The sequence below is a fragment of the Bombina bombina genome, chromosome 11 (assembly GCF_027579735.1).
Source record: "Bombina bombina isolate aBomBom1 chromosome 11, aBomBom1.pri, whole genome shotgun sequence".
Taxonomy (NCBI): domain Eukaryota; kingdom Metazoa; phylum Chordata; class Amphibia; order Anura; family Bombinatoridae; genus Bombina; species Bombina bombina.
Genome location: NC_069509.1, coordinates 170135636 through 170423993, shown reverse-complemented (window position 1 = coordinate 170423993; position 288358 = coordinate 170135636). Strand labels below are relative to the sequence as shown.

The following is a 288358-nucleotide window of genomic DNA, read 5'->3' as shown; positions in this document are numbered from 1 at the left end:
AAAGTATGATTTTTATGTCTGTCAAATTATGTGATCTTTGGCATTTTGAATGGAATGATGTGATTGAAAGTTGGTCTTATTAGCAAGCTTTCAGTGGATTAAACACATATCACAAATGTATGTAATGCTCAAGCATGTCTTGCACAAACCTGGTGTAATAGACCTTTTTCACAGCAGTCATTTTGACATGAAATAGAACTACAAATACAGGTGTTAAAAATGACATTAATTAGGGTTCCATTCCATCTAGGTTTACGAGAGCCAGGTTTATGCTATTGTTCAAGTGCAAGGGGAGATCACACTAAATGCTTTCCTCTTTAGCCTACAGAAGTTTTTTTTCTGATTTAAAAAAAAAAAATTAATACTGCATACAAATATCCTGTCATTTTCTGGTTGTATTCTAATAGAGAGACTGGGAAATAATTATATATGGTCATACTATTGCCAAAACAACAAATCTAGCACTGCGGAATATGTTGGCGTTCAGCATATAACTGATAATAATAAATCTAATGGTGGCCTAAGACTTTTATGTGTGTATATGTAAGTTTATACTGTTAGGTAAGGTGGGGCAGACTTGCTGGGCCTATGGCTCTTATCTGCCGTCAATATCTATGTTAAATAAAATGGTGATAGAACGACATACACATACAGTATCTCACAAAAGTGAGTACACCCCTCCCATTTTTGTAAATATTTTATTATATCTTTTCATGTGACAACACTGAAAAAATTACACTTTGCTACAATGTAAAGTTTTAAGTGTACACCCTGTATAACAGTGTAAATTTGCTTTCCCATCAAAATAACTCAACACACAGCCATTAATGTCTAATCCATTGGCAACAAAAGTCAGTACACCCCTAAGTGGAAATGTCCAAATTGGGCCCAAACTGTCAATATTTTGTGTGGCCACCATTATTTGCCAGCACTGCCTTAACCCTCTTGGGCATGGAGTTCACCAGCGCTTCACAGGCTGCCACTAGAGTCCTCTTCCACAACGACATCACGTAGCTGGTGGATGTTAGATATATTGCGCTCCCCCACCTTCCATTTGAGGATGCCCCACAGATGCTCAATATGGTTTAGATCTGGAGACATGCTTGGCCAGTCCATTACCTTTGCCCTCTGCTTCTTTAGCAAGGCAGTGATCATCTTGGAGGTGTGTTTTGGGTCCTTATGTTGGAATACTGCCCTGCGGCCCAGTCTCTGAAGGGAGGGGATCATGCTCTGCTTCAGTATGTCACAGTACATGTTGGCATTCATGGTTCCCTCAATGAACTGTAGCTCCCCAGTGCCAGGAGCACTCATGTAGGCCCAGACCATGACACTCTCACCACCATGTTTGACTGTAGACAAGACACACTTGTCTTTGTACTCCTCACCTGGTTGCTGCCACATGCTTGACACCATCTGAACCAAATAAGTTTATCTTGGTCTCATTGGACCACAGGACATGGTTCCAGTAATTCATGTCCTTAGTCTGCTTGTCTTTAGCAAACTGTTTGCGGGCTTTCTTGTGCAACATCTTTAAAAGAGGCTTCCTTCTTGGACGACACCCCTTCAACCTCTGCAGCAATGCTGGCAGCACTCATACGTCTATTTCCCAAAGACAACCTCTGGATATGACACTGAGAACGTGCACTCAACTTCTTTTGTCGACCATGCAAGGCCTGTTCTGAGTGGAACCTGTCCTGTGAATCCGCTGTATGGCCTTGCCCACCGTGCTGCAGCTCAGTTTCAGGGTCTTGGCAATCTTCTTATAGCCTAGGCCATCTTTATGTAGAGCAACAATTCTTTTTTTTCAGATCCTCAGAGAGTTCTTTGCCATGAGGTGACATGATGAACTTCTAGTGACCAGTATGAGAGAGTGTGAACGCGATAACACTAAATTTAACACACCTGCTCCCCATTCACACCTGAAACCTTGTAACACTAACAAGTCACATGACACCGGGGAGGGAAAATCGCTAACTGGGCCCAATTTGGACAATTCCACTTAGGGGTGTACTCACTTTTGTTGCCAACGGTTTAGACATTAATGGCTGTGTGTCGAGTTATTTTGAGGGGACAGCAAATTTACACTGTTATACAGGCTGTACACTCACTACTTTACATTGTAGACAAGTGTCATTTCTTCAGTGTTGTCACATGAAAGGATATATTAAAATATTTACAAAAATGTGAGGGGTGTACTCACTTTTGTGAGATACTGTATACACACACAAACAAATCTTTACATGACCTTTGGGATGCCAGATGAATGGACTGCAAGAGTAATAAAATGGTGTGTTCTCTGCAGATTAGTATGTTTACCCTAAGGTGATATCCCATGAACGTGTCAGGGCTTGTTACAAATTCCATGTCACAGGCTGAATCACGCACACGCAGCGTTTTAAACGTACAAGTGAAAACCTGCAGTTGCATTGACTATAACCTATTGTATAACCCTTGTGATATTAGGGGCATGTGCAGATTGTGCTGAACTGAGAAGCAGAGAATATTTACATAAATGAACAACAAATAACAATATCAATATCAGCCTATCTAGGTTAACTCTTCAACAAAGAAACCAAAAGAACCAAGCAGATATGATAATTGTGAAGTAAATTTATAAGTTATAAAATTACATGCTCTACTTCAGTACGGCGAGTCTCCCCAGGGGGACGCAAGAGCATATAAGGGGAGGCGCGGGGGCTGTGGCACTTTCACACTGACCTATTGAAATCACAAGCAGCAGCTGACTTTGGTAAAACATATGAGGCCAGATTACAAGTGTAGTTTAATTAACGCTCCCGCTCGAGTGTTAACGGTGCTAGAAGTACGATTATTTTTGCAATGGATCACGCTCGTATTATGGGTTGAAAGTAGGGATGCACAGAAATAAAAATTCTGGACTGAAACCGACACCGAAAATTCAGGATGCCCCTGGCCAAAAACCGAAATGTTTTTCTTTTTTAAATACAGTGTGTGTGTGTGTGTGGCTGAGAGAGCTTGTAGGCTCCAACAAATGGGTGTGGTCACTTGTACCGTAGGGCGTGATCTGCAGTGAAACTGGTGGAGCTCTACAAGGGAGAGCGTGGTTATAGCCAGACAATACAAGGTTTTGCTTTTGGGTGTAGTTTTCCATGCGATGGGCGTGGCTGCACCTGATCGTCTCTCATCGTATCTCCGCCTAGTTCCTGGTTTGGGTCTCACACTGACCCGTCAGATTATATGTCCGGAGCCCCAAATGGAGTCTGCCTGTCACCTATAACCAGGACCATTGGACTTAGCTACAACCTTATGTGCAAGGTGGTTATAGAAAGTTACTGTGCTTTTTTGTATACACTGTCTGGTGGGTGCTAATTTGTACCAACTGTGTGCGAGCTTGGGGCTTATGCATATATAGTGTGCACGCATATTTGCCTCAGGCGAATAGAATATCTACGCACAAGAGGCTGATGTATGAGCACTGTGTATAAGGCTTATAGATATTCACTGTGTATGCTTAAGGCTCTGTCTGATAATATCAAGTGTTTAAAAACATGTTACTTATCCTCCTTTGAATACTGTATTCAGAACTTTGGTTTCCTTCTGGAAAAAAAAAGGCACTGCTGGTTTCAAATATCATCATGACATGGTACTTATGTGTGTGCTCTGTGTACCATGCCAGTGCTGTGCTGCTCACCTCATGCTAAGGATAGACATGTAACTCAATAGAACAGGATGTCATGGTACTTATGTGTGTGCTCTGTGTACCAGTGCTGTGCTGCTCACCTCATGCTAAGGATAGGCATGTAACTCAATAGAACAGGATGTCATGGTACTTATGTGTGTGCTCTGTGTACCAGTGCTGTGCTGCTCACCTCATGCTAAGGATAGGCATGTAACTCAATAGAACAGGATGTCATGGTACTTATGTGTGTGCTCTGTGTACCAGTGCTGTGCTGCTCACCTCATGCTAAGGATAGGCATGTAACTCAATAGAACAGGATGTCATGGCACTTATGTGTGTGCTCTGTGTACCAGTGCTGTGCTGCTCACCTCATGCTAAGGATAGGCATGTAACTCAATAGAACAGGATATCATGGTACTTATGTGTGTGCTCTGTGTACCAGTGCTGTGCTGTGCTGTGCTGCTCACCTTATGGTAAGGATAGACATGTAACTCAATAGAACAGGATGTCATGGTATTTATGTGTGTGCTCTGTGTACAAGTGCTGTGCTGCTCACCTCATGCTAAGGATAGACATGTAACTCAATAGAACAGGATGTCATGGTACTTATGTGTGTGCTCTGTGTACCATGCCAGTGCTGTGCTGCTCACCTTATGCTAAGGATAGACATGTAACTCACTAGAACAGGATGTCATGGTACTTATGTGTGTGCTCTGTGTACCATGCCAGTGCTGTGCTGCTCACCTTATGCTAAGGATAGACAAGTAACTCAATAGAACAGGATGTCATGGTACTTATGTGTTTGCTCTGTGTACCAGTGCTGTGCTGCTCACCTTATGCTAAGGATAGACATGTAACTCACTAGAACAGGATGTCATGGTACTTATGTGTGTGCTCTGTGTACCATGCCAGTGCTGCTCACCTTATGCTAAGGATAGACATGTAACTCAATAGAACAGGATGTCATGGTACTTATGTGTGTGCTCCGTGTACCATGCCAGTGCTGTGCTGCTCACCTTATGCTAAGGATAGACATGTAACTCAATAGAACAGGATGTCATGGTACTTATGTGTGTGCTCTGTGTACCATGCAGTGCTGTGATGCTCACCTTATGCTAAGGATAGACATGTAACTCAATAGAACAGGATGTCATGGTACTTATGTGTGTGCTCTGTGTACCAGTGCTGTGCTGCTCACCTTATGCTAAGGACAGACATGTAACTCAATAGAACAGGATGTCATGGTACTTATGTGTGTGCTCTGTGTACCATGCCAGTGCTGTGCTGCTCACCTTATGCTAAGGATAGGCATGTAACTCAATAGAACAGGATGTCATGGTACTTATGTGTGTGCTCTGTGTACCATGCAGTGCTGTGCTGCTCACCTTATGCTAAGGATAGACATGTAACTCAATAGAAAAGGATGTCATGGTACTTATGTGTGTGCTCTGTGTACCATGCCAGTGCTGTGCTCCTCACCTTATGCTAAGGATAGGCATGTAACTCAATAGAACAGGATGTCATGGTACTTATGTGTGTGCTCTGTGTACCAGTGCTGTGCTGCTCACCTTATGCTAAGGATAGACATGTAACTCAATAGAACAGGATGTCATGGTACTTATGTGTGTGCTCTGTGTACCATGCCAGTGCTGTGCTGCTCACCTCATGCTAAGGATAGGCATGTAACTCAATAGAACAGGATGTCATGGTACTTATGTGTGTGCTCTGTGTACCAGTGCTGTGCTGCTCACCTTATGCTAAGGATAGACATGTAACTCACTATAACAGGATGTCATGGTACTTATGTGTGTGCTCTGTGTACCATGCAGTGCTGTGCTGCTCACCTTATGCTAAGGATAGGCATGTAACTCAATAGAACAGGATGTCATGGTACTTATGTGTGTGCTCTGTGTACCAGTGCTGTGCTGCTCACCTTATGCTAAGGATAGACATGTAACTCAATAGAACAGGATGTCATGGTACTTATGTGTGTGCTCTGTGTACCAGTGCTGTGCTGCTCACCTTATGCTAAGGATAGACATGTAACTCAATAGAACAGGATGTCATGGTACTTATGTGTGTGCTCTGTGTACCAGTGCTGTGCTGCTCACCTCATGCTAAGGATAGACATGTAACTCAATCGAACAGGATGTCATGGTACTTATGTGTGTGCTCTGTGTACCAGTGCTGTGCTGTGCTGCTCACCTTATGCTAAGGATAGACATGTAACTCAATAGAACAGGATGTCATGGTACTTAGTGTGTGCTCTGTGTACCATGCCAGTGCTGTGCTGCTCACCTTATGCTAAGGATAGACATGTAACTCAATAGAAAAGGATGTCATGGTACTTATGTGTGTGCTCTGTGTACCATGCCGGTGCTGTGCTGCTCACCTTATGCTAAGGATAGGCATGTAACTCACTATAACAGGATGTCATGGTACTTCTGTGTGTGCTCTGTGTACCATGCCAGTGCTGTGCTGCTCACCTTATGCTAAGGATAGGCATGTAACTCAATAGAACAGGATGTCATGGTACTTATGTGTGTGCTCTGTGTACCAGTGCTGTGCTGCTCACCTCATGCTAAGGATAGACATGTAACTCAATAGAACAGGATGTCATGGTACTTATGTGTGTGCTCTGTGTACCATGCCAGTGCTGTGCTGCTCACATTATGCTAAGGATAGACATGTAACTCAATAGAACAGGATGTCATGGTACTTATGTGTGTGCTCTGTGTACCAGTGCTGTGCTGCTCACCTTATGCTAAGGATAGACATGTAACTCAATAGAACAGGATGTCATGGTACTTATGTGTTTGCTCTGTGTACCAGTGCTGTGCTGCTCACCTTACGCAAAGGATAGACATGTAACTCAATAGAACAGGATGTCATGGTACTTATGTGTGTGCTCTGTGTACCAGTGCTGTGCTGCTCACCTTATGCTAAGGATAGGCATGTAACTCACTAGAACAGGATGTCATGGTACTTATGTGTGTGCTCTGTGTACCATGCCAGTGCTGTGCTGCTCACCTTATGCTAAGGATAGACATGTAACTCAATAGAACAGGATGTCATGGTACTTATGTGTGTGCTCTGTGTACCATGCCTGTGCTGTGCTGCTCACCTTATGCTAAGGATAGACATGTAACTCAATAGAACAGGATGTCATGGTACTTATGTGTGTGTTCTGTGTACCATGCCAGTGCTGTGCTGCTCACCTTATGCTAAGGATAGACATGTAACTCAATAGAACAGGATGTCATGGTACTTATGTGTGTGCTCTGTGTACCAGTGCTGTGCTGCTCACCTTATGCTAAGGATAGGCATGTAACTCAATAGAACAGGATGTCATGGTACTTATGTGTGTGCTCTGTGTACCATGCCGGTGCTGTGCTGCTCACCTTATGCTAAGGATAGACATGTAACTCAATAGAACAGGATGTCATGGTACTTATGTGTGTGCTCTGTGTACCATGCCAGTGCTGTGCTGCTCACCTTATGCTAAGGATAGACATGTAACTCAATCGAACAGGATGTCATGGTACTTATGTGTGTGCTCTGTGTACCAGTGCTGTGCTGCTCACCTCATGCTAAGGATAGACATGTAACTCAATCGAACAGGATGTCATGGTACTTATGTGTGTGCTCTGTGTACCAGTGCTGTGCTGCTCACCTTATGCTAAGGATAGGCATGTAACTCAATAGAACAGGATGTCATGGTACTTATGTGTGTGCTCTGTGTACCATGCCAGTGCTGTGCTGCTCACCTTATGCTAAGGATAGGCATGTAACTCAATAGAACAGGATGTCATGGTACTTATGTGTGTGCTCTGTGTACCATGCCAGTGCTGTGCTGCTCACATTATGCTAAGGATAGACATGTAACTCACTAGAACAGGATGTCATGGTACTTATGTGTGTGCTCTGTGTACCATGCCAGTGCTGTGCTGCTCACCTTATGCTAAGGATAGACATGTAACTCAATAGAACAGGATGTCATGGTTCTTATGTGTGTGCTCTGTGTACCAGTGCTGTGCTGCTCACCTTATGCTAAGGATAGACATGTAACTCAATAGAACAGGATGTCATGGTACTTATGTGTGTGCTCTGTGTACCATGCCGGTGCTGTGCTGCTCACCTTATGCTAAGGATAGACATGTAACTCAATAGAACAGGATGTCATGGTTCTTATGTGTGTGCTCTGTGTACCAGTGCTGTGCTGCTCACCTTATGCTAAGGATAGACATGTAACTCAATAGAACAGGATGTCATGGTACTTATGTGTGTGCTCTGTGTACCATGCCAGTGCTGTGCTGCTCACCTTATGCTAAGGATAGACATGTAACTCAATAGAACAGGATGTCATGGTACTTATGTGTGTGCTCTGTGTACCAGTGCTGTGCTGCTCACCTTATGCTAAGGATAGACATGTAACTCAATAGAACAGGATGTCATGGTACTTATGTGTGTGCTCTGTGTACCATGCCAGTGCTGTGCTGCTCACATTATGCTAAGGATAGACATGTAACTCAATAGAACAGGATGTCATGGTACTTATGTGTGTGCTCTGTGTACCAGTGCTGTGCTGCTCACCTTATGCTAAGGATAGACATGTAACTCAATAGAACAGGATGTCATGGTACTTATGTGTGTGCTCTGTGTACCAGTGCTGTGCTGCTCACCTTATGCTAAGGATAGGCATGTAACTCAATAGAACAGGATGTCATGGTACTTATGTGTGTGCTCTGTGTACCATGCCAGTGCTGTGCTGCTCACCTTATGCTAAGGATAGACATGTAACTCAATAGAACAGGATGTCATGGTACTTATGTGTGTTTTGTGTACCATGCCAGTGCTGTGCTGCTCACCTTATGCTAAGGATAGGCATGTAACTCAATAGAACAGGATGTCATGGTACTTATGTGTGTGCTCTGTGTACCAGTGCTGTGCTGCTCACCTTATACTAAGGATAGACATGTAACTCAATAGAACAGGATGTCATGGTACTTATGTGTGTGCTCTGTGTACCATGCCAGTGCTGTGCTGCTCACCTTATGCTAAGGATAGACATGTAACTCAATAGAACAGGATGTCATGGTACTTATGTGTGTGCTCTGTGTACCAGTGCTGTGCTGCTCACCTTATGCTAAGGATAGACATGTAACTCAATAGAACAGGATGTCATGGTACTTATGTGTGCGCTCTGTGTACCATGCCAGTGCTGTGCTGCTCACCTTATGCTAAGGATAGACATGTAACTCAATAGAACAGGATGTCATGGTACTTATGTGTGTGCTCTGTGTACCATGCAGTGCTGTGCTGCTCACCTTATGCTAAGGATAGGCATGTAACTCAATAGAACAGGATGTCATGGTACTTATGTGTGTGCTCTGTGTACCAGTGCTGTGCTGCTCACCTTACGCTAAGGATAGACATGTAACTCAATAGAACAGGATGTCATGGTACTTATGTGTGTGCTCTGTGTACCAGTGCTGTGCTGCTCACCTTATGCTAAGGATAGACATGTAACTCAATAGAACAGGATGTCATGGTACTTATGTGTGTGCTCTGTGTACCATGCCAGTGCTGTGCTGCTCACCTTATGCTAAGGATAGACATGTAACTCAATAGAACAGGATGTCATGGTACTTATGTGTGTGCTCTGTGTACCATGCCAGTGCTGTGCTGCTCACCTTATGATAAGGATAGACATGTAACTCAATAGAACAGGATGTCGTGGTACTTATGTGTGTGCTCTGTGTACCATGCAGTGCTGTGATGCTCACCTTATGCTAAGGATAGACATGTAACTCAATAGAACAGGATGTCATGGTACTTATGTGTGTGCTCTGTGTACCAGTGCTGTGCTGCTCACCTTATGCTAAGGATAGACATGTAACTCAATAGAACAGGATGTCATGGTACTTATGTGTGTGCTCTGTGTACCAGTGCTGTGCTGCTCACCTTATGCTAAGGATAGGCATGTAACTCAATAGAACAGGATGTCATGGTACTTATGTGTGTGCTCTGTGTACCATGCCAGTGCTGTGCTGCTCACCTTATGCTAAGGATAGACATGTAACTCAATAGAACAGGATGTCATGGTACTTATGTGTGTGCTCTGTGTACCATGCCAGTGCTGTGCTGCTCACCTTATGCTAAGGATAGACATGTAACTCAATAGAACAGGATGTCATGGTACTTATGTGTGTGCTCTGTGTACCATGCCAGTGCTGTGCTGCTCACCTTATGCTAAGGATTGGCATGTAACTCAATAGAACAGGATGTCATGGTACTTATGTGTGTGCTCTGTGTACCATGCAGTGCTGTGCTGCTCACCTTATGCTAAGGATAGACATGTAACTCAATAGAACAGGATGTCATGGTACTTATGTGTGTGCTCTGTGTACCATGCCAGTGCTGTGCTGCTCACCTTATGCTAAGGATAGACATGTAACTCAATAGAACAGGATGTCATGGTACTTATGTGTGTGCTCTGTGTACCAGTGCTGTGCTGCTCACCTTATACTAAGGATAGACATGTAACTCACTAGAACAGGATGTCATGGTACTTATGTGTGTGCTCTGTGTACCATGCAGTGCTGTGCTGCTCACCTTATGCTAAGGATAGACATGTAACTCAATAGAACAGAATGTCATGGCACTTATGTGTGTGCTCTGTGTACCAGTGCTGTGCTGCTCACCTTATGCTAAGGATAGACATGTAACTCACTAGAACAGGATGTCATGGTACTTATGTGTTTGCTCTGTGTACCAGTGCTGTGCTGCTCACCTTATGCTAAGGATAGGCATGTAACTCAATAGAACAGGATGTCATGGTACTTATGTGTGTGCTCTGTGTACCAGTGCTGTGCTGTGCTGCTCACCTTATGCTAAGGATAGGCATGTAACTCAATAGAACAGGATGTCATGGTTCTTATGTGTGTGCTCTGTGTACCAGTGCTGTGCTGCTCACCTTATGCTAAGGATAGGCATGTAACTCAATAGAACAGGATGTCATGGTACTTATGTGTGTGCTCTGTGTACCAGTGCTGTGCTGCTCACCTTATGCTAAGGATAGACATGTAACTCACTAGAACAGGATGTCATGGTACTTATGTGTGTGCTCTGTGTACCAGTGCTGTGCTGCTCACCTTATGCTAAGGATAGACATGTAACTCACTAGAACAGGATGTCATGGTACTTATGTGTGTGCTCTGTGTACCATGCCGGTGCTGTGCTGCTCACCTCATGCTAAGGATAGACATGTAACTCAATAGAACAGGATGTCATGGTACTTATGTGTGTGAACTGTGTATAATGCCAGTGCTGTGCTGCTCACCTTATGCTAAGGATAGACATGTAACTCAATAGAACAGGATGTCATGGTACTTATGTGTGTGCTCTGTGTACCAGTGCAGTGCTGCTCACCTTATGCTAAGGATAGACATGTAACTCAATAGAACAGGGTGTCATGGTACTTATGTGTGTGCTCTGTGTACCATGCCAGTGCTGTGCTGCTCACCTCATGCTAAGGATAGACATGTAACTCAATAGAACAGGATGTCATGGTACTTATGTGTGTGCTCTGTGTACCAGTGCTGTGCTGCTCACCTTATGCTAAGGATAGGCATGTAACTCAATAGAACAGGATGTCATGGTACTTATGTGTGTGCTCTGTGTATAATGCCAGTGCTGTGCTGCTCACCTTATGCTAAGGATAGACATGTAACTCAATAGAACAGGATGTCATGGTACTTATGTGTGTGCTCTGTGTATAATGCCAGTGCTGTGCTGCTCACCTTATGCTAAGGATAGACATGTAACTCAATAGAACAGGATGTCATGGTACTTATGTGTGTGCTCTGTGTACCAGTGCTGTGCTGCTCACCTTATGCTAAGGATAGACATGTAACTCAATAGAACAGGATGTCATGGTACTTATGTGTGTGCTCTGTGTACCAGTGCTGTGCTGCTCACCTTATGCTAAGGATAGACATGTAACTCAATAGAACAGGATGTCATGGTACTTATGTGTGTGCTCTGTGTACCAGTGCTGTGCTGCTCACCTTATGCTAAGGATAGACATGTAACTCAATAGAACAGGATGTCATGGTACTTATGTGTGTGCTCTGTGTACCATGCCAGTGCTGTGCTGCTCACCTTATGCTAAGGATAGACATGTAACTCACTAGAACAGGATGTCATGGTACTTATGTGTGTGCTCTGTGTACCAGTGCTGTGCTGCTCACCTTATGCTAAGGATAGACATGTAACTCAATAGAACAGGATGTCATGGTACTTATGTGTGTGCTCTGTGTACCAGTGCTGTGCTGTGCTGCTCACCTTACACTAAGGATAGACATGTAACTCAATAGAACAGGATGTCATGGTACTTATGTGTGTGCTCTGTGTACCAGTGCTGTGCTGCTCACCTTATGCTAAGGATAGGCATGTAACTCAATAGAACAGGATGTCATGGTACTTATGTGTGTGCTCTGTGTACCATGCCAGTGCTGTGCTGCTCACCTTAGGCTAAGGATAGACATGTAACTCAATAGAACAGGATGTCATGGTACTTATGTGTGTGCTCTGTGTACCAGTGCTGTGCTGCTCACCTTATGCTAAGGATAGGCATGTAACTCAATAGAACAGGATGTCATGGTACTTATGTGTGTGCTCTGTGTACCAGTGCTGTGCTGTGCTGCTCACCTTATGCTAAGGATAGACATGTAACTCACTATAACAGGATGTCATGGTACTTATGTGTGTGCTCTGTGTACCATGCCAGTGCTGTGCTGCTCACCTTATGCTAAGGATAGGCATGTAACTCAATAGAACAGGATGTCATGGTACTTATGTGTGTGCTCTGTGTACCATGCCAGTGCTGTGCTGCTCACCTTATGCTAAGGATAGACATGTAACTCAATAGAACAGGGGAGGGCTGTACATTTTTAGCCATTTTGGTCCTCTTTGGGACGAAATTGGAATTGCACATTTTCGGCGGCCCAAATTTTGGTGCATGGCTAGTATTATTCTTTATTTAGTTCTGTGTAACAGAATCAGATTTAACATTTTTTTTATACCAATTATCAAAATAAAGTATAGTCCTAGAAAACTATTATTATATGCAAAACAAGTAATGAACTCAAACAGCAGCTCTAGGCTGACATCACAATTGAAATATGCTACACAATAAATTTACCGAAAATAAAAAAGGCAAAAAAAAACGAAAACTGAAATAACCAAAAATGCCATTTTCGGACGAAACTTTCTGAGGCCGAAATTTCGGTGCTCCCCTAGTTGAAAGTAAACCGTTTCCGCTTGTGCACTAATCCCGACGAGCTCAAAAAGCCGAAGTTAGAATATTGCGTACGTGTTCAAGTATTCCCCCATAGAAGTCAATTGAGAGAAAAAAAAAAAAAGTGAGGGACTTTCACGCAAACCCGATCACATTCTCATGTGTGCTAACCCGACATGAAAATATGATTATAATCCCCTTCCAATGTTCTTCACATACATGAATATGTTCTACTTATTCATAAATACATATTTCTACATATATATGTTTTTTTTGTACAATATAGATCTATACCTATATACAATATGTTGCGGGTAAAGTCAGATATTGGGTATATACTGTATATCTCTCAAAATTTCAAGTTATAAACTACTAGCCAGGCCAAAATGTTACTCACCACCTCTGATCCCACCCATCATCTGCACATGCCACACCCACTGCATTAACACACCACACCCATTACCCCACCCCCTCTTTGCATTTTTTTAGCCATTGCAAAACACTATTTTGTGCAGTAAGTTTTATTTTGTACCATAATAAATTAAATACTGCTAACGGTAATTAACAAAAAAAAGTGCATAACAGTTAGCAACATCAAATAGAAGGGAACGCTGGTGTTATCATAAGGCAAGCAAGCTGTAAGCTATGGGTATAGAGCATAAAGTGTCAAGGGTGCATGCTAACTGCTGAGGGTATGAGTATGGCAAGCTGCACGTTGTGGGCATAAGATAGGGCAGGAAGGAAATGTGGTGCATAGGGTGAATGCAGTGTATATGAGACAGAATATTATGAGTAGCCTGCTGGGATGTGTCATGGATAAGGTATGTGTAGCGTGCTATATGCATGTGGCAGGCAGGGTTGTGCTGTGGGCTGGTGTTGTAGGCTGGTATGGCTGATGAGCAAACTTGGCAGAGCTGAGGGGTTGGCTGTGCTGAGGAAGCAGACTGTGTGGCATTGAAGAACAGGCAAGGCTGGGGCATAGTGGTACCATGTACAAATAGCCAGGGCCTGACTGCAGGAGAGTAGGGTTTATACTGTCAGGGGGACAAACCTAGGTGGGTTATTCTGTCCCCAGAACCTGTAAATGTAGTAGGCTAAGCTCATGTGGACAGTACCTGGTTATGCCGTGTGTGCAGCTCATTTAGTTCAGCAACAGATAACCCAAGTAGGGTCTGTGTGGTCTTTCCCCCTCTTTACCAGAGCTCCTGATTGTGAAGCTGGTGCCCGAGTTCCTCTTTGCTGACAGAGCATTCTACACTGAGCCTAGGATGATTTAATGTACAGCCTACTTGGATCTCTGTCAGGGAGAATCTTTCAGAAGAACTCAGACACAAGCTTCACAATCAGGCGCTCCGGTGGCGAGGGGGAAAGTCCACACAGACCCTACTAGGATTACTTAAGATGCAGCCCATAGAATCTCTGTTGGCAGAAGGGAATCCCTCAGTGACAGCCCCCCAGATTCATTTTTAAGTGTTGGGGGTAAAAGTGAGCTGAACACGCAGCATAACAAGGTACTGCGCAGCGCCTCACTGTTAAAGGGACAGTATACACTCATTTTCATATAACTGCATGTAATAGACACTACTATAAAGAATAAGATGCACAGATACTGATATAAAAATCCAGTATAAAACTGTTTAAAAACTTACTTAGAAGCTGTCAGTTTAGCTCTGTTGAAAAAGGTAGTTGGAAAGCCCACTGCAAGTGGGAGATAAGACACCCCCCCTCCCCCTTCTTTTGCATATGAAAAGACCCTTTACACAAACAGGAGCAAGCTGGAGAAGGTATCTGACGGTATTCACATAAAACTTTGGGGCTTGGTTAGGAGTCTGAAAATCAGAGCAATGTTATTTAAAAATAAGCAAAACTATACATTTATTTAAAAAAAAAAAACTTTATGGGCTTTATAAATAGATCATCTACAAAACATTTATGCAAAGAAAAAATGAGTGTATAATGTCCCTTTAAGTGTGTATCTCCTTTTTTCTGAGGGATTCCCCTCTTTGCCGACAGCACATCTTACACTGAGCCTAGTAGGATCTCTGTAAGCAGAAGAGGGTAATCCCTCAGTGACTGGCCCCCGGACTTAGCATTACCACTATATGCTAGTGTTCCTCTCATCCATACCTGCCCTCCAGCTAATGCTGGACTAAGTGTTGAGGCCCCAAGATAAAAGTAAGGTGAACACGTAGCAAGGTAGTGCACAGCTCCTGACTGTGTTGTATTTGTCTCAGTTGTTCTGAGGGATTCCCCTCTTTGCCCAAAGCGCTTTAAATAATCGTAATAAGAGAACTAGGATGCACTGTGGGCAAGAAGAATCCCTCAGAACAACTAAGACAAACACTTCACAGTCAAGAGCTGTGGTGGAAGTCAGTATTTACTAACACATTACCGCTCTTCTTCTACTCTAGCTGTTGATTTAGCGCTCCACCTTAAAGGCGGTGCTGAGTCTTCACCTCTTCAACACCGTTATTTCTACAGGCTGCCAGACTTTTGATACTGAGTGAATGAATGTTGATTCAACATCCACTCACTATCTTTCACTCGCCCCAGTTCAAATTTTACTCGCCAATGGCGAGTGAACATTTTGAGCCTTGCATGTATACACACACACACACATTATATATATATATATACATACACACACAGTATCTCACAAAAGTGAGTACACCCCTCACATTTTTGTAAATGTTTTATTATATCTTTTCATGTGACAACACTGAAGAAATACACTTTGCTACAATGTAAAGTAGTGAGTGTACAGCCTGTATAACAGTGTAAATTTGTTGTCCCCTCAAAATAACTCAACACACAACCATTAATGTCTAAACCGTTGGCAACAAAAGTGAGTACATCCCTAAGTGGAATTCTCCAAATTCTTTGCAATGAGGTGTTCAACATGGCACCTCATGGCAAAGAACTCTGAGGATCTGAAAATAAGAATTGTTGCTCTACATAAAGATGGCCTAGGCTATAAGAAGATTGCCAAGACCCTGAAACTAAACTGCAGCACGGTGGGCAAGACCATACAGCAGTTTCACAGGACAGGTTTGACTCAGAACAGGCTTTGCCATAGTCGACCAAAGACGTTGAGTGCTCAGCGTCATATCTAGAGGTTGTCTTTGGGAAATAGACGTATGAGTGCTGCCAGCATTGCTGCTGAGGTTGAAGGGGTGGGGGGTCAGCCTGTCAGTGCTCAGACCATACGCCCCACACTGCATCAAATTGGTCTGCATGGCTGTCGTCCCAGAAGGAAGTCTCTTCTAAAGATGATGCACAAGAAAGCCCACAAACAGACAAGCAGACTAAGGACATGGATTACTGGAACCATGTCCTGTGGTCCGATGAGGCCAAGATAAACTTATTTAGTTCAGATGGTGTCAAGCGTGTGTGGCGGCAACCAGGTGAGGAGTACAAAGACAAGTGTGGAAAGATCAGTAGTGATAAAATGCGATATACACTGAACATATGTTAGATAATAATTCAAAAATAAATATTAATAAGCATTAAAAAAGTGAATATTTCAACTTAATTCATAAACAATTAATTGAGATAAAACGATTATTATATTGTCAGCACACTGGCAATGGATTCACAGTACCTTTAGTGATAGTCCACAGGCTATGAATGAGTCCAATATGTAATCCTGTGAATTCACTGTAGATATGTCTAGGTAATTTATTGACTGTTTGTGATGTGCAGTCTCTTTAATTCCAGAGGGAGTCAGATCGCCCAATTAATGCTGCCTTGTATCCAGCCCGGTATTTCCAAACCAGGGCTACGAATGGAGGAACATGTAGAGACAAAAAAGAAAAAGGCGCAGAGAGGCGAGACTCAAGTGAAGCGTTTAATACCAAAATATGACACACATACAATTTATGCACTTACTAGATGCATGTTAAAAAGCTGCAAAATAGAAGGAGCGTGGGTGGTTCAGTTCTTTCTCCTCTCACCGTCGGCTCGTTGTGATTGCCGTACACTGCTACACCGGAAGTGACTAACAGGTTAATCCGGATACCATGTCAGTTAAGTCCGTGGCTTGTATGAGAGTTGGGGAACAATACCCTTGGCGCATCCGACTATATTGTCAGTCTGTTTTTCCTGACGCGTTTCCCCCGGTCAGCGGCCGGGCTTCTTCAAGAGGAAATATGACGCTTCACTTGAGTCTCGCCTCTCTGCGCCTTTTTCTTTTTTGTCTCTACAAAGACAAGTGTGTCTAGCCTACAGTCAAGCATGGTGGTGGGAGTGTCATGGTCTGGGCCTGCATGAGTGCTGCCGGCACTGGGGAGCTACAGTACATTGAGGGAACCATGAATGCCAACATGTACTGTGACATACTGAAGCAGAGCATGATCCCCTCCCTTCAGAGACTGGGCCGCAGGGCAGTATTCCAACATGATAACGACCCAAAACACAGCTCCAAGATGACCACTGCCTTGCTAAAGAAGCTGAGGGTAAAGGTGATTGACTGGCCAAGCATGTCTCCAGACCTAAACCCTATTGAGCATCTGTGGGGCATCCTCAAACAGAAGGTGGGGGAGCGCAAGGTCTCTAACATCCACCAGCTCCATGATGTCATCATGGAGGAGTGGAAGAGGACTCTAGTGGCAACCTGTGAAGCTCTGGTGAACCCCATGCTCAAGAGGGTTAAGGCAGTCCTGGAAAAGAATGGTGGCCACACAAAATATTGACACTTTAGGCCTAATTAGGACATATACATTTAGGGGTGTACTGACTTTTGATGCCAATGGTTTAGACATTAATGGCTGTGTGTTGAGTTATTTTGAGGGGACAGTAAATTAACATTGTTATACAGGCTGTACACTCACTACTTTACATTGTAGCAAAGTGTAATTTCTTCAGTGTTGTCACATGAAAAGATATAATACAATATTTACAAAAATGTGAGGGGTGTACTCACTTTTGTGAGATACTGTATGTATATATATCTCAAGAATATATCAAGAATAGTTGTCTCTTGATGTATTTGCAGGCAATTTTTTGCAGCAGTAAAAAATATGTTGTGCTTTGGAAAATGGATGTGCGCTGATACCTCTTTGTTTGTGTAATTACTGGGTCATGTTGGCAGCACTCCCAGATGTGGATTTAAACTTTTTGTAAGGTGTGCTAAAAAACCACATTTTGTATTTGTATTTAAAATTACCAGGGAGACTGACCATCTCCCATTGGTTTAAGCACCCCACCCAAGTTCAGGTGTGCACATAACAGTGTTATAGAGTTGTGAATAAAAAGCCAGGGAGTCTCATTCTATTATGAAGAGTAAAAGCAGGAATATTTCAGCCCTCTGTGGCAAAAGGACTGTAGAGTAGGACCAATCGAATTGGGGCTCCTTGAAAGTGGTGACTGGCTAAGCAGAATATGGCCATATTGTGTGACTAAGTTCCCAATATTATTTAAAAAAGAATAGTTGTCTCTTGATGTATTTGCAGGCAATTTTTTGCAGCAGTAAAAAATATGTTGTGCTTTGGAAAATGGATGTGCGCTGATACCTCTTTGTTTGTGTAATTACTGGGTCATGTTGGCAGCACTCCCAGATGTGGATTTAAACATATACATATATATATATACACACACACACATACAAAACACGGGTGGGGTCAGCACTCTCAGGCCGGCCTGGGTACACATCCTATGACCCTGCAACATGCACAGCCCTGGGTGCAAACCAGCACTCTCAGGAAGCTGCACTGTCACCAGAGCCACAGGCAGTTAACTCCAGTCAGGCCTGGGTGCATGGCCCAAACAGGGAAAATTACAAAAAAACATTTTAAATATAAACACACAGAAAAGTTGTTTGATTGTGAGCCTGCATTGTGTGGCTGTTTAGGGACCCAGGTTTATTTGGAAGAAACCTTGACGAGGTACCTGGGCTTTTCCCATTTGGCCAGATGCGATAACTAATTCTTCCATTGCTGCTTTTTATCTTAGTTGAGAGCTTGTGAGTGAGTGCTGGACTTTTTCTGTGTGTTATATATATATACATACATACATACATACATACACACACACACAGATATATTATTATTTCTAAGCCACTGTAAACTCCAGAGGGGTTAACTGCCTGGGTTGCTGGGAACTGTATAGCTGTCTGTCAGTGTTCAGGGCTGTGGAGTTTACAGTGGCTTAGGATGTGTACCCAATCCAGTCTGAGTGAGGTCCATTCCTGTGTTTTGTATTTACATAGGGGAGATTACAAAAGCCTGCGTCACCCTGGGAGGTTCCCAGTTGGTTTGTTTGAAAGTGTTCATTGCATGGGTGCTGGTTAAGGGTCCCATGAAGGGGGAGACCTTGATGTGGTCCTGGGCTTGATCTTTTGGCACCAAATGTAACAGACCCCACAGTTTTGCTTTTAAACATTACTGTGAATCTGCTGAGATATATATATATAGCAGGTTAGGGACTGGAGCCCCGTTGTAAAGTGAAAACTGCCTTAAAGTGAAACAAGGAGGTTTTAGCTTTTTTTTCACTTGCCAGTGCGTTTAAAAACATGTTTGAACTAACAAATATTAGGGGTGTAATAGTGCTACGTTTAGTTCAACACTACCACAGCACAGTATTCAATTAATACTGTACCTGTAAAATAGTGACAATAACTGTAGTAAAATTTGCCAGACTATAACACAGACACAGACTGCACTGTAACGCTGTAAAAAGAGTGAACTGTGCATAACAAAATGGTGTCAGTCACTTTTCTCACAATCTCACAAAGATTACAGCACTGTTTCAAAATCCTTGGAAGTTGAACTTCAGCTACAAAACCGCTGTATTAGTGAAGCGCTGTAAAGAGAGGTATACGTGTGTGTGTAAATATATACACACATATACTTGATCAGTAACTTACGTTTAACCCAGTAGTAGTAAAATGCAAATTGAAATGTGAGTAAAGCACTCTTTTTGTTAAAGTGATGGGAAATCCAAGCGTTTAACCACGCTAGGTTTTACCATCATTAAAAATCAAGGGGGTTTCATTCATCAACTGTGTAAAAAGGGTGCTAAACTCACCCTTTCTGTGCCATTGCACAGCGCTAAATTCAGTGGCTCCGGCTACCCAAGGCACATCGATCTTCTGCGCTTGCACCTCTTAACCAATAGCGGCGCTTACATTCAGAAACCTGTCAGTTGACACGCACAGCTATTGGTTTAGAGGTGCAAACGTCGCCTCATTGAAGGAGATTGTTGTGCCGGGAGCGGCCTGTGCCGCTGAATTTAGCTCTGTGCAACGGCACAGAAAGGGTGAGATTAGCACCCATTTGTACACATTTGATGAATGAAACTCCCCTTGATTTTTAGTGATGGTAAATCCTCTTGAGAGCTGTGCTTGAACCCTGGATCAGATGTAAATTCTTACTTACTTGGCTAGGTGTCTGGAGCACTACATGACATAGTGCTGCCCTCTAGTGCCCTTGCTGATATATAACATTCTTGCAAAAATAGAAATAAATTGAAAAGTTGTGTTAAACTGCATGCTCTATCTGAAAAATGAAAGAAACATGTTAGATTTCATGTCCCTTTAACTTGCATGAAATGGATTAATATTACAAGTGAATAGAGAGTGTATAAATGCTGCTCAAACATTAATACACAGCAAAATACATTAAGTGTTGCCATAAAGTGGAGACTCAGAATAACTACACCTAATCCTGCAGGGACATACAAAGCTGCACTTTAATTATACAGGTTAATAAGCAATGAGCAGCCAAGTGCTTACCTCGCATGCTGACATAAACAATGGCAGACATTGCGCATATTATAGCAGCTAGTAACACAATAAGGACTATTAGGTAGCTGCGCAGTTCGGCTCCGCCAACACAATCGAAGTGCCCATTATGAACAGAATAGAGGACCACAATTCCAATCCACCTGCAAAGCAAAGAAAAACATTTTCATTCTTCATTTAGAAAAATAAAAAACTTTATCAAAAGCAAGTGAATGCAGACTAGTCACCATAACTACTTGTGTACTCTATAAATACCCCCATGGGGGGCGAGCAAACGCTCTCCTTGTCTATGTCACATATCTTCTTAGGGAGGGTCAGCAAACGTCCCATAAAGGGGCACAAAGCTTTAAAATAAGTATAAATGCATGTAATATATTACACCAACACTAGGACTTACCTGTAGTAATTAGAAGTTTTCTTTAGCCCCCAGTGCACCGTTGCTTTCCTGGGCTTAATGTGAGACCCCCCACCCCCGCCCCAGAAAATATGCAAAAATGTTTATAACAAAAAATGCAAATATTCAACTTTAGCTTGTCCTCTACTTACGCATATTAAAGTGAAGGTCAATTTTGATGAATTAGTGCCCGGTTTTTAATAAACCTATTAAAAACAAGGGCACTTTAATTCATCAAAATTGACATTTCACCGTTTTCTTCAAAAACGTACCTTTTAATCCTGGCAGCTGTTCCAGCACTTCCTCCGCCCGTCGCAAGCCATCTTTGAGTGTCCAAAATGACGAATCCGGCTTCCTCCAATCACGGAGTTGCATCAGGCCAAGATTCCCCCGGGGGGGAAGCGGGATTCATAATTTCTGACGTCTGCGGAGGCTTCCGACGGCCGGGGGAATCGCTGGATTAAAAAGGTAAGTTTTTGAAGAAAATAGTGAAATGTCAATTTTGATTAATTAAAGTGCCCTTGTTTTTAATAGGATTATTAAAAACCGAACACTAATTCATCAAAATTGACCTTCACTTTAATATGCGTCAGTAGAGGACAAGCTAAAGTTGTATATTTGCATTTTTTGTTATAAACATTTTTGCATATTTTCTGGGGCGGAGGTTACATTTTGTGAATTGCTTTTCATACATTACACAGTCACATTACAAGTCTTGAAACAATATTTCTTGCCAGAATGGATACTGACTATCAGTGACCTATGAGTGATGTAGTTTTGTGAATCAGTGACACATTAGACACAGGCAAATGAACCAGGCAGAACCTATAGGCAACAAACATTATCTGCCAGTTGCATCTAAGGTTGCAACAACTAATCGGTAAGATTGATCATAAAAATGTCAACCAATCTCATTATCGATTAAGTGGTCTGCAATTAGTGCCTTCACTCCGATAAACTCCTGCACATGGTATTGTGCAAAAAAAATTATTTTATTTTTTTCTTTCATTTTTCCGTAATTAAATGTAAAACAATTTGAATAAGAATTCTCTTAGACATCAATTCAATGTTGAATGCCTCTTTTCAAGAAGAAGAAAAAAAATATGGAGAGATGCATTTTTCTTTTTGGTCTTTGAATATTTTACTACGTATGTGGCAATTACCATAATGACTTTTGTGCAACAATGAAGTAAACGGATGCTTGTTTTGCAATAATCTACAGTATTTAATGGCTTGCATAATTTTGCGTGAATATTTCAGAACATTTGAAAATATAAATCCTATGTCAAGTGTTATTTATAACTTGTGTGAATATCAACAGATATAATCATTACAGCAATGTGATGCTGACTTGAAGGTAATGCCTATACATACCTGTAATTCTTGAATATATACAAAGCAGGAAGTTCATTGTTTCAAAACAAGAAAATATGATCCAAAAGCCAAAGAACATAACTATATAATATACATTTACATATATAACTGCTAGACAAATACCATGATATTATATTTCTTTGGGAAACTAGGCTAAGCAGTAATTAATATTCCCATTAGGTACCCAACTAGTTGGTTTGCTTGTTTACTTGAAGCGAGGCATATATGGTAATAGTCTGATAAAACGTAGTGAAAAAGTTAATGTACACTCAAAAGACTTATGTTTTTGTTGTTTCAAAATTGTTAATTTATTCACCAGATTACAATACACTTATTAAGTAAGCCTAACGATCCAAGTGAATCCTGGACAGTTTCCTAGGTTAGAGGACTATGATATCCACCTGTGACAGCCAGGGCCTTTTGACCAATTCATTCTACATAACCTGGACTCACTCAAGATAGGAAAAGGAGTTTATTGAATCATACAATTTCAAAATGTTCTGTAAACCCAACTACACTTGGATCATTGACACTGTGTATATATATATATATATATATATATATATATATATACACACACACACACTAAGATTGCATATGAGAACACTGACAGAACCATAATTAGACTCCTGGCAACTTTATTTTTATGTTGCTTGGATAAAACAAAACAAAAAAAACGAGCAGAAGTGCAGAATGAAAACCACAGAAGTAAGTAGAAAAGTAGGTAGGAAAACAAGCACATAAAACAGACAGATGATCAGACAAGCTGAAATACAGATAAGTAACAGGACAAACAGGGTGCCCGAGTAGGCAGATAGACAGTGACACAAACAGCGAGGCAGACAGGTGATCAGGGAGACAGGCAGTTAGGTAGGTAGGCAGACAGGGAGGCAGGCAGGCAGATAGGTGATGAGGAAGGCAGACAGGTAGGTAGACAGACAGGTGATCAGGGGAACAGGTAGGTAGACAAACAGGTGATCAGGGGAACAGGTAGGTAGGCAGACAGGTGATCAGGGGAACAGGTAGGTAGGCAGACAGGTGATCAGGGGAACAGGTAGGTAGGCAGACAGGTGATCAGGTAGGTAGGCAGACAGACAGGTGATCAGGTAGGTAGGCAGACAGACAGGTGATCAGGTAGGTAGGCAGACAGGTGATCAGGGGAACAGGTAGGTAGGCAGACAGGTGATCAGGGAGACAGACAGGTAGGTAGGAAGACAGGGAGGTAGGAAGACAGGTGACCAGGGAGACAGACAGGTAGGAAGACAGGTGACCAGGGAGACAGACAGGTAGGTAGGAAGACAGGTAGGTAGGAAGACAGGTGACCAGGGAGACAGACAGGTAGGTAGGAATACAGGTGACCAGGGAGGCAGACAGGTAGGTAGGAAGACAGGTGACCAGGTAGGAAGACAGGTAGGTAGGTAGGAAGACAGGTGACCAGGTAGGAAGACAGGTAGGTAGGAAGACAGGTGACCAGGGAGGCAGACAGGTAGGTAGGAAGACAGGCGACCAGGGAGGCAGAGAGGTAGGTAGGAAGACAGGTGACCAGGGAGACAGACAGGCGACCAGGGAGGCAGACAGGTAGGTAGGAAGACAGGTGACCAGGGAGGCAGACAGGTAGGTAGGAAGACAGGGAGGTAGGAAGACAGGTGACCAGGGAGACAGACAGGTAGGTAGGAAGACAGGTAGGTAGGAAGACAGGTGACCAGGGAGACAGACAGGTAGGTAGGAAGACAGGTAGGTAGGAAGACAGGTGACCAGGTAGGAAGACAGGTAGGTAGGAAGACAGGTGACCAGGTAGGAAGACAGGTAGGTAGGAAGACAGGTGACCAGGGAGGCAGACAGGTAGGTAGGAAGACAGGCGACCAGGGAGGCAGAGAGGTAGGTAGGAAGACAGGTGACCAGGGAGACAGACAGGCGACCAGGGAGGCAGACAGGTAGGTAGGAAGACAGGTGACCAGGGAGGCAGACAGGTAGGTAGGAAGACAGGGAGGTAGGAAGACAGGTGACCAGGGAGACAGACAGGTAGGTAGGAAGACAGGTAGGTAGGAAGACAGGTGACCAGGGAGACAGACAGGTAGGTAGGAATACAGGTGACCAGGGAGGCAGACAGGTAGGAAGACAGGGAGGCAGGAAGACAGGTGACCAGGGAGGCAGACAGGTAGGTAGGAAGACAGGTAGGTAGGAAGACAGGTGACCAGGGAGGCAGACAGGTAGGTAGGAAGACAGGTGACCAGGGAGACAGACAGGCGACCAGGGAGGCAGACAGGTAGGTAGGAAGACAGGTGACCAGGGAGACAGACAGGTAGGTAGGCAGGTGATCAGGGAGGCAGACAGGTGACCAGGGAGGCAGACAGGTAGGTAGGAAGACAGGTAGGTAGGCAGGTGACCAGGGAGGCAGACAGGTAGGTAGGTAGGAAGACAGGTAGGTAGGCAGGTGATCAGGGAGGCAGACAAACAAACAGACAAGATAACAGACGAGATAGGGTAACAGATAAACAAAAAGCGAATAGGAAGGCAGCCCTTAGGTGTTTATGCAGACAGCTATGTAGATAGGAGGACAACCGGTAACCAAAAAGAAAGGCACAGAGTCAGGAAGCTCACTAATGTCACGGAGCCGAACAGCAGGGCTCATTACCGCATATCACTCCCCGTACACACCGCTATACTCACCAAATGACTCTAATCATCAGCTCGAATGCTCCGGGGAACACCAGGTCATCACTGGCTATAGCCCAGCGGCGGCCAAACAGCAGCAGCCCGGGCATGGCGTATGTCGTAATCGGTGACTGACAAAATCAGGGTCTGCAATTTTCGGAACTCCCCACACACATCGGAACTCCGCCCACACTCTGCCCGGTTACCTCCCACATGTGCTAGTACGGATCAGGTGGCGATAGTCTCGGGGGGGCAACCAGCTCACACATACACGTTTATGGTGCAGTCGCCTGCGGAACGTCACCCCTGTTTCCCTGGGGACACTGTATTACACTAGCACCCTGCTAACCCCGTGACACTTACAGCAACACCTCCCCAGCCCTGCACGCGGGTGCGTCACTGTTTACTGTCCGTGCGGAAACACCAAGGAGAGGGGGAACTGTGTAGCACAAGTGCTAGTAGCTGTCACTGCTGCTGCTTAGTGCAGCACCAACATGACTTATTGTCATTCATGTTTAGCTAAGTGATTGTTCAGAGCCCCATAGGTAAAACATTAAAGGGACACTGAACCCATTTTTTTATTTCATGATTCGAATAGAGCAGGCAAATTTAAGCAACTTCTAATTTACTCCTATTATTAATTTTTCTTCTTTCTCTTGCTATCTTTATTTGAAAAGCAAAAATGTAAAGCTTAAGAGCCGGCCCATTTTTGGTTCAGAACCTGGGTTGTCCTTGCTGATTGGACAGCACCAATAAACAAGTGCCGTCCAAGGTCTGAACCAAAAATTGTCTGTCTCCACTTAAATGACTTCTTATTCAAATAAAGATAGCAAGAGAACAAAGAAAATTGATAATAGGATTAAATTAGAAAGTTGCTTAAAATTGCTGCTCTATCTGAATCATGAAAGAAAAAATTTGGGTTTAGTATCCCTTTAATTTACAATTTCAATCCCCCAAATTATCTAAAAATCCCAAAATATGTCACCTTATTTTACTACAATATTCTCACGATTTATTTTATACCGTTTCTATTTTATGAAAACGGTTATCATGGTTTAATATTAAAGGGACACTGTACCCAAAAATTTTCTTTTGTGATTCAGATTGAGCATTAAATTTTAAGCAACTTTCTAATTTACTCCTATTATCAAATTTTCTTCATTCTGTTGGTATCTTTATTTGAAATGCAAGAATGTAAATTTAGATGCCGGCCCATTTTTGGTGAACAACCTGGGTTGTCCTTGCTGATTGGTGGATAAATTCATCCACCAATAAAAAAAGTGCTGAAACCAAAAAAACACTTAGATGCCTTCTTTTTCAAATAATGATAGCAAGAGAACGAAGAAAAATTGATAATAGGAGTAAATTAGAAAGTTGCTTAAAATTGCATGCTCTTTCTGAATTACAAAAGAAAAAATTTGGGTTCAGTGTCCCTTTAAGATTCATATTAACATACTAATAATAGCAATAAAATACATAGAATTAACAAAACAAATAATATTTAGCTATAGAAAATGATTTATCTTTAAACTTTGGTGTTATTAGATGATCATATAGTTCTAATTTTGTACTGGTAATTGCATGGGCTTGACATCTAGGGTTGCCATTTGACCAATATTTGACTGGACACTTCAATAAAATGTGGAAATACTGTACACTTATGGGGTACAGTGTGACATCAAATGTGGGCATATGGCTGATAGATATACGGGTTCCTCAACTCCAGTATGCAGACAACGCTAACAGACTAAACTGAGAGAGGACATGAAACCCCCCAAAAAATATTTTACGATTCAGAAAGAGCAGCAATTTTAAACAAACGTTCTAATTTACTTCTATTATAAATTTGTCTTCGTTCTCTTGGTATCTTTTGTTTAAAAGCTGGGACGTATGCTTAAGAGCCGTTGTTCTGTGGAAATTACTCCCTCGTTGAGATTTGCTACCTAGATGTGCGCATGTGCACAATTACATAATCGCACAAATAATCTGTGGAATGCGATTACGTAATTGCAAGCATGGGCACAAGGAGGTAGCAAAGTCCGACAGAGGACTAAATTACTAGTATTTCTTATTAAAGCGGTCATGTAGATGCACGCATGTGCAGTTAAACATGCTGGTAGCAAATTTCTACGGGGTAATTGTTTATTCAATTACACAAGGTTTTTGACTGCTCATCTGCGCACTCGCTCGCCATTACAGCTCCATATCTAATCCAACTGAAATAAAGCGTGTTTCCACCTGTACAACAGTTTTCAATTTGCACATTACTTAACAAAGCTCTTCTTTGCCAACCTGGCCAATACATAGTTTGCATAACTTTTCGTCCAGCCAGCAGACATTTGAACATAAAGCACATATAGGCTTGGGCTCAGAGCTAGAATAAAAAAACAGATATATGCCCAAAATAAGAGTAATGTAAATTACAAGAACAAGTAAGGTTCTTCTTGGAGAGGGTCCCCCAGTCTTGTCCACCTGACGGTTGGAGAGAACTAGGAGAAGGAGGGGGCACTGCTAAAGGGGTTGCCTAAATCCAGGGGAGTGGGTAGTTCTGTCCACGCCCCTCTAGGATGGGGTTCTCACTGGTAAGCATTACCAAGGAGGGCCAAGATATAAAAGTTTCAGTTTACAACTATGATTAAAGGGACACTGAAGGCTAAGGTATAATACAGGTGCCAGTACTCTGGAATACCATATGTTTACTTATAGGTACTCTATCAATAACAGATGATGTCTTTGAGAGTGGACTTGAAAAGAAGAAGTAACCAGCGCCCAGGACTGATATCTGCTCACTATAAAGAAGACCCCCTAATAGGTCTAGAAACGGAACAATGGATCAGGATATATAGGAGCGCCAATGGCTTAGATATACCACAGGAAATAAAAAGTCAAAATGGTCTCCAATAGTTTCTATTTTCCAAAATCAACCAAATATTTAATATATAAATCCAAATATAATTCTGATCTCCAGAATCATAAAAACACAAGATACAATAAAAACATAAAATACATATAGCGAAGTTTAAAATACAATGCAGTAAATGATTTAAATGATTTAAAATACAACAGATAACAGATTGATTCTAATCCGGTTGGTTAAACTGGATAACCAATATCTAATGTCACAGTTTACGTGAGTCCTCTTAAAAACCTTCTAGTAGGTACATAGTGTTGTTTATCAAATACACGTGCAAATAAACTTAGTGTTCAATAAATGATATAATAATAGCTCAATTGTTCTTATCGAAGTGATAAGATCACTAATAAAGTGATGCGAGACCCACTAATAGGTCAACAGTGCATATAAATTTTGCAACATTTAAATCGTGTGAAAAATCAAAGAAAAAAAAGAAGATACAATGTGTTGAGTTCCTTAAACTGTCAAATAAACCATATTGTGGATTTGTAGAATATGACACACAATAAAAATAAGTATGAGTAGTGAATGTGGTCTTACAAATCAAAAAATAAATAATAATGATATCAAAAAATAAGATAGAGTGTTGAGAAAAATAATATATATAATAACAAAATTAAATGTGAGATCCTACCGATGGGATTTTAAACTAAACTGGTACCAGTTATTACCTCAATTCTCCTGATTGAATATGGGTGATGGACTCAATGGTCCGATATTGCGTTATTATCTTAAAAACAGTAAACAAATACCACAAGCTATATTAACTACCACAAGCTATGTAATTGGGACAAACTGTAAAAATAAAAAACGACAAATAAGCAGAGAGTGTGTATAGTTTGGCCAAAACTAGTCCACAAACTCCTAAAGGTGTGTTTCCACAACTTTGAATAACTTGAAATAATAATATAACAATAGTGTCCTTTAAGAGTCTTTTGGTAAATCCTTAAAAGTTTGGTAAAAATCCGGTGCGAGAAATCCTCAATGTATAGTGGAGTCCAAGGTCCTAATCCTATGTTAAGAAAAATACCATTCAAATCCTGGTCCTGGATATAATGAGCCTCTCCAACTCTAGTGTAAAGTTTCGTCTACGCGTTTCGGCCCTCGTATCGGGCCTTTTTCAAGACATGAGTTGGAGAGGCTCATTATATCCAGGACCAGGATTTGAATGGTATTTTTCTTAACATAGGATTAGGACCTTGGACTCCACTATACATTGAGGATTTCTCGCACCGGATTTTTACCAAACTTTTAAGGATTTACCAAAAGACTCTTAAAGGACACTATTGTTATATTATTATTTCAAGTTATTCAAAGTTGTGGAAACACACCTTTAGGAGTTTGTGGACTAGTTTTGGCCAAACTATACACACTCTCTGCTTATTTGTCGTTTTTTATTTTTACAGTTTGTCCCAATTACATAGCTTGTGGTAGTTAATATAGCTTGTGGTATTTGTTTACTGTTTTTAAGATAATAACGCAATATCGGACCATTGAGTCCATCACCCATATTCAATCAGGAGAATTGAGGTAATAACTGGTACCAGTTTAGTTTAAAATCCCATCGGTAGGATCTCACATTTAATTTTGTTATTATATATATTATTTTTCTCAACACTCTATCTTATTTTTTGATATCATTATTATTTATTTTTTGATTTGTAAGACCACATTCACTACTCATACTTATTTTTATTGTGTGTCATATTCTACAAATCCACAATATGGTTTATTTGACAGTTTAAGGAACTCAACACATTGTATCTTCTTTTTTTTCTTTGATTTTTCACACGATTTAAATGTTGCAAAATTTATATGCACTGTTGACCTATTAGTGGGTCTCGCATCACTTTATTAGTGATCTTATCACTTCGATAAGAACAATTGAGCTATTATTATATCATTTATTGAACACTAAGTTTATTTGCACGTGTATTTGATAAACAACACTATGTACCTACTAGAAGGTTTTTAAGAGGACTCACGTAAACTGGGACATTAGATATTGGTTATCCAGTTTAACCAACCGGATTAGAATCAATCTGTTATCTGTTGTATTTTAAATCATTTAAATCATTTACTGCATTGTATTTTAAACTTCGCTATATGTATTTTATGTTTTTATTGTATCTTGTGTTTTTATGATTCTGGAGATCAGAATTATATTTGGATTTATATATTAAATATTTGGTTGATTTTGGAAAATAGAAACTATTGGAGACCATTTTGACTTTTTATTTCCTGTGGTATATCTAAGCCATTGGCGCTCCTATATATCCTGGTCTTTGAGAGTGGAGACAATTTATTACAATTCTTACAGTTAAAATAGGTTAAAAATACAACATCTAAAATAGCGAAAATTACAATAAAAGATAATAATAAGGATAATAAGTAAAACTAACCTAAAAACTGAAGGGTTTAGGTCGATTAAAACCTGTTACACACAACAGCTCAAACAGATTATCTCATCTAATATGGCTAATGTAACATATGTGGGGGGTGACTTCACCATCCGGTGTAGGTAATAACAACAGCAAAGGTCTTAATAGATAAATATCAATGTGGTTATGTGCCACAGAAAACGGATACCACAATTTGAAAGATGGATACCACAATGGAAAAATAACATAAGATGTATATATAACCAAATTAAAAATTCAATCCTATCCGGAACAGATTGGAAAAGACAAAAAACAAAAACTTAGTGAGTGTAATGGATAGATCTAAAGTGACAGATTCAAAAACTCACAATGTGAAAAAATGCAATGTGTAAAAGTGTATATAACACACAATGTGTGACAATAAAAATTTAAAAATACTGGATCAATACCGGTTTGTCCAAGGGGTGTAAAAAATATATATCAAAAAAGAGCAGTGTGACAAGTGTTATTGGTGAATTTGCTCCAACAACAGAGCTAAAAATCAATATAAAAACAAATGTAGCAAAGAGTGAATGTGAACATACAGATATAACAATATATTGACCATATAGGACTAACTTGCCCTATAATGTTTCTATTATGAAGGGCCTAAGTTGCCCAGTGGATATGCAATAATATTTAATGCGATTACAAACAATAATAATATTTACACAAGAAATAAACAACATATAATCATAGAATAAATGAGAATCACAGTCTTTGATCGGATTAGTTAATCCCAATCCGATTAATCCATAAGGATATCCAAAAATGTCAATGAGTAAAAAATGTCAATGAGTGAAAAAAATCCTAAAGAGTATGTCCTGATCCAGTATCCTAGTCTGTTGAAAATATGGACCTGAAATCAAAGAGCTGTCTTGAAAAAGGCCCTTATGTTGGGCCGAAACGCGTAGACTACCTAGAAAGATTTGTGAGGCTTCATATACTACCAGGACTTTTTGGCATTTGGGGTAAGTTGATTTACCGATAAGCTATACCTCATAGGCCCTTATTGTTGAGTATTTTTTCTCTTTGATTTCAGGTCCACGCTGCACGCTCCTGAGCCGACCGCAGTATGTTATCATGGAAAGAAGCTACATTTCCACAAAACAGGAATAGGAGAAAGAGGCACTTTTGTTATCAGAAGAAAATTGGAAACTGTTTTTAATTTTTTTTAAGAAAATCAGATAGACTTAGAGAGCGACAAACCATGTAGGAAATCAACAAATTATATAGTAGTTACTGGGGTGGGAACACATTACACGCTGATTAAGTACAACAACATTTTTCATTCAAATAATCTTTATTCACTCATTCTAGCTTAAAGGGTATTGAACCCAATAAATGTTTTTTGTGATTCAGACAGAACATACAATTTGAAAATGATTTCCAATTTACCTCTATTATCAAAGTTGCTTTGTTCTCATGATATTCTACATTGAAGAGATACCTAGGTAGGCGTCTGGTGCACTACATGACAGGAAATAGTGCTGCTATCTAGTGATCTTGCAAATGGATAACATTCTTGTAAAACTGCTGCCCTCTAGTGCTCTTGCAAATGTATAACATTCTTGTAAAACTGCTGCCATCTAGTGCTCTTGCTAATGTATAACATTCTTGTAAAACTGCTGCCCTCTAGTGCTCGTGCAAATGTATAACATTCTTGTAAAACTGCTGCCCTCTAGTGCTCTTGCAAATGTATAACATTCTTGTAAAACTGCTGCCATCTAGTGCTCTTGCAAATGTATAACATTCTTGTAAAACTGCTGCCCTCTAGTGCTCTTGCAAATGTATAACATTCTTGTAAAACTGCTGCCATCTAGTGCTCTTGCTAATGTATAACATTCTTGTAAAACTGCTGCCCTCTAGTGCTCGTGCAAATGTATAACATTCTTGTAAAACTGCTGCCATCTAGTGCTCGTGCAAATGGATAACATTCTTGTAAAACTGCTGCCATCTAGTGCTCGTGCAAATGGATAACATTCTTGTAAAACTGCTGCCCTCTAGTGCTCTTGCAAATGGATAACATTCTTGTAAAACTGCTGCCATATAGTGCTCTTGCAAATGGATAACATTCTTGTAAAACTGCTGCCATATAGTGCTCATGCAAATGGATAACATTCTTGTAAAACTGCTGCCATCTAGTGCTCTTGCAAATGGATAACATTCTTGTAAAACTGCTGCCATCTAGTGCTCTTGCAAATGGATAACATCTTGCAACTGCTGCCATCTAGTGCTCTTGCAAATGGATAACATTCTTGTAAAACTGCTGCCATCTAGTGCTCGTGCAAATGGATAACATTCTTGTAAAACTGCTGCCATCTAGTGCTCGTGCAAATGGATAACATTCTTGTAAAACTGCTGCTATCTAGTGCTCTTGCAAATGTATAACATTCTTGTAAAACTGCTGCCCTCTAGTGCTCTTGCAAATGTATAACATTCTTGTAAAACTGCTGCCATCTAGTGCTCTTGCTAATGTATAACATTCTTGTAAAACTGCTGCCCTCTAGTGCTCGTGCAAATGTATAACATTCTTGTAAAACTGCTGCCATCTAGTGCTCGTGCAAATGGATAACATTCTTGTAAAACTGCTGCCATCTAGTGCTCGTGCAAATGGATAACATTCTTGTAAAACTGCTGCCCTCTAGTGCTCTTGCAAATGGATAACATTCTTGTAAAACTGCTGCCATATAGTGCTCTTGCAAATGGATAACATTCTTGTAAAACTGCTGCCATATAGTGCTCATGCAAATGGATAACATTCTTGTAAAACTGCTGCCATCTAGTGCTCTTGCAAATGGATAACATTCTTGTAAAACTGCTGCCATCTAGTGCTCTTGCAAATGGATAACATCTTGCAACTGCTGCCATCTAGTGCTCTTGCAAATGGATAACATTCTTGTAAAACTGCTGCCATCTAGTGCTCGTGCAAATGGATAACATTCTTGTAAAACTGCTGCCATCTAGTGCTCGTGCAAATGGATAACATTCTTGTAAAACTGCTGCTATCTAGTGCTCTTGCAAATGGATAACATTCTTGTAAAACTGCTGCCATCTAGTGTTCTTGCAAATGGATAACATTCTTGTAAAACTGCTGCCATCTAGTGCTCGTGCAAATGGATAACATTCTTGTAAAACTGCTGCTATCTAGTGCTCTTGCAAATGGATAACATTCTTGTAAAACTGCTGCCATCTAGTGTTCTTGCAAATGGATAACATTCTTGTAAAACTGCTGCCATCTAGTGTTCTTGCAAATGGATAACATTCTTGTAAAACTGCTGCCATCTAGTGCTCGTGCAAATGGATAACATTCTTGTAAAACTGCTGCCATCTAGTGCTCGTGCAAATGGATAACATTCTTGTAAAACTGCTGCTATCTAGTGCTCTTGCAAATGGATAACATTCTTGTAAAACTGCTGCCATCTAGTGCTCTTGCACATGGATAGCATTCTTGTAAAACTGCTGCCATCTAGTGCTCTTGCAAATGGATAACATTCTTGTAAAACTGCTGCCATATAGTGCTCTTGCAAATGGATAACATTCTTGTAAAACTGCTGCCATCTAGTGCTCTTGCAAATGGATAACATTCTTGTAAAACTGCTGCCATCTAGTGCTCTTGCAAATGGATAACATTCTTGTAAAACTGCTGCCATCTAGTGCTCTTGCACATGGATAACATTCTTGTAAAACTGCTGCCATCTAGTGCTCTTACAAATGGATAACATTCTTGTAAAACTGCTGCCATCTAGTGCTCTTACAAATGGATAACATTCTTGTAAAACTGCTGCCATCTAGTGCTCTTACAAATGGATAACATTCTTGTAAAACTGCTGCCATCTAGTGCTCTTGCAAATGGATAACATTCTTGTAAAACTGCTGCCATCTAGTGCTCTTGCACATGGATAACATTCTTGTAAAACTGCTGCCATCTAGTGTTCTTGCATATGGATAACATTCTTGTAAAACTGCTGCCATCTAGTGCTCTTGCACATGGATAACATTCTTGTAAAACTGCTGCCATCTAGTGCTCTTACAAATGGATAACATTCTTGTAAAACTGCTGCCATCTAGTGCTCTTGCAAATGGATAACATTCTTGTAAAACTGCTGCCATCTAGTGCTCTTGCACATGGATAACATTCTTGTAAAACTGCTGCCCTCTAGTGCTCTTGCACATGGATAACATTCTTGTAAAACTGCTGCCATCTAGTGCTCTTGCATATGGATAACATTCTTGTAAAACTGCTGCCCTCTAGTGTTCTTGCAAATGGATAACATTCTTGTAAAACTGCTGCCATCTAGTGCTCTTGCAAATGGATAACATTCTTGTAAAACTGCTGCCCTCTAGTGCTCTTGCAAATGGATATCATTCTTGTAAAACTGCTGCCCTCTAGTGCTCGTGCAAATGGATAACATTCTTGTAAAACTGCTGCCATCTAGTGCTCGTGCAAATGGATAACATTCTTGTAAAACTGCTGCATTCTAGTGCTCGTGCAAATGGATAACATTCTTGTAAAACTGCTGCCATCTAGTGCTCGTGCAAATGGATAACATTCTTGTAAAACTGCTGCCATATAGTGCTCCAGAAATGGGCCGGCTCTAAGCTTATGTCCCTGCTTTTCATCAAAAGATACCAAGAGAATTAATACAAATTGATAATAGAAGTCAATTAGAAAGTTGTTTAAAATCACATTCTCTGTCTGAATCATGAAAGAAAACTCCCTTTAATACATTTAACAACTGCCAATCCGTAAATTCTATTTCTCATTAAAGACATTAACCTGTCAGATACATACAAATTATTCAAGGACAACTAAACACAATACAATAACATACTTAATAAAGGCATAATAAAGAGGCAATGCAAAAGCACTTAGTTTGATTTCCAAATTAATAATAGATTTTTTCTGACAAATATGTTAGATTTTCCTTCCTAATGCATCATGTGACAGCCATCAGCCTATCACAAAATGTTTATACGCGTATATATACACAGTGAATCTTGCACATGCTCAGTAGGTGATGGTGCCTCACAAATTGTGCATATAAAAATGATTCTGCATATTTAGATAATGGAAGTAAATTTGAAAGTTGTTTAAAATTGTGTGCTCAATCTGAATCATAAAAGTTTCATTTTGACTTGACTGTCCCATTAAAGGGACTTGAAACCCACATATTTTCTTTTATGATTCAAACTGAGTATGTGATTTTAAAACAACTTTCCAATTTACTTCATTCTATTGATATCCTTCGTTGAAGGAACAGCTATGCACTATAGGGATCTAGCTGAAAACATCAGATGAACCAATGAAAAAAGGAATGCTGTATATATGCAGCCACCAATCGGCAGCTAGCTCCCAATAATTTATTGCTGCTCTTGAGCCTACCTAGATATGTTTTTCAACTAAGGTCATCAAGATAACAAAGCAAATGAGATAATGGAACTTAATTGGAAAGTAGTTTAAGATTACAGGCTCTGTCTGAATCATGAGAAAAAAATGTGTTTCATGTCCCTTTAACTAAATACGTTTTTTGTCCCAAAGTGTAAAGTGCCTGTGGGAATCAGACATGGCATCTGTGTTGGTCTAACATGAGTCTCTTGCAATTTGCATTAGACCATTAGTGAATCTCATGTCATTTAGTGTTGATTGAATAGTACAATATTTAGTATTTTATGCATAGTGTGAACAATTCACATTGGGTGTTTTGGAGTGCAACATAGTGAGTGTAGATATAAAAGTATTTGGGGGAGCGGCCAATACACCAGTAATCTGCTCACTGGATTGCTATGCCTGTTATCTATACAATCTTTCCCTATAGGGATGACTTGTATACAAACACGAAGTCCTTGCTCCAAAATTGATTTAGTTTAACTGTTTTCATGCAAAAGAAGTACTTTTTAACATATTTAAATAAAGCTTTTTCAAAGTCATATGTTATTAAAGTAAACTTTAGCAGCAATAGCTTCAACCAATCATGTTGTGTAACGGTTGATAAATACACCATGCAGGATGGGTGAATTTGGTTTCTTCCTCTGTACAGGCAACTCCTTTAAAGGGACACTGAACCCCAAAAAAATTATTTCGTGATTCAGATAGATCATGCAATTTTATGCAACTTTCTAATTTACTCCTTTTATCAATTTTTCTTTGTTCTCTTGCTATATTTATTTGAAAAAGAAGGAATCTAAGCTTTTTTTTTGGTTCAGTGCCCTTGGACAGCACTTTTTTATTATTGGTGGATGGATTTATCCACCTATCAACAAGGACAACCCAGGTTGTTCACCAACAATGGGCCGGCATCTAAACTTACATTCTTGCATTTCAAATAAAGATACCAAGAGAATAAAGAAAATTTGATAATAGGAGTAAATTAGAAAGTTGCTTAAAATGTCATGCTCTATCTGAATCACAAAAGAAAACATTTGGTATCAGTGTCCCTTTAAGTACTTGTTATTTTGTGTCTCTGCTTCAGTTTATCCCACACAATTGCTAATGGGTCAAGGACAGCGTTATCCTTCTGAAAACCTGAGAAATTTCTTCTTTCACCATATGGTTGCAAATTTAGGATCTTTGCTCTGCTGCACAGGTGACATTCAAGCTTTAGCTACTGAAAAAAACACCTTGACATTCTCCTGAGGAATATGGTTAATACAATGCAGGATTCATTGTTCTGTAAAATATGGTAACTGAAGCCCAACACCATGATATTCCCCTTAACAGACGTCACAGCTTGGTTGAGATTCTTTCATTAGAATGCAGGGATCTTTAGAAAGCTTGAGATCAGTAACACTGTTTTTTTTTTTTTGGAGAGCAATGGTTTCTTCCTCAGTATTGTACCACAACCATCTCTCATATTCAGTGTTTGGCCTCATACCTTCACCTACATGGTTTCTTGTGACCTCATGTGGTGAGCATGCCTTGGTCTTGGAGTGAACTTGTTTGGATGACACTCTTGAAGTGTTACAAAGGTACAGAGTAGGGGTGACAGAGCTTGTTTATTTTGAGAATGTGTACCCAAACTAACATCTTCTAAAAAAAAATCTCCTAAAGGACATTAAACACTCTAAATACATTGTACTTGTCCCACACTCTACAGAAAGGTCAAGTAATTTCTGTAGATTGCTGGTGTAGGAAATTTGCAACATTTTGAAAGCCTAAGTTACAGATTTTGATTTTTTTTTTTGCCTCTCTAGGGAGTGTGGCACAAAGCACAACTTGTACAAAAACGAAAGGGCAGTTTAATGTCCCTTTAAGTGTCTATGATACCTTTTTCTAATATAATTTTTATTGAGGTGATTAAACAAACAATACAGGCAAAACATATTTAAAATAACTAGCAGCAATCATATTAACGATTACAGTGTAATTCAGCAAATCTAACAAGTGGACTTTCCCCTTAAATTTACAACTAAAAATATAAGATGCATCCACAGAATGTAGTGAACGATATAGAAGACTAATAACCTATTATAAATAATACAGGCCCCTCACAGACCCAAACAGTCAAGAACTATATCTTATGGGGAATTACTAGGGATAAAGCAATATCTGAATTAGGTATTCCCTTAATGAAAAACAAGGACCTCTCTGGTACCACCTAGAAATGAGTTATTAATATATGGGAATGTTAGGAGAAAATAGAGGGGACTCTTAGGCCCAGAAAGGGAAGCCAAATATACACTCATCACAATAAGTTACACAAGCACAGCGATAAACACCTACTCAGTTGCATCCATAATATGTCTCAGAAAAAGGTCTAACCCCCCCCCCCCATCTACTAAATTAAGTATATTTATCTCAAGAATACAATTATTTGGTTAAGCTAAATGAAAGTAGATAGGAGGAAACCATCCTATTACAATATATATATATTAAATTTGAAGATAAAGATTAAATTTAGATATAAACAGAAGTAAAGCTATTAGCCCCTATACGTCATTCTTAAGAGATGCATCCTTAAAGGGATATGAAACCCAATTTTTTTTCTTTCATGATTCAGATAGAGCAGCAATTTTAGGCAACTTTCTAATTTACTCCTATTATCAATTTTCCTTCATTCTCTTGGTATCTTTATTTGGCTACATTTAGCCACCAATCAGCAAGCGCTACCCAGGTGCTGAACCAAATATGGTCTGGCTCCTAAGCATACATTCCTGCTTTTTCAAAGCTAGCTCAGGAGTTGGAAGCTAGTTGCTGATAGGCGGCTGCACATATATTCCTCCTGTCATTGGATTACTGGTGTGTTTAGCTAGCTCCCAGTACTGCATTGCTGCTCCTTCCATAAAGGATATCATGAGATTGAAGCAAAATTAAAAACAGAAGTAAATTAGAAAGTTGTTTAAAATTGTATGTTTTTATCTGAATCATAAAACATCTAACCTAAGGATGAGGGGGTATTATTTCGCTGTCCGTTGATTTTAATCTGGTTTCCACTTTTCTATCTTACAATACTCAACTACCACCACTACCTATTGCATTTTTATTCTGTCACTCACTTATACATGTGCTGTCTCTTTAAGAGAAAGCAAACCTCTTTTTGTTGAAAAACTGGTACAGAAGAAATATTTCTGATGAAGCAGAGCACCAACTCAACCTGCCTTTCTCCAAATAGGCGGAAAATGAACAGCATAGCAATTACTTTTTGGTAGTTTCTTCTCATGACCACTAGATGGTAGATGATTCATACTTGAGAATTATATGACTTATTATGTTTGGCATGGCATAAATATCTCATTGATATAAATAGGTGTGTTTCACAGCAGTTAATTGAATATCTGCCGAGGATGTCACAATAAAGTAGTAGGAGGAAACGTCATATGAGTGCTTGTCTGCTTATATTTAAAATATGCATTTTGTTTACTATTAAGGCTTTAAGACATTATCCTGCAACCGAGTACATACTATTTACTAAAAGCATTTACACATCACATGATATATTTTCCAATTAGCAGGGGGGATTTTATTTACCGTATACACTCATGTGTGCCCACTCCCAGCCTATCCATAACGCATCAAAGAAAAAGCAGGCAGGTGACAGCAGATATAATATTCATTTATTAAGGAGGTAAAAAAGGCAACGTTTTTCGGGATTAGTCTCCCTTATTCATGCCATACCTGATACAAACTAACAAGTGACTTATATACATGTGTACCACTAGGTGGCGCTCAAGTGTATTTAACTCTTTCTTATCAAACACTTAACTTACTCATAACTAAGCTTACATTTATACATTTCCTATTCTGTATACATTGCAGTGTATCCATGATTAGTAAAATTACGAATTTCTTATCAAACTTTCACAACAATTATAATTTACATCTTATCAATAATAATCATAGAAATACTGTAAGGTCCCAGTCTCTATTTAAACCTTTAGGCTCCAGACTCCCTAATTCATATATCCAATAAGCTTCTTTTTGTTTTAATAGAATTTCTCTATCCCCCCCTCTACGTGGAATATCAACTTTGTCAATTATTTGAAATTTCAATTGACTTATAGAGTGGTTTGCTTTTATAAAATGGGCAGCTAGAGGAGCTTTCACATTGCCAATTCTAATATTGCTCTTATGTTCAATTATTCTTTCCTTAGCGGATCTGGTAGACTCCCCTATATAAACCCCCCACATGGACATTTAATCATATATATTATGAAAGTGGTCAAACATGTAAAATAACCTTTTATGTTATACTTTTTGCCAGTGTGAGGGTGATAGAAAACTGACCCTTTACTCATGTTGCTACAACAGGAACACCCTAGACAGGGATAGCAACCTGTATTTTTTGTAGTAATATACCTAGGTTTATTTTTGTTTTTAGTGCTAGGACCAATGTCAGCTTTGACCAATTTATTTTGGATATTACTACTTCTTTTAAAAGCAGACATAGGAGGGCTCTGAAATTCTATAATATATGGGTTACAATCAGACAAAATATTCCAGTGTTTCCTAATGATGCGCTGTATTTCATTACTCTGTGCATTATATTCTGTTACAAGGATAAGTCTATCTTTCTGATTGTCTTCCTTCTTTGCTCTATCCTTAGGGTGCAATAACTCTATTCTTGGAATCAATTTTACAGTCTCAATTTCTTTCTTAATTAGACTATTGGGATAACCCCTTTCCAGAAATCTCTTACCCATCTCAGTCAATCTCTTATTTAATGTTTTCTCATCTGAGACAATTTTGCGCACTCGCAACATTTGACTGTGGGGTAGAGATTTCAGGAGTGAAGGCGGATGAGCACTTTCAAAGCGCAAAAGACTATTTCGGTCAGTTTTTTTCTTAAATAAATTAGTTTTAAACTGATTGCCAGATTTCATTACTCTCACGTCCAGGAAATCAACCACCTCCTCACTCCAAGTCAATTTCAAAGTCAATTGAAATTTCAAATAATTGACAAAGTTGATATTCCACGTAGAGGGGGGGATAGAGAAATTCTATTAAAACAAAAAGAAGCTTATTGGATATATGAATTAGGGAGTCTGGAGCCTATAGGTTTAAATAGAGACTGGGACCTTACAGTATTTCTATGATTATTATTGATAAGATGTAAATTATAATTGTTGTGAAAGTTTGATAAGAAATTCGTAATTTTACTAATCATGGATACACTGCAATGTATACAGAATAGGAAATGTATAAATGTAAGCTTAGTTATGAGTAAGTTAAGTGTTTGATAAGAAAGAGTTAAATACACTTGAGCGCCACCTAGTGGTACACATGTATATAAGTCACTTGTTAGTTTGTATCAGGTATGGCATGAATAAGGGAGACTAATCCCGAAACGTTGCCTTTTTTACCTCCTTAATAAATGAATATTATATCTGCTGTCACCTGCCTGCTTTTTCTTTGATTTGTGAACTGGGGACCTAGGCAGTGGTCCCTAGGTGACGTGCAGCACCTAAGCCTGTTGTGCTGAAAAGCCATACTTAAATATCCATAACACATGCCAGGGTGCTCATTGTATTAAAGGGACAGTCTACTCCAGAATTTTATTTTTGTTTAAAACGATAGATAATCCCTTATTACCCATTCCCCAGTTTTGCATAACAAACACATATTAATACCATTTTTACCTCTGTGATTACCTTGTATCTTAGCCTCTGCAGACTGCCCCCTTATTTCAGTACTTTTGACAGACTTGCATTTTAGCCACTCAGTGCTGACTTCTAGGTAACTCCATGGGTATGAGCACAATGTTATCTATATAGCACACAAACTAATGCCCACTAGTTGTGAAAAACTGTCAAATGCATTCAGATAAGAGGCAGCTTTCAAGGGCTTAGAAATTCACATACGAGCCTACCTAAATTTAGCTTTTAACTAAGAACAAGAGAACAAAGCAAATTTGATAATAAAGGTAAATTGGAAAGTTGTTTAAAAATACATGCCCTGAGTAATGAAAGTTTATTTTTGACTTAACTGTCCCTTTAATATAACACGGACACTGGGCTTTCACATGATGTATTGTGACATTGGTTCCAAGACACACAAATCAGTATTTAAAGGCCCTCAGTTTGAAATAAGGCAATAAAGTGACTGAGCCATATTTATTTACTCATACCCAGGTGGAAATCTTTAATTTCATGTTAAAAAAACTAAAGTTAATTTAAAAAAAAAAACTTCTTAAATTAATTTTTAATTCCAACAGAAAACCTATGATAACAGTTGGATGTAAATCACTGATATGTATTGAGGAAATACTATTGGTTACCATTTATTGGGCCACTACTGAAGGCCAATTCCTGCACAGAATGACCATCATGATAATATACTTTCCAAGGGAGCAAGATAAACACTTAATGCTAATTTCTCAAAATTTAGATTAGAATTGATAAAAGAATAAATCAAGCAACATCTATTAAAAAAAGAAAATCGGTAAGAAAACTTAGCTAATTCCCAAACACTGGCGCAGTCGCTAGACATTGGTTAATGGGACAGACAACAGAATCTTTAAAGTGTTGAAGGATGTAGAATTTACCATCGAATCACAAAACACTTGTGAATCTCAAGCTGAAACAAATAGTCAAATGCCCACAAAAACCTTAAGACATTACACAGTTTTAGCCGTTTTAAAGGTTTCATTATGCATAATTAGAAACGGGCATTTGGAAGTTTCATTAGCAAATCCAGATCTTAGTGTGTTGTACTTTCACAAGAGTAAATGCTGCTTCCAAAAGAGCCAAACGGTATGCGCAGCCGCCTTATTTCGCATTCGGCTGCTAACTAAACATACGAATGCCCACATCTAATAATTAAAAACAAATTACATTACAATGCGCTTTCCTTATTTATTTTTTTACGGCTTTTCCTGTAATTTAACTCTGAAAATTGTAGAGTTTCCACCCCCCACAAGGCTGGAGTGCCTTCCTCAATACTCCATGCTGCCCAGTGATTGGTTGATATATGCAAAAGCTAATTTATATCTGTCCCTTATTAGAAACAGCAAAGGAAGATAAACTCAATAGCCCTTTCAAAAGGTGTGTCCCAGGCTTGCAAAAAACAAAATTTATGCTTACCTGATAAATTTATTTCTCTTGTGGTGTATCCAGTCCACGGATTCATCCATTACTTGTGGGATATTCTCCTTCCCAACAGAAAGCTGCAAGAGAACACCCACAGCAGAGCTGTCTATATAGCTCCTCCCCTAACTGCCACCCCCAGTCATTCAACCGAAGACAAGCATGAAAAAGGAGAAACTATAGGGTGCAGTGGTGACTGTAGTTTAAAAATAAACACCTGCCTTAAAGTGACAGGGCGGGCCGTGGACTGGATTCACCACAAGAGAAAGTTATCAGGTAAGCATAAATTTTGTTTTCTCTTGTAAGGTGTATCCAGTCCACATGTTCATCCATTACTTGTGGGATACCAATACCAAAGCTTTAGGACACGGATGAAGGGAGGGACAAGGCAGGAACTTAAACGGAAGGCACCACTGCCTGCAAGACCTTTCTCCCAAAAATAGCCTCCGAGGAAGCAAAAGTATCAAATTTGTAGAATTTAGAAAAAGTATGAAGCGAAGACCAAGTCACCGCCTTACAAATCTGTTCAACAGAAGCCTCATGTTTAAAAGCCCATGTGGAAGCTACCGCTCTAGTAGAATGAGCTGTAATTCTTTGAGGAGGCTGCTGGCCAGCAGTCTCATAAGCTAAACGGATTATGCTTCTCAGCCAAAAATAAAGAAGTTGCCGAAGCCTTTTGGCCTCTCCAGAGTAGACGACAAACAATGCAGATGTTTGACGAAAATCCTTAGTAGCTTGCAAATAAAACTTTAAAGCACGAACCCTTCTTTGAAGAAGGATTAGGACACAGTGACGGAACAACAATTTCCTGATTGATATTCCTATTAGATACTACCTTAGGAAGAAATCCAGGTTTGGTACGCAAAACTACCTTATCTGCATGGAAGATAAGTTAAGGGGAATCACACTGCAAGGCAGATCTCTGAAACTCTTCGAGCCGAAGAGATAGCTACTAAAAACAGAACTTTCCAAGATAAAAGCTTGATATCTATGGCATGCAAGGGTTCAAACAGAACCCCTTGAAGAACTTTAAGAACTAAAATTTAAACTCCATGGCAGAGCAACAGGTTTAAACACAGGCCTGATTCTAGCCAAAGCCTGACAAAACGCCTGAACGTCTGGATCATCAGCCAGGCGCTTGTGCAAAAGAATAGACAGAGCAGAAATCTGTCCCTTTAAGGAACTAGCCGATAATCCCTTTTCCAATCCTTCTTGGAGAAAAGATAGTATCCTTGGAATCCTGACCTTACTCCACGAGTAACCCTTGGATTCACACCAATGAAGATATTTACACCATATTTTAGGATAGATTTTCCTGGTGACAGGCTTTCGAGCCTGAATCAAGGTATCAATGACTGACTCGGAGAAACCACGTTTTGATAAAATCAAGCGTTCATCATGCAGTCAGACGAAGAGAAATTAGATTTGGATGTTTGAATGGACCTTGGAGTAGAAGGTCCTGCCTCAGCGGCAGAGTCCATGGTGGAGAGAAAGACATGTCCACCATATCCGCATACCAAGTCCTGCGTGGCCACGCAGGCGCTATCAAAATCACCGAAGCTCTCTCCTGCTTGATCTTGGCAATCAGACGGGGAAGGAGAGGAAACGGTGGAAACACATAAGCCAGGTTGAAGGACCAGGGCACTGCTAGAGCATCTATCAGCACTGCCTGGGGATCCCTTGACCTGGACCCGTAACAAGGAAGCTTGGCGTTCTGACGAGACGCCATCAGATCCAGTTCTGGTTTGCCCCAAAGTTGAACCAGCTGGGCAAATACCTCCGGATGGAGCTCCCACTCCCCCGTATGAAAAGTCTGTCGACTTAGAAAATCCACCTCCCAGTTCTCTACTCCTGGGATATGGATAGCTGAGAGATGGCAAGAGTGAACCTCTGCCCATAGAATTATCTTGGAAACCTCCATCATTGCCAGGGGACTCCTTGTTCCCCCCTGATGGTTGATATAGGCTACAGTCGTGATATTGTCCGACTGAAATCTGATGAACTTGGCCGCAGCTAGTTGAGGCCAAGCCTGAAGAGCATTGAATATCGCTCTTAGTTCCAGAATGTTTATCAGAAGGAGGGCTTCCTCCTGAGTCCACGAACCCTGAGCCTTCAGGGAGTTACAGACTGCGCCCCAGCCCAGAAGGCTGGCATCTGTCGTCACTATAGTCCACTCTGGCCTGCGGAAACTCATTCCCCTGGACAGATGGACCCGAGATAACCACCAGAGAAGAGAATCCCTGGTCTCTTGATCCAGATTTAACAGAGGAGACAAATCTGTGAAGTCCCCATTCCACTGGTTGAGCATGCAAAGTGGCAGTGGTCTGAGATGTAGGCGGGCAAACGGAACTATGTCCATTGCCGCTACCATTAGGCCGATCATTTCCATACACTGAGCCACTGATGGCTGAGAAGTGGAATGAAGAGCACGGCAAGAAGTTAGAAGTTTTGATATCCTGACTTCTGTCAGAAAATTTTTCATTTCTACTGAATCTATCAAAGTTCCTAGGAAGGAAACTCTTGTGAGAGGAGAGAGAGAACTCTTTTCTATGTTCACTTTCCACCCGTGAGACCTCAGAAAGGCCAGAACAATGTCCGTATGGGACTTGGCGATTTGAAAAGTCGACGCCTGAATCAGAATGTCGTCTAGGTAAGGGGCTACCGCTATGCCCCGCGGCCTTAGAGCCGCCAGAAGGGACCCTAGAACCTTTGTAAAGATTCTTGGTGCCGTGGCTAACCCGAGGGGAAGAGCCACAAACTGGTAATGCCTGTCTAGGAAGGCGAACCTGAGGAACTGATGATGATCTCTGTGAATCGGAATGTGGAGATAAGCATCCTTTAAGTCCACTGTAGTCATATATTGACCCTCCTGGATCATAGGGAGGATGGTTCGGATTGTCTCCATCTTGAAGGATGGGACCCTGAGAAATTTGTTTAGGATCTTGAGATCCAAGATAGGTCTGAAAGTTCCCTCTTTTTTGGGAACTATAAACAGGTTTGAATAAAAACCCAGCCCCTGTTCCTCTCTTGGAACTGGGTGGATCACTCCCATAACCAGTAGGTCTTGAACGCAACGTAAGAATGCCTCTCTTTTTATCTGGTTTACAGATAGTTGTGAGAGATGAAATCTCCCCTTTGGAGATGAACCTTTGAATTCCAGAAGATATCCCTGGGAAACAATCTCTAGCGCCCAGGGATCCTGGACGTCTCTTGCCCAAGCCTGGGCGAAGAGAGAAAGTCTGCCCCTACTAGATCTGGTCCCGGATCGGGGGCTACTCCTTCATGCTGTCTTAGAGGCAGCCGCAGGTTTCTTGGCCTGCTTCCCCTTCTTCCAAGCCTGGTTAGGTCTCCAGACTGGTTTGGACTGGGCGAAATTTCCCTCTTGTTTTGCATTAGAGGAAACTGAGGCTGCGCCACTCTTGAAGTTTCGAAAGGAGCGAAAATTATTCTGTTTGGTCCTCTTATTGGACCTATCCTGAGGAAGGGCGTGACCTTTTCCTCCAGTAATATCAGAAATTATCTCCTTCAGACCAGGCCCGAATAGGGTCTGTCCCTTGAAGGGGATGTTAAGAAGCTTAGACTTTGAAGTAACGTCTGCTGACCAGGACTTAAGCCATAGCGCCCTACGCGCCAAAATGGCAAAACCTGAATTCTTAGCCGTTAGTTTGGTTAACTGAAAAACGGCGTCAGAAATAAAGGAGTTAGCTAACTTAAGAGCTTTAATCCTGTCTAGAATGTCGTCTAGCGGAGTCTCCACCTGCAGAGCCTCCTCAAGAGACTCAAACCAAAAAGTCGCTGCAGCAGTAACTGGGGCTATGCATGCAAGAGGCTGGAGAATAAAACCTTGATGAATAAAAAATTTCTTTAAGAGACCCTCCAATTTTTTATCCATAGGATCTAGGAAAGCACAACTGTCCTCGACGGGGATAGTTGTATGCTTAGCTAGGGTAGAGACTGCTCCCTCCACCTTAGGGACCATCTGCCACAAGTCCCGTACGGCGGCATCTATGGGAAACATCTTTTTGAAAGCAGGAGGGGGAGAGAACAGCACACCTGGTCTATCCCATTCCTTAGTAATAATTTCCAAAAACCTCTTAGGGACTGGAAAAACAGTGTAAACAGGCACTGCAAAGTATTTGTCCATTTTACACAATTTCTCTGGAACCACAATGGGGTCACAATCATCCAGAGTCGCTAAAACCTCCCTAAGCAATAAGCTTAAATTTAAACGCTGTCATTTCAGAATCAGACTGAAGCAACGCCTTCCCCGAGTCTGAAATGTCACCCACAGATAGAAGCTCATCTGCCTCGGCTTCTGAGTATTGTGAGGGTATATAGGACACAGGCATTAAAGCGTCAGAAAGCTCTGTATTAGTTCTAGCCCCAGAGCTGTCTCGCTTTCCTTGTAACCCTGGAAGTTTGGAAAATACCTCTGTGAGGGTAGCATTCATAACTGCTGCCATGTCCTGTAAGGTAAAAGAATTAGACGCGCTAGATGTACTTGGCGTCACTTGAGCGGGCGTTATAGGTTCTGACACATGGGGAGAGCTAGATGGCATAATCTCCCTTTTTCAGTCAGAGAATCCCCTGGAGATAAATCTTTAAGCGCCATAATATGGTCTTTATAGTTTATAGAAATTTCAGTACATTTGGTGCACATTCTAAGAGGGGGTTCCACCATGGCTTCTAAATATATTGAACAAGGAGTTTCCTCTATGTCAGACATGTTTAACAGACTAGTAATGAGACAAGCAAGCTTGGAAAACACTTTAATAAAGGTGAAACAGCAATTAAACAAAAACGTTACTGTGCCTTTAAGAGGGAAAAAAACTAACACAAACTGCAAAACAGTGTAAAAATATAGTAGTCTTTGAAATTTTTACAGTTTGTGTAAGGGACTAAAGCAACATTGCACCCACTTGCAAATGGATGATTAACCCCTTAGGCCCCAAACCGGATTTAAAACGTTAAAAAACGTTACAAGACAGTTAAGCACCCTGCCACAGCTCTGCTGAGGCTCCTACCTGCCCTCAAGTACGATTTTGTGCAGAAATAAACCCCTTATAATGGTCCTCAGGTGCCAGAGGACTCCTCTAGGGAAGCTGGATGTCTCAGTATGAATTAAAACTGCGCATTTAGAGCGCTAAAATAGGCCCCTCCCACCATGTACTGGATGCCAGAGGGGCCTTAAGAAAATACTCCTAGGAGTATCTGACTAGCCATGTGGAAACTAGGCCCCAAATAAAGAGTTCTCCCTCAGAGAAAAAACATCCTATTTTTGAATTCATGTAAACGTTTAACTGTCACTAAGTAATAAGAGTATTACCCCGTTTTGTAAGCATGATCCCAGTCGCTGTTAAATCACTGCATCAGGCTTACCTCAAATACACAAGGCTCTGTCAGCATTTTCTAGAACTAAATATACTGAACATACCTCAAAGCAGGTAATCTGCAGACCGTTCTCTCCCCCCCCACCCCCAACTGAAGTTGTCCCATACTCTTCAGTTATGTGTGAGAACAGCAATGGACCTTAGTAACAAACCGCTAAGATCATCAACCTCCAGGCAGAACTCTTCTTCTAATTTCTGCCTGAGAGTAAAACAGTACAACGCCGGTACCGTTTGAAAATAAACTCTTGATTGAAGATAAAACTACACTAAGTCACAACATATCTCTTGATACTTCCTATCTTGTCGAGAGCTGCAAGAGAATGACTGGGGGTGGCAGTTAGGGGAGGAGCTATATAGACAGCTCTGCTGTGGGTGTCCTCTTGCAACTTCCTGTTGGGAAGGAGAATATCCCACAAGTAATGGATGAACCCGTGGACTGGATACACCTTACAAGAGAAAAGTTGTTTTCTTAGCAAACTTATTAATGCTTCAGAAAAAAAATATGCTTGCATAGCTTTTTTTAATGTAGTGAAAGTTTTGATGAACATAAAAAAATATATCCCTTTAACAAAAAAAACAAACCAGCCTCAATAATTCTTTAAAAGTGTCATAGCAGATGTAAAAATGTAAATTGCCTATGTGGCAATGCAAGTTGTATATGGAACTATTATACAAATAAACAAAAAAAAAAAAAAACTGATTTTGTCACTTTATTACATCATTTTAATAAGAAACGTGTGATGACATTTTAGTAGGGAGGCGATATGTTTTTATTAAATCAACTATATATATATATATAAAAAAAAAGTAGCTGTTAAGTTGTGTGTTTAAACCTTAGAATTACTGCTATACAGAATGGATATCTCACACACACACAAAAAAAAACGATTGGTTTTATTTTTTTCAGACAAAGCTATTACACCAATAAAATATTTAAAAAATGTTTTTTAATAATTACTGCAGGGACCAAGAACAAAGACCTAAAATATGCAAGTTTAGTGTCACCAAGTCTTAAAGGGACATTCTCCCCTTTAATATTTTTCCAAATATCCATTTTACCTGCTGGAGTATATCAAATTGTATATAGCTTTTGCCTGTTGAAACCTCCATCTATACTATAAATTGTAGTACTGCAGCAATGGCTATAGAAAAGACAAATTAGCAAAAAGCAGCAGCAGAAATCAGTGTCCTTGGGGGATGGGAGAGAGACCAGTGTATGAAAGGGTTTTGGGGAAGCAGCTTTGAATACAATGAAATCTTCACACCTGCTTAGCTGAGTACACTGACCCTTTAAGACCTAGAGAAACACAAAATAAATTCTGCAAATACATCCAATAAACTTATCTTCATAACTCAGATACTCAGACGAAATAGGCAAAATGCATTTATAATAAGAACTGAGAGACTCCTTTATAATTTTTTCCCCTTTAATGAAAGATTAATGTTTCCTATAAAACAAGAATATATTTTCTCTTTCATGAATTTGTCTACAGTGAACCTCATCTCTTCTAGAGCAGTAACACTTCTGTAAAGCCTAGATATCAAAATGCCAATATACAATTTGTTTTTGGTCAATTAGAACCTGTAGGGAAGTTTTTCGACAAGCCACCATGTATTTGACCATCTTTATTTTGGAAAAAAAATAAAAAAAAGTCTGGTATTGTTGTGCTTTAAAAAGACAGAAAAGCAAAAAAAAAAAAAAAGGGACATTTCCTCACATTAGGAATAGTATAAGATAAGGAGAGAAAAAAAAAATGGTTTATAGACAAGACATACATGGATCATTTCAGAAGAATCAAAAAATGAAGGTTTTAAAAAAAAATTTGGGCAAAATAAATTAGTGGAATGACGGAGGAAAAATTTGGAATTAAAATAGGCACAAATTGTCCAATCAAGAACATATAAACTAGCAATGAAACCGCAAGGAAGGGGGAGGGGAACAAACATATCCAGGTTAAAAAGAAAAAAATTGCTGCGTGGAGGGAATTTTTAAAGGGGTGGGGGGATCTGCACTTGTACCAAGTTGTAAACTTCACCAAAAAAAAAAATCTCACTTTTACAACTATTAAACTGAAACGGTGCATTGAATTGATCAATACAGGAAACCTTTTTTATGTAAAAAAACCTTTATACATCATAATAAAAAACAGGAAAGGCAAGATGCGTAAAACAAGTCAGCTGGTCTGTCGCGGTTGCCGTCACCATTTCGCTGTTGGTGTTATCGGCCACTGGATGATGTTCTGGCTCCTAAGGCAGCACAAATTCTGACTGGTTCTGCATATACAATTGTTTCTGACTGCTTCAGGCATCTTACTTCTTGCTCGTGGTAATGATTGTTCTGTCCAACTGGTGTAAGGGACAGCTGGTTACAATCTATGGCACTTACGCTGGCAAACTCAACTTCTTGCCCTTTAGTACTGCAAGGGAAGAAAAAAACATTTAACAGAAAGTTAAAGCGACGGTATACACACAGTGTTTTTGTAACGCTAGGATTTACCAGTGCTACAAATAAAGGGGCCTTTTAGCCATGAGGTATAATAAAGGAACTTTCAGCATTGTTTTTTTATTTCCCTGCAGTTTATGCCGAGCTGTGCGCCACAGGGCACCCACAGCAGAGGTGATGTATCCAACTGTTAGCCAAAAGCCGTGCGGGCCCAGCTTGCATTATGTTGTATAGCTAATACACTATTGGCAAACATCACCTCATTGATAAAATAGTGTTCTGCTGTGGGCTACCCGAGGTGCTCAGCACAGCATAAGCTGCAGGCAAATAAAGGAACTTTCGCCATTACGTTTTTTAATACTTCATGACTGAATTGTACTGTATTGTATTGGGTACTTGTAAAGCGCGGCTAATCAATCACTCATAAGGGTCTCAAGACGCTGCTCATTTTATCGACCTCGGAAGAATGAAAGTGAGTGGACCTCGCCAAGGATCGAGCACTGGTAAATACCAGTGTTTCACCATCACTAAGTCAGTCTTGATATGGGTCACCCGAGGAGGTGGGGGGTGCAAGTGACACTTTTTTTTTTTTTTTTTAAAGGAACCAAAAACCTAACCTTTTTAAAAAATAAATAAAATTGATTAATAGGGACAGTAAAGTCCAAACTACATATTCATGATTCAGAATGCAATTTTAAACAACTTTCCAATTTTAAAATGATCAATATTTGCCGTGTTCTCTTGTTATCCTTTGTTAAAACAAACCTAGGTCGGATGAAAGGAGCTTAGGAGTGTGCATATGTCTATAGCAGACTATAACAGCTTTTGTAGCTATGTATAACTCTGCAATAAACAAGGTAGCAAACACTGCTGCCAGATGGCTAAAGAGATGTGCACGCTCCTGAGCTCACACTTGATAACTAATCAAAGGATACCAAGGGAACTAAGCAAAATTGATAGATGTAAATTGGAAAGTTTTTTCAAGTCAATTTAAGTTTCATTTTAAAATTACTATCCCCCTTTAAGGATAAACACCACAAAAACACATGTAAACAAGTACAGAGCAGGTGCAAAAGTGCTTACTAAAGCAAATGTGAACGTTTAACTTCCCTTTAACAATTAGTTAGGCTTAAAGTCACAAGATCAGCTCATACTACTGTGTTTTATTGCTTAAGAAAAATTTAACATAAGTATTTAGCATCCATTTAAGCGATATTAAATGGTATTTAGACACACAGACAGACAGACACACAGGGAGGAAAAAATACAATTAAAAATAACGTTGGCCACTAATAAAAATAGAATCCCTAGTGTATGAGCAAAAAGACAATATGGCTTCCACATTCTGAACATTTATCCCGCTAGAGAGATCCGTAGCGCAAACACATTTCTACAATAAAAAGAACAGTGGTCACGTGTAACTCAATAAATCAAGGACTTACCTTTTGTAAAATACAAGTAGAAGAAGTCACAGTACAAGATAGTTTGCACCACTCCAGCCACTATTGCAATAAGATCAAAGAAGCCTTCAAACGAGTAGCGCCAAATCCAGTTGAATAGATACAAGGCACGGTACAAGCCAAGGAAGAACAGGTAGTGTGTGGTGATTGTCTCCGCTTCACCCGTTTTACTGATCATGAAGAGCTGAGGCAGGATGGCCACAGACTCCAGGTAGATCGAGAAGGTCCACAGGATCTAAAGGAAAATATGGTCACTTTATACACTTGTACATGCGCAAAACGTCAGCTGACCCCCACTAAACCACTACAAACTGCTCGATCTCTGTACTTGGGAATTTATACCATATTTCATATTTAAAGGTGCATGAAACATTTTTTATTTCATGATTCAGATAGATTATACCATTTTAAACAACTTTCCAATTTACTTCTATTATCAAATGTGCTTCATTCTCTTGGTATCCTTTGTTGAAGCAGCAAAAAGGCACTACTGGGAGCTAGCTGAACAAATCTGATAGGCCAATTACATATGTGCAGCCAGCTAGCTCTCAATAGTGCATTAGTGCCCCCTGAGCCTATCTAGTTATGCTTTTCAACAAAGGATACCAAGTTAGTAACCAAAACAAATTCGATAAGTACATTGGAAAGTTGTTTAGAATAACATGCTCTACATGAATCACTGACTTTAGTGTCCCTTTAAGCTCAATCTTTTATCTACCTATAAAATATTGCAATTAACATTTATTTTGCCTACTTTTGTTGTAAAGTAACTCTAAAAAGTGTACTAATTCAACTTTTTCCCCAGATCATATTTAAAGAAGGTGCTACAGCATTGTATTACTGTAATATGGCCTGTAGAGAACCACAAGGAGGTTAAGTCAATGCAGTGAACCAATGACAAGAGGCATGTGTGTAGCCACCAATCAGCAGCTTCCTCCTAGTGGTATCCTTTGAAATAGGCTCAGGAGCAGAAATGCACTAAGAGAACATGGTACATTTGATAACATAAGTGAATGTAAAAGGTTCTGACAATGACACTTTGTTGGAATTATGAAAGCTTAAAAAGGGAACATGAACTAAAAATTGAACCTGCAGTAGTCTACACAGCTGTCCCTATTTGACTACAGCAAAGAATACAAGGAACATAAATTCAACCAGGCTTTTGAAGAAGTGTATCCCTGAACTGCTATTGACTTGCAAAACCTTATACATTTTACAAGGAAGCACTTAGACAGTAAAGTCAAAATTAAACTTTCATGATTCAGATACAGCATACAATTTTAAACAACCTTCCAATTTACTTTTATCATCAGTTGCTTTGTTCTCTTGGTATTATTTGTTGAAAGAAAAACCTAGGTAGGCTTATATGCTAATTTCTAAGCCTTTAAAGGCCGCCTCTTATCTCAGAGCATGTCGACATTTTTTCACAGCTAGACACCGCTAGTTCATGTGTGTCATAGATAACATTGTGCTCACTCCCGTGGAGTTACCCAGGAGTCAACACTGATTGGCTAAAATACAAGTCCGTCAAAATAACTGAGATAAGGGGGCAATCTGCAGAGGCTTAGATACAAGGTAATCCCAGAGGTAAAAAGTGTATTTATACAACTTCGTTATTGAAAACTGGAGAAGGGGTAATAAAGGGATTATCTATCTTTTCAAACAATAAAAACTCGGCAGCTGCAATGCTGCTTTATGGGTTCACGGTTTATTACTGTGGGATTTTTGTATTAACACGTGAGCCCACTGGATCTGATACCAATTCTCCTAGCATTACCCCAGCTGCTGTTCTGCTAGTCTAGGAAATGGCTGGGACCTCAGAATGAAGCTACTGGTAATGTTAAAGGGACACTCAGGTTAAATTAAATTTTCATAATTCAGATACAGCATGTAATTTTAAACAACTTTCCAATTTACTTCCATTAAAAAAAAATGTGCACAGTCTTTTATATTTATAATTTTTGAGTCACCAGATCCTACTGAGCATGTGCAAAAATTCACAGACTATACGTATATGCATTTGTGATTGGCTGATTGCTATCACATGGTACAAGGGGAGTGGAAATATACATAACTTTGAAATTTGTTATAAAAAATCTACTACTCATTTGAAGTTCAGACCAAGTGCTATTGCATTGTCTTGTTATCTTGCATTTGTTGATTATGCAAATCTAATGTGTTGACCGGTCCTTTAATAAAGAAATATTCTGAACTATAATGAAAACGTATCAGCAAGTTATAGATCATTAAAGGGAGATAATATTCATATGCTAAATAACCTAAAACTGATGCAGTATAACTGTAAAAAAAGGGAAGATATTTTACCTCACAATCTCCTCAGCTCACCAGAGTAAGTGCTGTGTAAAAAAGTTACTCAGCTACTGTCCAGCTGCAGGTTAAAAATAAATTTAAAAAAATCAGCAGCCAATCAGCATCAGCAGTGCTGAGGTCATGAACTCTTTTACTGTGATCGAGATTTCACAGTAAACTTCCTTAAACTGAAGGCTCACTCCCTTGCTTGTCCCGGGACAGACATACTGATTTGCTGCTTAAAGTCCTTTGCAATGGGATGTGAATACTTAGGACATTTTGAGTTAAAAAAAAAAAAAAAAAAAAATTACATAGAGATGTTAAGGTGACATTTTCTAGTCAGCTTTTTGCAGCTATGCTGCATTACTTTCAAGTGTTTTAACATTTGGGTATCATGGCCCTTTAATTCAGATATAAAATACACAATTAATAAAAATGTTATTCTCCCTAAAACAATACAAGTGTTTTATAATTTTATGTTCAGTACAGTTTTGGGTGTAAAGTACTTTGACTATATAGTGATGTGTCACAAATACACGTAAATAAACCGCTGCATCTTGTACAGACCTCTAGAGGGGAAAAGTCGTGATTGACCAGCACCGCTAACCCCCCAACAGGTACAACAAGAAACTCCATCCGGAATGTGTCGTGATTTCCATCATAGGTCGCCTTGAACTTCATGTATATCAGATAGACTGTGGCGTATGAACAGGCAACGTAGATAAGCTGAAAGAGGGGAAAAAAAAAAGTAAAGTCCGCATAAAATACTTTCAATGCTACTGTTGAGAACATTAAAGAGCAAGAAAAAAAAAAAAAAAAAACACCACACACACGACATCCAGTGCCTGCGCACCACGGTGACAGAGGAAGGGATGGGCAAATATGCTGAAAGTGTAATTCACTTGGTAGATCGAATAGTCCTGTGGACATTCGTTTTGGACAATCAAATGTCAATAATGAAAATACATTAAAAATTTGGTAATCAAATGTTATTTCTGGGTTTTCGAAAGTTCATAATTAGATCGAATATCCACATTCGAAACTTTGAATGTAACATTTGATATAACAAATACTATCCAGAAGTTCAATAGTTCATGTGGTAGGGAATTTAGTAAACTGATTAATAGATACAAATATCTAAATTTGAATGGTTCCATTTCAAATATTGCATAATTCAAATATTACATTTAAATAGAGCATTAGAAATACATTTTGAGTTGAGTTTTAAAATATTGCATAATTCAAATCAGAAAAATTTGAATCTAATATTACATTTAAAGAATGTTGTACAAAATGATTTTTATTTTTTGAATGTTGCGAAACATTCGCCCATCCCTACACGGAGGTCATACTATTGTATCTCTATAAGCAACCAGTGAGAAATGCGTCAGTTTGTATATTTTTGGTATTTGTGCATATCCCTCTATCATGTGAACTTTCGATATGAATAAAGATGATTAACAATACTGATATTGTCCGTAGAGTATTTCTTCCTTTTCTGTATCACAGCCTGATACGAGTTGCTCTGTCAAATGGTCTATTCTTAAAAAAGGGACATGAAACTTTTTTACCCATGATTCAGAAACAGCAAGCAGTTTTAAACAACTTTCCAATTTACTATTTTCCCCCCCCCCCCACAAATTTCCTTCCTTCTCTTGGTATCCTTTGTTGAAGGAGCAGCAACACACTGGGTGAGCCAAAAACAAAGTCATGTGTGAAGCCACCAATCAGCAACTAATGTAGTGCATTGCTGTCCCTTGGCATACCTAGGTATGCTCTAAAAAAAAAAAAACTATATCAAGAGAACAAGGTAAATTATTAGACAATAGCAGTAAATCAGAAAGTTGGTTAAATATGCTCTGTCTGAATCACAAAAGAAAATGTTTGGGTTTCATATCCCTCTAATGGTGCTCTGTAGAGGTTAATTAGAAATAAGTGAAACTAAAGGTTTATTTTTACAAATTCCTATTGAGATACTGAACTAGGGAATGGTATATACTACACAATAGGTTATGGTAAGGTGCCAACCTTTACAAAAAGTATCTAGATGTATTTAAAGGGACAGTCTAGCAGGAAAACGACATGTTCGCTGCGGAATCTGTTGGCGCTCTACAAATAACCGATAACATGTAATTGTGCTGCTGGTCATTTGTAGGTACGTGCAACTGTCACTGGCAGATACCAGCTAGGGAACTGTAATGTTTGCAGCTCCTGACCAGGAATTTGCAGACATTAAAGGGACATGAAACCACCTTTTCTTTCATGATTCAGATAGAGCATGTCATTTTGAACAACTTTCCAATTTACTTCTATTATCTCATATTGTTCTCTTGGTATCTTTTGTTGAAAAATGATACCTAGATAGGCTAGCTCTCAGTTAGTGCATTGCTACTTCTGCAACAAAGGATAATAAGAGAATGCATCAAATTGGAAAGACGTTAATGTTACTCTCTAGATCATGAAACTGAACACACACTGGGTGTCCCAGAGCAGTTTACAGATTCTGTAAGACCAGTGGAGATGCACATTCCGTGATACAACTTTTACATAACAGTGCTCTCTCTTAACAAGCCAGACCGAGCTTTACCCTTAAAGGGATATGAAACCCATATTTTTTCTTTCATGAGTCAGAGCAGCAATTTTAAGCAACATTCTAATTTACTCCTATCATCAGTTTCTTTGTTTTCTTGATATCTTTATTTGAAAAGCAGGAATGCCCATTTTTGGTTCAGCACCCGGGTAGCACTTGCCAATTGGAGACAATAGGAGTAAATTAGAAAGTTGCTTAAAATTGCTGCTCTAAATCATGAAAGAAAAAAAAATGCGTTTCATATCCCTTGAATGGGCTGTTCAGTAGCTCAATTGTGGTCTCAACTGCCCTTAATTTTTTTTATTTAAATTTTGTCTGTTGGGAGATCCTGAGGACCGCAGCTGAGAAATACTGCTCTAGGCATAGCTGAGCGTTACCTTCATAGATGTGTTGTACAGTGATATGAAAGCTGTGAAGAGATCCAGGTACCGAGTAGTGAACACCAAGGCAAACAGGAGCTGACTCTTCCCCGAAATACCTGCAGGAATAGAGACATTAGTAAATACCAGAAAGAACGCTGTCCCGCTGCGCAATAATGCGCCATGACAGTCTAACGTGTAAACATGACATCACCCAGCATATACTGTCTATCAATAAGCCGTATCGCACTCCTGATAAAAAGCAACTCAAATCCTTTGTACACCGAGTTACCGACACTGCGTCAGCCCATCTCGCACTATGCAAAGTCTCGTGTTATTCAGGGGACGGTGTGTGCGCATTTCTACTGGTGACATTGAGACTCGCTGCCTAAAATAAACTAAGCTCACAAAAGCCTCTCCAAATTTGTTTTGTGTTACTCTGATACTGACTCCGTAAAACAAAAAGTGGGGAGATAGTGAGCGTTGCCGTTTATTCTCAGCAACTCATTTTATAACTGGGAAAAAGAAAGAGTTTTGCCCCCTGTGCAAGTCAAGATGATCTTAGGCAAACTGCAGTGTGTAATCTGGGGACGAGGAAGCGCAATTTTAGTTAAAAAGTAAACCTAGGTGATATTAGGAGCATGCAAAGTTTTCTTAGCCATCTGGCAACAATGTTTATGGCAAAGGACACATGCACACTCCTGAGCTCACCTAGGATTACTTTTTAACAAAGGATACCAAGAGAACTAAGCAAAATTAATAGAAGAAAAATGAAGTTCTTGTATAAAAAAAAAAAGAAAAAAAAAAAAAAAAAAAAAGGGACACGCTATTCAATTCATTAAGGTTTAATCAGAGTTAAAGGGGACGGTAACGGCAAAATTAGTGTTGAAACAGGTAGAAATTTTCACTTTAGTAAATCTTTTGAAACAAATACAAAACTGGAACCCCCATATTTTTTTATTTTTTTTTTAAACTGTGCATAGCAAAACAAAACGCAATGTACATTAATTATGCATTTTGTTTGTGCTAAACATTGTGGTTCTTCCATTTCACAAAAGAAGTTGAATATACTCCAAAAGCTTAGCTCTGCTACATTCTACACAAGGATTGCTTAATTTGTATGCACAACTTTACAATTTACTTCCATTCTCAAGTTTGATTTTATTTGCTTGGTTTCCATAGTTGAAGGAGCAGCAGTATTTGTAGATAGCTTAACATCTGGTGAGCCAATGACAAGAGGCATATATGTGCAGCCACCAATTAGCTAGCTATGAGTAGTGCATTGCTGCTCCTGAGCCTACCTAGGTATGCTTTTCAACAAAAGAACAAAGCAAATTTAATAACAGAAGTAAATTGGAAAGTTATTTAAAATTGCATGATCAGCATGAATATAAAATATACATGAAAAGAAATTCAATTTGAAAGTTTCTAGACTTTGTCCATTTTTAAAAGGGACAGTCAACTCAAAATGAGTAATTGTTTTAAAACATAGCTAATCCCTTTATTACCCATTCCCCAGCTTTGCAAAGAAAATATTAATGTACTTTTTACCTCTGTGATTACCTTGTATATAAGCATCTGCTAACCGTCGGCCCCCTGATCACATGACTTATCTATTAACTTGCATTTAAGCCAATTAGTGCTGTGTTAGAACCCACAGGCGTCAGCACAATGTTATCTATATAGCTCACATAAACTAGCACTCTCCTGTTGTGAAAAGCTAATAAAAAGCCATGTGATAAGAGGCTGTCTGCAGTGGCTTAAAATCGAACAGAAATTTAGAGGTTTTAATGTTATAAAGTATATTAACATATTGGTTGTACAAAGCTGGGGAATGTGTATTAAAGGCGTTTTCTATATTTTGTGTTACTGTCCCATTAAAGGGACAGTCTAGTCAAAAAAACTTTCATGATTCAGATGTAATTTTAATCTAATTTCCAATTTTTTTTATCATCATCAATTTTGAATTGCTCTTGGTATTTTGATGAAAGCTAAGGAAGTTCATATGCTAATTGAAGGCCACTACTTATCTGAATAATGCACCTAAGCTTACATTCTTGCTTTTTCAAATAAAGATACCAAGAGAACGAAGAAAAATGAATAGGAGTAAATTAGAAAGTTGTTTAAAATTGTATTATCTGAATCATGAGTTTAATTTTGACTAAACAATTCCTTAAAGACACAGATATTAATATAAAATATTTAATTATATGTAATAAAACAACTTTCATCATTTATTTTGTTCCCTTTTTCTTTAATTTGGAATATTGGGGGCTTCCCAAAATCCCGTTAAAAGTTGAAGTGCAGACAGCTGTATTCCAGTCATTGGTTGCGCTCTCTAGTACAGTGCTTAACAAACTTTTCATGTTGGTGACACTTTTTAGACCTATATCATTTCGCGACACAGTAATTCAGTTGCACTAGCAAACAGGAGGTTAAACTAACTTGCTTTAAGAGATACGGACACAAACATAAATTAAATAACAAAATGTATTTACAAGTAACAGTAAGTAAGTGCAAGAATAAATAAAAGAACACCACCACTAATAGCTCCTTACTATTTTAATGGGATGTATGAGGTTGATGGGATGAACACAATTTCTGAATATTTGGTGGAATATTAGATAAAGACACTCTAATTTCATCATCAAGTATTTTTAAGCTTCCACTTCCTATCCATATATCAAGAGCAGGAGCAGCAATGCACTACTGGGAGCTAGCTGCAAAAACAAAACACCCTTTGACTTCAGCTCAGAGCCCGACTGACTACTGCCCGCGCTGCAAACACACGTGCAGTCGGGAGCCAATTGAGGAGAATACACGTGCAGTCGGGAGCCAATGTGCCGCCAATGGGAATAGTTGCAGTTCCCGCTGATCTGCGCCAATAGGTTATGATGATCTGTGACCCACTAGGTAACAATCACGTGTCAACCACGTTATATGCATAGCAGGCAGGCAGAAAGTCAGAAGCCAAAAAAAAAAAAAGGTTAAATTCCAAACAATTTGTGTTTAAGCAGGGACTCGCCGACACACTAACGCGTCATGACACACTAACGCGTCATGACACACTAACGCGTCATGACACACTAACGCGTCATGACACACTAACGCGTCATGACACAGTTTGGAAAGCACTGCTCTAGTAAGTCATTTATAACAGCCCCTAAATGGCCAGAACAGGAAAAGAAACCCAATTAATATGGCGGTGCCCACTGTTTTATTAGATTAGCCCTTATTTTTTCAATATTTAAACAAATATTTTTTAAAAAAAAATACCTGTCTATTATTGTGCTCTGAATACATCACTATTAACTATTTATTTAGTGTTTATTATCCCTTTAATGTCAAGTAGCTATAAAAAAAAAAAAAAAAAAAAAAAAAAAAAAAAAAAAAATGAATATTCAGGAAGGTAGATTTGTAATTAAAATGTAAAGATATAAAAACCATTCACTATAATCTTGATCAGGAAAGTACTGATCATCAGACTGAAAACATAACAGGACTAGAAATATCTAACTGAATAAAGCACATGAAATATTTAGTTAGCACCGTGCAGTTTACCTTCAAGGTAAAGAAATTCAGTTTGTGAATTTATTTTAAGACTTATTTTTTCTTTTGCTCAGAAATGAGTTCTATCAGAAGCCTGAAAACCCTGTTATTTTAACCAGAATCATCTAAAAATTGTTCTGCTATTTTAAAAAGGGACAGGAAAGTTCAAATTAAACAACTTTTCAATGTACTACTTTTATCTAATTTTGTTCTCTTGGTACCCTTTAATGAAAAACATACCTAGGTAGGCTCAGCAGCATCGCACTACTGAGAGCTAGCTTCTGATTGGTGGCTAGACAAATAGGCCTTATTCCTCATTGTCTTATCAGATGTGTTCAGCCAACACCCAGTAGTGCAGCTGCTTCTTGAACAAGTGATACTAAGAAAATAAAGCAAATTTGATATTAGAAGTAAATTGTCTGTTCCATCTGAATCATGAAACAAAACAAAAAGTAGATGTCATCCTTTTAAACATACAATGCAACCAGATAACAGTAACAAAAAGGTAATACTGGCATTGTTTTAGCCTGTTCCATTCATTAAAGGGATATGAAAGTTGTGTCATTTTAAGACATTTAAATATACTCCTATTATCAAATTTACTTTGTTATCTTTGTATCCTTTGTTGAAAAGCATATGAACATATCCTCAGCAGAAGCAATGCACTACTGGGAGATAGCTGGTCACTACACACCTCGTCATTGTCTCACAAAATATGTTTAGCTAGCTCCCAGTAGTATACTGCTGCTCTGGAGTGGATTAAAGGGACAGTCTACAATAGAATCATTGTTTTAAAATGATAGATAATCCCTTTATTACCCATTTCCCCAGTTTTGCATAACCCAGGGAGCCACTGGCTCCTAGAATTTTACCCCTGGCTCCTAACTTTTTGGGTTAATCTCCGTATATCTAGATACAAATCCAACTCTCTGGTTCCTAAATTATTTTTACTGGCTCCAAATTTTTAAACAGATTTGTCGAGCACTGGCATAACCAACACAGTTATATTAAAGGGACAGTCTACACCAGAATTGTTATTGTTTTAAAAGATAGATAATCTCTTTATTACCCATTCCCCAGTTTTGCATAAACACAGTTATAATAATATACTTTTAACCTCTGTGATTATCTTGTATCTAAGCCTCTGCAAACTGCCCCTTTATTTCAGTTCTTTTGACAGACTTGCAGTTTAGCCAATCAGTGCCTGCTCCCAGATAACTTCACGTGCATGAGCACAGTGTTATCTATATGAACACATGAACTAACACCCTCTAGTGGTGAAAAACTGTTAAAATGCATTCTAAAAAGAAGTGGCCTTCAAGGTCTAAGAAATTAGCATATGAACCTCCTAGGTTAAGCTTTCAACTAAGAATACCAAGAGAACAAAGCAAAATTGGTGATAAAAGTAAATTGGAAAATTATTTAAAATTACATGCTCTATCTGAATCATGAAAGTTAATTTTGGCCTAGACTGTCCCTTTAATATACTTTTTACCTCTGATTACCTTGTATCTAAGCATCTTATGACAGCCCCCTGATCACATTACTGACTATTATATATAAAGTTGCATTTAGTACAGTGTTGTGCTAACTTTTAAATAACTTCCCAGGAGTGAACACGTTATCTATATGGCCCACATGAACTAGCAGTCTCCTGTTGTGAAAAGCAAATACAAAAGCATGTGATTAAGAGGCTGTCAATAGAGCCTTTGAAACAGGCAGAAATTTAGAAGTTTAAATATTAAAAAGTATATTAAAGGGACAGTCTACACCAGAATTTTTATTGTTTAAAAAGATTAATACCTTTATTACCCATACCCTAGTTTTGGATAACTAAGTTATATAAATACAATTTTTACCTCAGTGATTATCCTGTATCTAAGCCTCTGCAAACTGCCCCCTTATTTCAGTTCTTTTGAAAGACATCAATTTTAGCCAATCAAAACTGGCTCACTGGAACTTCACGTGCTTGAGCACAGTGTTATCTATATGACACAAATGAACTAACACCCTCTAGTGGTGAAAAACTGTTAAAATGCCCTGAGAGAAGAGGCGGACTTCAAGGGCTTAGAAATTACCATATGAACCTCCTAGGTTTAGCTTTCAACTAAGAAAGTGATGCAGTATAGCTGTAAAAAGCGGACAGGAAAATATCACCTGAACATCTCTATGTAAAAAAAGAAAGATATTTTACCTCAAAAGTTCCTCAGTAGCCACATCCCATTGTAAAGGATTTCTAAGCAGCAAATCAGTATGTCTGTCCCAGGACAGCCAAAGGGATGAGCTTACGTGCACTCTCATCTTATTTCCCTATTAAGTTTAAAGGAAGTTTACAATGAAATCTCATGAGATCACAGTAAAAGAGTTCATGACCTCAGCACTACTGATGCCGATTGGCTGCTGTTCATTTCTACATTTATTTTTTTTACCTGCAGCTGGGAGCAGGTGAGTATAACTTTTTACACAGAACTTACTCTGCTGAGCTGAGGAGATTGTGAGGTAAAATATCTTCCTTTTTTACATACAGGGAGTGCAGAATTATTAGGCAAATGAGTATTTTGACCACATCATCCTCTTTATGCATGTTGTCTTACTCCAAGCTGCATAGGCTCGAAAGCCTACTACCAATTAAGCATATTAGGTGGTGATGTGCATCTCTGTAATGAGAAGGGGTGTGGTCTAATGACATCAACACCATATATAAGGTGTGCATAATTATTAGGCAACTTCCTTTCCTTTGGCAAAATGGGTCAAAAGAAGGACTTGACAGGCTCAGAAAAGTCAAAAATAGTGAGATATCTTGCAGAGGGATGCAGCACTCTTAAAATTGCAAAGCTTCTAAAGCGTGATCATCGAACAATCAAGCGTTTCATTCAAAATAGTCAACAGGGTCGCAAGAAGCGTGTGGAAAAACCAAGGCGCAAAATAACTGCCCATGAACTGAGAAAAGTCAAGCGTGGAGCTACCAAGATGCCACTTGCCACCAGTTTGGCCATATTTCAGAGCTGCAACATCACTGGAGTGCCCAAAAGCACAAGGTGTGCAATACTCAGAGACATCACCAAGGTAAGAAAGGCTGAAAGACGACCACCACTGAACAAGACACACAAGCTGAAACGTCAAGACTGGGCCAAGAAATATCTCAAGACTGATTTTTCTAAGGTTTTATGGACTGATGAAATGAGAGTGAGTCTTGATGGGCCAGATGGATGGGCCCGTGGCTGGATTGGTAAAGGGCAGAGAGCTCCAGTCCGACTCAGACGCCAGCAAGGTGGAGTACTGGTTTGGGCTGGTATCATCAAAGATGAGCTTGTGGGGCCTTTTCGGGTTGAGGATGGAGTCAAGCTCAACTCCCAGTCCTACTGCCAGTTTCTGGAAGACACCTTCTTCAAGCAGTGGTACAGGAAGAAGTCTGCATCCTTCAAGAAAAACATGATTTTCATGCAGGACAATGCTCCATCACACGCGTCCAAGTACTCCACAGCGTGGCTGGCAAGAAAGGGTATAAAAGAAGAAAATCTAATGACATGGCCTCCTTGTTCACCTGATCTGAACCCCATTGAGAACCTGTGGTCCATCATCAAATGTGAGATTTACAAGGAGGGAAAACAGTACACCTCTCTGAACAGTGTCTGCGAGGCTGTGGTTGCTGCTGCACGCAATGTTGATGGTGAACAGATCAAAACACTGACAGAATCCATGGATGGCAGGCTTTTGAGTGTCCTTGCAAAGAAAGGTGGCTATATTGGTCACTGATTTGTTTTTGTTTTGTTTTTGAATGTCAGAAATGTATGTTTGTGAATGTTGAGATGTTATATTGGTTTCACTGGTAAAAATAAATAATTGAAATGGGTATATATTTGTTTTTTGTTAAGTTGCCTAATAATTATGCACAGTAATAGTCACCTGCACACACAGATATCCCCCTAAAATAGCTATAACTAAAAACAAACTAAAAACTACTTCCAAAACTATTCAGCTTTGATATTAATGAGTTTTTTGGGTTCATTGAGAACATGGTTGTTGTTCAATAATAAAATTAATCCTCAAAAATACAACTTGCCTAATAATTCTGCACTCCCTGTAGAGATGCTCAGGTGATATTTTCCTGTTTTTACAGTTATACTGCATCAGTTTCAAGTGATATTAGCATATGAGTATTATGTCCCTTTAAAATTGCATGCTCTCTCAATCACAAAAGAAAAAAATTTGGGTTCAGTGTCCCTTTAAAGGGACAGTCAACACCAGCATTTTTGTTGTTTTAAGAGATAGATAATCCCTTTATTACCCATTCCCTAGATTTGCACAACCAACATTGTTATATTAATATACTTTTTACCTCTGTGATTAACTTGTATCTAAGCTTCTGACAGCCCCCCTGATCACATGACATTTTATTTATTATCAATTGACTTTCATTTTAGCCAATTAGTGCAGTGTCTGCCACGGGCGTGATCACAGTGTTATCTATATGGTTTACATGAACTAGCTCTCCCTTGTTGTGAAAAGCAAATAAAAAAAAGCATGTGATTAGAGGCGGCCTTCAAGGGTTTAGAAATTATATGAGCTTTCAACTAATACCAAGAGAACCAAGCAAAATTGGTGATAAAAGTAAATTGGAAAGTTGTTTAAAATTGCATGCCCTATTTGAAACATGAGTTGTTTTGGACTTGACTGTCCCTTTAATTAATGGCTAAGCATCTTGTGGCAAACCTAGCCACTTCTGGACTATAACATAAGAAAGGTTGTCTATAGGCTGTATATTGTGCTATGTAGATGTGACAGACCCTTCTGTCAGCACTGAAAGAGTTAACCGTGTTCAGCTTTAGCCTCAGCTATTGTGCACTGTCATTAATGTTATTGATACACAGTCCATTGTTTAATCAACCTCAGAGAGCAGACCCTAGATGATAAGGAAAGCCAAGTGTGTGTCTGTGTTTAAATTGTTATCAGCTTGAGCAAGGTATTGTATCATGTAAAAGGGCGTGTTCCCTCCATTCAATGTACAACATTCTTTCAACCCCCCTTCTGGGGGGGTCAGACCTGCATAAATACTGGGCATATGAGCCTTAATAAAATTCATTCTGTTTAAACCTGAAAACTGGCTGGGTTGTGAATTGCTGATTCCCTATGCAGGACATTGTTCCCTGGTGTTAACCCTTGGTATCCGGTTGGTACCGTTACAATTGGTGGCAAGCGACGGAATGAACCTTATCGCCCAGAAGAGCAACTACACAAGCCAGTAACCTCAGGAAGAGGGGGATTACTACAATACTGACTAAGATGGAAGGAGTACCAGGGACCGAAGTGAATGGAGATGGATTATTCTAAGCTAAAGAGACAAACGTAAAAGGAACTGCTAGAAGCCAGGGGAAAGATAGGCAGCAGCAAACCCAAGGCTATATTAATTGCTGAGCTGATGGAGGGAGACAGAGCTCGCAGCGCTACGCCTCCAGCAGCCATGGAGGAGACCCTATACCAGAGGGAAATGAGGACCAGGCTGGAATTTTTACCCCAACCTGTACCACGGGATATGCTATCCGTGGTAATGGCAGATGTGCAGGAGTATGTGATGGCACACAGTCCGCGGAATGCATCCTCCCGAGCAGAATCCATTTTGGACGCACTCAGCAACCCAGTAAGACCCAAAATCCCATACCATGCATTTAAAATGTTTTGTGAGGAGAAGGATGAGATTGATGGGTATTTACAGGATTTTGAGAGACTGTGCGAGTTACATGATTTGGAGCAGTCCGTATGGGTGCCGGTGCTAGCAGGCAAGCTAGCCGGTAGGGCAGCGGAAGCGTATCGCGCTGTACCCAGGGAGGACAGCAAGGATTACGCTAAAGTGAAGAGAGCGATCTTGGAAAGATATGCCATTACCTCAGAGGCATACCGGCGCAAGTTTAGAGGCCTGCGCAAGCCAGAAAGAGATTCCCATGCAGAGTGGGCCCACAAGCTGGATCAAGCATCTCAGGGGTGGATACAGGCCAGCCAAGCTACCACCATGGAAGAATTGCGACAACTGATGCTGTTGGAGCAATTCTTTAACGGCTTGTCCCCAGAAGCCCAAGAATGGGTGAGAGATCGAAAACCCCTCACCTTAACCGAAGCAGCCAGATTAGCAGACCAGCATTTTGATGCCAGGAGGCACCATGGACTACAGCCTAACAACGGACGGGCTAATATACAATGCCACACCTGCAAGCAGTGGGGACATATGGCACGTGAGTGCACCCAAAATCGGAGCAGACAAGCTTGGAACCAGGTCAGACAGAACCTGGCCCCAAGGGCGGCTGCTCACCATTACCAAACGGAGCCAGCCGCTCATGAGGTGTTGAGCACCCAAGCCGAGGAACCCCTGGGAATTCTGCATGAGGTGATGTCGGTCCAGGGACTTCGGGATTCGGGAGCTACTTTAACCCTGATAGCTCCCCATTTGGTGCCGGATACAGCACCCACTGGCGGATCCGTGGCAGTACGAGGGGCAGGGGGAGCAGTATACCGATTGCCCACTGCTAGAGTGGAGTACGGACCCCCAGTCACCCCAGCAGCTGCCAGTTACCAACCCCCGGCGCACCGCTATACCACACGGCCTCCGGCCACGAACTACCCTCAGAGAGCCCGGTTCAATTCGCGGGGCTACTCACAACCTATTCGGTGCTTTGGATGTAAGCAACTAGGGCACAAAAGACCAGAGTGTCCCCTAAACGCAGCGAATCAAGCACAGTCCTGGAGAAGACCCGCTGGCGGAATCCCACATAATCCTCAGCCTGTGGCCCGCTACGTAGAGGCGCCAGAATGCTGGGGCAGCCTACATGAAGCAGACCCCGTGCAAGCTGCCCACCGGAATAACCGGCAACGGGTTAAAGTGAATGGGAAGGAGGTCAGTTGTCTACGGGATACTGGTGCTACCATGACCTTGCTTCAAGAGAACTTGGTGCCTGAGAAACAGCACACTGGAGACACTGTGGCTGTGAGGGTAGCAGGGGGCACTGTGTTCCGCCTACCTGTTGCCAGGGTACATTTGGATTGGGGAGTGGGCGCTAGACTTGTGAATGTGGGGGTCAAGAAGGACTTACCTGCTGATGTTCTCCTTGGAAATGACTCGGCCCCCCTTGTTTCTGCCTATGCTCCCATGGATCCCGCTGATGTTAACCCTGTGACTACCCAAGCCCAGTCCCTCCGGGAAGAGACGCTTCCATGTTTGGGGTGGGGGCAGTACTGAGCCAAGTTGGAGCAGATGGCGGAGAACACCCCGTAGCTTACTTGAGCCGAAAGTTGTTGCCCCGGACATCCCCAAGCCGATCCGTTGGGATCAGACTGTGTATGCCGGCTTGGTTCTGGGGGAGCATTGTGGCAAACCTAGCCACTTCTGGACTATAACATAAGAAAGGTTGTCTATAGGCTGTATATTGTGCTATGTAGATGTGACAGACCCTTCTGTCAGCACTGAAAGAGTTAACCGTGTTCAGCTTTAGCCTCAGCTATTGTGCACTGTCATTAATGTTATTGATACACAGTCCATTGTTTAATCAACCTCAGAGAGCAGACCCTAGATGATAAGGAATGCCAAGTGTGTGTCTGTGTTTAAATTGTTATCAGCTTGAGCAAGGTATTCTATTGTATCATGTAAAAGGGCGTGTTCCCTCCATTCAATGTACAACATTCTTTCAACCCCCCTTCTGGGGGGGTCAGACCTGCATAAATACTGGGCATATGAGCCTTAATAAAATTCATTCTGTTTAAACCTGAAAACTGGCTGGGTTGTGAATTGCTGATTCCCTATGCAGGACATTGTTCCCTGGTGTTAACCCTTGGTATCCGGTTGGTACCGTTACACATCTCTAGTGTGAACATGTTGCACCTGTTATGTGCCAAGCAAAGGTGCAGGGGCAAAGTGCAAAGGCAAGAACATTCTCATGCACTGTTCCGACAATGGCAGGGGCTAAAGGGCATTTGACCAAGTTCCCATTTATGTCTGAAAAACATGTTGCATACTAAGGGTTTACTGTGACACTCCTTAGTCCACTACAGTACTTGTTTTAATTATATTGTTTATAATAAAGTTTTTTTAAATTCAAGTTAAGTGGCATCACCTTTTATATTTGTGTTGTGCCCACTTCAATGTGGTTTGGTCACAAACATACGTTTATTTTGTCCTGCATCGAGCTTGGAATCTGTGAGCGGATACGCCATTTGAAAAACATCAGCCTGCTTCTACCAGTACATAGGTGTGCTTGATTGAAATGCGAGTACTTATTTGGCATTTCCTACTCCTTTGGTTGATCTGCACATGTAGTGCTTTCCTTACATTTCAGAATACTCTCAACTGGGAAGTCCAGAGTGGGTGAGCTGATACGCCCCTAAGTATATCAGTCTGTATCTACCAGCACATAAGGGTGCTCTAACAAAATGTGAGTACCCATTTGGCCGACTGTGAATATCACTTCTTTATATCTGTTTAGTGGTTCTACACGAGGCGCCCCTTTATTCTTTTTAGCATGACCAGGTTCCCAGTATTTCCAACTAATGGATTATTAAGCTACACATTTTTTTTTAAAACTTTTTTTAAAGTTTAATCTAGCACCTCACTTTTCTGAATGGCTCCTCATCTTGCAAAGCACATTTACTGGGTAATCATGTTCTATATTGGTGACAGTAAGATTCCGCTCATCAGATCACATTACAGGGCACTGATTAAGAACCATTAAATACAGTAGAAATGAATAATTAACCAGTGTATAATAAAAAAAATACAATGCACTAGCACTTACTGTGTATTTAAAATAATTATCAGAATTTTTGTGTGACAAGTTTACCCCCCCCTGCCATTTGACAGCCATCAGCCAATCACAGACTCATACATACACACTGAACACATGCAATACTACTGAGGTTCAGATATTGACCACTCCCACTAGGAGCTCTGGCTGTGCTCCAGTACCTTCTATTACAGATAATATAATCATCTTCTATGCCACTTCTAGTATTGTTCATGCATTGTCCGCCCATTTACTGTTATCTTCAAATTCCAAAGCTTTCTTCCCCTAAGTTATCCCTAACGTGCATTAATTTGCCATCCTGCTAAATCTTTTTTCTTGCTTCACAGATTCTTTTGCTTCCCTTGACGCCTGTTCCTTCATTTAGTAGCCCTGAGGTGCTCTACTTATAAATACAGCGGAAAAATTAGTTAATTTTTATGAAGTATCATGAGTATCAGTAGCTTGCTACTTGCCTACCGGAAAGAAAGAAAAAAATGTCACCACATCTTCAAAAGCTTAACAGGGATGTCCAAAATCAAAGGAATAATTTAATAAAATAGGCGATAAAACTCCTACCTAAAAATGTTTTCATGTGTCTTATAACATCTTGACTGCAATTGTTTTTTAATTGCCTTCTTTGGAGAAGTCAATCCTGCAAAATTTGTATTGTTCCCAATATCTAAACGACCTCTGCAGAGACCATTTAGGGACAGATATGTAGCAGGGTCAGGCATGTGAAGTCAGCAGTATGCACACATTTTATATTACCATCTCATAGAGTTGCAAGTACCTTTGAGAATTTTTTGCAGCATGTGAACATATTTAACCCATTTTCTCAAATTAAAACTAATTAGCATTAATGTGTTAATGTCAGAGGGAAGAAAAGTTTGCCAGCAGAAAATTATCCATGGGGAGGGGAAGGTACTGTGCTATTCATAGTACATTATCAATAACAAGGTCTCATAACAGATTATGAGTGGCAATTGTTGATCCTTTACCAGAAATACTGACCAAAAAAAACAGACCTGGGATCTCAATTGGCTAAAATAATTTTCAAAATTAAGTTTTTTTTCCCTTCTACAGCAGTAAACTACCTATTGACAGGTAGTAGATTGCCATCAATGGTGCAATTCATTTTTAGTAATGATAAACATATGGAGGGAAGATGTTGGTAAATTAATATTACCAAAAATATTTAGTAACATGTTTACTTTATATAAAATATATTCAAGGCCCATATACAGAGATGGCAGAATCTATGTTTATTCCAAGAAAATTGATTGTGACAATAGGTCACAATTTAAGGTTGAAGGAAAGGAGATTTTTAATCTCATGCAACTGAAACTTTTTTCACTGTAAGAGCAATAAAATCGTGGAACTCATTACCAAAGGAGGTAGCGAATGCTAATACCCTAGATACATTTAAAAATTGTTTGGAAACATTTCTGGCTAGAAACAAAAAAAATCATGGATATGATTGCTTGTATTAATGGGTCACCTTGTAGTGGGATTAATTTAAACTCGACTGGATCTTTTTTTTTTTGTAAGTATATAAAATTTGTACAGGTTGAACTCAGTGGACTTCGATCTTTTTTCAACCTAATTTACTATGTTACTATGATGAAAAAAAATTATGTATGTCATACCTGATAGTAACCTAAAAATCAGTTCAGTGTGCTGCACTTAAAGGGATACTACTAAACCCACATTTTCTCTTTCATGATTCAGATAGAGCAGCAACTTTCTAATTTACTCCCATTATCAATTTTTATTCGTTCTCATACTATCCTTTTTGAAAGAGTAGAAATGTAAGCTTAAGAGCCGGCCCATTTTTGGTTCAGCCCCTGGGTAGCACTTGCCGATTGGTGGCTAAATGAAGCAAACCAATCAGCAAGCTTTACCCAGGTGCTGAACCAAAAATGGTCTGGCTCCTAAGCTTACTTTTCGGCATTTTCAAATAAAGATAGTCAAAGAATGAAGAAAAATGAATAGGAGTACATTAGAAAGTTGCAGAAAACTGCATGCTCTATCTGAATCAGGAAAGAAAAAAAATTGGGTTTAGTATCCCTTTAAGATACAGCATTAACCAAGGAAAATATGTAACTCACTAGACTGAACAAATTAATTTACAAATCACAAAGTTATAAAATATATTTCATTGCATTTATCTTAGATATTCAGCAATGGAGAAATGCAGATTACTGTATCAAGGGAATAGACGCGATGCCAGTATGAAGTTGAATTCTATTAAACAACAACAAAAGGTGCTTCCTTGTAGTGCAATTTGTTAAAACAGAAAGTGAAAAGTCAACAGATAAAAAAACTGCACACAGGCAGATGATGATGTGGCTACACTGGGTAAATCCCTCCAGTCATCCTACAGCACAAGACAAACATTTGCAGAGCACAGATTGTGCAGCTTTAGCAGAGCTCTGGGATATAAAACAAAAGTTTGGAGCATACAAGGAGGGGGGTATGTGGGGGTAGCAAACTATTTCAATTTCCCACCTTAGCTGCAAGTCTGGTAACCAGAGGTTAATATAATCCAGCTTTTAAAGGGTTAATTTCTGACATGTTATAAGGGGATCTGACGGATTCTGGCTACACCACGCCTTACAGCTGGCTGCCACGTCAGATCCACACACAGTGCAATTAAGGCCTTACCAGCCAGAGCCTATCATGAGGATACATTCATTTGCACGTTCCATGCCATTGACTGCAGTATACATGTGAATCTTATGCATGCATTCTTTAACAAGATCTGAGCAAATTGCATGCACTAAACATCAGTTCTGCTTGCTACCGTCCCATATAACATTTTTCTGGGCAGACAGAGAATTGCTGGACATCCTAGAGATTTAGATTATGGACAAACTCCTGCAATCATGCATTAGTTTGTACAGAAGTGATCAGAAAACTAACAAATGCAGAATACTGAATGTTTTTACTGTTCTAAATCTATTTGCCCAGCCCAGGTAGGAAAATAACTGTATACAAATATAACTCACTTGATGCATATGAATCTACAGGTATATAACATGGGATAGTGCAAAAAGTTGCAGTTATAGAAAATATTCAAGGAATCTGGAAAAGGCTAAAAGCAGAATTTGTGGCTGAAAAAAAACAAGAAGCCTCAGGCTAATCGCTAATATATAGATAGTAAAGATTAACGGCATTATATGTAAAGTGTATGTTCTACTTCATAGTTATAAAAGCTAAACAAGTATTAGAATTGATTAATGCAGAACATTAGAAATTAAGGAGATTGGTTACAAAATGTATAAAATATTGATATTAATGGATACAAATAAAAAAGGTACACCCAAGGCACATCACAGAAACCATGACTACTCCATGACTACTGAAACCATTCCCCAGCCACTCAAATGTCTAGAGTCCTACTCATCAAGATATAGGGGAAACGTTGGCTCCCAAATTTCCTTCTTACGTGATGCCTAAATGTCGTATATTGGCCAACCCCTCATATAGTATGTATAGTTAACATCTACATGTGGTATTTATGAAACGCACACATCAGATACTAAATGGGTTTTAGAATTATGTGGAAACATAAATTGGTAGGTAGTATAGGAATACAAAACACTAGTTCAGCCATGTACAGTATATGAGCAATAGTCACATGGAAATGTTTTATATGTATAAACAATAAAAAGGCAAAGAAGTATAAATGTGCATTATATATGTATAGGTGATGTGGCATATAATGGCACAGCACGTGCAGTTTCTAAAGGTGCACATAATATATAGCTGCAGGACATCTACATGTCTATATAATATATACCAGAGCTGACACTAACCTGCAAATACAAATATCTATATGTTAGTATAGGTATACAGCACCCATCAATGCATCTGCACAGAGCATATATTAGTATAGATATACAGCACCTATACATGCATGTGCACAGAGCATATACTAGTATAGGCATACAGCACCTATACATGCATGTGCACAGGGTATATATTAGTATAGATGACAGCACCTATACGTGCATGTGCACAGGGCATATACTAGTATAGGTATACAGCACCTATACATACATGTACTCAGGGTATATATATATATTAGTATAAGCATACAGCACCTATACATGCATGTGCACAGAGCATATATTTGTATAGAAATACAGCACCTATACATGCATGTGCACAGATATACAGCACCTATACATACATGTACTCAGAGTATATATATTAGTATAAGCATACAGCACCTATACATGCATGTGCACAGAGCATATATTTGTATAGAAATACAGCACCTATACATGCATGTGCACAGATATACAGCACCTATACATACATGTACTCAGGGTATATATATTAGTATAAGCATACAGCACCTATACATGCATGTGCACAGAGCATATATTTGTATAGAAATACAGCACCTATATATACGTGTATAGCATACAGCACCTATACATGCATGTGCACAGAGCATATATTTGTATAGAAATACAGCACCTATACATGCATGTGCACAGAGCATATATCTGTATAGCATACAGCTCCTATACATGCAGATGACATGAGTAGGTGCACAAGTCACATGTGTGTAGAGCACATACCTCTAGTATAGGTGCAGCAGTCAGTTAGGCTAATACTACATATAAAGTGCAGTTTTGGATGTCTGTACCCAGGTGGGTGCCTGAGACTGGAGGATACAGATCTCAGATACAATGTATCACATCTTAGTACTATACAGCGCACACAGCTATAGGAACACGTGTGCCCGGCATAGATGAGCAAGACTGGCACCCAGTGTCACCCCTCTCCGTGCCCCCTAACCTACCGGCACAGGACCGGGTCTTCCATATCTTGAGCAGAAGGATGATGATGGCCGCCAGGTGGGACAGGTCCCCAGTTAACCTAAAGATGTTCATGTCGGTGAATGAGTAAGCACGTCTTCACGGGCAGCCGGCACTGACTCCTACTGCTACCGCCGCTCAGTTTAATCCGTTAAAATGGCGAGCGCCGAGCTACGTGGCCCGAGGACGTGGCCTAAACTGCAGCGAGCCCAGTGCATGCCGGGAAACACAGGACCCGGGCTGTGACGCGGCGACTGGACACGCCCCCGGTATAGGTAACCACGCCCTCTGATGCTGGGGCACTTCCATCTCCAGACTCCAGTGTATTCCAGCACTTTCTGGTACCAGAGGGGTTAATCTGTTTAGGTTCAGGAAAAGGAACCTGATCTAGAAGTCTAGAGATTCTATTTCTTATTTCAGGACAATGATTCTTTGTTTATACCCAGTTAGGACACAGGAACATAAACTTTTGAGTTGCAGAAACTTGACCATAAAGCACATGTCAGGGGATGGGGTACTGGTGGGGAACTTGTCTTCTGTAACCTTTTCCTACATTGTTTTAACCCAATTTCTCTCATCTCCTTGCCACTAGAGCTGCCATGTAAAAGGTCATTATTCTGCAAATTCAGGGCACCTGGCATCTTTGTGGGTGATAGAGCAATACATGTGGTGCATATCACCCTCCTAGAACTGTCACTAATGCCCAAGTGATTTGTTATTAGCAACCATGAAAGGGGGGGACTTAGAATGTAAAAAAGTAAGAGAAATAACTACCTGTTGTGTATAGGAATTAATTAGCATTGTGAATTTATTATCAGCAAGTTTCATAAAGATCCACCATGTGCAGTCACAGATTCCATCACATTTCTTGTCTGTATAAGTCACACACACATATTGTCATACCTTCTCAAAAAGAATTGCAGTGAAATCCTCCCTGTCTTCTCACTGTCTGATTGTGAGGGTTAATTGTGATTTTTCTGACTGGTCATAAGAAACTGACCATAAGGAGCTGCAGGAGTTTGATGACCTGTATGGATCACTAATGTTCTGAGTAACTGTTCTATTTGTATGGCTGGCATGTGCACTAGCCCTATGTCCCTCTAATCACCAGCAGCATTTAAATATCAACAAAACAACACAATTGATACTGTGATCGCAATCTATGAGCCAGTTCAGAGGTGACGTTAAAGCACAACCCAGCATTGCGGCTGCTGATTGTCTCACTGGCTGTGTCTGGTTAGGTCAAAGAAAGAAAGGCAGGACCTTGCTTGATAAAATCAAAAAACTTTATTCCAACACGGTTAAAAGGGATCCAAGGAGGAACAACATAGAACAGGAGGACATAGCACCAGTGGCTTACGCGTTTCGGCTGAGTGCCGTAACCATAACCTGTGTCTGCTCAGGACCAGACATTCTCAATATCTCCCAAGTAATACTTTAACTCTCATTGCAGGGGTTAAACACATAGACTTGAAGGGTCAGTAGTTCTATAATTGCACGCTCTAACAAATTAGAGCATGCCATTTTTCACTACAATGTCCCTTTAAATTGTGTGTATTATTAATTTGAGAATATTCTTTTCAACAAAGGATACCTAGAGGACAAAGTTAATTAAATAGAAGTGAATTTAAAACCGTTTTAAAATCATATGCTCTGTTTTGTTCATTTGGACTTTTCTATCACTTTAAAGGCGCAGAAAAGTCAAACTTAAAGGGGCACCTCTATACAAATCAGTTATTTTGTTTAAAGATTCTGAAGCTCCGCCTCTTTTTACTGGGTGCCGCCATCTTGGATCTCGGGTATTCTCACAGCCAGTGACAGAAGCAGGTCACACTCACAGATCAGTAATTGTGCCTTTTTGTTTACAGCTGTATCATTAGCTTGTAGTTAGTGTGCATGATACCCCGTGTCAGTTGTACAGTTACACAGTTTTACAGTAAAACAAAATATATTTAAAAAACACTCAGCAATAATATAGAGCACAAAGCACAAATGCACAGCTCCTGCTTTGTATCATTCACCCTAACCTGAAGCACATTATACAGCTGTCAGAAAGTTTATGGCCTCATTGATCTGTAAATGCAATGTTCTTCTGTCACAGTACATGAGATTACCTGAGCTCCAAGATGGCCGCCCCCAGTACAGAGAGGCGGAGCTTCACTATCGGACAACATTTCTGGGGTTAAAATAGGAGCAACAGGAGGGAAAGCAATAGGATAGTGTGTACTAGACATTCTAGGGTAGTTGCGCCCAGCAGTGTAATGTCCCTTTAAATGGATTAGATAGAATGTGACATTTCAAACAACTTCCCAATTTACTTTTAGTATCAATTTTGCTTAGTTCTCTTGGTATCCTTTTTCTAAAGAGCCCAGGAGAGTGCACATGTCTTTGCCAATATGGTAACAGTGCTTGTAACAATGTTTATTGAAATGTTATACTTTGTTGCAAACACTGCTGCTCCTATCAGATTTACTCTTCAACAAATCATACCAAGAGAACCAAGCAAATTTGACAATAGCAGTAAATTAGAAAGTTGTTTAAAATTGTATGTTCTATCTGAATCATGAAAGACAAATTTGAGGTTTATGTCCCTTTAATGTTAAAGGGACACTCAATTCAAAACAAATCTTTTATGATTCAGATAGAGCAGCAGTTTTAAGACACTTTCCAATTTACTTCCATTATCTTTTTATATACACACAATCCCACTGAGGATGTACACAAGCTCACAGGGTATATGTATACTAGTCTGTGATTGGCTGAGGCCTGTCACATGATACAGGGGGGCCGGAAAATGGGGGGGGAATACATTTGTCTGAAAAAAATCTACTGCTTATTTAAAATTCAGAGTAAGTATTAAATCATTGTCCTTTTATTATGCACTTGTTAATTATGCAATTCTACTGCACTGAGTGGTCCTTTAACGTTACTGTCCCTTATAGCAAGGTCTAACCTATAATGCAGATGTGCAGCCATTTCTTCTCTGGAGCACTGATTTCTGTTATGGTTTGTGAGCTGCGTCGGTGGTTGAGGTGAGTTATTCTGACCCTTTGCGATGTGAGGAGCTCAGCAAATTTAAAGGGACATTCTAGACAAAATTAAAATTTCATGATTCAGATAGGGCATGCAATCTTAAACAATTTTCCAATTTATAAGTATCATCAAATTTGCTTTGTTCTCTTGGTATTCTTAGTTGAAAGCTAATCCTAGCTAGACTCATATGCTAATTTCTAAGCACTTGAACACCGTCTCTTATCTGAATTCATTTGGCAGTTTTTCACAGCTAGAGGGCATTAATTCATGGGTGCTATAAAGATAACATTGTGCTCATGCCGCTTGAATTACTTATGAGAGGGTACTGATTGGCTAAAATGCAAGTCTATCAAAAGCACTTAAATAAGGGGCAGTTTGCAGAGGCTTAGATACAAGGTAATCACAAAGGTAAAAAGTATATTTATATAACAGTGTTGGTTATGCAAAACTGGGGAATTGGTAATAAAGGGATTATATTTTTAAACAATGCAAATTCTAGTGTAGACTGTCCCTTTAATTGTAGAATTTGTTCTGCTGTTTATCTAACACATTGTAATGAAGGACCTCCCAAGAAGGATGTAAATAAGATCCTAGTACTTTTGATAACAGTGTAAACATTTGAACAAAAAGATTTAACTGGGAGCAGGTCTAGCAGAAATAAAACAGACCCCCTCACCTGTGTTTTTTACACACATTTTAGTATACATGTGCACAGTCAAAAATGTGTTTGTCGCTATATTCTAAGGCAAATACACTCACAGATTTCCTGATATCTGTGCACCCATACGTAAGGTTTGCAAATCTCATACTTCTCCAATATGGAGGCCATTCATCAACCCAGAATTCCAAAACAGAGAACGTAACATAACAAGTTTTTATTTCTAAATTCATTTTAGATATCTCAAAAACAATACAAATATTTAGTTGTAGCTAAAAATAATAATTCTATTTTCTCAGCTTATAAGTGTTTAAAATTCTAATTTTGATAACAAAAAACTTTACATTTTACAATTGAAAAATTGCAATTTCAAAGCAGTCCAGGGATACACGCCTTGAAAAACCTCTTCAGTATATTTAGCTTGTTTCCTGTTAATTAGAGGTAACATATAAAAGAGCTTCTGAAGTGATCTAAGCAATTACTATGTAGCATGTTGCAGGTCATCCTGTGCACTAAACTTACAGTATAGAGGACATCATCAATGTCTAATCCTACTGGGGGTCTCCCTTCCAATTTGGATTCTCATGACTCTGCACTACAGACTGGTTGAGATTGCATGATGTGCATGTGTGATGACATCGCAGAGAGCAAGGAAGTATTTTCTTGTTAGTAAGTCTGTGACTGGGAGGAGGGCTTTAAAAGCCCATGTCTCAGCCCCCACACCACTTAAAGGGGCATAAGACCTCACATTTGAAAGAGTCAGCACTTTCAAATGAAGAGTTACATGCCCCTTTAAGATGACACATAGGGCAATATTAAAATGCTTTAGCACAGTAGATAATTTTTGTTTTGCCCTTTCATGTCTCTTTAATTAAATCATTTATAGGTTATTTAATTTTGAGTCAAACCTCTCTTTAAATATCTTTAGTAACAAGAAAAATGGTAGGAGCAGCAAAGAATATTTGCAATAAGGTAATTTCTTGTTCTAAAATTGCTCAGAGTAAAACTGGCAGATTTAATTCTTTAAAGTTGGCAATGGATTTCACTCTAATTAGGATACTATGTTTCCATGGTAACAGTGAGTGCCAAGTAATGAAAAAGGTAAATAGAAATAAATAGCAAAATGCGTAGATTATGAAAATAAATAAATAAAACAGCATGTTATAAAATCATATCTTTTTGTATTTGAATAAAATCTTTATCCCTTTTTGTTCTGGATATAAATTAGTACTGCTAATGATGATATACCTGTATACTAGAGTCTCTATTAAGTCAAACAACATATGTGTGTTTTGTGTTGTACAACATTTGTCTAGATTACACAGATATGACACATTATGTTTATTACTCAGATAGAGCATGTCATTTTAATTAACTTTCCAATTTATTATCTAATGCAGTGGTTCCCAAACTGTGCGCCGTTGCACCCTGGTGCGCTGTGACTGATCTACAGGGGCGCTGTGACACAAAATATATTGGACACACCCATTTGGTCATGAATGATGCGCGGCGACACTTATTAGCGCCGGAGAATGGACTCACCCAGATACGACTACGCAAGAGGTACTTTCAGTTCAGATTTTTTTATACATATTTATATATATACAAACCCGTAGTTTAAAGGACTCCAAAGGAGGTAACCTCTCCCCTCCGGAGCCAGTGTGCTGTCTAGCAGGGAGTCTACGCGCCCCTGTACGCCTCAGCTCGCCTGTGGCGGGGCGAAATTACCCGCAGGTAATTAACATTGCACACGAGCGCAATTTTGCGCTCGAGTGCAATCCCGCCCCCTGCCTGCGCACAGCCAATCACGTGCGGGCAGGAGCTGTCAATCTCCTCGGTCGGACTTGACCGAGGAGATTTAATTTCGCCACAATAGAGGTGACCGCTGCTTGATAAATCGCGGCAAGCAAGTTCTTGTGAGAACTTGCTGCCGCAGGGGCTTGATAAATCTAGCCCTAAGTGTTACTGAAGGAAACAAGTTCAGGAACAAATCTGCTGGAAAGAAGAAGTAGTTTAACATACCTTTATTCAAAATCTTAAAAAGGATATTTGGTATTTGAACAAGTTACTGTTACAGGTATCACATTAATTATATTACTGTATTGCAAGTGCATATTATTTATCTTCCTAAAAAAATGGACAATTTTTTATTTAATAAGCACGCTAGGTCTGAAAATTAAAAAGGATGCAGCAAATCCTTATGATTTTAATATTTTGAGTGTAAATGTGTGATCATTTGCGTTTAATACTAATTGCACCAATACACGAACTGCGCACTGCAACTGTCAGGTATGTAATATTGAACTATGGTTTGACTTGGGGTGCCTTGGAAAAAATTTGAAACATTAAGTGCGCCTTGAACCGAAAAATATTGGGGACCACTGATCTAACGTGTTTCATTCTCCTTGTATTCTTTGTTAATAAGTATACCTAGGTAGGCTCAGGAGCTGCTGATTGGTGGCTGCACAATGCACATATATGCCTCTTCTCATTGGCTTTCAGCTAGCTCCCAACAGTGCATCACTGTTCCTTCAAACAAAGAATACCAAGAGAATGAAGACAATTAGATAATAGAAGTAAATTGGAAAGTTGTTTAAAATTGTATGTTTTATCTACACCATGAAAGAAAAATGTTGGGGTTCCTGTCCCTTTAATGTGCTTTATTCTCTTTTTATCCTCTATGCATATATGATCCTAATTTCCAGTTTGATATCTTATCATTTCTGCTGAAACCAAACAATTGAGATTTTGTTAACACAATGACAGTGGCAAGCCCTGTCATCTGAACATTCAGGTTCCAATTGGCCCCTTCATATAAGGAAAGTGGGTGGCTGGGGTCTGACGTTAAAAACAATTGCAGAAAAAAAGGTGTTTAGTGTCTATAAAATAATGGGAGCTGCCATGTTGTAACTTAGGTTACATTCTCTGCTGTGGCCAATTAGAGACAGTAATAAATAGGTCACTAGAGTGTGCAGCCAATGGCTGTGTGGAATATAACCGTGTTCTGCACTTCCATTTCTAACAGGAACTGAAAACTCACAATTTCATAATGGAATTACAGGAAAAGGGGGCAAAATAAATAATGACAGTATATTGCAGATGTTTTTTTTATTTATACACTTTGTCATTTTATATTATTTTATATTATTATTTTATATTATTATCTCAAAGTGTTTAATGGGAGATTATCTGTAAACCTGTCAGTACAAAGATTCCTTACGTAGTGTTTGCATTACAGGGACATGGGTGTCATAAACATTAATAAAAATTCCCAATTTTCTTGGTATCCTGTGTTGAAACTTAAAGGGACAGTAAACACATTGAGTTTGTTATGTAAAAAGTTAGTGAAACATCTTTGTAATATATTTGCATTATTTTTTTTGCTGAAAATGTACAATAGACTTTCATTTTGCCTCTGCTTATTGTATTTTAGCTCTGAAATTTGTGTCTTTTCATATTCTCAAAACTTGAAAAGCATCATGCTGACTTCTCAAGCCTAACCCTGCTACATATCTGTCCCTAATTGGCTTTATCAGATAACAACTGCAAAACAATGTACTTAATACCATCTTTATGAAAGTGGCTAGCCTTGTTATCTGCAGACTAAAACCCAGATTGGCTCCTTCAAATAAAGCAAATGTAAGATTGAATTTGGCTATTGAAAAACACTTTCAGTTAAAAGTATTTTGTTTTAAAAATGTTTAGACAAACCTGATCATTTCTTGCATTTTCAAGGTGTTTACTGTCCCTACAACTTCATCCCACATCTTGAGCACTATATGGCAGCAGTATGTAACAATGTTATAAAACCACCTGTAGAGGGAGCTTTAGAGCACAGTAGCTTCAGTTATTCTATGGTATACTAAGCTGTATAGCTAGAAGCACTGTTTAATAAAGAAGACTGTTGGAACCTCAGTATGCACCGGTGATAAGGAGGTACATTTCAACATAGGATTCCATGAGAAAGAGGTACATTTGATAACAGAATATAATTGGAAAGTTGATTAAAATTGCATGTTCTGTCTAAATCATGGAGGTTTTATATACTAATTTTCATGCCCCTTTAAAAAAATTTTTTTTTAATATTATGTTTACACAAGAGAAGCAGTTAATAAGACATGAATCAAAACTTAAACTTCCATGATTCAGATAGAGTTTTCAGATTTAAGAGACTATTCAATGTATTTCTGTTATCAAATTGACTTTCTCTTGGTATCCATTATTGGAAATCATACCAAGGTATGATTGAGAGCAAAAATGCACTACTGGGAGCTAGCTGTTGATTGGTGGCTATGCACATATGCAATATCATTGGCTCACCAGGTATGTTCAGCTAGGTTCCAGTAGTACACTGCTGACTACAGGTATGCACGCATATTGTACTTTCGTGTAACGTCTGACCACTTATACGTCCGTGGTCTCGAAAGGTTATAATAAAGTTTAGAAATCCCGATTGGCGAATGGGATATAGCGGATATATCGAAAGCAATACAGTACAAAACGATTGCGATGCCAGGAGTATAATGGTACAGTACATATATGAAACCCAATTTTTTTCTTTCATGATAGATAGAGTAGCGATTTTAAACAACTTTCTAATTTACTCCTATTATCAATTTTTCTTTGTTCTTTTAGTATCTTTATTTGAAAAGCAGGAATGTAAGCTTAAAGGGACAGTATACTGTAAAATAGTTTTTCCCTTAATGTGTTTACAATTGCTTTTTTTACCAACTGCAGAGTAAAAAATGTATGAAAATTAGCTTTTTAAGGCTTATTTGTGTATATTAAAGCTCTGATTTTGTGTTTTGAAGCCACAACCTAATAAAATGGGTTGAGCTTGTAGGTATAATCAGATCTCATTACTGTATCACATTGTGTACATATACCTGCTTCTTTATCTTATATCTGTCCTTAAAACAATCACCAGTACTTTGAGAGAACAATGGAAAATCAACATTTTATTACCTTATCTCTGCTATATCGCCCTGGGAGTGTAATTTCTTCTGCTGGCTGTGTTTACAAAGCTTATCTATAGCTGGTACGCGCGGCCACAAACTTTCAGAATAGGTGGGGATACCACATGCTAAATCAACAATTTCAAATGCCAATATAAGGGTAAAGGAGCTACTTGTAAACAATTTAATACACTCCAGCAGGTAAAGTGGATCATTGGGAACAAATTAAAGGGGAGAACATTTTTGAGTAAACTGTCCCTTTAAGAGCCGGCTTTGAAATTGTGAAATTGTGAGCTTTTCAGTTCCTGTTAGAATATGAAGTGCAGAACATATATCTCATACATACACATATCACACAAACTCACACAAACATACACATTTCACACACATATCACACATACTTATGATAATGACACATACATATTACACATATATAGAGGCAAGCTGCTAAGGTAACATTAATAAGTCAGTAAGAGAGTGAGGCTATATACTAGTGTGCAGTACAGAGGCAAGCTGCTAAGGTAACATTTATAAGTTCAGTAAAAGAGTGAGACTATATACTAATGTGCAGTACAGAGGCAAGCTGCTAAGGTAACATTAATAAGTCAGTAAGAGAGTGAGACTATATACTAGTGTGCAGTACAGAGGCAAGATGCTAAGGTAACATTAATAAGTCAGTAAGAGAGTGAGACTATATACTAGTGTGCAGTACAGAGGCAAGCTGCTAAGGTAACATTAATAAGTCAGTAAAAGAGTGAGACTATATACTAGTGTGCAGTACAGAGGCAAGCTGCTAAGGTAACATTAATAAGTCAGTAAGAGAGTGAGACTATATACTAGTGTGCAGTACAGAGGCAAGCTGCTAAGGTAACAATAATAAGTCAGTAAGAGAGTGAGACTATATACTAGTGTGCAGTACAGAGGCAAGATGCTAAGGTAACATTAATAAGTCAGTAAGAGAGTGAGGCTATATACTAGTGTGCAGTACAGAGGCAAGCTGCTAAGGTAACATTAATAAGTCAGTAAAAGAGTGAGACTATATACTAGTGTGCAGTACAGAGGCAAGCTGCTAAGGTAACAATAAGTCAGTAAGAGAGTGAGACTATATACTAGTGTGCAGTACAGAGGCAAGCTGCTAAGGTAACATTAATAAGTCAGTAAGAGAGTGAGACTATATACTAGTGTGCAGTACAGAGGCAAGATGCTAAGGTAACATTAATAAGTCAGTAAGAGAGTGAGACTATATACTAGTGTGCAGTACAGAGGCAAGCTGCTAAGGTAACATTAATAAGTCAGTAAGAGAGTGAGACTATATACTAGTGTGCAGTACAGAGGCAAGCTGCTAAGATAACATTAATAAGTCAGTAAGAGAGTGAGACTATATACTAGTGTGCAGTACAGAGGCAAGCTGCTAAGGTAACAATAAGTCAGTAAGAGAGTGAGACTATATACTAGTGTGCAGTACAGAGGCAAGCTGCTAAGGTAACAATAAGTCAGTAAGAGAGTGAGACTATATACTAGTGTGCAGTACAGAGGCAAGCTGCTAAGGTAACATTAATAAGTCAGTAAGAGAGTGAGACTATATACTAGTGTGCAGTACAGAGGCAAGTTCCTAAGGTAACATTAATAAGTCAGTAAGAGAGTGAGACTATATACTAGTGTGCAGTACAGAGGCAAGCTGCTATGGTAACATTAATAAGTCAGTAAGAGAGTGAGACTATATACTAGTGTGCAGTACAGAGGCAAGCTGCTAAGGTAACATTAATAAGTTCAGTAAGAGAGTGAGACTATAAACTAGTGTGCAGTAGAGAGGCAAGCTGCTAAGGTAACATTAATAAGTCAGTAAGAGAGTGAGACTATATACTAGTGTGCAGTACAGAGGCAAGCTGCTAAGGTAACATTAATAAGTCAGTAAGAGAGTGAGACTATATACTAGTGTGCAGTACAGAGGCAAGCTGCTAAGGTAGTGGGTTTAAAGTTTGAGTAAACAAAATACAAAAACGATCCTTAAACTGCTGTAAAAGAGTAAAAAAACAAAAAACACTAAACCACATTCAATAAATTATAATTTTCACTAACAGAATCCCTTTCAGCAATATCTAAGGTTTCAGCACTTACTTCAATAAAATGTGGCTAAAACACTGCTCACTGTATCTCTTGCTGCTCTGTAAGGAAGTGACAGCGGAACATTCCACTGCACTTGGAGGGGAAGTACAGAACTCTCTTTTTCACTGAAGCAAAGCTGGCAGCTGCACAGGGCAGCAACAAAATAAATGAAAGTATTTTTTTCCGGTTTTTGTTTTGTTTTATATGATTTAATATCCAGCCCCAACCCTAAGTTCCCCTGATTGATGCCTCTCACTGGATTGGGTCAGCCCAAAAGAGGCCTGCCTCAAATAAGCACTTATGGGCCATGCAATGATCTTAACCACTTTCATCCAGTAGGTGGCGCAGCATGTTGTGTAATGGAGGGCAGCAGCTGGCAGACCTCCTTGTTCCTCTCCATTGCACAACATGTAGCTGTGGAAAAAAAATTGGGGGGAAAAAATTGCAATATTTTTATTTTTTATTTTTTTTAAAGCCAATAAAAAAAATATATATTTTTGCCCACTAACTAAGGGCTAGATTTGGAGTTTGGCGGTAGCCGTGAAAACCAGCGTTAGAGGCTCCTAACGCTGGTTTTAGGCTACCGCCGGTATTTGAAGTCATTAAAAAAAGGGTCTAACGCTCACTTTTCAGCCGCGACTTTTCCATACCGCAGATCCCCTTACGTCATTTGCGTATCCTATCTTTTCAATGGGATCTTTCTAACTCCGGTATTTAGAGTCGTGTCTGAAGTGAGTGTTAGAATTCTAACGACAAAACTCCAGCCGCAGAAAAAAGTCAGTAGTTAAGAGCTTTCTGGGCTAACGCCGGTTCATAAAGCTCTTAACTACTGTACTCTAAAGTACACTAACACCCATAAACTACCTATGTACCCCTAAACCAAGGCCCCCCCACATCGCCGCCACTCGTTAATTTTTTTTTAACCCCTAATCTGCCGACCGCCACCTACGTTATCCTTATGTACCCCTAATCTGCTGCCCCTAACACCGCCGACCCCTATATTATATTTATTAACCCCTAACCTGCCCCCCACAACATCGCAGCCAGCTACCTACAATAATTAACCCCTAATCTGCCGACCGCAAAGAGCCGCCACCTACATTATAGCTATGTACCCCTAATCTGCTGCCCCTAACACCGCTGACCCCTATATTATATTTATTAACCCCTAATCTGCCCCCCTCAACGTCGCCTCCACCTGCCTACACTTATTAACCCCTAATCTGCCGAGCGGACCTGAGCGCTACTATAATAAAGTTATTAACCCCTAATCCGCCTCACTAACCCTATAATAAATAGTATTAACCCCTAATCTGCCCTCCCTAACATCGCCGACACCTAACTTCAATTATTAACCCCTAATCTGCCGACTGGAGCTCACCGCTATTCTAATAAATGTATTAACCCCTAAAGCTAAGTCTAACCCTAACACTAACACCCCCCTAAGTTAAATATAATTTTAATCTAACGAAATTAATTAACTCTTATTAAATAAATTATTCCTATTTAAAGATAAATACTTACCTGTAAAATAAACCCTAATATAGCTACAATATAAATTATAAATATATTATAGCTATTTTAGGATTAATATTTATTTTACAGGTAACTTTGTAATTATTTTAACCAGGTACAATAGCTATTAAATAGTTAAGAACTATTTAATAGCTAAAATAGTTAAAATAATTACAAAATTTACCTTTAAAATAAATCCTAACCTAAGTTACAATTAAACCTAACACTACACTATCAATTAATTAATTAAATAAAATACCTATAATTATCTACAATTAAACCTAACACTACACTATCAATAAATAAATTAAATACAATTCCTACAAATAAATACAATGAAATAAACTAACTAAAGTACAAAAAATAAAAAAGAACTAAGTTACAAAAAATAAAAAAATATTTACAAACATTAGAAATATATTACAACAATGTTAAACTAATTACACCTTCTCTAAGCCCCCTAATAAAATAACAAAGCCCCCCAAAATAAAAAAATGCCCTACCCTATTCTAAATTACTAAAGTTCAAAGCTCTTTTACCTTACCAGCCCTGAACAGGGCCCTTTGCGGGGCATGCCCCAAGAAGTTCAGCTCTTTTGCCTGTAAAAAAAAAACATACAATACCCCCCCCCAACATTACAACCCACCACCCACATACCCCTAATCTAACCCAAACCCCCCTTAAATAAACCTAACACTAAGCCCCTGAAGATCTCCCTACCTTGAGTCGTCTTCACCCAGCCGAGCCAAATTCTTCATCCAAGCGGAGCAAGAAGAGGTCCTCCATCCGGTAGAAGTCTTCATCCAAGCGGGGCAGAAGAGGTCTTCCATCCGATTGAAGTCTTCATCCAAGAGGCATCTTCTATCGTCATCCATCCGGAGTGGAGCGGCAGCATCTTGAAGACCTCCGACGCGGAACATCCATCCTGGCCGACGACTGAACGACGAATGACGGTTCCTTTAAATGACGTCATCCAAGATGGCGTCCCTGGAATTCCGATTGGCTGATAGGATTCTATCAGCCAATCGGAATTAAGGTAGGAATATTCTGATTGGCTGATGGAATCAGCCAATCAGAATCAAGTTCAATCCGATTGGCTGATCCAATCAGCCAATCAGATTGACCTCGCATTCTATTGGCTGTTCCGATCAGCCAATAGAATGCGAGCTCAATCTGATTGGCTGATTCAATCAGCCAATCAGATTTTTCCTACCTTAATTCCGATTGGCTGATAGAATCCTATCAGCCAATCGGAATTCGATGGACGCCATCTTGGATGACGTCATTTAAAGGAACCGTCATTCGTCGTTCAGTCGTCGGCCAGGATGGATGTTCCGCGTCGGAGGTCTTCAGGATGCTGCCGCTCCGCTCCGGATGGATGATGATAGAAGATGCCTCTTGGATGAAGACTTCAATCGGATGGAAGACCTCTTCTGCCCCGCTTGGATGAAGACTTCTACCGGATGGAGGACCTCTTCTTGCTCCGCTTGGATGAAGAATTTGGCTCGGCTGGGTGAAGACGACTCAAGGTAGGGAGATCTTCAGGGGCTTAATGTTAGGTTTATTTAAGGGGGGTTTGGGTTAGATTAGGGGTATGTGGGTGGTGGGTTGTAATGTTGGGGGGGGGTATTGTATGTTTTTATTACAGGCAAAAGAGCTGAACTTCTTGGGGCATGCCCCGCAAAGGGCCCTGTTCAGGGCTGGTAAGGTAAAAGAGCTTTGAACTTTAGTAATTTAGAATAGGGTAGGGCATTTTTTTTATTTTGGGGGGCTTTGTTATTTTATTAGGGGGCTTAGAGTAGGTGTAATTAGTTTAAAATTGTTGTAATATATTTCTAATGTTTGTAAATATTTTTTTATTTTATGTAACTTAGTTCTTTTTTTATTTTTTGTACTTTAGTTAGTTTATTTCATTGTATTTATTTGTAGGAATTGTATTTAATTTATTTATTGATAGTGTAGTGTTAGGTTTAATTGTAGATAATTATAGGTATTTTATTTAATTAATTTATTGATAGTGTAGTGTTAGGTTTAATTGTAACTTAGGTTAGGATTTATTTTACAGGTAAATTTTGTAATTATTTTAACTATTTTAGCTATTAAATAGTTCTTAACTATTTAATAGCTATTGTACCTGGTTAAAATAAATACAAAGTTACCTGTAAAATAAATATTAATCCTAAAATAGCTATAATATAAATATAATTTATATTGTAGCTATATTCGGATTTTTTTTACAGGTAAGTATTTATCTTTAAATAGGAATAATTTATAATAAGAGTTAATTAATTTCGTTAGATTAAAATTATATTTAATTTAGGGGGGTGTTAGTGTTAGGGTTAGACTTAGCTTTAGGGGTTAATACATTTATTAGAATAGCGGTGAGCTCCAGTCGGCAGATTAGGGGTTAATAATTGAAGTTAGGTTTCGGCGATGTTAGGGAGGGCAGATTAGGGGTTAATACTATTTATTATAGGGTTAGTGAGGTGGATTAGGGGTTAATAACTTTATTATAGTAGCGCTCAGGTCCGGTCGGCAGATTAGGGGTTAATAAGTGTAGGCAGGTGGAGGCGACGTTGTGGGGGGCAGATTAGGGGTTAATAAATATAATATAGGGGTCGGCGGTTTACGGAGCGGCAGATTAGGGGTTAAAAATAATATACAGGGGTCAGCGATAGCGGGGGCGGCAGAATAGGGGTTAATAAGTGTAAGGTTAGGGGTGTTTAGACTCGGGGTACATGTTAGAGTGTTAGGTGCAGACGTAGGAAGTGTTTCCCCATAGAAAACAATGGGGCTGCGTTAGGAGCTGAACGCGGCTTTTTTGCAGGTGTTAGGTTTTTTTTCAGCTCAAACAGCCCCATTGTTTCCTATGGGGGAATCGTGCACGAGCACGTTTTTGAGGCTGTCCGCGTCCGTAAGCAACTCTGGTATCGAGAGTTGCAGTTGCGTTAAATATGCTCTACGCTCCTTTTTTGGAGCCTAACGCAGCCATTCTGTGGACTCTCAATACCAGAGTTATTTAAAAGGTGCGGCCAGAAAAAAGCAAGCGTTAGCTACGCGGGTCGTTATCGACAAAACTCTAAATCTAGCCGTAATTTAGTTAATGATAGGAATATTTATTTAGATTTATTATAAATTATATTTAAGTTAGTGGGTGTTAGATTTAGGGTTAGACTTAGGTTTAGGGGTTAATAACTTTAATATAGTGGCGGCGACGTTGGGGGCGGCAGATTAGGGGTTAATAATATTTAACTACCGTTTGCAAGGCCGGAGTGCGGCGGTTTAGGGGTTAATATGTTTATTATAGTGGCGGCGACGTTGGGGGCGGCAGATTAAAGGGTTAAAAAGTATAGGTAGGTTGCGCCGACATTGGGGGTGGCAGATTAGGGGTTAATAAATATAATGTAGGTGTCGGCGATGTTGGGGGCAGCAGATTAGGGGTTTATAACTATAATGTAGGTGGCGGCGGTGTCCGGAGCGGCAGATTAGTGGTTAATAATATAATGTAGGTGTTGGCGATGTCGGGGGCGGCAGATTAGGGGTTAATAAGTGTAAGATTAGGGGTGTTTAGACTCAGGGTTCATGTTAGGGTGTTAGGTGTTGACATAACTTTTATTTCCCCATAGGAATCAATGGGGCTGCGTTACTGAGTTTTACACTGCTTTTTTGCAGGTGTTAGACTTTTTTTCAGCCGGCTCTCCCCGTTGATTCCTATGGGGAAATCGTGCACGAGCACGTACGACCAGCTCACCGCTGACTTAAGCAGCGCTGGTATCGGAGTGCGGTAAGGAGCACAATTTTGCTCAACGCTCACTTCTTGTCTTTTAACGATGGGTTTGTAAAAATTCGTAATACCAGCACTGTAGGTAAGTGAGCGGTGAAAGAAAACTGCTCGTTAGCACCGCATAGCCTCTAACGCAAAACTCGTAATCTAGGTGTAAGTTTTTCTCATAAATTGAAAGAAAAAATATTAAAACATTAGCAGAAGAATCAAACTGAAACAGCTGCCTGAACTTTTCTACCAAAGACTGCTTCAGAAGAAGCAAATACATCAAAATGGTAAAATTTAGTAAATGTATGCAAAGAAGATTAAGTTGCTGCTTTGCAAAGCTGATCAACTGAAGCTTCATTCTTAAAAGCCCAAGAAGTGGAAACTGATCTAGTAGAATGAGCTGTGATCCTCTTAGGCAAGGACTGTCCCGCCTCCAATTTAATAAGCTTTATGAATCAAAAGCTTCAACCAAGATGCCAAAGAAATGGCAGAAGCTTTCTGACCTTTCCTAGAACTAGAGAAGACAACATAGACTTGAAGTCTTCCTGAAATCTTTAGTAGCTTCAACATATGTCAAAGCTCTTACAACATCCAAAGAATGCAAAGATCTTTCTAGAGCATTCTTTGGATTAGGACACAAGGAAGGAACAACAATTTCCCTACTAATGTTGTTAGAATTCACAACCTTAGGAAGAAATTTAAATGAAGTCCACAAAACAGCCTTATGCTGATGGAAAATCAGAAAAGGAGACTCACAAGAGAGGGCAGAAAATTCAGAAACTCTTCTAGCTGAAGAGATAGCCAAAAGAAACAACACTTTCCAAGAAAGTAGTTTAATATCCAAAGAATGCATAGACTCAAAAGGAGGAGCCTGCAAAGTCTTAAAAACCAAATTAAGACTCCAAGGAGGAGAGATTGATTTAATAACAGGCTTGATACAAACCAAAGCCTGAACAAAACAGTGAATATCAGGAAGCTTAGCAATATTTCTATGAAATAAAACAGAAAGAGCAGAGATTTGTCCCTTCAAAGTACTTGCAGACAAACCTTTATCCAAACCATCCTGAAGAAACTGTAAAATTCTAGGAATTCTAAAAGAATGCCAGGAACATTTATGAGAAGAACACCATGAAATATAAGTCTTTCAAACTCGATAATAAATCTTCCTTGAAACAGACCTACGAGTCTGTAGCATAGTATTAATCACTGAGTCAGAGAAACCTCTATGACAAAGCACTAAGCGTTCAATTTCCATACCTTCAAATTTAACGATTTGAGATCCTGATGGAGACACGGCTCTTGAGACAGAAGGTATGGTCTTAGAGGAAGTGGCCAAGGCTGGCAACTGGACATCTGAACAAGATCTGCATACCAAAACCTGTGAGGCCACACTGGTGCTATCAGAAACACATACGATTGTTCCATAATTATCTTGGAGATCACTCTTGGAAGAAGAACTAGAGGCGGAAAGATATATGCAGGTTGGTAAAACCAAGGAACTGCTAAAGCATCCACCATCTCTGCATGAGGATCCCTGGACCTGGACAGCTACCTGGGAAGTTTCTTGTTTAGATGAGAAGCCATCAGATCTATTTCTGGAAGACCCCACATCTGTACAATCTGACAAAATACATCTGGATGGAGAGACCATTCCCCCGGATGTAAGGTCTGACGGCTGAGATAATCTGCTTCCTAATTGTCTACACCTGGGATATGCATGGCAGAAATTAGAAATAGCTGGATTCTGCCCAAGAAAGTATCTGAGACACTTCTTTCGTAGCTAGGGGACTGAGAGTCCCACCCTGATGATTGACATATGCCACAGTTGTGATATTTTCCATCTGAAAACAAATGAATGGTTTTCTCTTTAACAGAGGCCAAACCTGAAGAGCCCTGAAAATAGCACGGAGTTCTAGAATATTGATTGGTAACCTCGCCTCTTGAGGTTTCCAAACCCCTTGTGCTGTCAGAGATCCCCAGACAGCTCCCCAACCTGAAAGACTTGCATCTGTTGTGATCACAGTCTAGGTAGGACAAACAAAAGAGGCCCCCTGAATTAAACGATGATGGTCTAACCACCAAGTCAGAGAGAGTTCAATGTTGGGATTTAAGTATATCAATTGTGATATCCGAGTATAATCCCTGCACCATTGATTCAACATGCAAAGCTGCAGAGGTCTCATATGAAAACGAGCAAAGGGGATCGCGTCCGATGCTGCAGTCATGAGACCTAAAACTTCCATGCACATAGCCACTGAAGGGAATGATTGAGACTGAAGGTTTCGACAAGCTGAAACCAATTTCATTCGTCTCTTGTCTGTTAAGGACAGAGTCATGGACACTGAATCTATCTGGAAACCTAAAAAGGTTACCCTTGTCTGAGGAATCAAGAAACTCTTTGGTAAATTGATCCTCCAACCATGTTTTTGAAGAAACAACACTAGTTGATTCATGTGAGATTCGGCTAAATGTATAGACTGAGCTAGTACCAAGATATCGTCCAAATAAGGAAACACCACAATACCCTGTTCTCTGATTACAGATAAAAGGGCACCGAGAACCTTCAAAAAGATCCTTGGAACTGTTGCTAGGCCAAATGGAAGAGCAACTAGAAAAGAGAATCTTAGAAACCGATAGTGGTCTGGATGAATCGGAATGTGAAAATATGCATCCTGTAAGTCTATCGTGGACATTTAATGACCTTGCTGAAAAAAAGGCAGAATAGTCCTTATAGTCACCATCTTGAAAGTTGGGACTCTTACAAATCTATTCAAAAACTTCAGATCAAGAACTGGCCTGAATGAATGTTCTTTCTTTGGGACAATGAATAGATTTGAATAAAACCCCAGACCCTGTTCCTGAAACGGAACTGGTATGATTACCCCTGAAAGCTTTAGATCTGAAACCCACTTCAGAAAAGTCTGAGCCTTCACCGGATTTGCTGGAACGTGAGAGAGAAAAAATCTTCTCACAGGAGGTCTTACTCTGAATCCTATTTGATACCCTTGAGATACAATACTCTGAATCCACTGATTTTGAACAGAATCTGGCCAAATATCTTGGAATAATTTCAATCTGCCCCCAACCAGCTGAACTGGATCGAGGGCCGCACCTTCATGCAGACTTGGGGGCTGGCTTTGGTTTCTTAAAAGGCTTAGATTTATTCCAACTTGAAGAAGGTTTCCAATTGGAACCAGAGTCTTTAGGGGAAGGCTTGGTTTTCTGTTCCTTATTCTGTCGAAAAGAATGAAAACTATTAGAAGCTTTAGATTTATCCTTAGATCTTTTTTCCTGAGGCAAAAAAACTCCCTCCCCCCAGTGATAGTTGAAATAATTGAATCAAACTGAGAACCAAATAAATTGTTACCTTGGAAAGAAAGAGATAGTAATCTAGACTTAGATACCATATTAGCATTCCAAGATTTGAGCCATAAAGCTCTTCTAGCTAAAATAGCTAAAGACATAGATTTAACATCAATTTTGATGATATCAAAAATGGCATCACAGATAAAATGATTAGCATGTTGAAGCAAACGAACAATTCTAGACAAATCAGGATCTGTTTCCTGTTGCACTAGGCTATCCAACCAAAAGGTTGATGCAGCCGCAACATCAGCCCTAGAAATGGCAAGCTTGAGAATATAGCCAGAATATAAATAAGCTTTCCTTAGATAAGATTCAAGTTTTCTATCTAAAGGATTTTTAAAAGAAGTACTTTCTTCCATAGGAATAGTAGTACGTTTGGCAAGAGTAGAAATAGCCCCATCAACTTTGGGGATTTTTTCCCAAAACTCTAATCTAGCCGCTGGCAAAGGGTACAACCTTTTAAACCTAGAAGAAGGAATGAAAGAAGTACCAGGCTTAACCCATTCCTTATCAATCACATCAGAAATAGCATCAGGAACTGGAAAAACCTCAGGAGTAACCACAGGAGGTTTATAAACAGAATGTAAATGTTTATTATTTTAGATATCAAGAGGACTAGACTCCTCAATATCCAAAGTAACCAACACTTCTTTAACAAGGAACGAATATACTCAATCTTGAAAAGATAAGTAGATTTGTCAGTGTCAATGTCTGAGGTAGGATCTTGTGACTCAGTGAAATCCTCATCAGAGGAGGATATTTCAATATGTTGTCGGTCATTAGAAATTTCATCAATTTTATGAGAAGTTTTAAAAGACCTTTTACGTTTATTAGAAGCGGAATAGCAGACAAAGCCTTCTGTATCGCATCAGCAATATAATTTTTCATATCAACAGGGATATCATGTACATTAGATGTTGAAGGAACAACAGAAACTGTACTAATACTGATGGAAACGTTTTCTGCGTGCAAAAGCTTATCATGACAACTGTTACATACTACAGCTGGAGCTATAATCTCAGCTAATTTACAACAGATACACTTAGCTATGGTAGAACTGTGATCAGGCAGCAGGGATCCAAAATTTGCTTCTGAGACAGGATCAGATTGAGACATCTTGCAAAATGTAAAAGAAAAAAACAACATTAAAGCAAAATTTACAATTTCCTTATATGGCAGGAATGGGGAAAAATGCAAACAGCATAGCCCTCTGAGCATATAGAAGGCAAGAGGCATATAGGAAGTGGGGTGAAAAATAAACTAAGTTTTTTGGCGCCAAGAATGACGCACAACGCAAAAGGAAGTTAAGAATTTTTTTTTGGCTCCAACAACATCCGGAAATGATGCAACTTGCGTCATCACAGACGCAACCACGTGCAAGGAAACCTGGCGTCAACTAAGATGCCAGAAATTACAAACTTGCGTCATCAAAGACATACCTTCATGCCAAAAAAATTCTCGCGCCAAGAATGACGCAATAAATAACAGCATTTTGCGCCCTCGCATGCCTAATTTTGCCCTCAAAATTAAAAGAAAAAAACAGTCAATTTGAGAAAAAGGACTATACCCCAGGTAAGACAAATAACTTCCTAAACATGCTTCCCAAACTGAAACTGACAGTCTGCAAAAGGAAATGTACATAGACCTGACTCCTGACAAATATAAGTAAAATACATATATTTAAAACTTTATATTAATACATAAAGCGCCAAACCATAGCTGAGAGTGTCTTAAATAATAAAAACATACGCCTAGATTTGGAGTTTTGTCTGTAAAGACCTGCGTTGCTAACGAGCATTTTTTTTCCAGCGCACCCTTAGGACAACGCTGGTTGAATGCGAGGTCAATTCTATTGGCTGATCCAATCAGTCAATCGGATTGAAGTTCAATCCGATTGGCTGATTAAATCAACCAATCAGATTTTTCCTACCTTAATTCCGATTGGCTGATAGAATCCTATCAGCCAATCGGAATTCGAGGGACGCCATCTTGGATGACGTCATTTAAAGGAACCTTCATTCGTCGTTAGTCCGTCGGAAGAAGAGGATGGCTCCGCGTCGGCTGGATAGAAGATGGCTCCGCTCCGCTCCGGAAGGATGAAGATAGAAGATGCCGCCTGGATGAAGATGTCTGCCGGTCCGGATGTCCTCTTCTGTCCCATCGGTGGCCGGCTGGCTGAAGACGGCTCAAGGTAGGGTGATCTTCAATGGGGTAGTGTTAGGTTTTTTAAAGGGGGGGATCGGGTGGGTTTTAGAGTAGGGGTGTGTGGGTGGTGGGTTGTAATGTTGGGGGGGGTCTTGTATTTTTTTTTACAGGTAAAAGAGCTGATTACTTTGGGGCAATGCCCCGCAAAAAGCCCTTTTAAGGGCTGGTAAAAGAGCTGATTACTTTGTAATTTAGTTTAGGGTAGGGAATTTTATTATTTTGGGGGGCTTTTTTATTTTATTAGGGGGATTAGATTAGGTGTAATTAGATTAAAATTCTTGTAATATTTTTTTATTTTTTGTAATTTAGTGTTTGTTTTTGTATTATAGTTTAGTTTACTTAATTGTATTTTAGTTTAGATAATTGTAGTTAATTTATTTAATTAATTTATTGATAGGTGTATTTGTAAGGTTAGGATTTATTTTACAGGTAATTTTGTAATTATTTTAACTAGGTAGCTATTAAATAGTTATTAACTATTTAATAACTATTGTACCTAGTTAAAATAAATACACAGTTGCCTGTAAAATAAATATAAATCCTAAAATAGCTACAATGTAACTATTAGTTATATTGTAGCTATATTAGGGTTTATTTTATAGGTAAGTATTTAGTTTTAAATAGGATTAATTTATTTAATGATAGTAATTTTAGTTAGTTTTATTTAAATTATATTTAATTTAGGGGGGTGTTAGGGTTAGACTTAGTTTTAGGGTTTAATAACTTTATTATAGTAGTGGCGACATTGGGGGCGGGAGATTAGGGGTTAATAATTGTAGGAAGGTGGCGGCGATGTTAGGGAGGGCAGATTAGGGTTTAATAAAATTTATTATAGTGTTTGCGAGGCAGGAGTGCGGCGGTTTAAGGGTTAATACATTTATTAAAGTGGCGGCGATGTCCGGTCGGCAGATTAGGGGTTAATAAGTGTAGTTAGGTTGCGGCAATGTTGGGGGGGGGGGCAGATTAGGGGTTAATAAATATAATGTTGGTGTTGGCGATGTTAGGGACAGCAGATTAGGGGTTCATAGCTATAATGTAGGTGGCGGCGGTGTCCAGTCGGCAGATTAGGGGTTAAATAATTTTATTATAGGGTTTGCAATGTGGGGGGGCTTAGTTTAGGGGTTCATAGGTAGTTTATGGGTATTACTGTACTTTGTAGCACTGTAGTTAAGAGCTTTATGTTCCGGCGTTAGCCAATAAAACTCTTAACTACTGACTTTTTATGCGGTAGGAGTCTTGGAGGTAGAGGCTGTACCGCTCACTTTCTCCAAGACTCATAATACCGGCGTTAGGCAAATCCCATTAAAAAGATAGGATACGCAATTGACGTAAGGGGATTTGCGGTAGCCTCGAGTCGCGGAAAAAAGAGAGCAGTAGACCCTTTCCTACCTGACTCGTAACACCAGCGGGCGTTAAAAAGCAGCGTTAGGACCCCTTAACGCTGCTTTTTAAGGCTAACGCAGAAATCTAAATCTAGCCGATAGTTACCGAAAGACACCCATCCACATATAGCAGATAGCCAAACCAATAGTGAAAAAGTATCAGCAGAGGTAATGGTATATAAGAGTATATCGTCAATCTGAAAAGGGAGGTAGGAGATGAATCCCTACGACAAATAACAGAGAACCTTTGAAAAGATTTCCCGTGAGGAAAACCATAAAATCAATAGGCAATACTCTCTTCACATCCCTCTGACAAACACTGTACTCTGAGAGGAATTGGGCTTCAGAATGCTTAGAAGTGCTTATCATAGAAGAAATCATAAAAATCAAGCACAAACTTACTTCACCACCTCCATAGGGAGGCAAAGTTTGTAAACTGAATTGTGGGTGTGGTGAGGGGTGTATTTATAGGCATTTTGAGGTTTGGGAAACTTTGCCCCCTCCTGGTAGGATTGTATATCCCATACGTCACTAGCTCATGGACTCTTGCCAATTACATGAAATAAATACTGTCACAAAGGGATGATCCTTTTTGCAACTCAGTGATTCTGTTTTTGAATTGTCTTTATTTTTGCCTGACATGTTGGTGTTATATCTTTCACTTGGATGTTATAAGTTGCACTGAGTAATTACAACTGGATAAACAAAAACTGTGTCTGTTTTTATTTCAGGTTGCAAAGCAACAAAATGTGATTATTTTCAAGGGGGTGATTCTTTTCAATACCCACTGTACATATACATATCACACACATAACATACATAAACATATTACACATACACATATTACACACACATACACATATCACACACACACATAAACATACTACACTTACTCATATCACATACATACACATATCACACACACATACATAAACATATTACACATACACATATCACACACATGCATACATAAACATACTACACATATCACACAGACACATAAACATATTACACATACACATATCACACACACACAAATACATAAACATACTACACATATCACACATAGACATATTACACACATCACACACACACATACATAAACATATCACACATACATAAACATATCACACACACACATACTGTACATAAACATATTACACACACATCACGCATACATAAACATATCACACACATACACATATCACACACACATCACACACATACATACATACATACACATAACACACATACATAAACATATCACACACACACATACATTAACATATTACACACACATATCACACATACATAAACATATCACACACATACACATATCACACACACATACATACACATATCACACACATAACACACATACATAAACATATCACACACACATACATAAACATATCACACACATACACATATCACACACACACATCACACACATACATACACATATCACACACACATACATAAACATATCACACACATACACATATCACACACACACATCACACACATACATACACATATCACACACATACATAAACATATCACACACATACATACACATATCACACACATACATAAACATATCACACACACATACATAAACATATCACATACATACACATATCACACACACACATCACACACATACATACACATATCACACACATACATACACATATCACACACATACATAAACATATCACACACACACATACACATATCACACACACACATACACATATCACACACATACACATATCACACACACACATCACACACATACATACACATATCACACACATAACACACATACATAAACATATCACACACATACACATATCACACACACACATCACACACATACTTACACATATCACACACATAACACACATACATAAACATATCACACACACATACATAAACATATCACACACACACACATCACACACACACATACACATATCACACACACATACATAAACATATCACACACACATACATAAACATATCACACACACATACATAAACATATCACACACACATACATAAACATATCACACACACATCACACATACACATATCACACACACACATAAACATATCACACACACATACATAAACATATCACACACACATACATAAACATATCACACACACATCACACACACACATACACATATCACACACACACATAAACATATCACACACACATACATAAACATATCACACACACATACATAAACATATCACACACATACATAAACATATCACACACACATACATAAACATATCACACACACACACATAAACATATCACACACATACACATATCACACACACACATCACACACATACATACACATATCACACACATAACACACATACATAAACATATCACACACACATACATAAACATATCACGCACACACACACACATACATAAACATATCACACACATACACATATCACACACACACATCACACACATACATACACATATCACACACATAACACACATATATAAACATATCACACACACATACATAAACATATCACACATACACATACATTAACATATTACACACACATATCACACATACATTAACATATTACACACATACACATATCACACACATAACACACATACATAAACATATAACACACATACACATATCACACACATAACACACATACATAAACATATCACACACACATATCACACATACATAAACATATCACACACACACACATACTGTACATAAACATATTACACACACATCACGCATACATAAACATATCACACACACACACATAAACATATCACACACACACATACTGTACATAAACATATTACACACATACACATATCACACACATAACACACATACATAAACATATCACACACACATACATAAACATATCACACACATACACATATCACACACACACATCACACACATACATACACATATCACACACACATACATAAACATATTACACACATACACATATCACACATACACATATCACACACATCACACACATACATAAACATATCACACACACATACATAAACATATCACACACATACACATATCACACACACACATCACACACATACATACACATATCACACACACATACATAAACATATTACACACATACACATATCACACATACACATATCACACATACACATATCACACACATAACACACATACATAAACATATCACACACACATACATAAACATATCACACACATACACATATCACACACACATATCACACACATACATACACATATCACACACACATACATAAACATATCACATACACATATCACACACACATACATAAACATATCACACACATACATACTGTACATAAACATATTACACACATACACATATCACACACATAACACACATACATAAACATATCACACACACATACATAAACATATCACACACATACACATATCACACACATACACATATCACACACATACATACACATATCACACACACATACATAAACATATTACACACATACACATATCACACATACACATATCACACACATAACACACATACATAAACATATCACACACACATACATAAACATATCACACACATACACATATCACACACACACATCACACACATACATACACATATCACACACACATACATAAACATATTACACACATACACATATCACACATACACATATCACACATACACATATCACACACATAACACACATACATAAACATATCACACACACATACATAAACATATCACACACATACACATATCACACACACATATCACACACATACATACACATATCACACACACATACATAAACATATCACATACACATATCACACACACATACATAAACATATCACACACATACACATATCACACACACACATCACACACATACATACACATATCACACACACATACATAAACATATCACACACACACACACACATAACACACACACTATTTATATTAAATATATATAGTTTAAAAAATAAAAAAAATTAATGGCAAAATCCACTGAATATTATTTTGTAAATTAATTTGCATTCTCAACAACAACTTAATACAAGAAAATAACAAAGAATAAGAAACCAATGCTCTGTGTCAGTGCCATATAATTACTGGAGACGTGTAGATTACATACTAACCCTCTGGGTGGTTATATGTGTCCTTATTTACATAACAATTATTCCAATTATTACAGCTAAGTTAACCACAAATCCTGTGTTTCTGTAATTTCCTTCTTCAAGGCAAATCTCAAGCACAAGTTTTCAGGAAAAGGAGGTTAAAACTTTTTTCATAATTATCACCAATATTTAGTTTTTGTTTTCTTTTCTAGGTTTTCTTGTATTCCCAGAAGCCTTTTGTGCTTTTCTTCTTCTACATTAGTATTCAGGAGATTTGCTATACACTTTGTGTCCCTTATTGGAAAGCAAGGAGAAAAAAATAATATAATTTAGACTTTGGTACATTACTATTCAGATACCCAGGCTCATATTCAAATACAGATAAGCTTAAAGGGACATAAAGCCCCACATTTTTATTTGTGATTCAGATAGATAAAACAGTTTTAAACTACTTTTCAATTTACTTCTATTATCAAATTTTCTTTGTTTTCTTGTTATCCTTTGTTGAAACTCAGGAAGGTAAGTTCAGGAGCGTGCACGTGTCTACAGCACTATATGGCAGCAGTTTTGTAACAATGTTATACATTAGCAAGAAAACTAGATGGCAGCACTATTTCCTGTCATCTCCAGACATGAGCACACTACCTATCTAGATATCTCTTCAACAATGAATAACATGAGAATAACGCAAATTTGATAATAGACGTTAATTGGAAACTTTTAAAAAAAATTGTATATGTCTGAATGCTGAAAGAAAAACATGTGGGTTTCATGTCCCTTTAAAGGGGTTCAAATGTATGTATTAGATTAGAAATCCAGTGAAAAAAGGTACAATTTTAATATGGGTGTTTTTTATATACCTTTTAAAAGTATCATAAAAGTGAAATATGTTAATGTTCTAATGTGATAGAGCATTTTAATATTGTACTAAATCTCTCATGCAACTATGTGTTTAACATCTGCAGTACCACCAATCACGTTGACATGGGGGGAAAAAACACTTGGGAGCGAGTGGTTGTCTGACTTGTGAGTTAATAAGCACCCATGGGCGTGTAAAAATGATTTGTATTTCTGAAAAGCTCTTTCATTAGGGCTGGGTGACATGGCCGATACACATTCTCATGTATGAGACGTGAACCGATATCAATGCGAAAAAACAATAATTACAACCGTAATAGTTAGGTAACACATTTGCAAACGGGTTATGAATGATGCATGTATTTGTAAATATATATAAATGTATATCTGTTTTGTTATGGTAACATAGTCTTGTTGGGGAAACTAAAGGTTCTCCAGGGGCTGGCTGAGGGCATTCTGGTGCGTTCTATAGGTCAGATTTTTTCCACTACACTTAAATTAAAATTTATCAAGATTGCAGGCGGACAAGTTCTCAGGTAGGCAACCTGCCCCCCTGCAATCACCACTTGGGATGCAGCCATGTATGGCAACATTTAACATCATACATGAGCTCTTTTGCGCAACTAATTGCATGATAATAGGGCAATAATCCGAACAAGCGAGTGATTTATCTCACCATCTCTGGGGTGGTGAAGAGGTTAAAGAGGCAGTTTCTGTTTCTTCAATTTGTGGCTTGCTATGACTCACCTGTACCACAAAGCTGCAAATGCAACTTCATAAACCTTCCCAATAGCCTCAATATGCAGTTCTGACTTTATTGTCCTTGTGAAGTATCTTGTCTTGCAATTAATTGTGTCTAACTATTTAAAATATGATGAGTTTGTTTCTATTTTTGTTTATTTCTCTTTAGCGGTTTTCCATTTTTTTTTTTTGCATATATTATAGTGGACAGGGCCAACTTGAATGGCCCACCCCTGTGCCAACATTCAGTGATACCTACAGTATATAAAGAAGAACACACAATATTAGACTTCCTGATACCATAAACACAAACTAAATACAACATATACATTGCAGCATCTTATAACGTCACCCCTGACATTGCTGGGCCCCCCAAAGAGAGGGGCCCTAGGCGGGAGCTCCTCTCACCCTGACAGTGGACTACTTTATACTTTATTTGTTTATTCTATTGAATTTTGGAGGTATTTTCAGGATGCGCTATCCATCACAGTGTTCTATGCGCCAAGAGGTGAACAGTTATGTAATAGATGCCGCTCCATTACCTATAATAGAGAGTGAATTGCAACCCACAGATGTGTTGAACAGCCAATAAATACAAATATACAGTATATAAAATAAATATATATTTATATATAGTATCTATGTATAAACCTATCCAGATTACTATTGGCTATAGAACTGTATGTGATTGTTTGCCAAAATGAATTAGTTTGAGATGATGTGTCCTTAGGGACAGCTAATGACTCAGTTGTATGTGTCCTGTAAGATTGAAAGTAATTCCTACTGCAGCTTAAACACAGACCAGTCATCTTAGTTAATGCACAGTCAGCATTCAGCCACACCCCTAAAACACATTATACAGAAATAGTATGGCGTGTGTATAAAGTATGTGTGTGAATGTGAGTGTTCCTTTCTATATTTGTGTATGTGTGTGTACAGTTTATGTCTGTGAGTTCCTTTGTATATATGTGTGTGTATAAGCGCGTGTGTAAATGACATGTGTGTGTGTGTTTATCAATGTGTGTGTTCCTTTCTATATTTGTGTATGTATGTATGTATATGTGTGTGTACAGTATATGTCTGTGTGTTCCTTTGTATATATGTGTGTGTATATATGTGTGTGTATAAGCGCACGTGTGTGTATATATATATATATGTGTGTGTATATGTGTGTGTATAAGCATGTGTGTGTGTGTATATATATATATATATATATACAGTATGTATACATGTATGTATAAGCACGTGTGTGTATATACAGTATGTGTGTGTATAAGTGTGTGTATGTATATATGTGTGTAAATAAGCATGTGTGTGTAGGTGTGTACAGTATGTCTGTGTGTTCCTTTGTATATATGTGTGCGTATAAGCGCTTGTGTGAATGTGTGTTTTTGTTTGAATGTGTGTGTGTGTTTGTGTGTTCCTTTCTATATATGTGTATGTGTGTATAAGCGCGTGTGTGTATTTGTGTGTGAATGTGTGTGTATGTGTGTATTTGTATGTCTGTATATGTGTGTATGTACAGTATATGTACATGTGTTCCTTTGTATATATGTGTATGTGTATGCGTGCGCGTGTACAGGGAGTGCAGAATTATTAGGCAAGTTGTATTTTTGAGGATTAATTTTATTATTGAACAACAACCATGTTCTCAATGAACCCAAAAAACTAATTAATATCAAAGCTGAATAGTTTTGGAAGTAGTTTTTAGTTTGTTTTTAGTTATAGCTATTTTAGGGGGATATCTGTGTGTGCAGGTGACTATTACTGTGCATAATTATTAGGCAACTTAACAAAAAACAAATATATACCCATTTCAATTATTTATTTTTACCAGTGAAACCAATATAACATCTCAACATTCACAAATATACATTTCTGACATTCAAAAACAAAACAAAAATAAATCAGTGACCAATATAGCCACCTTTCTTTGCAAGGACACTCAAAAGCCTGCCATCCATGGATTCTGTCAGTGTTTTGATCTGTTCACCATCAACATTGCGTGCAGCAGCAACCACAGCCTCCCAGACACTGTTCAGAGAGGTGTACTGTTTTCCCTCCTTGTAAATCTCACATTTGATGATGGACCACAGGTTCTCAATGGGGTTCAAATCAGGTGAACAAGGAGGCCATGTCATTAGATTTTCTTCTTTTATACCCTTTCTTGCCAGCCACGCTGTGGAGTACTTGGACGCGTGTTATGGAGCATTGTCCTGCATGAAAATCATGAAGGATGCAGACTTCTTCCTGTACCACTGCTTGAAGAAGGTGTCTTCCAGAAACTGGCAGTAGGACTGGGAGTTGAGCTTGACTCCATCCTCAACCCGAAAAGGCCCCACAAGCTCATCTTTGATGATACCAGCCCAAACCAGTACTCCACCTCCACCTTGCTGGCGTCTGAGTCGGACTGGAGCTCTCTGCCCTTTACCAATCCAGCCACGGGCCCATCCATCTGGCCCATCAAGACTCACTCTCATTTCATCAGTCCAGAAAACCTTAGAAAAATCAGTCTTGAGATATTTCTTGGCCCAGTCTTGACGTTTCAGCTTGTGTGTCTTGTTCAGTGGTGGTCGTCTTTCAGCCTTTCTTACCTTGGCCATGTCTCTGAGTATTGCACACCTTGTGCTTTTGGGCACTCCAGTGATGTTGCAGCTCTGAAATATGGCCAAACTGGTGGCAAGTGGCATCTTGGCAGCTGCACGCTTGACTTTTCTCAGTTCATGGGCAGTTATTTTGCGCCTTGGTTTTTCCACACGCTTCTTGCGACCCTGTTGACTATTTTGAATGAAACGCTTGATTGTTCTATGATCACGCTTCAGAAGCTTTGCAATTTTAAGAGTGCTGCATCCCTCTGCAAGATATCTCACTATTTTTGACTTTTCTGAGCCTGTCAAGTCCTTCTTTTGACCCATTTTGCCAAAGGAAAGGAAGTTGCCTAATAATTATGCACACCTGATATAGAGATGCACATCACCTAATATGCTTAATTGGTAGTAGGCTTTCGAGCCTATACAGCTTGGAGTAAGACAACATGCATAAAGAGGATGATGTGGTCAAAATACTCATTTGCCTAATAATTCTGCACTCCCTGTATATATGTGTGTATGAATGTGTGTATGTGAGTGTGTTCTTTTATTTATGTATGTGAATATGTGTGTATGCATGTGTGTTTATACAGTTACACCCTAAAGCAGATAATGCAGCTATATTAAGTCTGTGTGTGTATATGAGTGTTTGCGTAAATATGTGTATATGTGTGTCTTTGTATACAGCTACACCCTAAAGCATATGATGCACCTATATTAAGTCTGTGTGTGTGTATTTGAGTATATGTGTGTGTGTGTGCGTATTTGTGTTTGTATAAATATGTGTATATGTGTGTGTGTATAAGTGATTGTGTGTGTATATATGTGTATGTCTGTGTTTGTATATGTGTATGTGTGACAGTGTGTATGTATATGTGTGTGCATATGTATATGTGTGTGTATATGTGTATATGTGTGTATATATGTGTGTGTGTGTGTGTGTATTTGTGTTTGTATAAATGTGTGTATGTGTGTATATAAGTGATTGTGTGTGTATATATGTGTATGTCTGTGTATATGTGTTTGTATATGTGTATGTGTATATATGAATATATGTGTGTGTGCATATGTGTGTTTGTATAAATATGTGTATATGTGTGTGTGTATATAGGAGTATATGTGTGTGTGTGTATGTGTGTTTGTATAAATATGTGTATATATGAATATATGTGTGTGTGTGCATATGTGTGTTTGTATAAATATTTGTATATGTATATGTGTATGTGTGTGTATATGTGTGTGTATATAGGAGTATATGTGTGTTTGTATATGTGTGTGTACGTATGTGTGTTTGTATAAATATATGTATATGTGTCTGTGTGGGTATATAGGAGTATATGTGTATGTGTGGGTATATAGGAGTATATGTGTGTGTGCGTATGTGTGTTTGTATAAATATATGTATATGTGTATGTGTATATATGAATATATGTGTGTGTGCATATGTGTGTTTGTATAAATATGTGTATATGTGTGTGTGTGTATATGTGTGTTTGTATAAATATGTGTATATGTGTGTGTGTATATAGGAGTATATGTGTGTGCGTATGTGTGTTTGTATAAATATGTGTATATGTGTATGTATGTGTATATATGAATATATGTGTGTGTGCATATGTGTGTTTGTATAAATATATGTATATGTGTATGTGTGGGTATATAGGAGTATATGTGTGTGTGCGTATGTGTGTTTGTATAAATATATGTATATGTGTATGTGTGGGTATATAGGAGTATATGTGTGTGTGTGCGTATGTGTGTTTGTATAAATATGTGTATATGTGTGTGTGTGCGTATGTGTGTTTGTATAAATATGTGTATATGTACTGTATATGTGTATGTGTGTAGATATAGGAGTATATGTGTGTGTGTGCGTATGTGTGTTTAAATATGTGTATATGTGTGTGCATAAGTGATTGTGTGTTGAAAATGCATTGCAGTTTTTTTCACGGTTTACTATCAAATCTTTCATAAGGAATTATATTCTGAGATTAACGTCCCTTTAATATCAAGGAAGGAGAGAGTAATATTGGCACTGTTAACAATCTTCTGATTGCTTTACACTATTTACACATCTGTTGGCAGTAAGGCAATTTGCCATCTCTAACGAGCACGTGACCTTTTTTGTGTCATCGTTAATTAGAAATACCACCTGAAAATGCTTAACAAAAACTCAGAATATGGGTAACATTAAATTTATCAAGTAGAATTTCTTAAATGTTCTGCTAGGTCATTTTATTACCTGCTATTTTTAATCTTTCTCTATGTCTCTCTCATTCTCTCTTTCTCTCTCTGTTTCTCTCTCATTCTCTCTTTCTCTCTGGGCGAGGTTACATATGTGGCGCAGGCTTCAGCGCAATTACTGAAACTTGCGTTGCCCATAAATTCACCTTGCATATCGGGGAATCACATATATGGCGCTGGCAGTTCATAACTTGCCATAAGTCAGATAAACTGGCGATAAATACACATTTCTGGAGTTGCCAGTGACTTACGGAAGTTTAGAAACTGCCGGCGCCCAAGAAAATAAAAAAAAATTCACATCAACCTCCCAAAAATAAAGTCGACACGTCAAAACCCCTAAACCCTCCATCCTCCCACATCGCAACTAATATTGAAACGATTAACCCCTAAACTGCCATTCACTCACATTGCAATCTACCTAATACATGTATTAACCCCTAATTTGCCATCCCCCACATCACAAAGTATCTAATTACACTATTAACCCCTAAACTGCCACTCCCCACAATGCACTAAACCTAATTACACTATTAACCCCTAAACTGCCAAACCCCCACAACGCAATAAACCTAATTAAACTATTAACCCTAAACTGCCACCCTCAACATCAACCTCCCAAAAATAAAGTCGACACGTCAAAACCCCTAAACCCGCCATCCTCCCACATCGCAACTAATATTAAAACGATTAACCCCTAAATCGCCATTCACTCACATTGCAATCTACCTAATACATTTATTAACCCCTAATTTGCCATCCCCCACATCACAAAGTATCTAATTAAACTATTAACCCTAAACCGCCATCCCCAACATCGCAATAACCCTAATTAACCTATTAACTCCTAAAGCACCATTCCCCTACAACGAAAATAACTAATTTAATCACTAAGCCCCCTAACCTAACACCCCCTAAATTAACCCCAATTACATAAAATAAAAAAATACTAAGTAAAAATAAAAATAAAAAATCCTAACATTACTTAAAAAACAACCTAGGATTAAATTAAAATAAATAAATCTAAAATTACAACAAAATAAAAAAGTCTAAAATTACACAAAAAATAAATAAAATTATCAAAAGTAAAAAAATTAAAACTAATCTAATACCCTTATAAAAATAAAAAAGCCCCCCAAAATAAAAACACCTAATAATTTAACACTAAACTACCAATAGCCCTTAAAAGGGCCTTTTGTAGGGCATTGCCCTAAGTTAAACAGCTCTTTTACCTAAAAAAAATACTAAGTCCCCCCTAACTGTAAATCCCCCCATCCACCAAACCCCCCCCCAAAATAAAAAAACTAAAACTAAAAATACCCTAAGCTACCCATTGCCCCTAAAGGGGCATTTGTATGGGCATTTGCAGTCCATTAAATAAAATAATCCCTATTTAAAAAAAAATAAAAAAAAAAAAATTGTACTCCATTTTCTCCTCGCCACACATAGGCAGGCGCAGCAAGCCCTGCGCTGAATATATAAGTACCATAACTCCCTGGAAGTTTTAACTAACACCTAACGCATGCGCAATATCTACCTGCCAACCGTCATCCCCCCACAGCCATATCAATATTAAATCTATTAACCTCTACATTGCAAAATATCGAATTAAAGTGAAAGTCAAGCATAACATTTTTGAAACGCTATGGTTGACTGTTAAAACAAATAAAGGGCACTTTCATTCATGAAGTATAAGATACTTCATGTAGAAAGTGCCTTTATTCGTTTCATTTGATCGCTGTTCTTAGCTGCTACAACAGCCCACGGCAAAAAAATATTTTGCTCAGAGGTGACGTTTTCACCTCTTATCAAATAGCCGTGCGGTAAATCCGGCTACCATGGGCGCTAAACCGGATTTATTTCATGAAGTATAAGTATCTTATACTTCATGAATTAAAGTGTCCTTTATTTGTTTCAACAGTCAACCCTAGCGTTTCAAAAACGCTATGGTTGACTTTAACTTTAACCTATTAACCCCTAATCCACCAACCCCCACATCACAAAATATCTAAATCACCTATTAACCCCTAAACCCTCAAACCCCCAAACCCCCAACAATGCAATAAGACTAATTACACTATTAACCCCAAAACCGCCATCCCCCCACAACGCAAATAACTAATTTAATCGATAAGCGCTGAATATATTATACCGACTTGCGACACGTTCTATGTTGGTTTATGAGAGGAAAATTAGCGGGCGACGGCTGAAATATACGTGCCGCATTTATATAGCAATACTGGACTAAAAACTGGCATCGCTGGCTTTTGCGGGCAACGCCGTATATATGTAATCTCGCCTTCTGTTTCTCTCTCTCTCTGTTTCTCTCTCTATCTCTTTACCTCTGTTTCTCTCTCTCTGTGTCTTTCTCTCTTTTCCTCTCTCTATATCTCTTTCTCTCTCGTTTTCTCTCTCTCCCTGTTTTTCTCTCTCCCTCCCCCTCTCTCTGTCTGTTTCTCTATCTCTTTCCCTCTATTTTTCTCTCTCTCTTTTCCTCTCTGTATTTTCTCCCCCCCCCCACACTCTCTATCTCTTCATCTCTCTCTAAATATTTCTCTTTCTTTCTCTCTCTCTAAATCTCTCTCACCTAGATTACAAGTTTTGCGCTATAGAGGGTGCGAATCGAACGCAACAAAAGTTGCGTTATTTCACCCTCCATAGCGCTGCCATTACAAGTTTCTAAAAAGCCGCATTGTATGATATGGTGGCGATGAGGGCTGAGAATACGTGCTCGTGCATGCTTTCCCCATAGACATCAATGGGGAGGTGTTAGAAAAAAAACTAACACCTTAAGCTTGGAATGGCGATCGCCATAACGCAACCCCATTGGTGTCTATGGGGAATAGGATGAGAGCTACTGAAATTCTATTGGCTGATTTGAATAGCCAATAGAATTTCAGTAGCTCTCATCCTATTGGCTGATTTGAACAGCCAATAGGATTTCAGTAGCTCTCATCCTATTGGGTGATTTGAATTTCAAAAATCAAATCAGCCAATAGGAATGCAAGGGACGCCATTTTGAAAAGGCTCCCTTGCATTGAAGATTCAGTATACAGCGGTGACCGTATGAAGAGGACGCTCTGCGCCGGATGTCTTTCTATTTCTATTTCTCTCTCTATATCTTTATCCCACTCTTTCTTTCATTCTTTCTTTCTACCTTCCATTATAGCTTAACAAAACATTTTTAACATAGAAAACAATATGTATGTGTTTGACATGTTTAAACAGAGCTGTTTTATATGTATATATGTCCTATAAATGCATCGCTCTGCAGTGTTTGTACTTGGGGTGTGAATATATAAAGACATGCAGATCACTACTTAGTCATAGTACAGTACAAAACCTACAATCCACTCCTATTTGATCAGTGACTTCCTTTTCACTGCCCATGTACCTAGATTCAGATTACCTGTGAGCTTCACTTTCCTTGTGTACCGGATACAGATCCTGCAGAGACCTTTCTGCACTTTGCAAATACTGTGGATTTGCTGTTCTCTGATTTCTATTTCTAACTTTTTTTTTACTCAGCAAGAACCCCCCCCCCAAAAAAAAAACAAAAAACTTACATTTAGGTAATCTCACTGTCCTCAAGAAATATTCTATCTTTACACAAGTTAAATTATTTTCTGTTTTAAACAATAAATCTCAGTTGTATTTGCAGCAAAAAAACATTCATGGTATTAAAGCGACATCCTAATGCTAAAAGTATTTGAAGTGTATCATGTTTGCATTGCTGTCTCTAGGTTACAATGGCTGTGTTTACTTTGTTGGTGTGAAAATCAAGAACACATTCGCCTAGATTACGAGTCTTGCGTTAGCCTTAAAAAGCAGCGTTGAGAGGTCCCAACGCTGCTTTTTAACGCCCGCTGGTATTACGAGTCTGGCAGGTACAGGTGTACCGCTCACTTTTTTTCCGCGACTCGAGCATACTGCAAATCCCCTTACGTCAATTGCGTATCCTATATTTTCAATGGGATTTTCCTAACGCCGGTATTACGAGTCTTGGAAAAAGTGAGCGGTAGACTCTCTTCTGTCAAGACTCCTACCGCATTTAAAAGTCAGTAGTTAAGAGTTTTATGGGCTAACGCCGTAACATAAAACTCTGTGATAAAGTGATAAAAAGTATACTAACACCCATAAACTACCTATTAACCCCTAAAGCAAGGCCCCGCGCACATCACAAACACTTGAATAAAAATTTTTAACCCCTAATCTGCTGACCGGACATCGCCACCACTGTAATAAATATATTAACCCCTAAACCGTCGCACTCCCGCATCGCAAACACTAGTTACATTTTATTAACCCCTAATCTGCCGTCCCTAACATCGCCGACACCTACCTACATTTATTAACCCCTAATCTTCCGCCCCCAACATCGCCACCACTATATTAAATGTAATAACCCCTAAACCTAAGTCTAACCCTAACCCTAACCCCCCTAACTTAAATATAATTTAAAATAATCGGAAAAAAATTACTGCAATTAAATAAATTACTCCTATTTAAAACTAAATACTTACCTATAAAATAAAACCTAAGCTAGCTACAATATAACTAATAATTACATTGTAGCTATCTCAGGGTTTATTTTTATTTTACAGGCAAGTTTGTATTTATTTTAACTAGGTACAATAGTTATTAAATAGTTATTAACTATTTAATAACTTCCTAGTTAAAATAAGTACAAATTTACCTGTAAAATAAACTCTAACCTAAGTTACAATTACATCTAACACTACACTATAATTAAATAAATTACCTAAATTAACTACAATTAATTACAATTAAATTAAATAAACTAAAGTATGGAATTTTTTTTTACAGAAAATAATAAAATAATTGCAAGAATTTTAAACTAATTACACCTAATCTAATCCCCCTAATAAAATAAAAAAAGCCCCCCAAAATAATAAAAATCCCTACCCTATACTAAATTACAAATAGCCCTTAAAAGGGCCTTTTGCGGGGCATTGCCCCAAAGTAATCAGCTCTTTTACCTGTAAAAAAAATGCAATACCCCCCAACATTAAAACCCACCACCCATACACCCAACCCTACTCTAAAACCCACCCAATCCCCCCTTAATAAACCCTAACCCCTTGAAGATCACCCTACCTTGAGACGTCTTCACCCAACCGGGCTGAAGTGGTCCTACAGACGGCCAGAAGTCTTCATCCAATCCGGGCAGAAGAGGACCTCCAGACGGGCAGAAGTCTTCATCCAGGCGGCATCTTCTATCTTCATCCATCCAGAGCGGAGCGGGTCAATCTTCAAGCAATCCGACGCGAAGCATCCTCTTCCATCCGGCGACTAACACTAAATGACGGTACCTTTAAGTGACGTCATCCAAGATGGCGTCCCTTTAATTTCCGATTGGCTGATAGAATTCTATCAGCCAATCGGAATTAAGGTAGGAAAAATCCTATTGACTGATGCAATCACCCAATAGGAATGAAGTTCAATCCTATTGGCTGATCCAATCAGCCAATAGGATTGAGATCGCATTCTATTGGCTGATTGGAACAGCCAAATTTTCTACCTTAATTCCCTGCAAAAGGTCCTTTTAAGGGCTATTTGTAATTTAGTATAGGGTAGGGATTTTTATTATTTTGGGGGGCTTTTTTTTATTTTATTGGGGGATTAGATTAGGTGTAATTAGTTTAAAATTCTTGTAATTATTTTATTATTTTCTGTAATTTAGTGGGTTTTTTTTTCGTACTTTAGTTTATTTAATTGTAATTAATTGTAGTTAGTTTAGGTAATTAATTTAATTATAGTGTAGTGTTAGGTGTAATTGTAACTTATGTTAGGGTTTATTTTACAGGTACATTTGTACTTATTTTAGTTAGGTAGTTATTAAATAGTTAATAACTATTTAATAACTATTCTACCTAGTTAAAATAAATACAAACTTGCCTGTAAAATAAAAATAAATCCAAAAATGGCTACAATGTAACTATTAGTTATATTGTAGCTAGATTAGGGTTTATTTTATAGGTAAGTATTTAGTTTTAAATAGGAATAATTTAGTTCATTGTAGTAATTTTATTTAGATGTATTTAAATTATATTTAAGTTAGGGGGTGTTAGGGTTAGGGTTAGACTTAGATTTAGGGGTTAATAACTTTAATATAGTGGCGGCGACGTTGGCGACGGCACATTAGGGGTTAATAAGTGTAGTTAGGTGGCGGCGACATTGGGGGTGGCAGAGTAGGGGTTAATAAATATAATGTAGGTGTCGGCGATGTTGGGGGCAGCAGATTAGGGGTTCATAAGTATAATGTAGGTGGCGGCGGTGTCCGGAGTGGCAGATTAGGGGTTAATAATATAATGTAGGTGTCGGCGATGTCGGGGGCGGCAGATTAGGGGTTAATAAGTGTAATATTAGGGGTGTTTAGACTCCGGGTTCATGTTAGGGTGTTAGGTGTAGACATAAAATGTATTTTCCCATAGGAATCAATGGGGCTGCGTTAGAAGCTGAACGCTGCTTTTTTGCAGGTGTTAGATTTTTTTCAGCCGATTCTCCCCCATTGATTCCTATGGGGAAATCGCGCACGAGCACGTTTTACCAGCTCACCGCTGACTTAAGCAGCGCTGGTATTACAGTGAGATGTGGAGCTAAATTTTTCTCTCCGCTCACTTTTTTGCGGCTAATGCCGGGTTTAAAAAAAACCTGTAATACCAGCGTTGTTTGTAGGTGAGCGGTGAGCATAAACTGCACATTAGCCCCGCAAGCCCTTACCGACAAAAACTCGTAATCTAGCCGATTGTTAACACGTATATTGTTTTGTGCTGTAAGTTTACATACTTTCTCATTCTATGTTAAAGGGATATGAAACACACAAAATGTATTTTATGAGTCAGATAGAGCATATAATTTTAAAGAACTTTTAAAATGTACTTCTATTATCTAATTTGCTTTGTTCTTTTGGTACCCATTGTTGAAAGCATATCTAGGTAGGCTCAGGAGCTGGATGGTAGCTGCTGACTTGTGGTTGCACATATATGCTTATTGTTATTGGTTTACTGATGTGTTCAGCTAGCTCTCAGTAGTGCATTGGTGCTCTTTTAATAAAGGATACCAAGAGAGTGTAGCAAATAATAGAGGTAAATTGGAAAGTTGTTTAAAATGGTTTGTTCTATCTGAATCAAGAAAGAAAGAAAAAAATGGGTTTTACGTTCTATAAGTGGATTTTCACTGTTAATATTCAGCAACTTGGTAGCCTTTAGAAGAAAAGTAGCTTTTTGGAAGTGTGTTTCTTAGCGACGTTAAACTGACAGTCTAATAATTATTATTTTCATAGTTTGAAACAATAAATTATTGCGTGGATTTTATGATTTGTAAAAAAATAGCGACAAACACGACCATTAGTAACAACGTCTGCCCTCATGTGTGCCTGTTCGGGTTGCACACTCGAAGACATGAACTTTGTGAGTTTTATTTAATTCTCAGTCACCTAGATTTAGAGTTTTGCGTTAGAAGGGGTGCATTAGCTACGCGTGTTTTTTTCCCCCCGCACCTTTTAAACAACGCTGGTATTTAGAGTTCTCTGAAGGGCTGCGTTAGGCTCCAAAAAGGGAGCGTACAGGCATATTTACCGCCACTGCAACTCTAAATACCAGCGTTGTTTACGGACGCGGCCAGCTTCAAAAACGTGCTTGTGCAAGATATCCCCATAGGAAACAATGGGGCAGTTTGAGCTAACACCTGCAAAAAAGCAGCGTTCAGCTCCTAACGCAGCCCCATTGTTTCCTAAGGGGAAACACTTCCTAAGTCTGCACCTAACACCCTAACATGTACCCCGAGTCTAAGCACCCCTAATCTTACACTTATTAAACCCTAATCTGCCGCCCCCGCTATTGCTGACACCTGCATATTATTATTAACCCCTAATCTGCCGCTCCGTACACTGCTGCAACCTACATTATCCCTATGTACCCCTAATCTGCTGCCCCTAACACAGCCGACCCCTATATTATATTTATTACCCCTTAATCTGCCCCCCCCCAATGTCGCTGCTACCTACCTACACTTATTAACCCCTAATCTGCCGACCGGACCTCGCCGCCACTATAATAAATGTATTAACCCCTAAACCGCCTCACTCCCGCCTCAAAAACCCTATAATAAATATTATTAACCCCTAATCTGCCCTCCCTAACATCGCCGACACCTAACTTCAAGTATTAACCCCTAATCTGCCGACCGGACCTCGCCGCTACTCTAATAAATGTATTAACCCCTAAAGCTAAGTCTAACCCTAACACTAACACCCCCCCAAGTTAAATATAATTTGTATCTAACGAAATAAAATAAATCTTATTAAATAAATGAATCCTATTTAAAGCTAAATACTTACCTGTAAAATAAACCCTAATATAGCTACAATATAACGAATAATTATATTGTAGCTATTTTAGGATTTATATTTATTTTACAGGCAACTTTGTTTTTTTTTAACTAGGTACAATAGCTATTAAATAGTTAAAAACTATTTAATAGCTACCTAGTTAAAATAATTACAAAATTACCTGTAAAATAAATCCTAACCTAAGTTACAATTAAACCTAACACTACACTATCAATAAATTAATGAAATAAACTATCTACAATTATCTACAATTAAATCAACTAAACTAAATTACAAAAAAAAACAAAAAACACTAAATTACAAAAAAAACACTAAATTACAACAAAAAAAAGGTTACAAGAATTTTAAACTAATTACACCTACTCTAAGCCCCCTAAAAAAATAACAAAGCCCCCCAAAATAAAAAAAATGCCCTACCCTATTCTAAAATAAAAATTTAACAGCTCTTTTACCATGCCCCAAAGAAAACAGCTCTTTTGCATTTAAATAAACATACAATACCCCCCCAACATTACAACCCACCACCCACATACCACTAATCTAACCCAAACACCCCTTAAAAAACCTAACACTAAGCCCCTGAAGATCTTCCTACCTTATCTTCACCCAGCCGGGTATCACCGATCCGTCCAGAAGAGGGTCCGAAGTCTTGATCCTATCCGGCAAGAAGAGGTCCAGAAGAGGGTCCGAAGTCTTCATCCTATCCGGCAAGAAGAGGACATCCGGACCGGTAGACATGTTCATCCAGGCAGCGTCTTCTATCTTCATCCATCCGGCGCGGAGTGGGACCATCTTGAAGCAGCCGACACGGATCCATCCTCTTCTTCCGGCGACTCCCGACGAATGAAGGTTCCTTTAAGTGACGTCATCCAAGATGGCATCCCTCAATTTCCGATTGGCTGATAGGATTCTATCAGCCAATCGGAATTAAGGTAGGAAAAATCTGATTGGCTGATTGAATCAGCCAATCAGATTCAAGTTCAATCCGATTGGCTGATTGGATCAGCCAATCATATTGAGCTCGCATTCTATTGGCTGATCGGAACAGCCAATAGAATGCAAGCTCAATCTGATTGGCTGATTGGATCAGCCAATCGGATTGAACTTGAATCTGATTGGCAGATTCAATCAGCCAATCAGATTTTTCCTACCTTAATTCCGATTGGCTGATAGAATCCTATCAGCCAATCGGAATTCGAGGAACGCCATCTTGGATGACGTCACTTAAAGGAACCTTTATTCGTCGGGAGTCGCCGGATGAAGAGGATGGATCCGCGTCCGCTGCTTCAAGATGGTCATGTCTACCGGATTGATGAAGATAGAAGACGCCGCCTGGATGAACATGTCTACCGGTCCGGATGTCCTCTTCTTGCCGGATAGGATGAAGACTTCGGACCCTCTTCTGGACCTCTTCTTGCCGGATAGGATGAAGACTTCGGACCATCTTCTGGACTAAAGACCGCTGCTTCATAACCTGTCCGCCTGCTCTGAGGAGGCGGACATATTAATTTTTTTTTATTATTCTTCTGTTTACAATTACTTTAATATTAAATTGTAATTATTTACTATGACTTAACTGTCAGATGTGAAAAAAGAACTCCTGACGTTAGGAGCAAGAAATTTGGCATGTAAACTTATTTTATAATGACGATTTTAAATTATAATTTTTTACTTTTCTAACAAGTGAATGTAAAGTGAATGTAAATTTTCATGAATCCGTGCCCGGTTTTTAAAAATACTATTAAAAACAGGGGTACTTTCATTCATGAACGTTTACATTGCACCATATTTTACAAATATTTTTCTTCACCAAAGCGAGATTGGAAATCCTCCGCCCGCTTCTTCCCGCTGTACATACCTAGCAATGACGAAACCGGCTTCCTCCAATCACGGCGTGGCGTCAGGAGATGGAGGCTCTGGGGGGGAAGCCATGATTGGAGGAAGCCGGTTTAGTCATTTGTGACGTAATGACAGAGGAACTGCTGTTGGGGTATCGGCGATCTGGCTATACTGAAGAAAAAGGGAACTATTTCTAAAATATGGTGCAATGTAAACGTTCATGAATGAAAGTGCCCCTGTTTTAAATAGTATTTTTAAAAACCGGGCACTGATTCATGAAAATTTACATTCACTTTAATGTATTACATAATTGAAATAGAAACTGTCTGTTCTGATTAATTTATCTGCAATATAATACTGATCATGTTAAAATAAATTATATTTTCTAGAAATATTTAAAATCCATGTTTTTATTATTAACATTTCGATGAAAAGGTATAGAAAAATAACAGATGTTTTCATTAAAGGGAAGATGGCTCTCAGATTCTCTCTTACATTTAAATAACTGATCTGAAACTCATTAAACATACAAGGATAAAGTGAACTGAAAAAGGCAACAATTTGCAATACTTTGGCTACAAAATAAACTAACATTTTATAGTTTCAGAATTCTTTTAAAAGGGATATAAAATCCAAAAAAATATTTTGTAATTTAACAGAGCATACAATTAAAAAAAAATTCAGTTTACTTCTATTATCAAATTTGTTTCATTCTCATGGTATTCTTTGTTGAAGAAATACCTAGGTAGGCATATGGTGCACTACATTGCAGGAAATAGTGCTGTTGCAAATGGGTAACATTCTTGCAAAACTGTTGCCGTATAGCTCTCCAGAAATTGTCCGGCTCGTACTTCACTGCTTTTCAACAAAAGAAACCAAGAGAATTAAGAATAATTGATAATAGAAGTAAATTAGAAAGTTGTTTAAAATTGCTGCTCTATTTGAATCATGAAAGAAATTTTTGGGTTTCATATCCCTTTAAGCTGCAGAAAATAACTGGGAAATTTGGAAGACTGTCCCCTCTCCAAATTCTGCAATTCCTGTTATTGTATGAAGCTCGAGGAAAAGGGGGAGGCTGGAGAGAGAGGTTAGGGAACTTAGCCCAGTGAGTTACACGTATGGAATGTATGATTTACAGAGGGGAAATACGGTGACATTTTATTTAAAGGGACAGTCTAGTCAAAATTAAACTTTCATTATTCAGATAGAGCAGCAATTTTAAGCAACTTTCTAATTTACTCCTATTATCAATTTTTTTTGTTCTCTTGGTATCTTTATTTTAAAAAGCAACAATGTAAGCTTAGAAGCTGGCCCATTTTTGGTTAAGCACCTGGGTAGCGCTTGCTGATTGGTGTTTTAATGTAGCCATCCAATCAGCAAGCGTTACCCAGGTGCTGAACCAAAAATGGGCCAGCTTCTAAGCTTACATTCTTGCTTTTTAAATTAAAGACACCAAGAGAACAAAGAAAATTGATAATAGGAGTAAATTAGAAAGTTGCTTAAAATTGCATGCTCTGTCTGAATCATGAAAGTTTATTTTTGACTAGACTGTCCCTTTAAAGTCTTATAGGTTCCTGTCTTAGTATCCACAGTAATAGATTTTATGTAAATGACAAATGTTAGGTTTGTTTTAACACAGAAGAGCAAATATTATTTTTTTTTTAGCATAGAACAGCCCTGAAAATGTCTTCTTCTGCCTACAGCCAATCCAGAGGCAGTATTGGAGTAATGCTTAGGGACACACATTTGGAGGGCAGTGGGTCGCACTTTTGTCTTTGGAGTTTTCAAATGAGGAAAATCATTTTCAGGATTTAGTCATTTTTTAAGGTTAAAATGAATATTATTGTGCTTTTATGTCCATTTAAATGTTCACTGAAGTGTTTCATGATCCAGCCACTTAAGATGAATTTGTTGGTAAAGATTCTGGGTGTAAGTTGAGTGTTGGACTTCCATATATCAAAGTCAGAAGTTGCAGGTGTGCACAGCTAAAACATTCTTGCATGAGTCTATATACAACTGCATACACTTAATACTATGTAAAAATAAAATGTATACAGTTTCTAACTTTATGGTAAAAACAACATAATACATACAAAAATAAAAAGTAAGGCATGTGTAGGTTGATTGCAACACCCAGCTGTCAATGGACCACCTGCAAAACAAATAAAAGGAGCATTTTTACACAGAGTTTTATGGTAGGTAGACTTTTAGAATTGTTTATACACATGGTTTTATGGTAGGTGGACTTATATAGAATTGTTTATACACATGGTTTTATGGTAGGTGGACTTATATAGAATTGTTTATACACATGGTTTTATGGTAGGTAGACTTATAGAATTGTTTATACACATGGTTTTATGGTAGGTGGACTTATAACAGTCCTTATACACAGTGTTTTATGGTAGGTGGACTTATATAGAATTGTTTATACACATGGTTTTATGGTAGGTGGACTTATATAGAATTGTTTATACACATGGTTTTATGGTAGGTAGACTTATAGAATTGTTTATACACATGGTTTTATGGTAGGTGGACTTATAACAGTCCTTATACACAGTGTTTTATGGTAGGTGGACTTATAACAGTGCTTATACACAGTGTTTTATTGTAGGTGGACTTATAACAGTGCTTATACACAGTGTTTTATGGTAGGTGGACTTATAACAGTGCGTCAGATTCAACCTGTCGCTATGACAAACACGTGGATGTATTGTCTGCACTTTGTTAACAATAAATTATAGACCTTTTTATCAGCAACAAGGTGATGTCTGTACTTTTTCTTACATTTTGAAATATTAGGTGGACTTATAACAGTGCTTATACATAGGGCTTTATGGTAGGTGAACTTATAGCAGTGTTTATACACAGGGTTTTATGGCAGGTGGACTTATAGCAGTGTTTTTTCACAGGGTTTTATGTTAAGTGGACTTATAGCAGTGTTTATACACAGGGTTTTATGGTAGGTTGACCTATAGCAGTGTTTATACACAGGGTTTTATGGTAGGTAGAATTTATAGTAGTGTTTATACGCAGGGTTTTATGGTAGGTAGACTTTATAGCAGTGTTTCTACACAGGGTTTTATGGTAGACAGACTTTACAGCAGTGTTTATACGCAGGATTTTATGGTAAGTAGACTTTATAGCAGTGTTTCTACACAGGGTTTGATGGTAGACAGACTTTATAGTAGTGTTTATACGCAGGGTTTTATGGTAGGAAGACTTTATAGCAGTGTTTTTTTTACGCAGGGTTTTATGGTAGGTAGACTTTACAGCACTGTTTATACGCAGGTTTTATGGTAGTAAGACTTTACAGCATTGTTTATACACAGGGTTTTATGGCAGGAAGACTTTATAGCAGTGTTTATACGCAGGGTTTTATGGTAGGTAGACTTTATAGCAGTGTTGTAACACAGAGTTTTATGGTAGGTAGACTTTATAGCAGTGTTGTAACACAGGGTTTTAAGGTAAGTAGACTTTATTGCTGTGTTGTAAAACAGGGTTTTATGGTAGGTAGACTTTATAGCAGTGTTGTAACACAGGGTTTTATAGTAGGCAGACTTTATAGCAGGGTTTATACGCAGGGTTTTATGGTAGGAAGACTTTATTGCAGTGTTGTAAAACAGGGTTTTATGGTAGGTAGACTTTATAGCAGGGTTTATACGCAGGGTTTTATGGTAGGTAGACTTTATAGCAGTGTTGTAACACAGAGTTTTATGGTAGGTAGACTTTATAGCAGTGTTTATACGCAGGGTTTTATGGTAGGTAAACTTTATAGCAGTGTTGTAACACAGAGTTTTATGGTAGGTAGACTTTATAGCAGTGTTGTTACACAGGGTTTTATGGTAGGTAGACTTTATAGCAGTGTTGTAACACAAGGTTTTATGGCAGGAAGACTTTATAGCAGTGTTTATACTTAGGGTTTTATGGTAGGTAGACTTTATAGCAGTGTTGTAAAACAGGGTTTTATGGTAGGTAGACTTTATAGCAGTGTTGTAACACAGGGTTTTATGGTAGGTAGACTTTATAGCAAGGTTTATACACAGGGTTTTATGGGAGAAAGACTTTACAGCACTGTTTATATGCAGGGTTTTATGGCAGGAAGACTTTATAGCAGTGTTTATACGCAGGGTTTTATGGTAGGTAGACTTTATAGCAGTGTTGTAACACAGAGTTTTATGGTAGGTAGACTTTATAGCAGTGTTGTAACACAGGGTTTTATGGTAGGTAGACTTTATTGCAGTGTTGTAAAACAGGGTTTTATGGTAGGTAGACTTTATAGCAGTGTTGTAACACAGGGTTTTATGGTAGGTAGACTTTAATGCAGAATTTGCAGTGTTGTAAAACAGGGTTTTATGGTAGGTAGACTTTCTAGCAGTGTTTATACGCAGGGTTTTATGGTAGGTAGAATTTATAGTAGTGTTTATACGCAGAGTTTTATGGTAGGTAGACTTTATAGCAGTGTTGTAACACAAGATTTTATGGTAGGTAGACTTTAAAGCAGTGTTTATACGCAGGGTTTTATGGTAGGTAGAGTTTACAGCAGTGTTTATACGCAGGGTTTTATGGTAAGTAGACTTTATAGCAGTGTTTCTGCACAGGGTTTTATGGTAGACAGACTTTACAGCAGTGTTTATACGCAGGATTTTATGGTAGGAAGACTTTCTAGCAGTGTTTATACGCAGGGTTTTATGGTAAGTAGACTTTATAGCAGTGTTTCTACGCAGGGTTTTATGGTAAGTAGACTTTAGACTTTATAGCAGTGTTTCTACACAGGGTTTTATGGTAGACAACAGACTTTATAGCAGTGTTTATAAGCAGGGTTTTATGGTAGGAAGACTTTATAGCAGTGTTTTTTTTACACAGGGTTTTATGGTAGGTAAACTTTATAGTAGTTTTTATGCACAGGGTTTTATGGTAGGTAGACTTTATAGTACTGTTTATACGCAGGGTTTTATGGTAGGTAGACTTTACAGCACTGTTTATACGCAGGGTTTTATGGTAGAAAGACTTTACAGCAGTGTTTATATGCAGGGTTTTATGGCAGGAAGACTTTATAGCAGTGATTATACGCAGGGTTTTATGGTAGGTAGACTTTATAGCAGTGTTGTAACACAGAGTTTTATGGTAGGTAGACTTCATAGCAGTGTTGTAACACAGGGTTTTATGGTAGGTAGACTTTATTGCAGTGTTGTAAAACAGGGTTTTATGGTAGGTAGACTTTATAGCAGTGTTGTAACACAGGGTTTTATGGTAGGTAGACTTTATAGCAGGGTTTATACGCAGGGTTTTATGGTAGGAAGACTTTATTGCAGTGTTGTAAAACAGGGTTTTATGGTAGGTAGACTTTATAGCAGTGTTGTAACACAGAATTTTTTGATAGGTAGACTTTATAGCAGTGTTTAAACGCAGGGTTTTATGGCAGGTAGAATTTATAGTAGTGTTTATACACAGAGTTTTATGGTAGGTAGACTTTATAGCAGTGTTGTAACACAAGGTTTTATGGTAGGTAGACTTTAAAGCAGTGTTTATACGCAGGGTTTTACGGTAGGTAGAGTTTACAGCAGTGTTTATACGCAGGGTTTTATGGTAAGTAGACTTTATAGCAGTGTTTCTGCACAGGGTTTTATGGTTGACAGACTTTACAGCAGTGTTTATACGCAGGATTTTATGGTAAGTAGACTTTATAGCAGTGTTTCTACACAGGGTTTTATGGTAGACAGACTTTACAGCAGTGTTTATATGCAGGATTTTATGGTAAGTATACTTTATAGCAGTGTTTCTACACAGGGTTTTATGGTAGACAGACTTTATAGCAGTGTTTATACGCAGGGTTTTATGGTAGGAAGACTTTATAACAGTACTTTTTTTGCGCAAGGTTTTATGGTAGGTAGACATTATAGTAGTTTTTATACACAGGGTTTTATGGTAGGTAGAGTTTACAGCACTGTTTATACGCAGGGATTTATGGTAGGAAAACTTTACAGCAGTGTTTATATGCAGGGTTTTATGGCAGGAAGACTTTATAGCAGTGTTGTAAAACAGGGTTTTATGGTAGGTAGACTTTATAGCAGTGTTGTAACACAGAGTTTTATGGTAGGTAGACTTTATAGCAGTGTTGTAACACAGGGTTCTATGGTAGGTAGACTTTATTGCAGTGTTGTAAAACAGGGTTTTATGGTAGGTAGACTTTATAGCAGTGTTGTAACACAGGGTTTTATGGTAGGTAGACTTTATTGCAGAATGTGCAGTGTTGTAACACAGGGTTTTATGGCAGGTAGACTTTATTGCAGAATTTACAGTGTTGTAAAACAGGGTTTTATGGCAGGTAGACTTTATTGCAGAATTTGCAGTGTTGTAAAACAGGGTTTTATGGTAGGTAGACTTTATAGCAGTGTTGTAACACAGAATTTTTTGATAGGTAGACTTTATAGTAGGGTTTATACGCAGGGTTTTATGGTAGGTAGACTTTATAGCAGTGTTGTAAAACAGGGTTTTATGGTAGGTAGTCTTTATAGCAGTGTTTATACGTAGGGTTTTATGGTAGGTAGACTATATAGCAGTGTTTATACGTATGGTTTTATGGTAGGTAGACTTTATAGCAGTGTTGTAACACAGGGTTTTATGGTAGGTAGACTTTATTGCAGAATTTGCAGTGTTGTAAAACAGGGTTTTATGGTAGGTAGAATTTATAGCAGTGTTGTAACACATAATTTTTTGATAGGTAGATTTTATAGCAGTGTTTATATGCAGGGTTTTATGGTAGGTAGACTTTACAGCAGTGTTTATACGCAGGATTTTATGGTAGGTAGACTTTATAGCATTGTGTATACACAGGTTTTTATGGTAGACTTTACAGCAGTGCTTTGACACATGATTTTAAGGTAGAGAGACTTAGTAGTATTTGTACACATGGTTTTATGGTAGGTAGAGTTTACAGCAGTGTTTATAAAAATTATGGTAGGTAGATTTTATGGTAGATAGGCGTTATAACAGTGTTTATACACAGGATGTTATGGTAGGTAGAGTTTATAGCAGTGTTTATACACAGGATGTTATGATAGGTAGAGTTTATAGCAGTGCTTTTGCACAGGGTGTTATGATAGGTAGACTTTATAGCAGTGTTTATACACAGGGTGTTATGGTAGGTAGACTTTACAGCAGTGCTTTAATACATGATTTTATGGTAGAGAGACTTTATAGCAGTATTTATACACAGGGTTTTATGGTAGGTAGCGTTTACAGCAGTGTTTATACACAGGTTTTTATGGTAGGTAGAGTTTACAGCAGTGTTTATATGCATGGTTTTATGGTAGGTAGATTTTATGGTAGATAGGCCTTATAGCAGTGTTTGTACACAGGCTGTTATGGAAGGTATAGTTTATAGCAATGTTTATACACAGGGTGTTATAGTAGGTAGACCTTACAGCAGTGTTTATACACAGAGAGTTATGGTAGGTATACTTTACAGCAGTGTTTATACACAGGGTGTTATGGAAGGTATACTATACAGCTGTGATTATACACAGGGTGTTATGGTAGGTAGACCTTATAGCAGTGTTTATACAGAGGGTGTTATGGTAGGTAGACTTTATAGCAGTGTTTCTACACAGGGAGTTATGGTAGTTAGACCTTAAAGCAGTGTTTATAAACAGGGTGTTATGGTAGGTAGACCTTATAGCAGTGTTTATACACAGGGAGTTATGGTAGGTGTACTTTGCAGCAGTGTTTATACACAGGGTGTTATGGTAGGTATACTTTACAGCAGTGTTTATACACAGAGAGTTATGGTAGGTAGACCTTATAGCAGTGTTTATACAGAGGGTGTTATAGTAGTTAGACCTTATAGCAATGTTTATACAGATGGTGTTATGGTAGGTAGACTTTATAGCAGTGTTTCTACACAGGGAGTTATGGTAGGTAGACCTTATAGCAGTGTTTATACACAGGGTGTTATGGCAGGTAGACCTTATAGCAGTGTTTATACAGAGGGTGTTATGGTAGGTAGACTTTATAGCAGTGTTTCTACATAGGGAGTTATGGTAGGTAGACCTTATAGCAGTGTTTATACACAGGGTGTTATGGTAGGTAGACCTTATAGCAGTGTTTATACACAGGGAGTTATGGTAGGTGTACTTTTTAGCAGTGATTATACACAGGGTGTTATGGTAGGTATACTTTACAGCAGTGTTTATACACAGAGAGTTATGGTAGGTAGACCTTATAGCAGTGTTTATACGTATGGTTTTATGGTAGGTAGACTTTATAGCAGTGTTTATACGTATGGTTTTATGGTAGGTAGACTTTATAGCAGTGTTGTAACACAGGGTTTTATGGTAGGTAGACTTTATTGCAGAATTTGCAGTGTTGTAAAACAGGGTTTTATGGTAGGTAGAATTTATAGCAGTGTTGTAACACATAATTTTTTGATAGGTAGATTTTATAGCAGTGTTTATATGCAGGGTTTTATGGTAGGTAGACTTTACAGCAGTGTTTATACGCAGGATTTTATGGTAGGTAGACTTTATAGCATTGTGTATACACAGGGTTTTATGGTAGACTTTACAGCAGTGCTTTGACACATGATTTTAAGGTAGAGAGACTTAGTAGTATTTGTACACATGGTTTTATGGTAGGTAGAGTTTACAGCAGTGTTTATAAAAATTATGGTAGGTAGATTTTATGGTAGATAGGCGTTATAACAGTGTTTATACACAGGATGTTATGGTAGGTAGAGTTTATAGCAGTGTTTATACACAGGATGTTATGATAGGTAGAGTTTATAGCAGTGCTTTTGCACAGGGTGTTATGATAGGTAGACTTTATAGCAGTGTTTATACACAGGGTGTTATGGTAGGTAGACTTTACAGCAGTGCTTTAATACATGATTTTATGGTAGAGAGACTTTATAGCAGTATTTATACACAGGGTTTTATGGTAGGTAGCGTTTACAGCAGTGTTTATACACAGGTTTTTATGGTAGGTAGAGTTTACAGCAGTGTTTATATGCATGGTTTTATGGTAGGTAGATTTTATGGTAGATAGGCCTTATAGCAGTGTTTGTACACAGGCTGTTATGGAAGGTATAGTTTATAGCAATGTTTATACACAGGGTGTTATAGTAGGTAGACCTTACAGCAGTGTTTATACACAGAGAGTTATGGTAGGTATACTTTACAGCAGTGTTTATACACAGGGTGTTATGGAAGGTATACTATACAGCTGTGATTATACACAGGGTGTTATGGTAGGTAGACCTTATAGCAGTGTTTATACAGAGGGTGTTATGGTAGGTAGACTTTATAGCAGTGTTTCTACACAGGGAGTTATGGTAGGTAGACCTTAAAGCAGTGTTTATACACAGTGTGTTATGGTAGGTAGACCTTATAGCAGTGTTTATACACAGGGAGTTATGGTAGGTGTACTTTGCAGCAGTGTTTATACACAGGGTGTTATGGTAGGTATACTTTACAGCAGTGTTTATACACAGAGAGTTATGGTAGGTAGACCTTATAGCAGTGTTTATACAGAGGGTGTTATGGTAGTTAGACCTTATAGCAATGTTTATACAGATGGTGTTATGGTAGGTAGACTTTATAGCAGTGTTTCTACACAGGGAGTTATGGTAGGTAGACCTTATAGCAGTGTTTATACACAGGGTGTTATGGCAGGTAGACCTTATAGCAGTGTTTATACAGAGGGTGTTATGGTAGGTAGACTTTATAGCAGTGTTTCTACACAGGGAGTTATGGTAGGTAGACCTTATAGCAGTGTTTATACACAGGGTGTTATGGTAGGTAGACCTTATAGCAGTGTTTATACACAGGGAGTTATGGTAGGTGTACTTTTTAGCAGTGATTATACACAGGGTGTTATGGTAGGTATACTTTACAGCAGTGTTTATACACAGAGAGTTATGGTAGGTAGACCTTATAGCAGTGTTTATACAGAGGGTGTTATGGTAGGTAGACCTTATAGCAGTTTTTATACAGATGGTGTTATGTTAGGTAGACTTTATAGCAGTGTTTCTACACAGGGAGTTATGGTAGGTAGACCTTATAGCAGTGTTTATACACAGGGAGTTATGGTAGGTGTACTTTGCAGCGGTGTTTATACACAGGGTGTTATAGTAGGTATACTTTACAGCAGTGTTTATACACAGGGAGTTATGATAGGTAGACCTTATAGCAGGGTTTATACAGTGGGTGTTATGGTAGGTAGACTTTATAGCAGTGTTTCTACACACAGAGTTATGGTAGGTAGACCTTATAGCAGTGTTTATACACAGGGTGTTATGGTAGGTAGACCTTATAGCAGTGTTTATACACAGGTAGTTATGGTAGGTGTACTTTACAGCAGTGTTTATACACAGGGTTTTATGGTAGGTATACTTTACAGCAGTGGTTTAACACATGGTTTTATGGCAGTGTTTCTACAAAGGGAGTTATGGTAGGTGGACCTTATAGCAGTGTTTATACACAGAGTTATATGGTAGGTAGACCTTATATCAGTGTTTATACACAGAGTTCTATGGTAGTTAGACCTTATAGCAGTGTTTATACACAGAGTTCTATGGTAGGTAGACCTTATAGCAGTGTTTATACACAGGGTTTTATGGTAGGTAGACCTTATAGCAGTGTTTATACACAGGGAGTTATGGTAGGTGTACTTTGCAGCAGTGTTTATACACAGTGTGTTATGGTAGGCATACTTTACAGCAGTGGTTTAACACATGATTTTATGGCAGTGTTTCTACAAAGGGAGTTATGGTAGGTGGACCTTATAGCAGTGTTTATACACTGACTTCTATGGTAAGTAGACCTTATAGCAGTGTTTATACACAGAGTTATATGGTAGGTAGACCTTATAGCAGTGTTTATACACAGAGTTATATGGTAGGTAGACCTTATAGCAGTGTTTATACACAGAGTTATATGGTAGGTAGACCTTATAGCAGTGTTTATACACAGAGTTCTATGGTAGGTAGACCTTATAGCAGTGTTTATACACAGAGTTCTATGGTAGGTAGACCTTATAGCAGTGTTTATACACAGAGTTATATGGTAAGAAGACCTTATAGCAGTGTTTATACACAGGGTGTTATGGTAAGAAGACCTTATAGCAGTATTTATACACAGGGTGTTATGGTAAGAAGACCTTATAGCAGTATTTATACACAGGGTGTTATGGTAAGAAGACCTTATAGCAGTGTTTATACACAGGGTGTTATGGTAAGAAGACCTTATAGCAGTGTTTATACACAGGGTGTTATGGTAAGAAGACCTTATAGCAGTGTTTATACACAGGGTGTTATGGTAAGAAGACCTTATAGCAGTGTTTATACACAGGGTGTTATGGTAAGAAGACCTTATAGCAGTGTTTATACACAGAGTTATATGGTAAGAAGACCTTATAGCAGTGTTTATACACAGGGTGTTATGGTAAGAAGACTTGTTTACAGTGTTTTTACACAGAGAAGGAGACGGTTGAGTGTTGCAGAACTTACTGTCAGAGGCAGTAGGTGGAATTATGGCTGTGGTTGTGGTCACTGTAGTAAGCTGTTCAGGTTTGTGAATGCTCGCTCTGACACCATCTAGTGCTTGATTGAGGCTCTGCAGTTGTACTTGATCCAGCTCCGCACGCTGAGATGCTGTAACCATGGCGGCATTTTCAGGACCAAGATTTGCAATCTGTTCTGGTGACAGCACCTTAACAAACATTTAATTATATCATTATCTGGTGCACTTTACTATCTCATACACCCCAGTAACACCCAGGCAGTGAGATGCTTGCTAACCAAAGGAACAATTATTATTGCAGATGCTAATTTTGTCAACACATTTAATTGTAGGAGCACATCTGCAATCTGTATTTTTATCCCCAAAGTTTGTGAAAAAAAATTAACACATTTTTTAATATGATCGATATGATAATATGATTAATATGATATGTGCCAAAACGTTGGCATGAAATATATCAAAATCGTACTTTGAGATGTCTACTAAAAAAAATATATATAGTTTTGACAGATAAATAAAAAAAAAAAACAAGGCTCTATTTCTGTTTAAATGGTGTGATAGCAAAAATGCTTAAAGGGACAGTCTACACCAATATTTTTATTGTTTTAAAAGATAGATAATCCCTTTATTACCCATAACCAACACAGTTATATTAATATACTTTTTACCTCTGTGATTACCTTGTATCTAAGCTTCTGCTGACAGCCCCGTGATCACATGACTTTTTATTTATTATCTATTGACTTGCATTTTAGCCAATTAGTGCAGTGTCAGCCACAATCCACAGGCATGAGCACAATGTTATCTATATGGCCCACATGAACTAGCAGTATCCTGTTGTGAAAAGCAAATAAAAAAAGCATGTGATAAGAGGCTGTCTGTAGTGGCTTAGAAACTTAGAAGTTTAAATGTTATTAAGTATATTAATCTAGCAATGTTGGTGTGCAAAGCTGGGGAATGGGTAGTAATGGAGTTATCTAACCTTTTAAACAATAACAATTCTGGTGTAGACTGTCCCTTTAAAATGCTCTGGTCTTTTGTGCAAGTTTTTCTCTGAAATTCCCGGTCCTTAAAGGGTTAAACAGCCACTGGCATACATTTTTCATAAGTGTCCATCCTTTAAGGGACATGAAACCCAACATTTTTGTTTCATGATTCAGATAAAGAATACAATTTTAAAAAAAAGTTTCCATTTTGTTTCTATGATCAGATTTACTTTGTTCTTTTGTTATTCTTTGTTGAAGAGATATCTAGATAGGTATTTTACACATGTCTATAGCACTACATGACAGGAAATAGTGCTGCCATCTAGTGCTCTTGCTAATGTATAACATTGTTGTAAAATGGCTGACATATAGTGCTGCCATCTAGTGCTCCTGCTAATGTATAACATTGTTATAAAACTGCCGCCATCTAGTGCTCTTGCTAATGTATAACATTGTTATAAAACTGCTGCCATCTAGTGTTCTTGCTAATGTATAACATTGTTATAAAACTGCCGCCATCTAGTGCTCTTGCTAATGTATAACATTGTTATAAAACTGCTGCCATCTAGTGCTCTTGCTAATGTATAACATTGTTATAAAACTGCTGCCATCTAGTGCTCCTGCTAATGTATAACATTGTTATTAAACTGCTGCCATCTAGTGCTCTTGCTAATGTATAACATTATTATAAAACTGCTGCCATCTAGTGCTCCTGCTAATGTATAACATTGTTATAAAACTGCTGCCATCTAGTGCTCTTGCTAATGTATAACATTGTTCTAAAACTGCTGCCATCTAGTGCTCTTGCTAATGTATACCATTGTTATAAAACTGCTGCCATCTAGTGCTCTTGCTAATGTATAACATTGTTATAAAACTGCTGCCATCTAGCGCTCTTGCTAATGTATAACATTATTATAAAACTGCTGCCATCTAGTGCTCTTGCTAATGTATAATATTATTATAAAACTGCTGCTATCTAGTGCTCTTGCTCATGTATAATATTGTTATAAAACTGCTGCCATCTAGTGCTCTTGCTCATGTATAACATTGTTGTAAAATGGCTGACATATAGTGCTCTTGCTAATGTATAACATTGTTATATAACTGCTGCCATCTAGTGCTCTTGCTAATGTATAACATTGTTATAAAACTGCTGCCATCTAGTGCTCTTGCTAATGTATAACATTGTTATAAAACTGCTGCCATCTAGTGCTCTTGCTAATGTATAACATTGTTATATAACTGCTGCCATCTAGTGCTCTTGCTAATGTATAACATTGTTGTAAAATGGCTGACATATAGTGCTGCAGACCCGAGAACACTCCTGCATTTACCTTCCTGCTTTTCAAAAAAAGATATCAAGAAAACAAAGAAGATTGGATAATAGAAGTCAAATGGAAAGTTGTTTAAAATTGTATGTTATATCTAAATCAAGGGGGGGGGGTTAAGTCCCTTTAAAGGGATAGTAAACACCAAAACTGTTACTGTTTAAAAAGATAGATAATCCCTTTATATACCATTCCCCAGTTTTGCATAACCAACACTGTTATAAAAATATACTTTTTACCTCTGTAATTACCTCGTACCTAAGCTTCTGCTGACTGCCTCTTTATCTTAGATCTTTTGACAGACTTTCAGATTTCAGGCAATTAGTGCTGACTCTTAAATAACTTCACATGCGTGAGCACAAAGTTATCTATATGAAACACATGAACTAACACCCTCTAGCTGTGAAAAACTGTCAAGATTAAAGGTGGCCTTCAAGGGCTTAGAAATTAGCATATGAGCCTTCCTAGTATTAGCCTTCAACTAAAAATAACACAAGAACAAAGCAAATTTGATTATAAAAGTAAATTAGAATTTTTTTTAAAATGACATGCCCTATCTGAATCATGAAACTTTAATTTGGACTTTACTATCCCTTTAAAGCGGCAATATGGCAACCCAACTGTATGGACATTGCTTACTGGCTGATAACAGCAAAATAATACATATTAAAATGCTCTCGTTTAGAAGCAACACAAAACAAACAAACAATGAATTTAAAGGAACAATAAACACCCTGTAATTACAAGAGATATTTGTTGCGTTGCTATAGAATAACATAACAGTTACGTCTAAACATTTTTTTAAAAACAAATTAACTTCTTATTTTCTGCAATTGTTTTTCAACAGTCATGGCCACTATGTTAGTTTAAAGTGAATTATTTTGCAGTTGTTATCTGCTGAAGTCAATTATTAAAATGTATGTAGCAGAGTTAGCCTTGAGATATCTGCAGCGTTAATTTCCAACAGAGAGAATTAAAACATCCTCAAATGTTCAGAGCTAAAATGAAATGGGGACAACATAAATAAAGAATATTGCAAAGTTGTTTTGTTACTCATAACTATACATTTTATTTAAATATTTCACAATGTCTATTGTCCCTTTAAAAATATGCTTGCCCCAGCTCTCATTTGTCCCCCACTAACCTTCTGCTTTGCAAACATTACTGTTGCAAATGAAGTCACTTATTACTGAAGTGAAAAGTAACTTTACCTTAAAAGTCTGGTCAGGAATTAATTTAATTGCAGAAGGCTGAATATAAGGCATCAACTCCGGGCGAATTGCTTTTAAATCCTTTGTGCTGAGACCAGCTTAAAAAAAAATAAAAAAATAGTGAAAAAATATATCACAGTAGAAGCCCTGATTACCAGAGAAATATGTATTTAAACTGTAATGGTGCTATGTAGCCAAGATGAATGTTATACACTTAAAATACTTGTTTGTCAATGCCACTAACCTAAGTGACCTTAAAAATAAATAATTTCCAATCTTGCAGAAGAAATTATCCTTCTTTTTAAATCAAAGCAGTTGAATGCGTAACATTTTTTGACAACATATAGTTATAGTCTCATTTATAGTCATGTTACCTGTAATGTATCCAATATCTTTTAAAATAAATGTTGTCCACATTTCAGATTTTCCAAAAATCATTTCTGTTTTTCTTTTAAATGCCTGGAGAATAGTTTGATTGCATGGCAGGGTGCCTATGCGTGAGAGAGCCGTGCTGCGAGAGACAAAGCGACAACAAGTCACGGAATGTTTTTTACGGATTAGGAGAGAACTGAATAATTTATGGCAAAACTGATAAACTTTATTTGATGTACATTTAAGTTAAAAAGGAACATTCTTACAAAGAATAAAAAAAAATGAATAAGCTGATGTTGGTATTTTATCCTTAAAGGAACTTTAATTTGTAAATAAATGTTTAAATAATTTATTATGTCTAAACAAAAATTAGCCTGTGAATAATATTTTTTTTTAAATTGTTATAAATATTGAAAAAAAAAACTGTATGTGTAACGTATTAGGGCTCGTTTCCATTGAGCCGTAATTCTGTTTGCGTGCGCTCGCCAACCAATAAATATGCTGTCGGAAGCAATTTAGTCTATCGACTGTTTCCAATGGCGCATTATACCTCAATATCTTTGCGTCCCATAGAAAGTAATAGAAGCCGTTAATCAATAAATTATACCAGGTTTCCAATGAAAGCGTAAACAGTTAATACACTGTCGGAGGCTCTCGATACATTGAGAAATATTACACCCAGCACAACTAGGTGTAAAAGAGGAAAATTGTGCTTTTTGAGACCTATTTTCTATTGAAATTATAAAACTTGCAAATAATGCAAGTGTTTTAATGTAGAAATAAATTGTTATACGTAATATTTATTGTTGTATATTATATTTCATGTATAGGAATAGTTGAACTTATATTCTAATAGAAATATCAGTACTGTATATATTTAAATATAATAATATATGCAAGAACATATCTACAGAATTCAAACTAGACCTATGCCTAGGGCAGCAATACATATTACTTATATTTATGAAGTGGTAAATATAATTATATTAAAAAATAGTATTTGATTATTAAAAATGTGGATAAGTGTATCTTTATTTTTCTTGAGAGGTGATCACAGGTAAGGAACATGGACGTTAAATGTAAATTCTATAGCGTAAGGTCGGGTTACCTTAGCAACTAAATGATTTTCAAGAAATCCAACGTCAGATGGAAGCGTTAACACAACGTTAACTTATGGCTACACGAAAAGAGCGACTGTACGCAATGCGCAAAATATTTCAATGGAAACCTGGTGCTAAAATGGAGCCGTAAATTACTTTTAGCTGTCGGCCACTTCTTTAGCTTACGGCTCTATTTTTAGTGACTCAATGGAAGCGAGCCCTTAATTTCTAGAAAGTACTTTCGTTTTTATATAAGCTCAGCAAATGTAGATTTGCATATTTAAAATGTTCTGCTGAGGAGTGTGTAAACAATGGCTATGTTGCATATTGAAATGTTAAAGTAACTAAATAAAGGGTTAGGCAAGTCAAAATTAAACTCAATTCAGAGTCATTTTAGGACACTTTTTAACTTGACTTCTGTTATCAAATGCCTCCTGTTTTCTTGGTTACAGTAGAGAAGATAAGAAACTCACACTTAAAGGGATAGGAAAGTCACAATTAAACTTGCATGATTCAGATAGGGCAGGTCATTTTAAGACACTTGAAAATTCCCTTCTGTTTTCAAATGTGCTTCGTTCTCTTAGTATCCCTTGTTGAAAAATAGTATGCACATATCCTACACTAGTGGGAGCTGCTGCTAATTGGTGCCTACACACATTTGTCTCTTGTGATTGGCTAACTAGGGGCGAGATTTCATATGCGGCATTGCCCGCAAAAGCCAGCGTCGGCTGTTTTTAGTTGGATATTGCATATGACATCTAAATGCGGCACTTATATTTCACCTGTCGCCCAGTATTGTAACTCCCATAAATTAACATAGAACCAATGTCGTAAGCTGGTGTCACATATTCAGCGCAAGGATTTAAGCAACAAAAATGGAGACATTTTACTCCAAATTCACCTCACATAGGCAGGCGCAACAAGCCTTGCTCTGAATATTTAAGTACCATAACTCCCTAGAAACACTAACAAACACCTAACGCATGCGCAATATGTACCTCTCAACCGCCATCCCCCCACCGCAATAACTAAATAAAATGTATTAACCCCTAATCCACCAACCCTCCCATCGCAAAGTATCTAATTACACTATTAACCCCTAAACCACCACCCACCCACCGCAATAACTAAATAAAAGTATTAACCCCTAATCCGCCACTCACCCACAACCCAAATAACCTAATTAAAGTATAAACTCCTAAACCACCAACCCCCACAACGCAAACTACCTAATTACATTATTAACCCCTAAACCGCCAATGCCCCACAATCAATCTAATCACTAAGCCCCCTAACCTAACACCCCCTAACTTAACCCCAAATAAACTACCATTACCAAAAATAAAAAAAAATAATTAGCAAAATAAAAATATCCTTGCTTCTTATTAAAATAAAAAAACCTACATTACAGTAAAAATAAAAGAGAAACCTAAGATTACAAATAAAAAATAAAATCTAATATTACAAAAAATAAATAAATCTAAGATTACAAAAAAATAAACAATTTTTAAAATAAAAAAAATAAAACCTAATCTAATACCACTATAAAAACAAAAAAGCCACCCCAAAATAAAAACACCCTCTAATCCAACAATAAACTACCAAAAGCCCGTAAAATGGCCTTTTGTAGGGCATTGCCCTAAAGTTTAACAGCTTTTTTACTTTAAAAAATACAAATGACCCCCTAACAGTAAACCCCCCCACCCAACCCCCCAAAATAAAAAAGACCTAACGCCAAAAAAATCTAATCTACCCATTGCCCCTAAAGGGGCATTTGTATTGACATTGCCCTTAAAAGCTCTTTAGTGCCCATTAAAAATAAAAAAAATCCCTAATAAAAAAAAAAAACCCAGAAAACTAACTCTAACCCCAAAATAGGTACTCACTATTCCTGAAGTCCAGCGGCAAAGGTTTTTTTTCCAGGCGGCTCCATCTTCATCCAGGGACATCTTCTTTCTTCATCGGGCGCGAAGGTGGCGCAGAGCAGGACATCCAATATAAAACGGGTACCTTGCATTAAATTTTCAGTGTGCGGCAACGAACGCATGAAGAGGATCCTCCACGCTGGATGTCTCCTTTCCTACCTCGCGCCGCCTCCGCGCCGCCTTCGCTCCGGATGAAGAAAGAAGATGTCCCCGCGCTGGATGAAGATGGAGCTGCCTGCAAGAAGACCTTCACCGCTGGACTTCAGGAATGGTGAGTACCTATTTCGGTGTTAGAGTTAGTTTTTTTTTTGGGGGGGGGGTTGGGTGTTTTTTTTTTTTAGATTAGGGCTTTTTTATTTTAATGGGCAGTTAAAGAGCTGATTGCCCTTTTAAGGGCAATGCCCATACAAATGCCCCTTTAGAGGCAATGGAAAGCTTAGTTTTTTTTAGGGTAGGTCTTTTTTATTTTAGGGGGTTGGGTTGGTGGGGGGTCTTACTGTTAGAGGTTAATTTGTAGGTTTTATTTAGGTTAAAGTGTTGATTGCTTCAGGGCAATGCCCTACAAAAGGCCCTTTTAAGGGCTATTGGTAGTTTAGTGTTAGATAAGGTTTTTTTTATTTTGTGGTGGCTTTTTTGTTTTTATAGGGCTATAAAATGCAATAAAAAAACAACACAGTAATATAGTCATTGTTTGATATAAAAATAACTTTACTATTCCTTTAGATGCATGCAGTGTGAATGATTGCACATGCCCCACAAGGAGCGAAGTGTACACCCAGCCTTGTCCATACCTCTGAAACAAAAACAGCCAGTGCCTTAGTTTCATGAAATACTGTCTTCATTTAACAGAACATTTACCTGAACTCAGAAGTTTCTATATGGAGGATCTTCTGAGGGTCAGCGGCACAGAGACTTCCTGCCAGTGCTGTTAATTCGTAACTCCTCAGGTCACTTGCTGACTTGAAAGAATCATTGAGGAACCCAGTCAGAATGGCCTTGGCCTGTAAAAATACACAAACAAGTAGCAACACAATAACAAGTAATACAGTAACAAGTAACACACTAACTAGTAACAAGTAACACACTAACATGTAACAACACAATAACTAGTAACACACTAACAAGTAACACACTAACAAGTAACAACACAGTAACAAGTAACACACTAACTAGTAACACACTAACTAGTAACAACACAGTAATAAGTAACACACTAACTAGTAACACACTTATAAGTAACACACTACCAATTAACACACTAACATGTAAAAACACAATAACAAGTAACACACTAACAAGTAACAACACACTAACTAGTAACACACTAACTAGTAACATAATAACAAGTAACACACTAACAAGTAACAACACACTAACTAGTAACACACTAACTAGTAACATAATAACAAGTAACACACTAACTAGTAACGCAATAACAAGTAACACACTAACAAGTAACAACACACTAACTAGTAACACACTAACTAGTAACATAATAACAAGTAACACACTAACAAGTAACAACACACTAACTAGTAATACACTAACTAGTAACACACTAACTAGTAACATAATAACAAGTAACACACTAACTAGTAATGCAATAACAAGTAACACACTAACAAGTAACAACAAACTAACTAGTAACACACTAACTAGTAACATAATAACAAGTAACACACTAACAATTAACAACACACTAACTAGTAACACACTAACTAGTAACGCACTAACTAGTAACGCAATAACAAGTAACACACTAACAAGTAGCACACAGTAACAAGTAGCACACAGTAACAAGTAACACACTAACAAGTAACACACAGTAACAAGTAACACACTAACGAGTAACACAGTAACAAGTAACACACTAACAAGTAACACTCAGTAACAAGTAACACACTAACTAGTAACACAGTAACAAGTAACACACTAACAACTAACACACAGTAACAAGTAACACACTAACAAGTAACACACAGTAACAAGTAACAGCACAGTAACAAGTAACACACTAACAAGTAACACACAGTAACAAGTAACAGCACAGTAACAAGTAACACACTAACAAGTAACACTGTAACAAGTAACAACACAGTAACAAGTAACACACACTAACAAGTAACACTGGATCACCGAAAAGGAACAGGTCACTTTTCTTAGTTGTAAATCCAATTTAATAGCGCCATTTCTAGAAATTTTGCCTAGAGTCCAGCTGCACCCCATTTGTTTCAGAATTTCTCCTGATCATAGGTAATCCTAATTTTGCCCCGGGCCTTTCAAATATAATTTTCAGACATTGGCAGAGTAAAGGTCTAAGAGCTTGTTTCCATTGAGCCGTTAAAAATGGAGCCATAAGCTACCGAAGTGGCCAACAGCTAAAAGTAATTTACGGCTCCATTTTAGTACCAGGTTTCCATTTAAATATTTTGCGCATTGCGTGCAGTCGCTCTTTTCGTGTAGCCGTAAGTTAACGTTGTGTTAATGCTTCCATCTGACGTTGAATTTCTTGAAAATCAATTCATTGCTAAGGTAACCCGACCTTACGCTACAGAATTTACATTTAACGTCCGTGCTCCTTACCTGTGATCACCTCTCAAGAAAAATAAAGATACACTTACTTATAATACATATTTTTAACAATAATCCAATACTATTTTTTAATATAATTATATTTACCACTTCATAAATATAATTAATATGTATTGCTGCCCTAGGCATAGGTCTAGTTTGAATTCTGTATATATGTTCTTGCATATATTATTATATTTAAATATATACTGATATTTCTATTAGAATATAAGTTCACCTATTCCTATACATGAGACAACAATAAATATTACTTATAACAATTTATTTCTACATTAAAACACTTGCATTATTTGCAAGTTTTATCATTTCAATAGAAAATAGGTCTCAAAAAGCATAATTTTCCTCTTTTACACCAAGTTGAGCTGGCTGTAATATTTCTCAATGTATTAACAGCCTCCGACAGTGTATTAACGGTTTGTGCTTTCATCGGAAGCCTAGTATAATTGATCGATTAACGGCTTCTATTACTTTCTATGGAACGCAAAGATTTTTTCGGCACCCGGAGTCCGGCTGCTGATATTGAGGTGTAACGCGCCATTGGAAACAGTTGATAAACGAAATTGCTTCCGACAGCATATTTATCGGTTTGCGAGCACACGCAAACCTAATTACGGCTCAATGGAAGCGAAGTTGGGTGAAACAAGTAATAAGATCTGATTTAGTCCTCGAAACATTCCCTGATCTCTGTAATAAATTTGGATTTTCTAAGAGAGACTTCCATGCTTATCTACAGCTTAGGCACTAAGGCACTAAACAGAAATGTGGTCTAGATTGGTCTCTGGGAGTTGTACCCAGTAGAATCAAATTATACCGAAATGGGGTACACTCCATTTCTTTGTTTAATTCTATACTGAATTGTTCCTCCTCTACTAATCAACTAGAATATTTAAAACTAAATGGACAAAACATTTCCCAAACATTAGCATTTAGGATATTTTAGATAGTTTTAAAACAACAGATAAACCTTGGGTTCTGACGACCTGGCGGGAGACTCGTTTAAAATTGATTTATTTAGCCTGTTTAACACCACATGATTTATCTAGATGGTACAAATCTAACATTTGTTGTTCAAGATGTAGTGCCAGCCACGCAGACATTTTTCACTAATTTTGGGACTGCCCTAAAATTGCTCAGTTTTGGGCAAAAATCATCTATTGGATGAATGCAGTATTATGCCTAGATTTCTCTAGTCGACCATATGATGGTTTTTTTCTAGTTAAATTTCAGGGTTTATATAAGAACTGTTATGGTATAACCCGGATATCAAGGGTTAATACCTGATGAAAGATGCCCTGAATACGGGATCAGCAACGCACAAACCCAGTTAATTCCCCCCAAACACGAGACCAAGCTCCATCTTGAGGGTAAAACAGAATGTATTTTATTGACGGCTATATGCCCAGTATTTAAGCAGGTCTCCCACCTGGTTGACACTCCCTAGGAGACCAGATGGGGGATTGGAAGAGTATAGTACATTAGATAGAGGGAAGACGCCCTTTTACAGGATACAATAGAATTACATTACTTAACCAAATAAACAATTAAACACAAGAAAACAATGGAGTCCTTCTTGGCACCTGGCAGTCTGATCTCTGGAGGTGATTAAACAAGGTGAACGCTTATCACTTAAACTTAATTACAGTAAACAATAGCTGATGTCAGGAAACCTGTCTTCAGAAAATAGTTTCTCAAAACTGAACAAAGTTAACCCTTCCAGTACTGACAGAGGGGTCTGTCATAAGAACTTTAGCCTAATCAACACAATAGTATTTCTAGCTTGTAACCTTAATTTAAGAATCTGGAAAGCTCATTTGGTTCCTAAGTTCATAGATCTTAAACAAGCCCTGATTACGCAATGCACGTCAGAGTAGTATAGATTACAGAACCCTAGCGACACGCAATTGGCTGTGTACTTTAAAAAAACAGGCAGGGCTTATCTATACCCTCCCTGAGACAGCACAAACTCAACTTGTGAAACCATTGCTAAACTCAGCTTACGTCCAACTGAATATATACCCTGGGCATTTTCCCAACTCGTGGTTAGGTTAATAAAGGATATCCCTGATTGCTTGTCCTTCCCCCCCCCCCTCTCTATCTCTCCCCCCCCCCCCACACACACTTTTTATGTTGTCTTTTGAATAGATTATTATTTATCAATACCGATAGTTTTCGGTATAGTTCTTGGGTAATGAATGAACGGCCCAATATGCTGGTTATTTTTTGCTTCCCACCTCTTTAGTTTACTTAGCTGTATTTGCTTTATACTTGTTGTTTTCTTATGATGTAATTTTTCTTTCACCTTAGAATATTTGAATTTATAGAATAAAAGACGGAATTTCTTAATATAAGTTTAAACACCAACATCTTGGATACTAGAAGATCAATATATATGATCCTGTTTTTGGTTTACCCATATACAATCTGTAGTTTTATATTTTATTTGTCCTATGTGACGCCAATCATGTTCTGTATCCACTGTTGGTTCTAAATAAAGGATTAAAAAAAAACAACAAGTAACACACTAAAAAGTAAAACACTAACAAGTAACACACTAACTAGTGACACACTAACAAGTAACACACTAACAAGCAACACAATAACAAGTAACACACTAACTAGCAACACAATAACAACACAATAACAAGTAACACAATAACAAGTAATACAACAACAAGTAACACACTAACAAGTAACACAATAACCAGTAACACACTAACAAGTGACACAGTAACAAGTAACAATACACTAACAAGTGACACAGTAACAAGTAACAACACAGTAACAAGTAACACACTAACAAGTGACACAGTAACACACCAACAAGTGACACAGTAACAAGTAACAAGATAGAAGATGCCGCCTAGATGAAGACTTCTGCCCGTCTGGAGGACCACTTCTGCCCATCTGGAGGACCACTTCTGCCGGCTTCGTGGAGGACTTCGGCCCGGTTGGTGAAGACTTCTCAAGGTAGGGTGATCTTCAGATGTTAGTGTTAGGTTTTTTTTTAAGGGGGGATTGGGTGGGTTTTAGAGTAGGGTTGGTTGTGTGGGTGGTGGGTTTTAATGTTGGGGGGTTGTAATTTTTTTTACAGGTAAAAGAGCTGATTACTTTGGGGCAATGCCCTGCAAAAGGCCCTTTTAAGGGCTATTTGTAATTTAGTGTAGGGTAGGGCTTTTTTTTTATTTTGGGGGGCTTTTTTATTTTGTTAGGGGGATTAGATTAGGTGTAATTAGTTTAAAAATCTTGTAATTATTTTATTATTTTCTGTAATTTAGTGTGATTTTTTTTGTACTTTAGATAAAAAAAAAATAATTATATTTAATTGTATTTAGTTTAGGGAATTTAATTATAGTGTAGTGTTAGGTGTAATTGTAAATTAGGTTAGGTTTTATTTTACAGGTATATTTGTCTCTATTTTAACTAGGAAGTTATTAAATAGTTAATAACTATTTAATAACTATTGTACCTAGTTAAAATAAATACAAACTTTCCTGTAAAATAAATATAAACCCTAAGCTAGCTACAATGTAACTATTAGTTATATTGTAGCTATCTTAGGGTTTATTTTATAGGTAAGTATTTAGTTTTAAATAGGAATAATTTAGTTAATGATAGTAATATTTATTTAGATATATTTAAATTATATTTAAGTTAGGGGTGTTAGGGTTAGACTTAGGTTTAGGGGTTAATACATTTAATATAGTGGCGGCGACGTTGGGGGTGGCAGATTAGGGGTTAATAAATGTAGGTAGGTGGCGGCGGTGTGGGGGGGAGCAGATTAGGGGTTAATAAATATAATGTAGGTGGTGGCGGTGTAGGGGGCGGCAGATTAGGGGTTAATAAGTATAATGTAGGTGGTGGTGGGCTCCGGGAGTGGCAGTTTTAGGCCGAATAGCAGCGAGATCGATGACTGTTAGTTAACAACAGTCTGCTGCTCATCGCACCGTACTTGGTGCGCAGCTTTTTGACAGCTTTTTTGGTAACTTTGGAGAGCGTATTCAGGTCCGCGGCAACATGACTTTTGTGTGTAACCACTTCAAAAGGGTTAAATACATAGGGCAAAATATTTTATTTTAAAGATATGATCCTTTAAGTTTATTGTGCAAAAGTGTTTTTATTGCTGGTTGTTCTTTGTATATTTTAGCTAAACACCCCTTGAACATTGAGTTGTAGTCGCTGAGTCTTATTATATTTTTGGGTACATTTTTTTACCTAAATAATTTGATTGATTAGGCTAGTGGGGTCCAGTAGAGCAGACAATGGGTACAGAGGGTACAGATGGGGCCAGGATAGGTCACTGCTGCACAAATAGTGGATCCTTGTAAAATGAAACTACATCAGTGGAAGGATTGACAACCATTCTGTAATTCCTGGGTTCTCCGGAAATGTAATAAAAAAAATGCATCTGTCTCCCGTATTATGTCCTCTACCTCTTAATTGTCTCCTGGGGCCCGAGAAAAAAGTTACAATTAAAAAACAAAAGAACTAAGTCCATCAGTTGGACATAGTTATTTTTCTATTTAATGGCTGTATGTTTTTTTAATGCGTCTTAAGTTCCCATGGTAAATACAAAGTGGCCACTGGCGACAGCAGACGGGAGCATGGGTGGTCAGTGGGCATGTCTGGGCGGTTTGTGGGCATGTCTGGGCAGTTTGTGGGCATGTCTGGGTGGTATATGGGAGGGGCTAAGGGAAATTCTGCAACTTATGGGACAGAGCTCAGAAATAGGGACTGTGCCTCTCACATAGGGACAGTTGAGTGGTCTGGGAATGACATTGTGTTACCAGTCTTTTTAGTGTATTTGCTTTTAACCTGTCTCATTGCAGTTGTGATGTGTGTTATACATAGACATCAGTATATAAAGATGACTCATTTTTCACTAAACTGAAAATGACTTCCCTACAAAAACATGTTTTAATAAGCATAGATAAAAAAACAGTGTACATTATTTATTTTGCCCTTTTTACAGTAATTTTCATTGAAAACTGTGCTCTTTGTGGTACACAGTGAACAGAGACATGCTCATTTACATCTTATCTGTGATTGGCCACAGCAAAGCAGACTAGTAAACACACTCAAAAGGGTTTCTAAGAGCATTTCTCTGGACTACACTGGCTTGTTATTGCCAATATAGTATTTGTTGGAGCATGTCATTTTACCACTCGTAACCCTGCAACCCTATGTGTTTAACCCCCACAAAGTGGTTAAACACATAGTTAAAGTACCACTTGGCACTTGCAAAGCACTGCAGGTCCCAAGCAGAAACTATCATTGATCCAATCAGCAGCACATGTTGCATGACCCAGCTATGTAGCTAAAGCTGCTGATTCAATCAATAGCAGTTTCCACTACCAGCTCTCTGCAGCTCCATAGCAGTATCTATGTGTTTAATTTCTTTTCAGAGGTGAAATACATTGCATTGCTAAATGTTCATACTATCTGGTAAGATTATTTTTTTTACTGCAGAGCTTTAATGGAAATAAATCAACTTGTAATTAAAATGAAAAATTAACATACCAGTCAAGTATGAAAACAATTGGAATACATTAAAACATTACTGTAATTGTTTTTCAACAATCTAAAATAAACATATATTTTAGCACATAATCATAAAACAGCACTCAACATAGAATAAGATGTGCCTCCAAACAGCACTCTTAAAGGGATACTGAACCCAAATTTTTTCTTTCGTGATTCAGATCATGCAATTTTAAGCAACTTTCTTAAAAAGGTGTCTATAAATAAAGGTGACACTGTATCTATCCATCATTTTCATTTTGCGAGTCTAAGATAGGATTTTACTAGAAATGGTAAATCCCGATTTGGAAATATAGATGTATCTATGAAAATATTTCTAATTCTTATTGCAGATATTTTTTGATAAAATTGAGGCATTGGTAATATGACAATATGAGAAGAATTTGTTTGCAGGAGGAACCCAGTCGTTTTGAGCCCAATTTGTAGCAGTGGATGTATTTTGTTTAAATCAATATGGTAAGATATGGTTTAGGCATACAAATGTATAGATGTGTTAATTGATGTGAGAAAATAATGGGTATCAGCTAATAAATTGAACAGCCTGGGAGTCAATGATCAGTCCTGTTGAGGCCCTGAGTTTCGCAGTGCATGACATGACGAAACGCACGTCGACTGCAGGCTGCTGTTTTGAATCTCTGACCTGACTACAACCGCTGTGTACTGTGTGCAACTGGGAAATGGCGACAGTTGAGAAGTGAAAAGTCTGTGGATCGCACAGTGTACGTTTGAATGGCAGGATCTTGATTTATGGCATCATTCCACTACTTTGGAAGCTACCATTAGCCATGAGGCTCTGAATACATAACAAGAGCTAGCGGTGATAAGCATAAGTGGTGGTCATCTCCCATACAACGATTCAGTTCAAGGCTAAAGTTGCTTGTATTCAGGAAAGACATTCCTACACTTTACCAATTCTGGGTTTGATACACTTCCCCTTTAATATCGTATGTGGTGTGCAGGTTTGAATTTTGATTAGTAAAGCCTGCACATAAAACTGTGTTACAAGGTTTGACGTTTTAACACATACAATAGAGGACGCTCTTACCTCGGATCGTATGTGATTCAATACCCTTTCATGTCTGCAGGGTTAATATATAGAGCTGTTCTAACCATGATCTATTTAGTCTTTTGCATTCTGTATATACTAGAATGTGTTTAGAATAATGTGCTCTTTGTTATCCTAACAGATTATACTATTTTAAGGGATCCCTTGTTAATGTGTAGCGATATGTTGAGTTATTCTCCTGTTGGGAACTATTTACATCTTTCTTATATAACAATAACTTGATTGCTGTTTTTCACTGCATAATTTGTGGCTCTGGCGATTTTTCTTGATGTGTGCTCTCTTTTTCTCTGGGTACTTACTGGAATAGCAACAAAAAAATTTTTGCAAAGCTATTTGAGTCAGGAGTCAGACTGATCAGACAATCTCTCTAATATAATTGTAATATATATATAGAAGGCCGAAACGATCGTCTGGGTCGTCTGGGGTTGTTGTTTCTCTTGTTCAGAGAAGAATTGCCTGGTATTTCGGTGCTGGACTGTCATTGGGCAGGGTCAGACTGATATGCTACAGGAGATTTTTTCTCTGTGAAGGGGCATAGTGTGCTAAAAGAGTATGCACCCTGAGTGGCACCCAAAAATGAACAGGCACGGAAGTTTTTCCAGCTTTTGTTCTGTCTCAGCTAAGTGCATCTCTCTCTCTTTATATATATATATATATATACTGTATATATGTGTGTGTGTGTGTGTATATATATATATATATTTATATATGAAAAGAACATTTTCCTTCTATGTGAAGAACATAGGAATTTAAAGTATTCCTAACTCACTTTTCATGCAGCTGGTCTAACTTGCAAGCAATAGCAGGTTTTTTTACAGTGCATTCCTAGAAGTCTATGGGCAGACGATTTAGAGCGCTAATGGTATTCGAAGTCCTGAAGTTAACGCGTATCGGTCTTTCGCTCTTGTGCTAACTTTTTACTTTCAATTTATAATACTCATGTTAACCCGAGCAGGATACATTTTTACTTTGAGCGCAGTTAGCTCTTGAGTGAAAAAGTTATTAAGTGCACCACTTGTAATCTGGCCCATAGTAGAGGCTTTTAAGGTCTGCAGTGTACACTTTCAATTCTCAAAATAAAGGAAAACCCACAATTCCCAATCTGAGAATTAGAAAACCCACAATTTTCATTACTAAATTACATTAAAAGGAGCAAAATAAATAGTGAAATTATATTGGCTTTTTTTCTGCACATAAGTAAACATTTTATATTACAATCAATATAAAAACACAAACTGACCTGGGTATAATTCCATTCCGACTGTTGACCAAGTATAGAAACAGCATCTATAGATCTTAGATCCAAATCTTCAATCTCACGGTCACTCAGAGCTGTGACAATGCGGCCAAGTGATGCAAGATGGTACGTTTTCCAGTCCGACAGTGTTCCCCATAACTTTTATTGTTACAAAAAGACACAAACTACATTTATTTAACAAATATACTCATGGACTTGGTAATCTTTGTCACTGAATTAGTCAAATGCTGTACAATTCAAGTTTTCTAAGAAACCTAGTGTTTTTTATTTGGTAACATTTGGAATCAGATAACCCTCTGCTTATCTCCTTGTCTTCTAAACAGAGCTACAAGCAGATTGCTACTCATTATATGGCAGCCTAGTGTTTAAAGGTTTAGAACGATTGAAACTGAAATATACACAGGTTCATTTAAATGTTAAATAGAAACATTTTTTCAGTATAGTTCCATTAGCAAAAATGATTCTAGTTAAAGTTATAACTGTTTTTAAGGAGCATATGCACATATGCTGTTAGTATCCTGTGCACCAGCATTCAAACACCACACCTTAACAGAGAGTCAGCCTTGGCTTTTATGGCACAATTTAAGTCTTTACTGACGTAATACACACCACCATCAGCTCCAGTCACACGTAGCATATGTGCATATGCCACTAAAATGATAATAAATACAGATTTTTGCTTATAAAATATATTGTGTTTCTAGTAGCTTTTAGCTATTACCAGTTAGTCACATTGGTCACAATTGTAATATAAACAAATTATGAACTTTTTCTGTATATTTGACATCCGTTATTAAATATAACAAATTATTAAAATTGTAATTTGATTATTCATATATCTACATTCAAATGTTGATTCTAATAAACTGCTATATATGTCAATGGCCATCAATATTGAAATGTAATATTTTTATGAATACATTACAATGGCAGAATGGATGTCAAATTAGACATTTGGGGGCGATTTATCATCGGTCTGTCTGACATGATCCGCTTAGCGGATCATGTCCGACAGACATCCATGAATGCCGACAGTGTATATCATTGCACATGCAGTTCTGGTGAACTGCTTGTGCAATGCCGCCCCCTGCAGATTTGCAGCACAACGGCCGCTAGCCGGATCGGGTGGATTGATGTCCGCAGCCTCATAGCAGACGGACCAGTTATGGAGCAGCGGTCTTTAGACCCCTGCTTCATAACTGCTGTTTTCGGCGAGCCTGAAGGCTTGCACAGATACAGGGGCATCAAGCTCCATTCGGAGCTTGATAGTTCTGCGCCTTGATCCACAGTGACTTTACCATAATGCTATTTTGGATATCATACTGAGTAGAAGATATTATGATTGAAGAATTCAAGAATGCAAAACTAGATGTGTCCAGGCTATTAGACCTTCCAGCTCTCTCCGTGCTGCTAGTAGATACAGGAAAATAAGGAAGAACAGAGGGGCGCCTCATGTGTGGTATCATCAGATGTATAAGGATACAAATCACAATCAAGCCAAATGGATACTCACATATTCCAGAAGCACACCTATGTGCTAGTAGGTACAGGCTGTAGATTTAGACAGGTGTAACAGCTCACCCACAATAGAATTTGTTCCTTTGTGCTGCAGTACTGGGTAAAGTAGAACACAAAGACAGGCACTAAATGTGCAGATCAGTACAATTGTATTCAAATAAATTCCCAAATGGGTACTCACATTTAGGCTGAGCACACAAATGTGCTGGTAGGAGCAGGCTGGCAGATTAGGGAGAGGTGTGTCAGCTCACCCCATACACAGATATCCAAAGTAAGCTGTTATTCAGGGGTATGCAGATTTGTGCCGTTTGTTTCTCATATATGATTTAAGATGGCAGGCAGGTAAGATGTATCCACTCAATAGAATTTTTTCCATAAAAAGTGTATTTATTAAAAACAAAATTTAAAAACAACACAGCAGTGCTATAAAAGTGGACCAGGGGTATTACAATGACCCCCTAAAAATGCAACGCGTTTCTCAGTTTTAAAACCGTTTCCTCAGGCATCTGAAGAAACGGTTTTAAAACCGAGAAACGCGTTGCATCTTACCTGCCTGCCATCTTGATTCATATATGAGAAACAAACGGCACACATCTGCATACCCCTGAATAACAGCTTACTTTGGATATCTGTGTATGGGGCAGGTATAGGCAAGGTGTCCGTACACGGACACTGGTGTCCGTGACTGGCCCTTGCAGTTTCCGCCGCCCATTTTGCTGTGGGGAGGGAGGAGTAAGACAGATGAATACTGGTCTTGACTCCTCCTTAACACACGCGGCGCCAAGTTTTGCAGGGTTGTGGCCACTCCCACATGATGCCGCTTAGTACCAGAAAATGACTCTGAGTGAGACAGAGAGAGAGGGAAGATTCAAGAAGCAAGCTGCCACTGTGTCCCTGGAGCTTTATATGCAAAGGTAAAGCACTTTAACCAGCACCTGAGGTTTATTATAAGTAATATTTAAATAGAAAGAAAAGATATAGTAAGGTTGTGAATCATAACCTTAGTATATCTTTTCTTTCTGATTAAATATTAGGAAAGGGAAAATATTTAGTGTGAATAAAATTAGTGGCTTGTCAAGAGACTGCTAGCAATATTGGGTGATAAGTTATGGAATAAATAAGGCCTTAGTGAAATACTGGATGTGTATCTTCTGCATCAGTATAATAACACCCAGCTCTATACAACAGAAGTGACACTGGCACATGGGTATAGCCAGAAAAGGACTGGTTATAGGATCAGTGGTATCTGCATCAGTATAATAACACCCAGCACTATATAATGGGTCAGTGGTATCTGCATCAGTATAATAACACCCAGCACTATATAATGACACAGTAGTGACACCGGCACATGCGTATAGCCAGAGGAGGGCTGGTTATAGAATCAGTGGTATCTGCATCAGTATAATAACACCCAGCACTATATAATGACACAATAGTGACACTGGCACATGGGTATAGCCAGAGGAGGGCTGGTTATAGGATCAGTGGTATCTGCATCAGTATAATAACTCCCAGCACTATATAATGACACAGTAGTGACACTGGCACATGCGTATAGCCAGACAAGGGCTGGTTATAGGGTCAGTGGTATCTGCATCAGTATAATAACATCCAGCACTATATAATGACACAGTAGTGACACTGGCACATGCGTATAGCCAGAGGAGGGCTGGTTATAGGGTCAGTGGTATCTGCATCAGTATAATAACACCCAGCACTATATAATGGGTCAGTGGTATCTGCATCAGTATAATAACACCCAGCACTATATAATGGGTCAGTGGTATCTGCATCAGTATAATAACACCCAGCACTATATAATGACACAATAGTGACACTGGCACATGGGTATAGCCAGAGGAGGGCTGGTTATAGGATCAGTGGTATCTGCATCAGTATAATAACTCCCACCACTATATAATGACACAGTAGTGACACTGGCACATGCGTATAGCCAGACAAGGGCTGGTTATAGGATCAGTGGTATCTGCATCAGTATAATAACTCCCAGCACTATATAATGACACAGTAGTGACACTGGCACATGGGTATAGCCAGAGGAGGGCTGGTTATAGGGTCAGTGGTATCTGCATCAGTATAATAACTCCCACCACTATATAATGACACAGTAGTGACACTGGCACATGCGTATAGCCAGACAAGGGCTGGTTATAGGATCAGTGGTATCTGTATCAGTATAATAACACCCAGCACTATATAATGACACAGTAGTGACACTGGCACATGCGTATAGCCAGATAAGGGCTGGTTATAGGGTCAGTGGTATCTGCATCAGTATAATAACACTCAGCACTATATAATGACACAGTAGTGACACTGGCACATGGGTATAGCCAGACAAGGGCTGGTTATAGGGTCAGTGGTATCTGCATCAGTATAATAACACCCAGCACTATATAATGACACAGTAGTGACACTGGCACATGGGTATAGCCAGACAAGGGCTGGTTATAGGATCAGTGGTATCTGCATCAGTATAATAACACCAAGCACTATACAAAGACACAGTAGTGACACTGGCACATGCGTATAGCCAGAGGAGGGCTGGTTATAGGGTCAGTGGTATCTGCATCAGTATAATAACACCCAGCGCTATATAATGACACAGTAGTGACACTGGCACATGGGTATAGCCAGACAAGGGCTGGTTATAGGATCAGTGGTATCTGCATCAGTATAATAACACCAAGCACTATACAAAGACACAGTAGTGACACTGGCACATGGGTATAGCCAGACAAGGGCTGGTTATAGGATCAGTGGTATCTGCATCCGTATAATAAAATTTAGCTCTATAAAATAATAGTTTTAATTGTAAATGTACCTTGGTGTCCTTCACTAAAGGTCTTTACTTTAGAAAATGTCCGCCACAGCCTTGGCTCGTGCCTATCCCTGGTATGGGGTGAGCTGACACACCTCTCCCTAATCTGCCAGCCTGCTCCTACCAGCACATTTGTGTGCTCAGCCTAAATGTGAGCACCCATTTGGGAATTTATTTGAATACAATTGTACTCTGAATGATCTGCGCATGTAGTGCCTGTCTTTGTGTTCTACTTTACCCAGTACTGCAGCACAAAGGAACAAATTCTGTTGTGGGTGAGCTGTTACACCTGTCTAAATCTACAGCCTGTACCTACTAGCACATAGGTGTGCTTCTGGAATATGTGAGTATCCATTTGGCTTGATTGTGATTTGTATCCTTATACATCTGATGATACCACACATGAGGCGCCCCTCTGTTCTTCCTTATTTTCCATAGTTAACCCGGACGAATTGGTGAGGAGGAGGCAACACCTTTACTTTTGGAATTAAAGAGGGCTTTTTCTTTTATATTTGATTGTTAAAGGAGACAATATTTTTACACATTATTGTCACCTTTAGGTTATTCTGTGCATATATTATACATTTATATATAATATTGCATTGTTTAAAAATATATTTATGTATATTAACATTTTACTGTTACCTTGAGGATAACCTACTATATATACAGGTATACATATACTCAATTGTGGTATTGATATAAGAATTAGGATTCACACTGTTGCTTACATATTTGATTTGCTTGCTCTTTTACTAGCGCCCCCTCCCTGTGACTAGGATATATTATTATTAGTAGATACAGGAGACTGCCACATTCTCCAATACAGGTCTCCCGGTGTTCTGAAAGAAGTTGTCTACCATAGGAATGTGTGTACCACGTCACTTCCAGTGACGTGTAATCAGCTGTTGTAGGTTTGTGGCGCTCACTGAGCATGCGCAAGAGGCCCAAAGTCCTCCAAACAGCTGTTTAAGCCGACTTATTTGATAACAACAGGTCGCAGGATTCTATGGGCCGTGCCGCGCATGCGCACATGGCTCTACTCATCAGACAAGACCAATCAGATAATTTCAGTAACCCTTTTTTCCTATGTATTATCTGATCGGTCCGTTTGATTTGCCCACAACCATTCAAATCACCAAATTGTTCTACCGCAAGCCACCGACTTGCCGTGTCCGGGGGGGGGGGGGGTCTTGCACCAGGGCCCTCTGTTTATTAGGTCCGCCACTGGAGCCCTTTGCCATTAAGTAGATCAAAACATAAAAAAGCATATTTATGCAATAATCATATTTAATAAAGATTTTAACTATGTATTTACTGTATATATTTCACATTTGTTAATGCAAATATGCTATGTTGTTTGCTCGATGGGTGTTTTTTTACCAGCAATTTTTTTCTCTCCATTAACTCCTATGGGGAATGCTAAAAGACGATGGAGTTTGCGCGATCTCGGGTGTTAGTTTTATCTTCTACTTTTATTATCCATTGATTTCTATGGGGGAATACATGCATGCACACAGGAAATTGGAATTTTCACACTATTTGGGTTAATGCAATCGCAAAATAATTTTTTTTGCTACTTGTAATACGTACGCAACCAGACAAGCGCAAAAAGCTTAACTCTAGCTGAGTTTTTACGATTGCGAAAAAAAAATACTGCACCATTTGTAATCTAGCCCTTTATAAGGAAGGATCTAATGAAAAAGTGAAGAATATTGTCAGAGTCTGAGAAACCAGTGTTTAGGGACATCATAAACCTAGGCTATGATTAAGGCAGCATTTTAGCCAAACAGCATAAGATCTGAGCTTCTCTACCTTGGTTCTACCTTTTTGTATGTTTTTATATTCCATGTGTGTATTTAATAAAGATGGAATTAACGTGACTTTTACATGTTTTAAAATCAGGTCCGGAATCTAAGCAATATTTTAGATGGACTTTAACTAATCACTTCTAACAAAGATGCTCTGTAACTTACTTTTTTATCTAGCCGTGCCATTCTTATACTTCGCACTCCGGCTGCCCACTTTAAAACTCATATTTGTTTGTGAGCTAATTTTTTTTGTAACTTTAAAAGTTACAGCACATTTTTATTATAAGTAATCAATTAAAAAAAGATTCCGGACCTGATTTTAAAATATGTCAAGTTTACCATCAGTCTAAGGTTTGGTTCTGGACTCAGCTACAAATCACTGGTTGTAACATCACAATTTTGTCCTGGGAATAAGTATTATTCAAAAAGCTAGGAGGTGGTTGGCAAAAGGGGAATTTTAGAACTAGTTTACAGAAAGATTATGAGGCCCATTTATCAAGCTCTGAATGGAGTTTGAGGGCTCGTGTTTCTGGCAAGTCTTCAGATCTAAAGACCGCTGCTCCATAACCCTGTCCGCCTGCTCTGAGCAGGCGGACAGGAATCACCACAATTCAACCCGATCGAGTACGATCGGGTTGATTGACACCTCCCTGCTGGCGGCCGATTGGCCGCGAGTCTGCAGGGGGCAGCGTTGCACCACCAGCTCTTGTGAGCTGTTGGTGCAATGCTGAATACGGCAAGCATATTGCTCTCCGCATTAAGCAATGTCTGTTGGACCTGATCCGCACTGTTGGATCAGGTCTGACAGACATTTGATAATTCGGCCTCTATGTGTTATGTGGAAGAAGAAATGAGAGTCAGTGGTAGATGGTAAAATAGATAAGCACAGTTTAGAAACAGGCCCGGCTCAAGATATTATGCTGCTTGGGTCCAAGAATACAATTACACCCCCCCCCCCCCCAGTAGTATCATTACTGATTAACGTATTAATCTACAAGCCTGGCCGCTGACCTTACTAAGCCTGCCTACCTGTATGCAACCAATGCTTATGTACAATTGCGCACTAAGTGGGAAGGAAGTTAGGAAAGAGAAGCACTTGTCCCACCTTGAATGTGGCCCCTGACTGCTTCTGTGTCCTTGTGCATGATGAGGTTATGCTGCTGGCAGCCTACTTGTCTTTGTGGGGGGAGTTGTAGGCTCAGCCTACAACTCCCCCCACGAAGACAAGAGACAGGAATGGTCTGGGTCTGACATTGACTGACTCATTCACTGAAGTGCTGCCCCTTGTCAAGTGCTGCCTGGGTTCATTGGACCCTCTTGGACCCATGGTTGAGCCGGCCCTGTTGAGAAACATTTAGTGTATTATGCACCTGTTTAGCTTTGTCCTTCAAAACAGTGAGCTGAGATTGGCTAAATCTCCTTATAGTCCCAAGAATGTGCACATTTTTTGCGAAGGTTTCTTTATCCATGCACTCCAGCTCATTAAGAGACCAGAAAGAGTTGGCTTCCCCCAGCTTCATGATGTCATCAGAGGGCGGTGCCATAACACCCTCACACTCTGCAAGAAGAGAACAGATTCTAAAGAATATATAGATGTATGTTTGGAAAATTAAAGTTCATTTTTTATATTTGAATAATTTAACTGACATATTCCAACTTTTTCTGCTATTGTAGTTTTCCTGTCATGTTTGCAATTCATTCTTGTGTTATAGTTCAAGATTATTTAATCATCCAAACCTTGTAACGTATAAAACTTTCTAAAGTGTTTATAAACAAAATTAGACTTTATTAAGAAAATAAAACTTATGGCTGATGTAAAGCACAGTGATAAACCTAAATTATAAAATGAAACAAAAACAAAATTACTTGTACCTTTAAAGGGACAGGAAACCCCAAAACGTTATTTCATGATTTGGATAGAACATACAATTTTAAACAACTTTCCAATTTAATTCTATTATCAAATTTACTTAATTCTCTTGTTATCCTTTGCTGATGGAACAGTATTGCACTACTGGCAGCAAGATGAACACATCTAGTTAGCCAATCACAAGAGATAAATGTATGCAGTCACCAATCAGCAGCTAGCTCCCACTAGTGTAGGATGTGAGCATATTCTTTTTCAACAAGGGATACCAAGAGAACAAAGTACATTTGAAAATTGAAGTCACTTTAAAAGTGTCTTAAAATGACTTGCTCTATCTGAATCATGCAAGTTAAAGGGATATGAAACCCCAAAAAAATATTTCATTATTCAGATAGAGAACACAATTTAAAACAACTTTCCAATTTACTTCTATTATATAATTTGCTTCATTCTTTTGATATCCTTTGTTCAAAAGCATATATAGATAGGCTCAGTAGTTGCTGATTGGTGACTACACATAGATGTGCACTGCTATTTCCTCAACAAAGGATATCTAAAGAATGAAGCAAATTAGACCATAGAAGAACATTGGAATGTTGTTTAAAATTGTGTTCTCTATCTGAATCATGAAATAATTTTTTGGGGTTTAATGTCCCTTTAAATTTTGACTTTCCCTTTTAATTCGATTACTGCTGTTGAGAAGGATAACAATTATTTTTCTTTTACCTTTTCTGTGATATATGAACACAAATGAATACAGATTACATATCTCTATAATGGGGTCATGAGAAAAGTACAACTAATCTTTTAATTTCTTCTGAGATAAAACAAAAGAACCCTACTAGTTAACTTGCTGAAACTTTCTAAAACATGACTGCATGATTAAATAGTTTAGAGCAATGATACCTTGTAATGTGAAGGTTTGTTTTGAACTCAGGAATTTAACAATAATTTATTTTTTGAAGAGGGGGATTTTGAGTGAAAAAAAAACTTTTTAGATGTGTCTGCCAAATGTCATGACAGTTCTTCAATACAGCTATAGCCTTTTATATCTAAATTGTTCAGGTCACTTTATATCTGAAAAGTTATTTGTTCAACCTAAACAACAGAGCTTTTCAGCGTCCCGAAGAATGGAATGAAATACCACAAGTATGATATTTGCACAGCAATGCTATAAAGTAAAGCTGTTGACATTTACCTGCTGTCTGATCCGGCGCTGAGACATTGGCTGCGAGTATCCGAACGCTATCAAATATGGCCAATAACATTCCATCGCTCACTCCAATTCTTGCTGCATCTGATAGAATCTGTAATACTTTACCCTGGAACTTTTTTTAACATGAGTCTGATTAAAAAACAATAGATAGAAAAAGAAAAAAAAACGTACATAGCTACTGACCAAGTCAGTCATTACATTAAAAACTTGCAAACCACTTGTTTGTTTTCTTGCAAAATGAGCACTTAGAAATGATCAGTCTAACCCCTGCCCACAGCTAAACAAGGAAGCAGACATTGCAAAACTTAAGTTTTAGGTCACATGATTTTTGCAGCAGAAGTCTTATATTGATCACAGGCAATAAACTGACTGGAGCTATTTGACGGTGTCTCCTAGCAACACTTCTAAAGAAACCTTTGCCTTCCTTTTGTAAAGGAAGCAAAGAACTGCAGAAATAAAGTTAAAAAAAGGATTTAAAGGTAAAATCCTTTAACATGACGAATAACCCTTATTGCTATGCTTTCTATTAATGGGTTTTTTCACTGCAATGAAACAGACTGTTTAACATCCCTTTAAAGTAACAACATAACTGACTTAGTGATAATATTAAAAACGTAAAGATGAATTACAATAACTATTTAGTGAAAGCTGTAACAGTATAATATTTCTTCATGGAATATTTACAAAGTCAGAGATAAAGCTTAATTATTACTGACATTTCAAACAATGTATAAATCCCTTTAAGAACAGAATACCACTGTAAAGAGCATGGCAAATACCTTTGTTAGGATACTCATAAATTCTTCCGGTGAAAGAAGATTCCAAAATGGCGCCATATCCTGAGCAGTCTCAGAGGTCCAGTTTAATGGGACTCTAAAGGCAATGACACAGCAACAAATTTGTATACACAAATATAAGCACAATTTTTCTCATCCAACAGTTCTGGGCATTAAATTGTATCATGGGTAATTTAGTGTATTTATGCCAAAAGGAACTATAGCTGCAAACCTCCCAGAATACAACACATGCAGTAGTTTGATATTTAGCCCCTAGAGTCAATGGTACTTCACTGTGGGGCTTAGGGTCATTAAGGGGACACAAGACCCCATGTGCTCTTTCAGTTCTCTGGACTGGAACATTTTCAAGCTTAGATTACAAGAAAAGGGGGCAAAACAGGGGTCAAGTCCAGTGGGAACGCATGGGAACGGAGTTCCTGCACTATTTTTGCAGGGGGAACTAAGTTCCCTCGGGACAGAGAACAGAAACACTTCAGTAAACACTGGTGCTGCTGGTGGGGGGAGCTAGAGCACAGTCTGGTTAGAGGGATAGTGAGATCCTCTAGTAATGGACAGTAACACTTCCTACAATACACTAAATGCAAGCCTGTCAGTGATCCTGCTGTGTGATCACCCTTCACTGTGTGCAACACATGGTGCTTACATTTCAGTGTGGCTTGCTCTGGGGTTATTTAGCTCCCCTCAGCAGAAATAGGACTATTGCACCTAAAGTGGGTGAAACTCTGTAACAGAGTCTCAGATCCAACCCTTCATTGGTTTTAATTTGCTTTCATTAACCAAGGTTTTTAGATTATATACATATAAATATGGTGTGTGTGTGTGTGTATGTAAGTGTGTGTGTATAAAACAATATTAATTGTGAGGGGGGTGGAAGTCTTAGTGAGTTCCCACACTTTTTTTTGTAGGACTTGAACCCTGGCCCGGCAAACTAAAAAATGAACATATATTGCAAACTTTTTTTTACTATATATAGTTAAGTATTTTATATTACAATTTTAATGTGTTTACTATCCATGTAATCTCTACAATGTGGTTGTACTCATAGCTGAAGTCAGGAGGTTAACCAATCACAGACGGTATATGTGCTTAGCCACCAATCACCGGCCATGTTTAGCTCAGGATTGCATATTGTCACTCTGGAGCTGACTTTAAAGGGACAGTCTTCTTGAAAGTTGTTATTATTTAAAAAGATAGATAATCCCTTTATAACCCATTCCCCAGTTTTCCATAACCCAACACTTTTATATTAATACACTATTTACCTCTGTGATTACCTTGGGCGCGATCAGATTCAAGTTCAATCCAATTGGCTGATTGGTTCAGCCAATCGGATTGAACTTGAATCTGATTGGCTGATTCAATCAGCCAATCAGATTTTTCTACCTTAATTCCGATTGGCTGATAGAATCCTATCAGCCAATCGGAATTCGACGGGCGCCATCTTGGATGACGTCATTTAAAGGTACCTCATTCGTCGTTCAGTCGTCGGCCGGGATGGATGCTCCGCGTCGGAGGAGCGAAGAAAGAAGATTGAAGATGCCGCTTGATGGAAGATGCTGCCGGATGGAAGAAGACTTTGCTGCCGCTTGGAGAAAGACATCGCCGGGATGAAGAATTCTTCTTTGCCGCTTGGAGAAAGACATCGCCGGGATGAAGACTTCTTCTTTGCCGCTTGATTGGACATCGCCCGGATCGGATGAAGAGTTCTGCCCGGCGGGGTGAATACAAGGTAGGGAGATCTTCAGGGGGGTAGTGTTAGGTTTATTTAAGGGGGGTTTGGTTTAGATTAGGGGTATGTGGGTGGTGGGTTGTAATGTTGGGGGGTGGTATTGTGGTTTTTTTTTCCAGGCAAAAGAGCAGTTTTCTTTGGGGCATGCCCCGCAAAAGGCCCTTTTAAGGGCTGGTAAGGTAAAAAAAGCTTTGAACTTGTTTAATTTAGAATAGGGTAGGGCATTTTTTTATTTTGGGGGTTTATTATTTTATTAGGGGGCTTAGAATACGTGTAATTAGCTTAAAAATCTTGTAATCTTTTTTTTATTTTTTGTAATTTAGTGTTTGTTTGTTTTTGTAATTTAGTTTAGTTTATTTAATTGTATTTTTAGATAGATATCTGTAGTTTATTTAATTTATTGATAGTGTAGGTGTATTTGTAACTTAGGTTAGGATTTATTTTACAGGTAATTGGGTAATTATTTTAACTAGGTAGCTATTAAATAGTTAATAACTATTTAATAGCTATTATACCTAGTTAAAATAATTAACAATTTACCTGTAAAATAAATATAAACCCTAACATAGCTACAATGTAATTATTAATTATATTGTAGCTATCTTAGGGTTTATTTTATAGGTAAGTATTTAGATTTAAATAGGAATATTTTAGTTTATAATATTAATAATAGATTTATTTAATAAGAATTTAGTTAGGGGTGTTAGGGTTAGATAGAGTTAATATAGTTAATATAAATACTATAGTTAGGCTTACCATAATTTTTAGAGGTGAAACTGGGACCACCTGGCGCAGTGCCAGCGGGGGTGTGGTCAGGGGTGTGGTCAGGGGCGCGGCCAAGGGCGGGGCATTTGCCGACCGGAACTAATTTTTAAGTTAAAGATAAATTTGACAGTTAAAAATAAGAAACTAAACTCTTTTTTTCAAAAAAACATTTTATTAGTCAGGAGGTAATGTAAAACAAAAAAACACTTAGTGCAACATTAAGAACTTGCAAAATCCTCCTTAGGATGTGTCTCTATGCTGCTGCACCCCATAGATAAAATGACTTAATAATCGAAAATGCAATGCAATACACTCTCCCTTTTGTTAACAGAAAAATAAAACCATAACAATAAAATCAAAGTGAAATATATCTGTTTGGTGAATTTGAGGCCCAGATGTGGTGATTCAACATATTTTTCTTGACAGGTAATATTTTATTCAATCACTAGTACTTCCATATTTTTCACTTGAAACAACTTTTCTGAGAAATTGTTTGTTTCTTTTAATTTTTTCATAAAACTCTAAACAGCTTAAAGGCAAATTTATTTTAACCATCAAAAGACCCCTGACTGTAGCTTCCAACATTTGACCCCTGTCTTCTGACCATACATTATTAATTATAGAAAACACTCGTTCAACTGGTGCAGAAGTACCAGGAAGACAAAGAATGTATTCTACTAAAGCATTAAGATTTTGTACCAATATGTTTTTTTCTTTGCAATGGACAAAAAAATCTTTCCACTTTTCTTCATAATTAAAATTTTGTATTGGCCAAATTTCTTCCCTAGAAGCCCAAAAGCTCTTAGCAATAACCACCTCATCAAATAATTGATCAATGTTTATTGCTTGCTTGCCTATCTTTTTATTTATCGTAACTGCAGACTCTTCAACAGTTGGCCAAGATATGTCTCCAGAATTTAACCAGACAAAGTCTTCTGCCTGTCCAAAGCTTTCCTTCCATAGGTCTAGGTATGAAAGACATCTTTCATAAAATCTTTCAAATTCTCCCTTCACTTTTTCAATGTTACCACCATTTTCTTCAAGTTTTCTCAGCAAAGCCTTTGCTCCTTGAGGTATAAATTCACACTGTTTCCGTTCATTGATATTTGTAATCAATGTTTGCATTTCTAGTGTGACATCTGCTGCACTGGCATTGTTCTTTTCCATGACCAAAATCACTTTGTTGAAAAGGCTAAGTTGCCCGTGTACAAACCATAAATATATTTCACCACACTCATTGTCAAAGAATTGTTTTATCAATTCTGGGCAGTGTTCTTCAGAACAAAAGTAGGATTTCAAGCCCTCAAAAATGTAAAGAATTCTTTCAACTGCTGGCAGCATTGACAAAAATCTGGTATTACCATGTTGTAATAGTTTTTTGTATTCCACTCCGACAAAGTCACAAAATTCCTTTAAATGAGTTACACGAACTGTGTATATGTGAAAATATTTAAAAATTTTGACAACAAGTGCTTCAATGTCAATTGGTAATACGTCAACAGCTGTTTGGAGACAGTTGTGCACAATGTGTGCACCACAGCCAATGCCAACAAGGTCCCTTGCTAGTTTAGCTTTTAATCGGCTAAAAACATTGTTCTTGCCTTTTCGTTTTACACCGCCAAAATTTGTGTTACAATTGTCTCCACAAAATCCAACAACTTTTTCGTTTAACCCGTATTTGTCAATAACCGAGAATAAGGCATCAGTCAAGATCTCAGCCGTCTCACCAGGAACAGTTTGCATATCTAAAAATTTGACTTGTACCCCTTGACCAGGTATATAGTATCGAATCATGAAAGGTATCATTTTTACATCTTTTCTATTTGAAGCATCCATAGAAATTGTGACAAAATTTGCCACTGCTAGGTCTTCAGTAAGTTCAGATTTGGCCATTGGTGCAATAACATTCAAAATCACTGCTTCACATTTTGTTCGTGCCAGATGAAATTTTGGCTCAAAGAATTTTGAGACCAACTTTGACGAACAGTCAGATGTCTTGAAACTCAAGTCATGGGAAACTGTGTGAAAAGCAAAGGTAGCTTCTTTAGCGGCAACGAGAAGTTCCAATTCGGTTGTTTCTGAGCTTTTAAAAAAACTATCTACTCGTGATGATGTAGCAACTGAGGCAACACTCACCTTGTGTTTTTGAGTTTGCAAATGGTTTTTAATATCAGACCTCCCTCCGTGCGACACCGAGAACACTGCAAGACAATGATCACATTTTACCCTGTCCAAAGAAAGCTTTTTTAAAAAAGGGTATTCCTGTTCTAGTTCTTTGGTAAATGTGCATGCTCTTTTCGGCATATTAAATTAGAAATTTAAAACTACAAATAAAACTACAAAATCTTTGCCAAAGTAAAGTTCAAAATTTTGTGAATGTCAACAGTCTCTTGCACATGAGCTGTGACCACTGTGCAAAGTCCTAAGTGTTCCCCCTCAGCACCTCAGCTTCTTTGTCTCTATGGTAGGCTTCACATTAGATTAAGTAGAGCTGTGGGATGCCTGAGGCTACGACCAGCAGCTCACTATCTGGTGCACTCCTGTAGAAAAGAAGGGTTAGTGAGTGGTGAGCAAAGTTCAAATGAAAGATCCTTTGCAACCACTTCATTAAAGTCTTACCTGTAAATCTCCAAGATCGTGGCTCCTGCAAACACTACACTAAACTACACTCCAAAGTGTCAAAATTATTCTGAAAAGAAAATATAAATATATATATATAAATATAAGTGGTGAGCAAAGTTCAAATGAAAGATCCTTTGCAACCACTTCATTAAAGTCTTACCTGTAAATCTCCAAGATCGTGGCTCCTGCAAACACTACACTAAACTACACTCCAAAGTGTCAAAATTATTCTGAAAAGAAAATATAAATATATATATATAAATATAAGTGGTGAGCAAAGTTCAAATGAAAGATCCTTTGCAACCACTTCATTAAAGTCTTACCTGTAAATCTCCAAGATCGTGGCTCCTGCGAACACTACACTAAACTACACGCCAAAGTGTCAAAATTATTCTGAAAAGAAAATATAAATATATATATAAATATAAGTGGTGAGCAAAGTTCAAATGAAAGATCCTTTGCAACCACTTCATTAAAGTCTTACCTGTAAATCTCCAAGATCGTGGCTCCTGCAAACACTACACTAAACTACACTCCAAAGTGTCAAAATTATTCTGAAAAGAAAATATAAATATATATATAAATATAAGTGGTGAGCAAAGTTCAAATGAAAGATCCTTTGCAACCACTTCATTAAAGTCTTACCTGTAAATCTCCAAGATCGTGGCTCCTGCGAACACTACACTACACTACACTCCAAAGTGTCAAAATTATTCTGAAAAGAAAATATAAATATATATATAAATATAAGTGGTGAGCAAAGTTCAAATGAAAGATCATTTGCAACCACTTCATTAAAGTCTTACCTGTAAATCTCCAAGATTGTGGCTCCTGGCAAACACTACACTACACTACACTACACTCCAAAGTGTCAAAATTATTCTGAAAAGAAAATATAAATATATTCATTAAATCATTACTACCAAGGTTCTCTCAGTACAAATACATGGCGAGTCTGAGTGCTGACCTCTCAAAAACCCTTCTAGTCACCAATAGCTGGGTGGAAGGATTCGGTAAAAAAACCCTTCACCTGCTGAGCAGAAGGGGAGGTGTTAAGTATAAATGGGAAAGCACCAGGTGCTTCCCTCCTATACCAATATATGTGGCTGAGGGGGTCACTTTGAAAATATAGAATAATGAAATAATAACAAGAATAAACAGGAATTAATACACAAAAATTTAGTGAACATCTCAACTAAATCAGATCTTTGCTTTCCTGGCCTTTGGAATCAATGCCTTTCCATTTTACTTGTATACCTAGATAGGCTCAGAGGTAGCAATACACAACAAGGAGCTATCTGATTGGTGGCTGCACAATATGCCTCTTGTCATTGACTTACCAGATAGCTGCTCCTTCACAAAGGATACAAAGAAAATTAAGGAAATTTAATTATAGATGTAAATTGGAAAGTTGGTAAAAATTATATGCTCTATCTGAATCATGAAAGAAAAAAAATATTTCATACCTCTTTAAATTCATGTCCAAAATCAAGGTTACCTTATAAGCACACCCTTATTAATTATTTCATGACCCAAGCAGCACACTCTTATTTAATTACCCCAGCAGCACACCCTTATTATTTAATGAACATAGCAGCACACCCTTATTATTTAATGAAAATAGCAGCACACCCTTATTATTTAATGAAAATAGCAGCACACCCTTATTATTTAATTACCCCAGCAGCACACCCTTATTTAATGAACATGACAGCAAACCATTATTATTTAATGACCCCCGCAGCAAACCATTATTATTTAAAGGGACACTGAACCCAATTTTTTTCTTTTGTGATTTAGATAGAGCATGCAATTTTAAGCAACTTTCTAATTTACTCCTATTATCAATTTTTCTTCATTCTCTTGCTATCTGTATTTGAAATAAAAGCCATCTAAGCTTTTTTGGGTTAAGAACTCTGGACAGCACTTTTTGATTGGTGGATGAATTTTTTCCACCAATCAGCAAGGACAACCCAGGTTGTTCACCAAAAATGTGCCGGCATCTAAACTTAGATTCTTGCATTTCAAATAAAGATACCAAGAGAATAAAGAAAATTTGATAATAGGAGTAAATTAGAAAGTTGCTTAAAATTTCATGCTCTATCTGAATCAAGAAAGAAAAAATTTGGGTACAGTGTCCCTTTAATGACTCCCGCAGCAAACCATTATTATTTAATGACCCCCGCAGCAAACCATTATTATTTAATGACCCCCGCAGCAAACCATTATTATTTAAATTAAATAATTGTATGCTGCTGGGGTCATTAAATAGTAAGTGTGTGCTGTTACTGTTATTATAATAGTTAATAAGATAAGTATTATTTATTTATTAGTATTATTTCAACAAGCCTGCTTTGAGCAACATTACACTCCCCAGTTGAAAAATACATAGCTTCTTGCACAGTAGCCCACACAAAAGTATTGTTCCATTGTTTGACATTGCTGAGTTACTCAAACAAAATGATTTTGTTATTTAATTATTTATTTATAAATAATTAATGATGATGACCCTAGCAGCACAATATAACCATAATAAATTATGAAGACCCCAGCAACACAATTGACACAATTAATGGATGATGACCCCAGCAGCACAATTAACACAATTAATGATGACCCCAGCAGCACAATTAACACAATTCATGATGACCCCAGCAGCACAATTAACACAATTCATGATGACCCCAGCAGCATAATTATATTGCCATTATTAATGATGATGACCCCAGCAGCACAATTATATTAACACAATTAATGATGACCCCAGCAGCACAATTATATTAACAATTAATGATGACCCCAGCAGCACAATTATATTAAAAGGACAGTCTACACCAGACTTTTTATTGTTTTAAAAGATAGATAATCCCTTTATTACCCATTCCCCAGTTTTGCATAACCAACACAGTTATATTAATGTACTTTTTACCTCTGTGATTATCTTGTATCTAAGCCTCTGCAAACTGCCCCTTTATTTCAGTTATTTTGATAGACTTGCAGTTTAGCCAATCAGTGCCTGCTCCCAGATAACTTCACGTGCACAAGCACAGTGTTATCTATATGAAACACATGAACTAACACCCTCTAGTGGTGAAAAACTGTTAAAATGCATTCTGAAAAGAGGTGGCCTTCAAGGTCTAAGAAATTAGCATATGAACCTCCTAGGTTAAACTTTCAACTAAGAATACCAAGAGAACAAAGCAAAATTGGTGATAAAAGTAAATTGGAAAATTGTTTAAAATTACATGCCCTATCTGAATCATGAAAGTTTATTTTGGCCCTTCAACATAATTAATGATGATGACCCCAGCAGCACAATTATATAAACACAATTAATGATGATGACCCCAGCAGCACAATTATATTAACATAATTAATGACCCCAGCAGCACAATTAAATTAACATAATTAATGATGATGACCCCAGCAGCACAATTATATTAACACAATTAATGATGATGATCCCAACAGCACAATTAAATTAACACAATTAATGATGATTAATGACCCCAGCAGCACAATTATATTAACATAATTAATTACATTAATTATGGTAATATAATTGTGTTGCTGAGGTCATCATCATTAATTATGTTAATTTAATTGTGCTGCTGGGGTCATCATCATCATTATGTTAATTTAATTGTGCTGCTGGGATCATCATCATTAATTATGTTAATATAATTGTGCTGCTGGGGTCATCATCATCATTAATTTAATGATGATGACCCCAGCAGCACAATTTTATATTAACATAATTAATGACCAGCAGCACAATATTACCATAAATTATAATTAATGATGATTGATCAGTGACCCCAGAAGCAATAATTATATAAATTACACAGCAAATATCATATCATAATATAAATATTATAAATAAATATAAATAAAATAATATAACTTGACTTGATTGTACATATTACAATCAACACATAGCCTAGCTGTTAGTAACTAAGTCTATACCAGTGGCAGTTTCTAACTTAGTAACTGCCACTGGTATAGACTTAGTAAGTAGTAAAAAACGACACAGATATACTTATGTTATTTTATTTAACTTATTTAAAAATTATCCTCAAGTTACCTTACCAGGCTCAAGAAGATCGGCAAGCTGCTGCAAGAATCAGATTCAAAAATGTTTTTTTTTTCTACCGCTGCACACACAGACAGTCTGACAGTCTAGTCACAGACAGTGTGCAGCCGCACGATGCTTTTTCAGAACTGGCGCCTAAAACATAGGATGAAGAAGAGGCGGAGCAGTGGAACACAAGCTATCTGTCGGATTCTGCGACCCGTCTGTTGTGGTGACGTCACGGTCGCACATTCCGACAGGCAGCAGAGAGCAGAGTGAGACACCTGTAAAAGGCAGCGCATGCGCAAAACGCTGGATGACAGTAGAACACCGGCGGCCGGGACAAAATGTAAAAACGGGTGGGACACTGGGACAGGGGCTCAAAACAGGGACAATCCCGGTAAAAACGGGACGTATGGTAAGCCTAACTATAGTAACTATATTAACTATATTAACCCTAATATAATTAGGGTTAATATAGTTAATATATATAATGTAATAACTATATTAACTATAATATACTTAAGGTTAATATAGATAATATAGCTGGCGGCGGGGTAGGTAGATTAAATTAGGGGTTAATAATTTTAATATAGATGGCGGCGGTGTAAGGGGCTTACATTAGGGGTTAATACTATTAATATAGGTGGCGGCGGTGTAGGGAGGGCAGGTTATAGGGCAAAAGAGCTGTTTACTTTGGGGCAAAGCCCCGCAAAAGGCCCTTTTAAGGGCTGGTAATAGAGCTTATTACTTTAGGGGGATTAGATTAGGGGTTAATAATATTAATATAGCTGGTGGCGGTATAGGGGTATTAGATTAGGGGTTAATCATTTTTATATAGGTGGTGGCGGTGTAAGGGGTCAGATTAGGGGATAGATAAGGTAGATGGCGGCGGTGTAAGGGGTTCACATTAGGGGATAGATAAGGTAGATGGCGGCGGTTTTAGGGGTTCACATTAGGGGATAGATCAGTTAGATGGTGACGGTTTTAGGGGCTCACAGTAGGGGGTTAGTTTATGTAGATGGCGGCGGGGTCTGGGAGCGGCGGTTTAGGGTTAATAACTTTATTAGGGATTGCGGCGGGGGATCGCGGTTGACAGGTAGATAGACATTGCGCATGCGTTAGGTGTTAGGTTTTATTTAGCAGATCGCGGTTGACAGCTAGATAGACAATGCGCATGCGTTAGGTGTTAGGTTTATTTAGCAGGTAGTTTAGGGAGTTACGGGGCTCCAATAGTCAGCGTAAGGCTTCTTCCGGCTGCTTTTTGTGGCGAGGTGAAAATGGAGTAAGACTTACGCTGTATATTGGATACCAAACTGCGCTGGTTTGGTATACCTGCCTATGGCCCAAAAAACTATGGGCGACGGCAGAAATATACGCGCGTAACTTCTAAGTTACGCCGTATATAGGATACCAAACCAGCGCAAATGTTGGCGTCGCCAGCTTTTGCGGGCGACGATTTATATCGGATCGTATCTAAGCCTCTGCACACTGCCTCCTTATCTCAGTGCTTTTTTATTAGCTTTTTAAAATTGTGCATTTTAGCTAACAAAACACCACTAGATAAGGGGCAGCCTGCAGGGGCTTAGAGACAGGCAATCATAGAGGCTATAAAATATATTAAAGGGATATGAAAGCCAAATGTTTTCTTTAATGATTCAGATAGAGCAGCAATTTTAAGCAACTTTCTAATTTACTCCTATTATCGGTTTTTCTTCGTTCTCTTGGAATCTTTATGTAAAAAAGCAGGAATGTTAGTTTTGGAGACGGCCCATTTTTGGTTTAGCACCTGGGTAGCTCTTCCTGATTGGTGGCTAAATGTTACATGCACACTCCTGAGCCTACCTTAGTATGCCCTCATGGAAAGGAGATATGTTTCAACAAAGGATACTTAGAGGAGCAGCATTTAAAGGGACATGAAACACATTTTTTTTCTTTCATGATTCCGATAGAACATGCAATTTAGTTCTGTGGTCTAATTTAATTGTCTTTGTATCCTTTGTTAAAAAAGTATACCTACGTAGACTCAGAAGCTGCTGATTGGTGGCTGCACTGCTACTCTTTCAACAAAGGATACCAAGAGAATAAAGCTAATTCGATAATAGAATTACTTTGGAAAGTAGTTTCAAATTGCATGTTCTATCTGAATATTTGCAAATACAAATATACAAGATGAGCACATCCTACTTACCCATAGTGCTCCAGGAGTCTAGATTTAATTTGTACATTTTGTTCATGGCTGAGGTTGGCACAAAGCATGAACTGATTTAAAGCCATCCCTATGATACTGTTGGATATGCCGGTCTGTATAATGCTCGGGGACAGGTGACATATGAGGTTTCCAAGCTTGTCCAGCTGATAAATATCAGTAATAGAGCCGTTCTGTAAAACATACGATTAACAGAGTTACTGTCACATTCACAAACTTGTGACATTTTTCAATGAGTTTTAGTTAAACATTTTAAAGTGTCATTAACCCCTTAATGACCAAGGACGTGTCAGGCACGTCCTACAAAAAAATACAGTTAAGGACCAAGGACATGCCTGACACGTTCTCTGGGGTTTCAAGCACTGGAAGCAATGGTGATCAGGGTATTGCAGTGATGCCTCGATATTGAGGCATCACTGCAATACCCTTTTTTACCCATCAATGGTGCTGATCGTTGGTGGGTGGGAGCTGTAGCAGGGAGGCGGGGGGGGGGGTGGCCCATCGTTTGGTAATTACGTATCCGGTCACTTAGAAGTGTGCGTGATGCGGCGAGGGGGGGCGTGCATGTACCCGTGCGCCACATTTACATAAATTTATTTTAAATGTATGGGAAGGAGGGAGAGGGAAGGGGGGAATAAATGTTGGGCAAGGGATCTGGGGGGGGGGAGGGTATTGAGGGGGGCAGCTACACTACAGAAAATGTTTTATTATATATAAAAAAATAATAAAACACATTTTTTTTGGCAATATGGGTACTGGCAGACAGAGGGGGAGGGTTAGAGGGTTGTAAGGGGGGGATCAGGGAGGTTGGGGGCTAAGGGGGGATCCAACACTGCAGAATCAATATAAAAAAATAACTAAAAAAAAAGCTTTTTATTTTAGTACTGGCAGACTTTCTGCCAGTACTTAAGATGGCGGTGACAATTGTGAGGTGGGGGAGGGAAGATATCTGTTTGACGGGGGTCAGGGAGGGATCAGGGGGTGGGATGTGTTAGGTGGGAGGCTGATCTCTACACTAAAGCTAAAATTAACCCTACAAGCTACCTAATTAACCCCTTAACCGCTGGGCATAATACAAGTGTGGTGCGCAGCGGCATTTAGCAGCCTTTTTAATTACCAAAAAGCAACGCCAAAGCCATATAAGTCTGCTATTTCTGAGCAAAGGGGATCCCAGAGAAGCATTTACAACCATTTGTGTCATTATTGCACAAGCTGTTTATAAATAATTTCAGTAAGAAACCTAAAGTTAGTGAAAAAAGGAAATTTATGCTTACCTGATAAATTTATTTATTTACGATATGACGAGTCCACGGATTTCATCCTTACTTATGGGATATTGCCTCCTGGTCAGCAGGAGGAGGCAAATAGCACCACAGCAGAGCTGTATATATAGCTCCTCCCTTCCCTCCCACTCCAGTAATTCGACCAAAGTTAGGAAGAGAAAGGAAAAGCCAAGGTGCAGAGGTGACTGAAGTTTAACAAAAATAAAGACCTGTCTTAGAAAATGACAGGGTGGGCCGTGGACTCATCATATCGTAAAAGAAATAAATTTATCAGGTAAGCATAAATTTCCTTTTCTTTTACAAGATATGACGAGTCCACGGATTTCATCCTTACTTATGGGATACAATACCAAAGCTATAGGACACGGATGAAAGGGAGGGACAAGATAGGAACCTAAACGGAAGGCACCACTGCTTGAAGAACCTTTCTCCCAAAAACAGCCTCGGACGAGGCAAAAGTATAAAATTTGGAAAATTTGGAAAAAGTTGCAGCCTTGCAAGTCTGTTCAACAGAAGCATCATTTTTAAATGCCCATGAGGAAGCCACAGCCCTAGTCGAATGAGCTGAAATTCTTTCAGGAGGCTGCTGTCCAGCAGTCTCATATGCAAAACGGATGATACTCTTCAGCCAGAAAGAGAGAGAGGTAGCCGTAGCTTTCTGACCCCTACGTTTCCCAGAAAAGACAACAAATAATGAAGATGATTGACGAAATTCCTTAGTCGCCTGTAAGTAAAACTTCAGGGCACGGAACAATGTCCAAGTTATGTAACAGACGCTCCTTCTTTGAAGAAGAATTAGGACACAATGAAGGAACAATAATTTCCTGATTAATATTTTTGCTGGAAACAACCTTAGGAAGAAAACCAGGTTTGGTACGTAACACTACCTAATCAGAATGAAAAATAAGGTAAGGAGAATCACATTGTAATGCCGAAAGCTCAGAAACTCTGCGAGCAGAAGAAATAGCAACCAAAAATAAAACTTTCCAAGATAACAACTTAATATCTATGGAATGCATAGGTTCGAACGGAAGCCCTTGAAGAACTTTAAGAACTAAATTCAAACTCCAAGGAGGAGCAATAGGTCTAAACACAGGCCTGATTCTAGTCAGAGCCTGACAAAAAGATTGAACATCTGGAATATCTGCCACGTTTGTGTAACAAAATAGATAAAGCAGAAATCTGTCCCTTTAAGGAACTTGTTGATAACCCTTTCTCCAATCCTTCTTGGAGAAAAGATAAAATCCTAGGAATCCTAATCTTACTCCATGAGTAGCCCTTGGATTTGCACCAATAAAGATATTTACGCCATATCTTATGGTAAATCTTCCTAGTAACAGGCTTACGTGCCTGGATCAAGGTATCAATGACCGAATCAGAGAAACCTCGCTTAGATAAAATCAAGCGTTCAATCTCCAAGCAGTCAGTTGCAGTCAAACTAGATTCGGATGATGGAAGGGTCCCTGAATGAGAAGGTCCTGCCTCAATGGAAGCTTCCACGGTGAGGACATGTCCACCAGATCGGCATACCAAGTCCTGCGAGGCCATGCAGGAGCGATGAGAATCACAGAGACCCTCTCCTGTTTGATCCGAGCAATCACCCGGGGAAGGAGAGCAAACAGTGGAAACACATAAGCTAGGTTGAACGACCAAGGCACTGCCAAGGCATCTATCAGTTTGACCTGAGGATCCCTGGACCTGGATCCGTATCTTGGGAGCTTGGCATTCTGACGAGATGCCATAGGATCCAGCTCCGGTCTGCCCCATCTGAGAATCAGGGTGGCAAAGACCTCCGGATGGAGTTCCCATTCCCCCTGGATGAAACGTCTGTCTGCTCAAAAAATCCACTTCCCAGTTGTCCACTCCTGGGATGTAGATTGCTGACAGATAACAAGAGTGAGCCTCCGCCCCCGAATTATCTTGGATACGTCTGTCATCGCTAAGGAACTCCTTGTTCCTCCATGATCATTGATGTAAGCCACAGTCGTGATGTTGTCTGACTGAAATCGGATGAATTTGGCAGAAGCCAACTGAGGCCAAGCCTGCAGCGCATTGAATATTGCTCTCAACTCCAGAATATTGATTGGAAGTAGAGACTCCGACCAAGTCCACACAACCTGAGCTTTCAGGGAATTCCAGACTGCTCCCCATCCTAGTAGACTGGCGTCTACTCCACTGATGGCCGAGGATTGGACTGAAGGGATCGGCATGTATTCAGAATCTTTAACTTTCTGACTTCCGTCAAAAAGATTTTCATGGATATAGAGTCTATTGGAGTTCCCAGGAAAGGAACCCTTGTCTGTGGAATTAGTGAACTCTTTTCTAGATTCACCTTCCACCCGTGAGTCCTTAGAAAGGATAGAACAATGTCAGTATGAGACTTTGTCAGCTGATAAGACGATGCCTGGATCACAATATCATCCAGATAAGGCGCCACTACAATGCCCCACGGTCTGAGAACCGCCAGCAGAGACCCTAGAACTTTCGTGAAGATCCTGGGTGCCGTGGCCAGCCCGAAAGGAAGGGCCACAAATTGAAAATGTTTGTCTAGAAAAGCAAACCTCAGGAACTGGTGATGATCTCTGTGGATAGGAATATGAAGATATGCATCCTTTAAGTGGATGGTAGTCATATATTGACCCACCTGGATCAATGGAAGAATTGTCCGAATAGTCTCCATCTTGAAGGATGGAACTCTGAGAAACTTGTTTAGACTCTTGAGATCTAAAATGGGTCGGAACGTTCCCTCTTTTTTTGGAACCACAAAAAGATTTTAGTAAAGCCCCTGTTCCTGTATTGGAATGGGACAAATTACTCCCATAATGGAGAGGTCTTTTACACAACGTCAGAACGCCTCTCTTTTTATCTGGTCTACAGACAATCGTGAAAGAAGAAACCTTACCCTTGGGAAGGAATTTTTGAACTCCAACTGATACCCTTGAGACACAATTTCTAGTGTCCATGGATCCTGAACGTCTCTTATCCAAGCCTGGACAAAGAGAGAAAGTCTGCCCCCTACTAGATCCGATCCCGGATCGGGGGCCGCCCCTTCATGCTGTCTTGGGAGTAGCAGCGGGCTTCTTGGGTTGTTTACCCTTGTTCCAAGCCTGGTTGGGTCTCCAGGTGTCTTTGGCTTGAGAATAGTTCCCTTCCTGATTAGCGGCAGAGGAATGGGGGACTCCTTTGAAATTACGAAAGGAAGAAAATTACTCTGTCATCCCCTTTGCTTAGATGTTTTGTCTTGAGGGAGGAGATGATGATTTCTTTCAAATCAGGCCTGAATAGGGTCTTTCCCTTGAAAAGAATAGCCAAAAGCATGGATTTAGAGGACACATCCGCAGACCAAGATTTTAACTATAAAGCTCTTCGTGCTAAGATGGAGAATCCCGAGCTCTTAGCAGCTAACTTGGTTAGCTTCAGCGCCTTAATTCTGTCCTGTATTTCCTCTAAAGAGGTCTCAGTTCTAAGAGATTCTTCTAGAGCGTCAAACCAAAAAGCAGCCACAGTCGTGACTGTTACAATGCAGGCCGCCGGTTGCAATAAAAACCCCTGATGAATATAGAGTTTTTTGAGAAGACCCTCCAACTTCTTATCCATGGGGTCTTTGAAAGCACAACTGTCCTCGACAGGAATAGTTGTACGCTTCGCCAGGGTAGAAATAGCTCCCTCCACCTTAGGGACCGTCTGCCAAGAGTCCCGAACAGTGTCAGTTATAGGGTACATTTTCTTAAAAATAGGGGAAGGGGAGAACGGGATACCCGATCTTTTCCATTCCCTAGCAATAATCTCAGAAATTCTCGTAGGAACCAGAAAAACATCGGAATAAGAAGGGATCTCTAAGTATTTTTCCATTTTACTCAATTTCTCTGGTGGGACCACAATAGAGTCACAGTCATCCAGAGTCACCAAAACCTCTCGCAGTAAAAGACGGAGGTGTTCAAGTTTAAATCTGAAGGACATGACGTCCGAATCTGTGGGGGTAATGCACTGCCTGTGTCAGACAGTTCCCCCTCAGGCAGGGCCTCCCTACCCCCCAATTCAGAGCCCTGGGAAGGTATATCGGAGATAGCCAATAAAGCATCAGAAGTCGCAGGGGCCACATGGGCCTCTGACCTGCTGCGTTTGCCTTGTAACACTGGCAACTTCAGACATCCCAAGTCTCCCGGAAATCAATTGAACTCTCCCGGAAGGCAGCTGTAAGCCTGTAACCCAAGTCAAGTGGTAATATATTTATTAATTTCTTCAGCTAACAGAGCGTGCATAGCGATTTTTTGTGTGATAATTATCTGACAACACAAACAAATCTAGAAACTGTTTTTGACAATATCAAATCAAACTAACCGGTTAGGGACCACAACGAACCATACCCCAATCAAATGTTTTAAAGAATATTGTAAGAATTTTTAGAGATTTTTAAGAGGAGAGTTTAGGAATTGTTATGTTAATTTTTTGTCTTTTATGAACCAAGATTGTTACCTATTATAATTGTATACTTTTTACATGGATCCATGTTTTTAACTGTATGTTTTAATCATATGTTTTAATCAATTGTATGAGAAATAAATTTGTATATATTTCAATGCAGCATTCCGGAATACATTCCTACACATATGAGAATTAATCATATTTGAAATATAAACCTACACGGTATTTCCCAAACCCATTTCCCATAGCCTTTAATTAGGCGCTTTCTGATATACAACCAACATATCTTTAACACAAACAAATCGTTATGCATGCTCTCTGTTACTAGGCTGAGAGTACTCTCACTGTGCGTGTGGCTGTGCGATCTACATTTTCGTGATTGGCTGCTTCATTCACTGGTCCACTTCCTGTGTTGCTGTGGTAACCACCCGGTAGTTAGTGACGTCATAGGATTGAAGTAAGTGGCCTGGGACACATGTCAGATCATGTTGTGACTTTTTATTGTTATGACTATGTTGTTGTACACATATTAATTAATTTTCATACTAGATTCCCTTCCTCCCTCTTTACTTCACATTACAACGTATCATCTCAAATCTCTCTCATACATTCTTCCTCCCTTTAGCTGTATGTCTGTGTGAGTGTCTGTTTCTTTGTATGCCTGTGTGAGTGTGTCTAGGTTACTTTGTATGTCTGTGTAAAGTAGGATAATTCATTGGTTACAAAACGTTAACCAAATGGGGGGAAACTTATCATAAATACACCAATAAAAACTGTATTAAAGTCGATCATATGAAAATCGGCTGCATAACAGAAGCAGGCAGGAAAAAATAACAGTCACAAGTAGCTGAGCACGAGTATAACTTACATAAAACAATTAATTGTATGTTCTTTATAGGACAGAGGTCATTCAGGTCTATAGTGAAGTGAGGGTTCGAATGGTGACAAGTGCCTGTGTAGTAAGATTATTTGTGACCCTATAGAAAATATATGTAAATAAGAACTGTGTTTAAAATGTTCCTATCATTCATATGAAAAAGCAGCATTTAAACTTGCTGTAAATATTTTTGCTTGAAGTAAAAGCTTTTTAAAGGGAGTTTAAAGTGATGTTATAAATGCATGATATATAATAAAATGTCATGTTTTGGGGGGGGGGTGCAGTAGCTCGTGAAGCCACCTCCCTGAAATGAGTTTTTGCAGGTTGGGATGCCTGCAACTTAGATAAAACTTCTGTAAGAGTGGATGACATAACTGCAGCTATATCCTGCAGAGTGAATGAAGTGGACGCGGTTGAGGAACACGGCGTCACTTGGGCGGGCGTTAAAGGTTGTGACGCTTGGGGAGAAAGCTGCGTCATACCCTGAGTCTCATCAGTCTGAGAATCATCCTTAGACATACTTGTATTAAAGAAAATGTGTTCTTTACATTGTAAGGCCCTCTCAGTACATGAGGGACAAAAAGGAATAGGGGGTTCCACATTGGCATCTAAACACATAGAACATGTACTTTCCTGAAGTTCAGCCATGACAAACAAACCAGCAATAGCAATATTGATCGTCTTTTACTCAATTAAAATTAATTTTGAAGCCAAACCTTATAGAATTTTTTTTAAAAAAAAACAAGCGTACTGTGTCTTTAAAAAATAAAACCGCAATAATTTTTCTGCTCCACAACAAAACTATGCAACAATAGGGAGCACTATAAAACGTTCAGTAAATTTTACTCTGTATACCCAGTTTAGCTATGCATAAGGGTTTAACAAACTTTTGTTACTTTTACTCTGTATACCCAGTTTAGCTATGCATAAGGGTTTAACAAACCTTTGGCACTTGCACCTCGCCACAGCACTGTTGTGGCGCCTACCTGCCCCCACAAGACACTGAATATTCTGTGAGCGGCGCTCCCAAAGCTGTTTGTGAAAGTTACATTCACAAACTGACTTAGGCCACACCGGAGCCCAGAGACCTGCAGCCGATCGAGGATCCGGATGACAACTGCGCGGCTAAGCGCACGAAGCTAGGCCCCGCCCATCGTGGGCGTAAATCAATTCCCCAGCAAGGAAACCGCATGGAAAGAAAAAATGTCGGTTTAACACATAAACTATAATAAAGAGAACCGCCAATGTGCCCCTCAAATAAACATACACCCCCCTGTCTCATAAGTTCCACAGATAACGTTAGAACCCTTGGGGAACAATCCGCAATCTCCCAGCGTCAGCCCACAACATAGTATACCCACTCGGTGAAGCACACATCAGTTTACTGAAAAAATAAACACAGTTGATAGCACCCAACAGAGAGGGGAATCCCAGGCACACCATCTCCTGATCTCTGTGCATACTGCTTACCCCTCCCCGGTATAGGGAATAAATGTCAGTCTGTTCTGATATGTCTCAGTTTCCCCAGAAGCAAATGACTGCACATACCTCAATGCGGAGCGCAGCCTGATGTGGTCCCACACAATGAAGATGCTCTTTACACCACCTTCAGCCGATCTGTGGGAACAAGCAGGGTCTTAGATAATGTTTGCTAAGACCATCATCATCAGGGCAGCAAATAATAAGGGAGTCACTGAATGAAGATTTCTCTGGTTGCTGTGTACCCTGAGAAAAATAGTACTCACTGGTACCATTTAAAATAAAAAACTCTTGATTGAAGAAACTAAACTAACACCTCACTTTACCTCTTCCTATCACTAACACAGGCAAAGAGAATGACTGGGGTGGGAGGGAAGGGAGGAGCTATATATACAGCTCTGCTGTGGTGCTCTTTGCCTCCTCCTGCTGACCAGGAGGCGATATTCCATAAGTAAGGATGAAATCCGTAGACTCGTCATATCTTGTAAAATAAATTTTTTTTTAGTTGATTCTATTTGACGGTGAAATGGTGGCATGAAATATACTAAAATGGGCCTAGATCAATATTTTGGGTTGTTTACTACACTACAGCTAAAATTAACCCTACAAGCTCCCTACAAGCTACCTAATCAACCCCTTCACTGCTGGGCATAATACACGTGTAGTGCGCAGTGGCATTTAGCGGCCTTCTAATTACTTAAAAGCAACGCCAAAGCCATAAATGTCTGCTATTTCTGAGCAAAGGGGATTCCAGAGAAGCATTTACAACCATTTGTGCCATAATTGCACAAGCTGTTTGTAAATAATTTCAGTGAGAAACCTAAAGTTTGTGAAAAAGTTGGGCCTAGATCAAAACTTTGGGTTGTCTACTTAAAAATATATACATGTGAAGGGTTATTCAGGGATTCCTGATATATATCAGTGTTACAATGGCTAATTTGAAAAAAAAAAAATGGTTTGGAAATAGCAAAGTGAATAATTATATCTTTAAAAAGTCAATTTAATGGCGAGAAAAACGGTATATAATATGTGTGGGTACTGTAAATGAGTAAGAGGAAAATTACAGCTAAACACAAACACAAAAATGTAAAAATAGCCCTGGTCCCTAACGGTAAGAAAATTGAAAAATGGTCTGGTCACTGGTCAGTAAGGGATTAAAGGGATATGAAACCCAATTTCGTTTCTTTCATGATTCAGACAGAGAATACAATTTTAAACAATTTTCTAATTTACTTCTATTATCTAATGTGCTTCATTCTTTAGATATCCTTTGTTGAAGAAATAGCAATGATAAAGAAGTACAATTGATAACCGAAGTAAATTGAGGTAAATTTTCAGTTGTTGAAATCATGAAAGTTTAATTTTTACTTCCATGCCTTTAAGATCACTGCAGACCTTTGATGAACAACGGTAACAGAAGTCAGTGTGTTACACCGGGGTTTTCTAGGTCTGGTGAGTGCAAGTGAGCGCTGACCTGTGATTGGCTGCATTTACCAGACCCACTTGTAAAAATGTATTAAAGGGACATAAAATCCAAAAATGTTCTTTTATGATTAAGGTAACACATACACTTGACTTCTATTATCAAATTTGCTTAATTCTCTTGGTATCATTTGTTGAAGGTGCAGCAATGCACCACTGGTTTCTAACTGTACACATGGGTGAGCCAATGACAATCGGTATATATATGCAGCCACCAATCAGCAGCTGGAACCTAGGTTATTTGCTGCTCCTGAGCTTACCTAGATTAACCTTTCAACAAAGGATAACAAGAGAAGGAAGCAAATTAAATAATAGAAGTAAATTTGAAAGTTATTTAAAATTGTATGCTCTACCTAAATCACGAATATCTAATTATGACTTTACTGTCCCTTGAAGCTTGCCCATGCAAACATCTAGGGGCTTACAAAAACTCATAGAGGCCCATTTATCAAGCTCCAAATGGAGCTTGAGGGCCCGTGTTTCTGGCGAGTCTTCAGACTCGCCAGAAACGCAAGTTATGGAGCAGCGGTCTAAAGACCGCTGCTCCATAACCCTGTCCGCCTGCTCTGATGAGGACAGAGATCGCCACAATTCAACCCGATCGAGTACGATTGGGTTGATTGACACCCCCCTGCTGGCTGCTGATGCAATGCTGAATATGGAGGGCGTATTGCTCTTCCGCATTTAGCGATGTCTGTCGGACCTGATCCGCACTGCCGGATCAGGTCCAACAGACCTTTGATAAATAAGCCTCATAGTATGAGCATGATTTGGTTGTGTCCTAATACAACATATTAAAATCAAGTAGAAAGATTTTCAAATACAGAAACTTACCAGACACTGGGTTACTTTGTTCAGAATAATGTTCTTCTTGTGCGTATTAATGATCAGATAATCAATATTGGTCTTTCTGAGACTTTTTAACAAGGATCCGCAAGAGAAAGCTGGATATGACGTAAAATAAGTGGAACTGAAATTTTAAAGGCACAAATGCATTAGTACTTAATAGCTTAAAAAAAATAAATTATATATTGTTATTTATATATACACACATTATAGTAATGTAAAAAAAAATATATATATTTTTGACTAATCTGAACAGACATTTTATTATATATTAGAGCCATTAGGGTTGATTTATCAAGTGTCGGGCCGTCATGATCCACTGTAGCAAATCATGTCCACCCGACATTGATAAATGCAGACAGCATACGCTGTCGGCATTTATCATTGCACAAGGATTTCTAGTGAACTGCTTGTGCAATGCTGCCCCCTGCACATTCGCGGACAATCGGCCGCTAGCAGTGGGGTGTCAGTCATCTCGATCGTATCCGATCGTGATGATTTCAGTCCGCCACCTCTGAGGTGGAGGATGAGTTAAGGAGCAGCGGGCTTACGACCGCTGCTTCTTAACTTAAAGGGACAGTCAAGTCCAAAAAAACTTTCATAAATCAGATAGGGCGTGTAATTTTAAACAACTTTCCAATTTACTTTTATCAACAATTTTGCTTTGTTCTCTTGGTATTCTTAGTTGAAAGCTAAATCTAAGAGGTTCATATGCTAATTTCTTAGACCTTCAAGGCTGCCTCTAATCTAAATGCATTTTGACAGTTTTTCACCACTAGAGGGCATTAGTCCATGTGTTTCATATAGATAACATTGAGCTCATACACGTGAATTTACCATGGAGACAGTGCTAAAATGCAAGTCTGTCAAAAGAACTGAAATAAGGGGCCAGTCTGCAGAGGCTTAGATACAAGGTAATAACAGAGGTAAAACGTGTATAATTATAACTGTGTTGGTTATGCAATACTGGGGAATGGGTAATTAAGGGATTATCTAGCTTTTAAAACAACAAAAATTCTGGTGTTGACTGTCCCTTTAAGTTTCAGGTGGACCTGAAACTTTGGGGGTAGATTGCAGCATCCGCTGCTTAATAAATCTACCCCTTTATGTAAAAAATGAATGTTTCTGTGTAAATAAAACCAGCCAGTCTTTCTTAACCAGTAAAGCTGTAGCAATAACCAGTAAAGCTGTAGCAAGAATTCCCTCATTGCCTCTATTAGCCAATAAGTAGTAATGCAGCAATTTTAGCTGTGCACAAGGATGAATTTCCTTCTAATTTTAATTTTAAAGGGGCACTCTACCCCAAAACTTTAATGTTTAAAAAGATAGATAACACCTTTACTACCCATTCCCCAGTTATGCTTTTCTAATCTATGCACATCATCACCACTAAGCTCTATCCTATGCCTCAGGTATGTCTCACGCGTTTCGCCCATGTGGTATTTGAGTGACCTAGGTGGCAGATGATTTACTTATTTGCAACGCAATAGCTGATCAAATATACCCTATTCTTTTGCCTAGACATGAACTGAGTGATGCGTTCAGATTTCCAATTTCCATAAATATAATATAACAAAAATAATTTGTAAAAACTCTTTGAAGATCCAAACTTACGGCAGAACTGATAGCAGGAATGGAGGAATTGTTGCTCTGGAAACTCTCCAATATTTCCAAGCCAGGCAGTTAATCTAAAATATCAAATAATATATTGGTGCCAGCATTAAATAACAAGTGCAAACATCAGGGATAGGCACAGACAAAGGCTGTGGCGGACATTTTCCAAAGTACTAACCTTAGTGAAGGACACCAAGGTACATTTTAATTTAAAACATTATTTTATAGTGCTTGGTGTTATTATACTGATGCAGATACCACTGACCTTATAACCAGCCCTCCTCTCGCTATACCCATGAGCAAGTGTTACTTCTGTGTCTTTGTATAGTGCTGGGTGCTATTATACTGATGCAGATACCACTGACCCTATAACCAGCCCTCCTCTGGCTATACCCATGAGCCAGTGTCACTACTGTGTCATTATATAGCGCAGGGTGTTATTATACTGATGCAGATACCACTGACCCTATAACCAGACCTTGTCTGGCTATACCCATGTGCCAGTGTCACTATTGTGTCATTATATAGTGCTGGGTGTTATTATACTGATGCAGATACCCTGAGCGAATCTAGATTGAAAGTAAGAAGGCGCCAGACATAGGGTAATATTGTTACAATCTGCAAACACGCTCAAGTAACATATAGATGGAATACTTACAAACGAAACGGCACCAAATCGTGCCTAATGAGACAGACCGGGACCTCAACCGTCGCCCGGAAGACCAACCAATGGCATGCACCAAACTCCCGCAGTCACGTGAATGTTGTAGCCAATCACCGTTTCTTTGGGCTCACACACCTTCCTTGCAGACGTCCGATTCAAAGAATAGGATCACAGTGTAGACAAACCAGGTGTCCCATACACTGCGGTTTCAAGATATTGATTGGTAACAGTGCTAGAGTGAAAGTAAAACCCACTCCAAACGAGGTACACTAAAAACAATTTATTTAAAATGTTTTAAAATCAGCAACGCGTTTCTCGACCATGCAAGGTCGTTTCATCAGGCTTAAATACACAGTATGGTATTCCCGCTGCTTATGTACCTCTTCTAACCAATCACAACATCTAAAGCCTCACACACCTTTAAGGAGGGCGGATATGTTATTCTCAATGAGCACGTTTATTTCAGACCACATTGGAAATCATGCTATTATACTTAACTTTGCATTATATCATAACAATGCTAATGTACATCCTCTACATATTTGAATTTTATTTTGATCTTATGTTATTTCATTTCATTATACTATCTTGCGTGACTATTTCTCTTTGAATATTTCATTAATTATTATTATTCTATTTCCTCTATCATGAACTATATACTATTAAAAGGGGCTCTATATATAATACATCTACAGTATATTCCAATGTAATCTCAATAGAAATGTGCCCAAATTTTACCTTAGTCTCAATAATTATGTCAATATCTTATGTAAAATACACACATTCTGACATTATGCTATATAGCGTTTCAAAATAACATATAATGGTTATGGATTTATTTCTTATGGTTTTATGATATAGTTATTAAGTGTCATAAAATTATGTATCAATAAAATCAATTATTATGTTTTCTAAACCATTTGACCAAAAAGACATATTTGTTCATAATTTGCATATTAATGCTTATGTATTTGACCATCAATTGATATAGGGTAATTGTTCTTAACTGGTATCATAATAGAGCTGGCTATGGTTTAATTGACCAAAAAGACTTATTGTCTTTATCTCATAATACACTCCTATTTATGTCTTTGTATTGATTATTGTTCTCTATATGTAATAATGTATTTACTTTGTTTATTCAATGGTTTGATTATTTAATTTTGTTGATTAATTAAAGGCTGCAAGGTCAATATTCAAGTTAAGGCCTAATGGATGTAAGAAATTTTCAGGCAATTGGTTACCGATGATTTAGATCAGATTCCAAAGAGTTTAAATAAAAAGAACAACCTATATTGGAATGAGAAACAGGCCCTTCAGTCTTTAAAAAATGATAAGTCTATCGTCATAAGACAAGCCGATAAAGGCGGGGGAACTGTCATTCAAGATCTGACAGACTATTTAAAAGAGGCAAATAGAATCCTGGATGACAAGAATTATTACATTAAATTGTCATTTGATCCAACCAATAAATACTTGGCCACATTGGGGGATATAGTAGAGTGTGCCTATAAAGAAGGTATAGTAAATAAAAAAGAAAAAAATTATTTAATTCCAACCGAACCTAACAAAGCCTTTTATTACCATCTCCCCAAGTTGCATAAAGACTCCAAATGTCCACCCGGTCGCCCGATAATCTCGGGAATAGGGAGTTTAACAGACAATGCTTCATCTTACGTTGACTTCTTTTTACAGAAGTACGTAATAGGTCTAACCTCCTATATACGAGACTCATCGGACTTGATCAGTAAACTTGAAAAAATTAACATCACTTGTGACCTAATTTGGATCACATGTGATGTACAAGCCCTTTATTCTAACATCCCACATACAATGGGTATCCAAGCTATTTCTGAAGTTCTAGAGACAGACATGTATCTACCAGATACCCAAAAAGAATTCATTTTATCATTAATTTCGTTTATTTTACACCATAATTATTTTATTTTTCAAGATGAATACTATCTTCAGGTTAGAGGAACGGCCATGGGTACCAGGTTCGCCCCTAGTTATGCCAATTTATACATGGGATCTTTCGAACAACAGTATATATATGACCCAAACTTTGGGGCGAACCTGGTATACTATGGCCGTTTTATAGATGATTTGATTATCGTCTGGAAAGGCGACAAATTATCAGCAGAAAACTTCGTAAAGCATCTAAATAATAACAATAGAGGCTTAAAATTCACTAGTACAATAGATGATAGTGGTGTGGTTTTCTTGGACCTATCAATACGTTTCGATAACAACAAAATTATTACCAGCACACACTTTAAGCAAGTTGACTGTAATAGTTACTTAGACTATAGGAGCAATCACCATCACCCATGGAAGGTAAATGTACCCTACGGGCAGTTCAAACGAATCCGTAGAAATTGCAGTAACATAACGGATTATGAGTCCCAGAGCCAAATCCTCAAAAAAAGATTTAGAGAAAAAAGGTATCCAGAATATATCATTAATAGTGGATATGAAAGAGCTAAAAATGATGACAGAAATTTATATTTCTCAAAAAATTCTAATAGATCTCAAGAGAGCCGAGAAAATCAAGTCATGTTTATTACAGAATATAATTGCAATCATGATATGATAAAAAGAAGTATAGATAAACATTGGAAAATCCTCAAGAAGGATCCTATATTAGGTCAGTTACTTGACACAAAACCAACAGTAGTCTTTAAAAAGGCACCAAACCTAAAAAGGATTTTAGCACCCAGCAAAATTGTTAAAAATAAGATCAAAATCATGCAAAATAAAAATAATGGAGAAAGACCGAATCAATTTGGAAATAAAAATATCAGTGAACGACTAAGAAAAGGGAGTTTTAAATGTAATAATAAGAAATGTAAGATGTGCGATCATATTACTAATAATGTAAACACATTTCAATCAAATGTCACCTCGAAAACATATAGAATGAATAGTCGAATGACATGTGCATCTAACTATATAATTTACATGTTAACTTGTATTTGTGGACATCAATATATAGGTCGCACTTGCAGACGCCTAAGTGTAAGATGGTCCGAACACTTTCGTAATGTTAAAAAGAATTATAAATTACATAGTGTATCCAGACACTGTAATGCAAAACATGACGGAAATCCATGCTGTTTAAAAATAACTCCAATAGAACATATCCCTAAATCTGATCTTTACAACCGTTTTTTCAGATTAAGACAAAGAGAGACCTTTTGGATTTATAGGTTACAAACCTTACATCCATTAGGCCTTAACTTGAATATTGACCTTGCAGCCTTTAATTAATCAACAAAATTAAATAATCAAACCATTGAATAAACAAAGTAAATACATTATTACATATAGAGAACAATAATCAATACAAAGACATAAATAGGAGTGTATTATGAGATAAAGACAATAAGTCTTTTTGGTCAATTAAACCATAGCCAGCTCTATTATGATACCAGTTAAGAACAATTACCCTATATCAATTGATGGTCAAATACATAAGCATTAATATGCAAATTATGAACAAATATGTCTTTTTGGTCAAATGGTTTAGAAAACATAATAATTGATTTTATTGATACATAATTTTATGACACTTAATAACTATATCATAAAACCATAAGAAATAAATCCATAACCATTATATGTTATTTTGAAACGCTATATAGCATAATGTCAGAATGTGTGTATTTTACATAAGATATTGACATAATTATTGAGACTAAGGTAAAATTTGGGCACATTTCTATTGAGATTACATTGGAATATACTGTAGATGTATTATATATAGAGCCCCTTTTAATAGTATATAGTTCATGATAGAGGAAATAGAATAATAATAATTAATGAAATATTCAAAGAGAAATAGTCACGCAAGATAGTATAATGAAATGAAATAACATAAGATCAAAATAAAATTCAAATATGTAGAGGATGTATATTAGCATTGTTATGATATAATGCAAAGTTAAGTATAATAGCATGATTTCCAATGTGGTCTGAAATAAACGTGCTCATTGAGAATAACATATCCGCCCTCCTTAAAGGTGTGTGAGGCTTTAGATGTTGTGATTGGTTAGAAGAGGTACATAAGCAGCGGGAATACCATACTGTGTATTTAAGCCTGATGAAACGACCTTGCATGGTCGAGAAACGCGTTGCTGATTTTAAAACATTTTAAATAAATTGTTTTTAGTGTACCTCGTTTGGAGTGGGTTTTACTTTCACTCTAGCACTGTTACCAATCAATATCTTGAAACCGCAGTGTATGGGACACCTGGTTTGTCTACACTGTGATCCTATTCTTTGAATCGGACGTCTGCAAGGAAGGTGTGTGAGCCCAAAGAAACGGTGATTGGCTACAACATTCACGTGACTGCGGGAGTTTGGTGCATGCCATTGGTTGGTCTTCCGGGCGACGGTTGAGGTCCCGGTCTGTCTCATTAGGCACGATTTGGTGCCGTTTCGTTTGTAAGTATTCCATCTATATGTTACTTGAGCGTGTTTGCAGATTGTAACAATATTACCCTATGTCTGGCGCCTTCTTACTTTCAATCTAGATTCGCTCATCGTACCACAAACAATTGGAAGAGCTGCCGTATTTTGGATTCGATTGGACTGTATATTTGACATTATTTGTTATAACCTTCCGTGAGCGCACCTCTACAGGGAGTCCTAAGAAACCCTGAAACCTTTGATGCAGATACCACTGATCCTATAACTAGCCCTCCTCTGGCTATACCCATGTGCCAGTGTCACTACTATGTCATTATATAGTGCTGGGTGTTATTATACTGATGCAGATACCACTGATCCTATAACCAGCCCTCCTCAGGCTATATCCATTTACCAGTGTCACTACTGTGTCATTATATAGTGCTGGGTGTTATTATACTGATGCAGATACCACTGATCCTATAACCAGCCCTCCTCTGGCTATACCCATGTGCCAGTGTCACTACTGTGTCATTATATAGTGCTGGGTATTATTATACTAATGCAGATACCTCTGATTCTATAACCAGCCCTCCTCTGGCTATATGCATGTGCCAGTGTCACTACTGTGTCATTATATAGCGCTGGGTGTTATTATACTGATGCAGATACCACTGATTCTATAACCAGCCCTCCTCTGGCTATACCCATGTGCCAGTGTCACTACTGTCATTATATAGCGCTGGGTGTTATTATACTGATGCAGATACCACTGACCCTATAACCAGCCCTTGTCTGGCTATACCCATGTGCCAATGTCACTACTGTGTCTTTGTATAGAGCTGGGTGTTATTATACTAATGCAGATACACAATTAGTATTTCACTCATGCTTTATTTATAACATAACTTATCACCCAATATCGCTCTTTTGACAAGCCACTAACTTTATTCACACTGCATATTTTTTTTTTTATTCCTATTATTTAATCAGAAAGAAAAAGATATACTAAGGTTGTGGTGGACACTGCAAGGGCTAGTCACGGACACCAGTGTCCGTGTACGGACACCTTGCCTATCCCTGGCAAACATTGACATTGACAGGACATTGATCTTGATATTAAATATTTAATTATGTAAATAACAATATCCTAGTAGTATGTATTCATTTATTCTGTCTTTGTTGCTGTAAAATAACTAAAAATGTCTCAATCCCAGTAAACACCTTGATAGGTTAATATAAAAGGTTTTTCTAATTTGTAGAACTTGAAATACACCTGCTGACTTATCAAGGCTATCCCTGCTACATATGTGTCCATAATTAACTTTGTAAATAACAAGTGAATAACAATTTACTTTTTTATTAACTTTATCACCATGACTAGCTTTGTTGTCTGCAGACTAAAGCCCATATTGGCTCTTCCAAATAAGGCAAATGGTGGGTGGAATTTGGCTATTAAACACTAAGGCCTAGATTTGGAGTTTTGCGTTAGAAGGGGTGCGTTAGCTACGCATGCTTTTTTTTGGCCGCACCTTTTAAATACCGCTGGTATTTAGAGTTCACAGAATGGCTGCGTTTTCAGTGCGTTAGGCTCCAAAAAGAGAGCGTAGAGCATAATTTACCGCCACTGCAACTCTCAATACCAGCGGTGCTTACGGACGCGGCCAGCTTCAAAAACGTGCTCGTTCACGATTCCCCCATAGGAAACAATGGGGCAGTTTGAGCTGAAAAAAAACCTAACACCTGCAAAAAAGCAGCGTTAAGCTCCTAACGCAGCCCCATTGTTTCCTATGGGGAAACACTTCCTAAGTCTGCACCTAACACTCTAACATGTACCCCGAGTCTAAACACCCCTAACCTTACACTTATTAACTCCTAATCTGCCGCCCCCGCTATCGCTGACACCTGCATATTTTTTTTTAACCCCTAATCTGCCGCTCCGTACACTGCCGCAACCTACATTATACCTATGTACCCCTAATCTGCTGCCCCTAACACCGCCGACCCCTATATTATATTTATTAACCCCTAATCTGCCCCCCCAACGTCGCCTCCACCTACCTACAATAATTAACCCCTAATCTGCCGACCGGACCTCACCGCTACTCTAATAAATGTATTAACCCCTAAAGCTAAGTCTAACCCTAACACCCCCCTAACTTACATATAATTTAAATCTAACGAAATAAATTAACTCTTATTAAATAAATTATTCCTATGTAAAGCTAAATACTTACCTGTAAAATAAACCCTAATATAGCTACAATATAAATTATAATTATATTGTAGCTATTTTAGGATTAATATTTATTTTACAGGCAACTTTGTAATTATTTTAACCAGGTACAATAGCTATTAAATAGTTAATAACTATTTAATAGCTACCTAGTTAAAATAATTACAAAATTACCTGTAAAATAAATCCTAACCTAAGTTACAATTAAACCTAACACTACACTATCAATAAATTAATTAAATAAAATACCTACAATTATCTACAATTAAACCTAACACTACACTATCAATAAATTAATTAAACACAATACCTACAAATAAATACAATGAAATAAACTAACTAAAGTACAAAAAATAAAAAAGAACTAAGTTACAAAAAAATAAAAATTTTTTTACAAACATTAGAAAAATATCACAACAATTTTAAACTAATTACACCTACTCTAAGCCCCCTAATAAAATAACAAAGACCCCCAAAATAAAAAAATGCCCTACCCTATTCTAAAATTAAAATAGAAAAGCTCTTTTACCTTACCAGCCCTGAAAAGGGCCCTTTGCGGGGCATGCCCCAAAGAATTCAGCTCTTTTGCCTGTAAAAAAAAAACATACAATACCCCCCCCCCAACATTACAACCCACCACCCACATACCCCTAATCTAACCCAAACCCCCCTTAAATAAACCTAACACTAAGCCCCTGAAGATCTCCCTACCTTGTCTTCACCACACCGGGTCCCGATCGGTCCAGAAGAGCCTCCGATGTCTTGATCCAAGCCCAAGCGGCGGGCTGAAGATGTCCATGATTCGGCTGAAGTCTTCATCCAAGCGGGAGCTGAAGAGGTCCATGATCCGACTGAAGTCTTCTATCAAGCGGCATCTTCAATCTTCTTTCTTCCGGATCCATGTTCATCCCGCCGACGCGGAACATCCATCTTCACCGACAACTTCCCGACGAATGACGGTTCCTTTAAGGGACGTCATCCAAGATGGCGTCCCTCGAATTCCGATTGGCTTATAGGATTCTATCAGCCAATCGGAATTAAGGTAGGAAAATTCTGATTGGCTGATGGAATCAGCCAATCAGATTCAAGTTCAATCCGATTGGCTGATCTGATCAGCCAATCAGATTGAGCTCGCATTCTATTGGCTGATTGGAACAGCCAATAGAATGCGAGCTCAATCTGATTGGGCGATGTGGGGGGCGATGTGGAGGGGCCTCGGTTTAGGGGTACATAGGTAGTTTATGGGTGTTAGTGTACTTTAGAGCACAGTAGTTAAGAGCTTTATAAACCGGCGTTAGCCAAGAAAGCTCTTAACTCCTGACTTTTTGCTGCGGCTGGAGTTTTGTCGTTAGATTTCTAACGCTCACTTCAGCCAAGACTCTAAATACCGGTGTTAGAAAGATCCCATTGAAAAGATAGGATACGCAATTGACGTAAGGGGATCTGCGGTATGGAAAAGTCGCGGCTGGAAAGTGAGCGTTAGACCCTTTCCTGACTGACTCCAAATACCAGCGGGCGGTAAAAACCAGCATTAGGAGCCTCTAATGCTGGTTTTGACGGCTACCGCCAAACTCTAAATCTAGGCGTTATTGCAGTAAAAAGGATGTTAATTTGTTTTAAAAACGTTGACGTAGCAGTTATGTTATTCTATAGCATCTTGAAAAACAAGATGATTGCTGTCCCTTTTAGAAACACTTGTGTGTACAACCCAGACATATTTAGCCCTAACTGGCCACAGCAGAAGAGATAAGATAAACTCATGTGAGAGTGGGTGATGGTAGTGCGCTTAGTGTAGGGTATTAAACACCTTAACTGAATAGCAGATCCTTCAAGCTACTATAGTGAAAAAATGACAAGTGTGGGAGGGAAAGTAAGGGCGCTAGAAAAGCTAAAAATACCACTAAAAGCTAAGACAAAAATGTATAATGACCAGGAATTCTAATAGATTAATAATGTATTTAATGTGACATAAGAAACAAATTTACAAAATTAACCAGCCCCACACAACACAGTTTAAGGATTAACTACCTGTGCACTACCTTTGCACAGAAGAATTATCAACCCGGGTTGTACTGCATCATTATTTTTATCCCCTGGCGGATACCCATATTAAAAAGAGGTGGCGTGCACAGCACTAAGAGCAACCTCCAACTGTAAGCTAACTACTAATAATCGGACCGGATAACAACAGACTAACAGATAGAGACCCGCGGAGGTTCCTATTGGCTGATCAGAGGCGAGCCCTCGAGGTGGAAACCGTGACGTCAGACGCCGGATTCTCGTGGAGCACACACGGAGTTGCCTGACAGAGACCGGACTTTGGTAAAGTTGCCGTTAAGCATTTTAAAGTAAAGACGTTTTAACCTTTTAGCCTACTAAAATACAAATGAAGTAAAGATTCTCTATTGTGGGATTATGACACAGAACAACAATCAAGATTATCTGTATATCTGACATCTGACTTTAGATTTAGACATTGTATCTCGCAATTGGCAAGGTCCTAAGGAATGAACTTTTATATGTACAAAGTATCCAACGTCTAATCGGAATACAGTCTTCATTTATAATCATTTTAAACTGATTTTTTACTATGCAATTTTTTGGGAGACGTTCCCTTTTAATTTTGTAAATTTGTTTCTTATGTCACATTAAATACATTATTAATCTATTAGAATTCCTGGTCATTATACATTTTTGTCTTAGCTTTTAGTGGTATTTTTAGCTTTTCTAGCGCCCTTACTTTCCCTCCCACACTTGTCATAAGATAAACTCACTCAAGGGGCTTTTTGTGGGGTGCGTCCCTGGACTGCTAAACAATACAAATTGTTCTTGGTCACCTCTGAAGGTTTCCACCACTACTAAAAGTGCAATTCCCTTCTTCTAGAATTGTACTGTAGTCTAGATCACTGGTTTCAAACCTGTCCTCGTGCTCCCTAACAGGCCAGATTTTCAGGATTACCATGGGGGAAATAACTGTTTACTAATCAGCTGATTATTTCCCCTGTGCTCCAGTTCAGATATCCTCAAAATCTGGCCTGTTAGGGAGTAGGAGGACAGGTTTGAAAATAAATGGTCTAGATAGAATAAGTTGAAAAAGTGTCAAAAGTTTCTAGACAATGGGGCCTATTTATTAGTGTGCGAGCGGACATGATCCAATATTGCGAATCCTTTCCGCTGCACATCGATAAATGCTCACAGCATACGCTCTTGTCATTTATCATTGCACCAGCAGTTCTGGTGAACTGCTGGTGCAATGCCGCCCCCTGCAGATTTGCGGCCAATCGGCTGCTAGCAGAGGGTGTCAATCAACCCGATCGTATTTGATCAGGTTGATTTCTGGGGATGTCTGTCCGCCGCCTCAGAGCAGGCAGACAGGTTATAGAGCAGCGGTCTTTAGACTTCTGCTTCATAACTTGTGTTTCCGGCGAGCCTGGAGGCTCGCCGGAAACACGGAGCATCAAGCTCCATACGGAGCTTGATAAATATGCCCCAATATCTTTTGTTAGCAATCTTAGGTTGATAATAGTAAAGGTACATTTAGGCTAAGGTTGCCACCTTTAGTTCAGGCCAAACCTGAACACTCTTGTGCTGTGCACAGAACAGGAACACATAATAGCAAATAAATACAAACTCTCACAAAGATATTTACACTCTCACACACTCTCTATCTCGCACACTCTATCACACACATACTCTCTCTCACACACTAACACACACATACTCTCTCTCACACACTAACACACACATACTCTCTCTCACACACTAACACACACATACTCTCTATCACACACTAACACACACATACTCTCTATCACACACTAACACACACATACTCTCTATCACACACTAACACACACATACTCTCTCTCACACACTAACACACACATACTCTCTATCACACACTAACACACACATACTCTCTATCACACACTAACACACACATACTCTCTCTCACACACTAACACACACATACTCTCTCTCACACACTAACACACACATACTCTCTATCACACACTAACACACACATACTCTCTCTCACACACTAACACACACATACTCTCTCTCACACACTAACACACACATACTCTCTATCACACACTAACACACACATACTCTCTCTCACACACTAACACACACATACTCTCTCTCACACACTAACACACACATACTCTCTATCACACACTAACACACACATACTCTCTCTCACACACTAACACACACATACTCTCTCTCACACACTAACACACACATACTCTCTCTCACACACTAACACACACATACTCTCAAACACTAACACACACACACTTAAACACTAACACACACTCGCACACACTAACTCACACATACTCTATCTCTATCACACACACACTCTCAAACACTAACACACACTATCACACACTAACTCACACATACTCTATCTCTCTCTCACACACACTCTCAAACACTATCACACACTAACTCACACATACTCTATCTCTCTCTCACACACACTCTCAAACACTATCACACACTAACTCACACATACTCTATCTCTCTCACACACACACTCTCAAACACTATCACACACTAACTCACACATACTCTATCTCTCTCTCACACACAGTCTCAAACACTATCACACACTAACTCACACATACTCTATCTCTCTCACACACACACACTCTCAAACACTAAAACACACACTCTCAAACACTAACACACACTCACACATACTCTCTTTCACACACACACTCTCAAACACTAACACACACTCGCACACACTAACTCACACATACTCTATCACTCTCACACACACACTCTCAAACACTAACACACTCACACACACATACTCTCTCTCACACACACACTCTCAAACACTAACACACACTCACACACACTAACTCACACGTACTCTATCACTCTCACACACACACTCTCAAACACACACTCTCAAACACTAACACACTCTTGATATCTTTATTTTAATGTAAAGCTTAGGAGCCGGACCATTTTTAGCTCAGAACCTGAGTAGAGCTTGCTGATTGGTGGCTACATTTAGACTTTGCTTACATTCCTGTTGTTTCAAATAAAGATACCAAAAGCACAAAGAAAAAGATAATAGGAGTAAATTAGAAAGTTGCTTTAAACTGCTGCTCTATCTGAATCATGAAAGTTTAATTTTGACTAAACTGTTCCTTTAAGTTGCATAAAAAATTGTAACGAAATTGTTCACCAGAAATCGTATTTTATCAAAAGTGTAAAACTTGTAATTAAATTACACAGAAATAAATCGTATTCACTATGCACAGCATAAATCGTAATATACACTGGATGCGCAAACAAAGAGCAAGCAACTTGTACTTTAAAGTACAAAATACAAAGTGAAACTGTTGTTTTTTTTCGTAAAATGGGCTAAACATGGGAGTTCCAGGGGCGTATATGAAATTGTCTCTCTAATCCCAATGTAATTCTGTAAAGATGTTTGCACTACAGATGTCACAGTTTTTTCTCAAAACAAACAAAATACTTATGACCGTAATAGAAAAACACATTGATATGAAAATATAGGCAAATGTAAGATGCTATACGCATATTTACTTTTAAAAGTGCGCCCCCTGCTCCTTGGCAGTGCATCAGGTTCCAGCTCTCTAGCAGTGACAGGTTTTGTTAAAGGGACACTCAATCAAAATTAAACTTTCATTGTTCAGATAGAGCATGCCATTCTATACAACTTTCCAATTTACTTCCATTAACTAAATGTGCACAGTCTTTTTATATTTAAACTTTTGAGTCACCAGCTCCTACTGAGCATGTGCAAGAATAAGTGTGTATGCATTTGTGAATGGCTGATGGCTGTCACATGGTACGTGTATGCATTTGTGATTGGCTGATGGCTGTCACATGGTACAGGAGAAGTGGAAAAAGCATAACTTTTAAAATTGTCAGAAAAAAAATCTACTACTCATTTGAAGTTCAGACTAAGTGCTATTGCATTGTCTTGTTATCTTGCATTTGTTAATTATGCAAATCTACTGTGTTGACTGGTCCTTTAAAAGCATTTATGCAAACTGTTGCATGTTGACAAATTGCTTTTTATGGTATTTGAAATGTACTGGCTGACAATTCAAATAGCAGAATAATGTCCCTTTAAATTTCAGCTGGATTTGCAAATACAAACTCTGCATATGCCGAGCCTCTAGTTAATAAGAGAGCTCATTTATCCGTTTGCTATAGTCTTACTTGATAGTGTGAAAGCAGCTTAATATTCTTCTCTAGTAGCCTGTAATGGTTTAGGAAGGTGGGCTTGCTCATACCATCTATCTGCTCACAAGTGATCCCTTTCACCAGCTGCTCTGTACTGGAAAAAAGGATAGTGTTATTGAACCCTTTCCTTTCTGGAACAAAGATCAACAAGTGAGAAACAGGAATAATTCAAACATTTGACATGTAACATACACCTACCCACAATACCTGAATACAGTGCATCCCTGGTCCTATACAGTAAGATAGCTTTGTGACTAGTTCCAAAATTGCTAAATTGTATTTTAGAGGGTGTCACAAACCAGCTTTTGGCATTTTTACTCACTCCAGTACCCGCAGGTCGGATTGTAAGGAGGATTCAAACAGAACGTTGCCCGGGATTACAGGTCTGCTGACTGAGGAACGGTCGTTTGATGTTTATATGATGTGATTTCACCTATCTGCAATTTTATAAGTAAATCTTATTTGCGCATTTTGGGCCAGATTACAAATTGAGTGCAAAATATAGCTTCCACAAAAACAATATTTGAGATCAACTGAGTAATACCAGCGCACACAAATGTGCACTGGTATTACGAGTTAGGTGCAATGCGAACACGACCTCGCGTTTGCATTGCACGGAAGCATTGTGCTCACGAGAGCGCACTTCCATGGGCTCCAATGGGAGCCTCGTTCTGATGCCGTCATACACGGAACAGAACCTAAGCGCAGCGAAGGGGGGAAGGCGCACAGCGATGGGCAGTAAATATAAATATATACATATGAATATAACCAATGCTATAGAATCTGCGTTCGCAAGATTAGTGTTGTTGGCAATTTTGAAGGTTGTGATTAAAACGGCCATTGTTTCTTAAGTTGTGTTTTATCGTTCCTTCTCTTACTTTTTCTCTAAGTAGCACACTTCTGCATTATTTTAGTTGTTGTAGTTGTGTGCCTTTGGTAGACAGGAACAAATACCACTGCTTGTTTTACCAGTACTGTTCAGAATCCAGCTTGGTTTGGTAGGGGCAGTGTTAATTTAAGGGACAGTAAAATCAAAATTAAATTTACACGATTTAGATAGAACATGCAATTTTAAACAAGTTTCCAATTTACTTCTTTTATCAACTTTGCTTTGTTCCTTGGTGTAATTTGTTGAAAAGCATACCTAGGTAGGCTCAGGAGTAGCTATCTGCTGATTGGTAGATGCACATTTATGCCTTTTGTCATATGTTTACCCAAAGTTGTTAAAAATTACATTCCTTATCTACAACATGAACATTTATAATTTTGACATAACTGTCTCTTTAACTGCTGATAAACATATAACATGGTGATAAAAAGCAACAATTGGTTTAAGTCATTTTACCTTAATAGATCCACAAGTGATGTCTTATGGGATAGTAACTTGTACAACAGCAGAGCCTAAATAATAAAATATACTTTAGTGATGCTGGAAATCAAATACAGTTAGAAAACCTTTTATCCAAACTGCTTGGGACCCAAAAATCTTTGGATTTCAGAATAGTTTAGATTTTGGAATATTTGCATCAGTAAAATGGTACAGTTTGGAAATGGGATGGGACTAAGTGTAAATAATAATATCTTATGTCATTTACATGTCCTAATACAACTGATACATGTAACTAAATGTAGTTTTAATAGATAATTAAAAAGTTTGGATTTCAGAATATGTTTGTATTTTGGAATTCCGGATGAATTTGCACCTGTACATTTCACAAGACAAACTTTACAGTATGTATCAGCAAATAATCATTGTTGACATCTGCATACAAAATAAATGTTTTTTTGTTTTGCTTTTAAATATTTAAAAATGTAATTTTGTTAGCAAAAAGGGATAGGAAAGGCAACATTAAACTAGTGTGATTTAGACAGAGTATGTAGACACTTTTAAATTCAATTCTATTTCAAATTTACTTTGTTCTTTTGATATTCTTTGTTGAAAGATATTTACATATCCTACACCACTGGGAGCTAAATGCTGATTGGTGGCTGCAAACATATATCTCTTGTGATTGGCTCACCAAATGTCTTCAGCTAGCTCACAGTAGTGCATTGCTTCTTTGGTGCTGACTTTAAAGGGACATGAAACCCAAACATTTTCTTTTATGATTTAGATAGAGAATGCAATGTCTCAATATCCTGCAGCACAATATCAAGGCCAGTAAATACTGGGCAGTTACCTGAATATACTGAGATTTTGGTTCTCACAACGTCTCGCTGCCAGAATGGCCCTCTCCACCATCTTTATTGTAGGTGAGTGGTGATTGTTCACTATTTAGTTGTCACTGTTTATTTTTTCCAAACCTACTCACATTTTATTTAAATAGCTATTATGTTTCAACTCATTGTTTTCATTTAACTAAATATCAATTCACAAGGTGAGAGCAATTAATCATTTCCTATAATTATGAATAATTTTTAAAGCATTTTAAAGCATACAAGTTACGCGCATATATTTCACCCTTCGGGCGTAATTTTTTTACACATAGACTAACATAGAACAGCCGCGCAATTTGGTATCCAATATACAGCGTAAGGACTTACGTGCGCAGAATTCAGAAAATCTACTCCATTCTCATCTTGCCACATATTACAGGCGCAGCAACCCTTGCACTGACTAAAAAAGCAACATAACTCCGTGGAAGCCTTAACAAACACATACATTTAAGCAGCATCTCAAGGTTAAAGGGACAGTATACTATGATATTGTTTTTTTAAGGTTTATTTGTGTATTTGAAATAGTTTGAAGCCACAACATAATCAAGTGGATTGAGCTTGTAGGTACTTTATCACATTGTGGATATATACTTGCTTATTTACTTTAAATTTCTTCTCAAAACAATCAACAATACTTGGAGGAGAGAACAATGGGAAATCATAATTGTATTACTTTCATCTCTTTATATATGGGTTTATATATGAATTTTGAATAGCTTAATTATGTGTCGCATTTTTATATGAAATCGCGGTTCATTTTTACGAGTGTTAGCCTAATTTGCATAAAACTACTCTTTATTGACACTTTCCGTGGACTAAATACTGGCGTAAGTTACTTGCGATGACTAAAATGTGTATTTGTGCACATTTCAGAAGATCGCCAGTGTGTCCTACTTACGCCAGTTTAGCATATAACGGTGCAGTATATGTAATACCCCGATGTGCGAGGTGAAATTACAGGCGGCGCGGGTTCCCACGCTTGCGCCGAAACCTGCACCGTATATTTGATCGCGCCCCCTGAATGAAAGTTTCATGGTTTAGAACTTTTGGATAAAAAAAGCCAAGAAATGTTACTCAAAAAAAGGACAAACATGATTTTCAAGAAATGCGGCCCTTGAAAAGTTTTGCAAAAACTTCTGGAAATGTGATCTATAGCAGAAAACAGTGAATGCATTGTCCCCATACAAGCTATAGGGGGTGCTATTGCACTATGAATGCATTTGATAAGCTTGTCAGTTATCAGAGGGTTAGGTGTCTAATGTACTGGAATAGCTTTGAATCTGAAACTTGCAAAAAGTCATGAGAGGCTCTTCACACAGAAAGGGGTCGATTTATGAAAGACTTTGGCAAGCTTTGCACCCCTTACGACTGCAGGTTCTCACAATAGAACCTGCAGTCCGTATTTAACAAGCAGCGGTCATCCGACCGGGAGATTGACAGCTCCTGCCGTGCGTGATTGGCTGTGCGCGGGCTGGGGTTAGGATTGCAATGCTGAATTCTGGCAGCAGAATTCAGCCCGCCAGAGGCGACCTGCGATGGAGAGGGACGTGTATGTGCACCCCTGTCCGCCGCAGCTTGATAAATCGACCCAAAGTTTTTTAGGGAGATCACTGTACTATAGAAATGTTGACAACCCTCCAGCCACATCCTGTATAAAATGTGTTGTCTTTTATTATATATATATGTGTGTGTGTGTATATATATATATATGTGTGTGTGTGTATATATATATATATATATATATATATATATATATACACACAATATTCCACAGGAACCCAGCACTCACTCAGCGTTGCAGCTCCCAGGGTGCCCACCAAATATCACATATAGTCCTCCAAGAAGCAGGCACTCGGTGGCGTTTCAAAATGATTTTTTAATTACATCAAAGAATCAAATCATTTTGAAACGCCAGCGAGTGCCTGCTTCTTGGAGGACTGTATATATATATATATATATATATATATATATATATATATCAATGTTAAAGGAACACTGAACCCACATTTTTTCCTTCATGATTCAGCTAGAGCAGCAATTTTAAGCAACTTTCTAATTTACTCCTATTACCTATTTGTATTCTCTTGCTATCTTTATTTGAAAATCATGAATGTAAATCTTAGCAGCCAGCCCATTTTAGGTTCAGCACCATGGATAGCGCCTGCTTATTGGAGGCTGCCATTTACCCACCAAGACTCCTCTCAGCAGATCCCAAGCTCTTGTCCCAGTGATGCCCGTATCAGCATACATACGTTGGTAGAAGACTCAGCATATATACGTTGGTAGAAGACTCAGCATATATACGTTGGTAGAAGACTCAGCATATGTGTTGATTTCACAATAAAAGCATTTGTTTCTTCAGGCTCTAACTACCAATTTCCAGACATAGCCAGTATTCAGGTTCATGCAACAAGTGTCTGCCCTTACATGCTGATACGAGCATCACTAAGAGGAGAGCCTGCCGGACAACTCTGAGGATCCGGTCTGCTTTCATGATAGTGCTTTATTACATGTAAGTCACCACTTTGGATTTTGAAGTGTAAGTTAAACAATTTGGAAGTTAAAGGGACAGTTTACTCAAAAATTGTCTCCCCTTTAATTTGTTCCCAATGATCCACTTTACCTGCTGGAGTGTATTAAATTGTTTACAAGTATTTCCATTACCCTTATATTGGCATTTGAAATAGTTGATTTAGCCTGTGGTATCCCCACCTATTCTGAAAGTTTCTGGCCTTAGGTCCAAGCTATAGATAAACTGTGTAAACACAGCCAGCAGAAGAAATTATACTCCCAGTGGGGTATAGAAGAGATAAGGTAATAAAATGTTGATTTTCTATTGTTCTCTCCAAGTATTGGTCTTTGGTTTATGGACAGATATAAGATAAAGACGCATGTATATGTACACAATGTGATAAAGTAATGAGATCTGATTATACCTACAAGCTCCACCCATTTTATTAGGTTGTGGCTTCAAAACACAAAATCAGCTATTTCATATATACAAATAAACCTTAAAAAGCATATCTCATACATTTTATACTCTGCAGCTGGTATAAAAAGTAATTGGAAACACATTAAGGGAAAAACAATTTTATAGTATACTGTCCCTTTAAAGAAGTTTTCACCTCACACACTGCGGACACTTTTTGACCAATCATTGCAGACCTGTTTTGGTCTATAGCTGCATATATTTTATATCAACAACAGATAAGTGTTGTGCACTTTTTAGTTTCTTATCATTTTTTATGTTTATACATTTACCTTTCCTGGAGTGTGGATTCTGTTTGGGATGTTATATAGTTAAATGACTTTTTTCATTCACAGTATGTATTTCAGAGCTTTAAACATAATAATAATAATAAATAGACCTGAATTATTTTTTTCGTTAAAGGAACATATTTTCACTGATTAGTAATGAGGTAGCAATGCCATTGTCAGTTAATTAATTCCAGTGTCAGCCAATAAGTTTGTAAGATTCACTTACTGTTCTTGGTCACTCCTGACTGATGCCATTAAAATAAAATGTAACAATAATAAAAAAAAAAATCTTATTTTTGTGCTGTTGCTTGTTTGTAGCACTAGCACTACATATTACTTTACATTTATTTAAATTTAATCTGCAGTCCAGCTGCTCCTCTCTTGCCCAAAAGGTGTTTCCCAAGGATGTTAAATAGATAACAAATGAATTCCAAATAATCTGCCTTATTGATTTACTCTTGACTTACAAAATATTAATAAATTAAAGGGACATTATAGTAAAAATTGAACTGTCATGATTAGACAAGATGATTAAGATAGAACATACAATTGTATACAACTTTCCATTTTACTTCTATTATCTAATTTGCTTTGTTCACTTGGTATCCTTTGTTGAAAAGCATACCAAGGTAGGCTCAAAAGCATCAATACACTACTGGAAGCTGGCTGCTGATTAATGACTACACATATTTGCTTCTTGTCATTGGCTCGCCAATTATGTTCATCTAGCCCCCAGTAGTTCTTCAGCAAAGGATACCAAGAGAATGAAGCACATTTAACAATATAAGTAAATTAGAAAGTTGTTTATAATTGTATGATCTATCCAAATGATAAAGGAAAGTTTCTTATCCCTTTAATTTTGCAGAAATTATAATTAAATGGTGTAAATCAAGGGCTACCTGTACATATATAAATACTGGTAAAAGTCTTTTCATTTTCCAGGTGTGGCTGGTGATATTCTACAGTCTCCTCCTTGGGGACAGCATTACGTACAATTAAACTCTTACAACACAAAACATTCTTTTCTCACATTATAGATAAATGTCTCATCCAAACTATCACGGGAGTTACTGGCTGCCAAAGCTGTGCTGATTCTAATCTCAGGTTCATTCAAATCTGATTGCAGACGACCAGTTTTGTTAAACAGATAAATTACCTGACTTCTCTTAATCTCTTTATCCTTTAGGTCTGCAATATCCAAGTTCTTCTGTGCTTTAAGGTGAATGAGGGGCACTTGTTTAAAGAGAACTCCATTCAGCTCTAACGCGACTGTCTGAAAATCGCCAGACTGCAGCACCTGACGAGGGGAGAAATATGTAGCAAGGTCAACGTTAAACATATTATATTGAAAAAATAGATCTAAAATGTAAGATTAAAGTGAAAATACATTTTATTTCCATTTTAAAAACCCTTTTCATAGAATAAAAGATGCAAAAGAGAAATGTTATCAAAAAAATTTTTACTTTTAATTTAAAGGGACAGTCTACTTCAAAATGTTGATTATTAAAAAAAATATATAATCCTTTTATTACCCATTCCCCAAATCTGTATAATCAACACGGTTATATAAACACACCTTTTAACTCTGTGATTACCTTGTATCTAAAGTCCTGCAGACTGCACCTTATCTCAGTGCTTTTTACAAACTTGCATTTCAGCCAATTAGTGCTGACTCATGCATAACTCCATGGGAGTGAGTACAATGTTATCTATGCACTGTCTAGCTGTGAAAAGCTAATAAAATGCTCTGAGATAAGAGGCAACCTTCAAGCACTTGGAAATTAGCATATGAGCCTACCTTTTTGCCGTCAACAAAGAACACAGAGAGAACAAAGCAAATTTGATAATTAAATTAAATTGAAAAGTTGTTTAAAATTGCATGCTCTGGGGTCGAATTATCAAGCTCTGAAAGGAGCTTGATGCCCTTGTTTCCGTGCAAGCCTTCAGGCTCGCTGGAAACAGAAGTTATGAAGCAGCGGTCTAAAGACCGATGCTCCATAACTTGTCTGCTTGCTCTGAAGCAGCGGACAGAAATCAACCCTGCTAGCGGCCGATTGGCCGAGAATCTGCACGGAGCGGCATTGCACAAGCAGTTCATGAAAACTGCTGGTACAATTATAAATGCTGACAGCATATGCTGTCAGCATTTATCGATGTGCGGCGGACATGATACGCTACATCGTATCATGTCCGCTCGCATTATGATAAATTGGCCAATCTATCTGAATCATTAAAGTTTAATATTGACTAGAATGCCCCTTTAAATGCACAGTAAATACCTTGAGATTTTTTTATATAAGATGTTTAGTTATGCATAATGAGACAACTCCGTGATATATATTCATTATTAATTTTGCCCCCTTTTCTTGTAAGTTAACTATAAATAAATAAAAATAAGGATTTTCTAATTCTCAGAACTTAAAATGCTCCGCGTTGCCTTTTCAAGGCTAACACTGCTACTTATATTTCCCTTATTGGCTTTAACTGATAACAACTACACAGAAGTACACTTTACTAAAATTATGATCATATAACCTTGTTGTCTGCAGACTTAAAGGGACACTCAAGTCAAAATTAAACTTTCATGATTCAGATAGAGCAGCAATGTTAAACAACTTTCCAATTTACTTCCAATAACAAAATGTGCACAGTCTTTTTATATTTACACTTTTTGAGTCACCAGCTCCTACTGAGCATGTGCGAGAATTCAGACTATACGTATATGCATTTTTGATTGGCTGATAGCGAACACATGATACAGTGTGTGTATATATATATATATATATATTTATATATACGTGTATGTGTGTATGTATACATGTCTATATATGTGTGTATATATGCGTATTTATGTGTTTATAGGTGTAAATATGTATGTGCACACATGTATATATGTGAGTACATATATATATATATATATATATATATATATATATATATTATTTATATATATATATACTATATATATATAGTAAATTTGTTGAAGTTGTTTTTGTTAATTGTGTGCTCTATCTCAGTCATAAAAGAAAAATGGTGGGTTTTGTATTCCTATAAAGAGCATGAAGATGATTCAGATAGAGTATGCAATTTTATCATTTACTTCCATTATCAAATTTATCTTATTTTCTTTGCATCCTTTTTTGAAGAGCATACCAAGGTAGGCTCAGGATCGTGCACTTTTTAAACACTATGTGGCAGCAGTGTTTGTAACAGTATTTTACACTGCTGAAAATACTGCTCGACATGTGCACGCTCCTGAGAATAACTAGATCTATAGGGGAAAAGGGTAGGATGAAATCATATTAACTATTTATCATACTTTATGTATTAAGTTGTTGGAATCTGATAGAAACCTTTGTGTGTAAATAAACTAGCGCAAACAAACCATTATAAAATCGCAGCAATCAATTTTCTGGTAGTGTACACAGTGTCTATTTATGTGCTCGATTTCTGACTCATACTGAGCATGTGCAAGAGTTCACATTTCATAAACATATGAGTCTGTGATTGGCTGAAAGCTGTCATGTGATACAAACAAGGAAATGAAAGTAAACTTTGAAATTCAAACAAGCAGTAGATTTTTTTTCTCATGAATTGAAGTGTTACGGCATTGTATCGTATGTATTTGTTGATATTTCACTTCTACTGTACTTAACAGACCTTTACGGCATTACTTAATTACTTATGTTCACAAATATCTAGCTCTGACCCTAGTTACCTTACTTAAGATGCCATCTTGCTGGGCCAGTGATAAAGCAGAGGCATGCTGGGAAAGTCCGCCTTTCAGAGACATTAGAAGCTCCCGAGGGTTCATCTCATATAATGACTGTACACGGATTCCCGATGCCAGTTCTCCCAGCTGGCTGATATTGGAAAATGTTAAAACCTTTGTCAAAGACATAAATCTACTTAGATTCAGTTTCACATGTCAGTATTTAAACTTAAAGGGACATTATACACTAGATTTTTATTTGCATAAATGTTTTGTAGATGATCCATTTATATAGTCCATACAGTGTTGTTGTTTTTTTAAAATGTATAAAGTTGCTTAGTTTTAAATAACATTTAAGACTCCAAACCAAGCCCCAAAGTTTTAGGAGAATACTGATGTATAACTTACTCCAGCTTGCTCCTGATTGTGTAAATAGTCTTTCATATGCAGATGAAGGGGGAGGGGGGAGTGTCTGCTATTTCCCTCTTTCAGTAGGTGTTCCTGCTAAACTGGAAGCTTCTAAGTAAGTTTTAAAATGTTTTATACTGGGTTTTTATATCAGTATCTGTGCATATTATTCTTTATAGTTGTGTCTATTACATGCAGTTAAATGAAAATTGGTGTATACTGTCCCTTTAACCCAGTGTATTGTGTAGCAATGCATTGCCATCCTGTCTGAAAGCCAAGGGGATCAGCAATTCCTAAAGAGACATAAAAGGGTTTAAAGGGACATGGAACACAACATTTTATGATTCACATAGAACATACAGTTTTAAACAACTTCATAATATACTTCTATTATCCAATTTTCTTAGTTCTCTTGGTATCTTTTGTTGCAAAGCAGGGGGCGTTCACATGTCTAGAGCACTATATGGCAGCAGAATGGTATCCATTTGTTAGAGAACTAGAGGGCAGCACTATTTCCTGTCATGTAGTGCACCAGATGCTACCTAGGTATCTCTTCAACACAGAATATCACGTGAACTAAGCAAATTTGATAATAGAAGTAAATTGGAAACTTTTTTAAATTTGCCTGAATCACAAAAAAACATATTTGGGTTTCATATCCCTTTCTAATAAAATGCTCAGATATACAGCCTTCTATTCTTGCACTATTGCTTGCAGATAGCTATGTGTTTTACCCTGTAAAGGTGTCAAACACACAGTTAAATTCAGCTCTAGAGCTTAAAGGGACACTAAACACAATTTTTTTTCTTTCATGATTCAGATAGCGCATGCAATTTTAAGCAACTTTCTAATTTACTCCTATTATCAATTTTTCTTCGTTCTCTTGGTATCTTTATTTAAAAAGCAGGAATGTGATGCATGGGAGCCGGCCCATTTTTGGTTTAGAACCTGGGTTATGCTTGCTTATTGGTGGGTAGATGTAAGCCTCCAATAAGCAAGCGCTATCTATGATGCTGAACCTAAAATGGGCTGGCTGCTAAGATTTACATTCCTGCTTTTAAAATAAAGCTAGCAAGAGAACAAAGAAAAATTCATAATAGGACTAAATTAGAAAGTTGCTTAAAATGTCATGGATGCGCTATCTGAATCATGAAAGAAAAATAAAATTGGGTACAGTGTCCCTTTAAACACAATAGCTAAGCTAGTCAGGTGCAGCATATGTGCATACACACCAGTCACTGAATCAGCAGTATATTGCATCTACCAGTCCAGAACTCTGTAAACATCAGTGCAATAATAGAAACATAGAAACATAGAAACATAGAATTTGACGGTAGATAAGAACCAAAAAGGCCCATCAAGTCTACCCATATTACATGTTACTTTTTCCTTAGGATAGCCTTATGCATGTCCCAGGCATTTTTAAATTCCTTTACAGTCTTTGTGTTTACCACCTCAAATGGAAGTTTATTCCATGAATCCACCACCCTTTCTGTAAAAAAATGCTTCCTCAAATTTCTCCTGAATCTACTACCCTCTAACTTTAGATTGTGACCCCTTGTTTTGGCATTTATTTTTTTGTGAAAAATGCTTTCAGCTTCTATTTTATTAAGTCCCTTCATATATTTGAAGGTTTCTATCATGTCACCTCTTTCCCTTCTATCCTCTAAACTATACATATTTAGATCATAGAGTCTTTCTTTGTATGTTTTATATTTTAGACCATGTACCATTTTAGTAGCCCTCCTTTGGACAGCTTCTATAATATTATGCTCTCTCATCTTATTATGTCCCTTTAAAATATACAAGTCTTTATCTAGTGTCTATCTATGTGGGTGATGCTATTTCAGTCTAACCTTTTCAGAATGGAGATATTTGCCGGCTAGAACCATAATTTGGCTCTTCGTCCACCCCGAGACTTGCTGGAGAGTCAAGATGGCTCCCTGAACAGCTTCTGGTGACAGCGATTCCAGCTGAGAAAGTGTTAGGCCGACAACTGCATCAGATATGGAGCCGAGATTCTCGTTCAGGGACTGGTTTAACATGGCGATGTGCAGGAAGTGAGACTTCAGCTGAAACGTGTGTATAACGCCATTGTTGTTAGAAGAAAGCAAGCTCTGTGAAGAGCCCTAAATGAGGAGGCTCAAATGCCTATTACTTAAAGGCACACTTTAATGTACTGTTATACCAACTGCAGAGTGTTAAAGGGACAGTGAACTCAATTTTTTTTATTGTTTGAAAAGATAGATAATCCCTTTATTATCCATTCCCCAGTTTTGCATAACCAGCACGGTTGTATTAATACACTTTTTACCTCTGTAATTACCTTGTATCTAAGCATCGTCTTATGGCCCCCTGATCACATGACTTTAAATGTATTATCTATTGACTTACATTTAAAGTGAAGGTAAACTTTGATGAATGAAAGCCTGGTTTTTAAAAATACTATTAAAAACAGGGGCAATTGTATTCATCAAAGTTTAGAAAGCAGCCGTTTACTGTAAAAACTTACCTTTGTTCTTTTCATAGCTAGAGCAGCTTCCCCCACTCAGAGATCCTGTCTTCACACATCAGCAATGACTAATCCGGCTTCCTCCAATCACAGCTTTCCCCCCAGGGGAGTAATTGCCTGAGGCTATGCCGTGATTGGAGGAAGCCGGATTAGTCATTGCTGACGTGTGAAGAGAGGATCTCCGGGTGGGGGAAGCTGCTCTGGCTGTGAAAAGAACAAAGGTAAGTTTTTACACAAAAAGGCTGCTTTCTAAACTTTGATGAATGAAAGTGCCCCTGTTTTTAATAGTATTTTTAAAAACCGGGCTTTCATTCATCAAAGTTTACCTTCACTTTAAACTAATTAGTGCTGGGGGGGGCGTCAGCACAATGTTATCTATACGGCTCACATGAACTAGCTAAGCTTCCCCTAATGGGAAAAGCTAATACAAAGCATGTGATCATGTAGTGACTTAGAAACAGACAGAAATTTAGAGGTTTAAAGGTTATAAAGTATATTAATATAACCATGTTGGTTGTGCAAAGCTGTGGAGTGGGTAGTAAAGGTGTTATCTATCTTTTTAAACAATAACAATTTTTGTGTTGACTGTCCCTTTAAGTGTAGGGGAAATTAGTCATTTATGTTTATTTTTTATGTAAAAAAGCAGTTTTTAATTAAAACCTCAATCAATTGTTCTTAAGAGCATGCCCATTAAAACTGACTGTGTTTGTATCTTATCTCTCCCTATACACACACACAAATACCCTTATCTTATCTCTATATTGACACACACATACATACTTTTTAAATTACTTGAATACACAAAAAGGTACAATTTCCAATACATTTAATGCTATGTTTCTGGTAAAACAAGTCATTAGGAAAACATTAAGGGGTCAATATACTCTGGCTAGTAGCTGACAAGAGTTTACTGTATTCCAAGCAATTGGAACACCCTCCCACAGCCTCTTGTTTACACAGATTGTCTCTAGAGAATACTGCCGTATTCCTATTTTCCGTTTCAATCGGCAAAAGCAGATATTTTAAATGACAAATAAATGTAAAGGAACTATTTGTAAACTATTTAATACGCTCTTGCAGATACAAATTAATCATTATGAACACATTAAAAATTCAGTGTCCCTTTAATGAGACTTTAAAGGCATTTTTATATAGAAAAACCATATATTTATATTTTGGTAACATCTACTTATATTGATAATACCAAGAAAATTAGTAGTAGCTTTGGCTTTGCTCTTGTTTTGCACCCTCTGCACAATTCTTTAAATAGAACTTACATGAAAATATTGACATTAAATACATTTTTTACATATTATATATCAATAATGAATCACTGCAGTGCAAAAGATCTGCATGCAAAATACATGTTTTGAAAACATGTAAATATTGGTCACTTTGTAAACTAAATTTGCGTTGTTGTTCAGTACAGGGACACACCCTTTAAAAAAGACCCTTTGGATCCAGTATGGGATAAATACAAATGAGTTTATTACTTATGAGATTATGTCAGCCAGAGAGTACAGCACTGGGCTCAGCCAATAGGGAGCAGATCTGCAGTGAGGAATGCATTTGAAGTCCTTCTGCTTCATGCTGTGCAAGTCACATCTTCTATATGATATAAACCCTCAGGTCATCTTGTGGGGGCTTCACCAAAGCATCATTTTTAGGGACTACGTACTAAAAGTTTTATAGGCAGTAAGCGTTTGGGTTTACACATTTCAGGTACCTTGTGTACGTCTACATTAAAACCTTTCAGTTGGTTGCACTTCATCATCTGATGCAGTAACGCTTTGGCCACAGTTGCATCAAGGTCTTGTAAGTCATCGTAGAAACAAACAAGTAGCCCCAGCCTGAAAGGCACAAGGAAACACATTGTCACAAATATTCCCTAGCCCAGTGGCACACTTTTTTACATTAAACAATCCTGTGGCACACCACCATTCCAAAATTTTACAAAATCACACATTGTAGCCTAATACAGGATATATATACACACAATGTACTGTGCTGTCATGCCATGCCTCCTACAAACTATACATTACATATTGACATTCATTCACAAACAATCATAATGATTATCTGTGAATGAATATCAATGTCATGGTTGTAAATGATGCCTGATGAGCCTGTCATATACCTCCCAATATTTCAAAATTTGAAAGAGGGACACCCCCGCACTGTTGTCAGTGTGCCGTGGCAAACCTGAGGATCTCTCACGGCACACTAGTGTGCCACGGCACACTGGTTGAAAAACACTGCCCTAGCCTATAACACAGACAGCACCTAGAGACCTTAAATATATTGCTTCAACTTTACTCATTTTTATTTGCTACTATTAATTAATATTAGTTAAGTTATAGGAAAGTGAATTTAATATACATAAGTAAGTAAATTAAAAATAAACATACTGGATTTGAGGTGATGTATGTGTGTGTGTTTATAGTAAGTTACTTGCCTTATTAATTAGCACACATTGCCAAGAGAATAGGCACCTGTTAGGGGTGTCCATTATCCTATCTACTGTTTGCCAAAAAAGGTCAACTGAGAACATTGCTTAACAATAGGATCCCATGGTTTGTTTTTAAATATTGCCTTATTAATATTAATACAACCTGAGATAATAACTCTCTCTTTGATCTATTTTATTTCTACCACTTTTATCTATACTGGGGACCAAATGACATTTTAATTCTTGTGCTCCTTACAAAGTATAAATAAGGAAAGTTACATTTCCTGTCTTATTATTTTCATTTTCTTATGGTCTTTTGTGCAGTTGATGATTTGCAATGAAAGGGGCAATAAAGTCAAACTTAAACGTTCATGATTCAGAACGAGCATTCAATGTTAAGAGACTTTCCAACTTACTTCCATTATCACATTTTGCTCAGTATTTTTATATGCACACTTTCTGTGGCACCAACTCCTACTGAGCATGTGCAAAGAGTTCACAGTGTATAGGTGTCTGTGATTGGCTGATGGCTGTCACATGATACAGATAGCCGGCAAATTGGGAACACAATCAATTTGTTAGCAAAATGTCTACATGCTTATTTGAAATTCAGAGTTTAATAGCATTGTCCTTTTATTATGCACTTGTTAACTATGCAGTTCTACTGTATTTAATGACCTTTTCATTTTGTTCTGGGGTATACCACATCTTCTGGTTCATATAACAGCCCCATTATTTTTACCAGGTCCATAAAACAAGCAGTTATGGCTGTGAATGTTTCCACCAACCAAAATTTTCAATAGCAACTAATTAAAGGCATTGGGATAGATTTACCAATGTCTGTCCGACATGATACACTGTAGCGTATCATGTCCGACAGACATCGCTGAATGCCGACAGCATCTGCTGTCTGCATTTATCATTACACAAGCAGTTCACCAGAACTGCTTGTGTAATGCCGCACCCTGCAGATTCAAAGCCAATTGGCCGCTAGCAGGGGGTGTCAATCAGCCCAATCGTATTGGATCGTGCGGATGGAAGACCGCAGCCTCAGAGGCAGCGGACAAGTTATGGAGCAGCAGTCTTTAGACTGCTGCTTCATAACTGCTGTTTTTGGCGAGCCTGCTCACGGGGAAACAAGGGGAATTCGGCCCTTGTTAAATCTACCCCATTGTATCAAATGGGACAACCATACACCTTCTAAACAAAAATACAATACCTATAGTTGGCACACAATAAATTATGTTTCCTATATAAACATATTTGTACAACTCGATGGCCACTGTTCTTACAATAGAGCAAAACGTTTTATGATATAAAAGGGAAATGTGTTTTTCTTACCTGTATATTGTTGAGATGTTCCTCATATCAAATCCAGAAGAGTTAATACGATCCAAGAAAGCTTTTGCAAGCTCTGGTGCAATGTCATATACAGTATCAAGTTGTTTTGTGGCATTATCATAGCTAATAAACATCCGAATCTATGGATAGAAAAAACATATCATATATTTAAATTCCTTTGCATGGAAATACAGGCTTGCAAGTCATTTCAGTGATCATTCCAAATTAAAACAAGTAATAGTTAGCAAATCTTTGAGAAAGTGCTTTTGGAGGAGTGAAATGCTTTAGACTATGCAAACTTAAAGGAACATGAAACCCCCAAAAATCATGATTCAGATTGAGCATACAAGTTTAAAAAACTTTCCAATTTTCTTCTATTATCTAATTTGTTTAATTCTCTTGGTATCCTTTGTTGAAGAAGCAGCAGTGCATTACTGGGAGCTAGTTAACACATTGGGTGAGCCAATAATATGAGGCATATATGTGCAGCCATCAATAAGCAGCCTACCTAGGTATTCTTTTCAACAAAGGATACCAAAGGAACATAACATATTAGATAATTGAAGTAAATTGGAAAGCTGTTTAAAATAACAAGCTATACCTCATTCATGAAAGAAAAATTGTGGGTTTCATATGCATTTAAATATTAGGCATGTGCACAGACACAAAAAAAAATCTGATTCAGACAAATAATTTGTCACAAGAAAAAAATATTTTGTTTTGTCCAATATTCATTAAAGTGATGGTAAATGAAACAGTATTGGAACATCTCTGTATTATATGTATGCTAGTGTTAGTAAAAATCCTTCGCTAACTCTTTATAAAACATACTTATATTTTGTGCGTTCTTCCTTGGATCCTTCAATTCTCTTTGCTTCCTGCTCTGTTTCTTTGTGATGTAAAGAGCGGATCTGACCCGCTCTCTACGTCTGTTTCTCCTTTTAAGCTTTTTATTTAATTCATTAATTACGCTTTTTTTTTTTTTTTTTTTAAATCAAAGATTTTTATTAAGGTATTTAGCATAGCATTACAATTGCAGCAATGTCAAATCAGTTTCTCATACGTATTACAGTCTTGTTCACGAGAAGTAATAGAGATATACAAAACATCAACAGCACTGAAACCCGTGAATAACCTAATGGTTAACATGACTTAATAACATTAATAAAGTTCAAGCTAAAGGTGTTAGACCTAGGCTGACCATACGTCCCGTTTTGAAAGGGACAGTACCATTATTTTATGTTTTTTCCCCTGTCCCGTCTTTTCTTTATTAATAGTCATTTTGTCCCGTTTTGAGGGTTATCAGACCGTGCGGGCAGCGCAAGTGTAATTTTTTATTGCACACACACCACTTACATTTTTTTTAAACTCCCCGCCGGCGGGGAGGGCAGTTTTTTAAAAAACTTTTTTTTTTTTTTAACTGCAACCGGGTTGGGGTTGGGTGGCCGTGCCCACATGATCCACAGCATGCAGTCTTCATGCAGTCTTAGCAGTCTATACCGCCCGTGCTCTTCAAAATTAGGGGCGTGTCATTGATAGGTGCCTATAAAGAGTCAGTGACAGCAGGTGAGTACTCAGTCGTGAGCTGTCAGACTGAGCCTAGGAGGGAGACTGGTCACTGGTCAGTGTGAGGGAAGTTAGATTAATAGCTAGCTCAGCTGCAGTAGTGCCAATACTTTACTAGTAACTTACACTCAGGACAGGCTCAGCACAGGGGTCGGCAGGAGTCGGACTAAAAATATCTGAGATTCAGTCAGTCATCATCTGGATCTGATGTGATGATCAATCATCTGCCTTTAGCCGCTGCCTCACCATCATCCGAATTATAGGCTGACCTGACCATCACCAGACACCAGAGAGATAATTCTTGTTGCCATCTTCTTGTTTGTGTCACAGACGTGTGAAGTGAACATGCAAACTAGTGTTATGGTCTGGTCTGGAAGTAGATCGATTCAACTGTCTACAGTCTATGTTCTGAACTTCAGCTTCTGCAACAATTGTGCACGGCCAAGATAAGACCAGTGTCTGTGCCTGGCAATCAATTAAATTAAATTAATTGTCATTCATTATATCATATGCTTATTATTATTATGCTGCTGCAATGCTGGTTGTAGTACAGGCGTTATAAAATAACGGTTATTATCAAGTAACTATGTAGTTCCACATTTTTATCAGTTCTTCCACCATTTACATGTGTAACAATGATTTTGGGCAACTCGGCTAAAAAAAATCTACAACTACTATCCAGATATTCAAACCAAACGCAAGTTCAGAGGCTTTTACCCTTTAAAAATCAGTTAATATGGGGGAATTTGCCTTGACAACAGAGGATAATCTCACTTTTTTAAAGCATGTTTGATGTTTGTATGATAAATTAAATTGTAATACTTTTGTTCACAAGCTTCAGAATCAGTTCTTCTTATTATGTTCTCTTTGATTTTCTTTGCTTAAACAACAAATTTGGCTTGGCTATCCATCTGTTTAAAAGTGACAATAAGTCTGAGACAAGTTCCATAATATATATTAATATTAATGAATATTGTGTGTGTGGGGGGCATGATGGATGTGATCTAATGGAGGGAACCTTCGTCTTTAGAATAGTTATTGGATAAGTAATTTTATTTCCCTTAACAACAGTTATAATAAAAAGCATTTTATAGGGTGTCTTTATAAGTCAGAACATTTGTGCTTTATTTTTATATAGATTTGCCAATTTTCTGTGTGCATCAAATTTTAAGTAAGTGAGAAGTTTTATTATATGGTGTTGAAAGACCGAAATTTGCTGTGTAAATTTGATTCATCAAATATTCATGGTACAATCATGATGAAATGCAGTCCCCCTCTAGCTCTACGTCTACCTAAAATTTTTTGTATGAGTTCTTCTGTCACTGAAGGATAAATGTTGGCTCAGTAGTTTAAATTCATGTCATAAAAGTTAACTTTTGTTAAAATCATACTTTTTTTCATATAAATAAAGAATATTAACCCCGTCCCGTTTTTGACCGCTTAGTGTCCCGTTTTTGTCTCAAGGAAATATGGTCAGCCTAGTTAGACCCTACCAATCAAACTTATTGTAAATGTCTCAGTATCTCTGAAGGGTTATGATACCTATATTTTAACATTTATAACATCAAGCATACCTCCCTGGTTAATTAGGTCGCCTAATAGAATGATATCTAACCCCCATTTATAAACAGCTTAAAAAAGAAAAAAAAATGTCTATATTTGTTGATGAGGGTACTGAAAATACATTTTGACTTGTGGTAATTACTAATGGGTGGTACAAGCTCAGTATGAAAAGGAAGTAACAGTTTTTTTACACCTCCCGACTAGTCTATTAGGCCACTCTTAGACCTACACCTAATAGCCTATATCACTGGAGGAAATTAGAGTGAGAAAGAGTCCCTTATGGGCAAGATGAATAAACAAACAGATACAAACAGATAATATAAATCATATAATTGGTATTTCTCAATGAACAGGTATAACAACTTGTTTCAATGATAACACAGTGGCGGATTAAAACCGCCTAAATATTCACCAAAGTGGGTGAAGCCAATATAAATGAGATAGTAAAATTGGACTAGGGGGTTGATACTAGTTTGAGACATTTTAGGTGATTTTAGAAAAATGGCCCCCCTCAGTAGCTCCCACTCTTTAGAAAATAGTAACTTTTTTGTAGAATTAATTTTAGATCCTAGCTCATGAAATTGGTAGCAGCAGAAAATAAAATAAAATACAACTCAGCAGACCTTATTATAGCTAAAGAATGACTGGAGATAAAGTAAATGCAAATACATTTAGAGAGGGGGTACACTCTCATAATTAACCTTGTTTGTGTAACGTTTGCAAGTCCCATCTGAACAGGTACAGATACTAGAAACCCAAGTTGGGCAGGGTGGTTGGAAAAAAAAATGATTAGGTTCCTCAATTAAACATCAGACTAGAGAGTCGTCATTAACAAATGGAGAGCTGTACAACAAAATAGCCTGCAGGTCCAAAATTATATAAAACAATATCCTAAATAATGCAATCTCCTGTAATAATTTCTAAGAAAGAATATATCCATTTTAGCCAGGTGTATGAACCTAGTAACCCAGTCTCATAATTAATAAGTCATCATTATCTTGTGGGGATCTACCAAGTAGGATGAGACTGTCCATTACGAGGTAAAGTTACCCGATCCCCCTTCTGGTGTTACTGAACTTGTCACCGGTATGGTATAAGCTCCGGATGAAGAATATGATGAACGGCTGCCGACACGAGGGCTCTCCACATGGCGTCTGAGGCACTGGGGACGAGAATTGCATGTGAGTATGAGAGTTCGGGAATACATCGGTCCCAGCTAGTGAATGGCCCACATGGAAATGTAGGTCTCCGGTCATCGGAACTTTGGATATCTCCTCACAAAACATTGGGTGGTCGGCCGCACCCACCCGCACTAGTACCTGTCACCCCTTGAGTACTCTCTCAAACCTTGGGGTGATATAGATAGATGCGTCAACTAAGTCCCCACTGTTTTGGTGCCGTAAGTTAGCTTCCAACCACTTCATATTCGGAGCCTTCCGAGGAGCTGGGATGGATACAGTAGTCTCAGCTACACTGAGAAGGGGTTGTGAGTGACCATGCTCCACTGCAGTCGCCATTTGCAAATTTGTGTACTGCTGCTTTGGAGGGCGGGCTTTCAAAATTATTGTCTATTTTCTGGGCTAGTTGAGTAGACAAGTCCGCGGACATTAATAAATATCTAAATTTGTAGTGATAATTGTTATAGTACCACTTCTTTATGTCACTCCCTCTATCATTTTCAGGTAGAGTCTCTTTATTTAGGGGCGTATGTCCTCTCTGTCTAGTTCTGACTTGTGTACAGAAATCGCAATCAGGAGATTGGTTCATATCTCAGATAGTTGTTACTCCTTAGAGAACATCAATTCTGATCTATGGCTAAACGTGGTATAGCAAATAGAAGCGTATAACTCCATTGTTATTGGAGGTTTGTTGCCCTAGTTTCTGAGATTGAGTTTCAAGAATTTCAAAATGGCTAAATGGTTATATTCTATATCTATGCGTGAATTATCTTAAATCCTACATGGTAACGTTGTTCTTAATGGGATTAAAGAACTAGACTGATGTTTGGAGGGTCATAAATTAGTAGTCAGATCATGATTCTATAGGTTGTGTCATATTTTTGAGATGTTTGTATTAGTAGAGGCCAATGTGAATTCAATTCCTTAGTGTAGTTGATGGTTCTTACAAATTCTGTTTTCTTGGTAAGGTTCTTAAGGTGGTTTCAGTGAAGTATTAAATGGGAGGGGAACAAGATGTCTTAATCGTATAGTCTGGTATTCATTGTATCTGATCACATAGGATAACTCAGTTATGTAGATAGGTCAGGTCCTCTCTGTTGTTCAGACCTTTCGGATGAAGGCAATCCATTAAAAAGATCCATTTGGATTCAGCTTTGAGGAGGGTCTTTTCAAAATCCCCTCCTCTCCAATTTCTTATAACTTTCTGTATGCCCATGAATTTCATCTCTTGTATTTTGCCATTATGCTTAGTGGCAAAATGTTTGTACAGAATTGTGTCTTTATCCTTTTTTTCTATTAGCCGAATATGCTCTCTTAACCTGTCTCTGAGGCTTCTTGAAGTCTGGCCGATGTACTGAAGGCCACAAGAGCATTCTATGAGATAGATGATACCTGTGTCTTGACATCTGATGAGGTCCTTGATCTTAAATTCTTCTCCAGTCTGCGTTGATTTGAACTTCTTTGTTTTAGTTCCTCATTTACAGGCTTTACAGCTTAGGCAAGGGAAGAAACCTTTAATTGGTTCTCCTTGTAGACTTTGTGTGCTAGGTTTCTTCTTTTTTGGCAGGCTTGGTGCTAATCTGTTTTTTAGATTTCCTGTTTTCTTATATACGAAGCTCGGTCGATCTGGAAGTTTCTCTCCGATTATGTCATCGTTTTTCAACAGATGCCAGTGTTTTTTAAAAATTGTTTCCATAATGTGCTTATTGCTGCAATATTCAGTGATCATTGGTACATTTAGGGTTTCTTCTATTCCTTGTTTTTTCTTTTCTTTGAATTTCATTAGTTCTTTTCTTTCCACCTTTCTTACTTCCTCTATCTTGAGGTCCAGTTCTTCCTCTTTGTACCCTCTTTCTATGAATTTCTCTTTCAGACGTATTTCTTGTTCTTCCCATTTTTCACTGTTAGAACAATTCTTTCGAACTCTAAGGAATTGACTCTTGCTTTTTATAATTTTGCTTTTTGTTCTTAAGGGATTTATATTTTTCACTTACCTCTGAATCACCACGAACGTTTTCATCGGACCGCTATAACTTCCACATTTTTTCTCACTACAGCAGGAGCTTTTTTTCCTCACCACAGGAGCTTTTTCAAATTATAGCAGGAGTTTATTTGGGTTTTTCTAGTGTCCACGCACAGATTTTTTCACTGACATTGCTCAATCACACATTTTTACACTCACTCAGTATTGCTCCTTGTCACCCACTCACTGTCTCACATTTTTTCTTTTATCACTATACAGGACTGACACTGTTGTTTTTGAATTTTTATTGATTTTCATGATTTGATGTTTTTTTGCATTTGCACAGATTAGTTGCACTTGTATCACGATCTAAGTGTTGTACAGATCGGTGGTATCCCTGCTATTATTTTAAGATCACCCCTTGGTATTTCTCTGCAGTTTAAATTTACCAGTTTGTGTTAAATTTACCAGTTTGTGTTATATATTTTTTCCTTTCGGTACCGCAGCAACCCTTGTAGCCAGGGGTCAGTGTTCTAGATTCTCAATCGAGTGCGGCTTCTGTCAAGCACTCCCTTTTTTGAATCCTCACTGCGGCTACTTCACAGATATGGATCCATAGCTTCACTGACATATACTGTGCTCCTATCTCTAGCACTTTATTTATCAGTTCCGTAGCATATAGAATAGTATCATCATTACGCTGCCACTATTCAAGATTTGCACTATTAGTTATTCTTACCGTATTCACGGAAGGTTAATTATACCCTAGCCCAACTTATGGGATTTGGGACAGGGTCTAATAGAACGGTTACTTCGAGTTATATGTTGTATTTTTGAATTTTTAAGTATCATTTTGAGCTACTTTATGTTATTTTAACATTGTTGCCAACGAAGTTAATGTAATAATTTTAAAATAGCCGGCTAATTTTATTTGTTTTAATCTTTCTAGGAGAATTTTACCAGCATTGTTCTTATACTACTCTGTATTAATAAATAAATTTTAAACTCAATCTAGTCCTCCCATACGTTTGTGTGTACATACCTTTTTAGCCTTTTTTGGCGCTGTGATCACTACTACCGTTTTTAAGTATCTGTTTTTTGAGGGGATTGGTTAGACCCCTTTTGTGACTCACAGCTTAAGGTATATCTTAGCGCTGATATATCATATTATCCCTTACCGATTACCTGTTTTTCTAACCGATATCTCAGCAGCTCTGAACACATTTATATGTATTTTTAAATATGGACACCTTAACAGACATCAGGCAGGACATTGACCTTGATACATGTCTTATAGACAAAGAAGGAGATGATTGCTTGGATATCCAAACCATCTTCAAAAATTTAGAAAAATCATTAGTATCAGAAGTTAAATACAAAGCTGATATATCATTCCTAAGAAAATGTATTGAACTTAACATTATACCTAAGGGTCTAATGGTCTCTAAGGAATGTGCTTTCCCAATATCTAAACCTAAGTACTCTAAGCGATGGACTGAAGCATTATCAACTGCTTCCGTCACCTTAATGAATATTATCATCGATTATAGAGATGAACTATTACACGAAACAGATACCGAAATTAAAGAGGATGAACAGATATTGATGAACCTAGAAAATTCTGGGATTGACATTTCTGAGAAGAAAATAAATCTAGTTAAAAAAGTCACAAAAATTAGAGATGATGTAATCACAAAGAAAACCAAAAAACTTAAGAGAGAACTAGATGGAAAAAGAATTTTTTCCAATGAAAATATAGAAACTGTAGATTCCCTACCACCCAATGAAACCACGGGGGGGAATACAATAGACCAATCTAATGGCAATACGACACATAAAGGACCATCTGAAGAGATGAACCAGTACACACAACAACCAAGACAAAACAGGTTCCACTCACAAAAACCACACACAAATAGATTTCAAAGAGATAGGGTGTATTCGGACTATAGCCCTAACAGATATAAGTGGGATAGAAATAATAACTATAGAGAGAACCGTAACCATAGAAGGGAAGATGGCTACTGGCGGGGGTCACAACACTACAGCCACCATATCAATTTAAAAGACCTTTATTTTCTTATCCTGGGTCCAAACATACAACGTTTCAAGCCAATGTGGCTCTTAGTCATGTACATCTTAATTATACAGGTTCATGCTTTTTATACCCTCACCTGTTAATTATTCATCAACTGTTCATTAACCCATTTCCACTTATTGGATTTTGCTGTTTTGTGGCCTTGGGATTAACGCGCACACCAGAAAAATGGCTGAAGGTACCATATCTAATACAATGAATAATGCACAGCTGGGACCTATGGTGTTTGGGTATGATGAGGAGACAGCCCAACACATCAATGCCACAGTACTAGGTAACAGAGACTTTTTAAACATCACTCCCTCTGAAACCACAGGGAGACTCTTGGAAAAAGAGAGTAAGAAAAAAATGGTGCTTGAATTGCATGCTATAACCTTGTCAGAGTACCACAAAGTTCAACGTATCCCCAGGGGATTGAGAATGTCCACTTGTCCAACTTTGTTTGCTGACAGGAAGGAATACACAGATAAATTTGAAAGTATACTTAACAAATGTTCCTTCGATATTATCACCTGGACAGTCGAGTTTGCCCAACAAGAAATAAATGCATATAAAGACAAGATCAATGTGCAAAAGGAGCAACTCGTAAAAAACTTACCCCTGGATGAGTACAAGAAACTGGTAATGGATGTGGAGAAGTCCGTGAGTGACTACAGGAAACAACTTGAGAGCCGTAAACGCCAGAAGTTCATCAGGGATGAGCAGGACTACAGTCATGGAGTAGTCTACAGGTGGCGTCAGAGTGCAGGATCAAACAAGAACCCCAGTAGTCAGATGCGGGGACAGAGAAGATTCGCTAGACAAAATGCCGCCCAAGGAGATGGCCACAGTGGCTCTGAGTCCTCTGCCAGTTTTTTAACCGAGGACTCGGACATCGATACCACCGGGCCGGGAGGAAGCACAGGAAACAGCGGAGTCGGCCTAGCGATGACGTCACAGCGTCAGCGCCCACGTCGCACACGTGGGATGCAGAGAGGAAGCTACCGGTACTGACGGAGGATGGAACAGAGGAGACGGGAAACCAGCCGAGGGGTTACAGGTATGAGAAGCCGAACAATACACTAGCCAACATACCTATACACCATACAAGTACACCGGCTGCCACCCGAGACCGATTACCCATAAGAAGTACACAAAGGGGGACAGTAAATGAAACTGCATCTGATAACACAAGCACATTTGATCACATTGCTCATAAAGAGACTGGCAATATAAATAATGCGGATAAGATCAATTGTTGTATACAGAAACCCCTTGATGATAATAATAAGTGTGATATTGTTTGCAACAGTGACTCTCTGAACAAGGCTGTGTTGGGACATTTCTCAGAATCTAATACTAATCACGGTGTTTCACAAGTAGCTAGCTCACAGCTAGCATCTGAAGTTTTGTATGACAATGTTTTATTTGACACTAATAATTTAGTAACTAATTTATCTAATTATGTTCTCAGTAATGAGGAACTCACAGTATTAAACAAGGGTTTATCATATTGTTTGGATGACACTTTGAATGATTTCACTGTTTTTCAGGATTTACACAGGTTTTTTAGAAAATTAAAATTAAGGATATATTTTTCTTTACAGAAAGATGTTGGTCACAAGTTCACTGAAGGGACACAAAAAAACAAAATCAGATTTGATAATGTTAAAGAGTTTGGTATTAATAGAAAGAGTAAATTTACACCCACAAGTACACACAGTATCACAACCTATATGAACCTTGTTCAGAGGGAGATAAATATCTTATTAAAGAAAGATGAAAAAAGGAAACTGGTACAAAAAAATAAGAAAGACAAATTAGCAATACAATCACTAAGAGGTAATACTGATATAATCATCAAGGAGGCGGACAAGGGTGGGGCGGTGGTTATACTTAATAAATCAGACTATATAGAGGAGATTGAACGTCAACTAGCAGATAGTCAAGTATATGAAAAACTAACCAGAGACCCCACTATACAAATTAACAAGGAAATAGAGAACATATTGCAATCAGCAGTTAAGAGGGAGATCATTTCAGAGAAATTTAAAGATGATTTAATTGAGAAAAATCCCATTAGACCTGTTATTTACGTGTTACCTAAGATCCATAAAGCTATTAACAAACCACCTGGGCGCCCTATTGTGGCTGGAATAGGGTCTGTATTCTCAAATATTTCTGTCTTCTTGGACAAAGTATTACAACCCTTAATACAGAAAACTACCTCTTATATAAGGGACACAAATGATTTTTTATCCAAACTCAAAAATCTTGGGCAGGTTGGGGATAAATGCATATTATTTACACTAGATGTCTCCAGTTTGTATACCTCTATTAGGCATACTAGTGGAATTGCAGCAGTAGAAAATATATTGAAATCTAGTAGCACTTATACTGCCCAAGAGATTGAGTTTTTGATAAATTTGTTGACTATTATTCTCTATCAGAACTATTTTTTATTTATGGACACTTACTACCTCCAAAAACAGGGTACAGCAATGGGCTCCAACGTCGCCCCCACATACGCCAACATATTTATGAGTAGTTTTTAGGAACATTTTGTATACTCCAACATTAATTTTCAAACATATGGTATCTCCTGGTGGAGATTTATCGATGATGTGTTTGGCGTGTGGGGGGGGGCGACGTTGTGAGCCTTTTAACATTTATAGAAGATCTTAATTGTTCAGTGAATGGATTGAAGTTCAGTTTAAATATGAGCGAGGTAGGAGTAGAGTATTTGGATACTTATGTATATAAGGATAAAGGTTTCTTGGAGACTGACCTGTACACAAAAAAAACTGATAAGAACAATTTGCTACAGTATGGCAGTTGCCACCCAGAAAGTGTGTTCAGAGCAATACCCAAGAGTCAGTTCACTAGAGTGAAGAGGATTGTCTCAGATAGTAGCAAGTGTAAACAGAGACTGGGAGAAATGGCTAATAAGTTCATTACTAGGAACTACCCAGAAAAATTAATAACAGAACAGCTTGTGAATGTGGAGGTGGGTTTAGGACAGAGCCAAAAACAGACAGACAAAAGAAATGAGAACAACATGATATTTGTAACACAGCATAATAGATTGAGTGGAAAGATTGCAGGTATCTTAAAAAAACATTGGCACATTATTAGGGAATGCAATCCACAGGTGGAAGAATTTAAAAAAGAACCAATGATTGCGTACAAGAGAAATAAAAGAATTAGGGATTGGATCATACACACAGACATAGGCCCTGGAAAGAGAAGTATACAATCAACAATTGGTAGTAGCAATAATGGCTGCTATCCATGTTTAAATTGTAGCCATTGCAGCTCAATGATAAAAGGCAAATACTTCTACCATCCTACGAGTGGTAGGAAGTTTACAATAAACAAACATTTTACATGTAGAGCAACATATGCTATTTACATGATTAAATGTCCGTGTGGATTTATTTATATTGGCGAGACCTGCAGAGAGGTAAGGGAGAGGATAACGGAACACAAATCTAACATAAGGTGTAATAATAAAGAAGCACCAGTATCCTCTCACTTCCTCTCTGCAGGTCATAACATAAGTCAGCTTAGATTCTTAGTCATAGACCAGGTGATGAAACCAAGGAGGGGGGGCGATAGAGAGCATCTCCTAAAAGTTAGGGAGATGTTCTGGATTCACAAACTGGATTGCCTTATCCCCAAGGGCCTTAATAAAGACTTTGATTGGAGTCTATTTTACTAAAGAAAATCACACAGGGAGAAGGTTAGGATTGTTTGTATATTTTCTGGTTGATCAAGGGCGCTTAAAAATGGCTTGTGAATAACAGGGTGTTATAATGGTAAAATAAAGGATAAATGAATCAATTAAAGTGAAAGAAATTTTCTCAATGAAAAAATACACTCTGCAAAGGAATAAATCTTGATTGAAGTAAATATACTCTGTAGACTGTGCAGACATTGTGGATGTTTGGATTTTATGCTCCTCTTTTAATATTGTATATAGGTTTTATGTTTATATTTTAAATGATATGTACACTGTTCACCCATTCTATTGAAAAACAAAGAGACATCAAAAGTAAAAAAGAGTGTACTATATTTTACAACCAACAGGTGTCACTATTGCATGTTGCAATACATGTTTTTTCACACAATGGGTTAATGAACAGTTGATGAATAATTAACAGGTGAGGGTATAAAAAGCATGAACCTGTATAATTAAGATGTACATGACTAAGAGCCACATTGGCTTGAAACGTTGTATGTTTGGACCCAGGATAAGAAAATAAAGGTCTTTTAAATTGATATGGTGGCTGGAGTTTTTTGAAGTTTGTGATTGTGCTGTGGACCTGGCTAGTCTGCTGCTCCGTGCCCCATAAGAGAAAGATTCAGGTGTGCTGTTTTCCACTTATTGGATTTCACAACACTACAGACCAGAACCATACTATAGACAATTTGACAGTCCTTTAAAACCTTGGGATAAGGCACCTTATCAGAGATTCTATAGAAATAACTATAGAAATAACTTTGGGGGCAGAGATGACCAAGGCCAAACACAGTACCCTGTATGGCACTACAGAAAGGCACACAGACGCCAATATAGAGGAGGAAGAGGGAATAATCCCCAAAATTACTCCGGGGATCAAAGATATACAGAAGATCAAAGCAATGAATATCATAACGCTGGATCCAGACATGTATATTGGGACAACGAAAGACCATATGACAACCACGAAAGAAGGACCTATGAAACACAAGATAGAAAACAACCCAAAAACCCGGATATGGCCTGCAGCCAGAATGAAGGCATCCACAGAACAGCACAGAATGGTGATATGAATCCAGGAACGAGCTTAAATCAAACTGCCTCTTCATCACATTTTTTAAGGATGAATCCATCAACAGCAAAAGACAAACAAATAAAATAGAAGAAACAAAGAAAATAAGGGAAAAAAACCCTGATACAATAAAACAAAGGAAAAAGACCAGAGGTAAACGTGGAGGCAAAAGAACAACGAAAAAGACACCAAATATAAACAATGAAGAAGAGAGGATATTGGATGACACAGAACCTATACAGATAGCGACCACATCAAAAACTCCACACAACGTGACAAATATTGGAGATGGTATTTTTAACCTCAGCACCCATGAAATTAGCAAAGAGGAAAGAGAGATTCTGAAATATGGCCTCTCGTTTGCTCCAGCCAGAAGTATGGACAAATTTCAAGCATTCATGAATACTAAAAACTTTATACGGAAATTGACTTTAAAGAGGTATTTTCTAAAAACTCCAATGGACCCGACACCAATAAGAAGTTACACATCAGCAAATGCTGAGGACCCCTACATACACACAGGGTTAAAACCAACATCAAAATTCTACCCTGTGCATGCGAAAGGGAATGCCATCGAGGCATTTGAACTGATGGTGACCAAAGACATCAGAGATATCAACCAAAAAAGCCTGAAAAGAATAAAACCAAACCTATCAAGACAACATACAGAAACAATCAGGAGACTAGAGAATAAGAACCATCTCACGATCAAACCAGCCGATAAAGGCGGAGGTATAGTCATCTTAGACAGAGAGAAGTATTTGGCAGAGAACCAACGCCTACTAAATGATCAGATGACATACCTGAAGCTAAAGAATGATCCTGTGAATAGGTTCCAGGAAGAACTAAAGGAACTTTTAGAAAATGCAAGATCACTAGGTATACTGGATGAAAAAGAATATAACTATCTAGACACCAAATATCCGATAACACCTATAATATACCACTTGCCCAAGATACATAAAAACCTCAAAGAACCACCTGGCCGTCCAATTATCTCTGGAATTGGATCACTTACCAGCAATTTGTCAGAATATGTGGATCAACATCTCCAGAAATATGTAAAAGCCCTCCCATCCTATCTGAGGGACTCCACCCAAGTTCTAAATATCTTGGAGGAAACCCCGTGGGAAGATGGATATATTATGGCGACTTGTGACGTCGCTGCATTGTACACCAGCATACCACATACAGAGGGACTTGAAGCAATCAACTGGTTTTTGAAAAAAGACCCTGAGATGTTAGAAGATCAGGCTAAGTTCATAATGGATAGCATTCAATACATCCTACAACATAATTACTTTTGTAACGAGGGGGTCTATTACCAACAAATATGCGGCACAGCTATGGGGACCAGGTTCGCGCCTAGCTATGCCAACTTGTATATGGGAAAATGGGAGAGTATATTTTGGGACTCCTGCCCAGCAAGCGCGGACCTGGTCCTCTACCGCAGGTATATAGACGATATTTTAATTATTTGGAAAGGCTCAATACAAGATCTACTATATACAATCGAGATCATGAATCAGAACAGATTGAATCTTAAATTTACCCACACTTGGAGTATAAAGGAAATTGTCTTTCTAGATTTACAAATAGAAGTAAAAAACAAAAAATGGGAAACCTCCACACACTTTAAAACAGTTGATAGCAACAACTATGTACATCACGAAAGTTGCCATCATGAAAAGTGGAAAAAGAACATTCCCAAGAGTCAATTCCTTAGAGTTCGAAAGAATTGTTCTAACAGTGAAAAATGGGAAGAACAAGCAATACGTCTGAAAGAGAAATTCATAGAAAGAGGGTACAAAGAGGAAGAACTGGACCTCAAGATAGAGGAAGTAAGAAAGGTGGAAAGAAAAGAACTAATGAAATACAAAGAAAAGAAAAAACAAGGAATAGAAGAAACCCTAAATGTACCAATGATCACTGAATATTGCAGCAATAAGCACATTATGGAAACAATTTTTAAAAAACACTGGCATCTGTTGAAAAACGATGACATAATCGGAGAGAAACTTCCAGATCGACCGAGCTTCGTATATAAGAAAACAGGAAATCTAAAAAACAGATTAGCACCAAGCCTGCCAAAAAAGAAGAAACCTAGCACACAAAGTCTACAAGGAGAACCAATTAAAGGTTTCTTCCCTTGCCTAAGCTGTAAAGCCTGTAAAAGAGGAACTAAAACAAAGAAGTTCAAATCAACGCAGACTGGAGAAGAATTTAAGATCAAGGACCTCATCAGATGTCAAGACACAGGCATCATCTATCTCATAGAATGCTCTTGTGGCCTTCAGTACATCGGCCAGACTTCAAGAAGCCTCAGAGACATGTTAAGAGAGCATATTCGGCTAATAGAAAAAAAGGATAAAGACACAATTCTGTACAAACATTTTGCCACTAAGCATAATGGCAAAATACAAGAGATGAAATTCATGGGCATACAGAAAGTTATAAGAAATTGGAGAGGAGGGGATTTTGAAAAGACCCTCCTCAAAGCTGAATCCAAATGGATCTTTTTAATGGATTGCCTTCATCCGAAAGGTCTGAACAACAGAGAGGACCTGACCTATCTACATAACTGAGTTATCCTATGTGATCAGATACAATGAATACCAGACTATACGATTAAGACATCTTGTTCCCCTCCCATTTAATACTTCACTGAAACCACCTTAAGAACCTTACCAAGAAAACAGAATTTGTAAGAACCATCAACTACACTAAGGAATTGAATTCACATTGGCCTCTACTAATACAAACATCTCAAAAATATGACACAACCTATAGAATCATGATCTGACTACTAATTTATGACCCTCCAAACATCAGTCTAGTTCTTTAATCCCATTAAGAACAACGTTACCATGTAGGATTTAAGATAATTCACGCATAGATATAGAATATAACCATTTAGCCATTTTGAAATTCTTGAAACTCAATCTCAGAAACTAGGGCAACAAACCTCCAATAACAATGGAGTTATACGCTTCTATTTGCTATACCACGTTTAGCCATAGATCAGAATTGATGTTCTCTAAGGAGTAACAACTATCTGAGATATGAACCAATCTCCTGATTGCGATTTCTGTACACAAGTCAGAACTAGACAGAGAGGACATACGCCCCTAAATAAAGAGACTCTACCTGAAAATGATAGAGGGAGTGACATAAAGAAGTGGTACTATAACAATTATCACTACAAATTTAGATATTTATTAATGTCCGCGGACTTGTCTACTCAACCCCATTGTAATCAGGTGAAGCAAAAACTATAGGCAAGATAAATGTCCCTCTTTTCGCCATCAAATCCTAAGACCAATCGGGTATCATGTCCATCTATTTGAAATATTAATATCCGATGCTATTAAGTGCATAATGGCAATATCTAGTCTAGATCCTTGAAGTTTCTGACATAAGATTAGTTTGGTTTATATATGTATTTTTTATAAAAAAGATTTTTAAAAAAACTTTTTAAGAATCCTCTATAATTTTACATTCTTAGGCTTCTTATTTTTAACAAAAAATTTTTTAAAAAAAGTTTTTTGGTCTAATTCCCCAAATGAACCTCGTATCCTTACTTAAGTTGGTCCTTTGGGTCCTTTTCATGAAGATAATTATGATTACGCTATCACTGGTTTACTATCCAATAAACTAAGTTTTAGCATAGAATAAAGAATGGAGTAACTTTTAGACACCACCCCTAACAACTCAAATAACAATTTGAAGTGTCACCGGGTTCGCCCTTAGCAACGAACAACCGGAAGTAACACCGGGCTTGTTTACATCCGGTATTATCAACCGGAAGTGACATCAGGGTATCGATGTCACTAAAACAAAATACCGCTGAGGATTAAGGACATATATACATAATCTACCAACTGAAATATAGACACTAAGAGTGCCTAAAAATTATAGATACTCTAAACAAAAACTTAAGAGACATCTAATAGTAATATCGAAAACCGGAAGTAGATTTAGCCATTTCCGGTCACACAATCAGTAGGCCTATATAAAGATGCTCAGCTTACCAGTGAATCAGTCTTGAAAAAGGTCTTGTATGGACCGAAACGCGTAGACAACACATTGGTAAGCATATTTCTGATTATTCTTTTTTAAAAAATTCTGCTACACTATGTTGTATCTTTGATTTTAGGGATCATCGATATTTCACAGACCCAGCTGAGATCTCCAAAGGATTCCTTTGGATGATCCTTCTCCAGCAATCGAAAAAAGTTTTTCACAGGGAATAAGATTCACAGTGGAATATACATATACATTTTTGCTCTAAATTGCCTTTTTGGATAATTTTGCTTTTTATAATTTTGCTTTTTGTTCTTAAGGGATTTATATTTTTCACTTACCTCTGAATCACCACGAACGTTTTCATCGGACCGCTATAACTTCCACATTTTTTCTCACTACAGCAGGAGCTTTTTTTCCTCACCACAGGAGCTTTTTCAAATTATAGCAGGAGTTTATTTGGGTTTTTCTAGTGTCCACGCACAGATTTTTTCACTGACATTGCTCAATCACACATTTTTACACTCACTCAGTATTGCTCCTTGTCACCCACTCACTGTCTCACATTTTTTCTTTTATCACTATACAGGACTGACACTGTTGTTTTTGAATTTTTATTGATTTTCATGATTTGATGTTTTTTTGCATTTGCACAGATTAGTTGCACTTGTATCACGATCTAAGTGTTGTACAGATCGGTGGTATCCCTGCTATTATTTTAAGATCACCCCTTGGTATTTCTCTGCAGTTTAAATTTACCAGTTTGTGTTAAATTTACCAGTTTGTGTTATATATTTTTTCCTTTCGGTACCGCAGCAACCCTTGTAGCCAGGGGTCAGTGTTCTAGATTCTCAATCGAGTGCGGCTTCTGTCAAGCACTCCCTTTTTTGAATCCTCACTGCGGCTACTTCACAGATATGGATCCATAGCTTCACTGACATATACTGTGCTCCTATCTCTAGCACTTTATTTATCAGTTCCGTAGCATATAGAATAGTATCATCATTACGCTGCCACTATTCAAGATTTGCACTATTAGTTATTCTTACCGTATTCACGGAAGGTTAATTATACCCTAGCCCAACTTATGGGATTTGGGACAGGGTCTAATAGAACGGTTACTTCGAGTTATATGTTGTATTTTTGAATTTTTAAGTATCATTTTGAGCTACTTTATGTTATTTTAACATTGTTGCCAACGAAGTTAATGTAATAATTTTAAAATAGCCGGCTAATTTTATTTGTTTTAATCTTTCTAGGAGAATTTTACCAGCATTGTTCTTATACTACTCTGTATTAATAAATAAATTTTAAACTCAATCTAGTCCTCCCATACGTTTGTGTGTACATACCTTTTTAGCCTTTTTTGGCGCTGTGATCACTACTACCGTTTTTAAGTATCTGTTTTTTGAGGGGATTGGTTAGACCCCTTTTGTGACTCACAGCTTAAGGTATATCTTAGCGCTGATATATCATATTATCCCTTACCTATTTTCTGGGCTAGAACAACCAGAAGGGCTTGTAAATTATTATACGATGTTTCATACATGCTGACAAGTGGCTTTACTCCCTAGTATTAGTAACGAAATGGAACTGCTTTACCCGGCAGACCGGGGGGGGGGGATATTCTGATGAAAAAAGGCAGCTGCTGTGCCCATCCAGACGCCCTGGATGATGATTCTATATAAGCAATCTCCATATAATAGATATCATTCGGTTCTGCTGAGCTTCATACACCTGGTTCTGCACAAGAGAATTCTGATCTTTTAGTTAGTGAACGAATAAACAGCATACTTTCTTTATGTGATCTGGAGCCTTTGTATTTTGCGTCTGGATATGGCAGCTGCTAAGACACGCCCCCCCTTCATTTGCTTTTTAAATATATTTAAATTAAAGAAAAATCTGCCATCTACTTACTTCATTGACATTTATTTTCTGTATTTCTTCAACGGGGAGATGGACTATGTATCTGCCCAAGATCCATAGGTTCTCTGCAGTGACCCATGATAGGGATCCATTCATATCTGTGTGCAGAAAAATTATATTCTTTATTTACTTAATAAATGATTGGAAAATACTGATTTTATAAAGTGTAGATCCTTGTAGGCAAATGCATTCTTCTTATGTATTCTTGAGTTAAAACTCTATGTGCACATGTGTGCCTTGGAGGAAACATAGATTGTGTGTTGTCTTGTGATATATACAAGCAGGGGTCAAGCCCTACCCCCCTCACAATGAATATTGCTTTATATATATACCCAGGACATACTTGAAAACGGGAGAAATCTCAATGTATCTTTCCTGGTAAAATATTTTATAAATAAATAAATATAAATATATATTCACACACACACTGTATTGTATGTATATTATCTATACACTTTGGTTAATGAAAGCAAATTAAATCCAATGAAGGGTTAAATGGTTGCCCTTGGGCCTGAGAATCCTCCTCTGTCACAGTCTCACCCACTGAGGGGAGCTAATAAACCCCAGAGCAAACCACACAGAAATGTAGGCACCATTTGTTACACACAGTGCAGGGCGATCACACAGCAGGACCTCTGACAGGCTTGCATTTAGTGTATTATAGGAAATGTTACTGCCCATTACTAGAGGCTTCAGGGCCTATTTATTATGGTGCGAGCGGATATGATCCGATATAGCTGCACATCGATAAATGCCAACCGCATACGCTCTCGGCATTTATTATTGCAAGAACTGCTGGTGCAATGCAGCCCTTCTGTAGATTCGCGGGTGTCAATCAACCCGATCGTATTCGATCAGGTTGATTTCTGTCGATTTCTATCTGCCTCCTCAGATTTTTGTCCCCATCTCAGAGCAGGCAGACAGGTTATGGAGCAGCGGTCTTTAGACCGCTCGCTTCTTCATAACTTCTGTTTCAGGCGAGCCTGAAGCCTAGCCGGAAACACGGGGCTCCATACGGAACTTGATAAATATGCCACTTCAGGTTGACTGTGACTATACAGCTGGCCCCATGCGCTGTGTAAAAAAAAACAGACCCGCTCAGCAGAGAGCGGGTCTGTAAAACCGGCATATTTTAAAAAAATTAAAATGGAAAAAAAAGCTTTTATAACAATAGCACTAAAATAATGTTATATAATTCTGCACTATGTGCAGAATTATATAACATTATTTTTTAGGTTTACTGACACTTTAATGTCTTGTCTTTATATGCTTTGGATCACTGTTTGTCAGGGGTAAAAGAATACTTTGTAAAGTGTAAACGCAGTGCTAATTCTCATTTAGCTCTTCCCATTCATTTCTATGGGAGGACCACATGGTAAACTGAGGGCGATATTGGAAAGTTTTAAGTGGGAAAATTATTAATAAATGTGGCCAATTTGTTTTATGTCCCTTTAATCTTCAGAATCAAACCATATAGTGCTGAACATACTGTGGATGATTGATATATCAAATATCACATTTACTAGAACCAGGAGATTTGAAAAATACTGTTACCTCTTGTATAGAGATAGAGAGAGGTATAGACAGACAGGTAGGTAGATAGATAGATATAGATAGATTAGATAGATAGATTAGATAGATAGATGATATATAGATAGTTTGAAATATATATATATATATATATATATATATATATATATATATATATAGAGAGAGAGAGAGAGAAAGAGAGAGAGAGAGAGAGAGAGAGAGAGAGAGAGAAAGTATATACATGGATATTGATAGACATACAGACAGACAGACAGACAGAGAACGTGATAGATAAATAGACTGCTAGAAAGAGGTATAGACAGGCAGATAGACAGACAGAAAGATAGATTATTATTATTATAGTGGCTAATAAACTAGCAGTTAGTAGATAGATGAAAAATGAAGGAGCAGATAATGCAATCTTATCTCTGACTTATAAATATTACAGATATATCTTAAAATAGTAAAATGAACACTTTTATTAAATATCTTTCTCTGTGTTATTTGCTTTTAATGTACAATACATTTTTTACAGACATTGTACACTGAAGTTACTTGTTCACAAAACGTATTACAACCCCTGTGTATTCCTGATCTTCTTTATTCAGTGTAAGTAATCACATCGGAGCCCAGCAATGCTTTGTATTTCGCTCTCATTGTATATTGCTCCTGATTATCTGTCCCAAGTGTCCCTGGTCTGAAGTAAGTCAAACACAAACCCCTGAATAGTGTGTGGTATTCACAGAGGATTCTGTTACACTGGGGCTATCAGACAGGCTGATGTATGCAGAATAGCAATACTGTTTCTTTGATAGAAATAAAACATTGACATGAGTTTTTATTGCAGTTTAATGCTTCACACTTACCATTACCCATCTGGGTATTCTGAAGAATCTGAGTCATCCATTCATACAGGGTTCTCCGAGCACTGGCTGTTATTCTATCATACAGGTCCCTAAATGCAGACGTCCTACAGAACAAACAGTGGTGTTAAATGGAAGAGAAGGAAAATTCACGCTAAAAGACACTAAAGTCAGAACTAAGCTTTCATGATTCAGATAATACATGCAACTTAATTTTTTTTTTAGCCATTTTACACGTTCACAGGCACCAGCTCCTACTGAGCATGTGCAAGACTTCACAGTATATATGTATATGCGTTTTTGTGATTGGCTGATGGCTGTCACATGATACAGGGGGCAGGGAAAATATAAGTAACTAAAACTTGACAGAAAAAAAAATCTACTATTCATTTTAAATTCAGATTAAGAGCTATTGCGTTGTCTTTTTATTATGCATGTGTTGATTATGTAATTTTACTTTATTTAATAGTCATTTAATAGCTGAGCCGTGCACTGTAAATAATCCAACCAGAGAATAAACCTAATAGCAACTACTTGCCAACCTACCTATTTGTCAAAAATATACAGTATATCTTTTTTTTTCTTTTTTTTTATAATACACTTCTTTATTGAAATTTTTTTCTTTAAACAATTACAAAAGAAAGAATTCAGATTAATTCTATCTATCGGTACGTACGAAATACAAACTTAATTCGAAAGGACAACCTAATAGTTATAAGTCCCATAATTCAAATAAATCAATTTGTTTGTAGATTGTCCGGAACTTAGTATTTAACACAGAAGCTCAGAAGTGAAGGACATTCCCCTCCATACTGAGCATTAGTAAAGCATAGAAAAAGAAAGAAAAACATCATATGTTTATAACAAAACCTCTGATCTACATCCAATGGGGTATACCTTATTTATGATTTAATGTTTGTCTCATATTTATATCCTGTTACTCCATCTTAAAGCTACATTCTATCTAATTTAGTCTCAGACGTGCAAGGGAGAGAGAAAATATATATATATATATACAGTATATCTTTATTTATATATACAGTATATCTATTTATATATACAGTATATCTTTATTTATATATATATATATACAGTATATCTTTATTTATATATACAGTATATCTTTATTTATATATATATATATATATATATATATACAGTATATCTTTATTTATATATACAGTATATCTTTATTTATATATATACAGTATATCTTTATTTATATACACAGCATATCTTTATTTATATATGCAGCATATCTTTATTTATATATACAGTATATATTTATTTATATATACAGTATATATTTATTTATATATACAGTATATCTTTATTTATATATACAGCATATCTTTATTTATATATACAGTATATCTTTATTTATCTTTCTTACATGTATGTGTATTTATCTAAATCCACTTTTTTTTAGATGACGATTAAAGGGATATGAAACCATTTTTTTTCTTTCATGATTCAGAGTGCATGTGATTTTAAAATAGGAAGTTGTTGAACTGAGAGAATGCAGAGAGTACTGACAGTGATGGAAGGTCATAGCTGACCTGGAGATTTTTTTTTTTTTTTATAATCTTTCCCTACTCACTCTTAACTACCTTTTTCAAATCCCTCCTCTCTTCAATATCTCTTATTTCCCTCTCTCTTGTCTCTTAAGCCATATTTTCTCTTTACACTCTTTCTTTCTTTCTTTCTTTCCCCTCTCATATCTCTTCACTCTTTTTTATCCATTGTCTCTTAACTCTACCTTCTTCTCCACTTTCACTTTCCCTCTCCAATCTCTCTTTGCCCCATTTACCCTCTCAGAAGCAGAGGCGGCTCTCTAATAAGGCGAGTTAGGCAGGTGCCTAAGGCTTTGTGCTTACTGGGGCCTCGTGCCCGCCTAACTCGCTAATTAGAAAGCTGCTTTACATCTGAGTTGACAGTAAACTGTAGCGCTGCATGCGCTGATTCCGTGCGCACACAGCGTTACGGTCCCTTGCCACACTCACCTCACCCAGTACTTGAGGGGGTGCAGACAAGGGGAAGGTGTCACAGGTTACAGCCAGAGCCATCCATACATAACGCTGCATCCGCTCACAGGGCGCAGCATGAAGGAGGTTCCCTGTGCGGTAGCCAGTATAGGAAACGAGGATATGCGATAACCCCACCCCCCAATCATGCTGCACTGCTGCTGTGCGTCTAAAAGGCCCTGAGGGTGTTATGGGATGGAGGACTGGAGGTATATGATAGTGAGGAGGGATATATGATGTTGGGGTCCTGGGAAGATGTGATTGGGGGGTTGGCAGGGAAGTTGAGGTTCTGGGAAGGTGTGATTGGGGGGTTGGCAGGGGATATGTGAAGGTGCCGGTGGGGTTCTGGGAAGGTGTGATTGAGGGGGATGGCAGATGATATGTGAAGTTGGGGTTCTGGGAAGGTGTGATTGGTGGGTTGTCAGATGATATGTGATGTTGGGGTTCTGGGAAGATGTAATGGGGGGTTGGCAGGGAATATGTGAAGTTGAGTTTCGGGGAAGGTGTGATAGGAGGAGAATGACTGGGGAGATGCAATGATGGGGGGAGGGAAAGTCCTGGGGAAATGTGATGGGGGGGACGGGTGAGATGTGATTGTGGGTGGGGGCAACTGGAAAGATGTGATGGAAGCTGAGGAGAAGGACAGGGGGCCTGTGGAGATCTAAGTTTGTATTTTCTTTTTTTTGCGTGCTCATTATACAAAAAAATATAATAATTTTTTTTCAACTAATTTCCTAACCTTCCAAAATGTAAACTAAAATCTATCTCTATCATTAAATTTAACTATAATGTTCCTTACCTAAAGTATGAATAAATAAAATAAAATATACATAACATAGTAAGTTTAAAAAATTACACCGAATCACTGTATTTCTACACTGATGGGAGGACTGGTAGGATGTGATTGGGGGTGGGGGCGACTGGGGAGATGTGATTGAGGAGGAGCAGGAAATATGGGGAAGAAGAGCAGGGGGGCTGGGGAGATGAGGGAAAGGAGCAGGGGGCCTGGAGAGAGAAGCAGGGGTGCCTGGGGAGATGGGGGTAGGAGAAAAACAGGTGGTTCTGGTGAGATTGGGGAGAGAATCAAGGGGCTGGGAGAGAGGATCAGGGGCATGGTAAGATGCGGAAAAGTCTTGGGGCATAGGGGGTTTATGCATTGGAAGAACTTTGCATATTAATTTGCACCGTGTAATCTGATTATAGAATGTTTAGCATATCTCAACAAAGGTCATTATATAGGTTTAAGAGATATGCTTGAATGTATCTTCTAGCTATATCAAAATATTTTTTTAAGAAGATCCACAAAGTTCTCCCTTCTTAAACCTGTGTTATATATGTATTCTTCTTTATGGGTATATATGTCTGTGTCAGTCTTCTTTGTGTGTATATGTGGGTGTATGCGTTTGTCAGTCTCCTTTGTGTGTGTGTATATATATATATATATATATATATATATATATATTTATATATGCATAAAAAGAGAGAAGCGCTCTACCAGGAACGAACAACAGCTCATTAGCTAGTTCTATGGCGATTTAACACCCGGAAGCAGCCTCTTTTAGACCAGTGTGCCTTTCACAAAGGAAAACTTTGCTTAAGTACATCAGTCTGATCCCGCCAAGTAAGGTCAGTCCAGCCCCAAAATACCAGGCAATTCTCCTCTGAACAAGGAACATGACAACCCCAGACGATCGTTTCGGCCTCCTATGGGCCTCGTCAGAGAGGTGCAGCCACATTCCTCTAAGCACACTGGGCAAGGAGTCCACGTCATATTTATATATGTGTATATTTGTGAATGTCAGTCTTCTTTGTGTGTATATGAGTGTGTGCAAGTATGGGCAAATGATTGTATATATGAATGTCTGCATGCATTGTATAGGTAAATAAGTGTGTATTTGAGTGTGCGCATACATGAATAAATGACTCTGCAAGCATGGGTTAATGACTGTATGTAAGTGTGTGCATGTATGGGTAAATGACTGTGTATATGAGTGTACATGTGTGGGTAAATGACTATGCATTTTAGTATGTATGTGCGTGCATATGAGTGTATGTATATGTGAGTTTGTCAGATGGGGCTTTGTGTTAGAGTTTCGCCTAAGGCCTCACAAAGTCTAGAGTCGCCACTGCTCAGAAGTAAAAGTCTAAACACTAATGGGGTACCTACAGCCCTAGAGGAATAACATACCCTTGCACTTTCATGGAGCAGATAGCCCAAAATGTGTGCTTGTCAGTGATGCAATAGGAATGTACATTCTGAAAATTCAATGTGCCAACTTTGCTACTTACAACATGATACCAGACTCCAGACTCAACATTCACTAACTGACTTTCACTTGCCACTGTTAAATTTCCACTCGCCAATGGCTAGAGGGCTAGTGGAACTTTTGAGCCCTGTATGTGTGTATATATATATATATATATATATATATATATATATATATGTGTGTGTGTTTATATGTGTGTACATACAGGATAATGTTATTTTTATTCTTAAATACATATTTCTATATATATGTGTATATACCTTTACCTGGATATCTATTTCTATAGATATGTATTTTACATGAACCATATCACATATATTTAGAAGTATATATTTAATAATAAAAAGTACATTATTTTCTATGTGAAGAACATAGGAATGTAAAATATGTTTTGTGCAACACGTTTCTCAGTTTAGATCTTAATGTGGTCTGGTTAGCGCAGATGAGAACTTAGTATTCTTAAGGCCCGTTATTAAAATATTACATATAAAAGCGAAAACTTTTTACTTTCAACTTGAAATACTTACGGTATCCAACGCCAGAAAAGAAATTAGCTTGCTTATTATCGCTCCACTCTTAATCTGATACTATTTGTATAAAATTATTACAAACATTGTGTTCCATTCTAGTCTTTCCGATTGTGGTTATCAGCTGATTCACCTTTTTTAACTCAAATTGATCACAATCTAAATGATATCATCATTTCTGTATTGGAAAAACTGTGTCTGATCTGAGCGGATATCAGACAGTTCACACATTGGAGCTTTTCAAATATATATCAACTACAAAGTGGACGCATTGAGTTCAACAGCCAAAGACACTTAATAGATGCTCAAAACCCATAGGTTGACAGTTAATACATATAGGGCAAGGACCAACAAATGCTCAGACCAGAAAAACAAGATAGTGCCGGCCATGCCAGAAATGTTGATGTCCCTTTTTGATGATAAAAGATTCACTCCAAATTATAAATCATACTGAAAACTTCACCATCATCAATATGTAAATGTAAAAACACAAATAAAATATATCTACAAGATATTGATAGTTGTGAAATAAATGCAGATTTCATTACCAATGTACATATCAGTAAATGGTATTAACGAACAAAAAGCATTCTATCCAATTATCAATCTTTATGTTATCAAAAACAAAAATCAGAAAGATTGGAATCAATCCCATTGTTGCAAACACTGCTGCTGTATAGTGCCCAAGGCATGTGTATGCTCCTAAATCTTCCTCAATATGCTGTTATTTAAAGGAGCTAAGTTTCAACAAAGGAGACCAAGAAAAAGTGGTCGATATAGTGATAGCAGTAAATTAGAACTTTTTTTTTAATTGCAGGCTCAATCTGAATCATAAAAGTTTAACTTTTGACTTCCATGTCTTTTTAATCTGCCTGTACGACAGTTGGGGGTTACTCTAATTATTAATATTAACTGGCCAGAGTATTGTTGACTGTTATAGCTAGCAGTTGGCGTTTCAGTGCTACAATGTTGTCTGTGAGCATACCCTGATGACAGAGATAATTTGGTCCCAGTGACATTGCTGAGCATGTGTGTGCATAAGAATCTTCCCTAGCAGGGAATATCAATAATGTAGTGCAATCTTACAGGTTTCTGAAGGGCTCTTCCGGTAACTCATGTGGCAGCGATGTTATCACATCTGTTTGCAGGTAACTCCCACCAAACATTCGTACAACCTGGCTCAGTATTTCTACACATTCTGACGAGCCAATTGCAGGTGCACATTTCTCCAATGTGATGAGGAATATAGTTCGATTTCCACCAGGACACTGGAATATTCTCTCCTGTATTGCCTCAAAGTCTACAACAATGTTTGCCATGTCCTGCTGGAATTACAAGTATTAGACTTACAGTTATGGTCCTAGATGATTGTGATAGTAGTAAGGTATCCATATACGAGGTTAAAAGTACAGAGGTTGACTAGATCAAAGAAGTTATCCATAATATGAAAAGTTAGAAAAGTATCTCAATAGTACATGCATTTAAAATGTGTCATGGGCTACCCCTAAAAAACATTGTACTAATCTTAAAGATTTTTTACAGTAATGGATGGAAGTAATTAATGGAATAATAAAAGTTAAGTTATGGATGGAAGTAATAAGTAGAATGATAAAAGTCTAATTATGGATAGTAGTAATAAATGGAATGATATAAGTCCAGTAATTGAAGAAAGTAAGGAATAAAATTATAAAAGTCCAGCTATGGATAGTGGTAATGAATGGTATGATAACAGTTCAGTTATGGATAGTGGTAATGAATTGTATGATAACAGTTCAGTTATGGATAGTGGTAATAAATGGAATGATGAAAGTCCAGTTATGGATAGTGGTAATGAATGGAGTGATCAAAGTCCAGTTATGGATAGTGGTAATTAATGGAGTGATAAAAGTTCAGTTATAGAAAGTGGTAATGAATGTAATGATAAAAGTCCAGTTATGGATAGTGGTAATGAATGGAATGATAAAAGGCCAGTTATAGATAGTGGTAATACATGGAATGATAAAAGTCCAGTAATAGAAGAACATATTAAATAGAATGATGAAAGTCCAGTTATGGATAGTGGTAATGAATGGAATGATAAAAGTCCAGCTATGGATAGTGGTAATGAATGAAATTAAACAAGTCCAGTTATGGATAGTGGAAATTAATGGAATGATAAAAATATAGTTATGGGTAGTGATAATCAATTGAATGATAAATATCTAGGTATGGATAGTATTAATAATGGTAATAAATAGAATGATAAAAGTCCAGTTATGGGTAGTGGTAATGAATGGAATGATAAAAGTCCAGTAATAGAAGAACGTAATGAATAGAATGATAAGAGTCCAGTTATGGGTAGTAGTAATGAATGGAATGATGAAAGTCTAGTTATGGATAGTGGTAATGAATGGAATGATAAAAGTCTAGTTATGGATAGTGGTAATGAATGGAATGATAAAATTTGAGTTCAAGACAGAAATAATGAATGTAACATAAGGTCCAGCTATGACTGGAAGTAATAAAGAAATAAACGTTCAGTTATAGAGGGAAGTAATTAATAAATTATAATAGTCCAGTAATGGAAAATAAAAGTAAAAGTCAGGTCAACCAGTGCAAAGTGAAAAGACCTAATGGTTCTCATGTCCTTGCTCTAAAAAAAATAGCAACCCCCCCCCACCAAATATACCGACAAGTAAATAATAAACAAATCAACTCCCTTTAACCTGTTATAGGGAGTGCAGAATTATTAGGCAAATTAGTATTTTGACCACATCATCCTCTTTATGCATGTTGTCTTACTCCAAGCTGTATAGGCTTGAAAGCCTACTACCAATTAAGCATATTAGGTGATGTGCATCTCTGTAATGAGAAGGGGTGTGGTCTAATGACATCAACACCCTATATCAGGTGTGCATAATTATTAGGCAACTTCCTTTCCTTTGGCAAAATGGGTCAAAAGAAGGACTTGACAGGCTCAGAAAAGTCAAAAATAGTGAGATATCTTGCAGAGGGATGCAGCACTCTTAAAATTGCAAAGCTTCTGAAGCGTGATCATCGAACAATCAAGCGTTTCATTCAAAATAGTCAACAGGGTCGCAAGAAGTGTGTGCAAAAACCAAGGCGCAAAATAACTGCCCATGAACTGAGAAAAGTCAAGCGTGCAGCTGCCAAGATGCCACTTGCCACCAGTTTGGCCATATTTCAGAGCTGCAACATCACTGGAGTGCCCAAAAGCACAAGGTGTGCAATACTCAGAGACATGGCCAAGGTAAGAAAGGCTGAAAGACGACCACCACTGAACAAGACACACAAGCTGAAACGTCAAGACTGGGCCAAGAAATATCTCAAGACTGATTTTTCTAAGGTTTTATGGACTGATGAAATGAGAGTGAGTCTTGATGGGCCAGATGGATGGGCCCGTGGCTGGATTGGTAAAGGGCAGGGAGCTCCAGTCCGACTCAGACGCCAGCAAGGTGGAGGTGGAGTACTGGTTTAGGCTGGTATCATCAAAGATGAGCTTTTGGGGCCTTTTCGGGTTGAGGATGGAGTCAAGCTCAACTCCCAGTCCTACTGCCAGTTTCTGGAAGACACCTTCTTCAAGCAGTGGTACAGGAAGAAGTCTGCATCCTTCAAGAAAAACATGATTTTCATGCAGGACAATGCTCCATCACACGCGACCAAGTACTCCACAGCGTGGCTGGCAAGAAAGGGTATAAAAGAAGAAAATCTAATGACATGGCCTCCTTGTTCACCTGATCTGAACCCCATTGAGAACCTGTGGTCCATCATCAAATGTGAGATTTACAAGGAGGGAAAACAGTACACCTCTCTGAACAGTGTCTGGGAGGCTGTGGTTGCTGCTGCACGCAATGTTGATGGTGAACAGATCAAAACACTGACAGAATTCATGGATGGCAGGCTTTTGAGTGTCCTTGCAAAGAAAGGTGGCTATATTGGTCACTGATTTGTTTTTGTTTTGTTTTTGAATGTCAGAAATGTATATTTGTGAATGTTGAGATGTTATATTGGTTTCACTGGTAAAAATAAATAATTGAAATGGGTATATATTTGTTTTTTGTTAAGTTGCCTAATAATTATGCACAGTAATAGTCACCTGCACACACAGATATCCCCCTAAAATAGCTATAACTAAAAACAAACTAAAAACTACTTCCAAAACTATTCAGCTTTGATATTAATGAGTTTTTTGGGTTCATTGAGAACATGGTTGTTGTTCAATAATAAGATTAATCCTCAAAAATACAACTTGCCTAATAATTCTGCACTCCCTGTATAATTAGACTTTCCGAAAGTGATCTATTTCAAGCACTTGCATGAATTAGTATTTAAAATAGACTAATTTTGTAATTAACTTGCAGTAACAAAAATGTATCACGGTTTCAGTGATAGCTTTTTGAAAGCATTAGAGCAGCATATGTGCACAGCATATGTGCACAAGCCCCATACAGCTGAAATGCTGTGCCTGTTCAGAGAGTCAGCAGTGTTATAAATGTCACTGGTGAAAGCCACTGTAAACAGGTACACCGAACTGCACATATGCTCCTTGTGCACCTATGCAGAGTAAATGCTATCTCTAAAAAAGAAAAATTGTATTACAAAAAAATGCTTCATTCCAAAACGGAAAAGCACTAACATGAATTTCAGTTCTGACCACCCTGCCAAATTACAGGTCCTTTACATATACTTATATCTTAAAAAGTTGAGAAAATTAGATTTGGAATTCCAGATTAGAACAAAAGTCCCTACACTTACTGTTAATTTGAAAAATTCTATGTTTTTCTCCTGTTTTTGCTCAATAGAACCAGAAATACAAAGTTCCAAAAATAGACCATAGTGACGTTGTCTCTGCAGAGAGACTGAAAAGAAACAGGAAACATTCATGGAAGAGTTGTGGTCAGAAAAGTCTTCTTTAGTCATTGAAAACACCAAAGAAAATTGTAAATTTGTATTGATCTAACAGCAATGTGCTTAGATTGCACATGTATTTACCATTTGCTCCTTTTTACTCCCAAGAAGATACTTCATAACCTGTTGAAACTGAAGTGAGTCAAGTTGCCGTAACTCGGACAGCAAAAATTTAGGGTCATCAGTAACCTCTTCCAGGTAAGTCTTCAGGGACACCTTGAATAAAAATAGAAACAACGTTATGAAACATCACAATATGAGATGTCTTCAGCTGATTGGGTGACATGAAAAGATGCTCAACACAAGGTGTATGCCTATTTCTTCCTGATTTACCAATAAATTGATTCTATAACCAGCTATTATTTCAGAACTTGATGGTTGACCGTGAAAATAACATTATTGACCATGAAGCTCCTTCATAGATGGCTAATGCTGTTTTGTTTACACAGATTTGTTATTTATATAGACAAGAACATTCTTAGCTACCCTCAGTGGGTCAGCAGTGACCATCAGATCATTGATCTTGCCATTTTTTTTCATTGTATTTGATACGGTTCCCAAGAATATATTTGCCCCATGTCCATGAAAACTTACTATTGTTTCTAGCAGCCAGTAAAATTTTCAGCTGCAATAGATACTACCCTTTTTATGTGCCATGTGTGTATGGTCAATACAGTAATTCATATTTTATTTTGAGGTAATAAAGAAGCTATTTTTTTGGATAAACATACTTTTAAACACCTCTGCTCAAAAGGATAAACTAATGTAGGATAAATAAAAATTAACAATGTTGTTATATTTCCTTCATAGCTTTCTGAACAGGTTTTATTAATACATTTCTAGTTCCAAAAAAAGGATTCAGAATTCTGAAGTTTGCTAATTTAGCAAATCTATTCATCTTTCCCAAAAAAGTAAACTTAACCAAAAATCCACCCATCAAGCACATAACATCCCCATCATCTTGTGTTACCTGAAGACTGGAAATAGAAACACCACTGTGTGTCCTTAAGTAAGCCACCATTTTTGTTATTAGATCTGGTGTCCACACATTGCTGCTAGAACTGAAAAGAGAAAAGGCAAAATAAATTAATTATTATCATTCAGTTTTGTTTTTTTGAAGAACTATTTGTATAAATACCCTCAGCTGCCAGAGAAACATGCAACATGTTGGGATTCAAGTGTGTCATAAGGAAAAACTAAACATCTTTACAATTCCTGGGATGATGGATCCCTACTGGCATAGAGGGCCCATACTTACCTTTGGAATTGTAATATGTTAAGAAGGCCTGAAAGAAAAATGTGTATAGTTAACATTGTATATCAGATTAACCATAATACAATGTTTTTTTTCTGTAGTAAGTGGATTTTATTTTCTGATAAATGACATTATTAGATCATGTATAAAAAATGTCATCAATATAACACATCATAGAAGATTTTATACCCTTAAAAAGTCTTGTTCAGTTAGTTCAAAATATTAGCTGTCATATATTGAAAGTGTTCAACAATTCACAGGTGGGCAGGAAGCATTAGGTGTTTAGTCACAAGAAGAGGCAACAAATCAGATTAAAGTACCTATTTCCTAACTAAAATAGGATTTATTTGATGCCTCAAAAAAAGTAAGTTCCAAACTTAAAAAACATTGTACTATAATTTTTAAACTAAATGGTTCTTTAGGTATATACAGTATATATATATATATATATATACACACATATATATATATATATATATATATATATATATATATATATATATATATATATAAATATACTGTGTATATATATATATATATATATATATATATAAAACCAACATTTAAAATTAGGGGAGGTAAAAAGTGAGTTTAAAATCCTCCACTACACACAAAATATAGAGAAAATAATCATTGTGAAGTTCATTAACAAATCTAGACAGGCCAGAAGGCTTGTTTCCCCATAGACATCAATGGGGTTGCGTTACGGAGCTTTTTATTTTGCGATCGCAGGTGTTAGTTTTTTTCTAACACTCTCTCCCCATTGATGTCTATGGGAAAAGTGTGCACGAGCACGTCAAAGCAGCGCTTGTATTTTGTGCGGTATGGAGATCAACGCAACCATATCGCACGCACAAGGCGACTTTTTCAAAACTCGTAATGGCAGCTCTATGGAGGGTGAAATAACGCAACTTTTGTTGCGTTCGTTTCAAACCCTCTATAGCGCAAAACTTGTAATCTACCTGTGTGTAAGCAAAAAATTATTATTATTTAACACTTTGGGGCCGAATTATTAAGCTCCGAATGGAGCTTGATGCCCCTGTTTCCGCGCAAGCCTTCAGGTTTGCCGAAAACAGCAGTTATGAAGCAGCAGTTATGAAGCCTCTGCCTGCTCTAAGGCTGCAGACATCAATTCGCCCGATTCTATACGATCGGGCTGATTGACACCCCCTGCTTGTGGCTGATTGGCCACGAATCCGCAGGGGCGGCATTGCTGCTTGTGCAATGATAAATGCAGACATTGTATGCTGTCGGCATTTATCTATTTGCAGTGGACATGATACACTATATCGTATCATGTCCACTCGCACTTTCATAAATCGGCTCCTTTGACTGTCATAGAGATATGTGTTGTAGCAGTATCTGGCAACCAAGGGGTGAAAAGCAAGAATGTTTAGTGTTTTTGGTTGTTGTTGTTGTTGCTAATCATTTTTAGTCTGGTGTAACTCAATGCTTTCCAAGTCTCAGTTTTTCCTTTTTTTAATATTTACAAAATATTGATACGCAGAACTGTTATATTTTGTCCAATAATGGTAGCTATTACTAAAATATGTGATCCCATGAGCTGTAAACAGAAAACAAATGTAATATTATACATTACCTTTCAAATACTTTTCAGATAATATTTCTTCCTAAAAACAAATCAGTAGAAATTTTAGAAAATGCAGTAATTCTGTTAAATTTTGAAAAATGTCTCAGAATTTACAAAATTTACCAACCAGTCCCTTTATCAGCTCCGGAGGCAAATCTATGAAACAGAAAGAAAAAATATCTATAAAAGAATGCCACAAGGAAGATAAATCAAACGTTTACGTTGAATCTGGACATTATATATATATTTATATATACTGTATATACTGTATATATATAAACACAGGGACTTTATTATATACTGTGTATATATATATATATATACAGGCGTTTTATTTTGCTTCATTTTATTTTGCTTTGCAGATTATGGCCCCTATTTATCAAGCCGTCAACCGCAAATACGCTGGAATTCCGCAGCGTAATTGTGGAGAGCTTGATTCCCCTTAGTTATCAAAGACCGGCAAAAGTAGAAATCTGTGACGTAACATACGATCCACCGGTCTCAGTCCAACACAGATCGATGCTTACGTCATTGCAGATGTTCCGAATGCAAATTCGGCACTATCTGACTACTTTTGCAAGTTAACAAATACCTACCAGGTACGCTCGCCACTATTCCGGCCCAGCGTACCTGCTTTTCAATCCGCCACCCTGGAGGCGGCGGATGCCATAGGAATCAATGGGAGTCTGAAAGCAGCGAAAGCTCATGTTCGCTGCTGCCCGATATTTCATTGATTTCTATGGGAGAATAAAAGTTATGTTTACACCTAACACCCTAACATGTACCCCGAGCCTAAACACCCCTAATCTGCCGCCTGACACCGCTGCCACCTACATTATACTTATTAACCCATAATCTGCCGCCCCGACACCGCCGCCACCTACATTATACTTATTAACCCCTAATCTGCCGCCCCCTACATTATACTTATTAACCCCTAATCTGCCGCCCCGACACCGCCGCCACCTACATTATACTTATTAACCCCTAATCTGCCGCCCGCCGCCACCTATATTATACTTATTAACCCCTAATCTGCCGCCCCCTACACCGCCGCCCCCTACATTATACCTATTAACCCCTAATCTGCCGCCAGCCACCTACATTATACTTATTAACCCCTATTCTGCCGTCCCGACACTGCCGCCACCAAAATAAAAGTTATTAACCCCTATCCCGCCGCTCCCAGAGCCCACTGCAACTAAATAAATATATTATCCCCTAAACCCCTGGCCTTCCATATCACATCGCCATAAATTAAATTAAACTATTAACCCCTAAACCTAACAACCCGCTAACTTTATATTAAATATTAAGTCATCCCTATTTTATAATACATTTAAACTTACCTTTAGAATTAAATTAAACTATAATAAACTACTAATTAACCTACCCTAACTGTTATACTAAAATTACATTAAAATATATTAAACTAATAATTAATCTACCCTAACTGTTATACTAAAATTACAATAAACTACAAATTAAATTAACTATATTATATATTTAAACACCTAACCCTACTCAAATAATTTAAATCTACACAAAAAAATTACTAAATTACAAAAAACTAACAACGAAGTTACAAAAAATAACAAACACTAAGTTACAAAAAAAATTAAACATTTGGGGGGGTTGGTTGTGCGGGTGGTGGGTTTTACTGTTGGGGGGGTATTTGTATTTTCTATTTACAGGTAAAAGAGCTGATTTCTTTGGGGCAATGCCCCGCAAAAGGCCTTTTAAGGGCTATTTGTAGTTTATTGTAGGCTAGGGTTTTTTTTTTATTTTGGGGGGGCTTTTTTATTTTCATAGGGCTCTTAGATTATGTGTAATTAGTTTAAATCTTTAATAATTTTTTTTAATTTTGTGTAACTTAGTGTTTATTTTTTTGTAACTGTTATTTTTTGTAACTTAGTTGTTAGTTTTTTGTAACATAGTAATTTTGTGTAGATTTAAATTATTTTGAGTAGGGTTAGGTGTTTAAATATATAATATAGTTAATTTAATTTGTAGTTTATTGTAATTTTAGTATAACAGTTAGGGTAGATTAATTATTAGTTTAATATAGTTTAATGTAATTTTAGTATAACAGTTAGGGTAGATTAATTATTAGTTTAATATAGTTTAATTTAAATCTAAAGGTAAGTTTAAATTTATTATAAGATAGGGATGAGTTAATATTTAATATAAAGTTAGCAGGTTGTTAGGTTTAGGGTTTAATAGTTTAATTTAGTTTATGGCGATGTGGGGGGCTGGCGGTTTAGGGGTTAATAGGGTTAGTAAGTGGTAGTGATGTGGGAGGCCGGGGGTTTAGGGGTTAATACATTTATTTAGTTGCGGTGGGCTCCGGAAGCGGCGGGATAGGGGTTAATAACATAATGTAGGTGGCGGCGGTGTAGGGGCCGGCAGATTAGGGGTAAATAACATAATGTAGGTGGCGGCGATGTAGGGGGCGACAGATTAGGGGTTAAGAACATAATGTAGGTGGCGGCAGTGTAGGGGGCGGCAGATTAGGGGTTAAGAACATAATGTAGGTGGCGGCAGGGTCCGGGAGGGGCGGGATAGGGGTTAATAACTTTATTAGAGATGACCGTTAGTTAACAACAGTCCGCTGCTCATCCCCCGTACTTGGTGTGCGCCTTTTTGACAGTTTTTTTGTTAAATATGGAGAGCATATTCAGGTCTGCGGCCGCGATGTTAGGCGATGTCAGGCGAGCGTATTGGTGCCGTTGAATGCAGCACTGTTGACGGCTTGATAAGTAGGCCTCATTGTTTTCTTTACAAATTGAAGGTTTGTGGCAACCCTGTGTCGAGCAAGTCTATTGGCACCATTTTTCAAATATATATACACATATAAACACATAAATACACATGAATACACATATATACCCACCTATATATATACACCATCAGAAAAAAAGATTATGACTCACTGAAGGTTTAGATGATAGCATTTTTTAGCAATAAAGTATTTTTTAATTAAGGTATGTACATTGTTTTTTTAGACATGATATTGCACACTAAAAGTAACAGTCTATACCAGTGATGGCGAACCTATGGCACGCGTGCCACAGCTGGCACGCAGAAGCCAGTCTGTTGGCACGTGAGCCATAACTCTGTAAACATTGCTCACTGTTCTTTCTAACCTGTAAAGAGAGCGCGGCAGGCCCATGCAAAAATTAAAGAGCATCACAGGGGGCACAGTAGCGCGGGTTTTACCTTCACTAGGAAGCATGCTCGCACAGTGAAAGCAAGGATGGCAGCATGGAAGGGAGACAGCAGCAGTTGAGGAGGTAAGTTTCTGGGCATTGAGAGAAGTCTTTATTTTTTTTTCGTGGTGGCTAATTTTAACTTAGTTTAACAGTTACAGCGTGTAGTAGGCTCCTGCATCTGCACTGCACTGACAGCAGTCTCATCCAGGACTGTTTAAGGGTGTGTGAAGTGTATTTTTATTTAGGATGCATATTCGGACGCAGGCATTATCATTTGCTATTCGAGCTCTAGTATGGGAACACAATGAGTAGAAAATTATACTGCCTGAGTCTGGATATGTATCCTAAATAAAAAAAAGCTGTAGTATGGGAACACAATGTACCATTCTGAGTCCCGGCTTGTATTTTTAAAAGTTTGCCCCACGCCAACAGTGTGGGCTGAGCATGGTAAACCAAGGGAAGATTTTTACTATGATGCTATGTTGTTGGTAAATAGTCTAAAAATATTTTTTATTACCCTTTTTGTGAGGAAAGAGTTTACTGTAAACTGGCTACAGAATTAAAGCCATGCTGTTTGGGGGTAATATCTGTTTGTTGTTGTTTTATTTGTCTCCCCCCCCCCCCCCTCTCTCTCTCTCTCTCTCTCTCTCTCCACCTCTCCCATCTCCCTTCCCTCCTCTCTCTTCCTCCCTCCCTCTCTCTTTCTCCCTCTTTACCCCATATATCTCTCCCCTCTCTCTATTTCCCCCACTCTCTCTCCCTCTTTCTTTCCCCCACTCTCTATTCCCCTCTCTCTCTCTCTCTCTCTCTCTCTCTCCCCTCTCCCCCTCACTCTCTCCCCCCTCTCTCTCTCTCTTCTCCTCTTTCTCTCTCTTCTCCCCCCTCTCATTCTCTCCCTCTCTCCCTCTCTATCTCTCTTCCTCCTCTCTCTCTTCCCCCTTTCTCTCCTCTCCTCTCCTTCTCTCCCCCTCTCTCTCTCTCCCTCCCCCCTTTCTCTCTCTCTCTCCCTCCCCCCCTCTCTCTCTCTCTCTCTCTCTCTCTCTCTCTCTCTCTCTCCCTCTCTCTTCCCCCCCTCTCTCTCTCTCCCTCTCTCTTCCCCCCCTCTCTCTCTCTCCCCCTCTCTCCCCATCTCTCTCTCCCCCTATCGCTCTCTCTCTCTTCCCCCACTCCCTCCCCCCTCCTCTCTTATGCTTTATTGTGTTTTTATTTTGATACAAAAGCAGTTAATATGCCCATGCAGTTGTATTTAGTGTTTTTCTAATAAAAAACATGGTATTTAGGTTTAATTACAGTTTTGGCACATTGCTTTTGTGTTAGACTTTGGGCACTCAGCCTCAAAAAGGTTCGCCATCACTAGTCTACAGACTGTCAATGCTATTAAGCAGAGAGCCTAGATGCAGCCCAGATCATGATGTCATCGGTGGGTGGAGCTTGGCAGCCATTTCAAACTGGCCAGAAACACTATTCATTTTAAAATAACTTTTTTACCATTCCTGCTGCATGATATAAAAAAGGTGCAGGATGCTATTTGCAGCTTAATCTAAAGTAAGACTTTAAGATGACTAAGGTGTAGACTGTCCCTTTAAAGGGATTCCCAAATGTTGAAGCACTTGAAAGTGATGCAGCATAGCTGTAAAAAGCTGACTAGAAAATATCACCTGAACATCTCTATGTAAAAAAGGAAAATAATTTACCTCAAATGTCCTAAGTATTCAAACCCCACTGTAAAGAGACTTTAAGCAGCCAGTCAGGATGCTATGCTAGTCCCAGGACTTGCAAAAGAGCATGCATCTGGCATGTGCACTCACAGTCATGTTATTTTCCTATTCAGATTTCACTGAAATCCCATGAGATCACAGCAAAGGCAAAGCATTGCTTCAGCACTGCTGATGCTGATTGGCTATTGTTTTTTTTTTTCAACTTACAGTGAAGTATAATTGTTTACACAGCACTTACACTGGTGAGCTGAAGAACTGTTGAGGTAAAATATCTTCCTTTTTTTTACATAGAGATTTGAAGGTGATATTTAGCATGAGTATTATGTCCCTTTAATAGACTACAGTATAGGGTAAATGTAACTTTTATATGCACTGGGAAACAAAAAAAGGAGTGTGACTTACTTTATTGTTATATTTTATTGCGGTGGTCTGGAACTGAACCCGCAATATCTCCAAGGTATATATATATATATATATATATATATATATATATATATATATATATATATATATATACTGTATATATATATATATATATATATATATATATATATATACTAGGCGATAAGCAAAACTACAAACCCCAATGCTAAGAATAAAAAATGTAAAATTACAGAAAAAAATAAACAAAGCTATCCAAAATAAAACCTAAACTATTACCCCTATAAACACCCCCCAAAAAAATAAAAACACCCCCTAATATAATACTAAACTACCAATAGCTCTTAAAAGAGCTTTTGTAGGGCATTGCCCTAAGTTAAACAGCTCTTTAACCTAAACAAATTACCAATTACCTAAAAAAATCTAAACTACCCATTGCCCCTAAAGGGGCATTTGTATGGGCATTGCCCTTAAAAGGGCATTCAGCTCTTTTACTGCCTTTAAAAGGGCAATCAGCTCTTTTCTAGCCAAAAAAACCCTATTCTAAAAAAAAAAGTCACCCCAAAAAAAGCCTAAGACTAAGCCCCAAAGAGGTACTCACCATTCCTGAAGTCCAGCGGAGAAGGTCTTCTTCCAGGCGGCTCCATCGTCTTCTATCTTCATCCGGAACGAAGGCAGCGCGGAGTGGAGATGCGGAGCTGTCTTCCCCAATGCGTGGATCCTCAGCGGCGGGCCTCAGCAGCGGCAGCGGTGTTCCTCGGCGGTGGTGTTCCTTGGTGGCATGGAGGCTCCTCTTCATCCGATGTCCGTCGTACACTGAAGATTGAATGCAAGGTACCGCAATCAATTTGGGATACCTTGCATAGGATTAGAGCTACTGAAATCCTATTGGCTATTCAAATCAGCCAATAAGATTTCAGAAGCTCTCATCCTATTGGCTGATTTAAAAATTTCAACCAATAGGAATGCAAGGTACCCCAATAAATATGGGGTACCTTGCATTCAATCTTCAGTGTGCAACGGACGATCGCATGAAGAGAAGCCTCCCCGCTGCCGAGGACTGCCGTCGCCGAGGACTGCCGCCGTTGAGGACCGCTGCTGAGGATCCACAAATCGGAGAAGCCAGCTCCGCACCTCTGCTCTGCGCCGCCTTCGCTCCGGATGAAGATAGAAGATGATGGAGCCGTCTGGAAGAAGACCTTCTCCACCGGACTTCAGGAACTGTGAGAACCTATTTGGGGCTTAGTGTTAGGATTTTTTTTAATTTTTAAGATTAGGGATTTAATGGGCTGGAAAAGAGCTGATTGCACTTTTAAGTGCAGTAAAAGAGCTGAATGCCCTTTTAAGGGCAATGCCCATACAAATACCCCTTTAGGGGCAATGGGTAGTTTAGGTTTTTTTAGTGTTAGTTTTTTTTATTTTGGGGGGTTTGGTGGGTGGGGGTGTTTACTGTTAGGGGGGATTTAGTAATTTTTAAATGTAAAAGAGCTGTTTAATTTAGGGCAATGCCCTACAAAAGGTCTTTTTAAGGACTATTGGTAGTTTAGTTTAGGGGGTGTTTTTATTTTGGAGGGGCTTTTTTATTTTCATAGGGATTAGGTTTAAAAAATTTTATTTTTGATAATTTTGTTTATTTTTTTCTTTAATTTTAGAGTTTTTTTTATTTTTTTAAATTTTAGATGTTAGGTGTTAGGTTAGGGGACTTAGTAATTAAATGAGTTATTTGCATTGTGGGGGTTGGCGGTTTATGAGTTAATAGATTAATTAGGTTTATTGCGATGTGGGGGTTTGTCGGTTTAGGGGTTAATAGGTTAGTTAGGTTTATTGCGATGTGGGGGTTTGTCGGTTTTGGGGTTAATAGGTTAATTTGGGTTATTGCGATGTGGGGGGTTGTCGGTTAAGGGGTTAATATATTAATTATGTTATTTGCGGGTTATGGATTAATTACTCGCTGCATCCAGGTGAATTTTTTAGCCAACATTATTTTAGCTGCCTTCTGCAGCCAACATTCCTTTAAGGATGCGTGCGCAACTGGCGACACCGACGGACGTGTTACAAATGCGATTAGTATGCATTGCCAGTTGATCGCTACACCATATTTACTCCCTGCTAGGCGCTAGTCACTAATTATGTTATTAGAAAACAACATTGTGTTGTAATTCCTCATTGATCCTCATAAGCTAATTTACTATATTTGGGGAGCATATCTGAAGATGGATCTGCTGTTGTGCCTATTGGTGAACCCTATGTGACTCCGCTGTGTTCTCCAGGGACGCCCTAAGATTCTGGACAGTGCCCTCTGGGTTGCTTAAGTTCTGGGGAGTAGGCATGGGCATTTGTTTATTCTTTTCACAAACGAAAGACAAATATGGCTGCGGGCAGTGCCATTCTGCTAAATGTAGCCACCAATCAGCAAGCGCCACCCAGGTGCTAAACCATAAATGGACCGGCTCCTAACCTTACATTTCTGATTTTTCAAATAAAGATAGCAAGAGAATGAAGAAAAATTGATAATAGGAGTAAATGTGAAAGTTGCTTAAAATTTCTGCTCTATCTGAATCATGAGAGAAAAAAAATTGGGTTTAGTGTCCCTTTAAAAAATACCAGCCTTGTCAGTAAAATACCAGCTGGGTGACATAACTGCATTGAGAGCATAAGTAACTCAGATTTTGAAATAATTAAAGAAAGAAAAGAAAAAAACTTTTTTCGACAATCCCAATTTTCCTGGGACAGTCCCAGTATTTGCTCTCCTTTCCCATAGCATAATTGTTTCTGCATTTTGACACCTGCAAAGCAATTTGCTTTATACTAACATAATGACTGTGACTTGCCTTGTTGTCTGTAGACTAAAGCCCAGATTGGCCCCTCCAAATAATGCAAATAATAGGTGGAGTTTGGTTATTGAAAAACAACTGCAGCAAACAAGATGTTAATTTATTTAAACACAAATTAGACTTGACTATAGCAAGACAACAGAAATGTCTAGTAACTAGTGTTCCTTTAAATGTACTGATACATGGGGGACGAATTATCATCATGTTCGCTGCCGGCATTTAACATTGCACAAGCAATCCTAGTGAAATGCTTGTGCAATGCCGCCCCCTACACATTTGCGGCCAATCGGACGCTAGCAGGGGGTGTCAATCATCCTGATCGTATCTGATCACAATGATTGCTGTCCGCCACCTGCTTCTTAACTTAAGTTTCCGGCGAGCTTGTTAAATCTACCACAAAGTGTTTATTTTTCCCCCCCTTGAAATATTGGTAGCTATAGTTTCAGTGCAATACAATGCGCATGTGTTCAGTTACATTTTTCTATCTATATGCAGTTATACAATGACATTTTTATAACACAACTTGATACAAAAACCAGATGCATATGACCGCGTTGTTCTATTCTGCTGTTTGAGCTAATGTTCCTATTAGGCCTCGCAGCTGAGTGACAGATCATGTTCCAGTGTCTACATCTGAATCCCGCAGACAATGCAGAGCCGCTTACACTGCCCAATAGTAATTCAATACTGAGCGCTACTGAGTGAAACGTCCCCCCTGAGTACCTGGAACTGAAGACTTTTCCGCAGCTGTAAATTCTGCTTGACTGAAAATCATCAACAGGAGACAAAGCTTCGATTCTGTGTCCATCCTAAGAAAAAGGAGCATTTGTACATTGAATAGGTGAGGGGGGAAACACTGGAGAAAACAGACTCCATATTCCCACTTAACCCTTTCACTGCCACAGGCACCTGCAAGCATGCAAAGCACACATATTGTGGTGCTGTGACACCTAGACAAATAGTTTCATTCATTTTAAACACAAAGTAAAATGTCTTGTATTGGATCATTTCCATCTTCCAAACAAACATAACAGGATAGTCAAAATTTAAAAGCACACCCTGAATTGAAACTTTGCAATATACATTAATTTTATACATTTTGCCCACCTTTTCCTGTAATTTACCCCTAACAAATTGCCGTCAGAGACAGTGTAAGATTCAGGTCTCTTGCACACAGTGGCAGTAACTCATTTATATTAGCCAAAACATAAGAGATACGATAAACATACTCACAAAGAATTTCAAGGGGTATGTCCATGTACTGCAAGATAATGCAATGTTTACTAATTATATAACTGATTGAAAACTGATTACAAGTGCAGTGAAACTGCAGGGCACATTATATCCTTGTTTTACAAGTGGATGTCATAAAAGGTTTTCAGATAATCTTAATGCAGCCGATAATTTTTTAGCGCACCCTATTTAAGAGTTGTGCCCAACTTTAACGAGAAACAGTGCTGGAAAATGTAGTGTTTTCGGAAAAAGTAAAGTGTTAACTAGGGATGTTTGCAACATTCATTTATTTAAAATTTGTAATGTTTGTACAACATTCGTTTAATTTTATGTTATTATTTCTAATGCTATCTTTAAATGTAATATTTAAATTATGCAATATTCAAAATAGAAACATTTGAATCAATATATTTCTATCTATTATGTATTAATTTACTAAATTCCCTACCACATGAATTATTAAACTTCTGAATAGTATTTGTTAAATCAGTTGTTACATTCGAAATTTTGAATGTGGATATTCAAACTAATAATGAACATTCGACAATTAAAGTAACATTTGAAAATTGGAAACAACATTAAATTACCAAATTTTAATTGATTTTTTTCTTATTAACATTCGATTGTCCAAAATGAATGTCCACAGGACTATTCGATCCACCAAACAAATTACACTTTCAGCGCATTTGCCATTTTCTCTCGTAAATATTTTATACAATGCAACATTTAATTACAATATTATTTTACATGTTAATTACAAGTTGTGAAACGTTTTTTTAACATAGGCCCAAAAGTATCTTAATCTACTTAATCTGTAAACACTTTATTAGAACCTTCAGAATTACAGACAGGCGTAACATAATGCAAAATTAATACAGAAAGCTACTCCAAAACCACACGATTTCCTAACACCGCTACCCAAGACTGCCCTCTCTCTACCTGTATATAATGTACATAGATATGTTCAAAGAGACAAATCTTTTTCAGTAATTGTAATTCACGTGTAGAGAAGATTATTAAACTGTGATAGAAAACTCATCAGTATGCGTAAAAAACACGTAAAAGTGTAACGGTTATACAAATGATTGTATCTGTCAATGGAAATCCCATGACATATTGTTTTTTATCATGTATATATATATATATATATATATATATATATTCTATGTATCAAAACATGTGTGTGCAATAAGCCCCTGTAATTACAACATTTTTTGTGGTCTTCCAAATAATTAACATACCAGCAAAGTCTTGGCACCTTGTTTTCTGCAATTGTTTTTCAGTGGTCAAGCTCCCCCCCCCCACACACACACACACACTTTCCTTATTTGGAGAAGGAGCAAATCCGGACTTGAATCTGGAGAGGTCAGTTCTTGCCACTGTCATTGTGTTAACAAAATCTCCAGCAGAAAATATAAACTACACATTAGAGACAGATATGTGGCAGGGTTAGGCTTGTGAAGCCTGACGTGCTCTTTCAGTTTTCAGGACTGGTAAATCCACAAGTTTCAGAGTTAGATTACAGGGGGGAAAATGACAAAATAAATCATGAAAGTATATTGCAAAGTTGTGCTAGTGGGGGAAAATAAAATGGATGGTAAAGTCAAAATTAAAGTTTTATGATTCAGCTAGAGCAGAGCTTTCCAAACTTTTTATGTCGGCGACACTTTTTAGACCGCTATCATTTAGCGACTCAGTAATTCAGTTGTACAAGCAACCCCCGAGGTTAAACTAGTTTGTTTTAAGAGATACGGACACATACATAAATTAAATAATAACGAAATGTAATTACAAGTAACAGTATGTACAGTATGTGCAAGAATTAAAAAAAAATAGCTACTTAATATTTTAATGGGATGTATGAGGTTGATGGGATGAACACAGTTTCTGAATATTTGGTGAAATATTAGATAAAGACACTCGCATTTCATCATCAAGCATTTTAAAGCTTCCACTAAAACTTTAAACTTCCTATCCATATATCAAGAGCAGGAGCAGCAACGCACTACTGGGAGCTAGCTGCAACAAAAAAAAAACACACCCTTTGACTTCTGCTCAGCGTTTAAGCTGCCGCCCTCAGAGCTCTGCGAGTCTGACTGACTACTGCGCTGCAAACACACTGCTGCCCCACTCACTGACTACACGTGCAGTCATGAGTCAAAGCCTGAAAAAAGAAACACAGAGGTGCCCAATGGCCTAATACCACAATACCAGGGGACAAGCAAAATATGTAAGACTAATACTCACAAACCAATAGCACCAAAAAGTGCAAGAAGCAGACTGAAACCTCACAGTTGCCCAGCAAATTGAACAGACGCAGAGATAATTCTGTAGTACTTCTTCACCAGTGAGGTCCTCCTGGTTCCTAAAGGGGAGGATAAAGAGCCAATATAGCCCAGTACAGTTTGTACAAATATATGTGTATCCAGGGAATATGCACACTTACATGTAGCAAAGCACCCCCAGGTGCAATATACACAGACTGGGACTTCTCAGCCGCCCAGCTGACTGTTTCAAAGGTTTCAGCAAATAAGGAAGCTCCCAAAACTGATGTAGGAGTATAGATGGATTCCCAGACAAAATCCAGCAGGAAGTGTAGTAGTTAAAATTAGTTAAAAAATTTATTTTAAAAGCCACGAGTCAAAGCCGCCAATGGCAATAGTTTCAGTTCCCGCTGAGCTGCACGGGCTGCACCAATAGGTTAAGATGATCTGTGACCCAGGTATCAATCACGTGTCAACCACATGATATGCGTAGCATGCAGGCGGAAAGTCAGAAACCAAAAAAAAATTAATTTAAAAAAAATTTGTGCTGAAGTTGGGACTCACCTACACACTGCTGCCGACACACTAATGTCACACTAATGTCACACTAATGTCACGACACACAGTTTGGAAAGCACTGAGTTAGAGAATGTAATTTAAAACAACTTTCCAATTGACTTCTATTATCTAATTTGCTTTGTCCTCTTGGTATACTGTGTTTAAAAGCATATCTAGGTAGGCTCAGTAGCAGCAATGCAGTACCGCTAGCCAGTGATTGGAGGCGGCACAAATATGTCTCTTATTATTGGTTAACCTGATGTGTTCAGTAGAGCATTGCAGCTACTTCCACAAAGGATACCAAGAGAATAAAGCAAATCTGATTACATTTCATATTTCATGTGACTTTCATGCAAATTTGATTCTTCCCTTGATTTTGAATAGGGCTGTTTGTAACCCTTTTATATGCGATTTAGTGATAGCTTCATAGCAATCTGCAGAAATACCATAAATTGAAGACCTTTAAAATACAGCTTTCTCTCTGGCTGTCTTAGTCCCCCTGAGCAAAACCTAATTTTCTTTCAAGCTAAAATCAAAGACTTGAATGACAGTTGTGTGATACGATCTCATTTAAACTTTCACCACAATGCCACTGAAGTCTGCAATGTTCTATTATGCATTAAAAAGAGAATTTAATAAAGGTACATAAATGTCACATTTGCAATGCAGAGTAGAGTATTAACAATTGTAAGAGAAGCATTTCTTTAAACCAGTTTCTAAAGCAGTGCTTTCCAAACTGTGTGTCGTGACATTAGTGTGACATTAGTGTGACATTAGTGTGACATTAGTGTGTCGGCAGCAGTGTGTAGGTGTGTCCCTGCTACAGCACAAAGTTTTTTTTATTTAATTTTTTCTGACTTTCCATCTGCCTGCTATGCATATTATAACGTGGTTAATACGTGATTGATACCTGGGTCACAGATCACCTTAACCTATTGGTGCTGCTCAGCGGAAACTGAAACTATTCCCATTGGCGGCACATTGGCTTGTGACTGCACGTGTATTCAGTGAGTGGGACAGCAGTGTGTTTGCTGGGCGGGCAGTAGTCAGTCGGACATGCAGTGCTCTAAGGGTGGCAGCTTAAACGCTGAGCTTAAGTCAGAAGTCAGTGGGGTTTTTTTTGCAGCTAGCTCCCAGTAGTGCATTGCTGCTCCTGCTCTTGATATATGAATATGATGTGGAAGCCTAAAAATGCTTGATGATGAAATGCGAGCGTCTTTAGCTAATATTCCACCAAATATTCAGAAACTGTGTTCTTCCCATTAACCTCATACATCCCATTAAAATAGTAAGTAGCTATTGGTGGTATTATTATTTTTTACATTTTTGCACACACTTACTGTTACTTGTAAATACATTTAGTTATTATATAATTTATGTTTATGTCCGTATCTCTTAAAACAGTTAGTTTAACCTCCTGTTTGCAAGTACAACTGAATTACTGTGTCGCGAAATGATGTAGGTCTAAAAAGTGTCACCAACATGAAACGTTTGGAAAGCTCTGTTCTAAAGAGGCCTATTTATCAAATGTCTGTCGGACCTGATCTGACAGTACGGATCAGGTCCGACAGACATCGCTGAATGCGGAGAGCAATACGCTCTCCGTATTCAGCATTGCACCAGCAGCTCTTGTGAGCTGCTGGTGCCTGCTGGTGCAACGCCGCCCCCTGCAGACTCGCGGCCAATCGGCCGCCAGCAGGTGGGTGTCAATCAACCTGATCGTACTTGATTGGGTAGAATTGTGGCGATGTCTGTCCGCCTCATCAGAGCAGGCGGACAGGGTTATGGAGCAGCGGTCTTTAGACTCGCCAGAAACACGGGCCCTCAAGCTCCTTTCAGAGCTTGATAAATGGGCCTCAGAGTGTTACCTTATGAACAAACACTACATTGTCCCTTTAATTACTGTAGTTAAAGGATTGTCAAAGTCAAAATTCAACTTTACTGAACATGCACATTTGTAATACTTTACCTGTTTCATTCTGTAATCAAATTTACTTAATTCTCTTGGTAGCCTTTATTGAAGAAGATATCTAGACGTGCTCAGGAGTGTATATTTCTTTAGCATTATATGACAGCAATGTTTGCAACAATGTATGTCATTGTTACAATGTTGCAAAAACTACTGCCAAACAGCACTGAAGACGTGAACTATCCTGATACTTCCTATATACTCTTCAGCAAAGCATACTCATAGAACAAAGACAATTTGATTAGAATATTATTTAAAATTGCATGTTCTATCTAAATCACGATTGTTACATTTTAAAGGGCTATGAAACCCAATTTTTTTCATGATTTAGATAGAGCATATGTTTTTAAACAGCTTTTTAATTTACTGCTAGTATCATTTTTCTTCATTCTCTTGGTATCTTTTGTTGAAAAGCTACAATGTATGTTTAGAAGCCAGCTCATTTCTGGAGCACTATAGGACAATAATGTTATCCATTTCCAAGGGCACTAGAGGGCAGCACTATTTCCTGACATGTAGTACTCCAGATGCCTACCTAGGTATCTCTTTAACACAGAATATCATGGGAACAAAGCAATTTTTCTAAAAATAAACATTAGTTTCATCGTTTTGTAAAAAACAACGTTAAACTCACCCTATCTGTAAGGAAAGTAGATCGCTAACACAGCGCCTCCGGCCGCCCACAGCGCAGTGCTTTCTTCAAAGAGGTGACGTTTCCACCTCTAGACCAATAGCTGTACGTGTCAACTGACATCCTAGCACGAATATTGGTCTAAAGATGGAAACGTCCCCTCATTGAAGAAAGCACTGCGCTGTGGGCGGCTGGAGGCGTTGTGTTAGCGATATACTTTCCTTACAGGTGGGGTGAGTTTAACGTTGTTTTTTATAAAACGATGAAACGAATGTTTATTTTTAGTGATGGTAAATCCTAGCGTTTGTTATACACTTGGGTTTACCATCACTTTAGGTCTAGTAAACTGACACAATAATCTCCAGTAGTCTGTACAGTCTTCCAGCAAGAATTTCTCACATTTTAAAAAAAGTTTAATTTTTCCACCAACATGGCAGACAACCTATTACAAACACCAGGCAAATCTCTCCAACCATACTATGCAGCGGATTCACTAATGCAAGGAATAACATAGGACTAGTGTAGTTGGAGAGGTTGGCGAATTTGGTAATGCTAGTGAATGTGATACTGGACTGCACTTGTTCCCAGATTGAGGAAGAGTGGTGCTTCAGTCAATCTGTGCTGCAGAAGATTGTGCAACATAACTAGATTTCATATTGCTAATTAAAAAAAACAAAAAAAACACAAGTATAAAGTTTGTTTATAACATTTTTGAAACACACAATAGAAAGCTGATCAAACCTGCGCTCTCTGTAATGGAACTGATAGCTTATCTGTTATTTTCTGGAATGCCCATCTGACCCTGGGCTGATATTTTGCAATGAGGTTAAATAAATGTCAAATCTGCCCCAGACATGCCAGGGACTGCCTTCAGTTTGGCATTTGCATTTCAGTGTCTCCATTTCTCAGCTTTCCAGCTCAGTTTACTAGGCACAGAGACAATGATCTATTCTTTATGCCACCTGTGCCGTAAATAACCAAAATATTCCAAGTCTTATGCTCAGTTGCTATATGAGAATAGCTTTTGTTTATTCTATGTAATGCATTGTTTTCAACATAATGAAAGCAAAATACCTGTTCTTACAATACAATGGTGACTTAAACATATCAATAATACACCTATAGGCGCTGGGGGATTGTGGGTATATAATATTTATACACTGTTTGATGTATATGTATTATATAGTATAATAATACAATATGTATGGAAACTGTGAGATTATACTAATATTCTATTGTGTCCTTAGGCTGTATTTTTACTTATATTAATGGGACAGTCAACACCAGAATTGTTGTTGTTTAAAAAGATAGATAATCCCTTTATTACCCATTCCCCAGTTTTGCATAACCAACACGGTTATATTAATACACTTTTTACCTCTGTGATTACCTTGTATCTAAGCCTCTGCAGACTGCCCCCTTATTTTAGTTCTTTTGACAGACTTGCATTTCAGCCAAGACTCCTAGGTAACTTCACATGCGTGAGCTCAATGTTATTTATATGACACACATGAACTAACACCCTCTAGTGGTGAAAAACTATCAAAATGCATTCATATTAAAGGCGGCCTTCAAGGTCTAAGAAATTAGCATATGAACCATAGCTTTCAACTAAGAATACCAAAAGAACAAAGCAAAATTGGTGCTAAAAATAAATTTGAAAGTTGTTTAAAATGACATGCCCTATTTGAATCATGAAAGTTTATTTTGGACTTGACTGTCCCTTTAAGATTGCTATTGCGAGTTCTCAAGATCATCATTCGTTGTACAATATGTTTCATAAACTCAAGATATAGACGGGATTCTTTTCTAAAAAAGGCTCCAATTTTAGGATATAGTTTGAACAATAGTTTGTTACTATGAGGTCCAAACAACAGGTTAGGATCAAGCTAAATACCGAGATACTTATAGGAGCTGACAGGGGCAGTCTACAGTTTGATAATGTGATCAGTAACAGGTGGTACCCATCAGCCAATGACAATTAGTAGGATGTGCCTATTAGTTAATGATGATTAGCACAGGACACTGATCAGCTAATGAGGAACAGAACTGATGTATTAGATTCATCTTATCTTTTGCTTTAATTTTCTTAAATGTTTTTATTACATTGTTCATTAAACTAGCAGAATATCCTATACGAAGTGTATAAAAATGATAAAGGCTGCCCCTTGCCCACAGAGCTTGCAATCCTTTGAAACAAAGCTGTATTGACGGCTCTTATTAAACACTCTGATAGCACATGCGCCCAGTACAGAGCACATTAGTACACTGGGGTTAACCCCATAAGAACCGCTGGGTAGCAAAGTTTGACATGATTTTTTAATAAACACGCTGACAGAGTACATCAAATACAAATTTGCTTTCCAGCGGTCCTTATGGGGTTAACCCCGGTGTACATATGAATTAATGTGCACTTTACTGGGCACATGTGCTATCCGAGTGTTTAATAAGAGCGTCAAAATTTGCTACCCTGCAATAAAGTATACAAGTAGCTCTGTCCAAAAAAGGTGCCTCATTATGAGCATGCGCACCTAGCCGTTAATCAAATGTTGAGGAATACGAATTTCTCTGTTGAAAAAAGCTACCTCTAGCGCTGCGCATGGGCACAAATATGTAATAGCATTCCCTACATAACTTTACGGTGTGCATGCGCAGTGCTGGGGTAGATTGTTTTTTACAGAACTCAGTAAAATAAGTAAATAACATAAACACACTTTTTTGTGGAAACAGGAAAGCACCATAGGCAGCTGTGCATGTGATATTTTCAAACAATGTAAAATATATTACATTTTAGCTGCTTTTATTTTAATTGTTCTTGCCCATGTTCTATTTCTTCTTTCATCAGAAATATATAGCTCGCCCTATATTTAGAATGGAAGTGACTATATACTTTAGGCAAGTTGGCTGCCTTAGTAGATAAAAAAAAAGAAGTTAATTCCATGTTTTCCCCTAAAGGACCTATGCTAAGAAAACATTCTCACTAAGGGCCAGATTACAAGTGGAGCGCTAAATATCGCTTTCGTGAATTGTGTGCTGGTATTGCGCTAATGTGTGCTGGTATAACAAGTTGACAGCAATGCGAACGCTAGCTTGCGTTCGCATTGCTAGGAAGCATTGCGCTCATGAGAGCGCACTTCCATAGGCTCCAATGGCAGCCTCGTTCTTACGCGTGACACACGGCACGAGAACCTCGCTTAGCAATGGGGTAAGAAGCGCAGCGATGGCAGGAAATATAAATATATATGTACAGATATATATTCATATATATTTACAGGGAACTCACAGTTCCCGTAGACCTCAATGTAAAGGCACTTTTCAGTGCCGTTTTTTTCTAGCATGCCACATCCGCCGCTTTTAACCCCTTAAAGCTGCCTAGTGCAGTTATTTTTTTAGTTTAAAAAAAGCTAAAATTTTTTAAATAAAAAACTATAATGTCCTCTATTTTGAGAGCATTTGGGGGACTCGGAGATCTAATCTCTGGTTATTTTTTCGGAGCGCTAATTGCTACCACGAGCTTGTGTAATGGCTGGTTAATTATCTCTTGCCCTCAAATAGGCAAATTTGCCCGTTTGGGGGCACGCAATAAATGAATGCTCCACTTGTATTCTAGCCCTAATTCTGTAAAGCTCCCTGCTCCGGCAACATTATCTATAAAGATCTGCCAGTACTACAAGGTACTTTACTTTACAGGGAGTGCAGAATTATTAGGCAAGTTGTATTTTTGAGGATTAATTTTATTATTGAACAATAACCATGTTCTCAATGAACCCAAAAAACTCATTAATATCAAAGCTGAATAGTTTTGGAAGTAGTTTTTAGTTTGTTTTTAGTTTTAGCTATTTTAGGGGGATATCTGTGTGTGCAGGTGACTATTACTGTGCATAATTATTAGGCAACTTAACAAAAAACAAATATATACCCATTTCAATTATTTATTTTTACCAGTGAAACCAATATAACATCTCAACATTCACAAAAATACATTTCTGACATTCAAAAACAAAATAAAAACAAATCAGTGACCAATATAGCCACCTTTCTTTGCAAGGACACTCAAAAGCCTGCCATCCATGGATTCTGTCAGTGTTTTGATCTGTTCACCATCAACATTGCGTGCAGCAGCAACCACAGCCTCCCAGACACTGTTCAGAGAGGTGTACTGTTTTCCCTCCTTGTAAATCTCACATTTGATGATGGACCACAGGTTCTCAATGGGGTTCAGATCAGGTGAACAAGGAGGCCATGTCATTAGATTTTCTTCTTTTATACCCTTTCTTGCCAGCCACGCTGTGGAGTACTTGGTCGCGTGTGATGGAGCATTGTCCTGCATGAAAATCATGTTTTTCTTGAAGGATGCAGACTTCTTCCTGTACCACTGCTTGAAGAAGGTGTCTTCCAGAAACTGGCAGTAGGACTGGGAGTTGAGCTTGACTCCATCCTCAACCCGAAAAGGCCCCACAAGCTCATCTTTGATGATACCAGCCCAAACCAGTACTCCACCTCCACCTTGCTGGCGTCTGAGTCGGACTGGAGCTCTCTGCCCTTTACCAATCCAGCCACGGGCCCATCCATCTGGCCCATCAAGACTCACTCTCATTTCATCAGTCCATAAAACCTTAGAAAAATCAGTCTTGAGATATTTCTTGGCCCAGTCTTGACGTTTCAGCTTGTGTGTCTTGTTCAGTTGTGGTCGTCTTTCAGCCTTTCTTACCTTGGCCATGTCTCTGAGTATTGCACACCTTGTGCTTTTGGGCACTCCAGTGATGTTGCAGCTCTGAAATATGGCCAAATTGGTGGCAAGTGGCATCTTGGCAGCTGCACGCTTGACTTTTCTCAGTTCATGGGCAGTTATTTTGCGCCTTGGTTTTTCCACACGCTTCTTGCGACCCTGTTGACTATTTTGAATGAAACGCTTGATTGTTCGATGATCACGCTTCAGAAGCTTTGCAATTTTAAGAGTGCTGCATCCCTCGGCAAGATATCTCACTATTTTTGACTTTTCTGAGCCTGTCAAGTCCTTCTTTTGACCCATTTTGCCAAAGGAAAGGAAGTTGCCTAATAATTATGCACACCTGATATAGGGTGTTGATGTCATTAGACCACACCCCTTCTCATTACAGAGATGCACATCACCTAATATGCTTAATTGGTAGTAGGCTTTCGAGCCTATACAGCTTGGAGTAAGACAACATGCATAAAGAGGATGATGTGGTCAAAATACTCATTTGCCTAATAATTCTGCACTCCCTGTAGAAAGGAAAATGTTACCTTCATGCTAAGGGGAGTACCCCAAATATTTGTGTATGCGAAAGAAAGACACAAACAATAGAGAATAATGTTCAATAAAATTAGCAATTTAAAAATCATATTGAAAGTACAATGTAAAAGTTGTTGTTTTTTTTCTGTCATGATTCAGATAGAGCTTATCATTTTAAACAACTTTCCAACTGACTTCTATTATCTAATTAGCTTCATTCTCTTGGTGTCATTTTTTGAAAATCACACCTAGGTGGGCTCAGGAGCAGCAATGCACTACTCTGTGCACTACTCATATGTGGTTGCACATATGTGCCTTTTGTCAGTGGCTCACCCAAAGTGTTCAGCTAGCTCCCAGTAGTGCATTGCTGCTCCTTCAACAAAGTATACCAAAAGAATAAAGCATTTTTTTTATATAATACAAGTAAATGAAACAGCTGTTTAAAATTGTATGCCCTGTGTTGGGTTTTATGCCCCTTTAATAGTATATGTTAAAGTTTGTTATAAAAGTACACAGAAAAGTGAGAGTATAAATTACTCAGTAAAATTGTCAGAAATAAATCCTGTAAGCCAATGAGTATTTGTACCTCCCTCTAAACCGAGTATTGAGTGCACTACTTTATGCCTGACCTGCAGACACAGTAACTAGATCATAGATCCAACAGCTTCTCATTGGCTGTACTATGTCACTGGTAAAATCAGAAATAAATCCTGTAAGCCAATGAGTATTTGTACCTCCCCTCTAAACTGACTGAGTATTGAGTGCACTACTTTATGCCTGACCTGCAGACACAGTAACTAGATCATAGATCCGGCAGCTTCTCATTGGCTGTACTATGTCACTGGTAAAAGCAGAAATAAAAGCTAATGGTTGGGGCGAACAAGGGACATACCGCAAAAGGTAAAATAATGCAATTTCAAGGCACATGAAACAAAAAAATGTATTTCATGATTCAGATAAAGGGGCCGATTTATCAAGCCCTGTATGCATCTGTTTCCGCACGACCCTTCAGGCTCGACGTAAGCAGGAGTTATGAAGCAGCGGTCTCAAGACCGCTGCTCCTTAACTCGTCCGCCACTTCTGAGACGGCAGACAGCAATCAGCCCGATCGGATACGATCGGGTTGATTGACACCCCTTGCTAGCGGCCGATTGGCCACAAATGTGTAGGGGGCTGCATTGCACAAGCAGTTCACCAGAAATGCTTGTGCAATGATAAATTTAGACAGCATATTCTGTCGGCATTTATCGATGTGTGGCTCGCACTATGATAAATCGGCCCCAAAGTGTACAACTTTGAACACCTATCAAATTTACTATGTTTCTTTTATATCCTTTGTTGAAAAGCAGGTAGGTATGCTTAGGGGGTGCGCATGTCTGTAGCACCATTTGGCAGCAGTTTTGCAAAAATGATAGTGGGGAGTCCTGCAATGGGCGTGCAGTGCCTTAAGGGTTAAGGCTGGGTAGGGAATGAAATAGGAGAAGAGGGGCGGTGTGGGGCAGTGATGCTAGGATGGGCTCACCTTGATAAAGACCCGACAGAGTCTGCAAGCCCTCTTTGTACTACCGGATTCTTCCTGCTGCAGTTACCCACCCTCCCAACCCCCTTTTGCTTTGTTAGGATGACGGCGTGAGATTTAGCGGCCTAGTACGGCTTACATAACACAAACCATGGCAGAGATAGGGTTAGGAGACCAAGTCTTCCTAAGCCTCTGACATTAATTGCAAGCTCCTTCCTCTATAAGCTGGTGACCACGGCCTGGTGATTGCGGAGTCTATCGGGGGGAGTTATTGCTATTACACTCTAGCTGCGGGAGGTCAGCAGCCTTAAACGTATTGAGGAGAGGGAGAACGGGGATAGTGATGGCCAGGCTGATGGGAAGGGACGGATTGCTTTTGGGGAGCCCAAAGTATCCCTTCCCCCAAGTAGGTAGGCCAGGAGATCTCAAAACCCCAAGTATCATCTCCTCGGGGCGGAGCAAAGCTCTGTTGCATTTGGGATAGGGCTGCTTACCTCTTGCAGTCTGCAGGAGTTAGTATTCTGATATGTCGCCATACATTTCTATATGTGTGTACCTTATGGCTGGTCTAATAAAACGTCAGGTGACGGTCAAAAATGTTATCCCATATCTAGTCTCTGCGTCATCTGTTAAAGGTGGGGAATGTTATAGGGAGTCTATATGCACTGCTGCCATCTACTGCTCAAAAGCATTCTTGTAAAACTGCTGCCATACAGTGCTCTAGACATGTGCATACTACCTACCTAGGTATGCTCTTTAACAAAGAATACCATGAGAATGATGTAAATTAGACACTTGTTTCACATTTTTACCTTTTAGATGGAGCATGCAATCTTAAACAGCTTTCTAATTAACTTTCTTTTATCAAATTTGGTTTGTTCTCTTAGCCTCTTTTGTTGAAAACAGCTCAGGAGTGTGCACCTGTCTAGATCACTATATGGCAGCAATTTCGCAAGACTGTCAACCATTTGCAAGAAGCACTAGATGGCACTATTTCCTGCCATGTAGTGCTCCAGACACTCTTCAACAAAAAATACAATTAGAATGAAGCAAATTTAAAGGGACAGTCAACACTTACTTTAACATGTTTTTATATTGAAAATAACAAAACGGAGGTCCGCCTACACTATACCCCTCCTGCCTTGCCGCCTTGCTTCTGTCCTAATCAGCGGCGCTAACTACTCTAATACCCGGTAAATATGGATGCCGGACTCCCCCCACCATTACGTAGCTGCCTTCTTCTTCAACTGATAAGCAAATCAGAATCCAGTCCTCGGACTGAAATTGCACGCGCTTGCAATTTCTGTCCGATGCCTGGATTCTGATTTGCTTATCAGTTGAAGAAGAAGGCAGCTACGTAATGGTGGGGGGAGTCCGGCATCCATATTTACTGGGTATTAGAGTAGTTAGCGCCGCTGATTAGGACAGAAGCAAGGCGGCAAGGCAGGAGGGGTATAGTGTAGTCGGACCTCCGTTTTGTTATTTTCAATATAAAAACATGTTAAAGTAAGTGTTGACTGTCCCTTTAAGAAAAGAAGTTAATATTTAAAATGTTATGTTCTGTCTGAATCACAAAAGAAAATGTTTGGGTTACAGGTCCCTTTAAAGGGACAGTCAAGTCCAAAAAAAACGTTAATTTTAAACAACTTTCCAATTTACTTTTATCACCAGTTTTGATTTGTTCTTTTGGTATTTTTAGTTAAAAGCTAAAGCTAGGAAGGCTCATATGATAATTTCTAAGCCTTTGAAGGTCGCCTCTTTTTTATTTGCTTTTCACAATAGGGGAGAGCTAGTTCATGTAGGCCATATAGATAACAGTGTGAGCACGCCTGTGAATTGTGGCTGACACTGCACTGATTGGCTAAAATGCAAGTCAATAGATAATAAATAAAAAATAATGTGATCAGGGGGCTGTCAGAAGATGCTTAGATACAACTGTGTTGGTCATGCAAAACTGGGGAATGGGTAATAAAGGAATTATCTATATTTTTAAACAACACAAATTCTGGTGTTGACTGTCCCTTTAAGGTTTACCAAGTACTTTCTAATTCTACAGCAAAAAAAAAATAAAAATAGCCAAACCTCCCAAATATTTTTTTGATTATGTGCAAACTGAAATGCTTAAAAACACTGACCACATTGGGCGAGATTGCATGCGGTTCATTTACTAAATGATTTTATTGCATAGTACCAAGTGCACTGCATGTGATACTGTACAAGAATACAGCATGGGAAAGTTAAAGGGAAAGTCTACTCCAAAATTGTTATAGTTTAAAAAGATAGATAATCCCTTTATTACCCATTCCCCAGTTTTGCAGAACCAACACAGTTATATAAACATACTTTTTACCTCTGTGATTACCTTGTATCTAAGCCTCTGCAGACAGCCCCCTTATCTCAGTTCTTTTGACAGACTTGCATTTTAGCCAATCAGTGCCCTCTTATAAATAACTCCATGGATGTGAGCACAATGTTATCTATATGGCACACATGTACTAAGGCCCTCTAGCTGTGAAAACTGTCAAATTCATTCAGATAAGAGGCGGCCTCCAAGGGCTTAGAAACCAGCATATGAGCCTACCTAGGTTTAACTTTCAACAAAGAATGCCAAGAGAACAAAGCAAATTTGATGATAAAAGTAAATTGGAAAATTGTTTAAAATTACATGCACACAATGGGGTCCATTTATCATTGTGCGGCCGGACATGATCCGCTATAGCGAACCATGTCCGCCGCACATCGATAAATGCCGACAGCATACGCATTTATCATTGCACCAGCAGTTCTTGTCAATCGGGCGGATTGCTATATGTTGCCTCAGAGGCGGCGTATGAGTTAAGGAGCAGCGGTCTTAAGACCGCTGCTTCTTAACTCCAGTTTCCGGCGAACAATAAAAATTCAGTTAATTCAGTACATTTTATATAAGAAGCGTTGCAGAACCCTATGGTAGCTAAGAGATTAGTGATTTTTTTTTAATAACCAATCAAAAACAATAATGATAATTTAAAAAAAAAAAAAGTCATATGACATTTCTCACCCACAACATTATGAGTTCCCGTTGTATTTTATTGTAATGATAAGCACACATGTGCAGTGGTAATTCAGTGCCTGTGATAGACAATACTTTCAAAAACATTTGTTTGGAATTTCCAAAGTTTAAAACTGTTCAAAGTAATATAATGTATTCAAAACACCTAGGAACTACAGGGTACTCTTCCTACAGTGATAATACATTTAGTTTAGCCTGTTTTATATTATCCTGTTATTTCCTTGAGTGACAAGTGCATATATTTAGGGTACATAGAATGTTCCAATCTTTAGGAGCATCATTGAGAAAATAGAAACTGTTACAATGATAAAAGTATCGACAAGTTTAGAAAATATTCTTACCTAGTTGGTGATTGTGGCTGGTGACTTGTTTGAGACAGAGTAGTAGAAAATCCAGCTACAGCAGCAAAAAATGTCTACTTGTAGGGAGGTCAGTACCGGAGCATTGAGAACGTGCAGTGGGAGTATCTCCAGACTGTACCCTGAGGTCTGGTTACAAAAAGCAAGGTAACAATGCTGTTACTGAGCTCACAAAATCATATACTCCCAGAAATCTGGGTGATAGACATCATTCAGAATATTGCTGCGCTATACAAAGAAACAATAATAATAATGATAATAATAATAATAATGATGATAATAATAATAATAATAATAATGATAATAATAATGATAATAATAATGATGATAATAATAATTATAATAATGATGATGATAATAAAAATAGTAATAATAATAATGCTAATAATAATAATAATGCTAATAATAATAATGCTAATAATAGTAATAATGATAATAAAAATAATGATGATAATAATTATAATAATAATAATGCTAATAATAATAGTAATAATACTAATAAAAATATTGATGATAATTATAATAGTAATGATAATAATGATGATAATAATAATACTGATAATAATTATAATAATAATCATAATAATGATGATGATAATAATAATCACCTAGAATACGAGTTTTGCGCTAAACAGGGTGTGAAACTAATGCCAAAAAAATTCCGTTATTGCACTCTCCATAACGTTGCCATTACGAGTTACTGAAAAGCCTCCTTGTGCTGTGCATTATGCTTCATATCGCACAAAAGCCAAGGGCTGAGTTTACGTGCTTGTGCACGCTTTCCCCCATGAGGAGAAAGTGTTAGAAAAAAACTAACACCTACGATTGCGGAATGGAGATCGCCGTAACGCAACCCACTTGATGTCTATGGGGAAAAGAAAGTTACATTTAAACCTAACATAGGAAAAAATATATAAATCACTGGCACTACATAAATTACGAGGGTAAGGTAGTAAAACGCACCCTTTGAAAGGTACCGGTGCTGCTCCTGTATTTAAACAGTCGGATATAGAAGGAGAGGGAAAGAGGAAAAAGGGGCTAATAACACTCAGACCTAAGGCGTTATCACATAAAATTAAACTTTATTGTGTACAAGTTAAAAACAGAGAACCTCTGTTCTTCACACTAATCCCATAGCCCCATAAGAAGCCGTGTGTCACTCCCCTGTTTCCTGGCCGATAACAGGAAGCTTCGGCTTCAGGTGACAGGAGTGGCAAACACGGTAAACATAACAACAGATGCGTTTCAGCCGTAAACCGGCCTTTCTCAATGTTGGCAGTTGCGATATATGCGAAAAATGAACAAAAACCTAACACCCTAAGATATACCCCAAGACTAAACACCCCTAATCCGCCGCCGACGACATTGACGACACTAAATAAAATTATTAACCCCTATTCCGCCACTCCCCGACACTAATAAAAATTATTAACCCCTATTCCACAGCTCCCCGACATTGCCAACACTAATAAAAGTTATTAACCCCTAATCTGCTGCTCCCAACACCTAAATAAACCTATTAACTCCTAAACCACCAGCCCCCCCACATTGCAAAACACTATAATAAAGTATTAACCCCATAACGTCCAGCCCCCCACATTGTAACTACTAAACTAAACCTATAAACCCCTAAACCACCGCCCCCCCCACATCGCAAAACACTAAATTAAACTATTACCCCTTAAACCTAACACCCCTTACTTTAAATTAAAATATTACTATCTTAAAATAAATAAAAACTTACCTGTGAAATAAAAATAAAAAAATTAAGCTAACATAACTATTCTAATAAAATAAAGAAAACTACCAATTAAAAAATCTAAATTACAAATTTAAAAAACCTAACACTACGAAAAAATTAAAAATATCTAAAATTACAAAAAATAATAAACACTAAATTACGAAAAATAAAAAAACTCTAAGATTACAAAAATAATAAACAAAATTATCAAAAATAAAAACAATTACACCTAATCTAATAGCCCTATAAAAATAAAAAAGACCCTGAAAAATAAAAACACCCCCTAACCTACAATAAACTACCAATAGCCCTTAAACAGCTCTTTTACCTTAAAAAAAATACTAAGTCCCCCCTAAAAGTAAACCCCCTCCCAACCAACCAACCACCCAAAATAAAAAATCTAACTCTAAAAAATCCTAAGGTACCCATTGCCCCTTAAGGGGCATTTGTATGGGCATTGCCCTTAAAAGGGCATTCAGCTCTTTTACAAGTGCTCAAAGCCCTAATATAAAAAAATAAAAAAACACCCCAAAATTTTTAATAAAAACTAACACTAATCCTAGAAAATGTACTCATGGTTCCTGAAGTCCAGACATCCATCTTCATCCAGGCAGCTACACCTTCATCCATCTCGGGGATTTCTTCTATCTTCATCCCGGCGGCGCAGAGCATAGCTATTATTATTTTTTGTAAGCTTAGAGTTTTTTTATTTTTTGTAATTTAGTGATTATACTTTTTTGTAATTTTAGATATTTTAAATTTTTTCGTAGTGTTAGTTTTTTTTAAAATTTGTAATTTCGATTTTTTAATTGGTAGTTTTTTTTTTTAGTTTTATTAGAATAGTTATGTTAGGTTAATTTTTAGTTTAAACTTATTTTTTTTTAAATTTCACAAGTAAGTTTTTATTTATTTTAAGACAGTTATATTTTAATTTAAAAGTTAGGGGGTGTTAGGTTTAGGGGTTAATTGTTTAATTTAGCGTTTTGCGATGTGGGGGGGGCGGTGGTTTAGGGGTTAATAGGTTTAGTTTAGTAGTTACAATGTGGGAAGCTGGAGGTTTAGGGGTTAATACTTTGTTGGTGATGTGGGGGGCCTGCGGTTTAGGGGTTAATAACTTTTATTAGTATTGGCGATAATGGTGTGCGGCGGAATAGGGGTTAATAATTATATTTAGTGACAGCGATGTTGAGGAGCGGCAGAATAGGGGTTAATAGGTTTATTTAATAGTCGTGATGTGGGTGGGTGGCAGATTAGGGGTTAATATGTTTAATATAGTGTTTTCAATGCGGGTGGGTGGCGGTTTAGGGGTTAAAAGGTAGTTTATGGGTGTTAGTGTACTTTGTAACATTTTAGTTATGAGTTTTGTGAAACATTTTTGTGTCGCAAAATCCATAACTACTAGTCTCAGATGGCGGTATGGATCGTGTCAGTATAGGCTGTAACGTAAGCATTTTAGCCAGACCACACAACCTGTAATACGGCGCTATTGAAAATCCCTCACTCAAACGTAATTTTTTTAGTGCGGAATAGACGTTGCGTTACAGGCTAAAATGCTTGCGGTATAGCTATACCGCCACGACTGGTAATATGCGTTCCTGGTCATTCCAGAGTAATAGCAAATTTTTCAGCGTTAATAGCCATACCGCAAAACTCGTAATCTAGTCGAAATATAATGATGATGATAATAATAGTAATGGTAGTAATAATAATTATTATCATAATAACCATAGTCAAAACTGAAAAGTTTAAATAGAAAGAAAATACAAAATGCGTCTGGATCAATATCATTTTAACAATGTTATATATTTGCACGAGCACTTGGTGGCAGCAGTGATTCCTGGCATGTAGCACTCCAGACTCGTACACACTAGCTACTTAGCTATGTCTCAAATAACAAATACCATCAGAACAAAGTACATTTAATAATAGAAGTAAATTGGAAACCTTTTTTTAAATTGTATGCTCTGAATGGTTTCATGTCCATTTAAATCGTTAAACATTGGGTATAGTAAATGGGCTCTATCTCTCAAGCAGTAAAGGCTGTGGGAGCTCTTGTGGTGTAGGCCTGCTCATGTGACCCTGTTTACTGCAAGTTAAGAAGCAACATTTGGGGCGATTAACAAGCCAAGCCCTTGCGGGATTGGTCGCATTAAAGCAGGGGGCGGTGCTACACAATAACTTTACCTGTGTAATAATAGATGCGGGCAGCGGCCAAATAGATGTGAAACTGTAGATTGTAAGCTCTACTGTATTAAAGGGACGGTAAACACCAATGTTCATATAACTGCATGTAATAGACACTACTATAAAGAAAAAAACGCACAGATACTAACCTAAAAATCCAGTATAAAACCTTTTAAAAACTAACTTAGAAGCTCGCAATTAAGCACTATTGACGAGGTTAGGCTGGGACACCCACTGAAAGGGGCTGAGAAAGCAGGAAAATCAGATACTTTCCCTTCCCCTGCATATAAAAAGATCCATTACACAACCAGGAGTCTGTAGAAATCACTATAAATCTAAAACTTTGGGGCTAGGTTAGAAGTCTGAAAATAAGCACAATGTAATTTAAAAATAAGCAAACTCTATACATTTTTACAAAAACACTACCATATGGGTTAATTAAATGGATCATCTACAAAACATTTTTGCAAAGAAAAATCTAGTGTACCACAGACTTGTTATCAGACTGTAAGCTACACGTCTCTTCTGGTTGTATGACTGCATGTAACCACAGACTTGTTGTTAGACTGTTAGCTACACGTCTCTTCTGGTTGTATGAAAGCATGTAACCACAGACTTGTTATCAGACTGTGAGCTACACGTCTCTTCTGGTTGTATGACAGCATGTAACCACAGACTTGTTATCAGACTGTTAGCTACAAGTCTCTTCTGGTTGTATGAAAGCATGTAACCACAGACTTGTTATCAGACTGTTAGCTACACGTCTCTTCTGGTTGTATGAAAGCATGTAACCACAGACTTGTTATCAGACTGTTAGCTGACTGATACATGAGGTAGCTACACGTCTCCTCTGGTTGTATGAAAGCATGTAACCACAGACTTGTTATCAGACTGTTAGCTGACTGATACATGAGGTAGCTACACATCTCTTCTGGTTGTATGAAAGCATGTAACCACAGACTTGTTGTTAGACTGTTAGCTACACGTCTCTTCTGGTTGTATGACAGCATGTAACCACAGACTTGTTATCAGACTGTTAGCTGACTGATACATGAGGTAGCTACACATCTCTTCTGGTTGTATGAAAGCATGTAACCACAGACTTGTTGTTAGACTGTTAGCTACACGTCTCTTCTGGTTGTATGACAGCATGTAACCACAGACTTGTTATCAGACTGTTAGCTGACTGATACATGAGGTAGCTACACATCTCTTCTGGTTGTATGAAAGCATGTAACCATAGACTTGTTATCAGACTGTGAGCTACACGTCTTCTGGTTGTATGACAGCATGTAACCACAGACTTGTTATCAGACTGTGAGCTACACGTCTTCTGGTTGTATGAAAGCATGTAACCACAGACTTGTTATCAGACTGTAAGCTACACATCTCTTCTGGTTGTATGAAAGCATGTAACCACAGACTTGTTATCAGACTGTTAGCTACAAGTCTCTTCTGGTTGTATGAAAGCATGTAACCACAGACTTGTTATCAGACTGTTAGCTGACTGATACATGAGGTAGCTACACATCTCTTCTGGTTGTATGACTGCATGTAACCACAGACTTGTTATCAGACTGAGCTACACGTCTCTTCTGGTTGTATGACAGCATGTAACCACAGACTTGTTATCAGACTGTGAGCTACACGTCTCTTCTGGATGTATGACAGCATGTAACCACAGACTTGTTATCAGACTGTTAGCTACACGTCTCTTCTGGTTGTATGACAGCATGTAACCACAGACTTGTTATCAGACTGTGAGCTACACGTCTCTTCTGGTTGTATGACAGCATGTAACCACAGACTTGTTATCAGACTGTTAGCTACACGTCTCTTCTGGTTGTATGAAAGCATGTAACCACAGACTTGTTATCAGACTGTGAGCTACACGTCTCTTCTGGTTGTATGACAGCATGTAACCACAGACTTGTTATCAGACTGTTAGCTACAAGTCTCTTCTGGTTGTATGACAGCATGTAACCACAGACTTGTTATCAGACTGTTAGCTACACGTCTTCTGGCTGTATGAAAGCATGTAACCACAGACTTGTTATCAGACTGTGAGCTACACGTCTCTTCTGGTTGTATGACAGCATGTAACCACAGACTTGTTATCAGACTGTGAGCTACACGTCTCTTCTGGTTGTATGACAGCATGTAACCACAGACTTGTTATCAGACTGAGCTACACGTCTCTTCTGGTTGTATGACAGCATGTAACCACAGACTTGTTATCAGACTGAGCTACACGTCTCTTCTGGTTGTATGACAGCATGTAACCACAGACTTGTTATCAGACTGTAAGCTACACGTCTCTTCTGGTTGTATGACAGCATGTAACCACAGACTTGTTATCAGACTGTGAGCTACACGTCTCTTCTGGTTGTATGACAGCATGTAACCACAGACTTGTTGTTAGACTGTTAGCTACACGTCTCTTCTGGTTGTATGAAAGCATGTAACCACAGACTTGTTATCAGACTGTGAGCTACACGTCTCTTCTGGTTGTATGACAGCATGTAACCACAGACTTGTTATCAGACTGTTAGCTACAAGTCTCTTCTGGTTGTATGAAAGCATGTAACCACAGACTTGTTATCAGACTGTTAGCTACACGTCTCTTCTGGTTGTATGAAAGCATGTAACCACAGACTTGTTATCAGACTGTTAGCTGACTGATACATGAGGTAGCTACACGTCTCCTCTGGTTGTATGAAAGCATGTAACCACAGACTTGTTATCAGACTGTTAGCTGACTGATACATGAGGTAGCTACACATCTCTTCTGGTTGTATGAAAGCATGTAACCACAGACTTGTTGTTAGACTGTTAGCTACACGTCTCTTCTGGTTGTATGACAGCATGTAACCACAGACTTGTTATCAGACTGTTAGCTGACTGATACATGAGGTAGCTACACATCTCTTCTGGTTGTATGAAAGCATGTAACCACAGACTTGTTGTTAGACTGTTAGCTACACGTCTCTTCTGGTTGTATGACAGCATGTATCCACAGACTTGTTATCAGACTGTGAGCTACACGTCTCTTCTGGTTGTATGACAGCATGTAACCACAGACTTGTTGTTAGACTGTTAGCTACACGTCTCTTCTGGTTGTATGAAAGCATGTAACCACAGACTTGTTATCAGACTGTGAGCTACACGTCTCTTCTGGTTGTATGACAGCATGTAACCACAGACTTGTTATCAGACTGTTAGCTACAAGTCTCTTCTGGTTGTATGAAAGCATGTAACCACAGACTTGTTATCAGACTGTTAGCTACACGTCTCTTCTGGTTGTATGAAAGCATGTAACCACAGACTTGTTATCAGACTGTTAGCTGACTGATACATGAGGTAGCTACACGTCTCCTCTGGTTGTATGAAAGCATGTAACCACAGACTTGTTATCAGACTGTTAGCTGACTGATACATGAGGTAGCTACACATCTCTTCTGGTTGTATGAAAGCATGTAACCACAGACTTGTTGTTAGACTGTTAGCTACACGTCTCTTCTGGTTGTATGACAGCATGTAACCACAGACTTGTTATCAGACTGTTAGCTGACTGATACATGAGGTAGCTACACATCTCTTCTGGTTGTATGAAAGCATGTAACCACAGACTTGTTGTTAGACTGTTAGCTACACGTCTCTTCTGGTTGTATGACAGCATGTAACCACAGACTTGTTATCAGACTGTTAGCTGACTGATACATGAGGTAGCTACACATCTCTTCTGGTTGTATGAAAGCATGTAACCATAGACTTGCTATCAGACTGTGAGCTACACGTCTTCTGGTTGTATGACAGCATGTAACCACAGACTTGTTATCAGACTGTGAGCTACACGTCTTCTGGTTGTATGAAAGCATGTAACCACAGACTTGTTATCAGACTGTAAGCTACACATCTCTTCTGGTTGTATGAAAGCATGTAACCACAGACTTGTTATCAGACTGTTAGCTACAAGTCTCTTCTGGTTGTATGAAAGCATGTAACCACAGACTTGTTATCAGACTGTTAGCTGACTGATACATGAGGTAGCTACACATCTCTTCTGGTTGTATGACTGCATGTAACCACAGACTTGTTATCAGACTGAGCTACACGTCTCTTCTGGTTGTATGACAGCATGTAACCACAGACTTGTTATCAGACTGTGAGCTACACGTCTCTTCTGGATGTATGACAGCATGTAACCACAGACTTGTTATCAGACTGTTAGCTACACGTCTCTTCTGGTTGTATGACAGCATGTAACCACAGACTTGTTATCAGACTGTGAGCTACACGTCTCTTCTGGTTGTATGACAGCATGTAACCCCAGACTTGTTATCAGACTGTTAGCTACACGTCTCTTCTGGTTGTATGAAAGCATGTAACCACAGACTTGTTATCAGACTGTGAGCTACACGTCTCTTCTGGTTGTATGACAGCATGTAACCACAGACTTGTTATCAGACTGTTAGCTACAAGTCTCTTCTGGTTGTATGACAGCATGTAACCACAGACTTGTTATCAGACTGTTAGCTACACGTCTTCTGGCTGTATGAAAGCATGTAACCACAGACTTGTTATCAGACTGTGAGCTACACGTCTCTTCTGGTTGTATGACAGCATGTAACCACAGACTTGTTATCAGACTGTGAGCTACACGTCTCTTCTGGTTGTATGACAGCATGTAACCACAGACTTGTTATCAGACTGAGCTACACGTCTCTTCTGGTTGTATGACAGCATGTAACCACAGACTTGTTATCAGACTGAGCTACACGTCTCTTCTGGTTGTATGACAGCATGTAACCACAGACTTGTTATCAGACTGTAAGCTACACGTCTCTTCTGGTTGTATGACAGCATGTAACCACAGACTTGTTATCAGACTGTGAGCTACACGTCTCTTCTGGTTGTATGACAGCATGTAACCACAGACTTGTTATCAGACTGTTAGCTACACGTCTCTTCTGGTTGTATGACAGCATGTAACCACAGACTTGTTATCAGACTGTGAGCTACACGTCTCTTCTGGTTGTATGACAGCATGTAACCACAGACTTGTTATCAGACTGTGAGCTACACGTCTTCTGGTTGTATGAAAGCATGTAACCACAGACTTGTTATCAGACTGAGCTACACGTCTCTTCTGGTTGTATGAAAGCATGTAACCACAGACTTGTTATCAGACTGTGAGCTACAAGTCTCCTCTGGTTGTATGAAAGCATGTAACCACAGACTTGTTATCAGACTGTAAGCTACACGTCTCTTCTGGTTGTATGACAGCATGTAACCACAGACTTGTTATCAGACTGTTAGCTACACGTCTTCTGGTTGTATGACAGCATGTAACCACAGACTTGTTATCAGACTGTTAGCTACACGTCTTCTGGTTGTATGAAAGCATGTAACCACAGACTTGTTATCAGACTGTGAGCTACAAGTCTCCTCTGGTTGTATGAAAGCATGTAACCACAGACTTGTTATCAGACTGTAAGCTACACGTCTCTTCTGGTTGTATGACAGCATGTAACCACAGACTTGTTATCAGACTGTTAGCTACACGTCTTCTGGTTGTATGACAGCATGTAACCACAGACTTGTTATCAGACTGTGAGCTACACGTCTTCTGGTTGTATGAAAGCATGTAACCACAGACTTGTTATCAGACTGTGAGCTACACGTCTTCTGGTTGTATGAAAGCATGTAACCACAGACTTGTTATCAGACTGTTAGCTACACGTCTTCTGGTTGTATGACAGCATGTAACCACAGACTTGTTATCAGACTGTAAGCTACATGTCTCTTCTGGTTGTATGACAGCATGTAACCACAGACTTGTTATCAGACTGTAAGCTACATGTCTCTTCTGGTTGTATGAAAGCATGTAACCACAGACTTGTTATCAGACTGTGAGCTACACGTCTTCTGGTTGTATGACAGCATGTAACCACAGACTTGTTATCAGACTGTAAGCTACATGTCTCTTCTGGTTGTATGACAGCATGTAACCACAGACTTGTTATCAGACTGTTAGCTACACGTCTTCTGGTTGTATGACAGCATGTAACCACAGACTTGTTATCAGACTGTTAGCTACACGTCTCTTCTGGTTGTATGAAAGCATGTAACCACAGACTTGTTATCAGACTGTGAGCTACACGTCTCTTCTGGTTGTATGACAGCATGTAACCACAGACTTGTTATCAGACTGTTAGCTACAAGTCTCTTCTGGTTGTATGACAGCATGTAACCACAGACTTGTTATCAGACTGTTAGCTACACGTCTTCTGGCTGTATGAAAGCATGTAACCACAGACTTGTTATCAGACTGTGAGCTACACGTCTCTTCTGGTTGTATGACAGCATGTAACCACAGACTTGTTATCAGACTGTGAGCTACACGTCTCTTCTGGTTGTATGACAGCATGTAACCACAGACTTGTTATCAGACTGAGCTACACGTCTCTTCTGGTTGTATGACAGCATGTAACCACAGACTTGTTATCAGACTGAGCTACACGTCTCTTCTGGTTGTATGACAGCATGTAACCACAGACTTGTTATCAGACTGTAAGCTACACGTCTCTTCTGGTTGTATGACAGCATGTAACCACAGACTTGTTATCAGACTGTGAGCTACACGTCTCTTCTGGTTGTATGACAGCATGTAACCACAGACTTGTTATCAGACTGTTAGCTACACGTCTCTTCTGGTTGTATGACAGCATGTAACCACAGACTTGTTATCAGACTGTGAGCTACACGTCTCTTCTGGTTGTATGACAGCATGTAACCACAGACTTGTTATCAGACTGTGAGCTACACGTCTTCTGGTTGTATGAAAGCATGTAACCACAGACTTGTTATCAGACTGAGCTACACGTCTCTTCTGGTTGTATGAAAGCATGTAACCACAGACTTGTTATCAGACTGTGAGCTACAAGTCTCCTCTGGTTGTATGAAAGCATGTAACCACAGACTTGTTATCAGACTGTAAGCTACACGTCTCTTCTGGTTGTATGACAGCATGTAATCACAGACTTGTTATCAGACTGTTAGCTACACGTCTTCTGGTTGTATGACAGCATGTAACCATAGACTTGTTATCAGACTGTTAGCTACACGTCTTCTGGTTGTATGAAAGCATGTAACCACAGACTTGTTATCAGACTGTGAGCTACAAGTCTCCTCTGGTTGTATGAAAGCATGTAACCACAGACTTGTTATCAGACTGTAAGCTACACGTCTCTTCTGGTTGTATGACAGCATGTAACCACAGACTTGTTATCAGACTGTTAGCTACACGTCTTCTGGTTGTATGACAGCATGTAACCACAGACTTGTTATCAGACTGTGAGCTACACGTCTTCTGGTTGTATGAAAGCATGTAACCACAGACTTGTTATCAGACTGTGAGCTACACGTCTTCTGGTTGTATGAAAGCATGTAACCACAGACTTGTTATCAGACTGTTAGCTACACGTCTTCTGGTTGTATGACAGCATGTAACCACAGACTTGTTATCAGACTGTTAGCTACACGTCTTCTGGTTGTATGACAGCATGTAACCACAGACTTGTTATCAGACTGTGAGCTACACGTCTTCTGGTTGTATGAAAGCATGTAACCACAGACTTGTTATCAGACTGTTAGCTACACGTCTTCTGGTTGTATGAAAGCATGTAACCACAGACTTGTTATCAGACTGTGAGCTACATGTCTTCTGGTTGTATGACAGCATGTAACCACAGACTTGTTATCAGACTGTTAGCTACACGTCTTCTGGTTGTATGAAAGCATGTAACCACAGACTTGTTAGCTGACTGATACATGAGGTAGCTACACGTCTCCTCTGGTTGTATGAAAGCATGTAACCACAGACTTGTTATCAGACTGTAAGCTACACGTCTCTTCTGGTTGTATGACAGCATGTAACCACAGACTTGTTATCAGACTGTTAGCTACACGTCTTCTGGTTGTATGACAGCATGTAACCACAGACTTGTTATCAGACTGTGAGCTACACGTCTTCTGGTTGTATGACAGCATGTAACCACAGACTTGTTATCAGACTGTTAGCTACACGTCTTCTGGTTGTATGACAGCATGTAACCACAAACTTGTTATCAGACTGTGAGCTACACGTCTTCTGGTTGTATGAAAGCATGTAACCACAGACTTGTTATCAGACTGTTAGCTACACGTCTTCTGGTTGTATGAAAGCATGTAACCACAGACTTGTTATCAGACTGTGAGCTACACGTCTTCTGGTTGTATGACAGCATGTAACCACAGACTTGTTATCAGACTGTGAGCTACACGTCTTCTGGTTGTATGAAAGCATGTAACCACAGACTTGTTATCAGACTGTGAGCTACACGTCTTCTGGTTGTATGACAGCATGTAACCACAGACTTGTTATCAGACTGTTAGCTACACGTCTTCTGGTTGTATGAAAGCATGTAACCACAGACTTGTTATCAGACTGTTAGCTATAAGTCTCCTCTGGTTGTATGAAAGCATGTAACCACAGACTTGTTATCAGACTGTTAGCTGACTGATACATGAGGTAGCTACACGTCTCCTCTGGTTGTATAAAAGCATGTAACCACAGACTTGTTATCAGACTGTAAGCTACACGTCTCTTCTGGTTGTATGACAGCATGTAACCACAGACTTGTTATCAGACTGTGAGCTACACGTCTTCTGGTTGTATGACAGCATGTAACCACAGACTTGTTATCAGACTGTGAGCTACACGTCTTCTGGTTGTATGAAAGCATGTAACCACAGACTTGTTATCAGACTGTTAGCTACACGTCTTCTGGTTGTATGAAAGCATGTAACCACAGACTTGTTATCAGACTGTGAGCTACACGTCTTCTGGTTGTATGAAAGCATGTAACCACAGACTTGTTATCAGACTGTTAGCTACAAGTCTCCTCTGGTTGTATGAAAGCATGTAACCACAGACTTGTTATCAGACTGTGAGCTACACGTCTTCTGGTTGTATGACAGCATGTAACCACAGACTTGTTATCAGACTGTGAGCTACACGTCTTCTGGTTGTATGAAAGCATGTAACCACAGACTTGTTATCAGACTGTGAGCTACACGTCTTCTGGTTGTATGACAGCATGTAACCACAGACTTGTTATCAGACTGTTAGCTACACGTCTTCTGGTTGTATGAAAGCATGTAACCACAGACTTGTTATCAGACTGTTAGCTATAAGTCTCCTCTGGTTGTATGAAAGCATGTAACCACAGACTTGTTATCAGACTGTTAGCTGACTGATACATGAGGTAGCTACACGTCTCCTCTGGTTGTATAAAAGCATGTAACCACAGACTTGTTATCAGACTGTAAGCTACACGTCTCTTCTGGTTGTATGACAGCATGTAACCACAGACTTGTTATCAGACTGTGAGCTACACGTCTTCTGGTTGTATGACAGCATGTAACCACAGACTTGTTATCAGACTGTGAGCTACACGTCTTCTGGTTGTATGAAAGCATGTAACCACAGACTTGTTATCAGACTGTTAGCTACACGTCTTCTGGTTGTATGAAAGCATGTAACCACAGACTTGTTATCAGACTGTGAGCTACACGTCTTCTGGTTGTATGAAAGCATGTAACCACAGACTTGTTATCAGACTGTTAGCTACAAGTCTCCTCTGGTTGTATGAAAGCATGTAACCACAGACTTGTTATCAGACTGTTAGCTGACTGATACATGAGGTAGCTACACGTCTCCTCTGGTTGTATGAAAGCATGTAACCACAGACTTGTTATCAGACTGTAAGCTACACGTCTCTTCTGGTTGTATGACAGCATGTAACCACAGACTTGTTATCAGACTGTGAGCTACACGTCTTCTGGTTGTATGACAGCATGTAACCACAGACTTGTTATCAGACTGTGAGCTACACGTCTTCTGGTTGTATGAAAGCATGTAACCACAGACTTGTTATCAGACTGTTAGCTGACTGATACAAAACGTCAGTTAAATTCACCTATTTTCTTAGTGGGAGGAGTTCGACTATTGAAAGACAACTACTTAACCTATTAGTCATATATATATATATATATATTAGTTTCTCTGTCATACATTACATATACATGTGTTTATCTATAAATGCACAATGTCAGGTGGAATTTCTCTTATAAGGGACATGGAAGTTAAAATGAAACTTTCATTATTAATTATCCAGCATTCATAAAAAAAAAAAATCTTTCAAGTTGATTTCTATGATCAAATACTGACGTAGGCTAAGGCGCGTGCATGTGTCTTGAGAACTATGTATAAAATGTTTACAAGCATTAAAAACACCCCTACCATATAGTGCTCAAGAAACGTGCACACTCTTGAGCCTACGTCAGTATGCATTAAGGTCAATTTTATAATATAAATCAATTGGAAAGCTTTGTTTTTAATTAAATGCCGTCTATAAATCATGAAAGTTTAACTTTCACTTCAGTGTTATCCCTTTTGCAGGTTGCCAAATATAATTAAACTAAGTTTTTTTTCTATATAAGATGCCCTAAAAGAATAGTGCAATTAATAATTATACTTACAGCTCCATTTTGCAAACCAGAGAAATTCTATTATGTCCCTAGTGCTCCACCTAGTGGTCACAGTGAGATTCCCACAAACTTAATTTTTCATATATGTTTTCTTATAAGCTCTCTGGATTACGACACAACTGAGTCATATGCAGTGTTTCCTCTAAGGCCAAATTTTGTGACCAGCCCAGCAGTGAAACAGTTAAAGGGACAGACAAGTAAAAAAAAAAGTTCATGATTCAGATAAAGTATGTAATGTACTTTTATCACTAAGTTTGCTTTGTTCTCTAGGTATTCTTAGTTGATAGCTAAACCTAGGAGGTTCATATGCTAATTTCTTAGACCTTGAAGGCCGCCTCTCAGGAGTGAGCACTGATTGTCTAAAATACAAGTCTGTCAAAATAACAGAAATAAGGGGGCAGTCTGCAGAGGCTTAGATACAAGGTAATTACAGAGGTAAAACGTGTATTTATGTAACATTGCTGGTTATGCAAAACTGGGGAATGGGTAATTAAGGGATTATCAATCTTTTAAAACAACAACAACAATTCTGGGGTTGACTGTCCTTTTAATAAGGCAACCATACTTTGCTGTTTGCATTGAGTAGATCTGACCTTAGAGGGAACACTGGTCATGTGATACTTTGTACATGGAAATCTCAAAACATTTTGAGTCCAGTATTTTCAGGTTCATGTGGAAATTAAATGCCTTTGGGAAAAGTTTAAACACAGACAATACCAGTTAATTATTTAGCTTCAGTTTTGGCAAGTAGATTAAGGTGGAAAAGTGTCATTTTCATACAAAACATGGACTGTGTAATCATGCCTACTGCCCAGAACACATATAAATCCTACACATTACCAGTTGTGGTCTCTGATAGGCTGGGCAGCCACATATCCTGAACGCAAGATGATAGGGCAATAGTGAACATATAGAATTGATTGCAATTGCAGTGCTTAAAGAGACATTCTTGTCAAAATTAAACTTTCATTACATTTTTAAACAACTTTCCATTTTATAAATCAAATTTGCTTTGTTCTGTTGGTATTCATTGTTGAAAGCTAAACCTAGGTAGGCTCATACAGGTCGCCTCTTATCTCAGTGCATTTCGACAAATTTTCAGTTAAGACAGTGCTAGTTCATGTGTGCCATATAGATAGCAATGTGCTCACTCCCATGGAGTTATTTATGAGTCAGCACTGAATGGCTAAAATGCAAGTCTGTCAAAAGAATTAAAATAAGGGGCAGTCAGCAGAAGCTTAGATACAAGGTAATAACAGAGGTAAAAAATACCAGGTCAAAAACGTGTAATAGAGGGGAGCGTCAAGAAAGGCTGAGGTAGATGAGGACCAAAGAGGGGGATAGAAGAGCTCTTGTATGAATATAAAATTGTACTAGTTTAATATAAAATGACATAAAAAATGACATAAAAAAAGCGTAGACATCACATAAAATACAAATTGTCAAATACAATTAATAGCATGGATCCATGTTAAAAACAATATTGCTTATAATAAAAACAAAGGATAAAGTTGCAACGTTGGAGAACAAATTATCCGTATATCTGATTGGTACAGATATAGTAGCCTGTGAAGAGTGTCCTAGTGAAATATCATAAAAAGTCAATTTGTGTCCATCCAATTTAGTGATCAAATGGTGATCAAATGATAAGTGTCCAAAATAACGTGAATTTTGATGGTTGGGATGAAAAAATGAAAAAAATAGAAAATGGTGGTACAAAAAATGTGTAGCACTATAACGTGAAAATTGAAAAAATGTAGGTATAAACAATTGAAAGGAATAAAAAAGTTTATCCAACAAACTCTTTAGTGATGATGGTGTGCTCCAAATAAGAAAAAGTTGATGATGCTAAAAAATAGTATAAAAAAACAACTTAAAACAAAAATAAAAATCAAAAACCTGTGGAAAAAGAAAAAACAATAATGTAGAATATATCAACTGTTAAAGTTCATATATAGGTAATATGCTTACTCAAATCTGTCGACGCGTTTCGGCCTTAATCTCCTGGCCTTTATCAAAACGTTATAGTGCTACACATTTTTTTGTACCACTATTTTCTATTTTTTTCATTTTTTCATCCCAACCATCAAAATTCACGTTATTTTGGACACTTATCATTTGATCACCATTTGATCACTAAATTGGATGGACACGAATTGACTTTTATGACTTTGATATTTCACTAGGACACTCTTCACATGCTACTATATCTGTACCAATCAGATATACGGATAATTTTTTCTCCAACATTGCAACTTTATCCTTTGTTTTTATTATAAGCAGTATTGTTTTTAAAATGGATCCATGCTATTAATTTTATGTGATGTCTACGCTTTTTTACGTCATTTTATATTAAACTAGTACAATTTTATATTCATACAAGAGCTCTTCTATCCCCCTCTTTGGTCCTCATCTACCTCAGCCTTTCTTGGCGCTCCCCTCTATTACACGTTTTTGACCTGGTATTTATTTAGGGGTTCACTAGGGAACCTCCAGAGGAGAGCTAGAGGTACATTCCATATTGTTTTGTGCAGGTACACCCCACATTTCTTCTGTAATAACAGAGGTAAAAAGTATTTTAATAGAACAGTGCTGGTTATGCAAAACTGGGGAATGATAAATGAAAGGGATATCTATCTTTTTAAACAATAACAATTCTGGAGTAGACTGTCCCTTTTAGGACAGAGCCCCCAAACTGGGCTTCTCCTACAATATATGGGACAGTTGGAAGCTCTGCACATAGCAAAGGAAATACAGATCAGGGTCTTCATGGGCACACAGGAACCAAGGTCACAAAACGTTTTACACATTCAATTAGCAGATTCAAGATTACCAGTTGTTTATCAAAATAATACCACAGTGCGGCATGAACACATTGTACACAGACAGGATATGAATGAATCAGATACAGAGATGAGTTTGTGTGCATAGCTTCTGACACAGAGGTAGAGAAGAGTTTTATTGGGATACACAAGTATGCTATACATGCAAAATATATAACAGCAATTACCTACTACATTTTTATCAGATACTTTAGAAATTGAGGAACCTGGGTAGACTTGATTGGACTCTGTAAAGTTTTTGAGCTCTGAGATTTGTGAAACAAGAGCCTACAGGCTGAACAGGAAAGTCATGTGATATTATCCAGTTAAGTCCCCAATTCATAAGCTACAGTACGATCCAAGAAAATGCACCAGAGGAAAGATACACAGCTGAATATAAACAATAGCAAAAAAATATAGTAATATATATCAATCTGGTCCCTCATATAAAACACAATACTAGGACAACTACTCATATATATTTGTCCTTATCATTAAGAAAGAACCTAAGAAAAGTGCCTCTGTTGCTTTTAAACAAACTTATCATTAATTGAGGTGAAAACCCATATTAGCTTTAAGGCAGATGGATCTTGCATCCAAACCAGTTGCTCAGAAAAGTAAAAAAAAAATCCCTTTGATCTCCAGCAACACTGCCGATATTAAGCCCCAAAACACAGGAGCTTCCTAACTCTCTCTATCAGCTGATCAAGAACAGGTATGTTCCAGAGCAAAACAGCTTGTCTAATGCCCCAGTATCTATCATGAACATTGAGAAGGAGCTTAGTGGTCTGGGCTGATGAGAACATAGAACATCCCCATACGTCTTGTTTCTCCTCATCACTTTCTTCAGAACTCTCCACCCCAGCATCTAATGACATTGTTCTTTCTTAAGCCGGTTAGCCTTAAAGGGACATAATACTCATATGCTAAATCACTTGAAACTGATGCAGTATAACTGTAAAAAGCTGACAGGAAAATATCACCTGAGCATCTCTATGTAAAAAAGGAAGATATTTTACCTCACAATCTCCTCAGCTCAGAGTAAGTTCTGTGTAAAAAGTTATACTCAGCTGCTACCCAGCTGCAGGTAAAAATAAAAAAAATGAAGAAATGAACAGCAGCCAATCAGCATCAGCAGTGCTGAGGTCATGAACTCTTACTGTGATCTCATGAGATTTGACTTAACTCTCATGAGATTTCATAGTAAGCTTCCTTTACCCGATTGGTGAAATAATATGAGAGTTCACGAGGCTCATCCTTTCAGCTGTCCCAGGACAGACACACTAAAATGCTGCTTAGAAATCCTTTACAATGGGAGGTGGCTACTGAGGAACTTTTGAGGTAAAATATCTTTCTTTTTTACATAGAGATGTTCAGGAGACATTTTCTAGTCAGCTTTTTACAGCTATGCTGCATCACTTTCAAGTGTTTAAACATTTGGGTATTATGGCCCTTTAAGGGCCTTTACAGTCTCTTCTGGCCATGTGGTGCCTGGGTGCCCTGTTGGCTCTATGGATTCTGCAGCATCCCAACAGGCTGAGGACAGAGCTGGCTCAATATCATGAGTAATAGCCCCATGATCCTCAAACAAAAAGGTTGTTAGTAATGGTCTGGAACTCCTGTAGGTAATTGTATACAAAACCTT

The 288358-nt window shown here is 38.2% G+C and overlaps 3 protein-coding genes across 3 annotated transcripts in view; all 3 read right to left on the bottom strand.

Annotated features, from left to right (window-relative positions):
- DAGLB (diacylglycerol lipase beta) overlaps positions 1-25504 on the bottom strand; it is a 95275-nt gene extending 69771 nt beyond the window's left edge. Inside the window, exons 1-2 of the mRNA XM_053694656.1 lie at positions 25136-25504; positions 20689-20840 (exon numbers count right to left, since the gene is read on the bottom strand). Of these exons, the coding sequence (XP_053550631.1) occupies positions 20689-20840; positions 25136-25230 (247 nt within the window). The 5' untranslated portion in view covers positions 25231-25504. The remainder of the gene's footprint in view (positions 1-20688; positions 20841-25135) is intronic.
- Positions 25505-49241: 23737 nt separating this feature from the next.
- Positions 49242-74901, bottom strand: KDELR2 (KDEL endoplasmic reticulum protein retention receptor 2). The gene is made up of 5 exons (XM_053694944.1): positions 74659-74901; positions 57547-57647; positions 55147-55305; positions 52252-52504; positions 49242-50783 (listed from the first exon to the last, which is right to left on the bottom strand). The coding sequence occupies exons 1-5, from the start codon at positions 74747-74749 to the stop codon at positions 50749-50751; spliced, it is 639 nt and encodes a 212-aa protein (XP_053550919.1). The 5' UTR covers positions 74750-74901; the 3' UTR covers positions 49242-50748.
- Positions 74902-120646: 45745 nt separating this feature from the next.
- OTOA (otoancorin) lies at positions 120647-253342 on the bottom strand. Its single transcript, XM_053694260.1, has 28 exons — positions 253258-253342; positions 244517-244545; positions 244399-244429; positions 242802-242829; positions 242514-242604; positions 241628-241759; positions 237722-237957; positions 231821-231924; positions 229416-229522; positions 210315-210454; positions 208251-208374; positions 205869-206084; positions 203611-203778; positions 201049-201189; positions 195763-195818; positions 194394-194511; positions 180865-180938; positions 179239-179374; positions 168841-169031; positions 157444-157537; positions 156647-156776; positions 154952-155139; positions 147390-147545; positions 137812-137954; positions 133931-134067; positions 133557-133654; positions 129969-130217; positions 120647-120658 (listed from the first exon to the last, which is right to left on the bottom strand). Exons 1-28 carry the CDS (start codon positions 253340-253342, stop codon positions 120647-120649), a joined length of 3414 nt encoding a protein of 1137 aa, XP_053550235.1.
- Between the last annotated feature and the right edge of the window lie 35016 nt (positions 253343-288358).

Excerpts from the sequence above, each read along its gene's own strand:
- KDELR2 (XM_053694944.1), bottom strand. The coding sequence starts at position 74,749 with ATGAACATCTTTAGGTTAACTGGGGACCTGTCCCACCTGGCGGCCATC. Across the intron at positions 57,648-74,658 it reads GAAGACCCGGTCCTGTGCCG|GTATTTCGGGGAAGAGTCAG; the intron begins GTAGGTTAGGGG and ends CTATTCCTGCAG. Across the intron at positions 55,306-57,546 it reads TGTACAACACATCTATGAAG|CTTATCTACGTTGCCTGTTC; the intron begins GTAACGCTCAGC and ends CCCCTCTTTCAG.
- OTOA (XM_053694260.1), bottom strand. The coding sequence starts at position 253,342 with ATGGACACAGAATCGAAGCTTTGTCTCCTGTTGATGATTTTCAGTCAA. Across the intron at positions 180,939-194,393 it reads AGCTGCTTTCACACTATCAA|ATTAACTGCCTGGCTTGGAA; the intron begins GTAAGACTATAG and ends TTGATATTTTAG. Across the intron at positions 130,218-133,556 it reads TTCCTGACCAGACTTTTAAG|GTGCTGTCACCAGAACAGAT; the intron begins GTAAAGTTACTT and ends ATGTTTGTTAAG.